This window comes from Alligator mississippiensis, chromosome 16 (assembly GCF_030867095.1).
Source record: "Alligator mississippiensis isolate rAllMis1 chromosome 16, rAllMis1, whole genome shotgun sequence".
In the NCBI taxonomy this organism is placed as follows: Eukaryota; Metazoa; Chordata; order Crocodylia; family Alligatoridae; genus Alligator; species Alligator mississippiensis.
The window spans coordinates 31123735-31404554 of NC_081839.1; the positions used below are offsets into that span (position 1 = coordinate 31123735).

The window sequence follows — 280820 nt, forward strand, 5'->3', positions numbered from 1 at the left end:
AGAGAGGCCTGGCAGCCATGGGCACTGCCGTGGGCAGGAAACTGCTGCGGGCAGGCCAGCACAAGGCACCACAGGAGGAAGCAAGGTGCCCTGAGTTGATAACAGGGGCTTGTTGGGGGCACGCTGAGACCTGGTGCCCCCGGCTTCAGGGTCCCAGCCCCATGCAGGCCTCAGGGCTTTGCTGGTTGCCCCCACCCCGCTTTCTGCTGCGTGTCCGGGAGGGTTTAAGCCTCCCCCAGAGGCGCTGGGTGCGCGTGCCGATGCTCCTGCTGCCACCCAAGCTGCAGGGTCTTGCCCCTCCGCTCAGGGTCACACGGATACTCCCCCCCCCAGCTCAGATGGGGGTGGATGGGGCAGGGGCACGGGTCTCCAGCGCTCCGCTGGCCCCCTGGCACAGTCAGGTGTGCCCGTGCCCCAGTGCCCGTGCAACCCCCGCACAACACCGGGGCCAGCCCCGGCACCGCGGGGCCGCCGCCCGGTGCCTGGCGGAGGGTGCGGGCGGGGGGCAGCCCCCGGGTGCGGGGCGGGGATGCTCGGGCCCCGCCCGCCCGCCCCCGTGACGTCAGCCCGGCGCGGGTCCGGCCGCTCCGCTCCGCCGCATTGTGCGGGCGCGGACCATGGCTGCGCGCGGGCTCCTGCTGCTGCTGCTGCCGCTGCTGCGCGGTGAGTGCGGGGCGCTGCGCTGCGGGCCGGGCCGGGGGCGGCGGGTCTCCCGGGGGTCCCCGCCCCGCCGCCCGCTGCCTTCTATGGAGCTGCTCCTGGCCTCGCCGCCTCCTGCTTTTTATATCCCGGCTCCCTTCCCAGGCGGCTCCATCGCGTTCCCACGGCCCCGGCCGGGCAGGGGCGGCGCGGGGCGGGGCGGGGCGGGAAGGGGGTCCTGCTTGCGGGGCCTCTCCTCCCCGCGGGCTGCGGCAGGGGCGGCGGGGCGCGCAGGTGCCTGGGGCTGGCTGAGCCGCGGGCACGGGGGGCGCAGGGCGGAGGTGGTAGGGGGGGATGCAGCCACATCTGGTGCCCCGCAGCCCGGGGAGCGCCCCGCGCAGCGGTGCGGGGTGCCCGAGCGGTGCCCGCGCGCGCAGGGTGGCGGGCGCTGCCTGTGCCCTCCCGCCGGAGCGCAGAAAGCCGAGCTTTGTTCTGCGCCGCGCCAGCTGCGGCCGGACGTGCCAGCCCCGCGGCAGGCCCCGGCACGCGCCTCGCCCCGGCCCCAGGGCCACCCTCTGCCCAGGCCGGGGTGCTGGGGGCCACCTGGCTGGCTGCCCCCTCTCCGGGGACCCCGCAGCCCGTGCTCCTGCCCTGTGCCCTGCAGCTCCCTTTGTTGGCGGGGAGGCAGCAGGTCACTGGGGAAGGGGGTGTTCTCACTGTACAGTGCCACCTCCCCAGCCCCTGGCCCCCCGTGCCAGGGCTGGTCCTCTTCCAGGGCGGGAGCTCCCAGGGGCCGATGGCTGCAGCCAAGAGCAGACGCAGCCCCTGCCACGTGCTGCCGGCCGGGGGGCAGTGCCAGCACGCCCCCCCCCCCCCCCGCGTGCGAGGCACGCGTCTCTGCCAGGCCTGGGGAGCGGGCACAGCCCAGGCAGTGCCAGGTCCTTTTGTGCCTTGCCTCGACAGCCGGGTCCCTCCCCCGACCTGTGCCCGGCTCTGCCCCGGCCTGCCCGCCAGCGGCTGTGGCCCCAGGGAGCAGGGCCGGTTGCAGGGCCCCCTGCCCTGAGGAGGGCCCGGAAGCCCAGGGCTGAATGCACGGGGCCAGGCCTGGCACGTCTCCAACCATCGTGGAGGAGGCGGTGGGGGCAGGGGCTTGTGGTAGCCCCCGGCCCGTGGGCGCCGTGAGAATGGGCTCTGTGTTCCCAGCAGCCCCGGCCTTGCCCCCTGCCCCGGCTCGGAAAGTCCCCAGAGCTCCACGGAGCTGGCCGCGGCTTCAATGCCGGCATTGTGTCCCCCGGCTACCCCTCCGGCAGGCCCTGGAGAGGGCTACGGCTGCCCTGCGTCGAGCCCAGGGCTCCTGCTCCCAGCGCCCCCACTCCAGGAAACCCAGCTCCCACCCCCGCCCCACTGAAGGGGGCTCTGGACGATGCCCCTCACCTAGGCCTGCCCCTGCCCGTCCTGCGGCTGCCCCCCGACAAAGGCACGTTCTTCGCTGGCACGGCAGCAGATGCCCAGGATTCCTGGGCTCTGAGCTCAGGCCGGAGCTGGCGTCAGCACCGGGGCATGGGGGGCAAGGCACAGCGGGGAAGGCACACGCGTCCTCAGGTCCTGGCAGCCAAGGCAGCGCCTTCCTGCCCTCCCCACTTCCCGCAATTTCCCTCCCTGGGGCTGCGGGCGGTGCCTGTGTCACCAGAGAGGCTGGAGCAGGGGTTGGCACTGCCCAAGCCCTACCTGGGCCCATCTCAGGGTCTGCCAGGCCTGCCCTGGCACACGTGTGGTCGGGTGGATGCCCCGGAGGCTGCAGCACCATGGCCAGTCACCCCCTGGGGTGGCCCTAGCTCTGCCCCTGCCTCCTGCGGCCACGGCACAGCTCCTGGGGCTGCGTCCATCCATCCAGCCGGGTGCCAGGAATGTGGCACCCCTCGGCTTCACGCACTGGCTCCCCTGTCTGTGCCCTGCTCGGGATGGGTGTGTGTCCGTGCCACCTTGTTTACAGCTTGGCTCTGCTGCCTGCCCCATTCCCCGGCTCCCGTCAGTGGGGGATCAATGCACCGCTCCATCTCCGCTGGCCTGGAGCGGGGCCAGGGGCTCCATTACTGCAGCTGCCCGCGTCTCCAGTGCTGCCCGGGCAGGCTGTGCTGCGGCTCCATGTCCTTGCCGGGCAGACAAGTCCGGGGGATGTGCCCAAGGTCACATGGGGCATCAGTCAATGGCAGAGCGAGGCACAGCAGCCAGGACTCCCCTGGCTCTGAACAGGCCGTGGCACCACCTCCATGGGGTGGGGGATGGGACCCCTGCCCGGCTCACGGCCAGTTGTGATGGGTGGATCTGTGTGGCCTTGGGGCTTGGTGGGGGTGGGGGTAGCGGCTGGGTGGGGGCAGAAGCAGGACCTGGCGTGGGGACCAGTCTCTGCCCCCTGTTAGTGGTGCCTGTGACTACCCCCCTGCCACCCTCAAGGTGGGTCATGGGGGGGTGGGGCGACATCAGTGTGGGAGCATCACATGTGCATGTGCACATGCAGCCTGTTGTCCTTGGCACCCCTGGCAGGGTTATGCTTGGGGAGGTGGGGAAGGGCAGCTGGCTGCACTCAGGGTCTGGCAGTGCCACTGGGCATCCCCCGGGGCAGAGGCGGGGGTACTGGGTGCAGCTGTGCCCACTGCTGGTGCCCCTGCCTGGCTGCAGTGATCCTGCCCCTCCCAGGCCCACGACGAGCACGCAGCCTGCCCCCCTCCACCCCCCACGGGTGCCTCCAACCCCTGCCCCTCCTTCGCTGTGTCCCACAGGGTATGCTAGCAAGGTGGAGGTGTCCATGCCCAGTGTGGTGGAGGTGGACCTGGGCCACACGGCCATGCTCCCCTGCAGTTTCTTCATCCTCCCAGACAGCAACATCACCTACATCCACTGGTCTTATGTGAGCACCGGGCAGGGCAATGGGGGCAGGGGGCACTAACAGAGGGGGCACTGGTGGGCTGGGGATATGCAGTGGGAAGGGGCAGTGATGCGAGCAGGAGGGTCCCTGGGCTGGGGGGGCATGGCCCTGGCACTGCCGGTCTTGCCCCCTGTGGTCGGGGCCTTGTTGGTCCCGAGCCTGTGGCCGCTGGGCAGAGGTGGCAGTGACGGCAGGTCTGTCTTCTGTGGCAGATCACCCGCAGCAGCCGCATCAGGATCTACTCCTGGGTGCAAGGCAAGGAGTTCGTGGAGGACTCGCCCTACGTGGGCCGTGTGAGCATGGATGACACCTTCACCCTGGCCATCACCCAAACCACGCTGCAGGATGCCCGTGTCTTTGTGTGCCAGGTCGGGGCAGGCAGCCTGGGCGTGGGCGAGAACCGCACCGAGCTCCGTGTCTACAGTGAGTGGCTCTGGGGCCGGCTGGAGGGAGGGGAGCTCAGGGGGGCAAGCAGGGGGTTTGGCTTTCCCTTCCCCAGCACTCACCACTACCGGGCACGCGCTCTCTTCCAGAGGCCCCGGAGCCTCCTGAAATCCATGCGAATGAAGCCGGTATCTCTGTGGGCACTAGAGAGAGCCAAGAGGTGAGCGGGCAGGGTGGGGGCTGGGCTGGGCCAAAGCCAGGGAGAGAAGTTGGCAGGGGTGGGGGCACTGCTGGGGGAAGATCGCAGCTTCCAAGGGTGCCAGGGGAGGGGGCTGCCCAGTGCTGTTTGTGGCTGCAGATCGCCGAGTGCGTCGTCCGCAACAGCTTCCCGGGGCCCAATATCACGTGGCTGAAGGATGGGCACCGCCTGCACCCGGAGGACGACAGTGAGTGGTGGGCATTGGGGGCTGCCCCGGGGAACATGGGAGGCAGGAGCTGGGCAGCACCGGCACCGAGAGTGCTCAGGGGCACCGTGCCTGGCATCAGCAGTGCGGGCCAGGTCCAGCGAGGAGTGGGATGTGCAGACCATGCTGGGCACTGCAGTGAGGAAGTTTGCAGCCATCCTGCCTGGGGGTTTGTGCTCCGAGCTGGGGCTTGGGGGGGTCTCCGGGGCTGCAGCAGGCAGCTGCCCCGTGCCCCACGCTCACCCTGCCCCACTACCCCCATCCCGGCAGAGGTGAAAATCATGGACACGCGGACGCAGGAGGCCAGTGGGCTCTTTACCGCCAGAAGCCGGCTCCTTGCCCACGTCACCCGCCAGGACCGCCATGCCTACTTCCAGTGCCAGGCCCACTACCTCCTCTCGGGGGGGGACCGCCAGGCTCAGTCGCCCAAGGTCCAAGTCCACATCTTTTGTGAGTTGGGGTCTGTCTGGGGCTGGCACAGTTTGGAGCTGGGCTAGGGGTACAGGGCAGGAAGGGAGCGGGGCAGGGCTCCTATCCCTGGCAGGGCACAGCAGGCAGCAGTCATGGAGCCACGAGGCAGTGCTACGCCAGCAGCATGGTCCGCATGCCCCAGCTCGGGGCAGCTGCCTGCGATCCCCCCCCCCCAGCTCTGCTAGGGTGCCCCGGCTTGCAGAGCTGACTGAGAAGGGGCCCCTCCTGTCTCCTGTGCCCCCCCAGACCCCACGGAGAACGTGAGCCTGGTCATCGACGCCCCGCGCCCGCAGGTGAAGGAGGGCGACCACGTCACGCTGCACTGCCAGGGTGACGGGAACCCACCACCCGAATACTCCTTCTTCCGAGTGCAGGTGGGTGCAGGCAGATGGGGACTCGGGGGTTGGATGGGGTTGCCAGGGCTGTGCCCATGTGCCTGTGGGCTGGGGGAGGGCTCTGGGCCAGGGTCCCTCCAGCACCGCCTGACCAGGCCGTGGCTTCTGCCATACCCCAGAACAACACAGCGACAGGGGAGGAGGAGGAGCATGAGCTGTTGGGCAAGGTAGACAAAGGTGTGCTGAGCCTGGGCAAGGTGCACAAGGAGTACACTGGTCACTACCGCTGCAAGGGCCTGGACCTGGACACCATGGAGACCTTGACGGCCGACGCCGAGCTTGTCGTGAACTGTAAGGAGTGCACAGGGCATTCTGCACTGGCCCTGCTCCCTGGAGCCAGGACTGGGCTGGGGGTGGTGGCTGAGGACAGCCCCTCTAGGACACTGCCCAGAGTCCAGGTGCCCATGGGCAGGGCCTGGCAACTCATACTCACTCTCTTCCCAGATATCGAGGGGCTGAAGGTGACAAAGGAGTCACCTGAGCCAGTGTTGGAGGGGCACAATCTCACCCTGACCTGTGAGGCGCGAGGCTCCCGGCCTCTGGCCTTCCACTGGCACAAAGACAAGGCGAGGCCCCTTCCTGCGCCCTCCCCGTGGCTGGGGGCTGCCCCTGTGGGGTGGGGGTAGGGCACCACAGCCCCCACCCCTGTGTTAGCCTGCCCCTGTCTCCCTCCGCAGAAGGGGAAAGCGCTGGGCTCCGGGCCGCAGCTGCAGCTCAGCAACGTCATGCGGGAGGCTGCGGGCAACTACATCTGCGAGGTCACCATGCCCGGCGTGCAGGGGCTGTCCCGCAACAAGCAGGCGCTCGTCGTGGTTTACGGTAAGGGCCAGACTCGCCCTAGGCTCTGCCAGCCACAGAGCCAGGCTGCTTGTGCTGCCTTGCCGAGCCGGGAGGAAGAAAAGCAGAGGGACGGCTGCCGCGGCATCGGTACTCCCATCTTAGTTACGGCCGCAGACAGAGGACCAGTGCCCGATGCCACCTGACCAACTCCATCCCCCCACAGGAAAGCCGCAGGTGAGCGTGGAGGAGCCAGGGGTGCCCGTGCAGGAGAATGAGCTGGTGACCCTGACATGCATAGCCTTGGCGCAGCCTGAGCCCTCCATCACCTGGAGCGCCAACGGGACGGTGAGGCCTGGCGCAGGGACGGGACGGGGATCTCTCCGGTGTTGGGGCCTGCCCGTCCTGGGGACGGCGAGCCAGGCCAGGCCCAGCTGGGGCCACGTGGACACCCCTCGCTCTCACTGTCCCCCCTTGCAGGTCCAAAACCGCACGGAGAACTACAGCGTGGTCAGCAACCTGACGGTGCAGGTCACCAGCAAACTGATGCGCTCGGGCATCAACTGCACGGCCACCAACTACCTGGGCGTGGTCACACACCACATCCACCTGGAGCGCAGTGAGTGGCCCAACGTGGGCCTCGGGGCTCCCCAAACCTGCTCTCACTGTCTCTTCAAAGCAAAGGCAGTGACTTTCTCCGTCGGGTTCATGTCGAGAGCTGGCCCTGCAAAAAGCTCACATCCTTCCTCCAGCCCTTCCATGGGGATTAGTTACCTAGCTGCTGCATGCAGTGGCCTTGGGAGCCCACAAAGGTCAAGAGCCAACAGCCCCGGCCCCCACACACCAACCGGCCTGGATGCCCGTGCTGGGCACTCTGCCGTCTGCTCAGAAACAGCCTGAGCATGGGGTCTCGCTGGACTGTCCACAAGGCCTCGTCTGTGGGGCCCTCGGGCTGCACCCACGTCCCACTTCCTTGGCAGAAGGACGTGCCGCAGCCCTGGCACCATGCTTGCAAGTGCAGCTATTTGCATCTCCCCTCACCCTGGGGAGGGCATTTTGTTCAACCCCCGTGGCCGCACTCTGAAGGGTTTTCTCCAGGCCACAGTCTCTTGGCACCCATCTGCCACCTCTCTGAGCTTGCACCTTGTCTCGTTACAGGGATGACGCCAACGACACCAACAACGACAGCGCCCGCAGGCAACACGACCAGTAAGTGCTGCCACTGCCATCGTGGCCCCAGGGCGGTCGCACGGAGACCAGCGCTCCTCCCCGGAGGGAGGCGAGGGGAGGGAAGGAAGGGGGTGACCCTACAGTGGTCCCCAGGGGATCGGGGAGGAAACAGCAGGGCAGCTGCCACTGGCTCAGCCCTTTCCTGTGCTCAGCTCTCTCTCTCCATCCTTTAATGCTGGCCCAGTGGAGACCATCAAGAAAGGTCAGTGACTGGATGCACCACCGGCTCCCGCTGGCTTCCCTGCAAGCCCCTTTCCCTCCCCTGCTCCTCCACCCGCAGGGCCCAGTCCTCCCCTCTGCCTGGGGCAGGGTCTTGTCTTTGGCAGCCCCCCACTGCAGACCCTTCTCGGTCTCTGCTGTGAGCACCCACAGCCAGTGGGAGGCTGGGATCGGCACTCAGGCAGTGCTGGGGATGCCCACTCCCCAGCTCCCCCCTGTGCCCTGCCAGTCCCTGGAGGGAGCCCCTAGCCCCAGCTTTGGGGCCCAGGAACTCCTGCCCCGCCCCAGGTGATGAGAGCTGGGGCTGGGAGCGCCACGGAGCAGGGCTTACCATCAGGTTCCTGCACCCCAGGCCACGTCCTAGTCGCAGCGGGTGTTACAGCCCCGAGTAGTGGGGAAAGGAGGGGGGAAGCACCTTCAGCAAGAAGATGAGATGGATGCACCCTCAGCAAGTCTGCAGATGACACCCAGCTGAGGGGAGTAGTAGATACACTGGAAGGGAGGGCTAGGATTGAGAGAGACCTTGACAGATTGGAGGATTGGGCCAAAAGCAATCTCATGAGGTTCAACAAAGACAAGTGCAAAGTCCTGCACTTAGGACAGAGCAATCCCATGCACCGGGACAGGCTGGGGGCTGACTGGTTGGGCAGCAGCTCTGCAGAAAAGGACCTGGGGGTGACAGTGGGCAGTATGCTGAATATGAGCCAGCAGTGTGCCCTTGGTGCCAAGAAGGCTAACGGCATCCTGGGCTGCACTGGTAGGAGTGTTGCCAGGAGGTCAAGGGAAGTGATTCTTCCCCTCTGTTCAGCACTGGCGAGGCCAAATCTGGAGTCCTGTGTCCAGTTTTGGGCCCTCCACTACAGAAAGGACGTGGACAAATGATTTGGGGGCTGGGGCACATGCCTGGTGAAGAGAGGCTGAGGGAACTGGGCTTTTTTAGTCTGCAGAAGGGAAGACCGAGGGGGGATTGAATAGCAGCCTTCAGCTCCCTGCAGGGTGGGTCCAAAGAGGATGGAGCTGGGCTGCTCTCAGTGGGGACAGATGGGAGGACAAGGAGCAATGGACTCAAGTTGCAGCAAGGGGGGTTTAAGTTGGATATTAGGAAAAACCACACTAGAAGGGTGGTGAAGCACTGGGACAGGCTTCCCAGAGAGGTGGTGCAGTCTCCATCCTTAGAAGTTTTTAAAGACCTGGGTAGACAAAACCTTGGCTGGGATGATGTAGTTGGGGCTGGTCCTGCCTTGAGCAGGGGGTTGGGCTGGATGTGACTCCTGAGATCCCTTCCCACCCTCGTGCTGTATGATTCTAAGCCCCTGTGGCCCCTGGTCAGACCTGACTTTGGTCTTTGCAGCATCTCCCCCCTCTCCTCCCCCCAGTTCCTTCAGCCTCTGGCCCGTGCACCTTTGCTCCCCAGATGCAGTTCTCTGTGCTCGTGCCCACTGTCTGCTTGGGGCCCTGGGCAGGGTCGGTTAGGTCCACGTGGGTTGAAGAGCACATCCATGCAAACAATGTGCATCACCCTGGGAAGCAGGGCAGAGCCAGGCACACACCCCAGAGCTCCATAATGCTGAACGCTAGCCCAGCTCGCCCAGGCATGTCCTGCTGCAGCCCAAGTGTAGCTAAGCCATGCTGGGAGGGCCCCCGCATGTATCTCTCAGCTGCCCCAGGGGTTGCTCTGTCCCATAACTATCCCCGCCTCTCGTCAGCAGAGCAGAAGCCCCGGGAGAGCAAGGGCGTGATCATCGTGGCCGTCATCGTGTGCATCCTGGTGCTGGCCGTGCTGGGCGCCGTCCTCTACTTCCTGCACAAGAAGGGCAAGATCCCGTGCGGCCGCACCGGGAAGCAGGACATGTAAGCACCGCCCTGCCCCTCCCCACCCGCACCCCAGGGCTTGGCTCGTGGTGCACCCACCATCCACGCTACCCATCTCATTGCATTCGCCTGCGCGCTTCCCTGCCCCAACCGCCCTCAGCAGCGCTAGGCAGCTTCGGGGCTGGGACCGAGAGCTTCCGGCTGCAGGGAGCTTAGGGAAAAGAGCCCCCAGCACGGGACCTGCCCCACTGCCTCCAGCTCCTGCCCGCGGAGGTTGCGTGCAGAATAGCCGGGATGCCCAGGCAGTGCCCAGGTCCCCCACAGCTCCAGCCTGCACAGCCTCCCGGGACGGACCAGAAAAGCTGAGCACTCCAACCCCAGCCCCTCTCCCTGCAGGGAGGAGCCCGAGGGCCTGGCCCCTCACTGCACCGCCTGCCGGTGCTGGCATCTGTCCACTATGTCTCAAAGCTGTCCCCTCCCTCCCCCTCCCCCTCCCCCCCAGCACCAAGCCTGATGCCCGTAAAGACGAGGTTGTAGTTGAAGTTAAGTCAGATAAGCTTCCTGAAGAGGCGGGGCTGCTGCAGGCCACCAACGGCGACCAGAAACCTGCTGGGGACCAGGTAGGCTTGAACGCTGCGCGTGTGCCCACTGGCCGCCTGGCAGCCTCTTCTCACCACCTCCCCGTGCATGGGCCAGCGTCCACTGCGCTAGAGGAGGGGCGCGGGAACGACAGGCTCAGGCACAGCCCCAGGCACTGGATTAGGGAGTCAGCGCAGCCGCTGGGTTTCCACCTGCAATGCGCTACCCTGTCTCCTGCCCCGGCGTGGGAACACGGCTGCTCTGTGCGTGCACAGCTCCCCAGGTGCCCTGCTCTGGCCTTGCAGAGCTGACCCCCGCCAGGAACATCCCCCCAGGCTGTCCCAGCTGAGGCTGGGAGATCTGGGATGGGCCTGGTACCCTGCCTTCACCCCTCCCAGAGCAACGTTACTCAGCCATTCCCTCCTGCGTGGACACCAGGAGACCAGCTTACTGCTCTGACCCGTACCTGGGGTCACCAAAGAGCTGGCATGCTGCTGTGTCCAGGCGTCCCCGTAGCGGTAGTGCTCCTGCAGCAGGGCTGCAGGGCACACGCTCAGTCTGTCCCCTTCCCTTTGTTCACTCTTCCAGCCCCTTTCCTTACCTTTCCTTTCCTCCATCTCTGCGCCCCTCGTGTTGCCACGGGGGGTGATCCCAGGGTGGGGGGGTCACTGCAGCCTCCCATCGGGTCTGTGGTGAGGCAGGCGAGCTGCCAGGCCTACGCGCGCTCTCACGCTCTTGCTCCACGCAGCAGCTGCCCCATTCAAGCCTGCCCCACGCGCCTTGCCGCACGCTTCCCAGCCGCTGCAGGGTCCCTGCCAGTGCATCTTCGCCCCCCCACGCTGCCCGGCTCTGAGCCAGACCAGCGGGAACGGTCTCTCACTGCTTGGGGGTAGGAGGTGGCTAGAGGGGAGCGTGCACTCGGCCCTGCCACGCTCCGCCACCCCACGATACCCGCCTGGTACCGCTTGTACATGCTGCGAGCAGAAGTCCGTCCGTGCCGGGGGCTCCGCGATGGCTGGTCGCGGCTGCACCCTGCCCTCTGCGCTCTGCTAACCTCCGTTTCTTTCTGATGGATCCAAGGGCGAGAAATACATCGATCTGAGACACTAGTGAGGCAGCTGCAGAGTGCTTTCCCCTCCAGACTTTCCCCGCTCCTGGATCGCCGCCTCCCACCCCTGCTCCAGCCCCCCGGGAGCGTGGCCAGAGCCCGATGCATCCCAGCGCCCAGACTGCCCCGCAGGGACGAGCCCTCACTGCTCCGGCCAAGGATTTGACCGATGGCAGAAGAGCCGCAGCGCACCTGGACTTGCTCACCCCTCCGGGGGCCAAAGATGGCCCCGCTGGCCTGAGGAGGGAGCACCTAATGCCCAGCACAGTTGTGGGGAAGGAGCAGATGCCTTTCACCCACCGCTTGCAGTAGGTGAGCCCCCCTCACCCCTTCAGGCAGGCTCAGAGCGGAGGGCTGCTTCGCCAATCGAAGCCCCTCAAAGAGACGAACAACCCCCTCGATGAGCAGGCTCAGGTCAGTCCCTGGCGCTCGGACGCGGGGCGGATCCCAGCTGGGGCCATCATGCCCGAATCGCGAGTTCCCGCAGCGCTCCCTCCGACTGCTCTCGTCCCGTCAGGCTCAGACTCGGCAGCTCCTGCCGGTGAAACGCAGGGGTGGTTTCCCCGTCCCCGCCTCCCCCAGCGATCCCCTTGAAAACGGAGCTGAAAGGACACGGGCGGGAGCTCTGGGCCATTCCATGCACGGAGGCTTCAGGAGAGGTTGGGTATAACGATGCTTTAGCACAAGGCAACGGCTGCTGGTCCCACTGCAGCACTGCTGGGCTGAGAGGCTGGCCCGTCTCCCTGCAGACTTGGGGGTGCGCGGTGGCTGGCAGAGACAGCTGGGTCTGAAATCAAGGAGGTGCGTGGTTCCTTGAAGTCCCTTAGTGCTTCTTACAGGGCTCCAAGGGGCTTTTTTTTTTAACATCCATCCCTGGGTTGAGCTCTCCATCACAGGCCCGCTTTCTGGCCAGGCAGATGGGGGCCCACACATGGCTAAGAAGGGAAACTGGCCGACCCGAGCTCCTTCCCGAAACCCTGAACTGGTGCTACATAACCCTGGTACCAAATAGAGTGAACCCGCCGCCTTAACATATACCGCCGTGGCTTCAGGTGCCCAGCAGCTCCCCGGGAGAGCGCGCCAGGGCCAGACCCCTCCTCCCCTGCCCATCCTAAGGGGTGAGCCCCTCACTTTCCCATCCCAGCCCTAGAGCAGTGAACCGAGTTGTAGGACTCCTCGAAGCACACCCCTGTCTGCTGCTCCCCGGCAGTGCCTTCCCCAGCCTCCACCACTTCAGCAAACAGCCTTACCGTAACACTGGGCAAGCGTGCACTGCTCCTGTCCTAAGCACCTGCTCCCCTCCGTGGCTAGCGGGACCCTCCACCGGCGCAGAGCCAACCAGCCCCTGCCCGAAAGGGCGCACTGTACTCACGAGCTAGCCCAGTCCGGGACGCAGCAGCAGCAGCTTTGGTTTATATATATATTTTTGTTGGGTCATGTGTAAATTTAAGAGTTTGTTTGATATTTGCAGGGGGTTTTTTTTTATATCTGTGAAAATAAAAAGCCTAACGACTTCCAGGGCTGCCGGCACTGTGTTTTCTTTAGCAGGGGGGAACGGGGTGGTGGGGGCAAGGCAGGCAGGAGCATATTGGGCAGCTTGGCAGAAGGGCATGTGGTTTCATCTAGCTGTGGTCATGCTCCCGTGCCCACGCCCCCAACACGGGACATCCGCTCTGGTTTCCCACCAAATAACTGTGGTTGAGGACCTGTAAGAGCTCTGCAGCTGCTGGAGAAGCAGCCAGGGAGCGAGTGCTTTAAGGGAAGGCTTTTGAACAGCCACCCCGCTTGCTGCAGAGGGTCACAAGCGTCACCTGCCACCAAGCCTCTAGCCACAGGCATCCCACAAGGATGCTGTCCCTTGCATGCCTGCTTCCCAGACTGCCAGTGGCCAAAAAGCCCCTTCCAGCATCTTCTCCACCAGTGGCTTATCCTCCAATGGATGGCTAAATAGGAGAGATCTCCCTGCAGCAGATCTCTCCTGCCAGCGCTCATCTACCCTGGTACTCTGCTTCAACAGCACATATTCAGAGCCGCTCGCCGCACATAGCAACATGTGTCCGAGCTGCAAGTCTGTCGATCCCAGATTAGCCTTATCAGCCATCTTTGGCCCCACAGATAAGACAATCGTCTTCGCCTGCGAGGGCTTGCTGATGGTGATGATGGTATCCAGGGGTCTGGATTTCTGTTTTGACGCTGTCCCTCATCCTGTGTGACTCCAGGCCCCTTACTCCCCCTTTCCTTACCCTCCTTGGTGAAGACACTGGGAGACTGCCACCACGACAGCGCTGCCGCCACTAAGTACTGGGTACCAAAATATCAAATGGAGGGAGGGCAATGGGGGCAAAGAGTTTCCTGTACGGGCCAGTAAACCTCCGTGCATGCTTCCTTTGTGAGTACCAAATATTTGCTCAACCGTTAACACCACAAGTCCGAGCTGAAGGACCAGATTGGGATGCCTGAAGACAGCAGTCATGTGCTGCAGCCAGGTGCGTGCCCACAACCCACGCTGCGTGGCTGCCTGTGTTTGCAGAGGGTGAGGGGAGGCCTCACTTGACTTTCAGATCAACTACGAAGCAGCTGCCGGTACGTAATGAAGGTTGAGCTCGCCTCGCCACGCAGTGCGCCCCTGTTCATGCCTAGGCAGCTGCCTTGTTCAATCCCCTTCTGTCTCTCTCTTTCTCCCTTAATTTATTCATCTCGTCTGCATGTTTAACAGCCACTCGGAGAGAGGAAACAATAATCCTCAGTCTACAATGGGAGCTTGTGACTCTCACTCTCCTAATGGGCTGCTCTTTGGACCCCTTACAGTTCAGGGGTTGAAAAGAGGAAAAGCCCTGGTGTTGAAAGTGCAAAAAAACACGCTGCTGCTCAAGCCAGGGCTCACATGCCTTCCCCCCCTACACACCCTTGACTGGGCTTGCACAGGAGCTGGGACCCCGCGGTGGTCCCTGCTGTGCAACCGGGGAAGACCGGTCCCTGCAGGGGGGGGTGCCATGCATGTTGGCTTTCTCCACGCAGCTCCCGCAGCTGGAAACAAAGGCAGATCTCCTGGCCTCCAGCTCGACCTCTCCGGACTCGAGAGGAAGGGCGGTGAAACAAGTCCTCTCCAGCACTGCAAATATGATGGCCCTTGGCCCGCAGCGGCTGGGCAAGCACCGCTGGGGGAAGCAAGAGGGAAAGCTGGGCCCGGAGGATGCTGGCCCTGTGCAGAGTCAAACCCACGGGCCCTGCCTTCCAGCCCGGGGCCTTGACCACCAGGCCATGCGGCTGGCTGGTGTCGCGGCCTTCCCGGAGCTCCCCTTGTACGGGAGCCAGTGCACGTCTGCATGGAAAGAGTCAAGGGGCCCAGAAGTGGAGCTTGAGTCAGCTGGGCCCTGTGGTGCATGGTGCAGGGCACTCCCTCTGTGGGTCCTGAGGTCCTGGGTTCAGGTCCTGGCCTCTCCCTGTTTTGCGGGGAGGTACCTTCCTCTTTCAGTGGCGTGGCCTGGGCGCTGCGCCTCAAGGGGCCCACGGCCGGAATAGCTCTCAGCCTTCCCCAGTAGTCTGGTGGTAAGGGTGCTACCCTAGGTGGCAAAGGTGCTGGGTTCAATCCTTGCCCTGGCTGGAGCCCTCGGGCCCCTTGCTCCTCAGTGAGTCCCTGGTGCCTGTGGCCAGGTGTCCCCAAGGAGGCTGTGCTGGGGTGTGGGGAGGTCAGTGGGGGAAGGCTGGGGAGGGGGCCTAGCAGAGAAACTGAACTGACCTCTGATTGAGCACAGGGGGTTTTTTTTTTTGCACTTTGAAGCCTCGGTTTTCCTGGCTTCTGGCCCTGCGCCCCAAAATCAAGGCAAAAAAAAACCCGGCGAGCCACCGGGTGGTTCAGGACATTCTTCCAACTGAGCTGCACATTCAAGTCCCCTCCGTCTTGCAACTGCGATCACCCCTGAGCTCCAGCTAGTAGGCAAGCGCCGGAGGGGGAAACGGTTGCGTAGTAGATGGTGACCAGGGGACTCAAGCCGTCGGGGACTTGAACCTGCAGCCCCTGCCACCGCTGACAGTGTCCCGAACCACCCTGCCAAAGGGCCAACCTGACAGCACCCCTTCCCGCTGGTCTCTTGACTCGCCTCGCCATCCGCCCTGCAGGCAAACAGTCACCAGGGGCCTGCCCCACGGCTTAAAAGTGAAGTGCTCCTGGCACCGGAACTTGAACCCACAACCCTGAGACAAGCAGGGCTCCACCACCCTGCGCCACCAGCCAGCTCTGCCAGCCCCTCTCCACCCGGCCCCTTGACCCACCGGCTGCACCATGCACCGGACCCACAACAAGGGAGCCCCGGGGCAGCCGCTCCCCCATGCCTCAGGGCCCAAGGCAGTGGTTTGACCCCCCCCCAGAGTACAGCCTCTCCACCTCCTGTGTTGGCTGCTGTGGTGGGCCTCACTGCACGGGTGGGCTCTCCCCTCTTCTCCTCGCCTGCCCGGGCAGGGCCCTCCATGCAAAAACTGCAGCAACAAGCCTTTGCAACCAATGTTGCCTGGCTGAGCCTGAACCCGGCTGATGGCAAAAGAGGGACTGCCAGGGCAGGCAACCGCCCTGTGCTCACCATCTCTGGTGTGTCCTGGGGTAGACATTTATGTAGTGGGGAACAGCAGCCCTCTGCACATTCCCAGCATCATCCACAGCCGCAGGGCTGGGGAAAGACCACCTAGCTGGGTCCGTGAAGGCACTTTTCCTTAAGCTCTCCAGGCAATAACTGTCCTTCTGGTGTGGTTTAGCACCTGCCCAGGTGATGGAGCTTAAAGCCCACTGTATGGAAATGGGAGGCTCCTCCCTAGCTTGCTCCTGGGGCATTTAAAAATGCCTTTTAAATAAAAACAAGAGAGAGTTATCGTCCAGCCCAGCTAAGGGCTTACCTTCTCCTTCTCCAAACCCTCCTGCCTTGATGAGTGCGCAGACCCCCGGGGCGTCTCCCCCCTGGCAGGCAGTAACACGGCTCGTGCTCACAGCCAGGCTTCTGGCAAGTGAGCCTCTTGCTCCTGTCCTGCCCCCCCGGCACGAGGCGATTGCCTGCCGACCTGCCTAACCCCCGCTCGGCTTGAGGCCGCCTGGCAAGCCCAACCCACGTGGGGCACGGAGCCGGCCCCGGCCCTCCCCCCGGGGCAGCAGGACGCGGCTGCGGGCGGGCTCGGGGCGCTCCCGGCCCAGCCCGGCCCCGCACGCCTGCCTGCAGCGCGGGCTGCACCTGCCGCTTGTTACGACCCGGGAGCAGCTCCTCCCAGCAATCACGGCTGCAGGGGCCGGGCCTCATTAGCACTGACTGGGCTCAAGCCCCGGGCGGAGCCGGGCTCCGGGCCGCTCCTGCTCCGCCTGCATCCCGGCCGTGCCGGGGAGCCCGGGGCAGCGCCGGGCGGGCGGAGGCTCCGGGCCGTGCGACGCCCCGGGCCCTCGGGGCTGCCGGGCTGCACTGGGTCCTGCGAGGTCCTGCTGCGCCGGGGCTCGGGGCGGTGCCCGGGCGGGGGAGCGGGGAGCCCTGCCGGTGCCCAAGCAGCCCCCGGAGCCCGGGCAGCGGGCGGGTTGGTCAGGGGGCTGTTAGGCAGGTCGGCAGGCAATCGCCTCGTGCCGGGGGGGGGGGCAGGACAGCAGCAAGAGGCTCATTTGGCAAAAGCCTGGCTGTGAGCACGAGCTGTGTTGCTGCCTGCCAGGGGGAGACGCCCCGGGGCTCTGCGCAGCCTTCAAGGCAGGTTGGAGTCAGGAGAAGGCAAACCCTCGGCTGGGCTGGACTATGGCTATGGGACCTGAGAGCCCAGCGGGTGTGGAGGATGCTGTGAATGTGCAGTGGGGATGCTGTTCCCAGGACATAAATGCTGGTGAGGACAGGGCAGCCGCCTGCCTTGGCAGCCCCTTTTGTTACCCCCAGCCAGGCTCAGGCACCAAGGGCTGCACGTTGGTTGCAGTCGTTGTTGCGGCAGGATTTAGCAGCCAGAGCCACCTCACTGAATCGAGTGGCGGAAAAGGGCCCTGCCCAGGCAGGCGAGGAGAAGAGGGGAGAGCCCACCTGTGCAGTGAAGCCCACCACAGCAGCCGACTCAGGAGGGGGAGAGGCTGTACTCTGGGGGGGGTCAAACCACTGCCTTGGACCACTGCCTTGGGCCCTGAGGCATGGGGGAGCGGCTGCCCCGGGGATCCCTTGTTTTGGGTCTGGTGCACGGTGTAGCCGGTGGGTCAAGGGGCCGGGTGGAGAGGGGCTGGCAGAGCTGGCTGGTGGCGCAGGGTGGTGGAGCCCTGCCTGCCTCAGGGTTGTGGGTTCAAGTCCCAGTGCCAGCAGCACATTGCTTTTAAGCCGCGGGGCAGGCCCCTGGTGACTGTTTGCCTGCAGGGCGGATGGCGAGGCGAGTCAAGAGACCAGCGGGAAGGGGTGCTGTCAGGTTGGCCCTTTGGCAGGGTGGTTCGGGACACTGTCAGCGGTGGCAGGGGCTGCAGGTTCAAGTCCCCGACGGCTTGAGTCCCCTGGTCACCATCTACTACGCAACCGTTTCCCCCTCCGGCGCTTGCCTACTAGCTGGAGCTCAGGGGTGATCGCAGTTGCAAGACGGAGGGGACTTGAATGTGCAGCTCAGTTGGAAGAATGTCCTGAACCTCCCGGTGGCTCGCCGGGTTTTTTTTTGCCTTGATTTTGGGGCGCAGGGCCAGAACCCAGGAAAACCGAGGCTTCAAAGTGCGAAAAAAAACCCCCTGTGCTCAATCAGAGGTCAGTTCAGTTTCTCTGCCAGGCCCCCTCCCCACCCCACCCCAGCCTTCCCCCACTGACCTCCCCACACCCCAGCGCAGCCTCCTTGGGGATACCTGGCCACAGGCACCAGGGTACAAGGGACTCACTGAGGAGCAAGGGGCCCGAGGGCTCCAGCCAGGGCAAGGATTGAACCCAGCACCTTTGCCACCTAGGGTAGCACCCTTACCACCAGACTACTGGGGAAGGCTGAGAGCTATTCCGGCCGTGGGTCCCTTGAGGCGCAGCAGCCAGGCCCCTCCACTGAAAGAGGAAGGAGTCTCCCTGCAAAACAGGGAGAGGCCGGGACCAGAACTCAGGACCTCAGCACCCACAGGAGGAAGCCCAGCACCATGCACCACAGGACTTAACTGGCTAGGGGCCTGACTTCTGGGCCCCTTGGCTCTTTCCGTGTGGCCACACACTGGCTCCACTATAAAAGAAGGCCCCAGCCCCTGCCTGCCATGTGGCTAAGGCCTCATTCTTTCAGGCAGGGCCTGTGGGTTTGACTCTGTACAGGGCTGGCATCCTCTGGCCCCAGCTTTCACTCTTGCTTTCCCCGCTGCAGGCCAAGGGGAATCATGTTTGCAGTGCTGGAGAGGACTTGTTCCATCCACCCGTGCTCGAGTTCGGAGACCTCTGTCTGGTGGCCGGGAGGTCTGCCTTTGTTTCTGGGCCATAGGAGCTGCCTGGAGAGAGGAAAGCTGCGCATGTCCCCCTGGGGTACGGGGACCAGCCTTCTCCAGCTGCTCAGCAGGGATCACTGTGGGATCCCTGCTCCTGCGCGAGCCCAGCCAAGGGGTGCAGAGAAGGGGGGCTCAGAGGCCTGCAGCCACAAGGAGGCCCATGCCCCAGCCCCCAGGCAAGACCTGGGCTTGGGGGGCAGCAGTGGCCCCAGGCTGCCCTCTGGGAGCTGAACAGGACCCCCCTCAGGAAAGTCCACCTGCCTAAATACCCTCTCCTGGGGCCTGGTTCAGACTAAGTTTGAGCTGCGGAGGTGCCTCTGGGGCCCTCAAAAGGCAAAGGCCACTGGGCAAAACCCAGACCAGCACCCCAGGGCCTGTCTTTGGAGAGGGGTCACAATGCTGTGCCAGGAGGCCACTCAGCACCCCAACGAGCTTCTCCCTTTGACCCTCCTGGCAGGTCCCTTGCCCTGTGCTGGATCACGACCACACATGGCTGTAGGCTGAAGACAGATCCGCTTGCAACACTACCTCTTCCAGACCCTTGTATCCTCACCCACATGAGAGTTTATACCACAGATATAATTATGTGGGGCGGGGGGGAAATCACCCCTGTACCAAACAGCATGATAGCAGCATGATTACTCCAGTGCAGAGAGCTCCTCAGAGCCAGCTGCAATGAAACACTGGGGATCTCTTTAGTGTATACTTAACAACCTTTTACAGCAGCAGGACACCCGTGGCTGTAGTCCTCCTGTTTTACCTGTAGCAGGTTTGGGTGTGATGTGTTGTGGCAGGGTTGATGGTAGATTGTGGATTCGTATGGGATGGTTTGGAGATGATCCTACCTCAGGCAAGGGGTTGCACCAGGTGTGACTGCTGGAGGTCCCTTCCCTATGATTTCTGTGCTCACAAACAGCCCTGACAGCCCCTTTGCTCTCCCTCAGCACATGCCCCATACAAAGCAGGCGCTCCTGGGGCAATGGCCATGCCAGCAGCACGATGCCACAGGTCTGCTACAACAAAGGAAATTTATTGAAAAATAAAACTTTGTCTTGGTTTTCTGACCGACACAGATGCATGAATCGGAAACAAAAGAGGTCCTTAGTGGCTGCGTATGGGAATGACACAAATTAATAAATAACATTAGTATAACCTCTAAACATTAACAAAGCCTTTGCAAAAAAAAACAAAAAACCAAAAAACCAACCAAACAAACAAAAAAACCAAAATGAAGACTTTAACCCAAATGAATCTTAAAGCTCAGCTACTCTCTGTAAGAATATTTACCTTCTGTTTTCCTTATTCTTTACAGGTTTGCAAGGATTAAATACTGCTAATATAATTCTTTTATATTAATGACACTATTATACTTTGCTTTTTTTAAAATAGTTTGTGAAAATCTCAACATTTTAACACTGATATCATACAAATTGGTTTTCGTCATTCAAGAGAAATAAAGCTACTGTTCCTCCCCCACCACAGTCTCCCCAGTGGGTTTATATTAGGAAGTTTAAAAATAAGTTTCCTTAATTCCCCTTCCAATTTGCCACTGGGGCCCACTGAGGAAGAAACGCCACGGGAACTACATTTCCCTGACCCAGCTGAACGCACGTGTGCAGGAACGACTCCACCCCCAGCTTAGCTCCAACCACCGGACAGGCCTACTCCAGAAAGCCAGCTGTTCCCCACACCTCTGCAGCACCCCTGGAGTGGAGGCTGCAGCTAGGGACCGGCAGAGAAAGCTGTGTCTATAAAGAAGCAAGCTCACCAAAGCCAGCAGAGAAGCCCGGGATGCGTAATGCTTAGATCTGTGGCACGGCAGAGGAACAAGACAAGAGCAGGTCAGCAGGCCGACACGCCCGCAGAGGGAACAGCTACCTCCAGCCTCCAGGGTCTCGTTCTGGTTCTGGTCTGCCAGGTGGTGGGAGTGGTGATGAATGCACCCAGGTGGCTGGAAGGGGCAGGGACTGCCAGTTCACGCAGCTGCCTGGCAAGTCTCAGAGAAACCCCCGGGGCCCAGGCCTGTAGCGCCCTTCTCCGCCTGTACTGGGTGTTTTGCCTCCTTCGCGTCCTGGGGTGGGAGGTGGGGGACAAACAGCATTTTTATGACCAGAACTCTGCTTGGTTTTGTTAAAAGCACGAAGAATCCTGTTACAATTCTACTGTCGTCACAGCGAGCGTGTTACAGCACCAGTCCAGACAAGTCACTGTTAGTAACAGAGATAAGGTAGGAAAACCTCCACAGTTGAAATGCTACAAAACACAGCGTCATCCTTGAAGTGACAACTGCCCCCTCTCTCTCTCCTGCTCACTTCCAAAGCAGCCCAGCAGCCAGGCAGCTGCACGGCTAGTCCAGGGAGTACACAGAGCCAGCCTAGAGATGCAGCATCCCCCTTCAGAAAGGCACGAGACATTTGGCTTTTTTTTCTGTAAGAAGTGAAATCAAGTTAACCTTTTTGAATAAAGACACTGAGGGGGAGAGGGGGGATCATCAGCCACCCCAAGGAAAGCAGCAAGGGGAACACTGCGAAGGGCTCAGTTCATCCACAGCACATGACCTTGGGGTGCCCTGCTGTGGCCAAGCTACACGTGCTGACAGTAACAGACATTCACATCTTCAAGGTGGAAAAGCCACTTGTCTCTCCCAAATCAGCTTAAGATGCAGCCCAGTGGACGAGGAAGGGCACATGCAGGGAAGGGAAGTCGGAGAGACACATGCCACAAAACTGCGCTCTTCACCACTTGGAATGACTCCCGCAGGCTGTGAGCCTCCGTGTCTGAACCCTGAAAAGTATGGGTACGTAACTGGCAACCGGAGGAGCCTGGGAAAAAGGGCTGGCAGGAAAGAACAGGAAGTGGTTGCCCGGAGCACCCGCTCTGCAGCGGGACAATGACTGAAGCTCCTTATTGAATTCCCATGGCAGCAGCCCCAACACCCTGGGGGAAATCCAGCCCTGCTGCCCTGCACACCGTGCAGAGAAGATGAGAAGCACCCTGGCTCCCAAAGCAACCCACAGCTAGCTGCAGCCTTCAAGAAAGAATCACAGAATCATAGAAGTCGGTTCGGAAGGGACCTTGCAGATCTTCAGCTCCGACCCCCTGCCTGGGCAGGAAGAAAACTGGGCTCAAATGACCCCAGCCAGGTAGGCATCGAGCTACTTCTCAAAGCCCCCCAGGGTAGGAGCCAGCACCACTTCCCTTGGAAGCTGGTTCCAGATCCTAGCCGCCCTGACTGTGAAGTAGTTCTTATGGATGTCTGATCTAAACCTACTCTCCAACAACTTGTGGCCGTTATTCCTTGTTATCCCGGAGGGGTGCTAGGGGAAACAAAGTCTCCCCCAAACCTTTCTGGTCCCCCCTAGTGAGTTTATAGACGGTCACCAGGTCCCCCCTCAGCCTTCTCTTGTGAAGGCTGAACAGGTTCAGGTCCCATAACCTCTCGTTGTAGGGTCTGCCCTGCAGTCCCCGGATCATGCGGGTGGCCCTCCTGAGGGACAAGATGCAAAAGAGGGGGTGTTAAAGAGGGGCGATTGCTAGCAGTGGGGCCTCCAGCACGCTCTGGAAAAGCACAGAGCAGGAACCGATTCTCAGAAGTGAGGAACTGCTGGGTCAGGGTCACAACTGCTACTGCATCCTGCGGATATACTGAGAGAGCAGGCAGACCTGCCCTTGTGCCGGCTTCTCTCGCAAGGCTCTGGAAGATGTGCTGACCAGGGCTGGCAATGGACTGGAGTCCCAGCACGCCATGCCACGCTGGCAGAACTTGGCCACTGTCACAAGCCCGGCTGCAGGAGCAGGAGAAAGAGCTTGCTTCATGGAGCATGGGGGCATTCACTTCAACCACCCCTCTCCTTTAGCAGGGCTCGAGTCTACCCCTGACTATGCGTGAGGCGTGTGGAAGCTGGGTCATACTACCTGGATCCCACGCGGCAGCAACAACAACCAGGCTGTAGGTTTGGAAAGAAACTTGTTCCACATCAAGTGAGAACCTAGTGCCATGTCCTCCTCTGGACCATTTGCTCATGCTCTGAATTCTCTCTGGATCAGGCTTGGGCTCTGATCTGAGATGAGGAACCGGGTAACCGAGTCTGCAAAATGGCTGAACTGCACAAAGCAGCCTCGCATCATCCTCAGGTTACTTCAAACCACAGTATTTCACTTTGTGGCAACTGCTACTCCGGCGCAGGACACCACAGAGAACCAACCGATGCAAGGCAAGACCTGAAAGGCTCATGTCCGCTGACCCCAGGCTGCAATATGTTCATTTGTCAGCTTAGCAGGGCTGAATCCTCCACGTCTCTGAAGGGACCAATTACTTACTGTACATCAGAAACACATGATGTGAAAGGGATTAAGCTGGATAAGAAGCAAGTCAGGTTTGTCCACAAGCGATAGTTCAACGCTGACATTTAAAGTCCCATTTGATTCTTGCGTAAATGCCCTATTTCCCTGCATCATCTGCCTGACAAGCTCGGGCAACGCCTTGGTGTAGCAAAGAGAGAGGTCCCCTATGCTGTGGGGGACAGACAGACGTGCAGAGAACCATCGCGTTTGTACTGCAAAGCGGAGAAGGTGCTGAAGAACACAAGTGCCAAGCCCACGAACACCCAGGCACACGGATGTCGGGCTTGCACAGAAGCTCTCGAAGGAGAGGATGGAATGTGTGTGAAGAGCACTGGTCTGCTACAGCTGCCATGCAGTTAAGAGCAATAAAACACTGTTTACCAGATGCGACGTTCCTATACGCGAGGGTGTGCGGGAGCAACCCAGGGGGGCTGTGTGAGTCCAGCCCAGCTGCGATCAAGTCTAAGTGTTTCTGCAGAAATGCTCGGGGTTAAAAGGATAAGCAGCAGGCAGTGTGCTGCCCCTCCCCAGCCCCGAGAAACATGCACACAAAGTTCAACGGATCCGACTCCCTGGAATCTGGTGCAGCCAGCCCCTGCCAGCAGCAGGAGAGAGAGACCGGGAGAAGTTCAGCTCCCAGCGCTAAGCAGCTAAAGATGCCTGGCTGCAGCTAGTCGCACAGTATCCAGGTTAAAGAGGATTTCTATTGTGAGCAATAAACACCGTTCTGGGCCTGGGGGGGAACGCCGCAGTAAATGGAAGAAATGCAGAGGTTTCTTCCAAGCTCTCCTATTTATTCCCAGCAGAAGGCCACCTACCGACTGCTCTAGAAAGCCTGAGCCAAACACACAGCAGTGAACAGATCCAAATCTAGTACCATGAGCCACAGGACACACCACAGCAACCCGGAGATGCTTTCAGAGCACTCCGCTAGAATTCACAGCACAAAGCACTGCCCTGCCCCCAGGCACCGGCTCCAGAATCACCTGTCGTGACCCCTTCGTCTACCAGCGCCCTGGGAAACAAATCTGTACTCTCGCACAAGAGGCAGGGGAAGGACTCCAAAAAGGATGCCAAGACACACACTGTATAAAACACCAATCTGCTCCGTTTCACTCCATTGCTTTGAAATCTGGAACCACATAAACCTGTTAACTGATTCGCTCCAGAGGCAAGGCTGAGTCCAGCAGGAAGCCCGTAAAGGAACCCCCTTCCCCCTTGTGAGCGCAGCTGGGCTACAGGCTGCCCAGGCAGTTGGTCCACACAAGCTGTAGGCATGGAGGGGATGTGCTATGTGGCCACGTGTGCAGGGGAGGAAATGGAGACAAACTCCCGGAGAATATTCTTGGCCATTTCGATATTGTTATGTGCGATGACCAGTGCTTTCTGAATGTCCTGATATGAGTATCCTTGGCTCATAAGGTTCTCGATCTCACTGGAGAGCTGAGGGGGGGTGCTAGGCCCCGGCTGGCAGCTGCTGGCCTTTCGTTCGGAGTTTATCCTCCGCGGCAAAGGCTTCGGTGGCCGCTCTGGAACCTGAGTGCCATCAGAGAAACCTGGAAGGAAAAACAGGTGCGTGTTACTGTGGCGAGGGGACAAGCTCCTGCATTCACTTACGGTCTCATGACAAGACAACAGTGGTAATGGCAAGCTTCTCACTGCCCTTCTGGCATTGGAAAGCCTCCACAGACACGAGGCCACACTGGCCCACCCCCCTCAGAACTGCTGGTTGCTATACATTGCTGGTTGAGGCTAGGAATGAAGCAAGCACAAGGCTGAACCTAGTTATCCAAAGAACCCATTCAATTCTGCTCCCCAAACTAGGGTTGTTCCTCCCCCTCTGCACTAACACCCGGTGCCAGTGCAACAGTTCCAGGGGAGGCTCAGGGTCCAAATGCCCAAGCTGCCAGTCGGGAAGAGGGAGCTATGCAGCCTGGTACCAGGAAGGAAGTGGTTAGCATGACAAAGGCTTTTGAAGCACCACATGTCCAAAGTGTTAAGACAAAGAGGGCTCTAGAGGAAGAGCATTCTCTGGAGCTGCCTCACCCACCATGAGGCGAGGCGGCCCGGCTCCTCAATCATCAAAGGAAAACAAAGGGCTTAGATATAAAATCCTTTTATACAGTTGAGAGAATAAGAGCTCCCTCCCCAACAGCATGAACTGAAGCAAATCTCAAAGACTGCACGTCAGCTTAAGAGCGGCCACTGGTATGTTACTGAGAGGGGAAGAAAGATGCCCTGTGTGGAACAGCACGCAACCACAGAGCTACCACAATAGACCGCACCACAGAGCCAGCTCACTTAGCACCCAGTGTCTGGGAGCAGCCAATACTCAGTGACTCAGGGGATGACAAAACCTCCTCAAGGTAATGCTTACTGAGCCCTCCTAAAGCACTGCTCCATCCACAGGGCTCAAAGCATTTCGCAATGGTGGGGCAGCTTCATCAGCCTCTTCACACAGTTGTGGAAACTGGGGCACAGGGAAAGGAAGGCGCTTAGCCCTATGGTTACTCAGAGCTAATGGCATAACTGGGAACATAAAGATACCAAGTGCTTGATCCTTTTTCAGTGGGGTACGGGGCAGGTGACAATGTTGCTAAGCTCCGCTGCTGTTCTCAGAGCTGGAGGGGAAGAGTGGGAGCTGGAGGCAAAGGAGTTGGCTCCACGGGTGAGTCTGCAGCGGGGAAAACTACAACCTGAAACTTTCAGGTTGGGGTTTTGCAGCAAAGTGACCAAGACAAGAAAGAGTCCATTTGGCCTGGAGACCCTGGACAGAAAGGTACTGCTCTGTTCTGCCCCTTCCCTCACCCCTAAGTCATGCAAGGTCTAGGAGATAATCCCTCTGAGACCCCTTTGGGGGGGGGAGAAATTTATGGGGGTCACTTTCAAGGGCTTGTGCCACAGCTGCCCCATCCTTTCGCTCTGACACGAACTGGTGGGTTCGGCAGGAGTCAGCCACAATGACCCTCCTCCGGAGAGTAACCTTGTAATTACGGTGCAAAATTAATCACCGGAAGGTTGGCGGTGCTTCCCTCAAAAGCAGCTGGACAGCGGAGAGAGGAGGAGCTCAGGCAGATGAGCAGATTTCTGGGCAGCTAAAACCTGTTTACTCTCAGAAAAAGTCATGCCACCCAGAAGGACAGGCGGCGTGACCTTGGGAAGCCAGCCAGCACCACTGAGCAGGGGTTGAGATCCCTGGAAGGTAAGCTAGCTCCATCTGCTGGTAAAGAACCACCCCCAGTAGCCTGAACCAGCACAGATGATCAGAGAGAGAGGAGCACACAGGGTCATCGCTCATCCCTGTTCTCTTTGTGCAGTTACAAGTGTCTGTACTAAATACAACTATAGCGTGCATTCAACTTCCTCTCTCAGCGAGTACAACAGATTGACCTGAGTGCCAGAAGGTGACCTGGGTGCCTTGAAGATTAGGTGAATGGAGCAAATATAAACCCAAATATTCAAATATGCAGTGTTTTGATTGCACTCAAAGGCTTACTCCATCTTCACCCATAAGGACTAGAGGACCTCTGTAGCGCAGGATCAAGCCTGTAGCCTACACAGGAGGTCAATGAGATGCTCCCAAGAGGTGTGACACACTGTCAGACCCTGCTGCGAGCTCCTGCAGTAAGGGCACTCACCTGTTGTAGGATCCCCATCCAGAGACATCCGGCTGAAGGCAGACGTGGCATTGGAGATGTCGGACAGTGTGCGACGTGCAAGGGCGATGGGCAAAGGCGGCTTAGGGATGTCGTAGCCATCTTCTTCATTTTCAGACTCCTCGGGGCCGTTACTGGCAGCAGCTGCAGCCAGATCCCTCTCATCTAGGAGAGCCCACAGGCAGTCAGCTCAGACCTATATAGCTCAGAGCCTTTCCAAAACAGATCGTACACTCCTTGCTCGGTCCTGCAAGTAGCTGTGTTGAGCTCTGCTGTCGAAACCCCATGTCAAGAGAGGTAAAATCCTTTCATAGGGCCTACCCATCCCTCTTTAATACTTTGTCCTACATGCACACACACCTTTAGCTTTGCAGCTTACATAGCCAGGCACATCCCTCCCTGCTCAAACCCACAGCAGAAAGCCAAAAAAAGGGACAGGAGAGATACCACACACTTGTTTTGAGTGTAACTCCTTTAGTCAGGTCCCTGGGTGTAGCTGCAAGTTATTCGTGACCTCTCTAGTGCACCCAATTAACGGGTTCTCTACAGGGACATTTAATGCATTGATCTCAATAGTAAGCAGGGTGTCATGTTCACACATGGAATTCATCGACTTCCTCAAGAAAAGGACACACTCACCAGCCCTCCTCACAATGATCTCACTTGGGCAGACTCATTTTTGGTGACTGCCTTCCAAGAAACCAGTCAAGTCATCTTGACTAAGCAGAAGGGCTGTGACAAGAGACTGAATTTGCCTCAGTTTCCAAAAGGATCAAGATGTGAGTTCATTCTGATCCCTAGGGATAGAAGCCTCCACAGCTTTGAAAATGTTCAGTGAGAATGCCTGGACCACTCCCAAAAATATTCTGCCCTGAGGATGGTCAGCTGTAATTGCCAGCTGGAATTACTGGGGCTAACTGGGGCACAAGCCTGTTCTTAGCCTGTGCAAATCAGCACCTTGACATGGATTCACACTAGGAGGAGTGGCAGGCTTGGGAATGAGGAATTTCAAAATTTAGGTAGAACAATATCCTATGAATTAAAACGAACAGCTGGGGACAGACAACACATCTGAGCTGATGATTTCACGGCAGCCCAGCTCCCTACTGTGAATAAGCCTAGAAGACAAAACCCTCATAATACTGAACTTTCTAAGTCACCATTGGTTATCTATAAAAAAAAAATCTTACTGCTTCTCTTCCTCACTTTATGTAGGTTTTGTAACTAAGATCCCTCTTTGCAGTCTGCACTCCACAATGACAAAACAGTCATGCTGACGTCTAACTATTTACCCTCAAAAGCAAGTCATGCTTCTATCACATTACCTTTAAAGACTATTTCAACTTGGATTCTCATCACTTCGCTCCTCCATGGTTTCTTTCAAGGTTGCTTTATAATATGCATGGCTGCCTACTTACCAAAAATGTTTGTGATCTCTAAGCTAGAGGATGCTGCCTGCGACTGAATGTTGTACATCGCTTCATACGTGCAGCCATCAGCTTGCCGGTCACACTCCAACACTCTGCAAGAAAGAGGAGTTAAAGAAGTTTCCCACCAGGAAAGAAACTGTTGTTTCCTCAGCACTTTAGCCCATGCTACAGATCCTTCTTGACTGCTTGCCCTGACAGGCAGCACATTGCTTTCACTGCAATACAACAGATCAGTTCAGAAGAACGTTAACTGGCAGAACTGGAAAACGAGGCGGCAAAGCTGTGAATGGAGTTTTGCATTTCCATGCCAGCTGATGTCAAAAGCCTAACGGAAATGGACAGGGGTGATAAAACAATGCCATGTATGGTTAACATTGGGACTCTAAGAAAGAGCACTGTTCACAGTTTGTTTCCTTCACTGCTCTAGTCTATATCTGGTCAGCATCAGTGGGGAAAAGGCAGCAGACAGAGCAGCTGGGTAAAATCTCAGCCACAATGAACAAACATGTTCCTTTGGCCCAGTGTGGTTTTGCAAGCACTGTGGAGACAACAGGAGTCTCACCGTAAACTCTGGGTCATTTCCAAAGGCAGCTTGAGCTCTGGTTTTTGTCCAGCTGGACCTGGCGGCACCACAGGCAGAGAGGACGGCGACATGTATTCAGTGTCTTCATCACTTTCAGACTGTTCCCCCGGCGGCAGTTTTGGTACAGGCAGTGGTCTGGGGCAGACAGAAGAGGATCAAAAGCAGGTGGAAAGTAGTGAAAATTCAGTTAATGACAAAATAGTGACATTGTCTCTAACTCTGAAAGCCACAGCAAGACTTTCAAATTGATTCTGGCTTTCTGGAATTCTGAGCTGTCTGGTTGCAAGACTCCATTAAACCCGTTAGCAAAAGTCTTGTCCAAGCTACATGGTGACTGTGCCAGATACACATTTCCCAGGCAGGGTTCAATTTCATGCCTTGGGCCATGTCTCTCTGCAATAAAAAGGTGCAGCCTTACACTGAGATATGTACTGCGGTATCTAATGTTTCTGGAACTGAAATTATACACCAGGCTGTCTAAGAATGCACCAAGTGCTGGGTAATTCCCATTTGGTTTGAAGTTCCTATTGGTAGATCTGCACCTGAAGATCTCTACACGTCTCTGCCAAGGGGGTCTGATGTACACGTGCTTTCATATTCTTTCAGAGATTGAATCCCCTGCTCATGCCATCAGAGCAGTGTTGAATTCTAACTCTTGCACTGATGAGTACTGAGATGTGAAGAGACCCACAATTACATTTGTGCCCCAAATAGAGCCTCCACTGAAAAGCAACACACCTGGCAGCTAGAGTGTAGATGGCATTGGCAGATGAAGAAGGTTTTATCTTGGGGTGCTCACACTCTGAGTTTGCTGGAGGTCCGCTGTTCAAGTTCTGCAAGGTGAAATTTAGGTTACAAACCCCAGTGAAGTCAGCAGATTCAGACAGACATGAATGGCTCATCATCTCCTCGTAGGTACTCCAAAACACTGATTTCAAGAAACCTTGTCTCTGCAAGCGGATTTGTTGACAGCTAGAAGTAATTAATTTGCTTTAAACCTCTGAGACAGAGGAAGGAAACAATCAAGGAGAGTGAGCCAAAGGAATTAAGATAGTCTGGGTAGCATTTCTTTTTGACAGAAGCATATGGCACCAGTGTAAGTGAAATAATACAGTACAGTGGTAGAAATAAGAGTCTCCAAATACAGACTCCAAATGTCCACTGGCATTTCTTACACGTTGCATGGGATACGTACATTTTAAAAACCACACATGTGCATTCCCCTCCACCCCCAACCATCTCCTAATACAATCTTGCTTAAAACACAACTGGCCTCAAAGGAGTGACCACAACACAATGGCTATTTAATGGCAACTCAGAGGCAACTCTGCCTTACTTCCCTTCCTATCCAGCAGGTAATATGCATACACATTTTAAATAATGACTGTTCAGCTCTGTAAGAGCTCAAGTCTGGCATAAGTAGTATCCCCTCCCTCTTCACTCAGATGGGGAAGCACTGCCCAAGTGGGCCTTACCGTCGTAGTATCCAGGCTGAGTGTACTGCTATGCCTATGTACGTCAGGTCTAGAGTCCATCAGAGAGGGCAAGGAGAATGGGAGTGAATGGCGGTTTGTCAGTTCTCTACCAGCCCACGGGTCATTAGGGCTGAGAGCTACGGGAGGTGCTTTTGGAACGGGCCGTGATGCCCAGGGCTCCCCTTGACGGTTGGAGGGCACTGGTGGTAATTTGTCTCTGACCGGACAATCTCCTGGCGTACAGGGTAAAGGGCGTCTCTGAGGTCGGCTCTCCGCCCCAGTGGAATGTGGCCTGTCTGGAGGAGGCGGAGGTGGGAGATCTCTCAGTGTCGGAGGTATCGGCAAAGGTTTATCCTTGTGAAGAGAACTGGGAACAACCTGTGAGAAGCAGAAGCCACTTGAAAATGCAGCTTAAAAAGCAGAAGGCCTAGCCCGCTCCCATACCCCAGTTAGGAGCTCATCTATGAGATATTAATTCTAGACTCACTGTGTAAAATCCCCAAATGCCCTCCTTAGACTTTTAGAAACAAGGAATTTGCATTAAACCCCTAGGTTTGCCTTGCTGGAAATCCTTCCTCCCGTCTTTGGGAAAGGGAAAGGGAAGAAGCCTTTACCTTAGACGTGGTTCCTGGGCTGGAAGCCCCAGAGGGGTTAGATACTCGTTGCTGCAGAAGGTCTAGCCTTGGGGGCACCGGGGGCAGTGAGGCCTGTGGAGTCATCGAGAATGGAGAGGGAGGGCGCTCCACCTGCAAAGAGAAAGTCAAGAAAATGACCCGGTGTTGAGTCCTTGAGAAGCTGCCCCGGCACAGCAGCAGGCTCCTCATGCTTTCATGCTCCACTTTGGTACCGCACCCCGAACACATCAGCATATCCATACTGAGTGTGCAAGGAAAGGTGACGCATGTTCTGACTGCAGCATGTTGGGGACAAACCCTGTGAAGTCAGCAGGACGCCCCAAGCTGGCACTCTACCCTACAAGCACACATCCAACCCACCTCTCAAACACTGGCGCCGTTTTTCTGGACCAACTGCTTCCCGTTTTTTGTGTGCATTTTTGAAGCAAGCACATACTGTGTTCACCACCAGAGGGCACGCTCCACTGTATCAGCAGACAGGGAGCGGGATTACATCTGAGAGGTGTACAAGATGCCCCTCTCCCAAAATCAGCGTTCACTGGCACAAGAGGGTCTCAAAGCCTTCATCCTTCTCCTTGGATAAAGTGTTTCACCACCTGGCACATGGGAAAAGTGCCCCCTTTTTTCCTCACCCTTACAAAAATCACTTGATGACAGAGGATGGCACTCTGTGACGCTGAGACACTGGGCACAGCTTTTACATGACTGATAGATTCCAGACCACTTGTCTGCTGCAAACCACAATCAGGAGTCACCCCACATCAAGAGAGTCAAATTTTGACTCCCACGGTGGACAATGAGGGCACCCATGTCCAAGACAACAACACTGAACTTTACATGAGCAATTGTACTGAGAAGGAACCAGTGTGAAAGTCAAAGGGGATTCCGATCATTATTCAGAAGGTTTCTTTAAATGAGAGGAATCACCCTTTTATAAAAAGATGATACTGATTATTGAAAACTAGCCAGGTTCGATCTCTTTCCCCCATGCACCAGAGCAGCTCCAGCTGCTGACTGGTGAGTGGCAACAATGAGCTGACAGGAAAAAAAAAATCTGCACAGCAATCCATAAAGGATGCAGCCTTTGCGTGCATCTCCCCGGCAGGAAGCAGCACTGATGGCCAACAGTCATCCCATCTTTATTACACAGATTAATCAGGCAGCGTATTAAAAGATGACAGTCAAATCGACTTCCTCAGCAAAACGGCCTGCCCGGTACCCAGTTCAGTCATCAGCACCTTGGAAAGACTCCGTTTCTCGCTGGCTGCTTCTGCCCATCGCAATGGAAAATGGCTCAATTTCTGCTGATAATGCTGACTGCAGATAATAAATCAAAAAGCAGCATTGCTCAGCATGCAGAGAAGTGTTATAAATCTAGGTTTTACATTCTGGTAGATCAACACAGCTATTTTGTTCTCCTAATGGCCTGGATGGTGCCCCACTTTCCATGACAACATAATGTCACAGCATCTGAAGCAGCAAGCCTGCTGTTTATGGAAGCTTATGCTGTGCATCTCCGCTTTAGTCAGTCTATAAGGTACAAATCTACCCTGACTTCAGACTAACACAGCTAACTACCTCTCTCAACATACAGAAAGTCAGAGATATGGCATGTGGCCAGTAGCGCTGGGCTGGACCTCAGTTGCTGTACGGCCACATTCACCATCTCTGTGTTGACCATGAACCTGGGCTACAGACTGCCATTTCTGCCCAGGGACTCGGCAAATTGAGCGGACCTAGGTGAGCAAGACAAGAGACAGCCCAGAGTCTTCACCTCCATGATACCACTGTCTCCAGCAGCACATGCCCTGCGGCACGTTTACCTTTGCTCCAGCCAATTCTTTCATTATGAAGAGGGAATCATCAGCTCTGTCATCATCATCATCGTCATAATTGGGTGAAGGAGTTCCTTCTGCACCTTGCCGCAACAGCCCTCCTCCTCCTCTAGGATCGAACGGGTCGACTACGATGGGCTCCGTGCCTTTGATTTCACAACGGCAGAACGGACAGCCCTGACCTTCCGATTCCTGTGAAGGAAGGCAAAAAACATGAAGTGATTTTGCACAGCCACTGTTATGACAGAAACCAAACCCAGGGACTAGAACCTATATACAAAAAAGTTGAAGCCTTTCATCTGTAACATCTTTTTGGCAAATGCACTTTGGTGACGGGGATGAGGGACAGGCAAATTAAAAATGTGCTATAAATACAGCAATGAACTTCTCTGGAGGCAACAGAGAGACAGTGAAGTCTAATGGGTAGAATCAGTTTTGGACAGAATTCCAGCCTCTATATCCCATGGGGAAAAGTCTCTGGCAAGCTTCATTCTTGTGCTTCCTTTGCAGCCAGGCACTCTGGAATTCCCAGTTTGCAGATTCATTAATATGCATTTGAGGCTGTACCTTTAGTGCCCTCCTTAATTCTCGGTACTTGCGAGGATCTAAGTGGGACAGAAGATATACCATCTCCCAGGAAGGTCAATCACAGCTTGGCTTTCCTCACCTGCCACGAAGTGAGACACGAAGTGCACATCAGATGGCCACATGGCTCAATCTTCACATCCTTGTCATTTTCCGCACAAATTTTACACAGCTGGAACGTGGAGCCCATCTCACAGTACAATTCATATTGTTCCTGGTGGGAAGACAGACAGGCGTAACTGATTCTGGAAAATAACATGCCTTGTCGGTCAGAACTATAAGAAATCCAAACCAAAGGACACAGAAAAGAATCATAACATCCAAACCCCAAACCAAAGCCCAACAGCAAGAGACACTTTCAGAGACTCCACTGTAATGCTGGCCCTACTTCAGTCAGGCTCTGAAAAAATGGGACTTGAAGCCGTCCTAAAAAGCCCTGGAAGCCTTTCTGACACCACAGCAAGCCAGAGACAGCACCCAAGGAGAAAGGAAAACATCTAACCAAGAGCAGGTGCAAGAACCTCTTGCAGCCCAATTTCTCCAGACAAGGACCTTAAAACCCATCAGCTCTAGATCAAGGCGAAACTTTGTTTGATGTTTGCAAGCCTTCCGGCCCACTCCAACCATATGAAGAGTTTTAGATCTCTTACCAGATCCATTACAGTTGCCTTAGAAGTGACTGCTAGTGTATGATCTCCTTGGTAACAGAAGGGGTGCGTTGTAGACTAGAGCGTACGAGGCCAGGAGGTTGTGAGAAAGCAGAATCCCCTGCTCACCTGTGTAACTTTGATGTGGTCCTGAGGCGTGGGCTCACACAGACCAGTCAGGTCAGGGTTCTGATTCCGACCGTCAGGGAACAGATAACTAGGGGGAGCAAAACACAACGTGCAATTTCTTTGAGGGAAAATGCCCGTGGAAATCCAAGTTCTTTCCTGGTTTCACTTTTGCTAATGAACAAATCATTCTGCTTTTTCAAAAAAATAAAAAAATTTGGCACTTGCAGGTTCCCAGCCTTCTCTTCCTATACTGTCCTTTAGTAAAGCCTCAGAGATAAAATTAACACCCAAAAAAGAACAGATGTCACAGTGCTAGTTTTGGTGTCATCAGAGTGGCATCAAGGCTCAAGAAGCAAGACTGATACCCAAGGTAGTCACCAACTTCTAACAGAGATGAAGGGAAGTCAGATAAGCAAGGGGAAAGAGAGCTCTCTGTAAGAACACTCTTGAGAGTCAAAGTCCCTCCTCTGGATCCCAATGCAGTAAGTTATTAGGCGTCTGAGTCACTCCATTGACATCATGGGAATTACTCACATCAATGCAATGTTTTGCCGAATCAGGGCCTAAATAAAAAGGAAGGTAGGTACTTCCTCACAGGAGCTCAGCAAGTGCTTACTGCCAACTTGACCTCAGCAGGATGTTGCCTGTACCAACAGGCAGAATGGCACGTGACTGAATCCACCAGACACGGTCGAAAACCCATCTGCTTCCAACAGGGCAGAGACGGCACTCTGACAGGGAAAGGGGAGAGCTCCCAGCAAACGTTGCATTGCAGACACACCTCAACTTGCAAAAGGCAGAAAACATCACAGTGAAGTACTTACAAGCCTTCCCTGAAGCCATCGATCAGTGCTTGAAAGAGAGGTTTGTTGTGGGGGATAGTCTGCAGGATGTTCCCATCTGCGGTGACATAGCCGATGGCCCACTGACCAAGGCGGGTACAGCTCAATCGGAAAATGTAACTGGACAGAGAGAAAGGAACACAGCCGTCAGTTTGGCACAGGTCGGCCAAAACGATTAAGTGCCCAGGAAATAGCTCTGTTGGGCTCACTCATGATGGAGATAAAGAAAAGCAGGAGGAATGGAAGAGTTACACCAACTTTCGCCCCTTCACCCCCCTGCCAATCCAGAGGAGAATGCTGCGATCTGATCCAAGTGGATGAAACATCGAAATACTCGTATCAGGGTAAACTTAATCCTTTGCTGCAATGATACACACACATTCATTTAACAAAAAGATGATAGGGCTTCTATTTTTCAAAATACTTGACTGTTCCTAGGAATGAGAGGTATCGGCTTCTCTCTTCCTGAGTTGGGTGGGAGGAACTCTCTGCTAGCCCAGGTACAATGCAAATTAAAAGCAACGTGGACTAATGCCTTGTGCTGACCCAAGCTGCCTCTGACACATCAGGTGTTGCATTAACAATGGATGAGAGGAGTTAGTGAGAAAGAGCCCCCGCTTTCAAGCACTAACCTGCCAGGCTTGTGAATGAATTTCTGAAGCCTTGCTTTCACCTCGTCATATGTTAAGAACGCCATATAGCCAGGATGAGTCACTGCTAGGCTGTTCCAGTTCCTGAGCAAAGAGGACCATGGCTAAAGAAACAGTAAAAGAAATATCATTAGTCCTGCATTTCCGAGAGGTACCAATATAGACAACTGTCCTTAATCTGAAGTCAGCCCATCCGTCAAAGAACTGGACTTCCTTTCCACTGTGTCCAATGTATGAGCTAAAACCAACTGACAGCCAGCAGCGCTAGGGCTCAAGTATCACCGCAGGTAGACAACACAAAATAGCACGGCTTCACTGACACAAACCATGCCAGTAGGCAAAGTACTAGTACCACAAACAGGAGCACAAAAAGCCAGACATTTGGATTATGCAGCATTTCGGCTGCAAAGGTGTTAACCCCTTCCATCACAAAGGCAGAGAGAAGGACTTTTTGGGGCCAAAGTCTGGTAGCCCAAGACTCCCTTTCTCAAACCTTGCCAACAGCTTGTACAGAGGCTAATCATGGAAGCCACCTCGAAGGAAAAGGAGCAAAAAAGTACTAGTTATTTTTAAAACAGAATTTAGGGATAGCGGTGTTATCTTCTACCATTGCAAAAGCACGACTGATTATCATTCTTGGGGGAGAAGAAACCGAGGTGTAATGATTGCTGTTATCTTTTGCTGCGTGCCAGAGACGAACTATTCAGTTTTGTGCAATTCACAAGTGGGAAAAACCCACCTCTGCTTTCCCAACAGAAGTAAGGGCAGGCAAACTTCAAGTTGAGTGAGAATGGTACATGGGTGTACTTAATAGGTGTTGAGCAGAAACTCTTGTCAATAAGCTAATCAAGACACAAACCCCAACCATACAGTCTTTAACAACCAGCAAGAAAGACGTCATTCTCCTCAGAGGAACTGGCCCAAGAACAGATAATAATTGTATCACAGCAATCTACTCACAAGTGAGTTATGGAAAGAACAGGGGGGTTAGTAGATTAAGCACAGGACCAAGCACCAGAAATCATGACTAGCCCCAGTTCTCCTGCTGACGGGCTCCAAGAAAGTGTCTTAACCTCTTGGCCTGGTTCTCTGTCTGATAGCAATACCTAACCACCCACTCACCCTCAGCAGAGCGTGATGGTAACTATTGCCTGTACAAGGTTCTGAATGAATACAGCCACAGATAAATGCCAGACGTCACTGTGAACAATGCATGTGAAGAGAATAAGCTGAGCAGTTTGCAGTGCTAAAAATTATAAACAACTCCTACCCCACTTTTTACATACTGTAGTTGCAAGAAATCCTGAATCAGATCAGACCCATTGCAACACTGAACATGGGAACTTTCCAGCTAGACATATCTTAATTACAACCCACCCTATCACATGGGGAAAAGGCATGTCAGAGCCAAAGAAAAAAAGCGTTTGTTCTTGGAAGTCTCCTATTGCACCATCAAAAGCTCCACTCTCAAGCTCAGTTCTGCCAGTGACTCAGATTTTGTTCACCCAATATTAATACTGATTCGACAACAGAGGTGTCTGTATCATACAGAACACACAATGTTTATGTGACATTACGGTTTCAGCGGGTCAAAAGCCAGGAAATCAAAAGTTCCATGTGGACACTCCTTTCTGAAAACGCCCCCACAGAAAACAAACAGCCCGCCCCCCCCTGAAATTAAAAAAGGGCACAGGGGAGGATGGACTGATAAACTAAGCAAGCTTCACATTTCCTGGCTCACAGGAGTTTGTGTCACTACTTCAGTTTAAAAGTGACCTTTAAAGGGGGAAAAACTGATGCAGGGAAGGATCCTGAGAGCATGCTGCAGTTCCCATTTATTTTTAGAGAATGTTTTTGTCTGTAGCAAGACGTTACACAGGGTTACTGCACAGCAGGATTCAACCTGTTATTGAAGCTTGTATGGGGACAAGAAAAGCAAAGGCAGTCCAAGTATTAACTTGCTGGTTATGGCTTAAGCAAGTGCGTCTCCTGAAGCAGCCTGACACGTCCCTATCTTACGCGTTCAAGTGACTTGCGTCCCTTGGCCCATACCTGAAAGAGTCGCGTAAAAATATCAAATTCGAATACTGAAATGTAGTCGTTGCAGGTCAGGTCGATGGTTGACTTCAGGGCCATGGCCTCCAACCCGGAACTGATGGGATGTACTTCATGCAAGGCCTGGCGGAAGCTCTTCCATGGAACGATAGTCCTGGCAGGGGAATAAAGGGAAGGATCAGCAAGTGTGGCATGACTGCTGGGAACCATCACCATCTGATGCCAGAGCTGTGCTGCATGCAATGTATATGCCCCATGAGGAAAGTTAGGAAGGGCAAAAGCAATTTCACCATGAGAGAGATTTACTCCTGTCGAGAGCAAGGGAGAAACTTCTCTGCACCCCCAGCAGTAAGCAGGAAAAGGGCCATTCTCCAGGTCACCGCCCTGCATGGCACAACAGTGTGGTACTGCAAGCCCAGCTCCGGTCTCCCTTTCCCCAGTCCCATCAGTGCCCGCAATCCACACTGCAGCAAGGGCAAGAAGCAATGTCACCATTTGATCTGCTTCCTAATTCAGCAGCAGGAGCAGTCCAGGCCAGTCTCTCAGTAGCAAAGACCAAAACAGTCAAAAGACAGCACACAGCTATATCTGGAGAGATGATTAGTCAGACAGTGAAGGCAACTGTGGACCAAAATCAGAAGCTCCAAAGTTCAGCTTTTATTTTCTCCTTTTGAAATACAGAGAGGGGGGAAGTCCATAAGATACACGGCAAGAGTGTACCACATTTCAGACCCGTTCCCACCCTCCATGTCCAACAGGTTTCATTTGGACTTCCACAGTTTACGCATTATTACTTTGAATTGGACATCTGCTAACATCTACGTCTTCGTTAGGCAGAAGACGCTGTCCCATTCAACTAACACTGTAATAACAGATGCTGGTAGCATTCATTTTGTCAGCGTTTTGTTAAATGGAAAAAAAAAAACTTGACACTTCAGCAACTCTCCCTAAATATATTCTGTTGCACTTGTCTCCTCCCTTTTATCTTAACAAGTCCATTACGCAAACGGACAGGAGTTCAGAGAAGCTGGGATAAAAGTCATTCTGAGATCAGGACAACTAACTGGAAGAAAGTCTGAAGGAACTTAATGTAACATTCTGGCTAAGAGACAACTAACCTGAGGGATGTGGTCACAGTCTCCAAAGAGGAGGAAGAATAAATTTGCATAGTAGCACATGAGATTGTCATGAGGAGTAATGGGATTCAGTTAAGAAAAGGAAAAATTTAGGCTGAATAGAAGGGAAAATTTATGACAGGAAAGCAGCCTCCTCAGGAAAGCAAGGAAGCCCCATCACTTGACACGCTAGAACAAGACTGGATAAGGAACTGGAAAAATAGAGTGTAGGGAACAATCCAGCACTGTGGCCTTTGGAGAGAAGATGAGATGACTTAATGGGTCTTTCCCATCACTAATTTCTATGATTAATCCAACAAGGGCATTTGTGTTCCACAAAGCAGAAGCAGCATTTTTAATACACAGGATGTACGTGTAAGTGCTGATCTTCTCTCTCATATGAAACACACTGAGAAACTTACTTTTCCCCAAAAGCCTTTCTCCAGAATTCGGCAGCATCTGCCTTCGTGATCCGAAACGTGTCTCCCTGGAAGAGGCCGTTTGGGAAAATGCCTTTCAGTTCTGCCAGCATATGACTGAAGATCAGGGACAGCTTTGTCAGGTTGCGCCTGCAACAGATCACAAAAGCAGAAGTTAGAGAAGTCAGGCTTTGCCCCGGGTACGACAGCCAGAAACGCGGCTTGAAGAAATCCAGAAACTACCTCAAACCAGGAAAAAACCTCCCGTTTAGGATCATTTCTCAAAGAGGCAGTTGCTGCTTTCAGCCCACGTTGTCTAATGCACAGCAGGTCGCAATGTGATTTATATTTTCAAACACTTATCCTCCCTTCACAACCACTCTGAGGTAGGGAGGCATTTTGGTCTGTTTTGTGGATGGGAGACAGAGGTTAAGAGATGTGCCCAAGGCTACGCAGCAAGTCAGGAGGCAGAGCAGAATCAGAATCCAAGTGTTCTTGGCTACACGGCCTGTGCTCCATGTCTTCCACCATGGAGCCTCTAAGGGGCATTATTTTTTATCTAGGGCCACATCCAGCACTCTCCAGGTAGCTATATCTTGCATGAGAACATGCTCTTTTCCCCCTAAAAGGCTCAAAGTAATTATCTTCCTGGCTGACAGCACGAGCAGGGATGTTAGGGACAGCTCTCTGCTCACCAGTGGAAGGAGCATTCATTTGCTTGCTTCCTCTCCCCCCTGTTCTTTATGAAGGATGTGCTCCCCTTCCCATTCCTAATCGCCAGTGCCCAGGTCTTGGAGTTGCAGGCTAGGCTGCGGGGGATCCCTGTCCCAGTGGCCTCACACATTTGAGAGGAGAGGAGAGGAGAGGACGTAGTGGTGTAAGGGAGAGGCACGTGAACTCTGCTTTCTCTAAGGACGGCTTTGGCAGATCCGTACTAAACGGGGGCTCTGGTACCAATGGAGCTGCACAGGCTATTACAATGCTAGGTACCATAAGCTCCCCACTTCAAAGCTAACCAGCCTTGGACACCGGATGCCTGCCAGAGGGATCCAGTCATTCACAGGAACCTTTTAACATGTCTTGTTTTCAACGGCAGCTAGCTAGCTACAACAGGACTGCAGGATAACCGCATCCGTGAACACAATTAGTTGAGATATAGCCAGCATGTGCCCACTGATTCCAGTGTTTTCGCTGGTTTGATTAGTTTTATGAACGAGGTCATCCAATCGCACTGAACTGGAACCAATTTTCAGCCCAAGGCTCCTCACCCTACTTGCAGTCTTGCCCTTGGTGAAATAAACTGGCCCTGAGATGCAAATCTGCTAAAATGACTTATTTTAGAGTTGCAAGTGATTTATTTTAGTGCAAAAAGCTGACATTTATAAAATAAGCTTCTTGTAGTGCAATAAGGCGACTTATTTTAGAGCTGAACTCTCAGCTTCAGCCCAGCAACATAGCCAGTCATTCACCTGGCTGCTTCTTTTTGTATACTCCTTGCAAACCCTTCTCAGCAGCAAGGCTCATGTCCCTGAACAAGGATATTTCAATGGACAACTTATGGTCTCCACTCCCAGCAACGGCCCCAGAATCCAAGTCCAAGCCACAATCAGCTTCTGTTCCCTGCACTGCCTCACCATGGATTCACTGGGTGTTTTAATCCCCTGTATTTTGAAGTTTTGCAGAGTCTAGAAAGAGCATTTTTAAACAGGCATAAAGTCAAAAGAACAAGTCCCTACATAAGCATTATTTTTTCTTTTTTTCTCCTTGCATACATCTGATCGTCTGCCCAAGTTAAGGAAGTGAGTTGCTTGGAGTACAGAACCTGTCAGCTGGAGACAGAGAGATTCTGGTCTTTGTCACTTTTTACAGATCTGAGCCCAACAGATGCTCAGGCTGAACTTAGGCAACAGCTGCAAGATACTCTTCAAAGCCAGCTCTATTTTAAATGTTACATAAACATTGTATTTGGACTTGTTGCAACATCCAAGATCTGTGTATTTTAAGAGCAGCAAGATGAATCTGCAGCTCTACAGGTATCGAGTTTCTATCAGTTTTCATTACAACACAGAGCGTAGAGAGAAGAATATGTCCACACTTGGAAGATATTAAAAAAAAGCTCTCTGTGAATGCTGCGTTGTTGTGTGCGTGTGTGCGCGCAATTTCCTTTGGCAGTGTAAGGCAATTTCAACAGAGGGTAAATGCAAGCAGCTCCTTAGCTGCCTCTGAAGTCTAATACCTAACACTATTTTAGGCATAAGAGATTGAACCTAGAGCCAGCCAAACTTTAGACCTGCAGAACAAGTCTATCTAACACACTTTGGCCCATATTTTCTGCCTCTCCCTCAAGCAACCAGGCCAGGGATGGCTGCGGAAGGGAGACGGCAGGGAGCTCTAAGACTCCAACACTTGTGCTTCCACAAAGGTAAGAGTTATACTTGTGCCCCTTCAAAGGAAGGCAAGGCTGCTTGGGTAAATCTGATAGCTTTTATTAAACCAACTCAAAGAGCTGGAAAAAATAGTTAGAAATCATTGGAAAAAAATAGGTGGCTTCATTCAAAGGAATGAAGCCACCAGTGCCAGTCTGAAGCGTATCACAAATGTGTGACAGTGGACGAAAGGATTAGCTGAGTATGTATGGAGCATTCCCAACACAAGTGTGGAAGCAGTGTCATAACGGTACAACTAAGCTACATGGATTAGTTACAGAACACGAAGTTCTGAAGGTTCAGGTTCAGCACATCGGGCATTTTCTTCTCTCCAGTGTTGGATGAGCTTAGCACGACATCTGTGACACCCAGAAAAATCTTGAGAAGGTGTTAAAGAATAATGAAGTGTTCTCCAGAGCCACACAAGGCTAATGCCTATAGAGGCCAGCGTGTGGAACAATGATTTGTGCGTGTATTCAATGAGCTTAAGACTCCTAAAGCCACATAGTTCTGTAAAGTTTTATTCAGTTTTATGCTACTAGGTATCATAGATTAGTCTGAAAATGATGTAGTTGAGTAGTGGGATTTTTATATACTATAAGAACTGGTTCTTTTCCTGATAAACCCTAGTGATGAAGGGGACGCAGCTGTAGGACCTGTCCACTCTGAACTTTTGGACATGCATTCAGCACAAAAGTTGGGACTGTAGACAAAGCCAGGCTATGTCATTATATAGGAAGGAAAGAGGCATTTGTGCTGTTCAGTGAGGGCAGTCTAATAATAATCTAAAATGACACCAAAAGTTGACAGAGATGGACAGAGCCAACTCACACATACAACTTAATAAATAAAAGCAAAAAGTGAAGAATGGAACCAAAGTGAGTCTTTGCACCCTCAACACAGAAAGAAGCTGTACAAATTTAACTCAGTGTATCAGCAAGTATGGGTAAGTTGCTTGAAAATTTAAACATAGAGCCAGGGACAGGGAAAATGGTGTCGCGCTTCATTGCAACTCAGCGTAGAAAACATGTTCCAGAGATCCTCCAGTTGGGCAAGGGCATCAGAGGAGCTGGTACAAATACCCACTTTGTGCAGGTTTAACCACACAAATTTGAACACTGCATTTACATGAAAAAAAAATGGAACAAAGTGTAACTGGTGCCAGGCAGCAGGGCAGAGATGACAGAAGGTGTGGACACAACTGGGGAACTAGTGACCTTCCTGTAACCAATAAGCACGTGATGAAACTGAAGCAGCAAAAGAGGTATTTTGCCTGGACAGTTATCTTTATTTGGCTCCAAGGCATTTGGGCTGCGACGCAACATCTTCAGACCTATTCTCAAATGCAGAGCTAGGAACTGAACTACTGCAAAAAGGTTCTAATGAGGGCCACAGAGATATGATTGCAGCCTTGGGGCCAAAATTGCTCTCATTTCATGCGAGTTACCAGATAGGAGGGAAAAGCACTAACAGCCTGGCTGAAGAATGAATGCATCCCAGAAGGACATGCTTCAGCGTAGCAAATATGCTGGTGACTGCTAAATTACAACGAACCACACAAGAGCAAACTGCTGCCTTCAAACAGGGTCTTGGTCATGAAGCTTTTGTTTTAAGCAACACAGCTACATGTGTGTAAAGAAAGAGGCCCAAACTGATGTTAGCAAGCAACAGCATAGCAATATTTTACTGCAGCAAAGTTTGATTTCTGAGGTTTTATTGTTCATACTTGCAACAGATGCGCAGTTATAACCAGTTCTGTTGCTTCAAATCCCAGGCCAAATAGAAAACCCTCAACCCCCAAAACCTAGAAGTGCAGGGGCAGCTGGGTCCTGCAGGCAGAGGACAACGCTGTCAAAAGCATCTAAGTGGCTTCAGCATCCCAGTCCCGTTCACTTTCAATGGGACTTTGGCTCCTCAGTCATTTAAGCATGTCTGACAGTTTTACCCCAAGCAGCTGGATCTCTCTGCTATTTGAAGTCGATCTAGATGCCACACCTGAAACACAGCTCCAAAAGAAAGAGGCACCCGGTAATTCTGTTCAGTGGTTTAAGCTTCAGGCTCAAAAAGCAGCAGTTGCAATGTAAGTAAAACTTTGGGGCCTGAGGTTTCATGCTTAAAGACAAAAGAAGTGCTTGCTTAACTAGCCAGCAGTCAGCTAACCTCCATATATAAAGGAGAAGAGGGTTTAAAGAGCTAACTGAACCTTCCCACTCCAAGTATTTTATGAGCTAATGAACTTCTGCAGCAGTAGCCTGGAGGCATCCTTCCTTGGGTGGGAACAGACTGTTTAAAGACAAATTTAATCATGCACTTGGGACAGCGGCAGCCCTACTAAATGAGGGCTGGTCAGGCCTACATTTTGACTCCTACTCTTGGCTGTGCTCCCTTCCGAGTGCCCAGCCTCTAAAAGGCTGGTTTTTAGCAGTGCTCAGAGACAATAGAAAGGAAACAGCATAAAGTGAAGGATAGTTTGATCAGCTAACTGGGGTCGGGGGATCAGTCAGTCAGTTTAGGGCTTCATGGAAGGATCTGAAGGCTCCGAGCAGATGCGTTCCTTATTTCTCCCCCTCCTTCACTCCCCCTGCACTGTGGTTGTGCTACTTCCTTCCTACAGCTTCACAACTGCTCCACATGTCTCACAGGAAGTTAACAGGTCAACCAAGCATTTCCAATTCCAGCGAAATCCTGGGCAGCAGTCTCTCCCCGGGCTCTGCCCCCCACTCGGCTTTCTGGCGCTGGGTCCCCACTGACCTGCAGCAGCAGGCTCTTCCTTTCCGGTTTCCTGTTTGCAGGACAGGAGCAGTCTTCCACTGTAAGAGCTCAAATCTTGCACAATGGTTAACAGCAAAGGCAGGTTTTAATCCCAGTTTCCCCTTTATTAATGCCGGCATTTACTGGAGTTACAGAAATCCAGTTTTCCCATGCCAACAGCCTTCAACCCTTTAAGCGCTAATCTAAAGCGGACAGGCCTGGTGCAATTTGGTCTGCACTGGGGAGGGTTTATGCCAGTGACACTCCTGGGCACGGTTACTATGACACTATACTAACTTGAAGGGAACAAGCTGCCGACCTGTGAAGCTCATTCCATCAATAAGGCGCTATAGATCCTGCAAGGCAGGAGTTAAATGGTGCAGTGATGGAGATTAGCTCATTCCCAAGCTCTTCAAATCTTCTAAATTGCCTCACAGCCTCATTAGCCGCTGATAACCTGATTTTTAGAAATGCTTGAGCAATGGCAGTTTCCACTGCTGGAAGCTGAGTGCTCAGCACCTCTGACAATTGGGCTCCTCGGCTCCGAAAATGGAAGTGAAAATACTTAACAGGTTTGGCAGCTGTGAACTACCGAGTACATTTCTGCATGTAGCCATGCTCAAATTGACCTCAGAATTAAGCTTGTAATTATAAGACCAGCCTTGGCCTCGAAACAATCCCCAAGCTAGAATTACTTGAATCACACCCTAATTAGCTCGAACTTCTCTCTTTAAATTAATGAAATCAGCAGAGTTTGAGACTGGCAGAGGTCACAGGTCAATGATACTGAGGAGCTGCGGGGGGGGGAGCATGGGGAGGAGTACAAGTGAGTTGCACAGCTCCTATTTATCTCCAGAATTAAACAGGAAAGGGGAGGCTTGAGATTTCAACTGGAGAATTAAAAAGGCTATGCCCTGGAAAGGTGGAGAATGGCAAATTAGGGCTGGAGGAAGGGCCCAAGAGATGCTCCTGAAAGAGTTCAGGAAAGGGGCGGGGGTGTGAAGGGGAACACCCTCTTCCCCCAACACCAGGAGAAAAGAGGCCAAGTAGATAAGATGGGCAGGTATGGATTTAAAGGCAGAAATTTTAGGGAGAAAATACAAATTTTAGGCTCCTTAATGCCATTCTCAGAGAGGGGTGCTGCTACATATGCTGGGACAACACACCCAGGTAAACTCCTCTCTTCAAACATTTGGTTTATTCAGTGCGAATTCATCAAAAACAGTGGCTAGGAAACCACAGGAACTTGCAGTCCAACAAAAAGGTAACGATTTCCAGGTATTTTATTTCTTGCCATTACCGAAGACTTGCATGGTTTTAAAACAGCTTCTTCCAACCCACCTGCTTCTGCTACGTGCTTGACACAGGACGTTCTGCCCGATTCCCTAGACCAGTGGTTCTCAACTTTTTTGTACCAGGATCCATTTGTAATCATCAACGGCCAGTCCTGACTCCCAACCCGCTACCCCCCGCCCCCAGGCCCCGTGTGTGGGGCAGGGGGGCACCAAGCAGCCCCTCGCAGGCTGGAACTCTGTCAGCCTGTAAGGGAAAAGCCGGTTTCCCACGTTTTCCTCCTTTAAAAGGAGAGTCCAGTTTAAAAGTTTGATCCGTTTTTAAAGTTTGTACACAACCCTTTCATATATTCTTACAACCCATTTTTAGATCGCAACCCACAGGTGAGCAATCATACCTTAGACGTGTGGTCTACTGTTGCAGCTTGCTCCTTTGCTGTCATCTTTAAGCATCTTTTTGATCACCAAGAAGATCACACCAATGATGAGGTCTACACACTCAGTGGAGCAAAAATATTCCCCCCTTCCTCCCCACATTTTGCAGATAAAAATAGGGGCTGGATAAAGCCACACAGGCTTTAATGGTAGGAGCCCAAATTATATTCAGAACTTCCAGGTCCTAATTGCATGTTCATCGTTCCAGAATAATGTCATATTTCTGACAAGTGCTGCAAGAAATTATGGCTACATAAAAGAAATGGATGTGAAATAAAACCCTGAGTTTCTCCAGGGATTTATAACAGCACCGTGCAATTAACACTAGATGGCGTTTATAAAAACCAGACCCAGCAAGGACTATGGGTTAGGAGCAGCACACACCCAAGTGTGCAACTGCTATATCCAAAAGGACTCCATGCTTCTTGGGTGCTGTAAGCACTGATGACAACATGTGATCTGAACTCAGACCCCATCATGTGCTTACTTCTCATGCCCAGCAATTTCAAGCTGTTAAATCTGCTAGACCAGCAAACTGCTTTGATCGGATACAGCTTGGGAGAAATCTGGGCTTGACAAAAAAAAAAAGTCAGATTAAAACAGGATTTCTTCTGACAAGAGCCCTGAAGATGTCCATCAGTTAGCTCTGCTGGCGTCCAAAAAGTCTCATTGATAAACAGTTTGCTATTAAGCAGCCTTTAATCCTAGGATGCCAACACCCATAGGAAGAAAGTGCCCCGACTGTACTGATGGGGAAACACAGGTGTAGAGCAGTTTAATGGCTGGGCTAGACTTGCATAGGGACCCTGGTACAGGGCCCAAAACAGAACCCACGTTCCAACTTCAAACCCTTTGCTTCAATGAAGATGGGTTCAAGACCCGAGTATAATGACATAATAGAAGCTGCCCTTGAATCAATTTTCCCAGGAATGACACTAAATTTTCTGAAGATTTAAGGGCTCAAAAATTTAATAGAGGGCTCAACTTAAGCAGATAAATAGCTGTGCCACATTCACATTCCAGAAAGAACACCTGTGTACTACGTCCTGCCACCCCACCAGCAACCACCGCGCTCTCAGCATTACTGTAGCTTTGCCCCCTGCACACAGGCGCTGCATATAAACGCCCAAGAAGTGATCCCAAGATAACATTTATAACTCAACGGCAGCTTCAGAGTCCTCTGCACACAGTAATCAGGTTTAAAAATAGAAAGGACGGAACTACTTTCAACAAAACTTCCAACACAGGAAGTGAATGAAATTCCGCTTAACTATTACTGACAACAGCAGGAGTCACCTTCCAGAGCAATGCTGAGCCACTGAGTTTTAAAAGCACTTCCCCAGGCTGCTGTGAAGCTATTTCTAGCACTATCACCAAGACAGACATTTTAAAACCAGCAAGTTACATGCCCACTCCACACGAGTCTGCCGAGTCAGCTAGACTGCATTGATTTTTTGTGGACCAATTCATCAAGGCACCAATGGGGGAAAAAAGGCATCTGGCATGTTAATTAGATGCAATAAACCTTTTTACCAAGAAGAGTCTCAACCCAGAGCATCACCGTCACTTCCTTGCTACGATACTTAAAAAAAATAAATAAATCATACACACACACACACACACAAAACCCTTTAACGCTGCCTTCCTGTTCTTGGTATAATATAAAACAGCACCAAGTATTTAGCCTGCAGTTTTAGATGTGTCACATTAGTATTGTGTGTTCAACAAAGGTTTGAGGGGACATTAAAAAAAATACATGAGAGCATAGGTCTAAATATTTCTGCTCATTCCTTCTTCATTAGTTGCAATCATTTGCAGGGATGCGAAGAATCTTAATTTGGGTTCTCATCTGTAACCAAAATGCGACTGGCTACAAGGTACTGGTTTTGTGAGATGCTGAAGAGCCAATACATTGGTACTAGCATACTTGGATTTTGGTGCTGCTGAAAAAAAACCCTGAAAAATAAAAAACATTTAAAAAACTACAGACAGAAAGCTCCAATTAAAATGTTAAGCAGTGCCAAAGACACGTTTCACAAGACTACAAAACTAAACACATTAATGTCTAATTCTGCGTGTTCTCCAACAAATGGGAACAAACACAACACAAATTTGACATCTGTGCCTATATTCTTTCAATCTATAGACTCATAATGCACTTCAACATTGTATAAACTGTAAAAATGAAGTTAATTCTACGCTACAGGGCAGCAGCTGGCTTAATATACCGCTGCAATAGTCACGGTGGGGGTACTTTGGCACACATGCAAAGGGATAGGAGGAGATGGAGCCCAGAGAGGACATCAGATTTTAGCACCTTCCCTACTGCCCAGTATTCGTACCACAAGAAGCTGGCGACTTCACCAGCGTCTGATCTGATTCTAGGCGTTAAGAGCCCAAGGCTTGGATCACTAGCAATGGACCGCTTTGCTCTTTCGATGCAAAGGGAAAACCCCTCTCTGACTCCTGCTGGATTTGGATCTTTAATCACAGAGTGCTTAAGAGGAAGCATAAATCAGAGACTAGACTAGGGAGTTCTTGGACGTTTCCTCTGAGAATCTGCAAGATAACGGACAGTGGCTCGTCTAGTTAGCAGATGCATTCCTTTATTGCATTCTCCGAATTATAATAGCACAACTTGACCTCTGACAGGGGGTTTATTTCCAAACACCCCTCAAAAGAGCTCTACTAGACCACTTATTCTTGGGACAAGAGTTGAAGTCCCAAGACACAGGAATCCCAGTGACCACATCACAACGCTGTAAAAAGTCCTAGCTACAGCAGTTCCTGAACACACCCTCTCACCCTTCAATTGAAACAAGGTTCCTCCATCACTGCTCTACCCTCCCCAGGTTCTGCCCTCCATGAAGCTCAGGAAAAGGAGACTCTCCTCGAAGAAGCAGAGTGATGCCACAAGCATACAAACAGGTCATTCCTTCCATGCTGCAAAAGGTTCCTCTGCCAAACCTCGTTCTCAAATCCAGCATATCACTCCAACGCAGGGGTCAGCAACATTTTTGGCCAGGGTGCCAACAACATCCCAACCTCGACTCACTACTCAATTTGGCATGCCAGGGGCAGACTGGCAGTGGGTGCATTCATGCCTCCAGGAGGATGGTGAGGGAGGGGCCAGGATACACTGCCTCAGCCCCTTCCCTGCTGTGCGCCCCAAGGACTAGTACAGCTGCTACCAGCCACAGAGCCCAGGCTGCTCGCAGCAGGCGGTGGGCAGGCTGCAAACAGCTGCACCGGGGTCTGGAGCTCTGGCCTGAAGCCCCCTCCCCGGCCATCCGCCTGGAGGCATGCATGAACCCGCTGGCAACAACAAGCCAAGCCGGGGCTCTGCAGACATTGGTGCAGTGGTTTACAGTCTCCCAGCCACCTGCCACAGCCGGCCCGGGCTCTGGGCAGGCCCCTGCCAACTGCCACGGAGCCTGGGCTGCACGCAGCAGGTGGCTGGGAGGTTACAAACAGCTGCACCGAGGTCTGTGGAGCCCAGCTCAGCTCGTTGCTGGCAACCAGTGCATGCATGCCTCTGGGCGGATGGCAGGGGAGAGGCCAGGGTTGCACTGCCTTGGCCACTTCCGCACCATGAGCCAAGGCACGTGTGCAGCCACCATCAGCCATGGTGCCAACCCAGGGCTCCAGACCCCAGTTGCAGTCTCCCGGCTGCCTGCCATAGTCAGCCCGGGCTCCAAGCAGCTGCTGCCTGCCACGGCGCCCGGGCTGCTTGCAGCAGGGCTCACAGGCTCCCCACCGCCTGCTGGGAGCAGCCCAGCTCCATGGCCGATGGCATCTGCTCAGAGCCCAAGCCAGCTGTGGCGTACCAAACAAAATGGCCTCACATGCCACACGTGCCAGGAATCTCGTCAACATTTCAGGTTAGAAATTTGGCCATGAGGATAAAAATCCCTGAGAAAACTCCAGCTTGTATTGCTGTTTTCAGGCCGTCAAACATTTTAATGAAAAATGTCAGAATGGCACACTGAGGCAGGGCCTGAGCCAACTCACACAGCCCTTTCCCTGCGCTCATCTGGACTCAGACCTCCGGGTTTGCTCGTCATGCTGCTGGCACTGGGAGAACACTGCACCACTATAATTCTAGCCACATTTCAGAAGCAACCAGTTGTCAATGAATCGTGCTGCCAAGTCAGCGGTTGCTGGCATGCTAACTGGAAATGCAATCTGACCCACATTTCAGGGAGCTGGGGACAGAGCAAAGGATGCAAGTTCATGAACTTGTTTTCCTGCTTATAAAAGGGTGTTTCAAATTATTAGAAAGCAACCAAAACCTGGCTGAATTTCCTACAAAGCAGAAGTAAACTTCATCTACAAATCCTCACTCACTGTTTCCAAGCTGGAAATACCTCATCGTAGTGCGTTTCAGTGAAAAAAAAAAAAAAAAAAGCAGACAGGCAGTAGCATACAGGTTCAAACCCCAAGGATGGTGATAAACTAGTTGGATGCTTCTCCAGCCCTAGCCACAAAATTAGAGTTCACAATGTGAAGCAGTTTCCTAGACAATTGTTGATTTTTTTGGTTTGTTTTAGACTCAAAGGTACAGAAATGAAACAGGATCAAAATCCCAACCCCTATTACTGTGCAATACTGCAAAAAGTCAAAATTTCACTTCTGAACCTGGTCTGCAAGGTAAGAGTGGTGTTTTTGGTAGGAAAGAAGCTTTAATGTAAAATGAAAAATTTTGCAACATTAGCTCCAATTGGCTACAATTCTGAAATCCATGAGCAAAAACTTCATCCATGCATTAAAGCCCACATTTAAAGGAACAGATTCATGCCTCCCCCCTTCCCAAACACATTTAAATGGTAATGAATTTCCCATTGGGTACCAGGCAGTTAGCTTGCACTCATGTGTTGCGGCCTGGCAAGGACGCCTTTCTTGGGGACAGCTTCGAAGTCTGTTCCACTCTTTAACATGCTCTAATTTAAATGCAGATGTAGCTGCCACAAGTACTCTAGTATTTTGGAAAGTCTTCGCTGCTTTAGGAGGAAGTGACAGAAGGGGTGGGGGTTTCTTTTTGGTTCTCTCTTTTGTATTGCTACAGTTAGAAGCCCTTTTCATTTGCTTTTTGCATTTTGGTGGGAGGGCAGGGAGGGATTATTGGCCCAAGCAGAAGTTCCCCGGTTGGATGTTTCTTGGTTAGAATTTACATGGGTAACAGCTTAAAGCACAGAACAAATCTGGAAGGAAAAAAAAGAGGTACAACCTCTCCCCCCCACCTTTTTTTGTCTTGCATTTAGCTCCGTTTCCTTCCTCTCACCAAGGCTGAGTATTCTCATTTCCAGTACACATTAAACAGCTGAAGCTTTTTTTTTTTTCCCTGCACGGATTAGTAATTCTATGCCCTGGAGCAAGTGTACAGTATGAAATCCTGCTGAGGCAGCAGCATGCAAATCTCGCTGTCAGAAGGCATGACAATTTGGTGTGCTCCAACGTCTGAAACCTCAGCCGCAAGTCAGCACCGAGTTCAGTTGAAGCATCCTCCCCCCGACCCCTCCACCCCAAAGCTATGTATAAGTAGCTAAACCTGAGTTAACATTTCCTGACTTTACATCCTACCTGCATAAATGACAAGGAGCAAGGAAACAACATTTCAGTCATTTCATGCCCAGTGGTGCCTATTTCAACTTCTAAACATCTGCTTCTCTCATGCAGCCCCTCGATCTCCACACCAAAGCTTCAAGGAGAAATTAAGAAATTTTTTTTTAAGCTTAATTTCTTCAAGGAGAAATTAATCTTAAAAAATGTACAGTGGAAAGGAGAGCAGGAAACTACAAACTGATTCAGAATATGAGAAGAGAGCCCATTTCCTCCATTCAAAGACCATTAATACCCAGGAAATTGAGACATTTCACATCTGTATTTATCGATGGGCACATTATTTTGGTGCCTCACATTCCCAACCACACCTGATAGTATTTAGATACCCGCCAGAAAAGAGATCACTTGTTAAGTGGCATTCACAGTTTGCCCAGCAGAGGGGATTTATGAATGGTGACGGATGTGTGAACTACAGCTTTCCATTTCTGTCGCAGGTAACTGGGTCTTCCCTGACGGAACTGAAAGCATTCCAGTGCTACCTACTTCACTTACTGTGACCTTAAGATGATTAAGCAAGCTCAGCAGACAGGAGAAGGTGGTGCTGCCACTGCCCGGCTGCAGGAAGTAACCTTTATTTAGCCAGAATTCTTCTCTCTTTGTGTTTAAAAGGAAGAAACCATCTGGGGTTATCTAACCCCACCCTTCTCCACTGCATCCACCCTCTACATACCTCCTGTGCACCGCTCGGGTAGATATTGTTCGTGCAACTCGTTCTATTGACTATTCACTTCCAGATAATCAAATCGCACGCAATAAAAGGGCTCAGTTATGACACTGGGTAAACACACCGTAGGACGGAACAATTGATGAGGTCATTTTCTATCCCCACCGCTACATAAGTGACAAGGTCAGTTGTTCCCCGTGTGATCTTGACCATGTCACACCCTGGTCTTTTGAATTCAAATGCTGGCAGCCTTCGAGACTACAAATGCTGATCCAGCCACCTCCGCCACCCCCCCATGCCCTCATTCCCTCCAGTCCGATTATGCCACCAGCCTCATTATGTCATTTGTGCCCAGCACAAGTATCTCCGAACCTTCTTGCACCAGGGCAGGACACAGGAATGGATGAACCGGACAGCTGCCCGGGGCCCAGACACAAAAGGGGCCCAAAAATAGCAATTAAAAAAAATATATATTATCATTACCTATGGCAAGGGCGGGGGGCAATACTAAAAGTTCACCCAGGGCCTCCAGAAGTCTAGGTACGGTGCTGTGCACAGCCCTAACATTCACCCAGCCCTTTCTGAACTCTGTCGCAAATCCACTCCTCTCTCGGTACACAAGGCCATTACGAAGACTCGCTGCTGGTAGTGGAGGGTGGGGGGAGAAGGTGTTAAGGGCCAGATGGTTGAGTTTTCAAGGTAGCACATGCACATTTCTGAGAATCATGATAATCTTTCCATTACTCTCTACATTTTAGACTACAAGCAAAGCCAAGAACATGTCACTTTATAATATTAGCATGAACTATATATAACTGAATGGCCTCCCCCCCTCTGGTTAGGTGACAACACATATCCAGACAGAATACAAACCTTATTAACCCCATCCTGGGGTACTTCTCCGAACAAAAGAATATATATATTTTTATGGGAAGAGTAGGTCACTAGATTCTTTTGCCTATCTCTCTCTAAAGGAATCGAGCCTTGAAAAAATAGCTGATTCCAACATCAAGAACCACCAGTTCCTGTAATCATACGTTACTAAATTCAGATACAAAGTTATCTGTACAGTATTTTGAAACCATGCTGCTAATTATCAAGTACAAACCAGACCCACAAGGCCCTACAAAAAGCTATATGCAGATGAAATGCAATTATTTCTTAAGAAGAAAAAAAAAATCCTACTCCGGAACTGTTTCTTTTTCAAATTTAAGTACAAGTTATTGTTCAGTATTTTTATAGTCTGTAGTAACTCAAAAATAGCCATTGCACCACACACATTCAGTTAAGCAGAGCTGGTGTGGTTTAAAAGCAGCCACAGTTCTGTTGTGAGAGCAACCTGTAAATAAATGTGTGAATTAAAAGGAAGGGCTGAGCAACACATCAGTGAAGCTCCCATATCACAGGGCTGTGGAAAAAAAAACCACCCAAAAGAGTCCAAAATAATGCAATACTTGAAGCAAGTTGACAGTAGTGCGACTGAACCACTTTACTCCAAACCGCAGCCCTGCAAGTTAAGAAACAGCAGTTACAGTCCTAAGAAAAGAAAGGAAACAATTAAGTGTTAATAGCAGTGGAAGTCTGCTAATCTTAGCACTGGTGTTAGCCACAGAGAAAGGATGCTTTGGGTACGCTGGCTGTTAATGAACAGGGAAAGAGACAGAGACCGAATTCAGTTTGATTTGGTTTCTGATCACACTTTTAAAAAAAGGCAGCTTTGCAGCCACGTGCCTGTGTAGGGTGTTTCTACAAGCCTATTTCAACTTCCTGAACACAGCAGAAAAACAGGTGCGTCAAAGAACTCTCTTAGAGATAAAATACATCAAGGGCTTCTGCTCTAATCTTTAAAACTTCATCTTCTAAACCCTTTCAATTTATATTCCTTTCTGTTATGGGATTTTAAACTAAGCCCATTTTACAGTAAAAATCATGCAGCAGCCATATTATGCTTCTGCACAACCCTGATGTAGGCATCGCGTATGGCACACGGCGACAAGAAATTAAAAAATACTCGGGACTAGATGACGCGCAAGGGTTGCACTATAGGTTTTCGGGCATCAGAGCTGTTTGCTAAATGGATAACGTCAGTCATATCATCACGTTCTAAGATGCGCCCGATGTCTTCATGCAACACCTCTGTGGCAGCTACAAGCACTATGAAGGATCCATGATCACAGACGCCCTCGGAGAGCATCTCTCTCTCCATTCCTGCCTCAGGGCCCGGGCACATTACACTAACTCCAGCATAACTTACATTGGTTTTGTATTGCAACCTAAAGGAACACTGCTTTCCAGAGCAGACAGAAAGAAAAGATCTCCTGGAGGCAATGTCAGCATATGAGCTATTTTTATAACTTACAGTTCTGCAGCTAAGTGCCATGTGTTCACTCCTCTTTATACTGGTTTAAGGCGAGTTATACTGGTGTGAAAAAGCAAGTGTCCAGGTGCCCAGTCTAGCTCACAAGAACGCACCATGGATTGCATTCAAGCTGCTCAAAGATCAAAAATATTTTGCATTCAAAAAAGATTTTAAAAATCCCCAATTCCCTGCCCTGTCACTTGTTTATAAGCATGTCCCCCTGATTAACAGGACCCAGCATGATTGGCACACTAGTTATGCAAATGTCCAAATCCTGCCTTTGCTCTTAACTGTGAGCTATCTATAGGGTCGGAAATAAGAGAATGCACAACAGGAAACAAAGTACTGGTAATGGCTGAATTCAGAAGATGGGAAGACAGATAAGGCATTAGTAAGAAAGGAATAAAAGGAAATCAAAACACTGAGAAAAGCTCAAGGAGAATATAAAAGTGAGCACTGAACAGGGTGAAGAAAAACAGATTAAAAAAAGCAGGTTTACGGAAGCATTCCACCTAGCTTCAGCACAAGCCACAGAAACCAAGAGCAAGATGAGCAGCATCTTTCCTAAGCAAGAAGAGATGTACACACGCTATATTAAAAGAGGAAGTAAAGTTCAAATGACAACCAGATACAAGTTCACAAGTCTCAGCTTTTTCCAGAACAGCCAATAATCAACTTCTAAAACAGGTCAGGGAGTAGCAATTTCTTCCACTGCCTTAGGTATCTAACTGTCAAGAAGGGTTACAAGAAAAGACAAAAAACCCTGAATGTGCATCTCAACAGGGAAGTAAAGGAGAAAACTATTCAATCATTTCACTGAAGTAAGATTATATGAAGACTGCTCCTTAAAGCAGACTTTCAATTCTCCTTTAAGTCCAAGGATCCCAATTCACTTCTGCAAGCTGCAGTAGCTGGTTTTTAACTGCCATCTGATAGCACAGTAATTGGCCTGGCACACTGCTGGAAGTGGAAGGCCCGTCAAGCCCATTGGCAAAAGATGCCACCTGAATCCGAGAACACATTCTTTCAAGGCAAGTAATATCCTGAGTTGGTGCCTGACTCATGTGTACACACTATTTTTATCAATGGTGCATTTTTTATTCTATGGGGAAACAGAAACAATAGGAATGCTACCAAGCCACAGCTGCTCCCCAGATAAAGACTATCTAAAGTATATCCTTCAGAGACAAATCAGTGTATTGTACTATGGTCGCTACCTCTTCCTAGGACGAGATGAAGAGGGAGTGGAGAAGCAGCTAAAACTACAAGGGCTGTGGCTGACCAAATGCTGCAGGCCCAGCAACTCCACTACTACGGGGCTGTCAAATCTTCGGCAGACTGACTCTAAGAGAGTGCTAGTGACAGCCCCCGAAGGACTAGTCGCATGGAGTTTCATTTGGACTTATTTATTACGCTGGCCCCAAACCTTGACATCTTGACACAGAAATCTGAAATTAATTTTCAAAAGATAAGCAGCAAACAGGAAAATGGCAAGTCTCGTTTGGAGCTCTGAAGCAGGGCTCCACAAGGCTTGTGAACAGAAAGCTACGCATTTGACAAAAAGCAGGGCTAAAATGTCTTTGCGACACATTCGTTCCACTTTGACCTTCTACATTTGAGAAGATACCTGGACAGCAAATTGTTATGCAGGGACTTGCAAGGCCCTACCTAAAAAGCTGAACCACTTAGAAATCCTAATAAGCAAGTCCTGGAGGGTCATGGAAGAGTGAACAAAAACAGAAATTAGTAAAGGTGCCATTATATGAACACACCCCCAGTACAAAATTATGAAAATAAATTTATGCAAAGTAAATGTTCCATTACTTCCCATTTTTGTTTAAAAATGACATGCGCAGAGTTGCTAGGGCTTCATCCATTTAACAGTTGCTTGACTGCAAACAAACTTAACTGGTTGGTTAGTTCCACATTTTTTTTTTTTACATATATAAAAGACAAAAAACACCACTGCTCTGGGTGTGCATCAAGCAAAGCTAAATAACAAAGCAGTCACTACAACTCTCACCATTTTCCATGCCAGACAAACCTAGCAACCTCAGTCCTCCCCTCACTCTGCTCCTGACACTGAAAATGATTTCAATTCTCCTCCCACCCAAGATGCCAAGGAAGCTACACAGGCCTCACAGCGTGGTGCGCTGCCTGGTGGATTCAGGTTATTTTGGTCAGAGGGGAAGAACAAGTTGCAAATTTAAAATGCCCTCAAAGATGACATCATGTCACCAAGCCCCATGTTTTAAACTAAAAAGACTCCATCTCAACCATCTCTGCTGACCCCAATTGTGGCAGCTGAGCCAAGGGAGGCAGGTCTCTGTCTAATAAGAATTTTGCAGACCAAAATTACATCCACTGAGAAACCAGCTTGCAGCCATAAAGTAGTGGGGCAATACCCTAAAGGAGAGATACCTCATTTAATAAGTGGCCTGCCAAATTCCACTTCAACTCCTGTAAACAGCAGTCAAAACTGAATTGATAAAAAATGACCTACTATGACTGGATTAAATGAAGCATACAAGGAGACACCATGCTGCTTCAAAAACCTTTCCAGTAGCCAGGTGTGTACACACACAGGGGGTGACAAGGTAAAACTCTACAGACCCTCCCAAATGTGCTTGCAAGGAAGATGGAAATTACCCTCTGACAATCTTCAGCGAGGAGAGAAAGGACTTTTTGGGGTCCGCAGTCAAGTCAGCAAAGCCTGAGATCAATGGCATCAAATGGCTAGGCAGACTGAGCACCAGGTCTGCACCCATCACTGGGAGACCACCTACCAGAGTCACCAGCAGCGCCTCTTGTTCTGTACCCATACGGCTGAGCCTCAGGGAGATCCAAAGGACAGGTACAAAGGCCAAACATCAATGTCACTGCAGTCTCTCGCTAAAGAGAGGGCCGCGAAGGCAGTGCCATGAAGAAAGGAAGGCCAGCATAGCTTTTGTCAGTGGCCAGCAACAACATTTCTAAACTACTGATAAAGTGATCTGCTGAAAGAACAGCCTCCCACAGAGACCCCTGGATAAGCTCAGGTTCCATTAGACTCAAACAGGTCCATCACATACCCAGGAGAGACTGGCTCCAACTCAAATTCTAGTAGAGGGTTGAACCGAGATAAGGAGGATTTAAGTCTCAATTTTATTCCCCCTTCCCCACACCCAGCCTCATATGTTTCCAATTGTTTTTTTTAATTAAAAAATGAAGCAATGCTCGGAACTGAAATACAAATTCAGAAAGCAGAGGTCGTGACTCCAATTTCCAAAATGAAATACTTCATGTTCAACTCTAAACTCCCCCCCAGCTATACTAACGTCTTCGCCAATTCATGTACAAAAGAACTTTACAGATATACTCACTCCAACATGGAGCTGTTCGCAGATGCATAAAAATCGCATGCCTGCTTAGAACAGAAATAATCTTATTCTTTATCCTAGTGTAACTCAATTCAAGACTCAACAGCCAAGAATGCTCAGATCTAGAATACTGATCTCTTCTTTGTCCTCTCACTGCTTTCGCTCTAGCCCAAAATATTTCACTTCAAGTTTGATCTTCTCTAGCTAGCTTTAAGTCTCCTTCACCACCAAACTCTTTGTTCTCACTGCCAGACACTGGATTAACCATTAAGCTGTGCGCTCAATGTCCCACCCGCTCAGCTAGACATGTGCTGCAAGTACTAGCAGTAAGGTTTTCCGCATTACCTAGGCTGAGAATTCTCCTCGTACATCCTTTCTTTCCCTTCCTTAAAGAGGCTGATGGTCTGTTTGGTCTTCTTCATCAAGTTCTCCATGAACACCCTGAAGTACTCGTTTTCTCCCAGGGTCTCCATCTTCCCCTCGTAGCGTGACAGGATGGTTCGGAGATGCTGGTACGTATCAGGCAGCAGATCTAATATGTAGGGCGGGCTGTTCTTCAATGCCAACTTTGGGTTCTGACACAGACGCACCACCTGCATGGAAGGATAAAGGCAGAGTCACCAGTCTGAGACCACAAAGATTTAGCAGCAGCAAAGATTGCGCAGAGCTGGTCACCAGCCTTTCCCAAAACGCAAGTGCGCGTAAGACACAGTGACGGACAAATAAACAGTCCCACGTGCAACTGCGGGTGCTCAAGTTCCCGTAGAAATTCCAACTGTCATAAAAAAAAGGAGAATCTTCCCGACTAGCACATTTTCTTCCTGGTGTCTAGGTGCCAGGAGGTTAGGTCTCGCACTGAATTCATCTTAAGAAGTGTGATGCAGTAATATTCAATAGGCAGCATTTTTAAATGACAGAGCTGCTGACTTGCTAAATGCAAAGTGCTTCTATCAAAGGAGACACAGTCTAGACTTTTTCACATTGCAATTTACCAGCATAATTATACTGATACAGCCATAGCAAACCTTCTCCCCCCCACCCTCCCCCCAACAAAGATGCTCTCATTTCAGGAGTGTCCGCATGGGAAGTTTCATCCCAATAGTGATAAAATACGGGTAAAATTTCCCCATAGAAACAAGCCCTATAAAAGTTACCAAGGTGTGCTTCAATGAAAGTTTAGACTATGAATCAAATTTTAAGTGACACTCCAACAGAGACCGCACAGCAATGAAGAGGAGATACGAAGCAAAGGTTTTTTGCTAAGAGGCAGACACCCTCACTGACGTAACAAATGAAGCTTATGGGCAAGAAAAAGGGATCTAGACCCCTGATATGTCTCCAGGTGCCACTGCCTTCCATGAGCTGCATGCGAATATCAGGTGCGGTATCTGACCCTCTGCAGTCACTTCCCACTTGTACGTGCACTTTCTCAGAACAGCACTCGGTATTTAAAATTACTCCCGTTAACAATTAGATGAAACAGTTGATACTTTCTAAGATACTGTCTGGTACATTTGCGAGACTGTTCCTCCCTCCTGGTGGAAAAGTTTCTCCGAGTTGCGTTTCAACAGGGAGACTGTCTACACATCTACAGAATTAAGGATACAAGGCCAATCAGTCCCCAGGCTTATCAGTAAAAGTTTTGCCATTTGTGCGCTATTTGTTTCGTACATAGCAGCATAGGGAACCCACTGAGCAGAAGCCCCACACCCCAAAAGCCATGTTCTTCTATCACAGAGGAACAAACCAGAAACCTACCTATCTGAGCTGATGTGGTATATGCAAGACAAAAATAGGGCGACTATACACAGCAGCTCATGAAAATAAGCTTAGACAAGAGGAGAAAGAGATAGCTTTAAAAAGGATTGCACACCTCTGAGAAAAAGTCCTTTTCTTTAGCCAGTAATAGCCCAGAGTCTCTATTATTTAGTCTAGGGAAAGAGAAAGCTGTCCACAGAATGGCATAATGGCAACTGTAGAAGTTATTAGTGCTCTCTCAGCTACAACTAAGTGCTGAAAGGCTGGCTCAGCATGGCCAAGCAATTGCAGGCTTTAATTCTCTAGCCATCTTCATAAGAGACAAAACCTGGCAATTGGGAACAAGACAGAACTAACCATTTGGGTCTTTAGCATTTAACTCAAACTTAAAAGGAAGACTGTGCAAAAATGCAGGTACAATTTCCTAAAGCTTTTTACTGAAATGCAAACACTGCTTCAACTGCTTAATATCAGAAGACATGAATGGAGTCTAAAGTGGTGGCACTGTTCTGCAGAAGTATGTTACAAAGCAGATCTCCCAAGAATGCTGCAGCAAATTCAGCCGGCCTTAGGGAGACTGACAGGGAGAAAAGCTTCAAGAACAACTGGGGGCCTTTGTGCATTATTACAGTACTGGCACAAAACTTGGTGATCGCTACTTACCATTGCCTAGCACCCTGAGAGGTACAAGTGGTTCCCTGACAGGCAACCCACTACTCTCCCCTCTCAAAATCCCTAACTGAAAACCCAATAACCAATTTGAAATGGAGCTTTAAGCATTTCACTCGGCCTGCAGGTAGGTGCAGAAAGAGCCTGAGAAGACAACTTACATCTTCCAACAACGCTTCCAACAGCTCATATTAGTTCTTTCAGTATACACTCCATCTCTATGAAGGGAAGGGAAGTTTCAGATGGGTGAATTGTCCCCCAAAACGACAGGCACACAAACCAGTGAAACTTCCCCCTCCATTTTGAAGCAGCAGACAAGTCTTAGACCTAGACAAGTAGTTGAGAAGCATGTGGTCAAGTCACCCCACCGATTTTGACACCTCTGTCGCAATATGCTTAGCAGTAAAGCAGCTGCAAAGTGAACCACACCAGGGAACCAAACGTTAACACAATTCTCTTCTGAGAAGAGTTTCATTCTGCAACATGTATAAAACCCAATAATGCTTTCAGCATTTCTCCAAAGCTTGCAGCAAACAGCCCGGGTATTTTTCTGGGAGACCTACGTTCATTTTTCACCTGGGTTCAAAACTTTTTATGAAAAGACAACTCTTGATGTGTTACAGGGAAACTCCATGAAGCAAGCAAGGCTCAGGAACAGAACAGTCATTTCTCTGGGTCAGCTGGAAAAGGAAACAGCACAGCCTCTTATCTCTTGAAACTCTCCAGCTAAGTAGGAAGCAGACCTACTGACTGTCAGTAACTTCACAGGCTGACTTGATATCAATTGGACATGTTTTTCTCCCAGAAACAACAAGCCAGGCACTCTTCACAAACTCTACAAAAATCCTCTTAAAAGCGGCCTCTATAAACCTCCCAAAAAAGTGGCTAACAGACAAGAAAAGCAGGAAAACTTTGGCTTCGTTGCTGCATGAATTTTAAACACAGCTTAATTATTCACCAAACCGACAATTACTTCGATAGCTGGAGTCCAGAGCACTGCTGCTTGAGCCACCCAAGCATGGGAACATGCAGCAAGCTGCCTCCAAACTCCTGTGGCTGGCAAACGGGGCTGCTTTCCTTCTTCGGTAGCACCAAAAGCAAGCAGTTGCACTTTGCCTCCTCCTCGGCTTGGGCACTTGCAGCATCATGACGATGTCCAGAGGAATGCTCGCGGCTCTGGGAAAGCAGCAAATTACCATGCGCTTCGCTCCCTCGCCTTGCCTGCCTGCTGCCAGACAATGTTAGAAGAAGTTCAAAAAGGCAGCAAGTACTTTGGATTAGGTGTTACTGCAGTAAACAGGGAAATTTCCATTTTCAGCTCACTTCTGCGTTGTTACCTTAAGAGGTCCTGTCAAATCCAGGCTGGCTTTCAATGTTTTTTGAAAGAAACGAGCCTCTTACTAACAGAAACGTTTCTATACTTTGAAAAATCCCGACAAAACGCATTCCCGCACGGGGTTTTAAACCTTTTAGCAGGGAAAACCCTAAAGTTAAACTCATTATAATCAATACTGACATTGACTTCGTGCATTTTCATTTTCCAAGCCAAAGGAAGTGTAAAGTGTAAGCAAAGAGCAAACATAATTACACATACAATGGATGTTTACATTTCCCCCTGGCTTCAGGCTCACTTAGTTTCATGTTTATTGCATTTATTTCATATTTATTCCAGCCGTTCCATTAAATTCAACTGAGCTGCATATTGTAGATGTGGCCCAAAACCCTTCTTGACTCCTTCCTGTCATTACCCCTTCCCATTTCCTTTTTCAAAATGTTTCCCTTCCCTTTTGCTTTGTTACAAACACACACAAACAGAGGAACTAACCAGAATGGGGAAGCAGTGAAAAAATGACACTATGTGAAGTGGTGCCACAGAGTTTTTGAATTGTTGTTGGGTTGGGGGTTTTTTTGTTTTTTTTTAAAGGCAATAGAAATATGCTGCTCTTTTCTTTTTCTAGTTGCCTGACACAGCTTGTGACAAAGATAGTGAGAAGCATTCAAAGGGACAGTGTCAAAGTGGATGGGTCCCTTTAATAATCCAACCTATTTCCGCAGGTGTATACATTTACTTACGAGTTATGATTTGAGAGTGCCCCTCCAAAGACCGCTAACTGCCAATTCCTCCACCCCCTCTTCCAAGTTTCAATGCACTGCTGCTCCAACCCCGAGCCTCTTCCCTTCAGCCCCCCTCCACTCCAGTTGCTGTACCTCCTTCTACATGAACCTACGCTCTCCAAAAATACACGCAACTAATGAGTTTCCTCTAAACCCTTCCCCCACACCTTTGTCCGTCTTGTCAACTCAGACTGGAAGGCCTTCAAGGCAGGGACTACCTCCCACTCCCTATCAGTATACTGCCAATCACAAGGCCTCCCTATTTTTGGCTGCCCCCTAGGCACTGGCACTAAATGTTTCTCTTCCTACACCAGGTTCCTAAAACAGATCTCCGAGGGGCTTCAACGTCTCATTTTATCTGGAGCCAACAGCCATCCAACACCACCTCCGACTTCTCTCTCTCACCCTCAGCTGAAGCCATACCAGGCCCCCACCTCCATTACCAAGAGGTGCCCAGCTCTGACATTTCCCACCATCACTTTGAAAAGCATGCTCAAGTGGCACAGATATTCAAGATAAAAACCCTAGTCTCCACGTTAGCTCAGAGGCCTCCATTCTCTTTTGTGGCATCAAACCTACTCTTCCATCTCCTCCACATAAAAAGCACTACCTCGCATTTATAATTTCCACATCCACTTCCTCAAATACCACCCAAGAGCAATGCTAAAATGCTTATTTGATATTCTGCTGCCTAGATTATGTTCCACAGGAAATTGTCATCAACTGCATCATTAATAGAAAGGTATAAAACAATTCCTCCAGCCAAGGCAGTGCAAATTACTTCACGACATGGTTTCTGATATATTAAACACTGCTTTAATTGCTATCCACAGTGAAAAGATGAGCAAATGTGATAATAGATTGACAAGAATTCCTCCCATTTTAGTGTAGTAATCTGCACAGGATGGCTACAGGCAGTGCAAGGAATGACTGTTGCTTACTGTACTGTTTGTCACAGCAATCTGCAGGCCCACAAAATATCTGAGGGCACACACAGTCTCAAAGGCACGAGTCAACCCTACTCCCTAGATAAAAAAAATAATGAACTTTACCTAATTAAGCAGTAAATTGCCAGCAACACTTCCTAGAGTACAGAAGAGCATGACATTTTAAAGTGGCCGGTAGTCATCTGTAAATGCTCTGTGCCAAAACTGCTTATAATACAGAAGTAAAGCTTGATCTTGCTTACATGGATGGGAGAAATGGTTATAACCATAATTAGCCATGCCCCAGTTCTTGTCTTCTAGAATTTAAGACAAAGTACTTATCCAGAGTATATAAAAGGTTCACTGCCCAATTTGAGCAGTATTTAAGAAAACTGCACTAAAACCTCACATACGGGATCCTATCAGTCACAAATAAAGGCATGAAATATAGCCATGGAAGACAAGGATCCTTGGCTGTGAGGGATTGCCAATTATTATTATTACTGAGTAGCACAGAATGACGTGGATCTAATGAGACCAAAGGGGGTAGCAATCCTAAATTATTGGCCTGCATTGCACTAGCAGTAGAGTAGCAGTAGTAGCAGTAGTAGAGTAGCATCCTCTTTGGGATGTGGACAGTACCTTTTTCTGTATCTGTGCAGTACCTGGCACAAGCGGAACATGATCAGGGCCTCCAGTTGGATCTAGAGATTAATGTTAACCTCATAATACTCGAGTATTGTTAGGCTGTATCATATCAGCAAACAAAAGGTCTTGGACTGGAATTTTACTGATGCACATACCTAACAGCACAGGAACACAGGGAACCAAAACTTGACAATCAGCAACAGTGTATTAGTGCATAAAGGAGTCTGGCCTGGTTTGTCTCAGAAGAGTTGAAGAGGCAGCAGGATCCATGCAAAGCACAGACCCAACACTATTTCAGTTCCAAGAGGGTGCACAAGCCACGCAGCTCAGACAAGCTGCAGCTTGCGCTTAAATGCCAAACCATGGTCTGCCAAAAGTGGTAAAGAAACGTGCCAGTATTCCTTCCCTGAAAGGGTGAAAAAAAAGTCTTGAATGCCCCACCCAACCCCACCACTTGCGTGTGCAGTCATTCTGCATGTTAGATTGGATTCACTCACGTAAAGCAGAAGCTGCAAGAGTCAGGTTCAAGCAGGCCTAAATGGTGCAGATAAGCCAGGGTGGGAGGTTTTCTGAAGTGATACAAGCATATTAGAAACTGGACAGGATGCACTCAGAAGGCCATGACATCCGTGTGAAACACTGGGGAGAGATTTTCTGGCGCCCAGCTTCTTGCCGGTGGCACATTTATGTTATTCTGGAAACCGCCAAATTATTCTTTGACTACACGCAGAACCTGTGGACCAGTCCAGTGTACTGAATGCTTGCATTCTGTACAGGAGTTCACCAGGGGAGCTCTACAACTACACCATGACTCACATTCTAGCAAACAGCCTATTTGCTTAAAATTTGAGTATCCAGGAAGTTTCACACTGCCCTGTTAATGAAAACTCATCCCTAGTCACAAAACCCAATGCAAGCCTCCCTAAGGAAGCCCATATCAACAGCCAAGGCATGCATAGTAAGCCAAGGAAAGAGATATCTGCAAATGAACAGCACACTGGACAGAGAAGGGAAGGCGTTCTGGCCCCTATATCCATACCATGTTATCAGATGCAACTGTGGGAAGAAGATGTGACACAATTAATAAAAAGAGGAAAATAAGGCTTCAAAGCAGAGCATTTGGAAGACGGGAACCTGTCGAACAAACAGCTTAGGGCACAGAGAACGGACAAGAGCTTCTGCATAATTATTGGCACAGGCAGGAAATTCAGGCATGCTTGACTGCTTCAGGGAGAATATCTGATTTAAGAGATTAGGCAAATGGACTCAAGTCAGGAGTATTTTACACTTACAACCATACCCTGCATGTCTAATCTACAAGATCACTTCTTTATCATGCACCCACCAAGTACTTCCCTATGCACCACTATGACTTTAGGTTTGACAGCGGAAGCTGACAACACATAGAAGCCCTTCCATAAGCATTTTCCCTAGCTCCATCTTCCTTACCACGATCTCCAGGGTCAAGTGAAATACCCGAGAGTTCCTTGAATCACTAATCGGATTTTCTACTGTAGGCCCAAACCTGAACTAACTGTGCAGAAAGATGATTAGGCCTATTCAGAGCCACCCTCCCCTCGAGGTCAATGGGACTCCATAGAGATGCAGAGGCCCAGCCATTTGGATCACTGGGACCTTGTATGTTCAATATAGCTACAAATTAAAAACACGCAAAATTTGCAGTACAAGTGCAAGTACCTCACCGTACGGTTGCAAAGTTAGTTCACCTGTGCTCATGGACGAGAGTTTCTTAAAACTACAGGCAGACAAGGGTCTTTGGGTAAATGTGATATCTTTTATTAGACCAACTAAATAGACTTGAAGAAGGGTGCCTGTACCCAAAAAATTGCAAAAAACCATTTTTTTTCCCAATGATTTAGTTGGTCTAATATCACATTTAGCCAAAGAACCTTGTCTGCCTATGTCCTTAGACCATCACGGCTACAACCAACACCCCTTAACATTACAGCTCACTTGGCTTCATTTCCTTGCTCATAATTTCACGGTAGGGAGAACATTTACGACCAAGACCAGCTCCAGAGAGAACAAGGGACAAAAGTACCTTAAAACTGCCCAGAAAAATGCAACAATAGGCCATGCCTGTATTGCCAAGAGAGCTCCATTCTTCCTCTTTAAATCCATTTTTTGGATGGACTAATCCATATTGTGTCACAGGAGCACGTGCGCACGCCCAGCATGTGCACGGAAGGAAGATCTGGACTGGAAGGAGCTGCATCTCTGCAACCAAATCCTGGCATCCATATGGACAAAGACATGCACGTAGCCCACTCCTTTCTACATCTGATTCCCTGCCTGTATCCCACCTCTTGTCTCAGCTAGAGCACAGAAAGCCATAACGATAAGCTTGGCCAGCCAGGCAACCCTTAATGGGAACTTCTGCCATGACTGTGATTTATTGGTCTTCTTTTGGAATAAGAGATCCCTTCTACTCAGCCCTCTAGCATCAACGGAGCTACAACAATATCCGCTGCAGGAGATTTGGAGCCAGAGAGACAAGAGGAAGAAGAAGTGAAATGCTTGGGCCCGTAGCTTAATTGCAGGAGGTATGCCCATCAGCCCTGCCCATCCTGTTCCCAGAGGGGAAGGTGCCTCAGTATCACAGGCAGCTCTCCAAGTGCTTTCATTGTGCATTAGGTCTATTGCGCTCGTCACTTTCGATGGAAACTGGCAGTATGAACCCTGCCATTCACTTCAGCCCTAAACGCATCTCAGCCCCATGCAGGCCTCTGGTCTCGGCTCTCACTCCTGACATTCAACAGCACAAGAAAGGGTAAAAAAAAAAAAAAAATCTCAAAATGAGGTTCCCGAAAGTGACATGTATGAGGAAAAAAAACCCATTTAAAGCAACTTCCCTGATTTCCAACCCTGCCGAAGCGCACGGCGCTGGTGTCACCTCGCTGGATACAGAGGGAAGGCGGCACATCTCCCCGACAATCAGTCAGACGGGGTGATTGAAAGCAGGGGGTCCCATCCCCAGCTGGTGGTTTGATTTCCCTTCTACAGCACCACATATTTATCACGGAGGGGGGCGAGTCAGGCTTTCCCGGCCCGGCCCCGAGGCTCCCGGGGCCACGAGCTCCTCGACTTTGGGGTGGCAGCGGGGAGCAAGCGGGCTGCCCCCCCAGGCGCCGGGGGCAGGAGACTCCACTCCCTTCCTGCGCCCCCCGCCCCCTGCCAACACCCCACCTCGGCTGCCCCTCCCCCACAGCTACCACCCCGCCCCTCCCCCACATCTGCCGCCTCCTACCCCACCCCTCCCCCGCTCCCCCCACACCCCGCCCCTCCCCCACCCCCGCTCCCCCCGCGCCCCTCCCCCACATCTGCCTCCTCCTACCCGCCCACCCCGGCCCCGCACCTTGTCCATGAGCTTCCAGGACTTCTCCACGGTCTTCTTGTCCACGGCGCCGGGCTGGTGCGGGCCGAGGTGGTGGTGGTGCGGCTGGAAGGCGTCCTTCATGAGCCCGATCAGGCCGCCCGGGCCCTTCTTCAGCGGCGCCGACATGGGGAGCGCGGTGCTGCCGAGCCCGGGCCGCTCCCGGACACCGCCGGGCTGAGGAGGCGACGGCGCCCGACGGGGCGGGGGCGGGACAACCGCTCCCAGCGCCGCGCGCTCATTGGCAGCCGCCAGAGGGGGCCCGGCTCCGGGCTGCGCCGATTGGATGAGGCGGGAGCGCCGGCCCCGCCCCTCGCTGCGGAGGGGGCCCCGCGGATTGGCTGCCCGGGCCCTGCCGGCGCGCGCTTCCTCCTGCCGAGCCCCGCCCCCTCGCGGCCGGGGCACCGCCTCCCCTTTCCGCTCCGCCGGCCGCCGGGCGGAGCGTGCGCAGTGCGGCGGCAAGGCCTTCTCGGCGGCCATGTTTGGTGAGGGCAGAGCCCTGCTAGGCTGGGGCGGGGCGGGGCGGGGCGGGGCGGGGCGGAGTTATATATATGGCTTATATGGGGGCGATTTAAATGGGGCATTTAACACACGGCCCTTTAAATACCGCTTTTAAACCAGGGCTATTGAAATAGTGTATTTAAACAGCCTATTTGCATGTTGCATTTCAATCAGAGCAATTTAAATATTGCATTTAAATCGAGGCCATTGAAAAGGTGTGTTTCAATAAGCTTTTTAAATATTGTATTTAAATAACAACGGTTTAAATATTGCCTTTGAATCAGGGCTATTTAAAAAATGCCTTTTAATTCTCGATTGAAATTTTGTATTTAAAGAAGAACAATTGAAATGTTGCCTTTCAATGGGGGCTAGTGAAACTGCGTTTAAATCTGCACTTGAAAGATTGCATTGAAATAAACACGTTGTAAACGCTGCGTTTTAAATCAAGGCTATTTCAACCACGCGTTTAAATCCATGATTGAAACATCGCATTTTAAACCAGCACAAAATAAATAGTATATGTAAGTATGAACAGTTTAAATGCCACATTTAAATCAGGGCTATTTAAGCCATGCATTTAACTCCGCGATTGAAATAGTGCATTGAAATAAGAATGATTTAAATATCTCATTTAAATCAGGACTGCTGAAACAATGCTTTTAAACCCACAATTGAAATAGTGCATTTAAATCAGTGCAATTGAAAAACTGCATTTAAATCGGGGCTATTTAAACTGTGCATTTAAATCTGCAATTTTAATATAGCATTTACATCATTGCCAGTTTTAAGTATTGCTTTTTAAAATGTATTTTAAATCTGGCTGGATTTAAATGCACGTGAAATATTGACCGGTTGCCATTTGTGCAGTTGCAGAGTCCCCATGAGGGGGATCCCTGGACCTTCCCAATGAGCTGTGTCCCGATTGCTTTGGGGTGGGAAGAGGAGGGACTCACCCGGGGGTTCATGCCTTCCCCCCTCCAGTCTCTGACTTGAAGGAGATGAAATAAATCCCTGCCCAAGAGCATGAAAGCCGAGACCAGCTAGGATCAGCCCCGAAGCTGCTGGTTTCCATGAACTCCCAGGAAGGGTCCCCAGGCCTGTGCTTACAGTGCGACAAGTGTCTGCGGCATTGGAGGATAAATCCTCTTTTTCTCAGAAACCGGCAGCAAGGTGAAATCTCTCGCTCTACAGCAAAGCCAGTTTGCCACAGACAACGAGCAGGAGACTGAGACTGTCAGTGCATCTGCCATACTGTGCAATGGCAGATACACCCACTGCAAAAGTCATCTCCCCAAATTAAGCTCCCAGACAGCCTGTGAAGGCCCCTAATGAAGGGCTGTGCAGGAGCCCCCGGGGGTGTGGGAATATGGGTCCAAGCTAAGAGCTGGGCTGGAACAGCACTGCAGCACTGGGGAAATTCAACACGCGGGGAGCTGCTGGCCACGGCACGCATCCCGGGGTAGTTTCTCATCCGCTGGGTGCACAGGTGGGATGTTCATATAGGAATGAGGTTAGTGAGGCCCTTGGGCTTGTCTGTTTTGGCACTGAGGAGGATTTTGACCGTGTGGCTTCTCACACAGCGCAGTCTGCCCATAGACCCCAGATTGCCCCATCAGAAAGCGAGTTGGAGAGCTGATTAAACGGCATCTATGTGAAGACCATGAAATGGGAAGAAGGTTAAGCCCCCAAATGTAAATTTGCAGTTGTACAAAATGGATTTAAATAAAGAGGATATTTTTAACTGTGATTTTTACCACCCGGGCCCTCTCCTGCCTGTTGCAAGGGGGGAAATGGCTGAGCATAATGCATGCTCCATCCCAGCAAAATCCTCCATGCCCAGTTCCTGCTGCAGTGAAGCCCCATTGGCACGGAGGGCTGCTGCCAGTGCCCAGAGCCCTCCAAGACAGGAGGTGCAGGGGACATGCAGACCAAGGACCTCAAGGCAAACATCTGCCCAATTGTTCCACTGGGTCCTTCACATGCATGCCAATCTGTCAGGAGCCTAGTTTCCAGGCTGAGCATCCATTCATTTGCCACCTGTGCATGTATTTCAAAGGGGCTCCTGCCAAGACCTGAGGGAAGAGGTTTGTTTGCAATTATAGTGGTGGGGGGAAGACTCGGTCCCAGATCAAAACACCCTCACACTTTTTGGCACATCAACAAATGATGGTAAAACTGGTTTAGAAGCAAGTGGAGGATTTGTTCGAGCTTTTTATTTAGCATTACTATCAATGGACCCTACTCAAAGTGACGTACATGTAGGAGGGATATGTGAAGTCGACAAAAATAACCAATGTCTTTTGTTTAAAACATCTCAAATATATATGTGTGTGTGTGTGTGTGTATCTATATCTATCTATATATTTTTTTTTTTGAGAGGAGGTATTTTCCCTTTTTTTTTTTCTTTCTTGAAAAACAGTTCAGGGAAAGCAAAACAAATCAGGGCAACATCCCCATTGAGCCAAATCACCACTTTTTAACACAAAAGGATTCATCAGAGAGATTTCTGCCTGTTCACACCGAATGCCCCAGTATAAAACCCGGCTGCTGCTGGTTTGGCAATCCCCTGCGTGCTCCGGTTCCTCTATGAAGGCAACAGAGCTAGCACTCAAGAAGGGATTTGCTGCTTCTTCAACCCAGCTCCTTGACCGCGGTTGCTTCATTAGTAGCCTCCCATCCCTCCCCCAGGGTTGCTCAGCTGCGAGCAGATTATTGTACAGATGTTGCAAAACAGGAGCAGTTCCCTATTTTGAAAAGCCAGGTTCCTTTTTCTATGCATCAAAAATTTCCAATTAAAAAAAAATCCGGAAGTGGAGCCAGGCCGATGGCATTATCCTCCAGGGGCCGAGCGCACTGGGACTGACAGAGCTCGCTTGGCTTTGGAAAACTGTTGACTGAAGAAGGCATCTTCCATCATGGCACAGATCCTGTGCCTTCAGGCCTTGGGCTTGCTGGTGTGGTCCTCCCTCTCCTCATCCAGTTGGGTGGGGCATTCAGGGGAATTCTTCACAACACTTTCTGCCTGCCCTGGCCCTGACCTGATGCGGGGTAGGTACTTAGTCAGGCTGTCCTTAGCTGGGGAACAGGACTGCCCTGGCCAGAAAGAGTCGTGGGAGCATGTCTCCACTGCCCCAGCATGGGACATGTAGTTAAGCTCTCCTGAGAGGCAGGCTTTGCATAAAATCAGCGACCAAGACCCACAGAGAGGACCTGCTGCTTCCCGCAGAGCCATAGTGGGGTACTATAATCATGCCTTGCAAGAGCCTTTCCTGCTTGGTGCATGGGGCTGGACCTGACGATCTCCCAAGGTCCCTTCTGGCCTTACAGTTGATGAATCTATGAATCAGTGTGCTCCTGAAGCCTGAGGAAGTGCCAAGAGGGCAGCAAAGACACAGCGCCAGGAGACATTAGCAGCAACAGATGAGTCTGGGGTCTCATCTCACACACCCTTTCTCCCCATGTGGAGCCCCATCTGCCTTCATGCAGCTCCTCTTCTGTCCGGGAGAAAACCTGCTTGCTCCACGCAGCCCAGCACGGAGCTCCGAGCCTGCCATCCATCTCCCTCCAAATGCTGCAGCCAACAGCGAGGACGGCCAGCTAATAAAGCAGCTCAAGAACAATGTGCAGGAGCTTGTCGGTGTCCCTCGGGGTGTTTTGGTTGACAACGGTGCCAAAAGCAAAAGCCCTGCTGTAATTCATCTCTCTGCTTCCCCTGTTCCCTTCCCCCTCCATCAGGGGTGGCCTGAGCCTGCAAAACCACAGTACTGCGCACGCTAGAGGGAGATTGTGGAAGGAGAAAGGTGAAGAGCAGAGCTGTGGTGCCGTTGCCTTGGAGGAGGTTGAGTCACAAAATCCAGATCTAGACCCCTAGATTGAGATGTATGTATTTTTTAGTCCCGATCTGTTCTCATGCACGCAAAGCTCCCGGTGATTCGCTCACACACACGGGGCCTGCAACCAGTGCAAGCAGCCAGGCTCCTACACCAGCCAGGGGTCTGGCTCAAGTCGTCACCTAGGTGCTCCATGGAGTCCCACCCTCATCTGACACATGGGGAAACTGAGGCACAGAGGGAGAGCAGTCCACATAGGAGGGGAGGCAAAGCACATGCTCCCATCTCTGCCCTAAACAAGGCAGATTGCAGTGTGGGGAGGCGCCATCCACCTGGGAAAGAGCAGGTTGAAGACATCCCGACAGGTTTCAGGAAAAGGCGAAGGGAATCGGTCACACAGCAGGGCTCTGCATGACTGGCCCCACAGCCTGACCTCCCCAAGGGCAGGAGCAAGGCCTCCGTGGAGAAAACGTGACACACATAGAAAGCACGAGTCCACGTGCTTGCATGCGTGTGTGCACATGTGTATCTGAGCCTGGGAGCTGTTTCTGTGTGCATGTGTGTCACCCTCTGCCGCTCTGCATGTGTACGCGGGTCTCAGAGCAGGCGTGCGGCTGTGGGCTGCTCTCCCAACCCGTCTGACCCTGGCCCAGCTGCTGTGCTGCGATGCTGGGAGATGTCACAGCCTTCCCCCTTCCAGCATCTTGGATGCAAAGGACGTGGGATCTGCCAAGTCCTGCGCCTGCCTCAGACCCTGCAGCCCAGCCCCTGGCTGCCAAGCTTCCCCGGTCGCTATAGCAGCCAGCAGCCTGCTGCCTAGCAATGCAAAGCTGCCGGCTTTTCCCAGGCTGGGATAGGCTCCCCGACACCAGCCTGCTGTGCCTTCCCAGCTGATTGGCTTTCCCCACGCCATTCATGCCAGGCCAGTTACATTTCCTGCTGGAAATCTGCAGCCTCGCACGCAAGAAGCCCTTCACTTCCAGGTACTTGAGGTTTGGGGGAGATTCATTGGAAACGATCATCTACAAGCCTCTTCCCCTTGCAGAGCTGTTGCAGCATGTGGCTGGTTTTTGTGCGGCAAATGGAGAGGAATAGCAGAAGAACAGGAGGCTGGGAGGGATTGGGGGGGGCTATGGGCTGGGCAGGGGACATTGGGAGTCAGGATTTGTGGGGGGAGGGCTTGGGTTGATTTGGTTTGTTGGGTTCGCCGCCTTTGTTTTCTGTGCCTCAGTTTCCCCAGCTGTGGCATGGGCCCAGCAATCTCTGGGGGAGGTGTTGCCTGTTAGAGGGATGATGTGAGTGATGGATGGTGCGCTTTCCCCAGTGCCCCATGGCAGAGGACTGCTGGGGGTCTTGGTTACCTTCCGTGCTGCCCTGGGACGGTACAGCCCAGCTGCAAGCGTGGTCTGCCTCCGTTCCCTCCATGCCTGCAGCCCGTGCAGGAAATGCCAGGCTGAAGTGGCCTTCCCATCCGGCCTCTCCTCCATGCAGCATCACCTAGAAGCTCTGGGGGAGCCTCAATACCCCTTGCCCGTTTCTCCTCACAGACAAACCAGGAGCATGGCCCCCAAGGCCAAGGGCAAGGGGAAGAAAGGAGGGAGACAGAAGAAGAAGCAGCCTGCAGCAGGTGAGCGGGAATCCCATGCATGGGCAGAAACCTTCCCCAGGTCCTGCCCCCCAGGCTGCAGGGATGCACCATGTCCCTTCTCAGCTTCCCCCATCCCAAAGCAGCCCAGCCCCTCCTGGCTGATGAGAGGCAGCAGGCAGCTGGAGCCAGGGGCCAGGACAAGCTGCCGACCACCCTGTAGGAGCCCCGTGCCTCCCACTGGGGTGTAACCAGCATAAGCAGGGAAACCCAGTGCTGGGGGTATATGGGACACAGGCACCAGCACGTCCTGCTTGAAGCCAGTGCCATGTTCCCCATTTCCCAGGTGTGGTGTGGGTACAGAGCAGTTTTGAGATTAGCCCTGGACTGGCCCCGATAGGGCTGGGGGAGACCCCAGCTTCACATGGAAGCTATAGGAAAGCCAAGGCTTCTGGATCAGAGCCCTGGGGGACCCTGAACCCCTGCCCCACACACTTGAGCTTCCCCAGCCCAGGGAGGAGGTGTCCAATGCCCAACGATGCTCCGTCTTGCATGCGTGATTGTGCTCTGTCTATGCAGCAGGCGAAGCTGAGGAGTCCCGGAAGACAGCTCTGGAGGTGGACACCCTCAGGAGGCACCTGGGTAAGCCCCTGGCCTGGGTGGGCAGTGGGGACATGAGCCCTGCCAGGTGACAGGAGGGGCAGACTGTGGGCAGGGTGGTACAGACATCTCCCCATCTAGGACCATTGCCATGCACTGACCCGCAGCTGAGATGTGCCGCTGCGAGGTGGTGGAAGCCCTGGGGCACAGCAAGCCCAGGATGGTTGCAGGGATCCCCTCTGGCCACAGAGCTGGTGAACGCCTGCAGGAATTGGCCCAGGAGCAAGGAGCTGGGGCCAGGGCTGGGGCCAGGGACTCTCACAACCACAGCAGTTCCCTGCACCACTGGGAGCACTACTGGTCCCATGGTCGCCCAGCTGAGGGTCTTCACTGACACACACTGCAGCCCCGTAGGGTCCAAGCCAGCACCCACCCCCACGCCAGGAGGGGCCCGTGGCTGCGGTCCCCAGACCTGGGCTCCTGGCAGCTGTGCCGGGGTAATGCTGCCAGCTTCTGGCCAGGGTCAGCCGACAAGAAGAGAGCACAGGGCAGGGTCCTAACCTGCCTGTCACTTCCAGTGCTCCGGAGGGATGTGGCCAGGCAGGCGAAGGCGGACAGCGAGGGGCTGCAGCTGCGGCTGCAGGAGCTGGAGCAGGAGCTGGAGACAGCACGGGAGGACAAGAGGGACATTTATGAAGGTGGGTCAGAGCTGGTAGGCGTGCAGGGGACGCTGGGCTGGGTGCAGCAGGCTGGGAGCAGTGCCATGGGTTGCCCCATATTTCCTTTGGCTCCATTCCATGCAGGGCCCTGCAAGACGAGCAGTTCTGCCATCATCATGCCACCCTAGGCTACCCCCAGCCACCCCCACCTAGCTACAGAGCCCCCCATCCCTCCCTGCCCTGCAGAACTGCTCTAGCTCTGCCCGCCATGGGGTTTCACAGGCCCTGGGAGCTGGGGATGGTGTGCCACAGGCTTCCTGGGTGGCCACGGGCAAGTCCCTTAGTGGCCTGTGCACCCGGTGTATAAGTGACACAGCCAGGGACTTGACTCTGGCAGCCGGGCTCAGCCCTGTTCTCCCCGCAGAGATGATCCGGCAGTACCAGGAGCTGCAGCGGCAGACAGAGACTCGCATCCAGTGCCTGGAGGCCGAGGTGACACAGCTCCAGGAGCAGCTCGGTACAAATCCCCCCTCTCCCTGCCATGGTGGGCTCTTCTCCCTAGCAGCACCACCTTGCTAGGCATTGCCAGAGATGTCAGACTAGACCCTGTGCCCGATGTCCCAGCATGATCCATGGGCATCGATACTCCAGCTCATTCCAGTTCCCACAGTCTCCCCCACTCCAGCCACCCCTTACCTCCTGCAGCTGCTCAGCCCCCAGCCCTGCTCCTTCTCACCCCCATCCCCCTGCAGCCGTGTGCCGCCAGCAGAGCCAGCAGGCCCGGGAGGAGAGTGAGCGGACGCTGGGCGAGAAGGACCGGAGCCTCACCGAGCTGCAGGCCAAGATCGACACCATGAAGACTGAGTACGAGCAGATCCTGCACGTGAGTCACCCCGCAGGGCGGTGGCAATGAGATTGGACCCCCCAGGTGCCGGCAGAAAGGGCAGGGAAGCTCATGGAGTTCCCTGCTGCCTCCTGCTCCCAGACATGGGGAGAGGAGGGTGGTGACCTGCAGGCACAGAAGCTATGTGTATGGGGGTGCCCCTCGCCCTGGCATCTAGGCTCCTGGGGCACTGCCTGCTGCCACACACACATGCAGGCATCCCACTGTGCCTGACTCTCCCTGCCCCCACAGGGCAGCCTGGATGGTGTCCTGGCCAAGCTGGCCTCTGCAAAGCTGCGCTGGGAGCGGGAAGCCACGGCCATCCACATGGAGCACAAGGAGAGGCTGCGAGACTTTGGCCTCAACCCCCTGGAGATGTAGCGCCCAGCCTGGGACAGAGATGGGCAGGGGCGATGCCCAACTCTGCCAGGCCCCGGGCAGCAGCACCCAGCAATGTTCCCCTAGGCATTCTCCCAAGCTGGGGCAGTGCCCAGAGCTGCGGTCTGGCAGCCTGACCTCCCTCCCTCCAGAGCCCAGCTCCGTGCAGCAGGGAGCCTGGGGCACTTGCTGAGACCTGCCTCACCCCGAGATCATTCCTGTAGGTTCAAGGCTGCTGCAGTGATCAGCGGTTCAGATGATTTAATCAGGCTTTGATTGCATGACATGATTGCAGGGGGTGGGGGAATGCTGCACCAGGGCTCGCTGCAGGGAAGGGGCAGGCTCTCCCCATCTTCTGTAGCAGCGGGCACCATGTCGGGCGTCAGGTGCTCCCTGTGGGCCCATCCCTGTAGACCCGAGCCAGCTTCTGCTGACCAGACCAGAGTCCCTCTAGGTCAGGTCCATCCCCATGGGGCTGGTGCCAGCATCCAGGAGCTGACCCCATGGTCCCGATCCCCCCACCCAAATTGTTTTCTCCTCCTGCCAGCTGGGTCCCCAGGGTCGGGCAGGGTTGTGAGTAAAGCCAGGACTAGAGTGGCTTCACTGCTTCTGAGCCGTCTCCTCTGTGTGTGAGCAGCAAGTGGGCAAAGCCAGGCTTGGCTTCCAGCTCCAAGTGGGGCAACCATGCCTGTTAGCAATCATTGGGCCACTGCTGGATGGTTTCCAGGGGTGCCCTCCCAGGCAGAGCCACCGCTGTCCACGGAGACACCTGGGAGCCCTGCTCCTGCGCCAGGATATCCTGTGCTCCAAGCCGGTCAGTGCAGCCCTTCGCTGGGACGTGCCGCCAGGGAAGGAATCTCAGTGCAATGTGTGTGCAAAGCGTGCGCCGGGGGCTCTGCAGAGCTGGGGGCCGCAGAGCAGCTACAACAACTGACTCATCTCCTTTGGGCCCTCCCACGGTGATGCCTGCGTGGGACAGAGGAAGGGCAGCCTCCAGCAGCTCCACCTGCCCCAGAGCCCTGCTGGGCAGTGCAGGGCTGTGCTTTAGCTGGGGAAGGGGAAGGGGAAGGGGCAGGGGCAGAGGAACCAAAAGCCCCGGCATGATCCAATCCCCCTCTGCTTAGAGACTTGTCCCCTTCCCACTTCTGAGGACAGCCCCCTCACCAGTTGAGAGCTGCTGAGTCTCAGAGGCTGTGGCTACAGCCAGGGGCTGCCCAGGCCCCTCCAGCTCCACACCCTCCGCAGAGCCCCTTGCCCCGGGGTAATGCATGTGCGGGGGATCTGGAGTAGCAGGAGGGATCTGGGCCTCCCACACTAACCTACCCAGAGCCCAGCAGGGTCATGGTCCCAGCAGCAGCCTCCCCAGCATGGGCGCGCTCGGCCGCAGCAACGAGGTTGGGGTCCCAGGAGCTGTGGCACCTGCCCTGCTCCCCCTCTGGGAGCATCACCTGGGGGCTGCTCTCTGCCACCTGCTGCTCCACCTTGCTGCCCCTGACCACGGTCACTGCATCCCCGACTGCCCCCAGAACTGCCTGAGAAGAGCAGGCCCACAGCTCAGAAACCCCCCTGCCCCTCTCCAGGGTGACCCACTGGTGGGTGAGGCAGGGACCCTCTGGCTCTGACCCCAGACCGCCCTGGGACGAACGGCACCCAGGAGTCCTGACTCCCAAACCGAGGCCCCCACACACTGCAGCAGCTCAAGCTGGGAAATCAGTTGGGGGCAGGAGGGCAGATCAGGGTATGGGGCTGGGCATCCAAGCACTCAGAGGGGCCAGGTGGGGCTGGGCTGGGCACAGAGTCCTGGAGCTGCCCCTGCCAGGTGCTGTTACCTGCGTGGTGCAGCTCTCTGGCTCGTCAATGATGTCCTGTGGCCCCCCGGCACGGTGGTGGCAGGGGGTGTGGGGCAGGCCGGGAGAGGAGGCATGAGTGCCCGATGCAGTGTCCTGGTCCTCGTAGAAGAGCAGCGGGGACAGCCCTATCTGGAAGAGCCAAGGGGCTTGGCTGGAGATATGCCCCGGCCCCCTCTGCCAGGGGCACTGGTGACCCCACAGGGCCGGGACCACGTGGCCAGCCCCCCACGACGTACTGCATTGAAGAAGGCATTTCCTTGGGCATCGATGACCAGCAGTGTCACCTGGGGGCCACTGGCCCGGATGAGCAGCACGATCTGCTGGTGGTCCAGCTCCTCCACGCTCTTGCCATTTACTGCCAGCAGCCGGTCGCCATCCCTCATGCCTGCCTGCTCAGCCGGCAGCCCCACATCCACCTCCCGCAGGAACTGCCCTGGAGGGTGGGGGAGAACAGAGAGAGACAACCCAAAGGCACCCATGCACCAGTGTCCCCTTGGAGGGAGGTTGGAGAGAGGGAAACTGAGGCATGAAGGAAGGAGGGACATGCCCAGGGCCCCCCACACAGCCAGTGTCAGGGTTGAGCCCAGCTCCCCCTGGATCCCAGCCCTCTGCTCCCGCCATCAGCCCCTTACCGATGCCTATGGTGCAGCTTGGCTCCTCCTGGAGCAGGAACCCGTAGCCCTTGGGGCCCTTCACCATGTGCAGCTTTCTAACCCGGAAGGGCAGACGGGAGGCATCGGCCATGGCAGCCGTGACCCGCAGGCCCCGGTGGCGGCACAGCTCCTCATCTACCGCGTCCAGCACCAGCAGCGTCACCTGGCTCCCACTCTGCTTCAGCTGGGCCAGGGGGGAATGGCAAAGTGAGCCTGGGGAGAGCCTGGGGATGGGGTTTGCAGCCCCTCATGCCCCCCTGCCAGACAGGCCTGGGCACAGTGCCTGCATTGAACACCCACAGGAGCCTACATCTGAGGTGGGATTTGGTCAGGGGGAACTTCAGGACAAGGGACTTTTGGCCCCAAGGCTGCCTGGTACCTTGCACTGAGCTGGTGCCTGGACCTCAGCTCTAGGGTGACGTGACGGGCTGGGGAAAAGCAGACGTGGGAATGGGAAAGGACGGATGCAGAAGGGGACAGGGAGGGGTGGAGGTGGGTAGCAGGGGCCCTTAGCGGCTGCCCAGGGCGGGGGGGTCAGAGCAGCAGCTGAGGGGCAGGGCAGAGGCAGGGAATGGCATCATGGAAGGCAGGAGGGAGACAACACTCAAGGCATCTTCCCCGTGGCACAGCCTCCACGCGGGCACCAGGCTGGACAGGTACCTTCCGGCTGAGCTGAGTGTAGGAGCAGTTCTTCACACTGGCCCCGTTGAGCTCCAGGAGCCAGCAGCCATCAGGCACCCCTGCCCTATCAGCCGGCCCATCGTGCACCACGGACAGCCGGAACGTGCCCTTCACGCCTGCGGGGAGGCAGAACCGGGGGTAACACTGGCTCCTAATGGCAGCGGGGAAGCTCACAGCCTGGGGGCCAGAGCTGGAGCACAGGAGGTGCCGGCAGCACCCCGCAGCCCCCGTTACCTTCTGGAGCAGACACGCTGAAGCCAAAGCTGCTCTTGTCCTTGGTGATGTAGCAGAGGAGCGGCCTTGCGATGCCCGGCAGCATCGCGCCCACATCCCTGCCAAGGGCCTTCGCCACCTCGTAGGTGTTGCCATCCAGCACGGTCACGGACACCTGGGTCCCACTGGCCTTGATCTTCTGCACCACCTGCCACAGAGCCCCTTGCACAGTCAGTCCTGCCACTGGGACCAGGGGCACCACTCACCAGGGACAAGGACCAGAGTCTTGCCACACCTAGGAGTTCAGTCCTGCCCTGGAGGGGCGCTCCTAGGGCCGCTGCCCATGGCTGATACCGTGGGCTTCCAGGTGGGACTGGCAGCTTGGGCCAGGGAGCACCGGGTGGGGGCTGGCTTCTGGGAGCTGGGTTGAGACTCAGCAAACTTGTTTTGGGTGCTAATGGATTTGAAGCAATGCCTGGAAGCTGGGGCATGGGGCTCTGGAGCCTCCAGGCTCGGGGAGGGCCCTCGAGCTGCAGACCAATTCACCCATACAACCCCCGCAAGCCTCCGGCATACCCTGAGGTGCTCCATGCTGTCCACATCCTCACCGTTGACCTGCAGGAGCCGGTCACCATCCTGCAGGCCCTGGCGCTGGGCTGGCCCCCCCGGCTCCAGCTGGCGGATGACGTGCCCGGTGTGCCCCAGCTCCGTGCGCAGGTAGAAGCCAAAGATTTCACTGGGGCTGCGGCTCAGCAGGTAGAAGCGGGGCTGTCCCTCGCTGTCCCTGTCTGCAGGGGAGCAGAGCCAGAGAGCCCCCAACCCTGAGCAGGGGCCGGCAGGCCATGGGAGCCTGCAGGGATGCAAGGACCGGACACTGGAGTCCTGCCCTGGGGGGTCTCAGCCCACTCCCTCTGGCTGACATGTGCCTGCATGTCCTGTGCCCCATGCATACGTGTGCACCCATAGCCATGCTTGCCCATGTCTTGGCACAGATGCAGCTGTGGGCAACCTGAGTGGTAGGCTCATATATTCCCATAGTCCAGAACACATCCAGCCCTGCCTGGGTCACCGTGTGCACACAGCACATGAGTGTCCGTGCATGTATGCCCTGGAGTGATCCTGTGGGGCTGGTCTGCATGGTCTGCATTTGTCCATGCCCAGAGTCCAAATAAGAGAGGATAGAGCTGGCAGGGGCCAAACAGTCCAAGCTCACCACTGGCTACAGCCCTGCCATCGTCCCCTATCACCGTGCTGCCAGGCCGCCCCAGAGGCCCTTACCTGTGTCCTCAGCCAGCGACAGAGCTGGGTTGTCGATCCCATCCTTCGGGTTGAACGTGAACTTCCTGCGAGGACAAGATGGGAAGCCAGGCTGGAGCCCTAGACCCTGTGCCTGCCCCATGGCCCAGTCCAATGGGTCCCCCCAGCTCTTGCAGTGCCTGCAGCAATCCAGGGTCCCCACCATGCCCATGATGCTTGCACTGGCCCTAGCAGCTGCAAAGACCCACGTGGCCATGGAGGGATCCTCCTCCCTGCGAGGTGCTATAGAGGACCCCAGAGCTGAGGTGTGGGAGCAGCTGGTACTTACAGGATTAGGTCCTTGGTGTCCTCGAGGCCTGTGAAGGGAAGGCTTGGAGTCAGACTGGCAGCTTGTCATGGCTGCAGCCAGCTTGGTCCCCTCTCCCAGCCTGTCCAGGGCAGCAAGCTGAGTGCAATCTATCTGGGCACAAAACCAGTCCGGGGAGCTCTCCACCCTGGCCCAGATCCACAGCCCAACCCAGGGGATGGCTGGGTATGGTCTGTCTGGGTGGGGAGACCTGCAGAGCTGCAGGCAGGGGGGACACTGGTGCAATGTGCCCTGGCATGCAGGGACATGCATGTACACACACATGCTCCATTTCCCCAACCCAATGACTGCCAGCACCTCTGGCCTCCGCAGCACTGTATCGCGGCTTAGTGCAGGGCTGGGGCAGCCCCGAAAGTCTCAGCCCCACCATGGCTCCAGCCAGCAGGTGCTAAGGCAGCAGCACAGGGGACCCTGGGGACTGCACTGTGGCCACCCGCTCGCTCCGATCCGCTTGGGACTCATGACCCAGCCCCACCCCAGCCCCGTGCTGCGGCAGCCAGCCAGGCAAAGTGAGGATGGGGGAGCCAGCAAGCATGAACCCGGGCTACCGTGAGCACAGAGAGGAGCAGCTGGGCCCCAGAGCTGGAGGGCTGGGGGTGGGTCTCAGCTATAGGCCATTGTGGGGTCAGAGATTTAGGAGGAGGGTGGGACCCTAGGAAAGGGGCCAGGTTTGGATGCCAAATTAGCCCCTAGGTGTTACCCAGGGAGGCCTCCCTGAGTTCCCCAGGGGACCCCTTGCTCTGTGAGGTGGGGAAACTGTCTGTCTGGAGCCCCAGAATAAGAGACCCCCACCCAATTCTCCAGGAGCAAGCCCAGGCTCATGCTAAGGAGGCGGCTGCAGCTGCAACTGAGCTAGCCCCTTGCCCATGCCCCCAGCCCTGGCTCACCTCCTGTCTGCTTCATGGCTTGTGGGAGAGCTGGGGGAGAAGGGGGCAAGGTCCAGTGTGAAGTGGCAGGCCCAACCCTCTGCCTCCTCCAAGACGCCAGGGTTTAATGGTTAAACTGCCTCGAGTCTCCGTGCCCCATTGCTCACGCCCACTGGGTAGCTGCCAGCTTATCCCCACCTCAGGTAAACCCTCTCCACCCAGCATGGCCTGGGCAGAGCAGGGCTGCAACCCAGGTGCCTGGGCTGTCAGCCCCTGCTCCCAGCCTGCCGAGGGGTGACCTGGAGCAGAGCCTAGAGGCGCCGAGATCCCCAGGTCCTTCCCCAGCACCTGCACCCCGCTGGGAGCTGCCTCGCCCAACAGGGCTTGTCCTGCCCGAGCCCATCCTGCACCTTGCACTGCTCCTGCCCAGCTGAGCTCCGGGGGCAGCTCCAGCCCCTGCAACAGCCTCTGAAGCCCCATGTCCCCCCCAGCCCATCACAGCAGGGCAGCCCCTTCCCCCAGCCAGCCCAGAGCAGCCACCCCATCCCGCCATTGGGACCCCGTGGGCAGCTGAACAGAGCGGGTTTGGGATAACGCATGCAGTGGAAGCACCGTGGCTTAGCTTTAATGACACGCCGGCCCGCAGGGCCTCATCCAGCACCATTCCTGCCCTTCCCAGGCCTTCCCCCCATGGGCCATATGCTGCCCTGGTCGATACAGGATGTGGAGCAGAGCTGGGCACAGGCACGTGCCCGGATATTGGCTCAGCCCAGCCAGGGGCTGCTGTTTCAAGGACTCTCAGGACAGTTCAAGTTGGAGGTGGGGTGGTACAGAGTAGGGCCCGGCCCCGGCCCCAGCCCCTTTCCTTGGGACATCTGCCAGCCTGGCAGCCCAGGGGCCAGTGCCATGCCCAGCCCCTACCGTGCTCAGCTGCAGCATGGTGAGGGGTAGTGGGTGCTGGGCAAGCAGGCACCAGCTGGGTTCATGGGGCAGCCCAGGGGAGCAGGGTTATGGCTACAGGGCTACCCCCAGGGCTCATGATGCCATCACACGAGGGTACTGCTAGGGCCTGGTCTGGGGACCGCGCAGCAAGGCTGACGGCTGGGGAAGAGGGAGGGGAGGTGTTTCTCTAGCACCAGGTCTGGCCACGAGGCATGTGAGGGTGTGGATGAGGGCAGAGCCCCAAGGTGGGCACGATAGCACCGTGTGGAGCATGGCAGCGAGCAGCAGTGACCTCTCTGCTCTCCGGAGCTGCTGCTGAGCTGAGGCCTCACAAACTCGTGGCACTGGGGGAGCCTCCCTGTGCCACCCCCCACAGGCCTGCGAGAGCCGGGCGGGGCTCAGAGCGCCCGCTGCTGGATCTTGCCCAGCATCCCTTTGACCTCGCGCTCCACCCGCCACAACTTGGCCTTCTTCCAGGGGTTGCGGGTCTGGCGCTGGCTGCTCTGCAGGTCCTGCAGCAGCAGGGCCAGGTGCTGCTGCACGCGGTCGCGGTCCCACACGGGCAGGTTCGTCCGGGCCACGCTCAGGATGTGGCGCCAGTAGCTGGACACGTCCACGCCCACGGTGAGGAACACCAGCACCTTGACGCCGTCGCGGTCCGTGCGCAGGCCCTGCAGCGCCCGCTTGCCCTCCTCGCTGATCTCGTTGAAGTACAGGCTGGGGGAGCAGGACGGCAGGGTGAGGTGGGGGGAGCATCAAATGCAGCTCTCGGGGCCCCCGGGAAGGAGACGGGCCAGGGGAGCAAGAAGGCAGGGTGAGGGGGGCATCGGGCGCAGTCCTCGCAGCCCTGGGGAAGGAGATGGGCCATCGACAGCGCCCCACGGGAGAAGAATGGGACCAGGGAGATTGTGGGGCTGGGGGCAGTAGCTAACGAGGGGCAATTGGTAGCTCAGCCCCAAGCAAGGGGCAACAAGGGGACACCAGAAGGAGCAGCTGGCCCAGGAGTGCTACCAGGGGGGTCCGCGGTGCTTAGGCTGAGCGGGAGAGAAGGAGCCTGGGGACTCACTGCACTTTATCCAGCGTCGGGTGCTGCTTGGCCACCTCCACCAGCACCAGGGCCGCCTTGTCCGTCACCGCGTTGTAGCCCACGTTGAGCTCCTGCAGGTGCTGGTTCTGGGCCAGGCTGCGGGCCACGAGCTCCACGCCGCGGTCCCCCAGCGAGGTGTGCAGCAGCGACAGGTGCCGCAGCGAGTGGTTGCCAGCGATGGCCTCGGCCAGGTGCTGCGCCCCCTGCTCCATCAGCGGGTTGTCGGAGAGCCTGGGGGGAGCGGGGAGGTCACCACGGGAGGGGCCGGGCTTCCCTGCTCATGCCCCAGGGCTCAGAGGCCTTCCCCGCCACCTGAGACGGGGATCCTGTGTCCCGCACACCTGGGCAGGGGCTGCCGCCCCCGAGTGCTCACCTCAGCGAGCTCACTGCACACTTGTCATGCAGGAGCAGGTCCCGGATCACCTGGCAGGCATCGGGGCCCAAGCTGTTGAGCTGCAAACTGAGGCAGAGCCAGAGGTCAGCCAGCAGCACAGCCAGCCCTGCCAGTGCACCCCTCCTGCCCCCACCACCCAACGAGGGCCCAGGCTCTGCAGCCAGGCAAGGAGGTGATGCCCAGGGGAGGACGGCGTCTCCTGGGGCAGGCCCAGGGCAGGGCACCTTGGTCTGGGGTTTACAGCCCATGTGCCTGGGTTCTGCTCATGGGTCCTGCAGGCACCACCTCACCTGAACCCTATTCACAAAGCTTCTGCACTCCAGCGAAACCCTGAGACACCCTCCCCCAGGGAGCCCCGGCTGCCCTGACAGTCCAGAGCCCCCTCCTTCCTGCCCAGGGTGCATCCCCGGCTTCATGCTCCTGCCCTTCAGTGTGATCTGCTCTTGTTCCCTACCTGGCGCCTCCTCCCAGTTCTGTCCACAGGGCCCAACCAGCCCCCAGCCTGGCACCCCATCCCCTCCGGCAGAAAAGCACAGCTCCCCAGGCCCCAATGTGCCTGGCAGCCCCGTTCTCAGGCTTGAGCTAGGTTGCATGTGTGACACCCCTGAGCGCCTAGCCCAGCAGGTACGGCGGGAGTGCTTTGCACCACAGCTGAGCGCAGGTACTGGGCAGCATCAGCCCCTGGTGCTGGGGCTTGCTCCGGAGACACACCAGTGCAGGAGGGACGGCCAGGCCCACCAGGCAGAGGACACAGCAAGGCTCTGCGGTACAGACAGGAGGACCATGGGGGGCCCTTGCCATGGGAAGCAGCCCCCACCTCAGAAGAGGCAGTGGGATTGCAGGCCTTGCCCCTTGTCCTCTCTCCTGATGGCGGCCCGCCACCCTCTGGGGGAAGGCGAGATTGCAGCACCTGGCATGCAAGAGCTGCCGGCATCCTCCACAGAGACCTGCCAGGGTTGTGGTGCCCTTTGATCTAACGAGGAGAGCCGGAGAAACAACAGGGGTTGGAAGCTGGGGTGGGGCGGGGGGGAGCCCCATCCAAGGAGCCATTCCAAGAGCAGCCCGCAGAGCCCGGCTGCATGCAGACAGGCCGCTCCCATCAGCAAGGGGCTCTGCCTGATCGGACAGATGCCCCTGCCCCTCACCCAGCGCTGGCAGCTCCCAGGCGCCGGGCAAGCAGCCAGCACTGGCAAAGCCCAGGCAAGCCCCGGCGTGCAGGCACAGCCCAGCCCAGCCCAGCCCAGCCCCGGCAGTACTCAACTGGAGCGTCTTGCACCGCAGCAGGACGGGGAAGAGCATCCTCAGGCTGTCGGCATCGAGGTGGCACAGGGCCAGGTTGAGCTCTTCCACCTTGTGACTGGTGGTGCCCAAGACGGAGGCCAGCACGGCACACTTGAGTGGGGTCATCTTGACGGAGGAGAGGTTGAGGGCCGGCAGGGAATGCACGGCCTCAGCGGCGAAGCGCTCGTTCTGGAACTCGTGCAGGAAGAAGAGGTAATCCATCAGCTCGGACGGGGGCAGCCCCTTGCGGCCGTTGCGGATGACGGTCTTCTTCATGGCCTTGGCGATCTCGAAGGCCGCCAGGTTCTTGATGGAGCAGCCCAGCTGCTCCAGGATGGCCCGGTTGCGACGCGACAGGAGCCCGCCCATGAAGATGGGGAAGAGCTCGAAGACCTCGTCGTCGGAGGCATCGTCGGGGTGGCGCAGGGGGCCCTCCACGCCCAGGATGCTGGAGTCCATCTGGTCCAGCACATCGTCATTGAAGTAGTCCTCCTCCCGGAAGAGCTCGGTCGCCATGGTGCGGGCGATGGTGTCGCGGTCCTTGCTGCCCAGCCGCTGGAAGTAGCGGGGGAACATCTTGAGGAGGTTGAAGAGCAGCGGCAGGACCCGCAGAGGCAGGACCTTGGAGACGATGCTGAGCACCACGGCCACGTCCTCGCTCACCTTGCTGATGAGCTCGGACACCTCCCGGCCCACACGCTGCCCCAGCGTCTTCTTCTCGCCCAGCACCACGTAGAGGGCAGCCAGGTACTCCTGCATGGCGGGGATGGTGAAGACGAAGGTGTGCTCCTTGCCCGGCTGCACGCAGGGCGAGAGGAAGAAGCAGAAGGCATCGCTGCGGAAGATGCTAAGGAGGTTGAGCTCGCTCTCTGTCTTCATGGCCCCCTCCAAGCAGCGCCGCAGGTCCTCCTCCGAGAAGCACGTCTGCCGTGACGTCACCCCGTCGTGCGCCAGCTTGCCCACCGTCTTGGCCACGTACTTCATCATGGAGATCTGCGTGGGGTCGGTGCTGTCCAGCACCTCCCCGCTGAAGTTGAGCCGCAGGAAGCTGGTGTAGATGCCCGTCAGGGTCTGGGCGGGTGGCACGACCCGGGCGTAGTGGAGGAAGTGCAGGGTGGTGCAGACCAGCCAGCAGTAGGAGGGCAGGAAGCAGGCAGCCGCGATCTGGTTGTGACGCTCCAGGTTTCTCGAGAGCATCTCCACCAGGTTGTCGTTCTCCCCCGCGCTGCCCCCAGCGCCGCCCTCGTCGCAGCCCGGCTGGCTCAGGCGCAGCTGGAAGTACAGCTTCTGGAGGTGGGTGTCCGAGAAGCCGCAGATCTCAGCGTAGCGGCCCACGAACTTGCTGGGGATGCGGCGCACAGCGGACGGGCGCGTGGTGACAATGATGCTGGCCTGGAACCAGAGCAGAGACACCCACAGATTTAATGCGCTGGGTCCCCGTGGGATCATACGGGCCTGATCTTGGGGTGCGGAGCTGGTCTTGCTCACACTGCCTCAGGGATGAAACCGCCCCCCATGGGCACTCCCATGTGCGCTCCACCTGGGCTTAAAGGCTGAGAACCAGGGCAGCCAGGATGACCGGGTTTCCCAGCACTGCGGGGCAGGGGGTCCCTCTTGGACCCTGGCACGGGAGGTGGGAGTCTGCCCTGGCTCTGCCTTTACCAGATTGGTGACAGGAGCCATCAGTGGTGCAGGGCAAGGTTTCCCCAGTGGGTCTGCCCAAGTCCCACCCCCATCTACTCCCATCCTCTGCCCCATGGGGACACGGGGCAGACCTCTGGCAGCAGGTAATTCCTCAGCAGGTTGACCACGATGGCGGTGGGTGGCACGGGCTCGCTGGGGTCGCAGCACAGCTCAGTGCTGGCCAGGCGGAAGTCCAGGTTGAGGCGCTCAAGGCCGTTGAGGATGAAGAGGGTGCTGAGGTTGGCGGAGCCCAGGTGCGGCACCACCTCGCGCAGGTGCAGGTACTTCTTGGAGATGAGGCGCCGCAGTGAGATGGGGCCGCTACTCTGGGACAGGTCCTCGCAGGAGAAGGGCACGACCACCTCAAAGCGGGGCAGGCGTCCATGGCACCAGTCCACCACCATCTTCTTGATGAGGGTGCTCTTGCCCGTGCCCACTGTGCCGTACAACACCACTGTCCTGACCTGCCGCCCGCAGGCGTCCGCGTCAAAGAGGTTCTGCAAGCCGATGACACGGCTGCTGGGCACCTGCAGCTGGTTTTGGACAGTCGGGTCAGGCGAGGGCTTCAGGATGTCCTCCAGGGAGCTCTCCCGGATGACGGGGTCCACGTGCACCGCGTCCAGTGAGAAGGAGGGGCCGAACTGCCGCTCCTCGTTGGGCTGTTGGCTGAACCAGTCCAGCAGGCTCTTGCGGTGCTTCTGGATGGCATCTGTGGGGCAAGCAGAGGCTTGTGAAGGGGAGAAGGGCAGGAAGCAGGAGCAGGCTGAGCCCTCTGGCAGCCCCAGGGCCAGTCTTCCATGGCTCCCCCTGCCGTACCAGGTCCCCACGGCACTAGGCCTTACCAGAAGAAGCCACGCTCTTCAGCATCATCTGGCCACGGTGGGCAGAGCCAGGCTGGGCTGTGCTCTCCTGGAGTCCCCCCTGATAGCGGACAAAGCTCCTGCAGGATGGGGCAAGGTTGATGAGAAAGGCAGGTCCAGCCCGGGCACCAGACAAGCTCTAGGCAAGTGTCTCCCTCGCTCCCTATCTGCTGGCGGGGACTTGAACTCATGACCTGGTGCTGACAGGCTCCACAGCCCGTCCCTCTGAAGAGCCAGGGCGCGGGCACCAGCTGAAAGGGCCTGGACCCCGCCAGTTCTGGTGTCCTGGGAGAGGGGCTCCAGCATGGGCATGGCCTGGCTTGATTGCTTTATCCATGGTGCTGGAAGTGCCTGAGGGAGCTGCCAACCCCCATGCACCCAGGCCCCTGCACGCACCCTCCCGGCGCACCCAAGTCCTTGTATACACCCTCCCCGAGCGGCTGTGCCTTACCTGAGCGGGGAGGCACGGCCTGCAGGGAGGAGCCCTCGGAGAGAGAAGCTGGTCTTGGCACCTGCGGGGAACCGCGGGGAAGTCAGAGGAGCAGGACAGGGACAGGGGGAGCTCTGCCAGCAGGCACCACCCGCACCCCCATGCCCAGGGCTGCCTGCCTCAGCGTGCCCTCTCCTCCATGAAGGGAGGTCTCTGTGCTGGCAGCTGCAATGGTGCTGGGCTGGAGGGCCCTGCCAGGCTGCAGGGGGAGAAGCCGGGGTCCTAGTGAGGTGTCTTACCTGCTGCAAAGGCAGGGAATGGGTGCAGGATCCCCCGGGCATCCCACCGAGCTCCCTGGAGCCAGCTCCAGCCCAGCCTGGCCAGGGGAAGACACCACCGGCACTGCATGGCCACGGCCTTTTTCAGCTGAAAGTCAGGGAGAGAGGGCTCAGCGCAGCATCCATGGCCCCGGGCGCTGCCAGGGTTGCCCTGGAGCAGCGAGGGAGGCAATGCTGGAGCCTGCTGCTGCAGGGGGGAGTCTCTTATCCAGCCTCCGGAGCCAGGAACAGCCCAGGGGAACCCCAGGAAGAGCCTCATGATGGGTGGGGGGCATGGACAGCGTTGCCTTCCCCCCCCACCCCAGTTCTTCCTGGTGCCCGGATCCCAGCCCCCTGCCCGGAGGGGTCACTGGGCCAGGCGTCCTGGACACAAGCCCCTGCCGCTCCCTGTGGCTGCTGCCCTGGGCAAGGGGCTCTCGGGGGCCTTATCTTGTTGGCAGGGGCAGCATGGCCTGGCAAGCAAAGAAGCACTGGGAGCAGGGAGGGGAAGGAACGGGGTAGAGCCGGGAGCTGGGGGGCAGGAACTGGGCAGAGCTAGCCTGCTCCCTGGGGCACCTGTCTGGGACACGGGCAGGGGAAGGACTTTCCTGTGCCCGCGGGGTCCCCAGTGTAAACAGTCACTCCAGAGTGAAGCTGGTGCAAGCTAGGGATAGCCAGGTCTCAAGCTGGCAGCAGACTCCCACAGGCCAGGCTCAATCAATCCATGGGCAGAAGGGAGCATCCATGGCATGCATGTGAGGCCAGAGGCTGGGGCCTGCCGGGGGTAGGAGCGCAAGGCTTGGGGTGCAACCCCGGGAGCTGACAGCACTGCAAGCAGGGGGGGCTGAGGCAGCGGCAGGGAGGGGAGAGAGGGAAGGAAGGAGGCAGGGGAGCTCCTCCAAGTACCTGGGTGGTTCAAGGCTTTACCCCTCGCCCTGGCCATGCCCAGCAGGGGAGGGTCCAGCCAGGAGCTGCCAGGTCTCGGGGTGCTGGGCCTGGAGCCCTCCCCATCTCAGCGCCCTCATCCCCACGCTGCCGCGGACAACGCAGCATCAGCCCGGCTGGCAGAGGGATGAGCTGGCTGGGCTGGAAGGGAGAGGCCAGCTTGAGCAACCCGAGCCTCCTCCCCTTAAAGCAGCAGGCCAGCGCTCAGGATGCCAGGGCTGCGTGGCACCAAAACAGGAGCCTGGAGAAGGCACTGGCAGGCAGGGATCTGGGAGCACGTGGGGGGCCACATGCCCCCCACCCGAGTCCCATGCTGCTGGGACATGTTGTCCCCAAACAGAGCTCTCTGGGAGCTGTGCAACCCTGTGGGAGGGGGCTGAGTGGGTGCCCAGCCCAGTCCTGGGCTCGAAGGCCATACAGACAGCGACGGCTGGCTCAGCCCATGCCCAGACAGGGCACAGACAACCCAACCTGGCAGGAGCAGAGGGGCCAGGGCTGCAGCTGGGTCAGGGGCCTGCGAGCATAGGGTTAATGGAAGGGTTAAGGAGTGGGATGCTCCCCACACTTGGCCTCACCTGCGCTCTTCTGACTCAGCCTCTGCACGGGCTACACCCTGCTCCTCCTCCATCCTAGGGGACCAAGACAGGAGAGCTGAGGAACCCGCTGGGGAAGGGCCTGGCACCGCCTCTTCCCCCGCCCGGGGCCCTGGGGCATCATTGGAAGTGTTTTCCAGATGGGGAAACTGAGGCACAAGCAGGGGCCTGCGCCAGAGCTGGAACCCAGGAGTCCTGGCTCCGGATTCCCACTCAGCCACCGCCAGGTGCAAGGCACAGCACAGAAGCCAGGAGTCCGAGCTGCCAGCCTGGCTCTTGGGGACGGTGTGGGGGCCCTGTGACAACCCGGGCCCCTCCTGGTCCTGGGTGCTTGCCAGGGCCATGTTGGGAGTTAATCCTGAGCTGGACATAATCTCCAGCCCCCTTCGAGGGCTCCCTGCAGCAGGCTCTGCCCTTGGTGGCTGTCCCGAGAAGCCAGGGTGACAGCTGCAGGGAGGTGACAGCTGCAGGGAGCCCCCCTCGCAGGGCTGCTGGCTTCCTGCCCCTGCCGCAGAAGCCCCCAGTGCCCCCGCCTGGGCAGCTGCCTTGCCAGGAGGAGCCAGCCCGGAGCTCAGAGCCCAGCCCTGAGACCCCCAGCCCTGGCAGGGTGTGGGGCTCGGGAGAGCACCCATGGGCAGGGCGCAGCCCAGCCCAGGTGGAGGGGAGCACGGAGCGGGCAGGTCAGGGGTTACCGGCTGGGGGTCCCGTGCCCTCTGCACGGCTAGATCCGCTCTCCCCACACCCTGTCCTTTGCCCTGTCGCTCTTCCTGCCGCGCCTCTGTTCCGATTTCGGTGTCTCTAGCTGCAACTTCCTGCAAGTGTGGCCCTGCCTCCTCTCCACACTGTTGGCTGGGGATGCTGCCAAGACCAGGCGGGGAAGGCAGAGCCGTGCAGCTGGGCAGAGCTGGGCCATTCCCGTGGCTGGGGCTGATCCTGCTGGGGCTCCAGATTGACACTGTCAATGAGGGCACAGTCTGGGCCAGGCCCTGGAGGGGGCAGCTCTGACCCCACTTCCACGCTGGGCCCCCCCGGGCATCGCCTGGCCCCACTGATGGGGGTCACCCACCCCCCAGCCCGTGGTGACCAGCTGTCAGGGGAGGTCCCTGCTCCCCAAACGGGTGGGGAGGGGGGATGAGGAAACTGGACAAGGAGACAGGGTCCCCAAGGAAGACAAGTCCAGCACCAGGCAGGGGCCCCAGGCTGTGCCGTGGGCTCCCGGACGGGGTTTCTCATGGCCGAGGCCCTCGCGGAGTTCGGGCACCGGGATGGGGGGTATGTGCCTTGCTACCCCTATCCTGAGGCCATGCGGACAGCCACCAGCCCAGGGGCACAGGGCAGGGCAGGGAGGCAGCCACCACAGTGGTGTGCCCTTGCCTGGGGTGGCTGTGTCCTGTGGCCTGCAGAGGCCAGGACCCTGGACTGGGGCTGCCCCAGGTCCTCCCTCCAGAGCCCGGATCCTGGCTGGGGAGGGAGCGGTTGCCAGAGCCGCTCATCTGTCTGGCTTTTCCTGTCAGCGCAGGCTCAGGGATCTGCCCTGTAGCCCTGCCCTTACAGGGGCTTGCATTGCAGGCGGATGCACTGTGGCACAGCTGGACCCTCACCCAGGCCCCTCCGAACCCCCACGCTCCCACCCCTTCCCCACGAGGGCAGGCCTGGGCCACGCTGGCTCCCAGCCACGTACACTGGTCAGGCTGGTTACACACCAGCATGCTGCACAGCTGCCCCTCAGCCAGCACACGCACACACACGCACACATACCCTGCCACACTGCCTCACATCTGCATCCCCCTGCCCACACCATTACAGACAAACACCTTCACACCAGGACCTGATGCCTAATGCTACACACACACACGTGCATACAGCCACACGGCTCCACGCGTGCATCCCATCCCATACACCACCACTGTTGCATAGACCGGTGCCTACAGCATTGCACACGAGCCAAACACCAGCACACACATGCTCACACCAGGACACACTGCGTACACACTATATATGTACACACACACACAGGCGCAGAGGGGCAAGGCCGTCTGCCCCGTACAGTATAAATATAGGTTTTATTGAGGTGTGAAACCCGATGAGCACAGCTGGCATCCCAATAACACTGACATCAACTGCAAATACCTCCCTGGGCAGCCACTCCTGCAGCCCTCCGGCCTGGGCTGGGGCAAAAACCTTCCCCTGGCAAAATCTCCCCTAGGAAGCCAGCTAGAAGTCTGGAAACCCAGGGACCCGCATGCACGTGCACATGCATGTGCATTCAGCAGAACCCTTTCACCTGGCACCGCCCCTTGGACACGCAGTGACACACCAACAAAGCAGAGCCCAGCTGCCCGGGAAGCTCCCAGTGGGCAGGGACTCACTGGCTGGTTGTTCTCCATGAAGTTTGAGGCTGCGGCTTCGTGATGTGCTGGGCGGCTGCAGCAGCCATCGCTGTGTCCCAGGCTGATATGACTACTGGCAAAGCCCTGTTGGCACCTGGCAGCAGCAGCAGCGAGGAAGTGGAGAGGCTGCCGGGCAATGCCAGGGCCCACATCTGATGCACTGGTTTTGGCCTGTTGCCCCAGCCCAGGGGCCTGCACTGCGGCTCTCATTCTCTAGCCCCGGGGCCAACAGGCCATGCCAGCACCTCCCTTGCAGATGCCCTGCACCTTCTCACCACACTTCAAGGAGGGAAGGGCAGGGATGATGCTGTCTGTGGTTGCTTGCCATGGGTTGCCAGCGTGGACAGACCCAAGTGTGGGAGCCACTAGCCTGTCCCTTCCCGTGCTGCATGCACACACGCTCCCTGCGCCTGCCCTTCCCTACCCACACACTGGGAGGCCACTGGGAAAGCAAGGGGGGAGGCACGGGGCATGGGAACAAGCCAAAGGACCCACCTCCACGAACACTGCACGCAGAAAACGAAACATTGCTTATTGCCTGATCGTGGGATGCTGGGCACGGACACACACACACACATGCACGCGCACACACACGTACGCCCCGCACGGGGCCCCAGCCGCCCGCTCCGTGGAACCGGCTGCCCTTCGGCTGCACCGAGCCACGTTAGCACCAGCGGGTTGATTGTGACCCCTCCCATCATGGAGGAGGACGTGCAAGGCGGTACCTGGTTGTGTGTGTAGCGGCAGGGTTGGAGGAGAAAGGGGTGCTCACAGGAGAGGCCACACCTGCCCTGGCAGGGAGAAGGAGCCATCCCAGGGGTGACACCATTAAAAACAGGCCACTCTTGCCCCTGCAGCCACAGCGAAGATCACGCGTGCTGCTGCGGGGGAAAGAGCAGTGCCTGGCGGAGATGGATGGGCTGGGTGGCTGGAGCGGGCTGGCGGGCGCCAACCCTCCCTGATCCACACCTCTCCTCTTCCATAACCAAAGGAGATGCACAGGATTGTCTTGGGCAGGGAGTAGATGCTGCTCCCTGACCCTCAGCTTTGCATCACCCCCCAAGAGTCACCCGTGACATCTGCGCCCCACAGGACACTCCCGGCCATGGCTGGAGCTGGCCCACTGTCACTAGCCACACCTGCAGGAGCCCCAGGTCAGACCTCGTGGTGTGGGGGCACAGCGCTTTGGTTGCTTAGGTTTTGGACTCAACTGAGGAAGGAGAGGCAGGACCCACCTGCCTGCCAGGCCACGAGCTGCAGGCAGCTGGCATTATTGCTGTGGACAGCAGGTTGGGCAGTGTGTCCCCTCCTCACCCCCCACCAGAAGGGCACAAGCCACGTGCCACAGGGCAGCGAGCTCCCCTGAGAGCATGCTCCCCTGCACTCAGTGCACCCCAGCCGCCAGGAGTAGAGCCAGGCACCCGGAGGACCCAAGGGCACTGTGGCCTGGTCCATGGGCCCAGGGGCAGGGCAGCTCTGCCAGGCTCCTTGAGCCGTAACTCAGGCTCAGTGCAAACATGCTCCGTTACTTGCATTTGAGTGCTGGGATTGTGATCCGCAAAGAGCAGCGTGGCCCATACGGCAGCCAGGGAGCTGGGACCAGAACCAATGCTGCAGAGTAAAGCAGGGTAGGGGGGCATGGGCCAGTCTCATGGGACCCCAGGCCATGTTGGCTCCTCTTGGGCAGCACAAATCCCTTGGAGGCCATGAGATGGCTCTTAGCAGCTATTCCTCATGTCCAGGGGGCTCAAACTCACCCCATGGTTTGGGCTGGATCTAGAGCTGGATCCGCACCTGGTGGTGGCAGAGACGGGGCCAGTGATGGAAGCAGAAGGGAAGTGGCCGTGGGCCAAGTGGCCTGAGGCAAGTGTTAGCACAGCCCTCGCTTGCACCCTGCCACCACCAACCAGCAGGGTCCCATAGCCCCGGATCCTGCACCAGGCCACGCACCCAAATGCCCTGGCCCACCAGGGGCCGGGCAGGCCAGAGGGAACGGCTCTGCGGGCACATACGACAGCTCTGCCCAGGTGCCCCCCAACCCCGTCCCGTGGCCCTCGTCCCACTCAACCCCCCTGAGCCCTGGACCTGCGGTGCTTTCCTGACTGCCCAGGTCTTGCATGGTTAAAACAAGGGCCTCAGCATACTAGCCAACTGGCACAGGGCCCCTGCCTCCTGGCAAGCCAGCAGGGATTACAGCATGGCAGAATGGGGCCACCTGAGCTGGAATCAGGCCACGGTCCCAACCCCGACACCCTGGCTATCAAGCCACAGGGCTTCAGCTTCAACATTCATCTGAAAGACAACTCTTTGGCTGCACTGAAACAGGAAGCCATGGGCTACCCCCCACCCCCGGCCATGCCATGGTCTCCTATGCAAACACTGACCACAGCAGGCCCTGCTCAGTGGGCAGGATGAGACCAGCTCTCAGCAGAGCGAGGGCTCCATCACCAGAGGTTGACGTGCTCTGAGCAGCTCAAAGATGCTCTGTACCAGACATGGCCTTCACACGGCAAGCTCGGGGCACCGGGAAACCTCCACCAAAGCAATCGTTTCTCCTGCCCCCTGAGCTCCCCCTGCTCCAAGGTTTCCGCAGCAGCATCTCCAGTCTGGGTCCCATCCTGAGTCCGAAGCACCAGGACCTACTCCTGACCAGCTGATTCAGCATCACGGCCCTGGTGGGGACGGGACCACACCTGCGTGTCCCAGCTGGGGGCTGGCCGGGGGGCACAGGAGCAAGCAGGGGTGTGAAGTGCTGGGGCCGGGGGGAATCCGGCCCAGACGCTCTTCTCACGGGTGAGGGCTGATTCTCATCTCGCGCTGGTGTGAAGCAGCAGTGATGCAGCCCCTTGGCAGTCCCCTGGCACTAGCACAGCGGCGCCCGATCCCTGCAACGTTCATTGCGACGTGCTTGCTTTTGCAGGGGGCAGCCGGTCCGTTCCACCGCGGTGCTGGTCAGCTCCACTCTCTCCAGTCACAGCCCAGTGGGGACGTGCAGCCCCAGCAGGGAGCAGGGGGGAGACAACCCCTCCCCCCCGACCCCTCCCCAAATCGTAGCCCTGAAACGGTTCTGCTCCCGTCAGATCCTGCCAATGCCGCAGCTGGGAGTCCTGACCCAGGAGCATCCTTCCCACTGCCCTTTTCCAAGCCGGCCAAGGGAAGGGACCCCCAAGCCTTCTTCTGCCTAGCCCCCCGTATGACGGGATGCTGGGGTTTCATTTGGTTTCAGGTTTTTCTTAAGAAAAAAGGGACTTTTACAAAACCAAACAGATGGGGGGGGGGGGGGGGGCAGCGTCTTGGTGCTACGCTAACAGCAATCACAAAAGCCTTGGGCAACGGAGTCTGCAGGGTTGTCCATCTTCTTCAGCACACAGGCACACATGCGGCTGGACAGCGACAAGCAGGCAGGTCAACGACGGCACGACACACTGCACTACAAAACTGTGCTTCGTGGGGGGCGGCCTGGCCACCACGGCCCCCTCCAGGGGGGTTCACAGATGCACAACCCCCTCCCTCCAGCAGCAAAGCTTTGGGGATCTGTTCTCTTGCTCTCATCAGGCTTTGAACATAGCTGGCTCCTGTGGGTCCAGTCCTGGGGTCCTAAGGTGGTGGGTGGAGAGAGAGGGCCGGCGTGAGGAAGGGATCCCAAATCCATGGCCGGGGGGCAGGGGAGGGGCATGACGCATTCCAGATCTGTACAAAACTTCGGCGATGAGGCGCGTGGAAAGGTTAAAACAGTTCCGAGACGTTGCAAAATCCTTCTCGACTGTGCCGGGCCGGGCGGCACCAGCCCAACCGCAGGGACCATGTCCAGCGGGATTGTCCGTGCCGCGGCAGCTCCGGTCTAGGGAAGGCGTCCGGCCCAGGGACCCTTTATCTCTCCGACTTCACCTTGTAGCGGAGCACCAAGTACGCCAGGAGCCGCAGGACAAGGAAGAAGATGCCCAGGACAATGAAGTCCAGGTAGAGCTTGGCCTCCTCGACATCCAGCTCCTGCAGGATGCGGGCGGGTTCCTTGAAGGGGCAGAAATCCTCCTGGCACTCCAGATCCTCACGCCCCATGGCATAAATGGTGAGGATGACGCCCTCAAAGCCATACCTGTGTGTGCAACGGACACAGCGTCACCCCGACAGGCACCAGCATGGGCAGGGCTGGCTGTTGGCATCCTGCCTGGCATTGAGGCCCATGTGGAGCAGGTCTGCACCCTGCTGCAGCCAGATGCTCACAGGGGACCCCAAGCTGGCTACAGCCCTGCACCCCAGAAAGCCAGCTAAGAGGGTGCTAGAAAGGGGCTCCTAGGCCAGGCACCAGCACAAGGGTGCACCAGGGTGCCAGACAGGAGTGATACCAGCACTGCTGCGTGGCACTGAGCCTCAGGTCATCACTTTCCCCCAGGACAGCTTGAGGTCTATGCCACCAGCAAGAGGCACCAGGCTTCCCCAACCCCCACCCATGGAGCTGGGTCTCACTGCCCCAGGAGAGGGTGCCCCAGGCACAGGGGGTGCTGGAACGTGCCCCAGGCCCTCCCCAGTGGAGCACCCATGGGAACAACACTCAAGGCCCAGTCCCGCCGCGCTGCTCACCTGACGTAGGAGACGTAGGAGCTCCACTGCAGGTACGTGGGGATGGTCTTGAAGCTGACGAAGAAGCCTGAGAAGAGCAGGACGGGGATGGCAGTGACCGGCCCCACGAATGTGGCCACCTGGGACAGAGGCAGCGGGGAGTCAGGCACTGCGGTAGGGCAGGGAGCCCCCTCGGCGCACATACTGAGGCAGCTGGCTCACACCCAGTGCACGCACACGTGTGCTGGATGTCATGCCTGGCTCACTCATGCCTTCATATGTGCATGCACTCGCTCATTAACAGTGCATGCCCTCTTGCACACACAGTCACGCACCCTCACGCCCTGGCACTGTCGACGACCACATGCTGCCCCACCCTTCCCTGGCCCCCCCAGAGCCCCTCTGACCTGCAAGGAGGTGGAGGCAGCTCCAATGAGGAGCCCCAGGGACTGGGCCACCAGGGCGGTGGAGGTGGCCAGGGCAGAGAAGAGGAGGAAGCGCGTGGCCTCGGGGGGCTGGCCCGTCATCCAGTACACGATGCTGCAGTAGGTGATGGGGCAAATCACCTGCAGGGCAGGAGGCGGAGGGGCAGAGATGCTCAGATGCCTTGGGCAGCTCCCAGCACAGGGGCTACAGCTCTGGACCCCTCCCCTGGCACAGCAGGCACCTGGCACAGGGCCCATGGGACCCCAGTGCCTGGGAGGGCTGCCCTGTATCGCCCTTCCCCCTCTCCTCACCTGGAAGGGCACATCCGCCATGGTTTTGGCCAGGTAATAGGCCTTCAGGCTGTACCAGTAGTTGAGGTGCTCTCTCAGGAACACGGACATCTCCAGGGGGACTGCGGAGGCAGAGGGGCACGGTCAGCAGGGCCGGAGCAGCAGCCTGGCGAGGGCCCTGGATCAGTCCCAAAAACCCATCTGGGCTCTGGATTCCCTGTCCCTCCCCACGGGCTCACACCAAGGGCTGGAGACTGCCCAGGAGCGAGCATCTCAAGGACCTCATAGCAGGAGCTGATGGGCATTGGGATGGAGCTCGTTTGGCTGGAAAGCCAGGGTGCAGCAGGCAGCAGCTCTGTCCAGGCCAGGGGTCTCTCAGAAAGACCCTGCCCCTGTCCCTCATCTCAGCATGCAGGGAGCCAGAGCTCAGCCCCCAGCAGTGCCCGCCCTGCCACCCTGGCTCAGACCCAGGCCAGGGCAGCGGCAGCCCCATGCACCAGCAGACATGGTAAAGCCAGGGATTTCAATGCAAGATCAAAGCATGCCCCACAGCCCAGGGCCTGCCTAGGATGGGGGTACTCATGAGCTCCCATCAGGGGCCCGAGGGTGGGGTGGTCTCCTTACAGGTGAGGACGGTGGGCATCAGCGCAGCAAACATGAGGAAGAGCATGGAGAAGAAGAGGAAGCCGGTGTTGTTGAAGACCTTGCTGGCATCGTTGCCGATGTGCAGGTAGAGCAGCCCGATGAGCACCCCAATGCAGACGTGCGACATGAAGCGCAGGTGCGTCAGGACCTGCCGGGCAGCACCGGACAGGCCACGCTCAGGGATCGGGCCCAGACACTCGTCGCCTCCACCCACCGCAGCCCTTGCCCTGTGCCCCTGCTGCCCTGTGCCCCCTTCTGATTCCCATTTCCCCCCGCAGGACTGGGCTCTGGCCCCTTCACACCCGCCCCATCCTGGCAGCCCTTACGGTGTCTCTCAGGATGCACATGAAGGTTCGCTTGAAGAGGATGCAGAACTGGGTCGTGGTGCTGGTGGCGAACGTGTGGCTCTCGATGTGATCCACGTCCTGGAGCCGTGAAGAGAGGCGGAGTCAGGGACCAGCGCCTACTTCCCTGGTATCTCCCAGAGCCCAGCCAGCCCTGCCTGCTCCCTGCACCCCACCTGCCTTTAGGCCCCCTTGAAGGGGGTCGTGCCCATCGGCTGGGCAGGGCGGCAGCATGGGGCTGCCAGGGGCATGGGAAGAAGTCCCTAGGGGCTCTGCAGGACGACCCACTTTCCCACCCCACAGCGGACAGCCAGGGCCCGGCGTGGCAAGCTGGCCCAGCCCAAGCTCACCGTCAGGCAGTGGGCCGGGCACGAGGGATCGTTCTTGTCGGGGCTGCTCTTCTTCTCGACCATGGTGCACATCCCATTCTGGACGGCGCGGAACAGGACGGGGTTGAGGTCTCCGTACTCGCCCGAGGCCACCTCAATAACTGGGGACCCACAGAGCAGGGGCTGAGCCGTGCCAGGTCCAGCCGCGCTCCCGCCCAGCCCCAGTGCCGAGCTCTGGGGTCTGGCTTGGGGAGCCAGAGCAGAGGCTGATCCCCATGGGGCCCGGGCCAGCGCAGGGCAACCAAGGGCCCACTCCCCTCCAAGGCTCTTGGGGCACTTGGTGAATGTCCCTGCCCCGAGCTCTGAGGGAGGCAGTGGAGGGGACCTGCCACACAGAAAATGCAGCTGCTTCTGCGGGGTGGATAGTGGTAGCTCAGCCAGCCACCATGCAAGGAGTTTAGGACAGGAAGGGAGGGATGCTCCCACACCCCAGGACAGGCTTGTGTGAGCTGGAGTACGCGGGGACAGTGGCCCGAGCGTCCCAGCTCCCAGGGCAGCTGGGGGGAGCTCCGGGCGGTGGGGCCTGCCCGGTCCCCCCAGCACCCGCAGGGAAGGCAGGTTGGCACAGGCTGGGCACTTACTGAAGTCGGCAGGGTTGTGGTAGGTGGGACAGTACAGGCCCAGCCCCTTCAGGTATGGGATGAGGTTGGTCACCACCCCCTTGAAGATGCACTGGCCCTGGCTCAGGATGTAGAGCTGCAAGAGAGCACAGGCAGGGGTGGCAGGGCGCCGCGCGGACCCCAGGCCCCAGACCCAGCGCAGGGGGGAGGACCAGGGTGGGGGCTGACCTTGTCAAACATCTCAAAGAGCTTGGCGCTGGGCTGGTGGATGGTGCAGATGATGGTGCGGCCGCCCTGGGCCAGGGACCGCATGAGGGAGACCACCTGGAAGCAGGAGGCGCTGTCCAGGCCGCTGCAGCCGGGGATGGGGAGCAGGGGAGAGAAGAGGGGGCAGGTGAAAACAGGCAGGGAGGAGACGACGCAGCTTGTGTGCAGGGGCTTTGTGGGGGGCTGCTCAGCTGCCCCTGGTCTGGGGACTCAGCCCCAACAACCCCCTGGCCCTGCTGGCTCCTGGCTCACCCCACCATGCCCCAGCTGCAAAGCCTCCCAAATTCCCACCCCGGGGTCACTGAGCCAGGCAGGCCCTAGGATGGGGTCCCTGGGGACGGGGGCAGGGGAGGGCCAGGCCACGTGGTGCTCACCTGGTGGGCTCATCGAAGAACATGACCGGGGGGTTGTTTACGAGCTCGAGGGCAATGGCGAGGCGCTTGCACTGGCCCCCGGACAGCGACATGGTGCGGGTGTAGGAGCACTCCAGCAGCCCCAGCGCTGTCAGGATCTCGTTCACCTGCACCCCACGCACATGCAGACATGCACAGACACATGCACACACAGACACACACATGCACACATAGGGTCACTTGTGAGTGAGCTCAGGGCCCCCGATGCCACCTGCCCTGCATGGTGCAGGACAACATCTCCGAGTGCCCCCGTGCTTTGGCAGGGGCTGGCACACCCAGCATGTCTCCCTGCCTCTGCCCATGTCCCAGCCGGGTCCATGGAGGGCTGGGCCATGCTGGTCTCCCATGGGTGCCTCCTCCCACCACACCCTTGTCACCGAGTCCCCGAACTCACCAGCTCCTTCTTCACCTCTTGCTTCTCGCTCAGCTTCAGGTTAGCAGAGACCTGGGGGGACAGGAGAAGACACCGGGGCTCAGGAGCGGGCTGGCAGGGCAGGGTAGGTGCTACTCAGCCCCCAGCTGGATGTAGCAGGGAGTGGGGGGCAAGAAGAGCCCCCCACCACCCTGCTATGAGCATCAGGCTCCCTAATAACAGCAGCTCCTGGCCGCAGCTGGGACCACCAAGGGCACTTGTGTTGCTCCCGCGTGGTGCCAGCCAGAGCCCGGTGCCCAACCCCAAGGGCCAGACAGGTCCAACCCCCTACCCACGGGCACTCACCATCATGGCCTCCAGCACGGTGAGGTGGGGCAGCAGCATGTCGTCCTGCATGATGTAGCAGGACATCTTGCGGAAGGTGCGCAGGTCCCGCGGCCGCCCGTTCACCAGGATCTGCCCCTTCATCCCTGTCTCCCTGCAGACACGGGCGAGTGCTGGTGAGGAGCAGGCAGCCCCGTGCCCTAGGTGCCTGCCGGCGAGACCCCGGCTCCCCATCACTGCTCCCGGGGGGCCAGCCCTGCAGTGCAGCCCCCCTCCTGCACCCCAGCCCGGCCTCACCTGTACCCAGCCAGGATATTCATGAGCGTGGACTTCCCGGCGCCCGAGGGACCCATGATCCCGATGAGTTCACGCCTGCAAAACTTCCCACTTAGGCATTTCAACAGCGTCTTGTATCCTGGGGACAGGGGGGAAGCCTTGAAGCCTTGCCAAGCAGCCCAGAGCCTCTTCGGATGATGCTTCAGGCCAAGGCAAGTGCCTGGGTGCATGGGTGGGGGCTCCCAGTGAGTGGAGTGTGGACCCGGAGACTGTCCAGCCCTCAGCCAGCCTTGGACCGGGACAGCAGGGTGCTGAATTTCATGAGACGGGGAGGCTGAGCTGGGGGGTGCCCAGAGAGGGGGGTGAGGGGTCTGGGCAGCCCTGGCACACACTGAACGGGGCAGGGACCATGGAGCAGACAGGTGCAGCTGCTCAGGCCCAAAGGAGACCACCTCCCAGCCCAGGCCTCTCCCCAAACCTCTGAGACCACAGCAGCTGCACTGGGGTGCACCAGGATGAAGAGCCTGTGGCAGCCCCAGCCCCTGGGCCCTACAGTGGCTGGATCCAGGGCTGAGAACTGCTTTTGCATTCATGCCATGATGCAACAGCAGCCACTAATCAGACCTGGAGTTAATGCATCACATGCCTGATTAGCAGGTTGTGGAGCCGGAAGCTCGGTGTCTGGGGAGCGCGTGCCCCGGGAACTGGCTCTAACAGGGGGTGAAGGATCAGCATGGGGACCAGGATGGAGGGGGCATGTCTCACAAAGCAGATAGGCTCCTGCCTCCTGCAACCCATCCAGCTGCAGGCAGCCAAGGCCCACCCAACTGCAGGCTTCAGGACTTCAGTGGCGGGGTCCAGCCCTCCCAGGGCTGGGGAGGTCAGGCTTGGGCAGGGAGCAGCACAGCAGAAGCTGCCTGCCAGCTGGAGCACCTGCGTGCATCCTAGATCCTGTACTGCAAGGGCCTAGCAGGGATTCTCCCCTGGCTCGAGGGGGTCCACAGCCCAGTCCCTGCAGGTGCATGCGGTGCACCGCACGCAGCACCCTTCCCTCCCTCCCTCCCTTTCCAGGGAAGGCACAGATCCAGCATCAGGCCCAAGGATGCCCAGACAGCTCTGCTCTCGGTGTGCCCAGTCCTGCCCCTCCACGGCCCTCCCGGGGAGCTGGATGGCTGTCTGCCCAGCAGCACGCAGCGGGGTGGGGGCCCTGGGACCCGCCGAGTGACCTGGCTGGGGCTGCCAGCTCGGCCCTGCGGGAGGCAAGGAAAGGGGGACACGCACAGTGCCTCCCTGCCGAGGCAGCCGCCGCGGCTCCCCACCCCCACCGCCGCTGTCACCAGCCCCGCATGGATGCTGCTCACGTCCATCGACTGCAGCCTGCAGCGCGGTTACTTGAGTTCATTGACTGCCAGTAACCCCGCGGCCGTGCAGACAGCACGCAGCAGGCTGCCCACCCGGCCCCCCACCCCCAGCCTGCTGCCGGGGGTGCCAGCCAGGGCAGGGGCTGCACGCAGGGGCATCAGCATCCACCTGGGCCCCAGCTCAAGGGCTGCGGGCTCCTTCTCAAACAGCCCCCCAACAGCGGCCCCCTTTGCCTATCAGCTCCTGCCCCTTTGCAGCCCCACTCCCTGCTCACAGGCAGATCGGGGGTTGGCAGAGGCTTGGCGAGGATCTCCCCTAGAAGGCAGCACGGCTTAGTGGGGGGAGCCGGGCAGCCGGATGCCTGGGTTCTCCTCTGGGCTCTGCCACTGACTCGCTGGGGGACCTCTGGCTTGTCCCCACTCCGTGCCCCAGTTTCCCCATCTGTATCACTGCAGCACTTCCCAAGCTCCAGGCAAGGGTCAGAAAGGTGCTGGACAAAGCCGCTCCTTGCTAAAAAGCCTGGGCCAGCCAGGCACCAAATGCCGCCAGCAACGCACCTCCGCCAGGCAGCCGGGACCTCAGCCCCTGCAAACTTGAGCCAGCAGTGCCAGGATCCCAGCCCTCCCCCAGCCATGCTGGGATCTCCTTCTCATGCATCTCCTGGGACCCTCTGATTGGCATCCCAATAACAAGGGGAGCTAATTAAAGGAGACTACCACCCACCAGCTGCCATCTGCCTGTTCCCCTCCCCGCCGGCTCTCTGGGGCCCAGAGCTGCACCCGGGCGCAGGGGTGCCAGGAAAGGCCCTGGAGAGACAGTCCCTGGGCAATCCTGTCCTGCCTTGCTACCCAAGCCCTCTCCCCAACTTCCACTGGAAACCAGTGCCCTTCGCTGCCCTGTCCCAGAGGTGGCTGCATTTCACCCCCTGCACCCCAAGAGCAGGGAGAGGCTGTGGATAAGGCCTCGGGAGCCACATCCTCCAAACAGCCCCTAGCAAGGACCCCCGCCTCCGCCTCACGCTGCCGCAAACCTCAGCACATCACACCCACCCTGCGTGCATGGGCATAGGAGCACGAGGGACCTGCCCCAGCCCCTCACTGCCGCAGGGGCCCAGGTGGGAGCAGCAGGTGATTGCTATTCACTTGGCAGTGGTGGCTGCCAGGCCTGGGTGCAGACACAACCTGAGGGAAGCTCCTGCCCAGGCCGGGAATCGCTGTGGGGCCTCTGCCCCCTCCTGTCCTGCCGGCATCGAGGAAGCACATGGAGCAAAAGGCACTTCCCTTTTGCCCTGCTCTGCCCCCAAAGCCCCCCAGCTAGATCTCCTGGGTCCCCAGCTCCTGCCCCCAGTGCCCACGAAGCTGCCTACCTCTCTTCTTCCACCAGGAGCCCTCGCGGACGGAGTAGGACAGGTCGATGAACTCGATGTCCACGGCCGAGCGTTTGGGCAGGTGCGAGAAGCGCTGGGCCTCCGTGATGTGGTTCTCCACCTTCTTCAGGTGGGTGGTAAGGAGCGGGGCATCCTGGGCGCCAGTGTGGCACACCGTGTCCTCCAGGGCGATGGAGACGCACGCGGGGTCCAGGCCCTTCTCAGCCATGGTGCCGTGCTGCGGAGGGAGCACGCATGGCCCTGAGCTCACCCCAATAGGCAGCACCCGGGTTCCCCAGGCACCCTGGGCTGGGTACCCATGTGCATGCCCTGCACCTCGGGGTGCCGTCCTGCTGCCCCCAGCCATGCTGGCTCTGGGGGTGACACACCAGCCACTTCTAGGGCATGCCCAAGTCCCCAAGGATTAACCCCACCAGGGCTGGCGGGCACAGCGCTGGCCCTGCCAGGTCCCAGGAGAGCAGCAAGGGTGTTGCTGGCAGCAGTGAGGGCAGAGCAGGCGGGGGAGAGACGTGCACTCCTGGCAGCCCCCTCGGACAGCTCTGGACCCCTCCGCTCCCCTGAGAGGACTCAGCTACGGCCCGACAGGGCCCCCAGCTCAACCTAGACCTAGGAGAGGCGGCCTCAGCCCCGCCAGCCCCCACGTTGCCGTGGCTCAGCCCTGCCCCAGAGAGGCTCCCGACAGCCGTGGATCTGCTCCACCTCAATAATTCATGGCGCTCCCACAGCTGCGCCGATGCTGGGCCCAGCTCTGGGCTCTGGCAGCAGGGCTGGGAGGGGCAGGGGGCCCTTCTCCAGCGAGGTAGGGAGCAGGATCTCCCCCCACCCAAGCCCCCTCCACCCTCGCTGTGCAGGGCAGAGATTGGGGGTGCCCTGCTACATCCAGACAGGAGACCCCTCCAGGGCTCAGCCCCACATGCTGTCCCAGGGAACAAAGCAAGCAGCACCCCCACCCCCTCCCCGCTGAGGGGCTGGCAAGGAAGGAGGGTGCTGGAAGCAGCCCTGCTGCGATTAGGTCATCAGGACGCAGCTGATCTCATGGGCTCCCGGGTTGCTCCCAGCACCCACGTCTGGCCCGGATGTGATGGCCAGGAGGGTCCCAATCCCTGCCTGCATGCTCCCGTCCTGCCCCAGCTCTCCCTGCAAGGCTGGGCCTGCATTCCCATCCACCCCAGGAGCATCCAATTTGCCTCCCTGTGTCCTACCCCCCTACCCTGGGGGGTGTCCCAGCCTCCCAACCAAGTCTGCTGGCACCTGGGGGGCTGCAAAGCAGCCAGTGCATCCATCTCATGGTAGCGGAGCTGCCTGGGGATCCTTCTACAAAGCCCAGGGGAGGCCCCTCCAGAAAGGGGTGGCATGGTGCCGAATGCCCAGGCATGCCCCTGCCACCCTCGCTCGCAGGCTCTAGCCCCATCTCACTGCCGCGGATGTGAATAGGGAGCAAGGGGCCCTGCTGCCTTGATGTGGGCAAGTGTGGTGGGCTGGGGGGCAAGGCAGGCCCCTCACGCTGCTCCCCAGTGTGCACCCATCCTCCTCCCGGGGCTTGGGCCGTAATGCTCCCTTAACCTACATTGCACTGGGCTGCAGCCTTAAGCCCCGTTCTTGCCGTGGCTGCATTGCACACACACACACACCCCGAGCATCCTCCCGACAGCCGCGCACACCAGGCTGCAGGATGTCTCCCCCCCTCCCCGATGCAGCGCATCCCTGTCAGGGCTGGAAAGGCTCCAGCCCCAGCCCCACCCTGGGTAAAACAAGGCCATCGTGGTCCAGTGCCCAGCTCCCCCCCCAGGCCCCACACCACTCCCCGCCCTCTCTGCACCCTAGGGACCGAACCGATCCCTGCAAGGGCTCCTCAGAGCCCGGCTGAGCAATGGCAAGCCCCCGAGGTGGGTGCAGGGTCTGTGCTGGGGGGCAGGGTGGCGGGAGCCCCTGGTGCCCTCAGGATCACCTTGAGCCCTTGAGCTGCTCATTACCGAGATGTCAAATCCCCCAAGCTGCTCGCTCAGGCTTAAGGGGGGTGGGGGCAGATTAGCCCAGGTTGCCCCCAGGCCTCTCCATCCCTCCCCCCTGCCCCCTCCCCCTTCCAAACTGCAGCAAAAAGGCCCAGCCCCTGCTTGTATCCACATGTCGCCCCCCACCGCCAGGCAGGCCAGACCAGCCGTCCCCGGGTTTGGGGTCGGGGGGGGCAGGCAGAGAACAAAGGGAGCTGGGCGTGCACCCCACTCACCTTGACAGGGGGCTCCACGCCGGGTCCTGTCCCTCCCTTACGGGGTCCCCGGCTCTGCAGCTCCTGCTGCCTGGACTCCCAGAGGCTGGGGCATCCGCGACGCCCTCCCCTTCTCCCCGGCAGACAAAGCCACCCAAGTCCCGGCTTCACGTGCCCACGGGAGCCAGAAGCTGCCAGGTTACTGCAGCCGCCCAGCCCAGCCCTGGCGCCTGGGATGTGCTACCCACTGCAGTCCCCAGCAGGCGTCGGCTTCCCCATCCCCTGCAGGCGGGGGATGGATGGAGGGATGCAGGGAGGGATGGAGGAGGGATGGATGGATGAATGGATGGATGGATGGAGGGGTGGACACCGGTCACCCCAGGCACTGCCTAGGCACCCCTGGCCCCAGGCTGGGCAGAGCCATGTCCATCTCCCCGCTGGGTCCCAGCCACCAGGTCCATCCCTGCTGCTGACTGTCAGAGCGGGAGGCTGGGCTTTCCTGGCAGGTTTTACTTCCCAGCCAGCACAATAATAGGCTCTTAAAGGGCCAGCAGCCGAGCTCCGCCTGGCTCCCACGCAGGCCCTACCCGACCTGCCTTCACCTGCCCAGGGGATCCAGCTGCCCTCTGCCCCATCACCCCCCGCAGCCAGGCACTCATGGCAGGCAGACCCCCAGCAGCGCCTCCCGCCGCGAGGAAAGGGCCACGCTGCAGGCACACAGCGCCCCATCGAGGACTTACCACCTGCCCCCAGGAGAGCCACTGGGCCAAGCCCCGGGCTGCAGAAGGGACCAAACCCCAATGCCCAGCCCAGTGACAGGAGCCCCCGCGCTGCCCAGGCCAGCCCCCAGCACCTGCCTGGCTTGGCTCACAGGAGTCGCTCCCCAGCATTGCCGGGCTCCAGCGCCACGGGCAGCAGCTGGCACCAGCACTGCCAGGGTCATTAACAACTGGAGGAAGCTGAGCCAGCGGAGACGGCAGGAGCCTGGGGTTGATCCGCCCAGACTCCCTGCTTGGCACGGCTGTGCACACATGGGCACACCTGTGCACACGCCTGTGCGCACACATGTGCTACTGTACACAACACAGGGCATCTCTCTCACTTATGCACACACACACACACACTCCTGGTAGTGAGCGCACGCAGGGTGTCATGCACATGCAAGTGTGCACACAGGGCTTCCCCCCCACATGCTTGTGTTAGTATGCACACACAAGGCCACACACACACACACACTTGTGCCGGAGTACACACACTGTCACACACACACACTGCCCAACCATGCTAGAGTGCACACACTGAGTTGCACATAATCTTGCTAGCATGCACACAGGGTGTCTCACACACATTTGTGCTAGCATGCACACAACACAGGGTCTCTCACACACACACACACAGAGTCCTTGGCAAAGTGCACAGCTGCCCGTGAGAGTGGCAGGCTGGCAGGAACAGGGAGCAGGGCACCAGGGCACAGGGGGTGTGAGCCCTACCCCGTGGCTGGGGTCCCTGGGCTGGGGTTGCTGTGAGCTGGCTTGGAGTCTCAGGGGTGGCACAGAAGGTGGGAGGCTTCCAGCAAGGACTGCAAGGCCTAAGCAAGGCTGGGGGGGGGTCCCAGGGCTCCAGTGCAAGCGCCCAGCCCCCCAGCTGCCCTCCCGGACCCCCAGCACCCACGCTGCCCCCAGGGCCCCAGCAGCCCGTTGCCTGGCTCCTGCTAGGGCTGTTAGTAACACACCTCACCCACAACATTCCTCAAACCGTGAAAGACATATGGAAAGAGCGACTCGAACACGGAAATTCATTAGAAAACCATCTGCCGAGCAGGGAGCACTTTCCCCCCAGCCCCAGCCGGATGGGGAGGGGGCGGGAGAGGCGGTCGAGCCCCGAGGGAGCTCCCCAGGGGCTGGGTTGAGATTTTTAAAGCTCTCAAGTAACTTGAGGGGCCCAGGGCCCGGCCCTCCCTGCAGCCCCACTCCTAAGTCCCAGAGGCGCTTGCAAGCAGCTTGTCGGTGCCCCGAGCCTGACCAGCACCCGCGTCCCAGAGCTGGCTCCAGCTGGGGGCATTTTTCCCTAAGAGCAGAAGTCAAAGCTGTTCAGACTTTGCCCCTTCCCAGAGGGCCTGGCCTGTACAGCTCCCATCCTTCCCAGGCTGCTGTCTCACATGTGAAGTGAGTCTGTCAGGTCTCATTCCTAGCAGACGCATGGCTAGGGCACGGAGGCCACTGTGGCTGGCACAAAAGAGCCCTTTTTTCCCAGTTCAGGAGGAACCAGACAATGGAAACCGCCGGCACACCTGGGGGAAGATGGGGGCAGAGCGGGGCTGAGCTCTGGGTGCCTGCGGGGATACCCACAGCGCCCCTCTGCCCCCGGGAACTGAGCGCTTCTTGCTCCCGGGCACCTTTGCTGAGGGCTTTGGCCCATCCAGAGGGACCCCGCTCACATGGGGAGACCGTCCCGTGGGCTGGCGGGGCCCTGCCCAGCCCCACACTGAGCACTGGAGCCCACCCCAGCCGGCCCCTCCCTGGAGCAGCCGTAAGCGTGACCCCGGGACCCAGCCCTGCGTCCCCCGCTGTCCCAAGCCCTGGGGTGTTGGGCCCCTGCCCACAGCCCCCTTGAATGATCCCAATCTGCAGCCTTGGACCCCAGCGACTTGTCCAGGTGCCACGCCCAGCACGGCCACCCCCTTGCCCAGCTCAGCCTCCCAGGGCCCCGCTCCCCGGCTCTGCACATCAGGTCCCAGTGCTCAGCCCTGCAGACAGCTGATCCCGGGCTGGGGCATGGGGGCAGGCAGGCCGCCTGGTGCCTGGGCAGCAGCGAGGTGCCTGCAGGAGCACTGGCGTTTCCTACCTGCGCCTGGCGCCTGCTGGCTCGTGGCCTCCTGCTCGGCTGGCCAGGACTCTGCTGCTGCCGGGAGCTGACTCAGGCACCAGCCAGGGCCCTGCTCCATCCATCTAATCTCTGCGCCTTGGGGGAACCAGCGCAACATCCGGCCTGGCTCCCGCCCTCTGCAGCTGGCTGGGCGAGAGGGGGGACGAGGGGCGAAGGACTCCCTGCCCGCTTGTCGCATCGGCTTGTGGCATTGCCTTAGCTTCCTCCGCGCAGCCCTCAACGCCCTTCGTGGCAGGGGTCTCCATGCCACGTGGCTGCATGCTGCTGGGGTTGGTGCCAGGGAGTAGCTCCTGCCTGGAGCCCCTAGTCCAACTGAGCAGGGGATGGATGTCTGTGGCCTGACCGGGTGCTGGCACCCACAGATGCCAAGGCTGGGAGCAGCTGCTGAGCTCAGCTCGGGGACTGGACCTAGCTGGGCCTTTGGCTGCAGGGGACACCTCACTCCACAGCTTGACCTTCCTGGCAGCCCCAGCCCCAGCCCCTGCCAGGTCCCGGTGTCCCAGCAAGCCCCATTAGTCACGGTCTGCTCCTGCATCACAGGGAGGAGACGCAGACACAGGAACGGCCCCTGGAGCCCTGCTCCTGCTCCCCTGTTTGCAATGACTCACCTGCCCCTGGTACCTGATCCCCTTCCATGCAGTTCCCCTCCTTACAGTGTTAAACCCAACTGACAGATGGGGAAAGCAAGGCACGGGGACTAAGTGACTTTCCACTGGTCACCCAAGGAGTTGGTGTGAGAACCGGGGCTGAGCCCACCTTGCCCCAGCGCCAGGCCAGCACTGCAACACCTCCCCGCTCAGCGAAGCCGGGCTCTTCAACGCAGCCTCGGCCTGGAGAGGGGGACGCACCTCCCACGCCAGAGTCCGGGCCCCCATCCATCTGTCCAGGGGTTGCTTGTAGCTGGTGCTGGCTAGGACTGGGATGAGAGACCACAGCTGGACCCAGCCTGCATTCAAGGTGAGGATGCATGTGCACGGGTGAGCCCAGGGGGATGGGAGTCGGCTGAGGAGATGAGCGGCAAGGAGGGTGGCCCTGGGGTGCCACAGGGGACGTGCCTCCTGCCTCACACCGGCGCCCTCTCCGCCTCAGACACAAGCCCCCGGGCTGCAGGTGGGGGCTTCAGTTGGGGTGAGCCAGTCTCTGGGGCGGGGGCGCAAGGTGCCAGCATCCAGACCTGCTCCCCCCCTCACCCCCCCGTTGGGTGCTGCCCCCTGCTCGCCACGTGGAGAACTACCACAGGTGAGGGGGGGGTCCAAAGTGTCCCCTAGAGAGCACAGCCCCAGGCAGAGTCAGGCCACGGGCACACGCCAAGGTTTATTTCTCACGGTGCCTTTCCAGCCCCCAAAGAGAACAAGCTGCTGCCCAACACTTCAAATGCCCCAGGAGGGGCAGGAGCAAGTGCCCCCACTCTCCCCCCGAGTCCAGTGCACCCCATCGGCTGAGGGAGGAGGACGGCAGCTCCAGCTCGACCTGCCTGGGTCCCAGCACAGGACCGCCAGCTGTGCCCTAGACTCAGCCTGGCAGGTAGGTGTCAGCCCCCAATGGCAGGAGGGAAACTGAGGCAGAGCAAGAGCTTGTGGCAAGAGGGCTTGTCCATGGTCACGTCCAGCTCTCCTGGCTCCGGGTCTTGGCCCCGCTCCTGTTCTCTACCCAGAGGAAGCTGCAAAGAGTGTAGGGGAGAGACAATGGGCACCTGTCCTGCCCTCGTGCCCTTTCCCTGTGCACCATGTGTGCTGGGGTGGGCCAGGGAATCATACCCCTGAGGACAGCATTCGGCCCCCGTGGCTCCCCATGCTGGCAAAGCCGCCACGGTTTGAGCCAAAAGACACCCCCGTCCTGCTGCAACGCAAACCTGGAGCTAAACTGGGGATGGAGAGCGGCTTGGGATAGGCCCAGGCACAAAGAGCAGGCTGCAGCTAGCCCCTGGGCATGCCGGGAGGCAACAGGTGCTCTGCAAATGCAGCCTGCAGCTGGACTTGTGGGAATAGGCCCCAGCCTCGTGCTGCTGCAGGTGACAGCAGTAACAGGGCTTTTACCCTGCAGGCGGTTGCCCCTAGGAAGCAGCATCATTGCTCATGCATACACATGACAGGGGTCCAGACAAGGATGTGGCTCCTGGGGCTCGGCCCGTACCGCAGGGGATGTAGCAGTCGCACTCGCACACGTCGCAGCGCACGAACCAGCGGGCCCAGCCTGACTGCTTGGTGACGCAGCCCGCGAGGCGGACGCAGCCGTGGGCCAGTGCTGCCCCCGCATGGGTCCTGCCAGTGCACGAGGATGAGCAGTGCCCGTCGATGTCCTGCTCGTTGATCTCGACGCGTCCCCACAGGCAGATCCCTGGTGGGGCAGGGGATGGGGGTGACAGCAGCCTGTTACTGGAGGGCCGGGAAGGAGCCACCCCCATGGGGCTCCTCTCCAACTTCTCAGCCTCACCGCGATGCAGCCCGCTCTGGGGTGGAGCGCGGCACTCACGGAGGCAGGAGGGCTTGGGTGTCCAGCGGCCGTCGGCTTGGCAGGCGCTGGCCGGGTCCCCCAGCAGCAGGAAGCCAGGGCGGCAGGCGTAGCGCACCACGGAGCCCACCCACCAGTCGTTGCCGTACACCACAGAGTTGAAGTCTGCTTCAGGCCGCCCACAGTTCACTGAGGACAAAGAGACCTGGGGGCCCCGCTCAGCCGAGAGCAGCAGGCCGTGGGTCCCTGCCCTGGCACCAGGGGAATGCCAGCTCCACTCCTACAAGGGCTCTGGACCCACAGAGATGCCACAGGTGCATGGCAGGAGCAACCCTGCTGCAGGCTGCGCCAGGGCAAGGGGACGTGGTGAGCGTACCAGCTGTTGCTGCCACATTGTGCAAGCCGCAAGGGCATGCATGGAGGCCCCAGTGATGCAGAGGGCTGAGGGCAACGACTGCCATGGCCTCAAGCATGCGAATGTGCCCTGCTCCCCCCAGGTTGCACAGGGTCACTCAGCCCCCCCCAGAGCCCGCGGTGCCCCCGTACCTCGGCAGAAGGACTTGTACCCCAGCCAGCAGCAGCTGCCGTTCCCACACGGGCTCCTCTTCAGCTCCTTGTGCTTCCCCTTGCACCCCCCCAGGCACAGCGGGGCCGTGCCAGACCAGTACGTGTCTGGGAGCTCTGCAGTGGGCGCAGAGCAGGACCGAGTTACTGGGCTGGGGTCTCACTCCCCAACACCAGCCTGCCCTGCTCCTCCCAAGCCCCATTTCCCTCAGGCCCGGCAGAGGGAGAAGGGCTGGGCCAGGCCACGCTGCCAGCGGGACAAACACGACGTTCTGGGGAGCTTTGCAAAGGGATGAGTCCTTGCAGCCACCCCTGGCACACGGCTCGGAAGGCAACAGCTTGCCCACTGCCTGTCCAGGCCCCTGCATCTTTACTGCACACAGGCCCTGTGGAGGGTTCAGGGCTCAACCATCCCACCTGGCCCGCAAAGCCCCCAGGGCCGGTGCAGTTCCCAGTCCCCCGATGAGCAACTCAGAGCCTGCAGGGCCTCAGTGACCCAGGCAAGACCTCTCTGCCTTGCACAGCGGGGTGCAGACACCCCCCTCCCGTGCTGCTCATGCAGTGAGGCCACAGCCCCCAGCTCCCCAGCACTCACCTTCCTGCTCCTGGCTGGCAGCAAGCCCAGCCAGCCCCACAATGAGAAGTCCCAGCCACATGGCGCCCGAGCAGAGCCTCCTCTGCCCACCAGCCAGCCCCAGCCTGGCTTTAACACTCCTGGTCCTGCCTCTGCTGGTCTCCAACTGTGCAGGTCATGGGCCCTGCCCGGCCATTTCCCCCCCGGGGTGCTCCCAGCTGGCTGCCTGCCGGCCCTGCTCCGCCCAGAGCCAGCCCTCTCAGAAGGGGAGCTGTTCCCTTCTGCTCAGCACCGGGTGGGGAGTCACAGCACCTGAGCAAGGAGCTCCCATTAATCCCCAGTCTCCCCCCTGCAGATAATCCTAGCAGAGATTACCCTGGCCATCAGGCCTGCATTTAAAGGGACACCCTCCTCCACCCCAAACAGGTCACCAATGAAAGCAAAGTCCCATGCAGTAGCAGACAGCAACATCTTGCTCAGGCCCTACTCCCAGAACCCACCTCCACTCCTGGGACAGGACAGGAACTGCCCAGCACTTTGCCCGGGGATGCCCAGGCTGCTTTGGGACAGGAAGAGTAGGACAGCTTTGGGCCCAGCCCTGCAGCAGCACCAACACGAGGGATGCCTCCACGTGCCCCAGCCCAGACCGTTTCATGGAATGGATCATCATTACAACTCAAGCCAGCCCTTGCTCATCCCTGCCACCCACTGGGGTAAGTATGGCACCAGTGACGATGGTGCCCTTCCACCGTAGGCCTGAGGCCACTCCCAGGCGACGTGGTCGTGGCTGCCTGAGCCATTTCAGCTTCCTCTCCCACAGAAAGTCCCTTGGGAGAGGCATCCACATGCCTGCCCACCTTGTTGTCCAGCACCTGGCATACACGCTGCCCAGGCCCAGAGCGCACATCCCTGAGGCCTGTGGTCAGGGTACGCCTAAGAGCAATGCTTGTGCTGGGTTCGTAATCAGGCAGCAAGCACATGACCAAAGCTGAACAGAGAGCGAGGCCCCCGCCACCATCCCACGTGGAGCTCCAGGATACAGGACAGAAGCGGTGCACACTGCCTCAAGAGGCTGCCGAGGCCAGAACCACAGCGTAAGGACCCCCCAGAGCCCAGGCCCAGCCCTCATGTCCATGTCACGAGGGAGACAAGACACCTGTTTCTCAGCTTCCAACACAGACACTTCCCTGGCTCCCTCCAGGGCCCTCTGCTCACCACTTTCCTGCAAGATGGGAGAATCCATCTGCTCCATTTCCCCAGGCAGCAGCTGCCTGGAGGAGGAGGTGGCTGCTTCCCCACCTGGTCTAGCTGGTGCTACAAGGTACGAGGCCTCACGGTAATCCAGTGAAGCAAGTGGAGACAAAGGTCTGGAGTCCCCTGTGCTAGAAGGCAGCCAGCTTTTCTGCAACTCAAACACAGGGCTCAGACACAGCCCTTCCAGAGCTGTACACAGATGGGGTAAGAGCTTCAAGCTGCTTAGATCAGTGCCACAGGCCACATGGATGCTCCCCAAGGGCTATGCCAGCTGTGCTGCAGTTCAGCGTAAGCCCATTTGGAAGATTTCTCCCCCACTTTGGGCGGACTACAGCATTCAGCTCCGAGGCCTGTGATGTCCAGCCAAAGTGGGGCCGCATCCCCAGGACCTCAGCACCAGGAGGCAGCTCCCCAGAAAGAGATCTGAGAGGCACTGGGAAAGGTGGCCAGAGCTGGGGTGGGCACCTCCCAAAAAGCTCATCGCCCACCCCCAGAGCGGAACAGGGGTACAAGTCACCTATGCTGGGCAGAGCTGCCCCAGCTCCTCACGGCTGGGCTGGGCTCAGGGAGCATGTTCCTTGCACCAAGATCCCAGCCACGCCAGACATGAGCAAGCAGGAATGGACCTGCAGAAAGGCCTGATCCTCCCTGCAAGGGGATGTGGCTAACATCCTTCACCCACAGAGACCTTGTGGGCATCGCTTTGGAACTGAGCCAGTGCTGCTTGAACCCACACAGCACCGTGCAAGGGCACAAACCCCCAGGCCCCACTGCTCGCTCTGGCCCTGCCCTGTGGGGTATGCAGGTGCCCAGAATGATTTGGAGGGGGGGCATAAAGCAGACACAGTATGCAAGGGGCTGGCCTGGCATGCAGGACCTTTATTTTTCACGGTGAAATGCACTTTGGGTAACCCAGCACCTGAGCCCCAATGTGGGGAAGGCCACAGGCAGGAAGCCGAGGGGGCACAAAGGCAGCACGGGAATCCCACACTGAGAAGGGTCCCCTCGTGCTGGCACCCCATGAAGGGCCTTGCCCTGCCTTCCCTCAGAAACCAGAAAGATGGGGAAAAGACAACACTAACACTGTGACAGGAGCTTCCCCAGGCTGCTAGCACAGGGATCAGCCCACTGGGAGAGCCAAAGGCACAGTGTTCACCCACACAAGATGCCAGACAGACGATGCCTGGCTGGGGTTGGTCAGTACTTCCCAAGGCAAGACCAGCACTCGCAGCCTCCTCCACACGGCCACAGGAGCATGGTTCTGGCTGAGCCAGGCCTTGGCCAGGAGCCAGTAGCAGCAGGGGCCCAACCTTCCTGCCAGGAGCCAGCATAGAGGACACAAAGAACCAAACCTCCCGGGCAGGATGGATGGTATCGCTGTCACCGAGGCTTTGGTGCCCTCTTCCCTCCCTCGAGCTGTAAGCCACTTCCCATCACAGCAACCCTCAGACACTGCCACCTTCTCCTACTGGAGACAGGACAATCCTCCCCCAACCCCATGCGCTTACCCGCCCACCCTCCCCCTATACCAGCTTGCCTCTGCAGCTGGACAGCACAGCAAAGGGATCTGGCCACAACTCCCAGGAGGAAAGCAGGTTCTGAGACTCCCATAGGCAGTGCCGTTACCCTCAGCTCTGGTGTTAAGCAGTTTGGACAACATCTGAGGGTCCCAACCTGGTGATCCCACAGGCTCAAATCTAGGCCAGCCCCACCTGAGGTGGCAGGGTCCCCCGGGGCTCCCCGAAGCCAAGCACAGGGAAGGGACCTCACACTATCTGTATGCCTAGTTCCTCTGCTGTCTTCTGCAGCCGGTCCATGACATTCTCCTCCGGCTCCTCGGTGAGGCCACCGGGCGCAGCTGCCCACTCCTCAGGGTACGTGCTGGCCATGACGTAGAACACTGTTTCACTCTCCCCATGCTCATTGGTCTGGTTCATGACATGGATAATAGTGTCAGATGGGGTGCTGGGCTCTTGCTTCAGCAAAGCCCCTGGCTGTGTTGTCCCAGGGCAGGCCACAGCGTACAGCAGGGGCAGTGGTGTGGCCACGTTGTTGGCTTCCTCCGGGGAAGCCTCCGCAGGTGGTTCCACGATGATGACCTGCAGGTTGCTCTCGTCCTCAGGCAGGACCACGCACTCGCCGGTGCCATCCAGTGCCTCGCCCTGCTTCTCCTGCTCTTTCAACAGCTGCTCAGTCAGCTCCACGCTCTCGTAGCGCACCAGCTGTAACCGCATGTAGCCATCCTCATGCTCCTTGTACCTGATGGGTCAGATGGAGGGACAGTAGAGCTGGCAAGCAGGACCAATGCAGCTGACAGAAGCATTTACTTGGGGCACAGTCCTGCATGCCAACACACCTGATGGGGCCACTCAGGCATCAGCAGGGGCTGCTCTCCTCTCCCCCTCCCCAGGAAATAATGCTGCAGCCTGGACCATGGGCAAGCCCCAAAACCAGGCTGCTCCTGGTCCATTAATGTGAGGGCGCAACAGGGGAAACCTTGCCAGAAGCGTCAAATCTAGCACATCAGTTGCCTCTCTGACCCCCAGCCTGTAGGCCCTGCATCTCCACACTGCCCTGATCTCCTGCCCAGCTCTGAAGTCTGGTGATATGGAGCAAGGGAAGGGAGAAGGAGGGCCAGAGTTCTAGTTACCTGAAGCGAGGGTGGCCCGAGGGCCACTTGAACTGATGCTTTTTCCGGAGGTGTACGGTGAGGTTGTTGCCACGTGTGAAGCACTTGTCACAGACGTGGCACTTATACCGGGGCTCTGAGTCACCCTGCAGAGGGGTGAGAAGGAAGGAAGGAAGGATGCAACAGTCACAGCTCCCAGCCAGCAGCCCCGGGAGCTCCCATTTGACAGGCGACTCTCCCACTTGCTCCCCAGCACACCCCACTGGGCAGGCTAGGGGCACAGTACTGCCATGCAAGCATGGAAAGGTAAGGCCAGGGCAACAGACAGCACTGGCAAAGGGAGGCCTCCCACATACCCCAGGGACCTGTGGAGAATCACGCAGCAGACAGTACTCCCTCCATTGCTGGTTTTAGCTCTCCATGCCCTTGGCTGAGAACTCTTTCAGGAAGCATCTGTCTGTTTACCAGTACCATGCTTGCTCTTGGTAAAAAAAATCTTTAGCACTTAAGAGTTGCTGCTGTTCCCGGCACCAGTCCCTGGCAGGGAGCGCTTCCCTGTTCTCAGCCCAAGAGCAGAGCTCTGAAGAGACGAAACACCAGAATGAAACGACGGAGAAAACTCCACGGTCCCCAGAGGCCCCAAACTGGCCCATCCAACACCAGAGCTGCTGAAGTCATCGGCCCTGCTGTGCGGGGGATATTGGGGGACAGCCAAGACAAAGGAGCAGCTATGTGCTAGCAGGTACTGCATGTGAACACACTGACCCAAGCTCGGGGAGATAAGCTGTGCAGACCAACAGCCTCACAGGTAATTGGGACCTGACTCTTAGGTAGGTACCTTAGGGCAGGTCTCCACAGTGTCCCCAGAGCTCTCGGGCAGGGACACTCCAGAGCATGCCCTGCCCACCCCCCAGGGCCCTCTCAAAGGCAGTGTCCAGCAGTCTCAGGGGCAGGGTGGACCTGGGGATTCCCTCCCAGGGTGCACTGAGGCTACAATGTAGATACACCCTAGACCTCAGTTTCTCCCTGTGCATGGAGGGGATGACTGCATTCCCCTCCCTTCACGCGCACATATTGTTTCTCTCCACGTATAGGGCCTAGCACGAGGGATTCCCAGATTTGCTCAGGGCCTCCCAACCTTCCAGAGAAGCGCCAACTGAGAGTGGCAGAGCCCTGGGGTGCCTCCCACCTCATGGACCTTGCGGTAGTGCAGTTTGATGGAGCACAGGGAGCGGGCGGAGAAGCTGCAGCCCTCGAACTCGCAGCGATAGGCCGGCTCTTTGCTGTGCGTGTCCAGGTGTTTCCTCAGACCAATTAAATTCTTGCAGCTGAAAGGACAGAAGAGAATGAAGCCGAATAAGCAAGCAGGCCCTGTTCTGCCACTAGCCCCCTGAGAAGGACTCTTTCCTGCAGCCAGCACAAGGAGAGGCCTCGCCTTCCTCCCTGAGCCCTGGCAGGGCCCACCTGTAGTCACAGTTGTCACACTTGAAGGGACGTTCTTCGCTGTGGCGGAAGCGCATGTGGTTGCGCAGGGAAGAAGGCAGCGGGCAGGTCATATCGCAGAGAGGGCACTTGTAATGGTTCACTGAAAGAGAGGGACCGAGGGAGCTGTTATCACGGGCCAGGGAAGGGAACACACCCAACGAGGGGCAGGGGAGGACATCGCTCACCGTGGTGCCTCATGTGATCACGAAGCAGCCGTTCAGTGGCAAACCTCTTGGAGCAATGAGAGCACTGAAACCTCTGCTCTGTAATGGAGAGGGAGAGAAAGAGTGGTGAAATGAGATCGGAGGCAGTAACTAGTGGCCAAGACAGACACTTGCAGCCATCACAGCATTCCTTGGGCTGCCACACGCACAAACTGGGAAGCACTGAGTTCCAAAACAACCTTACTGTCTCCAGTAACTGGGAACAAGGGACGTGGAAGCTGGGAATAAACACAGAAACCAGCAAATCCCTCTCGCTTCTAGCTGCAGGCCCAGTCTCAGCGCCCCCTGCCCCAACTCACAGCCCAGGGTCAACCCCTGTACTCACGGTCCAGGGTAGTCTGCCGGCGGATGTGGTCAAAGAATTTGGTGTTGTTGGCAAACATCCCCCCACAGGTTGGGCAGGCCACCACCTTTTCCTGCGTGTGGCTGCGCAGGTGCTCCCGCAGCTTGCAGCGCCCCTTGAAAGTGCAGTCACAGTCTGAATGCAAAAGGCAGAAACAGATGCTGGTCAGAGCCATGGCAGAGACCCAGGAGCTCTGAAACACTGCCGGCAGCACAAAGGAAAGCGGCTTGAAACCAGCCAGCTCCACCCCAGGGAAGCCTCCAGTTTGCTATTCCACTGTGCGACCGGTTGTCACTACCCACAGAGGCCAATGAAAGATGCACTGTAGACAGTATCCTGAGGCTTCACCCAGCTTGCAGCCACCACCCTACAGGACACACGGTAGCAAAGGCAGTCACAAGGACGAGAGCCAGCACAGATGCTTCCTCAATAAGCACTGGCATCGTGGCCTTAAAGCATTACAGCACTTTAGCGCCGCTAGACCAGCACGGCAGCAGACAGACGAAACGGCTGCACACGCCCAGCCGACGTTCATCTCCCTGAGACCGGGTTTTAAAACAGCTTCCTGTCCAGTCTCCCCAAGCTGAGCTTGGCGTACGCTGCTGTACAGGAGAGTGAGCAATGAATGATGCAGGGGCGCTCAGAAACCCCTAAACTGGTGTAAATCACTATACATACAGTAAAAGCTGTTATCCAGCATCCCCGGGGAATGGGGGATGCTGATTAATCAAATACACACCGCCCGGTGTCAGTGTGCCGGGGGACAGGGAGGAGGCCCCCGCGCAGGCTGCTTTGCCCCGAGCCGTAGAAGCAGCAAAGAAAAACTCGGCTCGCGGCGGCGAAACAGGAAGTCCCCCGGAAGCGCTACTTCCGGTTCCACTCGGATGCCGCTTAATAAGAGTTTTCCGGCTAACGAAGAGCCGGCGAACACAGCTTTTGCTGCCATTTGCTTCCCAACCCCCTTGGCCCTCTCCCCAACGAGCTCTCACGCGGCTGTGGGGTACCTTTCCAGCCACACGCCACCACGTGGTTCTCCTTCCCGGCCACCTTGTAGTCCAAGCAGAAGCTGTGATCCTCCACGTGCCGGTAGAACCACTCCGGGTTGTCGAACGACCGCTGCGGGGCGAGGGGGGCGGACAAACAAACGACCCTGACTCTCCCTCGCCTCGGCCAGAGACCGGAGCGCTCGCTCCGATCGAGACGCGGAGTCGCGCGCGCCCCCCGGAGCAGTGCCGCGGGCGGCCCTCACCTCGCAGTACTCCCACAGGCACTGGAAGTTTTCCTGGATCTCCGGCACGATGTTGCGGCTCTGGAAATCCAGCTGGCAGTGGCTCAAGTCCGGCTGGCTCTGCAGGGCCTGCAGCCCCCACTGCTTGAGCTTGGCGTGGTAGCAGTGGAAGTAGACGTGGCGGATCAGGTCGGCCGAGTTCTCCGGCGAGCAGAAGCCGCACTCCTGCCACAAGCACGTGTACTCCTCTGCAACGGACACGGACACGTGCCCCGGGTCTGTCAGGGGCCGCATCGCCATCAGGGCACGGCTCCCCCCACCCCGCCCCCAGGCTCCCCCCACCCGGGGCTCACCCAGGGGGTCGCTGTCGTCGCGCTGGGCGCGGAGCTGCTGCAGGTGCTCGGAGACGTGGGCGCAGAAGGGCTCCATGGCGGCGGCCACGTGGCTGCAGCCGCCCCACTCGCACTGCAGCACCAGCGCCTCGCGCCGCCCCGGCGCCATGTTGCCGGCCCGGACCTTTGGGCGCCGCCCGCGGGGGCACGCCGGAGCGCGGAACGTGGCGCACTTCCGCCGCGCCCGCCAGCCAATCAGCGCGCGGGACGGACTGCGCGCGGTGCGCCGCTGAGCAGCGTCCGGGCGGGAACTGCGCGGGCAAAGTGGTTCCGGCCGAGTGGCGCCGGAAGTGGGGAGGAACAAGGCATGAAGGGTGACCTTTGACCTCGTTGCCCCCTTAATCTAAGGGATCTTTGACCCCGTTAGTGGAGCTGCGGGGTCAGGCTCTGCGCACTGCCCTTTGACCTCACCTCACGGGGGTCAGGGCCCAAAATTGTGGTGCCCAGCGAGGGGCCGGGGTCGTGTGTGCACCCGTCCACGCCTCAACAGGATACAGTTGACCCCTCCACAGGAGCCCTTCCCGCCCCTCGTACCGTGGTACCCCTGCTGGGTCGTCCCCCCGCCGGGACAACAGCTCGTCCGACGGAGCCGATAACACCGATCGTCTCCTCCACCCAATGTATCCGTCCCACTTCCAAAAATCGAGCCCGGACGCAAGGCGGAGCGGAGAGGCACCGACGCCCGCCACGTGGCGCAGGAAACGCTGCCGAGCTCGAAGCCTTCCTGCCCCCCGGGTCTGACTGAAGAGTCGTGGTTCGTTAGGTTTCGGGTCGGCGCTCCTGTTGCATCCCTGCGCGCCTTCAGATAGAAACGGTCTTGGAGCCTGGGGGCCCGGGGCGAGGGCCGGCTCGCGGCTGTTCTCGCCGCGTGTGCGTTTGTGCCCCCGAAGTCACAAGAGAGCTCGTATTGGGTTCGTTCCCTTCACGTTCAACATCATGAATGACAATGCGAAAACTCATGCAAATAACACTAGGCAAATCAGAGGCAGAAGTTCCAAGTCAGTGCATACAAACAGCAATTTTGCTGTGAAAACAGACGCGAAACACAGGGACTTTGAAACCTTCCTATAATATCTTCCTTGCGAACAATGATTTCTATTCTCTGGCTGATGTGTGTGTGTGTGTACAACACACTCGTTATTAACGAGACAGAAAGGTGATAAGGGCTTCTTGCTTGGGTTTTTTTTTTTTCCTGGTGCCCTGAAATGCTTAATAACTGGAATCATCAGATAATCTCATAACACTGTCAACATTTACAGACCATAATTTGAATCTCTTTTCTTTCCTCTGTTCTTCTCTCTCTTTACAGAGTCCCTCTAATTACTACTGTTTTCTCCCCGCCCAACACAAAGAGCGAAATCCCCCACTGCATAATGAATTCAGGACCAGGATATAAAAGCTTCAATACTGTGGTTTTCTTAAAGATAATATCGACGGCAGCAGTCCTGGTGTTTCTGAGTAACAACAACAAAGAGGTGCACAGTCCCACAATGGAAAGATACTTATTATTTAAGGAAACCTCTTAGTCACAAATTTTCCAGGGAAAACGTTTTTAAAAGCTTGGGGTGTGGAGGTGGAAATTTGTATGTCCTGGCTTTGGTAGCATTTTTCCATGTGTATTTTTAAAAACATTTTGCTTCCCTCTTAATACTAGAACTATTTATTTGCTAATGTATGACCCAAGCCAGGAAAACCTATTGATTTCAGTTAGACTACTGATCAGCTTGAAGTTAACCGCATGCTTCGGTGTGTTGCTGGATTGAGGCGGGGAGGAGGGGTATTATGGATAGTACCCTGCTTGAGAAAAAATAAACTGACTTTTCACAGTAGGCATCACATACATCAATGGGATGAACACATGCTTAAACCTAAATGGGTGCATTAATATCTGCCAAATCAGGCCCCAAGTGTTCAGCATCTAATGAGAATTCACACGGCAGCTGCTTTTCACAGTGAAGCTTGCAGAAGTGTGAAACTCTGCAATATATTATACCAACTGAAATGCAGTCAGTCACCCATGTGCTCAGGGTAAACACTGACTGTTGTATAAACATGTAACCCCCCAGCATCCTATAAGATTACAATCACAATAGTGACAGCTGGAGGTCCTGGTCAGACACAGCAAATTAACTATCGGCTTTATGTTGCACGTTCCGAGATAGCGTTATATAGCAATACATGGTGTTTTGTGATAACCCTTAACAATAAACAACAAATATCCCCTTATTTAGTGGCAAGGTGAGGGATTTAAAACCAAAATTTGAATGACGCAACTCAACATTCGTTCTTACAGTTGCGCGTCTAACACCTTGTATTAGGAAACAGGGCAGTGAGGTTAGCCAGGTAGCAAATACAAGTCAAAATCAAATGCAGTTGGATAAAATGTGGCCTGTTATGGCGATGGGTCAATACACAGCTGGCTGTATAGCTATATCCTATGACACATCCTGATTCCACAAATTAAGCTTCATGGAAGATGCATGGTTAAATCCAACAGACTGCACAGAAAATCTCGTCCCTATGTGACTGGAAAGGCAGGTGCATGTTAAGAGCTTGGTCTGCTGTAGGAAAAGCATTGGTTGCGGTTGGATTTCATCTTTGGCTAATTATTTCCTGGGTACAGGAGACAGAGCAGTTCCAGGTCCCAAGGGCTTTAAAGCAATTATTTTCCATCAATAAAAAAGGCATGGAGAGGGATAGACATTTTCAGCAATACAGGGAGAGCAATCCTAGCTGCACTGCTGCCGATAGCCCTGGAACAAAGATTTGCCCTGGGTCTGCAAACTGGTGGTAAACCAAGCAAATATGTTTGAGCTGGAAGCAGACAGAGCTGGTGCAGAGGTCTGACAATGGACTGACCTGTGGAAAGCTGTGACTACTTAGGATGCAGAAACATGATGCTTTTATGTGACCTCCTACCCTGGCCTGACTTCACTATCCCACCTGCTGCTGCTGTCATCAACCTAGGTTCTCTTCTCCCTGCCCCAGGGACTGGTCTCCTTGTCAAAGTGTCAGCCCAGTGCTTAGGATGATGGGGGCACTGATTCCTGTGTCCTGCCTGCAGGGTCTATTGAGATAAAGGCAACAGCAGTAGCTTCTGCAGAAGTGAATTTGGAGGTGGAAAGGGAGACAGAGAATATTCATCAGCGATCGAACCACAAGAAACTTGTGGATGGGGAGAACAGTCTGTATGGGGTGAGATGACATGAAGGAGGGAGAAAAGAGGTCTATCAGAGACTCCAATATCCAGGAAGGGCATGAAGCTTCCCATTTGGGAAGCTGCCCCTTTGGTTTTTAACCACTTTGGTTCAATCCCTCTCTCCTTGCTTTCTTGGAGCAGGCAGGGTATCACCAGGCTAGAGCAGGACCTGTGATTTAACTCTGTTATTTCAGCCCCTCTCTCACCTGCTTTTCTTTCTCCTGGCAGCCACTGCCAACCACTCTGCTTTTCCCCACTTCAAAATAAAATAAAAGATATTTTGGAAAAATAACCTCCCTTCCCCAGTTATGCTGGCTGCACACATGACAGCCAAATTCATCCCCAGTGTAACATCACCAAGAGCCCCAGGAATTAAAGCGAACGACAGATTTAGCCTAACCACACTCTGGAGCAGTCAACGGAGTCCACAAGAAATGAAGCATTTGATTATGAAGAATATACGAGCAGCATTTCGCAGCTGTAAATAGAGTCCCATCTTAGGCAAGCGGCTGAGCACTAATCTGCACTTCTTCTAGACCAAGTGCTACAGATGTTCCTCACTCCATTCTTTCTCCTACCTATTTCTGTGCTGAGGTTCCTGCATCACACAAAAATGATCTGCCAGCTGCTTAACTGGGGCAAGTTTCTGAACCAAGGGATAAGCGTAAATACAATTCACTCTGCTGCTTAGTTCAGGGATGGCAGGCACTGAGTTTCTCAGCGTGCATTGCCATCTGCAAGGAGTCTAGTGCTGACCAGCAAGAGACTCAACCTGTATTAGTAGAAAGATACTTCTTGCAGAATCTCAGAGAACCAAATGAAGGCCTTCCAGATCTAGCTATGAAAAGAGGATCCAGCAGAATGAGGGCTGGTCAAGCCATGTGGATATTCACTTGTGGGGCACCACGTTGTATCTGGTCCTGCCAGCTATTGATAAAGTCAGTACCATGCTTGGTGGCTTTTGTGAAGTTAACTGGTGGTGTCACCCACTTCCTCTGAGGGACCCTGTTCTCCACCACTGACTTCATGGGGAACCTCCTAGAGATTTATTTTTATTTTTAACAGCCAGCTTAGCTTGTTAGCTCCCGAGGGCACAGGAGGTTGATTCGTCGTTTGTCCACACAACGCCCAGCACCGTGAGGCCAAGATCCCAGCGTGAAGCTTGTAGACACCATTTCTTCCACCCCATCCCTTACTCTTTCTGTTGTCTGAAGCCACCTGATTGCTGAACGACTCATCAGTCTTTTTCTCTCTCAATAAAAGCAATTCCATTTTCACCCATGAATTGCCTTTTCAGTCAAGAGAAAGAACCTTTGAGAAGGACCTGCACTGACCATGCAAATTGCAGTGGAACAGACATCCAAAGATTTGCATTTAAACAAATCCCAAGCAGGCTATTTCAGAGACATCGCTAAATTGTGAAAAATACATTCCCGGCAGGCTCCAAAAGGACTTCGTTGGCGTAGAATGAGCATTGACTTCAGTCTCAACGGGAAAGCTCATGCAGGTTCACTTCCAGAGCCCTTGCAGAATCTGAAAGGGAGAATATACAGCAGCGCTCAGTATGGAAACAGGTGAGTTTCATCCTCAAAACTTTCCAAGAGTTCAAATGTTGCTGTCACCCGTGTTTAATCGAAACAGCAATGACAGAGAGGGAAAAAAAGGAACAGGTACATCATGTACCGTCTGGGCAGATCTAAGCAATAAGGACAGGACTGGTGCCTTACATCACTATGTGGGCAACAGCTCAGTAGTGTAACAGCATTGACTAATAGTTCAACCTCCCTAAGTACAAGTTAGGATGCTTCCTTCCCTCACAATGCAGTGTTTCTGGAGAATGACTGAGCCATCATTATTCTGTGACATGATTTAATTTACTTGAAGATCAGAATAAGAGCCTGTTAGACTCTTCTAATAGAACATCTGATTCCTGTAGAAGCTTATTTTCACTTCAGGTTTTTAATGTCTCGGGGATAGGTCTGAGAAAGGCTGGTTCATGGAAACCAGCGGGGCTGTCTATGTGACAAAGGGTTTCAGGGGTCGGCCCTTATCTTGCAGCAGATAAATGAGATCAGCCCTAATCTTGCAATGACTTAAGCCTCTGCACAACTCTGTCTGTCTGAGTAGACCAGCTGGCTGCAGCAGGGCTTACTTGCGTGAGTAAAGCCAAGGAGGAGGGTGAGTATCTGCAGGCCTGGGGCCTTAATTTGTAACTAGAATCGGGGATTTAAGAGACACTTGTAATATCCCAGCACTGTGTTTTGCTACAGTGAGTCATCTGATAAAAATTGGCCTGTCCTTTCGTGTGCTATGTTTGATGCTAATGGTATAAAGGAATCAGCCCTGTGTGTGATGCTGATAGGGTATAAAGGCAAATGAAGTCCGCTCGGTTTAACGTGCTAAGACTATAGCGAAGGAATAACGATAACAACGCCGCCTACCTCTTACGTGGCACCCTCCATCAAGTGCCTCGCAAAGGAGGTGAGCATCATGTTACAGGTGGGGATACTGAGGCAGGTTGCCCCCAACTGTCTAGCAATGCAGCAGCCAATCCAGGAATAAGATCCTGGTTCCCCACTTTCCAATCCAACAGACCACCTTGTCGGCCCAGAACAGCAAGGAAGTGCCACTATTCCCCTTTTACAGAAGGTAAAACTGAGGCACAGGGAGACTGCTGCAAGTTCATAGGACCAGGCATGGCTGAGTCAGGATCCCAAGTTTTCAGGGTCCCAGAGCAGGGCCCTCCTGTTACATCACACGCTGCTCTCTCTTCCCTGGCTTTGCAGCACACCTCGCCCGCTCCCCAAGCAAGTAGAAATCCCCTTATAACAAAAACCAACCCATCCGTCCGACTGCAGAAGCCAACCAGCTAATCCCAGGACACTGACAATTGCTCTGCATGTACCAAGTCATGCCTGGCAGTCCTGCTAGGATTTAAGGTTTGCTTCAGTCATACATTCATGGTTTCTCCTAGGCACACACTTAACTCATCATTGCAATTTATATACATCTCTTGTAGCGTGAAGACAGTGCCCCATGCTGCATATATGGTTTGTAAACCTGTTGCTGTTCAGTCTTCCCTTTCCCATCTGATGTGGCCAAAGCCCTGGATTGCCATTGGCATCCTGAGCTCGTTCTTTTGGATGTCCAGAATTTCCTCCATTAAGGTGATTACTTATGAAAGCCAAGGGCTTGATTTTCATATACTCTGGGGCCCCTTTACACGGCACTGGAATCACTCAGAGGCCTTAATTTGCAGTCCCTGCTAGAGAAAAAGGTCAAGGAGCCTTCCTGCAAATTATGATCTGGCTCTAAGACTCCTAAGTCTCACATGCTTAAACCTCCTGATTCCAATATCATGCGTTTCAAAAACAGACCAAAGTTAGAGGTGGGAAAGACTAAATGGCTGAGCTGGATTGGAAGTGGGCTTGCCTCTTTAACCTTGATCAAAAACCCAAAATGTTCAGCCAAAAAGACCTGCAAACAGTTGTGTGTGTGGCACCTTCAGTTGGCTGGTTTTCAAACTCAGGTGTGTTTGAGGCAAAGGCAAAACTTTCCAGAAAAAAACATTATTATAGTCAAAATGCAGTTTGCCATTTTTTCCATGGAAAAAGTTTTATCGGTCTTATCGAAAAGATCATGGAAATATCCTTCCCTCCCGAACATTTGCTAATGCTTTTTCTAAAGGTTAGTTTTGAATTCCTAAAGCAATGGGATTTTTTCCTGTTTCTTTCCTGAGCTTATTCAACAGCTTCCTAGAACTTTAAGGTTTTCACTCAGTTATTCCATATTTCCCCTGGAATAACTAAGATCAGCGTTGATCCATAATCAAGAAAGCTTTCTAATAGTGTAAGGCCTTGGTCCAATAACTTGATCTCTGCTTAGCTTCTTATCAATATAAAGTATATGTATAGTGATCCTGACCTGACATATGAGATTCAGCTCTCATACCGGCTCAAAAGCACTTTGAGCTCCTGAGTGCGGTTGGCGTATGCTATTCACTTTGCTGTGTTACCTTGGATTAGGATCTGTGACAGGGATGCATTAACTGCTTTAATTTAAACATAGACATCTTAGAAGCGTGAATGTTTAAAATTCCTGGGACGAAAACCCCCTAAGCAATCAACATTTTACAGATATGCACGCATATGCGTGTGTGCATGTACCTGTAAAATCTTGCCTCCTCATATCTGTTTTGTTAGCAGATCTTTTTAAAGATATTTTTTAGCAGCTTTTTGACTAGCACCAAAGAAACCACGTTTCTTGTGGAGCTATGACACAGCTTCGTCATCGTTTGCAAATAAACATCACCAGGCCTAGCATCAGAAGTTGTGCTGCAAATTGGTGGAGAAGGAGATAGGGGCTACAGCAGAACAGGATAAACATCTCATTCACCGGAGGCCTGAATCAATACGCAGTGGAAAGGCTTAGTCAATGGATGAGTCACGCTCCATCAGCGGAAGGCTCTCCTGACTCAGTGGGGTGCTGGGTGCTCTGCTCCCATCTGTGCCATGGGCGTGCTCTGTATATGTCACTCTGCCCCTGTGGTCCCCGCTCTTTGCTTTGGCTCTTTAGACTATCAGGTCCCCAAGGCAGCGGCTGTTTTTTCCAATGAACACGATGGAGCCCTGATCTCGGCAGGGGCCTGTGTTCACCATCTGAATCCAAACTGATGGTTGTAGCAACAGCAGCGGCACGGCTGGTCCGCCATACTTCGGCAGCACAGAGCCCACACCATGGCCAGCCACCCCTCGCGCCCTCAGATGTTCCCCTCTCCAGGTTCGGCACCTTCTCTGCACCTGGGGATGGCAGGATGTAGGACTCGCGGTGACACATGGCACCCGCCAGCTGGATGAGAATAAGCAGGAATGTGGAAAGGTAAATGAGATTTCTAAAGAGATCAAACACTTCCCCTTGGGGACACTTGTTTGCTTTCTGTCCGGAAACACACGGCAGTTTGTTGTCCGAGGGATTAACTCGAACATCAAGTTTCCATCTGTAACATTTGAATAAAAGCCTTGTGCTCCGCTCCTCACCGGCAGCCACAGGTGCGGGCTCTTTCTGTGGGCAGACTCCAGCTGAGAGGATAAAGGAGCCGGTGCCTTATTGTGCTTGTGCTCCGGTGCATCCCTGGGCTCACTGGCAGTCAAAACAGCCAAGCAAATGGCAGGCTTTGCAGACACGGATTCTGCCGGTGTGCACCTCTTCCTGAGCAGCTGTGGCCTGGTGAATGGGGCACGCGGCTGGCACCTGGGGTCTGCTCCCAACCACACCACTGTCTTGTTGCGTGACTTCGCATGAGTCACTTTGTTCTTCTGGGCTGCGGTTTCCCCGTCTATAGGATGGAGGTGATGATACCATTACCGACCTCTTTGCAAAGTGCCTTGAGATCGGAGTACCGTGCCATGCGAGAGCTACAGTTATCATTACAGCCTGGGGCTGGGACTCTGTGGAGAGGCAAATGGCACCTTTAAAGAATACCTGTGCTCAGGTTACCTCATGGTTTTTTTGACTGACTTATCCCCTGCCACCTGCTAACAGGCCCTTTGAAGAACGGCCATGTTCTACTAAGTTGATTTGCTATTTCGTCTTGCCCTATTCAAGGGAAAGTTTTCAGTTTAAACTGAAACAAATCATGGGGAACAAAAGCCTTGCTTGTCATCATCTGCCTTTCAGTCCCATCAGACATGCCAGGCCTAGTTATAGCCTGCAGGTCCTAACCACAATGGGCCACACTCTTAGCTGGTGTCACCTGATGGAGCACCACTGCTTTTAAATCAGGTGCACTGGTTTATACCCACTGTGAACGATACGTAGAATAATAACCACAAGCATGAGTCTCTAGGTCAAACAAGTCAACTTCGATATCGCATCTCTGCCCATGCAGACAAGCACATGCACGTCATGTGTTATCCAAGCCATCCGGTAAAGCAAAGCAGCTAACCAGGGCAAAGCAAACCCTGCACCTTTTCCCCGAGCCCTGCCAAATACATGTTTTTTGCAGCATGCTCAGACCATTGAACCAACAGGAGTAAGAAACCAGTCGCAGAGGCCAGGTGCCCTCAGATACAAACCCTGCCAGGGGCTCCTTTGTTCATGGGGAGGGCTCAACTCAACCCAGGTATGGGCTGTGTCTTGGAGCAAGGGACACCTCTCAGGCAGACAGCACCTAGACCCAGTGTAATGAAGTTCAGCCTTTTAAAAAATGAAATGATAATAGAATCTGAAGTATTAAAAATACCCCCAAAAACCCTTTCTGTGGTGCCAGCCCAGTTAGTTCAGCAGCTGCTACTGCTTCGTGACTCTGGGAAATATCTTACCTATCTTTGCCTAGGATTGCTTGTACCATGGGGTGAATTTTTTCATGCTATATGTGTTTCTTCCTCCACCGGTGAAAGACTATCTGTTTTGGAAACAGAATTTTGTTTGGTAGGGAAAAAAGAAACAGACTATGTGCCCATTTTCCATTTATCCTGAGTTTTTTTAATTAAAATTCTGTTTGAAGTGCTTGCCGAACATTTTTGTTCACCAAAAATGCAGTTTTAGTACATGCAAACCTTCAACCATCCTTCCAAACTCCTTGCGTCTTTACCAAAGACCAAAATAAAAACACGTTTGATAAAAAACTAGGATCTTTGCAATGTAAGCGCCCTTTCCTTTCTGAATCCTGGGAGGTGACAATAAAGATGAAATTAGGTTTGGCATGCTGGTCAGCTGACCGGTCAAATATTGTCAGTTGACTACATATGTTTTTGATCATTCAAAGATTATAGCACTATTACCAAAAAAACACATTTTTTTTTGTAGTTTTTTGACAGAAATATGATTTTTTAATTATTTTTTTACACCTTTCTCAAGGAAAAAATGGTGCTTTTCCTGCATGTTATTTGGACCTGTTGGCAATTTTTGATCGATATTTGACGGATCAGTGGACCAAACTTTATTTGACTGGTCAAAAATCCAAGCCTTGCTGAAACTTCCCGCAGAACTCTTCCATCTTTCAGACCACACTAACGACCAGCTTTGAGACAGGCACTGCAGAGGCAATGTAAGAGAGAGGGCTCTGAGCATGGAAAAGAAGTGTGTAATGCTGAAGTTCCTGACTTCTCAAGCCTCTCCTCCTAAGCCACATTTGGCACAAGCATCGCACAGACAGCAGGAGGAGACAATCGTCCTTTCCACTGACCTTTACCTGACTCTGCCAACATGGGTCATCGCCAAGAGTTTGATCTTCTTCAGCCCCAAAGGCCTAACTTGTGCCCCTGGAGCTAAAGGAGTGACTTTGAGCTGGTAGTAGTAATAGGGCATGTCTACATGTGCATTAATGCACCATAATTATGGTGCAATAAGGTTAGTACAGGTACTAACTTAATGCACAGTAATTGGCACTACTGTGCAGTAGCGCCAGCACACGTCTCTTAAGTGGTGCTAATGCACAGTAGACTAATTCTACTGCACATTAGCACATTAGCATGGCTTTCACTGTGACACGCTAATTCACAGGAGAATTAGTCTACTGCACAGTTAGCATCTCATGGAGACGTGCCCATAGGGTGTCTCTCATGGGTCAATCATGGAGATATGGTAATACCCATCCTGCTGGTGAACTATGCTTTCTAACTACTAATTACTGGCTATTAATGGGTTATATCCAAGATCTTTAAACTATCTGAATGCTTCCATTACACATTTCCACTCTCAATAGTATGACTAATAAGAATATCATTAACAAATTGAACATATTGGTGGTAACTAACCTTATTTTTTGCTACCTCTAGTATTTGGCTAACCTATATTTTTGGCTGATCACACTGTAATTCCAATAAGATTTAGACTGGCAACTCCAAGTGGCTTTTAGCTGCTTGTTTTGGGGTGTGGGGCCTTGGCAGAATGAGTGGGATAAAAGCATCTCTTGAGACTAACCGCATGGTTCATAATTAAACCCCCCCTCTCTTACAGACTGGTAACCTTTTGCGGGTTAGATTAATGAAAGTGCACAAGAAAAATCACATGCAGACATAGGCAAACCACAGTTTGGTGTCCTTGAAGTGACCGCATCCTAAGTGTAAAGAGGCTGAGAGGACAGACAGTCAAATACTGGGCTCTGAGTACAGAGGAGCTGCAGAATAAAGCCCACTTTGATTCCTGCAGTGGTAGATTCTCTCTGGCATTAAGAAACCAAATTAAAATTGACTGGTCTGAGCACAAGGCCAGGAACCAGGAACTCCAAGACCTCTCAAACAACCCATCAATACAGACCAACCTTTTGTGCTAATGGAGTTTGCTATCCCTAGGTGAACCCCGGCCTGCCTAATGATGTTAACTGCTCATGGGGAGAAGCGCTTGATGCTTTCACAAAAGGCAGCAGTGCGCACTTGGCACATAGCTTAGGAAAACCTGCCTCAGCCTCCAAGTTGCTTTTCATTGGCTCACGGAAACAGAAAGTGGGTTTGAAGAACTAGCTCCTTCTCACTAGTTCCAGTTTTGCACAGTTGGTTCAAACTCATTGACACATCAATGTATTTTGGCTGTGCCATTTTCAGAATTGTCCTCACTACGTGGGCAGCAATACTGCCTCCGGTACTATACATACCACATACTAATAACAAGGGTCCCAAAAGCATCTTATTATTTTTCAAAGGAAGCAAGGAACCTCACAATACAATCCCTATGGAAATTAGAGAGAGCTGCATGGCTAATTCCCTTGTAAAAGGGTCTAAAAAGCTTTACATAAATGGTCTCTATTAGTTGCAATATATGATCTTGGTTGGTCTCCTGCATAACACAGGCCAAAGAGCTCCCTACCTTCCCCTCCGAGCAATTCCTCTGGTGGAGAAAATTATTCTTACCGCATTGTGGCCCCTTAGTGAGCCCCCAGGACTTCCCTGCTGAATGGTACAGTACAACAGAGACTGTCTTTGGGTTCTGCTATTACACAGTGGCTGGCCCAGTAGGGTTATGACCTATGATGGGGCCACTCAGTAGTAAATGAACCTGAATAATACATAGTAAGCTTTTGGGAAACATCCTCTCTCAATGGGAAGATGCTGGACAAAGTGACAATGCATTTGCTCCTTCCTTTATCAAGCTGTTCCACTTACTCTACCCATTGCTTGAACTCTGCTTCCTCTGCTCAGTCCCGACAGACTACAGCAAGCGCATTTACCAAGGAGTGAGAGTGAAGCACACGGTCAAAGACCTCCTGGCGGAGAAGCGATCACGGCAGAGCAGCGGCTCCCGATTCAGTGTAAGTCCTGCTTGAAAGAGAAATGCCATTTCCTGTAATCCTCTTGCTTTAAAGAGGATTTGCACGGAGCACTGTGCTTCTGCGCCACTGAAATCCCCATGAAGTAATGTCCTCAAAAAGGTAGGACTTCATGGAGTGGAAGTTGAAAAAAGGCTTACACCCTGGGGGTTTGGACAAAAGTCTAGTCTAGTCTAGGGTAGCTGCTGTGGGACCTGAGCGCATCTCTTCCATAATGCCAGAAATTACCGTTGGGGGGAAAGCAGGCAGGTTTGTGCATTGAGGGTCCCGTCCAAAGAACATGTAAGTCTCTCTAATTAATTTCCCATTCCAATGAACCCCAGAGGGGTTTGAATCCTAAGAGGCACAAATCTCACCCTGTTTAACTAAACTGATAACACTAATTCTCTTTCCCTTTCACATACCTTTTATTAGGGCTTTCAAAGACAGCTTCATTTTCCCTCAGCTCTGACTGACTAAGTCAGTCTGATCAAGCTGAACAGCCCCCCCACCTCCTCCCGAAGTGCTATTTGGTGTGCAGATGCATATAAGCAGCACTAAAAAGACCATGCAACAATTTCATATTCATGAAAAGAGAGGCTGGGTATCAGCACGCTGAGGCTCCAACACCAGAAACCAGACAGGAGTAGTAGGTTTCCCAGCGGAAATGCTATATATTGTCTATAACTGGGCAGCAGTAATGCAATAGGCTTGGAAATGGCTGCAATTGCAGAGCTCAGGCATCCCCCAACCCCAGCACAAAGCATTAAAGCACCCTATGTTGTCCTTACACTCTTGCTAATCTGATTGAGGGCAAGGGCACTTGGTTTCCTCAGAAGATCAAGCAGCATCCTCTAGAGACCACTCTGCAAATACACAAAAAGGCAATGACATTGTCTGTCACAGTCCTCTCTGGCTTCCTGCATTTGCAGCCTAGCAGGCTATCTCCTGGGCTGGCAAAATGCTAGCTTGAAATAATGAGATGATGAATGATTATTGTCCCCTGGAGACTTGGAACAGGTCAGCCTGTAGATTTAAGCTCTCCTCTCTGTGCCCCAACAAACTAGACCACTTTTTATGTGCCAAGCAAGATTCCCCAAATGCCTGATGGCTTCTGGTGCCACCCTGTCCTGCTTTAAAGGGACTTGATTTTTCGGTGGCTTGTGCTCCACACTTTCTGACAACCAGGTCCTTTGAAGATGTCTTGAACCACACAGCAAAATAACAGCGGTTCTCTTGCTGCTTTTGAGAATCTGGGGCAGGGGTCATTGAGAAACTCAACGTAAAAGGAAAAAACAACTACCCCCCCACCCCAGCTCAGCTCAGCCCAGCCCTGCATTGGCTGAACCCAAATAAGTTCCCAGCTGTTCAGTACAGTCACTGGTTTCTACTTTAATTTCTGTGCCCAGGATTTGAGCCCTTCATATTGCTCTGGAAGGTTACCACTGGCAGAAAGCATTTGAAGGAACACACAACAGGCAATGGGTCTTGGCCCATTCCCATCACTTAACCATTGGACTTTCTTATAGGTGCTAGCAAATGCAGCATGTCTCACTGCAGAAGTTGTATTGTTTCCCCATCTTTTGAACACAACAAACCCAGAGAAATGCTTAGGAGGCTCCCAGTGCAGTCATCAACCAACTGATTGACTCACACACATATATGGAGTGTGTTATTACACACACTGACATGGGGGGCATTCACCAACTACTGCATGCCCCCCAAAGTCAGCAACAGGCAGACTCAGGCTCCCAAGGACAATAGTTTTACCCCGTTTTAATTCCACAGACATCAGCATTTACTTCAGTACAAAAGCAGCGTCTGTCCCTTTTCAGGATCCACTCTAGGGCTCTTGGACCAAGTCTTTGGAGCTAGTCTCAGAGCAGATCAGGCAAAACCATTCTCCTTCTTAAGTCCCTCCCATCACTCTAAGTTATACTCCTGTTCAGAAAGCCAAAGAATCACTTGACAAGTTTTTTTTCCTCCTGATATTTATTGACTCGCATCTCTTCCGCCCTCCAAAACATGTCTTCAGGCTGAGAATTTAAAAGATCCCTGAATTCATTAAAATTATCGCTGTCCTCTGAAATCCCAGCTCCCTTGAAATCAATGCATATTCTGCTGTTGTTGTCAACAGCGCCAGGATTTCACTCAGAGGATTTAAATCTCCTTGAGAGACTTTGAAGCTCGAAGCCTAGCTTAGCCACCCCTACTCAATTCTCTTTCATCTTTCTCCATAAGTCACACCATCCAGCCACTCAATTAACGATGCTGATCTTCTCTAAACTGCTGGGAAGACACTGACAACTGAGAGGCAATGTCATCTCCAGACTAGGCCCTAGTCCAGATATAGTCACGTCGGATCTAAGGGCCTTGTCTGCCAAAGGCTCCCTGCTCATAGCTGCTATTTGTTAGTACTGTGAAGGACTAAGTTGAGCTCATCAAACTGCATCATTTCCATGCTCAGGGTGAGAGGAACTACGACAGATGTGTGTGGGGTGATCGAGTCACCAAGCCTGCGATCCTTGCAGCGGATGGGGACAGCAGTTAGTTGAGTTAGGAGCAAAATAAAGAACATTTTCAGGCATGGGAAATGTATTTGCTTTGCACGCCATTTGTTTCAGGTTTCACTGGTTGCAAAGCACGCAGATCAGAAAGGATTTTTCACTCTGCTCATTACATACATGAAGTTCACAGTACCTAACCACCCAAACCAAACTGGGTGGCAAGCCCTGACACGGGGAGGAGTATATGCCTAGGGACACATGCACTATTGTGTGCACCTGACATCTAAGAGGCCCGTCACTTCTGGAGACACCTGGCTGCCATGTACATGGCATGAGGTTCACACATTTTTGCATACACCCCCATGCAGCAGGAGCGTGAGCTGGGACTGGAACGCTTTATCCACCATTTACTCATGGCTATAAAGACAACTGCTTTGCTACTCAGTGTTCAGATATCCTTGGGCTGGATGTAAAAGGCAGCACTAAGGTAGATAGGGCAACATTGTAAAGTGTTCCCTCCTTCCTTATTTACTCTGCTTGTTTTGCATGCAGCAGCACAGCAGATTTTTGTGCATATGGCTACTACAAAACTAGTTCTGTAGTTGCCCCTCCCAATAAAAAGAGAAATTATGGCACGGGACAAACATCTTTATTGGCTGGGGCAATGCTCTGACTAGTTTGGAAAAGTGTGGCTGTGGGCACTGCTAAGTTCATTAAATAAATAGACAATATATCCCAGCGAACAGCAGGTGAGTGACTACCCGACTATATAACTATGATGCAGTGTAATTAAGCTGCACCCTTTGTTTGAAATGGATTCTTTGCTCCAAAAATGGACAAACCCTTCTTTAGCCAACAAAAGTGTCTGGAACAGCTGTGTGCTCCTGGGCTGGGTTGATAACTGTCAGGAAAAGTCAGCTCCTGGTCTGCTGAGTGAGATAGCCTCTTGCAGTGGGGCCTTTCTTCTGCAGATAGAAAGGGAATTTGCATTGTGATGATATACATGCGATTTGCATTTCTGATTTCCCATGAATTGCCGGACATGGGTATCACTCACCATCCACGTGGGTGCCCACCTCCCATCTCCTCTGATTCATCGGGGCACCTGGGAAGGAATAGCAGTAGGGAGCACCTGTTACCTTTGGAACAAAAGAAAGATAACCACGGCTGGCGAACGGTGCTCCTTATCAGCACATTCCCAAGTATGTAACAGGAAGGCCAGGATCCAGAATCACAGGCTCTCTTTCATAGATGGGGAAACTGAGGCACAGAGAGCCAAACTGACTTGCCCAGGAGCTGAGCCCAGAATACAGCCCTGGTCTTCAATCCGCTGGACCTCTCTGTCTCCAATGGCAAACCAGGGTAAAGCCAAAGGACTCTGCCCAGGAGCGACGCTGGAAGGAGAGATTCCCCCTGACTGCAAGACTCAGCTGAGTTTCTTTTCATAAAAACCCTTATTTTTCAATGAAAAAAAAACTGAAGCAGAAATGTTCACTGTAAACAGAGTTCAGCTGAACTGTCTCACCCTGATAAGAACAAAATAATGCAGCAATTTGACTTATCTCCCCGTTTTCAGTTTGACTTCTTTAAAGTGGAAAAGTAATAATATTTTTTTTTAAAATCCTCAGAAATGTAGGGAAAACCGAATTTCCTATAGGAAAAGCCTCTCCTTTGGGGCTGCTGAAGAGCCTGGAGAGTCAGTCAGCTCTCTTGGGATTTTTGTGAGCCAGCTGCACAGCTAGCAGCTCAATGAGGGCATCCCCATGCCCTTATACCTGACTCATACCATACCCCAACCTGACTCAGGACCCAATGCTGCCATCAGACCCGAGTGCTTGGAGGCACTAAAGTCAAGGCAGAAGCAGGAGGTGGGTTGTGAAAATCCACCCACATGGTCTCTCCCACCACGCGAACAAGCCATGGGGCTGAGCCGTGACACCGAGCAGACAGAGCCCCGTGGCTCCGTGCACTTTTCTTGAGTGACTCCCTGCCTAGCAATACAAGGCATTCGAGAACGGGGCCCAGACGGAGCTCACTAATCGCTTTATAAACCACAGGCCTGGGTGGTGTTAAGCGGGTTGGCTGCCCCCCACCAGCTTCTGCTGGGTGGAAGATACGGTTATCAAAACCCTGCAGGGCTGCAAAGAAGTGAGGCAGAGGGGAACTGGACTAATGAGCTTAAAATAATCCAAGCCACTTGCCACCAGATAAGGAAAGGAATAAAATGCTAAGAGACACAGACCCCAGCCAACTCGGCAGACGCTGTCTCTTCTGATTAATTGCCAGGACCAGGTGCTGCAAGCGTTGCTGGCAGAGTTAAGCCCCAAAGTCGGGATGAGCCACTGCAGGTCTCAGTCCTGAGGGGCAGGCTGGGATGTGGGGAAACACAGCCACGGCAGGAGCCCAAGACACCGATAGTCCACGTGCACCAAGCCGCCTCCCCAAGAGTTCACCTCGTTCCCCACTGCGTGGCCCAGGTGGGATCAGCAGGCGCTGCCTAGTGTGAGCCCCTCTGTACAGAGGGCAGAGCCCTCCTTTAAGGCTGATGGCACGGTAACCCCAGCACTGGGCAGCAGCTGGTCTCGAACCTAGGACCTCTGCATAGGACTCAACAAGCAAGTCCCCCGGCTCGGGCTTCCCTTGCCCCAGAGCTGGCCTTCCTAGCAGACCTGGACAACGCTGTCAAGTCGAAGCGAGGAGCTCGGTTATGCTGGGCACTCTCCCTGCCGAAGGGCACGAATTGCGAAAGCGCCTCCTGCCCAGCAGATGCACATACCGTCCTGTGTCGGACCGGTGGAGACTCGCCGCAGATGGCCCCAGACATCTGCTCGGGGTCAGGATGTGCTGCTAGATTGGCAGCAGCACAGTACAGCGGATGCCTGGCTCAGGCGAAAGGGCTCTTATCAGATGTGACTGCTGGAGAGCTGCTCTAGGCTTCCTGCGGGCAGTGACCTGGCTCCATGCTGGACCGGAGGAGGGAGGAAAGCAATGTGGATTCCCCAAACTGGAGCTCCCCATGCCCCTTGTGGCACTCAATGCCCTGGCTCACCAGATGCTGCCTCTCACCCCTACCCATCTAGCAGCCTTGTTCCCAAAGTGACGGACAGGGACTCCACATCTCCCGTGGCGGTGACTCCCTGAACCAGGTGCTGGCCTCTCCATTTCACTTGCCAGATGAGCCCGTGCTCTCAGATGCTTCCTTACCCCTACAATTAATCCTTCTGCTAACGAAGTCTCCCAGGGAATCCTCCAGGATTCATTAGGAAGGCACGAGGACTGCCCAAATCAAGCCAGAGCTCCATCTATTGCTCCAGTCTTAAAGCAGCTGCTTCAGAGGAAGGTGCCAGGAGCCTCGCACCCCTGGGAGGATGCAGCGCTCCCAGGAGAAGGCTCCACTTGGCAGCTAGAAGTTGGCTTCTGCCCCGAAGCAGGAGGGGGGGTGGTTCACATATAAGATTTGCATGGTCAAGCCCCAAGCATAGCGCAGTGCATGCTGCCCTCTACAAGACCCATCAGGATTTGCTAGCCAAGATTTCCACAAGCAGCCAGTGACTGCAGTGGCCACCCTGTGCCACCTGACTTCAGAGCACAGGATGGCTATCAGGCCCCTAAAGCCAAGATAGAAAAAAAATCATTTCTCTCGTTTTTCAAATTTTTGCTATTACTTTTATTTCAAGTTACCTTAGACAAAGTCTAAACCTTAGAAGAGAAATGTCCCCGGATGCCTGGCTGGGAACAGACAGATAAAACAGCTCACTCCTACCTTTTCTTTGCATCCGGTTTATTCTCCAGGCCTGCCCTGAGCTATCTGGGCAGTGCTCTTAGCTACTGCCGCACAAAACTGCCATGTCAGGGCGACAGGGATCCCCAAAACCTCCCACTCTTTCACAGCCGAGGTGACCTATTTGCTCAAACACGCTCATTTTCATGAAGGAGCGTTCGGGCAGCTGCGAACCTCCCGTGTGAACAGAAGGAAGTCCCAGCGCTGGCAAATTTAATTCAAATCCAAGCCTCTAAATTTGGTTGTCTGGCAAGGCCGGAACCTCCTGCATGCACTCTGCAAACAGGAAACTCCACGCCATCTCCCAAAGGGGAAAGCAATGGGGCGGTGAGCATCCAATGTCGCTGGGGCTTTTATTAACCTTCAGGAGGGTTTTGCAGCCCAGAGCAAGACCTCAGGGCAACACGTTTACCTAGATGCTTGCAGCACAGTGCATCTGAGCTTTTTTTTTTTTTGCCCAGGGAAAGCTCCCTGCTCCATGATGCTTGTATAGAGGTAGTAGCAGCATTGACACGATGCTGGGAATAGTCTGAAGCAGAGAAATCAGGGACCAAACCATTACTCGGGAGTTCCTCTGCCTCGCTGGCATATTTGTGACACTGCCTCTGCAGCCTGGAAGAATGGGAGCTCGACACAGCTACATTTCAGAGCTGCCACTTGTTCATTTGGTCTGCGCAGACGGTCTGAGCATGGGGCTCGGTGCCAAGCAAGATCAGCATCTCAGTGTAGATGGTGCAGCATGGGCAACATACAGAGCAACACAAATGCAACCTTTTAAGCCATTCCCACTACAACCCGGCTCTCCCAGACGGAGATTCTTTACAGTCACAGCGAGGACAGCAGAAATGCCTCTGAGCAAGGAATATCTGTGGCTAAATTGATTCTAGGAATTCAAACTGTGGTTCCAAGGAGGCGAGATCTCCTGGGGGCAACGTGATTCATAGCACTGCCAAATCCAATGCACGCAGGAGGGCTGCCGCTCTCGCTGAGCTGAGAAAACCATCAGTCTGTGTTTTGCTTGATAGGGTCTTTGAGAACTCGTTCTGGGCAGCACAAGCAACATGCTAGATTCTTGCTAGACACTTGGATAATTGTTACACAGAAGGTGCCGTCTACATCCCTATCATCCTCTGAACATGGAAACCATTCCTTCAAATGGCCATCCCCTTCACGGGTCAGGTTCCTTCCCACCTAGAAGCATCCTCCCTCCTTGCCTTGCCTTGCCAGGGGGACCGGAGCAGCAAAGGTATGCAGGTTTCCATTTCTGCCTTGCTGAAAGAGGGGAGCAGTCAGGTCTGCATTCACTGGATAGTTATACACAGCTAATAAAGTGCTGCCTTGTTTGATGGATACCTCTAATTCCTGCACACCAAGGCTCCAGGCCTGTCATTAGATCCCAGTGGTGCAGTCTTGGCATTCATGGAGCCTCCCCGGCTTCATCAGGACATCACTGTTGTCATGAGTTCACCTGTGTGAATCCAGGTACCGGATGAGGGCTGCCGCATCAAGGGCTTTTCACTCCTCCCTGTTCTTGATTCATCTGGTGCTCTCTCTTCCCTTTATGTCCTTTGATGAACCCTGGTGTCTCTTGATTGTGCCTGAGCTGAAACACTAAAACCCTGAAAAGACAGGAGGTTTGTGTTACTAACACCCCAGGTGGGGAATAAATTAGTGATGGCCAGGATAATGAGCTCTGCTATAGCTTTTCCTTCCACACAGGACAAACCCAATTGCACACTAATTGCATAGATCATCACTGGGATTTGAGCTCAGGTTCTTCAGCACCAATGCACAGACTGCAACACTAGGTAACAGGGCAACACCATCAGCTGGTAGTTGCATGCACTCATTATTCTCTGGCTGATCAGCCCTTTGCTGCCAGGTGACCCGCACAGGGCTTGGCTCTGCCCTGCACTGCTCCACACATAGTCAGTTAGGTCTGCACAAAAGGGCAGTGATGTGCTGCTGAATCTGAGTGGTAAGGACTCATGCCTGCTTTGTACCGGTGTGAAGGGCCAGGGAAGTCTGGGCAGTGAGTCAGCTGGGCCTGATTCTCACTTGCATAAGGGCCATGCTACACCCTTCTGGTTCTGCAAAGGGGCCCTGGGGTACAGGAGACCCAAGCTGTGCTGTCTTGCTTTTCTGATTTGTCAGCACAATCCGAGAACTCTGAAATCTCTCCTTGGCCTCCGTCTCCTGTTACTTTATCTCTCTGAGGCTTGCAGGCTTGTACCTAATTGCTGCTTAGTCATAGCCTGGGATTCCAAAAGTACATGGAAACACTGCACAACATGCTCCTGAACGGTGCATGTGCTCTGCACCATGGAGCAAATCCTTGCCAATGTGTCTTTCTTTTTCAGGGCAGCACCAGTAGCCCCCAGTCCTCATTTGTCCAAATGTCAGGTGAGTCTCTCTACTCAACAGTGCATTATTTGAGGGTGACAATCCAGTCCCATCTGTCCTACAAAAGGATGTTAAGATAATACCATGCAGGGCTGTGATGGAGACATTCACCGCTGAAGGTGAGCCATTGCAGGGTTAACCCAGAAAGGCAGCCTAATGTTGTTGAAACCCTTATATAAAGTCCCAAAGGGAGGGCAGAGCCAGCTTTCGGGGCAAGGGTGGCATCAGACCTAGGCACATTAGGGTCGGGTCTGGCTCTTGGTCTCTCTGGCTGGCAGTTCCCCAGCGGTCAAACAGGCCTAACGATGCTCCATGGCCTGTCTTTTCCAGCTAGGCTCCTGGGTCTTTGTTTCTTGGGCTTCTATGGAGGGGGCTTTAAAACCATTAACTCCCCCATGCCCAAAAGGGACATGAAAGCAGACTGATCCCCAATTTAGCAGTTTGCCTTACTGAGCAGGCACATGCTAGTGCAGTATACCCATAGTGGGTGTGCTACAGGGTACCCATTACCTAAACAAGGCATCCCTGAGTCTTACAGGGGAGAAGAGGGAGGCAAGGTTTCTCATCTTTAGCAAGTTCTGGTGTTACTTGACCTGAGGCGGGAGGGAGGAGGTTATGCTGGGCTTTGGGAGCAATGCCAGCGTTGAAGATCAGGGGCTGAGGGCACTGGTTTAGGACAGGATCCTCCTGCTCTGGGCAGCGGCTGCCTGCTTTGCCTGATGGAGGAGTGGGGGAGAGGGCTGCGTGCATCAGCTCTGGGGCACTGTGCCTCACATTTAAACTGTGACCCCTTCCTGCTCTCCCCACCCGCAGGTTCCCCCACCATGTCTGGCTACTACGGGATGAGAAGACCATTTGCCTCCGAACTGGACTTCCACAGCACAAAGCAGCTCCCCAGCGAGGTCTATGCATCCCCGCTGGCAGCAAAGCCCTTCCCGGGAGACTCCTCTGCCGTCCAAGGGTACCCGCCATTGCTGGACCCCTACTTCAGCGACCAGTACGGGGACTATCGCACCCCGCCCGGCACCAGCTCCCTCTTTGGCACCTCCTCGCTGGCCCCACTCCTGCCACCCTTCCCCAATGACCAGGCACATTTCCTCATAGTGAGTGTTTGCACTGCTCCTGGCTGAGAGTGGGTGGGCCACGGGCTTCCTCCGGGGGAGCATGCACCGCGTTGGGGAGTATCTGGTATCAGCCACAGGCTGGAGACGAGGATGGATGGATATTAGTGAGACCCTTCCAGCTCCATGGGGGGGTTCAGCACCGGGACAGATTCTTGGGCTGGCGCAAGCAGGGAGGGTCCTGCCCGGATGAGATGTGACCGAGGGCCCCCCCATCCAGGCAGCAATAGCAGCCGGTGCTGCTTGATCCCTACCTCCTTCTGCCCAGCATGGGAGGCACTGACTTCTCCTGGGGCTACTCAGTCCTACTCCTTGCAGAAACAGCTGGTTGAAAGTCCTCCTGCCCCTGCCCAGGCCCCCAGCTGCTGTGTGGCCTCTGTGAGCCCGTGTCCCACCCGCCCTCTTCAAACCACATCAAAATGTAGCACATGCTTAGCCTTGATGCCAGCCAGGGGATTGTGCGTGGGCGCTGAGCAAGCTGTGACTCTCTCCCCACATTTCTCACAGAGAGACTCCTGGGAGCAGACCATGCCGGACAGCCTCAACCCCCCGGACGTCACCTGTTCTGACTCCCTGCAGACGCTGTCGACCGCAACCAGCTGCCTCCCCCATGAGAGCAGCGGCGCTTCCCAATACAGGGGCTCGAGCTGGAGCTCCTCACTCCCTGGAGCCCAGTCTTACTCTCTGCACGCTTTGGAGGATGTCCACTATGCATCCGGGTACCCTGGCACCTCGCCCTACTCCTTCCCATCCTTTATGACTGTACCCAATGACCTGACTCCCAAGATGATCCATCTCTCGTCAGACGAGGTCTCCGATACCACCTCCCTTCACGACAACTCTTCGTGGGGCAAAGAAGATGGGAGTCCGGTCTGGGGAACGTATGAATGCAGGCGAACCTACTGAAGGAGGGCGCTGGCATGAAAGACAACTCAAACTGATGTACTGCTTGTAGGAACCTACCTGTAGTCGGTCATTCAGCGCTGAGGATAAGGGACTTCCTTAACAGGCCTGGAGGCAGGAGTGCTAGGAGGGGTTTCAGATGAAGGACAAGGCCCGTTTTTGAAGCAGCATGTTGCTTTCTGCTCTGTTTAACTATATCAGTGTCAGAGTTCCTGGGTACCTGATAAACAGGGTCCGTGATCCACTACCCACTTGAAGTCAATGGCATTTGTGAGCTCAGGCTTAGGCCCAATTTGGGAAAGGGGAAACCTTAAAGATCTGTGTGGTCATGGCATTCTCCGGAGAAATGGGGCTCGGGTGCTGCTTTGTAGTGCTGGTGACGCTGCGTCTGCAGGGACTCAGCAAAGAGGGCAGGGAGCCTTTCCAGGGCACTTCTGTCTTGCATAGTGCTCTCTAAGCAGACAGAGCCGTGACCTCCAAACCCCACTGCCCTGGCCTGGGGGAGTGCTCTGGAGGGGGGTCACGAGGAGCTTTGTTCAGACATACTAGGCCATGACAAATAAACCGGTACAACCTAAACCCAAGTGCAGAGCACTGTTTAAGGGAGAGCTTGAGGCCTTGTGAAGGGCAGCCCGGCTTCTGTTGTTGTCTACCGACAGTGTGAACTGACTTCTGACAGGCCCAGCTACCCACTGCCATAGGCAATCACATAACAAGAGAGACGCCCCACTTCCAACAGCTGGAATGGTCCCCCAACACGTGAATGGTCAATGCATTTCCACCGGCCTTCACCTGGCTGCACAGACCAGGGCCCACCTTTCTCCCCAGGTCAGAGGCAAGAGCGCGTGGCAGGGAACCGGTCCTGCTCTGCCACCCAACAATGCGATGCACAGCCTCTTGCCAAAGCCTCTGGCTCTTTCCATGCCTGTCCCCGTTGCACTGCTACCGCCTGCCGGCGAGGTGGGCATCTGGGCTCCCGCGTGGCCGCTAGAGGGTGCTGCTCCCACATGCAAGAACCACGCGTGGCCCTGTGCACAAGGCACGAGCCCCGGGCTGGGTCAGCAGCTGCATCCAGCTGCACCCAGCAGTCGCGTGGGTTCCTCAAGCAGCTGCTGCCCCTGGGAGCCATACAGCCACAGGGAGTGATAAGGAGGACAAGGGCCAAGACACCAGCTGCTTTGCTCCCAGGTGCACTGTTGGCTTTACAAAAAACACTCACCAGACCAAAGGGCGGGCACGCTCCAGCAGACCTGCACCCTCTCCTGAGGCATGGGGTCATCCGCACCCCCCTCCTGATCATCCTGGGGGCAGGCAGGGGGGGCAGTGCTGCTCTCCTCCACACCAGCCAGCAAGACACACCCTCCAGGATCTCCAGCACTCTTGCCCTTTGCACCCCGAGCCCCCCAGCCTGGCACCCCTGCTCCCGTGCAAGGGAGTTGCTTGCTATAGGGTTCAGCAACCGGTCCCGTTTCATCTGGGCAGCTGCGGCCTTTGGTTCGCAGGGCAACCCCCCAGCAGCTCAGACATCTCAGTCGGGCCCAAAGAAGCCCAGGCAGTGCCCAGCACCCTGAGATTTCCAATGGGCAGTGCCTTCCCCTGGCAGCCGGCACCAGCAGCCAGAGCTCTGGCTCCCTCCTGACAATCTGCCACACAGCCCTGAAGGAGTATTTTAACCGTGGAAGCGCCTGCTGCTGTGGTCACAGCGGCACTTTGCCCGCAGTCCCTGCTCTCCAGCCAGCATCTCTCCCTGGTTCTGCAATGCCTTGGGTTTTAAATGGGGTCTGTGCAGTGGCTGAGACATGCTGGTAACAGAGCCAGGGAGCCTGCACGGCCTCTACAGCTGCAGGCTCCCCAAAACCCAGCAACCCTGGAAAACCCTCCCCACGGCCCATTGCCAAAGGATCGATCGCCTGCCCTGGCACCTATCCTGCCTTGCAGAACACCACATAACGCAAATGAGTGCCTCACAGGCTTGGTCCTTTTGTTTTATGCCCTTAATGCACCCGTTTCCTCAGTGCCCCAGCTGGTGGGGGGTCCTTATGGGGTATCCTTCCAGGGTGCACTAGTTGATGAGGGGGTCCTTACAGGATGTCCTTACAAGGTGCGTCAGCTGATGGGTGTCATTTCAGGGGTCCTTATGGGGCACATCAGCTGATGGGGTGTCATTACTAGGGTCCTTATGGGCTGCATCAACTGATGGGTTGTCATTATGGTGGGCATTACGGGGTGCACCAGCTGATAGGGTGTCCTTATGGGATGCACCAGCTGATGGGTTGTCATTATGGTGGGCATTACGGGGTGCCCCAGCTAATGGGGTGTCCTTATGGGATGCACCAGCTGATGGGTTGTCATTATGGTGGGCATTACGGGGTGCCCCAGCTAATGGGGTGTCCTTATGGGATGCACCAGCTGATGGGTTGTCATTATGGTGGGCATTACGGGGTGCCCCAGCTAATGGGGTGTCCTTATGGGATGCACCAGCTGATGGGTTGTCATTATGGTGGGCATTACAGGGTGCACCAACTGATGGGGTGTCATTACGGGGGTCCTTATGGGATGCATTAGCTGATGGGGTGTCCTTATGGGGTGCCCCAGCTAATAGGGTGTCATTCCGGGGTCCCCCAGCTGCCGGGGTGTCCCTCTGGCCTCGTCTGCTCAACAAGGGTCCGCTAAAGCACCCGGCTGAGCGAGGCGGGGCTGGAAGGGACCTGCCGAGCGCATCCACCCCAGCCCCGCGCAAAGCGCCCCGAGCCGAGCCGGGCCAGGCCGAGCCGCGAGGCTGTCCCGGGACGGGCGGCTGCTGCCCCGGTGCAGGGGTGTGAAAGCCGGGGGAAAGGAAAGGAGGCGGCAGGAGCCCGAGCGGGTCTTGCAGCCGGGGGGAAGCCGGCGGCAGCGGGCTCCGGCCGCGAGAGGGAGCCGCCCGGGCGGAGCCGGGGCCGCAGCGATGGAGCAGCGGGGCTTCGTGCCGCCGGGCCGGGCACTGGGCACTTGGCAGTGCGGGGGGATCTCGGGTTTGCCCCTTCAGGAAGGGGCAGCGCTGCTGGGCTCGAGTCCCCGGGCCCCCTTGCACCCCGAGCCGCCAGCCTGGCACCCCCGCTCCCGTGCAAGGGCACAGCTTGGCACAAGTCTCAGCAACCCGCTCCGGTTTCATCTGGGCAGCTGCGGCTCTGGCTTTGCAGGGCAGCTCCCCTGGAGCAGCCCCTGTCGCCCCTTGGGCAGGACACACTCATGCCCGGCCCCCCCAAGACGGGTCCTGGAAGTGGCCAGGTTGAATTCCCCCTGCACACACACACACGTACACACTTGGAGGTTGGATGCAGAAACCTGCCTAATTCAGATAAGCCCCTCGGACAACTCCCAACATGTCTGCGCGGTGCAAAAGCCGGACCCCCTGGCTTTGGTTTCCATGAGACAGATGGGGGATTGCATGTGCGGGTACCGAGCGGATGTGTTGTGAAACACTAGTGCTCCCCGCAGGACACAATTCCCTGGTCACGCTGAAACGGGGGGTTTTCTTTCCCTACCTGCTCAGAGCTGGGATTGGGGCCTAGCAAAGGAGTCAGGCTTTAGCCTGAAAATGCTGGAGGGCCGACACAGGGGCTGCTCCAGCCTCCCTCTGCCCGGCTCTCACACACCAAGGCAGCAGAGCTGTTGAACTGGAGGGAGGAAAAATAACCCAGCTGTAACAATGGCCAAATTATACTGCTGGTAGATGATTAACAGCCTGCCCAGCATGCTGCCTTTGCCAGCTTCTCTTGGTGGACAGCACCAACGGCGGTGCCCAGGCACTGGGGATGTGCACTCGAAAGGCCTGGCATGGTACATGGCTGAGCTGCTCCAAAAGTGTCATCCTCCCTGTGCACACAACTGCAGTGTCTTGCAAAAGCAAGACAGGCCAAAATCCTGGGATTTAGCCTGAAATGGGGGCGCCTTTCTGGAGGAAGGGTTAATGCTTGGAATGGGGGAAAACGCACATAAAATCCCCTAAAGGGCAGAATCTGGGAAATGAGGGAAGGGAACAAAGTGGATAACAGCCTGACTTGGCCTGGGACAGCTGCCTAGATGCCCCAGGCAGGCCCCTTATTATGCCACGCCCACCAAGTGCCATTTTGCTCCAAAAAGCCTCAAATTTACCCTTAAAATGCAAAAAAGGGTGCAAATCTGCCCTGCTCCCATGCAGAATCCCCTTTGCAGCTAGCAAGTGAAATATGAGAGGGCTGGAGCCAAGCCTGTGCGTCTGAGATGAAAATACTGACCAGGTTTAGGGGCACCAGCTTTGTTTGGGGAAAGGGGGATAAAATGGGCGAAAGGGCCCCAAAGCAGAGGCAGGGGAAGGCCGGGCTGCCGGATCTTATTCCCCAAGACCCTCTGCTAGATGGGGATGTGCAGGGTTTCACCCAAAGATAGCCCATTTTGTTAAGCCTTTGAATATTCAAATTGAAAGTATCGCGCAATCATTGATTGTCAAATCATTGGTTTCTAGAGGTTTTAAATACTTGGCATTAGAGAAGAAAATCTCAAACTTATATCCGTAGGTATAAAACATTAATATTGTCGTCTCCACCTGGAATCTGCACAATGCGATCGGGTAGGTTTTTCCCCCTTATTTTAAAATTACTCTTCTCTTGTCACCTTCTTCCTCTGCATCTAGGACCTGAGGTTGGGGATTCTTCTGCTGCAACATCAGCTGCTGGGGAAGGTGCTTTGTGGTCCCACACAGCATGTCGGGTAAGTTCCCTTTTCATTTTTTCTCCCCCATTTTGGGGGCTGTTTTTAATGCAGATCCATGATTTTTTAATTTTTTCCCCCCTCTTTGGGGTTCACTTTCCCTTCCAAGAAAAAAAAAAAAAAGTGGCAGACAGGGAGGTGGGGAGGAGAAGGAGAAAAAAAAAGAGAGAAAGTGACTGATTTTGTTATGCAAAGTGCAATCAAATCAGGCTTTTCGATGGATCCAACTGGATCTCCTGGGCTCTGATAAACAGGAGCTGTAGCATAACATACACACCCACCCAGGAGGCGAGATGCAGAGGGCAGGCAGACGTGTCTGTGCACAGGAATGCAGGGGCTCTAGCGACCCATTGTTACCAGGATTTCAGCTTGTTCAACAACAACAAAAAAAGAAAGAAAAGAAAAAAAAAAAAGCCCAGCCAAGCCCCGCTGCTGATCCCTGCCACCGCCGTGCGAGCCCCTGCCTGCAGCGCGCCCGGCTGGGGCGCTCCTGCCCGGCTCCGGGGCGGGCAGCGGCGGGCTGCGGGCTGCGGGCTCGGCCGGCCGGCCAGCCGGCCAGCGGGGTGTCCCGCCGGGGGGGGCTGCGGGCAGGGGGCTCCCGCTCCCGCTCCCGCTGCTCCCGGCTGGCCAGCGGCGGCGCTGCCGGGCAGCTCCCGCGGCCGAGCCGGGCGCCCGGGGCTGCAGGCGAGCTCCGCCCCGGGCACGGGCACTCCGCCGGGGCAGCGGGCTCCGGCTCCGGCTCCCAGCCGGCTGGCCCGGGAGAGGGAGGGGGCTCATCCGCAGCTGGAAGCGGGGGATCCAGATGTGCTTCTGGTCCAGGGGTGCCGCAGAGAGAAGGGGTGCGCCCCCCACCCCGACAAGGGAGGGTGCAGCCCCTTCTGCCCCAGCCCCGACCAGCTGGGGGCCTTTGGCAGGAGGATGGGCAGAGCCCTTGGGGTGACCCTGCCTGGTCCTTAAAGTGACCGGCTCCTGGAGTGCTGCTGCTTGGTTGAATACAGCAGGTGCACTCCCCACCGCCGTGTCCCTCCAGGACCCTGAAGCCCCAGCACCTCCAGTGGGTTGGGGGCTCCCTGGAGCTCTGCTCGGCTCCACCAAGTCAGTGTCTTGGTAGCTGTGCCAAGCCGTGGAAGGCCGTGCATCTGCTGGCCCCGGGGGCAGTCCTGCTGCATGCACGAGCTGCCCGTTAGGCTTGACCTCACCCAGAAGATGCAGTGTTGGAAAGCCGTGACCTTAAACACCGCTTTCCCCAGGGTGGACAAGGTCTGGGTGTGCAGAGCTGGCCACCACTGATTAGCCTGCTCTTACAGCAATGGCTGCACCCATCTCTCCTGGTTCCTAGGTCATGTTTAATTTACGATTAGCACAGGTCCTAACATGATCTGTTTTCCCAGGGTAGATGAGGCTTACAGGGCTATTGGCATGCATAAAGCTAACCCTGCTGGATTAGGGCCCAAGCCAGGTTATATGAGAGCTCTCCTCTTAAATGCAACGGTTCTGCCCCCAGATTCCAGGAAGCCAGGCTTCTCCCTTTCAGCTTGTTGATGGAGAACAGACTGGAAACAGGAAGATAAATAGTCTCGCAGCCCCTCACTTTGTATCTCAATAGACACCTCTCGCTGTGGACAGCCCGGGGTCCTCCGTGAAAGCCTTTCACAGTGAAGACATCTCTCTAATGATGATGTGACTGTGTAGGGAATGTTACTGCACAGGCCCCTGGGACTAGGTTAGGGGCTAGACAGTGATAAGTGCTCGCCAGGGCCAGATCCGTGTATGGAGTCTACCTAGAGCACAGAGAAGCTGAAAGCTGTCATTAGGGGAGCCACGAGCAGAGGCATAGATAGGTGCACCATAAATACCTAGCTCCCTAATTGCTCCCCGTGGAACTATTCTGTTACCTCCCAGACACGGTACCACTTTATTGCAGGATCTTCAGGGCCGTAATATTGCCCATGAACCCAATCCCTAGGCAGTCCTGCAGGCAACAGCACCTCAGCCTGCGAGCAGCTGTGTGTGACAGGACCTTGCACCCACAAAAAGGACCAGTGGCAGGGACCATTTCAGAGGCTAGAAAGACAGAACCAAGCCCCTGAAAATGTAGAAGCCAGTTGGGATGTGTGAATTTTTTCTTATAGGAGGGGAAAGGGGGTCCACAACAGGCAAATTCTTTGTCACGCCAAGAGACCAGCCCTCAGTATATGTGTGGTGGTTGTTCATGCTGACTGTGGGAGCCCTGCTGGCATGTTTGAAACGAATGTGAACCCTTTTGTTAGACCAAGGACAGATGTAAGCTGGGCAGCCCAGAGAGCAAGCCTGGCACGTGCAAGATGTTTATTCATAGCTTTGTTCTTCCCATGCACCAGCAATCCCCATCTTTGCTTTGTGTTATTCTCCATCTGGCAGCTGAGCATGGTTCCTGCACATCTGGTCTGGACCCAGTGCTTTTGGCTGTTATTGGGATTTAAACTAATTTAACCATGTGGGCCAGCAGGCAAGTCCGGGAGCTAAGACACCTGGGTGCTGTGCTTCATTCTAGCAGGGCCTCACTGCGTGACCCGTTACAAGATGCTTGGCCCCGATCCTGCACACACTTACCCGTGTGCTGAACTCTGCTTCAGTTGAACCCAATGGGACAACATTAAAACTTAAATGTGTTCCAGGGTCAGGGCCCTAACTTCTCCCATCGGCAGAAAGGAGGCAATTGTATTTCCTTTCCAGACCTGTTCCAAAGAACACAGTGTTAGCTCTTTCCAACCTGGCTAGCTAATGAAGAACCACCTCATCAGGCAAAATAAACCAAAGGCCTGGTTATAGTAATCACAGGCTAAAGGAATGCTTACAAAGTATTAATGACATAATGAATGGGATATGTGTTATGCACTTCAATAGTTGGTGTAAGAGATGGTTATAAGCCATGCTCACAGGTGACTTATGATATGAGAGTCATTCACAATGGATTAATCATCTCTAAAACTGTTTGTAAATACATCCTGTAAAGTGAGCACCCACTGGGTTTGCTCACTGATGTCTGCAGTATCCTCAGGGCAATGTGCCTGTTTTGTTCCCTCCCCTCTGAAACCATCTCTTTTAACTCCTTCTTTCAGGAAAGCCCAAAGTGTATCAAGGGGTTAGAGTGAAGATCACTGTGAAGGAATTACTGCAGCAGAGAAGGGCCCGGCAAGCAGTGACAGATGCAACCGTAAGGACAAAGTCTTAGCTTCTTCCTCTCATCTGTAGTGGTAGAATAAGAAACTATTTCTTTTTAATACTAACCTCTCCTGCATGAGGGTATCAAAGCCAAGCCAGCAGAGGTGGCAGGTCTGAGAGAGTGGGACTGAGGGGAACTTACCTGCATGGCAGGGGGAAGTGCCAAATATATCGGCAGCAAACAAACGAAAATGAGTCTATTTTGGGGTAATTGCTCCTGCTCAAGGTGGAGCACTGATTGCAGGATGGAGTCATTGTATTCTGTGCTGCAGTGTTTGCACCAGGGACTTACCCCAGGGTTGGCTAAATTTCAAGTTTCATCACAGCCGTCGGTTTCCCTGGGATAGTCCAGGCCTCCTTGCAGCAGCAGGAGAGGAGCATGCTCTGTGCCTCAAAGCAAGGCAAGCAAAGCCCAACTTGCCTGTCATGAGGAACATCCAGTGCGAAACTGGGTTATACTAAAGCTTCCAAAAAGTTGCCCACAGGAGTCTAATTTCTTCACCAACCCTGAAAGGCCTCCCTATGCTCACTCATTATCAGTCAGGGACTGAAGGCACCAGCTGTGCCAGTCTCTGCTGTCCCAAGAGATCGCTACAGGTCCTTAAATGTGCACCTAAGACCTAGGAAGGAAGGGGAGGGGGGAACAGACTTAGTTGGGATCCTCAAGAGCTAGGAACCCGACCCGACCTGATTTCAGAGGGCTTTGGATCAGGCAGGGCTAAGCTCAGCTCCCGTCAGCGAGCTGAGCAGTCTGACTCTTCCATCCGAGGAATGAGGAAGGAGCTCTGGTCAGCCAGCACGGTTGCTCTGTTGCTGACCGACTCCAAGTGACCCTGTACAGAGTTTCTCCAGGCTCAGGGAAAGGCAAAACACACACGATTTATTTTCCCTGTTGAAATGGGAACATCAGTGCAAAGGGGCCGCACTGCCCACCAGTGTCTCAATAAAAACAGAGAAGTTGCTTTTGCTTCATGACCATGGCAATGAACTGGAATGAGCATGAAAGCTGAAATTCTCCAATGCCCCATTGAACGTGATATGGGGAAAACCCAGCACGGCTTCCACAAAGGAAAATCACGCCCCTCTAATCTACTGGAAGTCTTGGCCATCTAGTGGATGCAGGGGAACAGGAGGATATAATGGATAGGGAGTCACAGAATCTCTTCAAGTCCCTCTGTAGAGATTACTAAGTCCTTCTGGGGTGGCAGCACCATCAGGAATCAGAAACTGGCCATGAGAGGCAAATAAGAAACGACCAATTTGTGATACAGCCAGACGCTAACGTTGAGCAGGCAGTTTTCTGTCCAAAGGCTAATGTTTACTCCATTTCACGGTCTGCAGGGACAGACCCATGCAAGGGGAACAGGCAGCAGGCTGGCAGGTGGCGTGGCGTGTGGGCAGAGGCAATGCAGCTTTTGCGGTGCCCTGTATTCATGGGCACACATTTGCTCCCTCTAGAGTCATCAGGGTTTGCTTTCCCCCCTGCAGTGTTTTCCTGTACCGTTGCTGGGGCTAATCATGGAAATGTAGATTTTTATCTCTTACCTATGTTCAAAGCCAGCCCAGGAAGGGTTTGCAGATCCACAGGTAATGCCAGGGAAGCAGAGGTGAGCAGAGAACTATTCAGATAGGGTTGGGCTGTGCTTTCAGCTGAAACTCCCATTAACTGTATTGATGCCAGATCAGTTCCTTGTTACAGGATGCTGGCTGCAGTCCAGTAAAGCGCTTAAGCATGTTTGTAGTCCTGCTGGCTTCAATGAGGCCATTAACTTGCTTCATGTGAGTACTTGCTTTGCAGGATTAGGGTTTTGGCTGTATCTCAGTATAACCCGTCGGGTTGTTGGTGGAGGACAGACCTCTTTGGAAAGGAGAAGGGTTAATGCAGCCTGTTTACTGGTGTGGAATTAACATACATAGAATAATCCACTCCTGGCAAGTCAGTCCTGTGCTCTGGCCGTCCCAGGGATTTGCATAGAGAAGCAGGTAATTCATTACTGCTTCCTGGTTCGTGACACTGCAGCTTGGATGGTTTTCAGATTGAATCCCTTACCTCCAGCTCTCTGCGCAGGAACCCGGGCAGACTGGCAACCTGCAACCACAAATAAAGAGGCTTGGTGAATGGAGCCCACTGACGCTGCATCACTGCAGCGTGTCGGTCCCCTCCCTGCAGCCCACAAAATGGCTTGATGCTAAACCCCTCAGTAGACGTACCTGCTCTTCCTGCTGTGGCTTGGGGGCTGGACTGAACAAATTTGCCATTTGCTCCAAGTTTGCGCTCGCCTGGTTGCACCCACAAAGGATGCCAGGGCACAGGTGACCTGCTCCCTGCTTGGCAACACTTATCCTCACCCTTTATTTGCTTTGCCGCTATGCCTGAACGGTCCACAGACCAGGGCCCATTGCATGAAGTGTTTTCCACCCAGCAAACACCCTTTGCGGGAATGTTTGGGGAGTGAGCCGAACTAACGGTGTGCCCCACTCTTCCAGATGAGGCTACAGACCAGTAGATTTGCTACCACTCATGCAAAATGGAAATGGTTTAAAGTGTTAAATAACTGGGCACATGTTAGGAGGCCGCTGATAGGGAAATCAGCCACTCAGGATTATTTTGAATAATCAAAGGCAGCTCAGTGCTGTATAAATTTAAATCATCTGCTCAGAAACAACTCTTGTCGAGTAAAATGGAAATGAAGGGCAAAACTCCTGGTCTGTTCAGTGGAGTAAGGTTTTCCCCTGACAAAGCAGACTGCTTTCTGGGAAAACGGGATCAGTTTGCTTCCAAGTGTCCCCATGTTAGAGTAATTAAACTTGCAGACTTCCGAGGGAAGCCTCCATGCCACAGAGCAAGGTAGTCAAATGTACATCTCGGATTCCACATATGGTAGATTATATGAGCCTTTGTATAGTCACATCTGAATATCTTTTAGCTAACACAGCTGTAAACTGTTCCTCACTGGTCAAATATAACCCTTAGGAAAGGCTGGTGTCCTGTCCCCACCACCATTTACAATTCTATTAATTGCCACAGGTTAAAACACCACTGAAAATTCAAAGGGAGCATTAACAGCCAGTGGAATGCAATGCACATCCAAAACGCGACGTATGTGAGCGTAATCCCGCGCACCAGGCATCTGTCATTATCTGAACAGCATGCCGATTCACGGTGCTATCAAGCTAATAAAAGAGCAGGTTAATGCATCTCGCACCTGTGCTGCCCTAGAGGTAGCTATACGGATGACAAAGGAGAAATCCTCACTTACCCCCAGCGTGCAGGACAAAACTCTCTCTGGATAGTTCCCACACAAGCACTTGCATTTGCTTTTCCCTCTTCTCTTGGCCAGGTTCCCCGAGGTGACAACGGTGGCAGCGTCCAGTTTCCAGAGCCTGCCTCTCCTCCATGCACAGGTTGGTACAAAGAGCATCTCCGTCCCCCCCTAACTGTTCTTCCCTCTCGGTCCTTTCAGCCCCGGATTGCAGGCTCGAGGCAGGCACTACCACTTCACTGGGAGTCCAGCCAATCAGAACCTGAAAAAGGCTCACAAAATGCAGATGAGGATGCAGCCAGGCAGGCAGGGGACATTTCACCCTCACTCCAGTTTCTGTTTTCTTGCTCACGCCGTTTGCTCTTTGCTCAGGATTCCCATTCCTGGGTCACGACATTGCCAAGGGACACGTTGCCTTCAGACTTCGGTCTCTTGTTGCCTTGCTCCACTTGCAACAAGGGACCAGAACATCGTAAAGCATTCCTCGTCTGCTGCTGATTTGGCTGGGAGCAGAGTTGGCTGGTATCTGTCTCTCACCCTCCCGGGGGTGTCAGACTTTTCAGCAGCACAAGCAGTTTTCTTCCTGTTCTGCACAATTGTCCCAGAGTTGGGAGGGAGGAAAAAAAAGTGTTACTTTGGACTTTTAAACCTCTTCATTCTCCAGTCGCTGGTAGCTAAGGGGTTGGGAAAGTGTCCCTTTCAGGTGTGCATGTGTGAATATATCAAAGAAGTGATCCAATAATCAATATTGGGAATTTCAATTTGCTTATGTTAATAGAGACATGAGACACACAAAAGCTTTCCCAGGAAGGGTTAAATTGTCCTTTCTCTCCGGAGTGAATGGTTTGTGTTTCGCTGTCCAGCGAAACACTCCGGGCCCAAGCCTGAAAATACTTGTGCAAATAACTTCAGGGAGCTTAAGAGAGCCACTTGTGTGCATGAGGATTTGCAAGATAAGAGCTTTGCCTGCATATGTTTTAAGTGTGAAATGCACCACACGCTGTAAGGACACCTCAAAGTATTTTGCAACCCCTTTGGTTGCCGACACTCGGTCCTGGAGAACAAGAACCTGGTCCAAGAGCCTCTCAGCTCAGTAAGCAGAGACCTGTATCGTCCGTGTGGTCCCCAGACGGCGAGGAGCACAGCTGGTCTGTCTGCTGAGCCTGTTGCCTCCTTTCTGCCTTGTGACAGTGAGACAAGAGGTTTCTTGTTTCAGTGAAGAGGTGTTTGCTTTCCCCAATCCAGAGCCCTCCTTCCAGCCAACACAGGCGACATCCCTGGAGCTTGTCAGAGGGCTGAGGGGCAGGCTAGTTGGTAAAATATTAGCAGCACACTGCTGCACCGTATGTGTTTAGGCTTGTTCTAAATTTACTTGTAAAATAAGGTTGGGATTTTCAAGGGACCCTAAGGGAATTAGGGACCCAGAGTAATGTTTTCCAAGGCACCTAAGTGGGTAAGACTCAAGCTCCTAAGTCACCTGAGTACTTTTGAAAGTTTTTGCTCTAGCCTTGTTGTCTTTGAATAGCAGGAGGACTCTTAACCCCCTTCAACTGCTTTGGAAATCCCACTCTAAACTCTGAGGACTTTTCTTTGATCTCAGTGGGGCTGCTAAGCCTGGCTGTGTGTCTCAGACTCCTGCCCTAAGGCAGCGTTCAGCTACCTCTGCGTACGTGGGCATTTACCCATCTCTCACCTCTTCTCCATCCTCCTCTCCCAGAGCCATACTTTGAGGCTGAGCCCATCGCATCTGCTCCCAGCTACTTCCAGCCCCGGGCATTTCCAAATTGCATTTCCTGCGAGGAGAACCCGAGCTATTTGGAGCAGCTGTTTGATTCCTATCTCCAAGCAGAGCCGCCCTCGGACACCTCTCTCAATGCTTTCCAGACCTCCGCACATTACAACCCAGACATCTTCCAGCCAGCTCCTCTCTCTTACAATCAAAGCCTGGTAAGTTGGCTGCATTCTTTACCAATCTGGACTGATGCTGGTTTGTAAGCCACTGGTATCATCTCGAGAGAAATCACGTCAGCTCCTTCAGCAAGGGAAAAGGATTGGAGACTGGCCTGGAAACTGAAATTGGTTTTCTCAGCATGATCTACCCTCCAGCCCATAGGCGGGGGTTGTAAGTCTGGGTCTCATGCCCTCTTTCTGCAAGAGCAGAAGATCAGGGGATCCCGTCAATTCTGAGGTCGCAAAGCTGAGGAGGAGTGTTGCTTCCAGCACCTTGCTCCCTCAACCCATATCCCATGGGACTTCTTTAGGGAGGCCCAAGGGAATGGCAAAAGGCAAGTCTCCAAAGGGTTAAATCAGTGCCATCACCTTATTAGTGGTGGCCAGGATAGAAATTTCCAGGCAGATTCAGAGCCCTGGTCCATCCAAGGCCAGGATCTCACCTCTGATAGCGACCACAGCCATGTGCTTCAGGGAGGTACAGGCAACTCTGGTGTGGACAAGAGTGGAACAACCATCTCATGACATACAGATGTGGTACAGATGTTCAAAGTTCCTTCCTGACCCTCAGCCATTAGAGCTGCCTCCTGCCTTGAAGTAGGAGGGTTTAAATCTGCATTGGGCTGGTCTAATAAAAGATATCAGATTCATCCAAGGAACCTTGTCTGCCTAAATCTGCATGTAACTTATAGATAGGGTTGGGCTGTGCTTTCAGCTGAAACTCCCATTAACTGTATTGATGCCAGAGGTGGGAACACCTCTGTTTAAACTACTCTCTCTAAAGGCCTGCAGGTCACATGAGAGTGATGGGAACCTGAAGAAGGAAAAACACAGCAGTGTTCTCAGATATCCCCATTGTCCATCACAAAGAGCTGTCGGGGGGTGCAGTGCCCCCCGGCAATGCCCTGCCAGAACTTGATATTCTGGGATAATCCATCTGGAGTAGAACAAAAGAGAACTGGAGCCGAGCAGCCTCTTTTCCGGGGCGTCGTGTGGCATGATAACTGCAGGGCCATTGCAAAGAGGATGGAGCTGGACTGTTCTCAGTGGGGGCAGATGACAGGACAAGGAGCAATGGGCTCAAGTTGCAACAGGGGAAGTTTAGGTTAGATATTAAGAAAAAAATTCTCACTGGTAAAGCACTGGAACAGGTTACCCAGCGAGGCGGGGGACTCTGCATCCTTGGAGGTTTTTAAGACCTGGGTAGACAAAGTCTTGGCAGGGCTGATCTAGTTGAGGCTGGTGCTGCTTGGAGCAGGGGGGTGGACCAGATGTGGCCTCCTGGGGTCCCTTCTATGCTTTTCCCCCACATGCTCCTTTGCTTGTGTTATGAGACTAATAAGCTCTGAGTAGCCTCTGCCCAGGTGGAGCCCCGTGCGGCACGGTCCCCACCCCACACTGAACTCTCCGGGGTGCGCGCAGTGGGGTCTGCACCGAGTCCATTGCAGGGGCAGAGCTAAAGGGGTACAACAGGGCAGGTGCAGAGCGGGTGTGACGTGGTCACATACCCAAGAGGCTGCCACTCCTCGTGGGGTGTTTCCATTTGTGGTGTTACTTGAACCTCCAGGATTACTACTGGCTAAATGCTGCATTTGCTTCCTCAAATGTTGCAGGTTCCAGGATCTCCAGATTCACCCGATCTCTCCAGCCCACTAGATTATACTTATTCCCCACCACAGCTGCCTCCTTTTGCTCCACTGAACTACAGCACTCCCTCGCCTCTCGATACCAAGAACTATGGGTATCCCGGGGAGGAGTGGGCCTACCATGCCCACCCCCATCCGCAGTCCAGCTGCTCGCCGTCCGCCTGTTACTGCACATCCTGCGGCTCAGAGCACTTGGAGAGCATCAGGGTGTCTGAATATTACCCCTACCCAAGCACAGACTGCATGGACTACCTGCCCCCAGCGACGATGGCCGACGACTTCTTTAGAAGAGACAGGAGCTGTGACATCTGCTACAGTTAATGGTGGTGGTGGCTTTAGACAGACACGTCCCCAGACCAGTTAACTCTCCGGGTGCTACCCGGAGCACCACTGCCTAACACAAAGTCCAGTTTCCTCCTCACCACTTACACTGAAGTAAGTTAGCTATCGCTGGCATAGTTTTCACTCACAGCCGTTCTCCTGTCCTGTGCGTTACAGTTTCATTGTGAACAAGCTCTTTTTTTAATGACAAATAAATAATTTTATACTGGTTTATGGTGCCTGTTCATTCCTGCAAGGTTCAGCAGAGACTCTCAGTCCTTCCGAGGAAACCTGTCTTTCTTAGCCACCCAGGGCTCTTCTCTTAGAAGCAGAGGCCTTGATCCTGCAAGCAGGCAGGGGGACGAGGGGAAATTTTAAGGGGCCTGCTCTGATGTGAGAGTTTACTCAGTTGTGTAAGGGTTTCCAGGATGTGGGCCAGCATTTCTCTCTCCCCAGCCACGTCTTGTATGTCCCATCAGCTGTAGAGGATAAGTCCATTCACCCAATACACATTGAGTCTCTGAGGCAAACACCAGAGATTTCAAACGCCATTTAGACTGATCTATTCCTCTCCTGCTCTCTCCAGCTTTCAGTACAACACCTCATCAGCCTAATAAAATAAGGAACCTTTTCCAGGGGGGTTGCTTTTATCTGAGATGTGTGACAAGCCGAATGCTTTTCAGTGATGTACAGAATAACACGGCACCTCCAAATGGCACGACGGGGCTGAGATAGCTGCAGGACCAGCCCGCACCACCCAAAGCGAGCGCTCCTTCTCCTCTGTGCACATGAAAGCCAGGTCTGAAGGACCTAAGGGCATTCAATCTTTTAGGAGCTAACCCCTCCTCCCTAACCCTGCAGGTCAAAGCGCATCCTAGCCTTCCTACAACCCTTCACTGCACCATGCCAGCTGCTAGCTCTGTGCTGATGAAGGGCAACACACCAGTGGATACAGCATGGATAGCATTAATCCAAAGCGCACCCACCAAAATGAGCCCCTTGCCCCTCTCACCACTCCATCGGCCATCCTCCCTCCCTGCACCATGCCACAGACAACAGCCTGTGCTCAAACTCCCCAGGGCAGCAGCTGTGGCTGCATTTCCTATGTCAGGAGCCACACACCTTGCTGGCATTGCACGTGCACGTTCATAGTATGCTGGGTGAAACAGCACCCTTGTTTGCAGGTGCAGTCAGCAAGGTAAGGGGGTCAAGAGGGCTGACACAGAAGACAGCTTTGCTAGTTATATGGCAAGGAAGGAGGATCCTAAGTACAACCCTGAGCCTTCTCTGACATTTTTCCTGTTCGTGGTTTCGGCTTTAAGGAAAGCGGACGGCGTAGCGTGCTCTACCTGGAACACAACGACCTCTGGTGGCCTCTTAGCTAGGGCTCAGCAGCCCCAACAGCAAGGCTGCATGCAATAATGCGCTGCCCTGGTGTTTTCCAAGGTGCTTCAGTGTAGGAGTTGTCTTTGAAAAGGCCAGCGATGAAGCTGCAAGTCTCTATATCCAGTGCCCAGCGCTGGAGGCCTTTCCACCCTAGGGCTGTATGACCATGCACATCTTTGCACACGAGTTTTGCATCTATCCATATAATAAAACATTTTTCATATGCTAAAACATTTTTTTAAATAATTTTCAGTTCCTTCCCAACTTGCCTGAACACCATCCATGGGGAAATGTTTTGCACCAGTCTGTTCTGTGCATTTAATCCATTTTTTTGCTGTCAGGTATCTCTAGGCAGATCCATTTCCTTCTCTGTTTGCATTTCTTTTCTCAGTGGGCTCCACAGAAGTGTTCGCTAGCTGAGATCTTGACCTGGCCTGCTCGCTTCTGTTTGGTCAGCTCAGCCACCTGGGAACTGCTTAGGTTTCTTTTTATTTAAGGGCTGTGCAAGGAGCACATGCACAAATTAAATTGATATTTATATTAAACTGCCAGAGGCCTGGACTGGGGCTGGGACCCCTTCGTGCTCAGGGCTGTGGATACAAGTATTAAGATGGTCCTTGCCCGGTGGAGGTTACAATTCAAATATACAAGACGGAGGGAAGGTGGGAGACGGGAAGTGTCCTAACCCTTGTTTTAGAGAGGAATTGAACCGTCAGGACAATAAGGCTTTGGATTCAGCAGTGCATTTAAGCATCTTCTCAATTGTAAGAGCACGTCCCCAGCCCAGCTTCTTAGCTATATGGCTATGCTCATCTTTTTTCTCAAAACTAGCTTCCTGGGTGCAATGCAGATTACAGCAAGTAGTTGTGTTGCTCACACAGAAACCAAGGTGCGTTTCCAGTGCCTGGCGAGATGTCACTGGACGGCATGTAGCTACTTGTGCTGCATCTGTGGAGATTAGGCCAAGTCCCCCACTAAGATATTGTATGAGGTGTCAGACTAAATCCTGCTTGTATTTGCCAAAGAGTGCAAAGTTGAAGCCGGGTGAATTGAATGGCTGAGTTCCTGGTGATTCTTTCTGAAGGCTAGGAATAATGTATGGTATTCTGCACCCTTGGGTTAATGATAAGCCTTGCTGCACCTCACCTTTTTAAGCTGAGTTCCCACGCTCTCTATGCAGCTACGTCTTCTCGGTATCAGCTGAAGTCTGTAGGGGATACTACGATCGACACCATATCCCTATTTCTACTGAAAAATAATACATCTGCAGACCTCCACATTAACCAAGGCAGATACCACTATTAATAAGCTCTATTGGACCTAACTTGAATAGGGCTTCCTTCCGGCTGTTTTGTCTTTTAATACCAATTGAGAAAACTTTTGGTAGAGGGAGTTTCCAGATGAAGAGACTGGAATTGTTGTTTTCTGGCCTGTCCCAGGGGAAATGCCCAGCATCTGAAATCTTTCCAAGGTCTCTACAGGATGGCCTTCTCTCCTGGAGACTGGGCTATATGCTACCGATGTTGTTCTTATATTGACAGGCAAGTCAAGGAATCCTGTGGTGAAACCTGGGCCCCTACAAACAACAGAAAGCTGGTTGCTTTTGCTCTTGGATTAACCAAATTCTGCAACATTTTTTTTTCTAGTTTGGTCTGGAGGGCTTTGGCAATTTAAGCTAAAATCAACCAGTCTATCCAGGTTTTATAAGATTCCCACCAACATTATATAGGCCTGGATCTATTATCTTTGCATTTTCTGGCTGCACATACTAGTTAAGGGGAATATTTCAGACTTAGGTTATACCCACACTGCAGTCAAGGGGCTGACTGCAACATGCATGCACATACCAGAGCTAGCTTTTATTAAGGTGGGTTGGATCCCTGTAGATTAGCCTGGGTCTCCACTTCTAAAAAATTGGGGTCTGGGGCAGGGTTGTGTTTGTGGTGCTGCTCCATTATTGGTTTGGGTATGACTAACATGTTGCAGTCACATCTGCCAGCTTCATCATATAGAAGAGAGGCTATGGAGGCTCACAGCTGTAGGAGATGAAGGCTGAGCTAGGATTTTCAAAGCCATCTATTAAGGTCTGGATGCCCAATTTCTATTAAATGCATGCACACAGATGGACTTAATCTACTTAAGTTTTGAAAACTTCAGCCTGAATTTGTGACAAACAGGGAAAGGTGTTGGAATGCAGGATCCCAGAATGTTAAAGTAGCCGTAGGAAGGAAAAATCAGCCAATTCATTAATTTATCTTTCTGTAATGAGATTTATAATTACCACCCCCAGCTTCCTTCTGGGCGGTTACCAGGTGGATGGTGCCAGCAAGGAAGTCAACAACTTCAGTGCTAAATGGTGACAGGTGTGTGACAGCGCAACAACGTGTCTTGGCTTCACAGGCAGATAGCCAAAGTACCAGGCTATCAGCATATAGATGGGGGTGAAACAAAACAGACAAGCATTATTCCCATCTCACAGCACAGGTCTTGCCCCAAATCCATGGCTGTGAAGGCAGGAATGGGAATTGAAGCCCTGTCTTCTGGCACAGACCCTTCTGTCTTCACTGATGCTTTCCATAAGAAGCTGTTTTTCATTGGAGACCAACAAAAGAAAATAACAACTTACCTGTATTAATCCTCCAGCACATAGCCCAGCAAGGCAGAAAGGTGAAGCTGAGCTCTAGGGGAAGCCCTGAAAGATCCCTACTCTGTTTTTCCTTTCTCTTCGGTGTGTCCTTCAAAAAGCTGCATGATTACTAGATAAAGAAGTGATTGGGAAGGAATCTATTTAGAGAGAAAGCCCAAGCACCTGTCCCATTCGGGATCTCCTTTCCATTCATCTTCAAGCCCCTTTAAACTGCTCTAGCACTTGAAGCAGCATGGGAACCCCAGGATTCATGGGGCCCTCCTCTTGCCCTGAGGAGGAAGCATGCAGCGTAGGGGTGCAGATTCAGCCTGGTAGCGGAGCCTCTGAAGCAGTTTTGCCCCTTCGGCTGTTTCTTGTGCTTTGATCACCATGCTTTGCCCAGGAGTCTGGGCACCCACAATGACATTTCTGTTCCCAGCCTCCAACTGAGGATTTTTCAGCAACAAACCGCACCATCTTCTTGACCTTTCACAGCCATCTTGAATGAGAGTAAAGTCATCGGGTTCCTCGGCTGCTCTTTCTCCTTTTGTTTAATCAATCTCTGAGCCTGGGACTGGAAACATATTAGAGATGTTTGTTGTAATGTTTCCAGTTTCTTGGGACTTTCATTCATTTTCGATGACACATTCTGTGCATGTAAAAACTTGTCAGCTGTTGACACAGCAATCTCAGGGCTATGAACAGAAAGCCAGGGATCGAAGCAGACAATTCATCAAAGGCTGATCCTTGGCATTTCCAACAATAAGAAAAGCTATTTTTCTTCCCCTTCCTATATGTTTAAAAAAGAATATATTGGATCCTCAACCAGAGCAAACTGGCAAGGACCCATGGACATCACTGCAGTTACAATGACATGCACCACCTGGGGATTCAGCTAATACCTTTATAATTAAAGGTCCGTCTCTCTCTCACTTGCTCGCTATTAATATTAAGATATTCCTTTTCTTATAGACACTTTAGATCAAGCCTTTTAGCTTTCTCATTTCAAACTGCAATGTGCAGATGTAGGCACAATGAAAGCCTCTCAGATCTAGGATCTGTGCACTCAGTTAACTCAGCAAATACAAGCTCTTTGCTCTCTACAACAGACCCATTGGAGAGTTTCTGCAGTGCCACTTCTCCAGACCATTTGTTTAATGATAACAGCTCTTTGTTACTAACAACTTGTCCTGCGTCCCCAGTTGGAAAGGATAAGCCTGTCTAAACATGGGGTCAGATTCTGCCACCCTTTCTCATGGTGCATTATCCCTTGAATTGAGCAATGGGACAAATTGCAGAGGAGGGTACTGTTCGGTGCATGACCTTCCCTGGGGCAGAGTCAGCCCAAAGCCCAGGTATTATTTAAGCCCTACTGTGCAGCCATAGGGGGGATTTAGTGGTGCCCAGGTCTTATACTTGTGCTCTGCACAGGGCACTCTGTAGAGGTCCTGTTATCAGGTGGTGCTATCACTTGTCGTGTGGCTAAGCAAACATCTCGGTTCATTTTAAACAGTCTGGACCCAGGCTCTTATTTCTATGGGGGAAATTGTATTAGGAGAGGAGGAGAACAGCATGATTTTACACAGCCTAGTGAGTCTTTTGTCAAATGCATTCATTAATATACTGATGATTACAATTATTAAGCATCTGTTACTACTCTTAATACAAATTCTACCTCATGTTTTATTTGTAGCAGTCTTGAGTCTGCTTCACAATGACATCAAGGTCCTCTTAGGTCCCTTAGGCAGTGTCTGAGGTAGCTCTGTTGGATATTGCTGCTCTTCTCATATTAAGGGCTCTTTCTAACTGGGAGAGCGCAAAAGGGTCTTGGGGCAATACAGAGCCAGGCATCATGTTGGGTTAGCAGCTTTACTGTTGTGCACACATGCGCGCACATGCACAATTTATAGTTTCTAGTCATGAATTATGTCTTCCAATAACAGCATAATTCAAGGAGGAATGCAGAGCACTGCCATTCAGGGAGGAAAGGTGGAAAGCAGCCCTTGTAAGGATGCCTGCTCTAGTCAAGTGGGGAACCTGAGCTCTCTCTGATCTGCTGAGGAGCTGGCAGACCTGCAGTCTCTTCCCAGCTCTTCCCCTGACTCACCCTGCAAGTCACACCATCTTCCGGGCTTTGGTGAAAGGAAGAGACAGATGCTTTCCATCTGTTAAACAGAACGCTGAGATCTATAGCTGGAAAGTGATACATAAAAGCGATGGTATTATTAACTGGTATTACTCATGGTATTACTCGATGGTATTATTATTCACTGGTATTATTAGCTGCTCAGCCTTTCGCATGGCAGGGTAAATGAGCAGGTGAGGTAAGAGCTTCTGCACTTGCATCAGGTGAAGAAGAGTTGAATGCTTTATTCCACCTGTTCCAGGGAGACACAGAATACATTTTTACAAATAAGCTTAAGAGGCAAAGAGCTTTTCACATCAAACTCCACTTGAGTAGGATCTTTAAGCTGGTCTGACAAGTGAGCGACATGCACAGACTCGGGGGGTTTGATGGCAGCAGTTGAAATACGTGGAGACTTATTTATTTACATCCATACATATGGCAGTGCTGCACGAATGCAAGTACTCCCCACATCCGAGTTTGCTACAGCATATCTTCAAAATAAGAAGGCATGCACTTTGGCTGCCTTGTGCCTGAATTTATGCAAATATATGCAAACACATGCAAATATACAATCAATATTTTTGTCAGAGGATGTTGACAGGTATGTAGACCCGATGTACTTAGAGGAGGTATTCAGATAGTGGAAGGGGAAGGCTAGAGAAAGGGCTGGGAGTTGCAGCAATCTCTAATCAACATATCTACATTTCTAAATGGCTTTCATCTAAACCTGCTAACCACCTCGTTTAAAATTCTCAGCAAAATTTTCAAGACTCTTATGCAACTTGGATGTACTCGTGAAAAATCAGACGCTGGATGATTAATCAAGTCACTCGCGTCTCTGTTAAGTGAGTTTACCCTTCATTTTTTTGTTTAATTCTGCTAAAATTCCTCTGAGTTATCCTGAGAATGTGACAAAGAGCCACTAAAGATGCATAGTCAACATATTAAATATCATTAAAAAAAAAAAAAGTAATGCTTTACCAGGGCTGATTTACCAAATGTCACTTTTGTTCTCCTACATTGCTACTGGCTCAGCAGCAACATCATTCTCACTCTACAATTGCACAGCAATTCACAAATCATTTCACAGAAAGAATAGGGAGAACCCATTATAATGCACATTCCACTACCAATGTCAGCAGAAGAGCGTGCTATACAGTCCTGCCTTTGCCCCCAGTCCTCCAGGAGATCCTTCATGTGCAGTTTGCAGTTTCTTTATTTCTGTTGACTTCCATGTCCTGTATCTCTCTTGTGGGGGCTCTTGGCACCCCTCATCACGCATGCTACACAGTCCCTGGTTGCAGCCAAGGAGGCATCTAAATTCTTTTATTTTAATGCTTCTGGAACGATCGTTCCTGCTAGGATGTACTGAGCTGAAACCTCAGATGAGTATCCTGAATATTGCTCGCCATATTGGATAGGTTTTGTTTACTTAAACAGTTTTATAAAATATAAATTTAAATACATTTGAACCTGAGAGTAAAATCCAGTGAGCCTTAAACTCTGGATTTCCTTAGGCTTTGATTTCCTTTTTGGAGCAGCTAGAGCATGCGACTGGCAGTCTACGTTCACTTTTGCACTTGCAATGAATCAGCCAGTCACTGTGTTCTCTTCTGGTCCCTTTAACGTCATGACCTGACTTTTGTAGGAGAATCTGATTTCCTCGTCCCTCTTAACTGCCTGATTAGAGCGGCAGCATCCCACCAGTCATTGCAGATTTGCCTAAGATAAGGCCATATGATCAGCTAGGCCTGGTTGTTTTATATACAGGATGTGTGGTGAATTCCCTAAATAGAGCTCCTGAGCCAGATCTTCAGCAGAGGTAAATCAGAGCAGCAGTATTGACAGCAGTGGAGCTATTCAAATTATACTAGTTGGGACCTGGCTCCGTGAGCTCCTGCTTTCCCTTCTTAGAGCAAGAAGCCAGATTCGTGCGTGTGTGCTGAGCATTGACAACACCGCACTGGCACCACACTCCCAGGCACAGCGTGGCAAGACAACTTGGCGAACCTTCCCTTTAGACGCCTTTGGTTCAGAGGTTCTGAAATACAGAGATGAGCTTGACCTACTTGCCTGTGGCACACTTGCTCTCAGAGCTGAAGTCGTAGCTTTTCCTTCTTCGTGGATTTTAAAGGCAGAGGGGGCTGAGCTCCCACAAAACAAGGCACTGAGTTTCACCCTGAAGTGCCTGTGCAGAGCTCCACAACTTATGGACAGACTACAGCGCCTCTTCTACAAAGCCATTCAAGTCTCGATTTAAAGGCTCTGTGGACTAAGAAAACCATCAGGCCACAAGACGAGCTGTTTCAGTGGTTAATTACTAGCACGGACTCTGCAAGAGGGGCAGCATGATCACAAAGACGACACAAAATACTCCCTCCAAAGTTGCAGGCCATCTAGCATCGGGCATTTCGACGGCAGGATGCGAGCGTTGATGTGACCCGGCCTTTCTTCAGCAAATGCCTGACCTACAAAACACACGAACAAATAATAGAATGGAACAGAATCGTGGAAATCGTATGTGGTCGTGTATGTGGCGCATACAGTCCCATACAGATTACGCTGGGCTCAGGTAGCCTCTCACAGACCTGCAAAGATTGAATCGTTCCCTCGCAGAAGAGCCAGGTGCTGACATTTTTCAGCGTTCCTCAGAGCACCGGTTAATCCCTGCATTGTGTTCCTTGCTTTTGGAGCTACCAAAGGAGGGACGTGTCTTTGTCTGCGCATACTTTTACATGATCCTAGCAGCCTTTTGCTGTAATGGGGCCTCCCTGCTAATGCAGAGAGGTTTGTATGTGTGTTTAGGAGAGGACATTGCTTGGGGAATTACTCCTATCACCTTTAGCAGGCCCTGGCTTTGCCACTTGCTTTGGAGAGCGGTTCTAGTTCTTCTTCACTCTGACCAGGAGCAATTGTAGCAGAACTAGAGCTAGGAATTTCTCCTTATTTTTGTTGAGCAGTGACACTTGTGCTGCTGCTCAGAGCAGGGGGGAAGGGAGGCTGGGAACTCCCTTGGAATGCCAGATTTGGGCCAAGATTTTTCTAAAGTGACTAGTAATTGTGGGTCCCCACTGGAGACACCTCTAGGGACCTGCCCTTGCGGAGAGAAGTCACTCTGCATCTTCCAAAATCTGGCCCCTGTTGAGGGCTTCAAGCTGCCTCCCCCTGAAAACCAACACAGTCAAAAAACAATGATGCCCTTACAATCTGGGCCTTACAACTTACAATAGCAATGGCAACTGCAGCAGGAGCCTAATAGAAACTCTGCCCTGAATGGAGCACAAGTGGAGTGAAATGTACTGGAGCAAAAGGGAAATTTTGGCCTATTTCATCCTTACTACCTCTCTAGAGATGCATGTATTTACAGAGAAATTATATCTGTTTACCACATATACACTACACATGGGATGTAATGCTTACCCGATCCCCAGCCTTTCCTGCCGGCACCATGTGAATTGCCTGGTCGTTGTCCAAGTTTCTGATGCTTGGGTCTGCCCCATGGTCTAGGAGCAGCTTGACAATTTCTTCCTGGTTTTTGTCACGATGGAGGGCAGCCGCCATGTGCAAAGCTGTGTTCCCGTGAGCCTAGGGGCACATCTTATAGTCAGGGCCAGGAATAAAGTGCACCACTCCCTTCCCTACTCTGGGTTTATAACATGGAGAACGATCAAGGTAGAGATGAGAAGGCTGAAAGAGACTGGCAGCTCTAGGGTATCCTGCCTAATCTGACTGCCGTGGCACAGTAGGATTGCTCTAGATCTGGGGTAACAGTGATTCTAAAACAATACAGCTGACTGAGGGTTGTGATGCTTTAAGCCTTGTGTGCACATGAACAACCCAACAATCAGAGTTCCCAAACAGACAGATTTGATTTTGCAGAGGTTTGCAGGCTGTGTGGCATAGGCCAGATCAGTAGTTTAGAAAGAGAGGCCACTTAGAGAGTATTCAGTGTTTGATGGCCATGAAAAAGTCAAATGTGGAGAAGCGAGGTTAAACCTAAGCATGCTAAAATGTGGTGCAATGTGGATGCACTACATGCAGCTGTCCCATGGCTATTTTAGGGGGAAAATGTTGTGCCCAGCATTCCAGTTGTGGAAAGCATCCTTATTCAGGAGAGACCTAAAGCAGGTAGATAAGTTTAGCTTCTACCCTAACTAAGCACATGCTTAAAGTTAAAGAGAGGTTTAAATGCCTTCTGGAATCTGGTCCTTTGTTCATCATCATATACGTTCTTAAAATACAACCTAATCCCTTGCCAGGTCGCTAGGTGGCGCGGGAATGTATAGCAATAGGTTGAGTTTCAAGGAGAGGACGGTGCTGTAGCTATGCATAGCTAGAAGAGTTAAGAGCGTGATGAGAAATAATTAATAAAATAAATATGTGACAAGGCATTATTTATGAGACTCTATGAACATTATCATGACTTTAACCAGCTTCATATTTTTACAATTGATAGATGCTGCTCTGCTGCTCTTTTCATTCATATTGATTGCCTATTTTATTTGTCCATTGACATGCTACTAACATAATAATAATACTTAATTGCTTTACAGTGATGATTGGTCAACAGTTTCATGAGCTCAATTGTAAAGCTTCAAAGTTGAAAGGTATAACTGATTTCAGTATGAGTTGATAAAAACAATACCAAAGTATTTCTATATCAGGTACGTGAGTGAGGCAAAAGATATTTTAAAACGCACAATGAAATAGCAAATAAATCTGAAACTGTTACGAGCTTGTCTTAGGAAAACAACTTCCATTGCAAGGTATTTTTACAAGCAAATCTACTGTGTCAACTTAACCTTTCTATAAAACACAGTGACGGTTGCTTAGCTATTTATATGGCTTCTCATTAAAAATGAAACATCTGTGCTTGCCTGCTGTGTCTTTGATAGCAGTCTACGGGCAGATCCAGTGATATCTCCAGGAAGCAAGAATTAAACAAACAACCTGACCCATATAAGGTCTGATCTAGCTTTCATTGGGACCTTTCTATGGACTTCAGTTGGAGCTAGACTGGATCTTTTTTGTACTGCAAGAGACAGCTGAATGCCCACAAGCTGGCAGGTTATGAGCCAGGCCAGTCAAAAGAGAGCATCTCAACTGCCAGCTTTTACTCAATATCCTGGTGAAGTTCGGACCTGCAGACACAGGCATGACTTCAACATCGTAGCAAGATGCCAGCAAAAAAATCAGGTTAAAACCTGACAACAAACTCCATCCATAATCCAGAACCTGCTCCTTGTGTGTCTCTGCCCCCTTCCTATCTACCAGGTCAAGTGCTTATGTAGGCTTGAGGGACGGCCTCAGAAAACAAACCCATTCATCTCACTGGGCTTTTCATCAAGCACTCAGTATAACATCCCTGAATATCTGCTTAGGATGTCTTACTCCTGACCTCAATAGCTAGTAAATATTAAAAGGACATTTCCTTTGACAAGCTGCTACAAGGAAATGGGAGAAAGCCAGACAGAAATGGGACCCTCTAAACTCCCACATTAGATCTTTAAAAAGAGCAAGGGAGGCCTGAAGCAGTGGTGGGTCAGGGTGATGGAGCTGCATAAAAATTAACAAAATCAGTTGACCGGGCTGCTGCATCTCCCGGGAAAGGCAGCAGAGCAGAAGAGGGGCAGGGGTTGGCTCCCAATTCCTTAGCACAGAAAGGGATCCCAATCCAGAGACCTTCTGGTTGCTGGAGACACTGCAGTTCAATTAGATTCCAAGGTGATGCTATCGATGTCAAAAGATTAGAATCAGGAGATAGCATCAGACCTCAGACCCCAGTGGACAAGCTCTTGCCTGCATAATAGGTCCTAAGAGATAAAGGAGGAATGAGGACCACGAACATAAGGATAATTGTCTCGAGGCACACAAGGAGAAGGCACTAGCAGTCCCTAGTCAAACAGAAATTTGCAGGGCGAAAGGCAAAGTTGACCTCACCAGGTTAATGGCAATGAATACAAATCTTCTGGGATGCTGAGTCATGTAGAGAACTGTTAAGGATATTAGATAAGGTAGATTCCTCCTCAACATCTTGTTTCAGACTGAGAAGCAAACCCCACTAGTGATAAGTCACTCTGGTATGCTCATGACTGGGCAGCAAGATTTTTGCTGTTGAGTACATGGGTGTGTAAGATGGGATCCTCTGCCTGTGTCAGCAGTGCTCCTTGATTCACACCAGGGTCTCATCCATCCTAACAGTGATCTCTAAAGCTTCCTCCCTGGCTCTGTAACACAATAAGTTAATTTTGCAACATTAGCCATATAAGTCCTTCCTCATTCCTCAGGAATGGATGCCGACAAGTACACGTTGCACATGGACAAACCTCCCATTTAATGGGAGGAACAGGGACATTTTGATTTTAGGCAAAGACTTGGGATGTAGTCCGAGGTGGAGAAATGTTGCACTGGAGAAGGAGAAGTTGTGCAAGACTGAGGGCGTTTGCCGAAAGGAGAAACAAGAATTCTGTATAAAAGCTGAGAGGCATGCACTTAACTGATTGTGCCAGGCATCACCTGGGATAAACAGGAAAAACCATGCTGAAGCCAACAATATTTCACCCATTTAGACTAGGCAATGATATGGAACATGACAGCTAACTCCTATTATGACTCAAGACCCAACAAAACATGGCCCATGGACTGTCTGCTAAAGCTCAGGAGATGAGGCCAGCACAAGGCTTGCTCACAGCAACTGTGGACCACATAGACCAGAAAAGGTGAAGACTAGGTATATAGGAAACAGACTTGTTCTGTATCTGATGGAAGGTTAGGTCTAGTGGATGTCACATCTTGCTCGGGCACTGCACGCCAGGCACAATGCTGGTTTTCAAGGAGGTCTGCTGTATGTGAACCTGATAGTCACGTGCATGGACATGCTGTGTGTGTTTCTGATAGTCACACCAGGACAGGCAGAGGTACTTTGCACCATTTCAGAGCTGTTTCCTCCACTTGCAGTGTGACACAATCTTACACATAACCCTCACCCAGTAACCGTTGCCCTTTCCCTGCTTATCTTTCTCACTCGCTGCATTACTTATCATAAGAAGTGTCTGCATTTTGATAATGCTACTCAGTGTTAGAGTTGAGGGAAATTTTCCAAATGGATCATTTACTTGCTTAGAAATGCAGGTTCAGGTCAACCAAAACCATACATGAATTTGGATCAAATTCAGCCAAGAGTTTTATCCAAAAAAAAAAAAAAGAGAGAGAGAAATGTTGAAACATTGCTATGTTGGCATTTTAGAAATGAACCTTTTTGCTTTCTTGCTCTGAAACAAGGGTGCGAAGGCAAATTTAGTAAAACTTGGCTTTAAAGTTAAAAGAAGAAATACAAACCCTGAAAACAAATGGGTCTAAAGAAACATTTGTTTGGGGTCTAATGAAACATTTTGTTTGTCCCAAATAATTGTTTCTTTTTTCTGGAAATGATAGGACTTTTTACATGGTCAAGATGAAAAGCTCCAAAGCTGACTTCTGCATTAAGCTTCCTCCATGATGCCAGGTAGAAGGTCCACAAACAGGAGCAGAATGCATGGGTTCAAGATTGCTTGGAACAGCTGATGTGCCATTTAGTTTGGATAGTCTGCTATGTCTGCATACAGTAATTTCCAACAGGGAATACAGTTGTGATACTGATTTTAAATTTAAAATCCTGGTAATTTTGGTTTGTGCATATTATGGACCACAAGATTTCCTAACTCACCTTACTGTTGACAAAATCCTTGGACTTGAAAGCATTGAGTTCTAAGAAATACTTGAGCAGGGAGACATTCCCATCCTGTACTGTGTAATGAAGGACTGTCTTGTTGCTTTTAACATCCTGTTAAAAAATAAAACAGCACAACACAAAGCTTTAGGAAAGGAGTCAGGAGCTGAAAGAGAATGGAGCTCCTGGCTCCACTTGATAATATACCGACAACATAGCCTTGCTCTAATTTCTGTGACCTGAGCTCACTGCTATTGTCCTGCTCAGATTATTTATGATAAAGCACACACCACTCTGCCCTTAGTAGAAATAGAATAGGAATAGTTTATAGTTTATGAAAGACAGAACAGCAATTAGATGCGTTGCATACTGTATCACTCTGAAATCTGTCCAATAGAAAAGCTAATCAGACTGCAGCTGCATTGCACCTTATTGGCTTCAGAGCTTCCTGTAACCATCTCCCTCTGCTCCACCTCTCCCGCTGCTTTTAAGCTTCCCAGGTGTAAGCTAAAGCTTGCTGAAAAACAGGTCGCTGTTCTTGCAAGTAATTTACTTCCTTTTCTCACTGACATTTTTTCCTCCTGCTCCAGTACGAACGTAAGGTGCAGAGTTTAGTGTCTGGAGCAGACAAATGTTACTCCGTAGGCTTGGAGTCCAGTTTTGGAGACGTCTCTCGGTCTTGCCAATGCTGCCGTTACATTACAATGGGATACCAGTGAAGTCCCACAAAGCAAAGGCATTCCCTGCATACCCGACTGTAGATGGATGCTCCCATGTGCACCAGAAGATGGATGCACAACTGCACCTCCCCCATCTGGTGCTGGAGTTCTTTTTTCCGGTCCTCTGTTATCATGAAGTGGCAGCGCTGCTCGCGGAGCAGGGAGTTGTGGCACAGAACGGCACAGTGGAGTGGAGTGTGGCCTTCAAGAAAATAAAACAAGGTTAACTTGGCCTCCACAGAATAGCAGCTTGAGAAGCGTAAAGTGTTTTCTTTCCTGGATTTGTGAGGGACAAAGGTTTTGCCTGTATGCATGATGTGCTTCCAAGACATAGAGACCTCAAGGGCCAAGTTGCAGGGTGGGTCTCTCACCTGGCTTTTAAATGCCACCTGTACCAGGGAACCAAACTGACTATTAAATGCTGGAAAGAGGTCACTCTCCATGTTCCTCTATTTAACTGGGTGTTTCCTCTGCCAGTTGCATCTAGTCCTAGACCTAGGTTGGGAGGTCTCACTTCTCCTCCCTGAGGGTGAATCACCTTGCTTGGGTGGACTGGCACAGATATGGCACAATTAAAGCCAATTCTATGTAGTCACTGGCACTTGCTCTAGATCTTGGCCTCATTCTCAGCTATTTTCCCAGTGTGGCTCCCGGTGTTCTTGGAGGATCCTGGTGCACAATTAACCCAAAGCAACCAGGCTAAGTACAGACACTCAAAAAGCCCAAGGTTGAATCTATTCAATCTTCTCAGGTTAGTCTAAGCTGGGTAGATTGAACCGATATGCAGGTGAACAGACATTCAGTTTTGATTCTGGAAATACAGTCACAGGCCTGCAGTGGTCCAGGTCAGAAGCTGGGGAGCACTACAGCATGCCTCCCAGATCAGCTGGAGCAAACAGCTTAGGCCAAGGTTAGTCTGCCCACCCTGCAAGGGTGGGGGTTGCAGCGGAGGTGCAAAGCATCCTGGGATGCGGGGGGACTGTGAGTCAACTTGAATCTGGAGGGGATCTGGGACAGGAGTTTAATAAACCAATTTAATCTAAATCAGTTAAGTTTGACACTACATCCACTAGGTTTATCTTAAACCGGTTTCAGCCATTTTGAAAGCTATATGCACTGAACTTCTGTTGTGTTGCAGATTTGAACCAGTTTCCAATCACTTAAATCAGTTTATGTGTAATGTCTGTCCCTAGCCCTAATGTCCTAATGTCAGCTTGGTTGGGAGGATGCAGGATGGACAGCACCTACACTCATCTTGATTGCAGACCCTAAAGCTTGGGATACATTATTTATACTCTATTCCCTATTATACAGCCCTCTATAATCCATTACAGCCTCCATTCAGGTAGTGTGTTCTTAACTGTAAGCATCTGCTTAAGCACCGGTGAATAAAACGGGATGTCAGAACATGATTAAGTTTTTTCTGAATCAAAACCTGTGAGGCCTACAGCTCCTTCAGCCTTCACTGGCTACAGATCTGGGCCCCATATACTCATCAGAATGATTATTTATTTTTATTATTCCAGCATAAACATTGAACTATGGGGGGAAAGGGTAAAACTCAAATGGCCTTACCTTCAAAATCCTTCATTTCTAGGTCCAGAGGAAGGCCTGATGACATTATAACCTGGAGTTGACGGAAGCACAGGAGAACTTTCTCAGCAAATGTTGTCTAACACAAAACAATCAAAGCACCCACAAACATTTTGAACAGAGCCAACCGATTAGCAGGAATTTCAACTGGCTAAAACTAAAAGCTGGGCAAGAAATGAGGTAACTATTTTTTGCTTTTAAACTCAGCCACCAGCCATCACTGGCTTTTAGCCTCGTGGATCTAGGTCATGAAGGCTGAAGTTCACCGCTGGACAAGGCATAAGGCTCCACCTAAACCTTCAAAAGAGGACTTAATATCAGCTCCTCTGAGTCTAAATTTAACCACCCTAAAATGTAGCCAACGCCTCCCAGAAAAGGAAACTCATGTATTGAAATTCTCAGCTAACAAACAGTAAAATTCCAAGCCTCTTAAATCCCCCTCCTGTCTCTGTAATGTGAATGCAAAAATATTCAGAGTTGTCTTGGAAAGCAATAATTAACAAGCTCTTTATTTCCTAAAGGTCAATTGGCACTGGAAATATTCATACCATAACATTTTTATGTGGGAAACATGACAGGGTGATACAAACACATCTGATTATAACGTCTGGGGTGGCCTGCTAGAGAAACTTATAAAAGTAGTTAAATACTCCTAGGGAAAGGAGCACGATTTGGATCGGATGCAGAAAGAGTCATTTGGAAACATTCAGGTCTTTGTGGCGATTGATTTAGCACAGTACTGCATAGAAGCCTTTCATCTGAAATATTAAAAGGGACTACACTTTTCTTGCTTTTGTGAAACAGCTTCACTCATCCATATTTTAGTATCTTGATTGAGATTTTTGATTATGAGAGCTTGTGCTGTAATACACACTGCATAACAAGAACGGGGCAAAAGTATTCCAGTGAACAAGATGAAGAAAAGCATTCTGTAGGTTTTACAAGTGTCTCATCAGGAGTGCATCTGTTGAGAACGCAGCACTTTGTTAAGCCGAAGGAAAGGCATGTTGTTTTAAGCGCTCATTATGTTACACGTTAACTTCCTTCTCATGACTTAACTTAGGGTGTGTGATGTGCAGTTAGTTAGTGATGGAATTCAACTACTAGAACTGACGTGATCCTGCTACACTCTTCATTCACACTGAGGCCCCACCATTAGAAGAAATGTGGCCCCAAGCCTAGTGAAATCCCATCAGTACAGTGGCCATAACTTTCTGCCATGAAGCTGCCTATACTGGGAGTGGACTGGAGATGGAGAGAGAGAAAGAGAGAGACAGAAACAGAGAGAGGCAAAGGGCTTCTATTAGCAAACGATGACCTGTTAAGGGGTCAGATTCTGAACTAGACGCCCATGCTGTGAAGCACCTTGAACTGCAAGAAATCCTGTTGAAATCAATAGAAGACTATGGTGCTCTTCAGTGTGAGGCAGGGCATCAGAATCCGGCTGTGAAACAGGACAGTCATAGCCCACTAAACATTGCTACCGGGCATGTCTACACGTGTATTTACTGTGCAGTAACCAAAATTACTGCACAGTATGGGTGTGCGTCTACATGTTTAGACTTCAGGAAGGCCTTCGATACGGTATCCCACCCCATACTGGTGAACAAGTTAAGAGGCTGTGATGTAGATGACTGCACAGTCCGGTGGGTGGCGAATTGGCTAGAGGGTCGCACCCAGAGAGTCGTGGTGGATGGGTCGGTCTCGACCTGGAAGGGTGTGGGCAGTGGGGTCCCGCAGGGTTCGGTCCTTGGACCGATACTCTTTAATGTCTTCATCAGCGACTTGGACAAGGGAGTCAAATGTACTCTGTCCAAGTTTGCAGATGACACAAAGCTATGGGGAGAAGTGGACACGCCGGAGGGCAGGGAACAGCTGCAAGCAGACCTGGATAGGTTGCACAAGTGGGCAGAAAACAACAGGATGCAGTTCAACAAGGAGAAATGCAAAGTGCTGCACCTAGGGAGGAAAAATGTCCAGCACACCTACAGCCTAGGGAATGACCTGCTGGGTGGCACGGAAGTGGAAAGGGATGTTGGAGTCCTAGTGGACTCCAAGATGAACATGAGCTGGCAGTGTGACGAAGCCATCAGAAAAGCCAATGGCACTTTATCGTGCATCAGCAGATGCATGACGAATAGGTCCAGGGAGGTGATACTTCCCCTCTGTCGGGCGCTGGTCAGACCGCAGTTGGAGTACTGCGTGCAATTCTGGGCGCCGCACTTCAAGAAGGATGCGGATAACCTGGAGAGGGTCCAGAGAAGGGCAACTCGTATGGTCAAGGGCCTGCAGACCAAGCCCTACGAGGAGAGACTAGAGAAACTGGACCTTTTCAGCCTCCGCAAGAGAAGGTTGAGAGGCGACCTTGTGGCTGCTTATAAGTTCATCACGGGGGCACAGAAGGGAATAGGTGATGATTTATTCACCAAGGCACCCCCGGGGGTTACAAGAAACAATGGCCACAAGCTAGCAGAGAGCAGATTTAGACTAGACATTAGGAAGAACTTCTTCACAGTTCGAGTGGCCAAGGTCTGGAACGGGCTCCCAAGGGAGGTGGTGCTCTCCCCTACCCTGGGGGTCTTCAAGAGGAGGTTAGACGAGTATCTAGCTGGGGTCATCTAGACCCAGCACTCTTTCCTGCTTATGCAGGGGATTGGACTTGATGATCTATTGAGGTCCCTTCCGACCCTAACATCTATGAATCTATGTGCACACCCATACTGCACAGTAAATATGGTGTCTTATGCTGACTTGAGCATAAATTTGATACCTGCATCATGCAGGTATCACATTTACGCCTGATTAGTTACTGCACAGTTACGGGCGTGTAGACTTCTTATTGTGCAGTAACATGGTGTGTGTGGACTGACTCGGGACTAACATGAGTCCCAAGTCAGTCCACACACAGCATTAATGTGCTTTAACTCCTGCACATGTAGATACTAGCCTATTCCTGCTTACTGCACAGTAAATTGAATCCGGCGTAAATGCATGTGTAGACACGCCCATCGTGTAAGAATGCTGCTGTACTGTCATGGCAAAGTGCTTCCATTGTGGATGTAGATTATACTGGCAAAGCTGCTCTTGATATAGCTTTATCTACCACTAGCTGTTAGGCACAATGAGCTGTACCAGCCTAGCTGAGTTGTATGGGTAGGGATTGTGTAAGGAATTTTGCTGGCATAGCCCAATCCATCAGGGCTCATGTCCCACCAACAAAGCTTTGCTGGAAGAGGTCTGTTGTGTAGATGTGCCCTTTGAAATACAAACAGAAATGTCTCCTTCTGTTTGGTTGTTACACCTTCTCATTGTCTCTTCCACCAGCAAACTAACTCAGGGGCTCAAAGCACTGAACATGTGTTTGACATGTTTATATGAAGCAGAGTCCAAAAGGGCCCAGGTCTGATTGCGACTCTGGGTACTAATACAATATAAATAATATACCTAGATTTCAACTACAAAGTTTGGCCCAGAACTCAGATTATGAATTACGACTGCCATCTGGATGTGATACAACAAGTTCCTTGGAAGTGAAAGGCTAAAGTGTAAAATAAGAATATGACAGCTGTCAGACAGGGTCAGAACAATGGTCTATTTAGCCCCAAATGCCATCTCCAACAGCGGCAAGTGGTGGATTCATTGCAAATAGGCTTCAGCTTTGTGAATGGAAAGCATGAAAATAAGTCAAAGATCTTTACATCCAGACATCTTTACTCTGGAGGCATTTCTGCTAGGCCTGGATCTCTCAATCAGTCATGCCATTGTATCGTATTTTTTACAGTGTGTGCCATTAAAATCATAAAACCCTTCTTACCTGGAGGACCTGGGCGTAACCATATGTCGCGGCGAGATGTAAAGCTGATTGCCCTTTGTCATCAACAGCACTGACATCTGCCCCTGTCAGTAGCAAATCATTGACTATGGCTGGCTGCTTGGCAGTTACAGCCACCAACAGAGGAGTCTGAAAATAGCACCAAGATAAATATAATGCAAGACTCTGGCAACAGCATGACAGATTACCAACAAAAGAAAATGGGGCTGGAAGTAGAGTCGGTGCAGGGAAGAATGAACCCTCCTGTTGCCCGAGAGAGCTCCCGGCAGAGTGCAATATGCCTCTTGGGATACGTCAGGTATCCAGGTTGTAGCCGTATTGGTCTAGAGTAGGGGGAGAGACAGAAGCTTGACCTGCCTGAGCTACCAGCTTGAAGCCGTGAAGCAAATCTTGCACTGTTCCCAGGGTGAAATTCACCCCCAAGCAATTCACCCCCATTACTTGTGTTCCACATGTTTGATGGTAGACACGAAATGGAATTAAAAACCATGGATGGCCCCAAGGCTGCACTTCTGATTTTACCAGGAAAAAGGCATGTTTCCTGGTTTAAAAATAAAAACGGTAAAAAAGTTTACCTTTCCTCTGTGCTCCTTGGCATCGAGTCTTCGCAGTTCTCTCATCCGCTCTGCGGCTGCCAGCGTGTACGCCCTCATACCTTTAGCTGCATAAATATGTAGAATTCTAAGACAGCAAATAAAGACACTGATCACTGCCTCGGCATGGGTCATCCCTGCGGTTAAGTTGTACAGAACCTCTGCTTTGTGGCTCTACGCAGGGGACTCTGGACTCTCCAGCTGTGTGCACCGAAAGGAAATTAGGGTCTAAAATTTCCACAATGGGAAATATCACATGGTGGGCATTGGTGGTATTGCCATTCTGCTGGCCTGCTTTCTCATTCCGAAATATTATTCTGCAAGTTCCCCTTAAAAGATGAGGGATAAATAATTGTTTTCATAGTCGACTCTGTTCTGCTCTTTGCAGTCGCCTCAAACGGTTTGTTCCAGGCCCATATTCTACCGTGTCTGAAAAGGCCTGCAAAGGTTAACTGCTTGTCTGATTTCTAACCCACACCCCCTCACTTCTTGCACAGATTATTTCTGCCAGAATAAGGAGACGTCTGCATGAAATGAAGGCTATTGGGACTAGGGCCATGTTAGGGAGTGCGTCAGCTAAAGTATGTGGACTTTCAACCTCAAGAGAAAAAATACAAAGGTGCTGAAACCTTAATGCATTATCAATCCATCAAACTGCATTAGGGTGCCAGTTAACTTGGCCAAATTAGCAAAAAGGAATCTGCTTTCAAAAGGGCTGACACAATATGAAGGAAACAAATCAGGGTCCAAAGTTATTGCACAGACCAATTGTCTGTTGAGGTAACATCGCACAGCTTCACGATGGAGCTTCAGCTGCACCAGCAGAGTTTGGCCTGATCCTGCCAATGAACGATCATGCCAATCTTTTCTGTCTTCCCTAGGAGGTGAGGATCTAGCAGGTAGATAAACCACTGGACTGGAGGTCAGCAGACCTCTCAGCTTTATTCCACCCAGATGCTTGACTTGTCTATCTTCTCCATTGAGAGTTCAGGCCCTTCAAGACAGGAGGCATCTCCTGCTATGTGTTTGTAAAGAGGCTGGGGTGACATGCCCCACACTCACTGAAAGCCTGTAGGCACTACAGGGATAGAGATAACAGGCATCATGAAACACACATGAACAGAGGCATGACTTGCAAGAGTAAGGACTACTCCAGAGAGCCAGGTTTTGAGACCACTTTCAGGTCTTGGCATCCATGTTCAGTGTACATTATATTTCAAAAATCAGTGCAAAGCCAAATCACTAATCTCTGTTTATATTTCTGCAAATATGCTATCAAGCTAACATTATTGATTTCAGACCAGTGTGGTTATAGTGTGCCAAATGCCACAGCTAGGAAAAGAAAACACTCTAGGCATAGAAAAGTTACTGTAGATCTTTATTGAGATTTTTTTTCTTTTTTTTTTTTTCATTTAACAGAACAACCCAGAAAGAAATTCACAGACAACACATCATCACTGTGTACACACCAGGGGATTTTACATACAAGAAACTCAAAGAAGGTTAACACAAATTGGAGCAACCTCAGGTCTGATTCACAACTGTGCCACCCCAGTCCTAGACCAGGATAACTTGGCTGTCTTTGCAAACCTGGAGTAAACAGTGGTGAACCAAGCCTCTGCTAGTTAATTTCTTTGCTGGGTTTTTCTGCAAATTTAAGCCACTAATATCATCAATAAGCCAAAATGACTGCAGTTTTCAGACAACTTTATGATCGCTGATATGATCTGATGCTTAAATCCTTTAGATTTGCCAATAGTTAATTTTGAAACCTGCTTTGAAATTCTTATGGACTTTCAACCTCATCCTGTAGTCCTTACTCAGGCAAAATCTGAGATGCCATTTGAAATATTGCCTGGGTAAGAAATGGAGCACTGGACACCAGGTCATGACAGTGTGAGGGAGCAGCCCTTTGAATAAATTCAGTCAAAAATGTTCTTCCAAATATAGAATCATCTGAAGATCCTGGGCTTTGTGAAGCAGAAAAACCCAGAGAAATTGTGTTCATCAGCTGGGACTCCCTTGGAAATCCAAGAAACAATTAGCAAATGCTAAAAGAGATACAGCCTCCTGCAAGGATCTTGGTCCGTGGCATGGTACTATTGAACACCAATAATGATCTTTACAATTGCATTACAGAGGGAAGTACATGCTGCTCGCTTTCCAGGGAAGAAAAATAAACCAGCATGATGGTGCTGTTCAGGCCCATGACTTTAAAAGACTCTCTAATACTAGGAATATTGATAAGATACATTAGAGGCCTCAACAGCTCTGGTATTTAACATGGCCCATCCCCAGTTTCAGGGGATGTTGTATCATACATCATGATAATATATCATCATTCCAATGGCTAAGGCTCAGGAGTAAGAGAAAGAACTGCAGTGCTGCCAGCTGCCTGCATTGCCACCCACCTGCACTTTGTTGAGATACCAAGCGCCTGGTTTTAGCAGGTCATTTATTTCCACGACCTTCTGTCATGGAGCTGCACCTTGCAGAACTCCCCTTGACCGGTATGGGCCCAGGGTCTGTTCTGTGTGCCACTGCAGGAGAGCCGTGCACTAATGTTATGGGGAAACATTTCACATGGAAATACTTCACTGCTGTTTAACAGCTCTGGGCTGATTCTGCAGCTCTGGGTCAAGAGGTGTCTGAGAATTTGGTCACCATGTTCAGTGAATGAAATCAGGATGCAAGTGCCCAGTTCTTTGGGGGCAGCTCTGTAACAATACAGAGCACCGGCTGCATCTCAGCACAGGCCCGTGTCTCAGCGGTTCTGTTTCTGATATCAGCCTTTTGCTTGGCTACCAAGCTGTGCTTACACAGGAGCGGAACTATTCCTAAATGTAGAACGAATATTTTCCAAAGGCTGTCTAATTACAAGGATATGTCATTTCAGGCCCAGCACTGTCACTGACCTTTTCTGAAACAACTTAACGGTGGCAGTGGAGTTGGTGGAGTGAACAAAGCAAAGATAGATCTACGTAATATTTAGGCAGAGCTCTAGAAAATAGACCCGCAAATTAAACCTGCTAATACTTTTGTAGGCAAATCTGTCTTACCACACGCTACAAAAGGGGACTACAGCATTAGCAAATGTGCTACCAAAACACCTGTGTCAGTTTGAGACCACCCTGCACATCCCAGGATGAAATTCACCCCGTGTTGACAGTCAACGCCAAATCTATGTACCCGATTTGGAAGCATTAATATGGTAAGCACATTAATGATGCGTAAGCCTCATCCTCCGCATACAGAGGAATTTCACTGCAAGTTCAATTTTCATACCAAGGGAACAGTAATGGGGAATGCCAGGAACATCTTAAGAAGAAACAAAATGGCCCAAAGCTACTTTTCTTCTACGCTCAAAACTTGTGTTGCAAGTTGGAGTTTTGGGTGAGCAAGGAAAGCAGCATCAGGCCCCAAATGCATGACTTTAAAGCCCTTCGACAGAGAGAGTGTTATTTAAAACGTACGTATCGTTGTCGTCATCTTCTAGCAGCAGCTTTTCAATGGGCAGTGTGTTGATCACTCTTCTCGCGTCCTCCAGTTCCTGTGGGGCTGGCTCTGGGATGGAGATGGGAAGTGGGACAAACTGCGGCCCAGGAAGCGTGGAGGAAGCTGGCTGATACTGCAGGGTTGATGCCGGTAATGCCGAGATGGGCTGCGGCCACGGGAAATAGGTCAGAGGTGCTTGTTGGTCTGTCACCTCCAGCTGAGGCACCACAGCTGGAGTAGTGCTTCTGGGCTGTTACGTACAAAAGAGATCAGAGTAAGAGCTTCTCAGTCTTGCTGCCAGCGCTCCTTTCCCTGTCTTTGTGTAGGTGCACATGGAGATGAGAATGGGAGATGCAACCCTTTTAAAAACCCATCTACCAGGAAGCCACAACAGGTGGGATCACACCCTGCTGAATGCACTTGTGCAAACTGTGCTCCCACCATCTTTCTATCCTCCTTTCCACCTCAATTCTTGCGAGCTTACAAGGCTATCAGTTCAAGATTAGGACAGGCTGCCTGTTTGACAGTGCCCTATTAGCATGTGAGTGTATGAATAGGATGTGCCAAGTAGGCAACCGAGGGCATATCTACATGTGTGCTTTAATGCATGTTAGCCTATGTTAATGTGCATCAAAGCATCACCCCCCAAAAAGTGCTCTTTAGCTAATGCACATTAAAATAAGCCAATACGCATCTTTCCAGTACCCCACAATGCAGGTACTAGATTTAATGCGCATTACCTAAGGCACATTAATTGAATGTGTAGACGCGCCCAGAATGCTGAACACAGCTTGTCCTTCTCTAGGTTAAGCAGTCATGGTCAGCATCATGTCAACTAACTCCTAAACACAGTTAAGCTTAACTCGGTTTACTAGGGAAGACACAATCCCTCTGGTAATAAAGCCCAGGAGATGCTGAATTTTTCAGTTCAGTGGCTGAACTGCAAAATGGTGGGAGAAGTGGGTGGGAGAAGGGAGGATCAGTTTGTGACAATCCAGACAAAACTTTATCTCCTTTTTCAGAAAGGCAAGCATTTCATTTTGCTTCAACCAGGAATCAGACTCCAATTCACAAATTACATTGGCCCTGAACACAAAAGCTATGTTTTTCGAAGAGTTCACAGGAAAAGTTTTGCCTGGTCTCACAGAATGGTTTTATTTTATTTGTTTTAAAGAAAAAGGCAACAGTCATTTAAAATATCCTAATGAACAATAAAGATTGAAGCACTAGCTGAACACTCAGTCCAGACGTTCAAGTGCAATTCTGCCCTATGGGACTGTCCAGACAACAGAGCCCATTGTGTATTTGATATCTGATATTCTATGCATCTGAACAGGAGATGATAATTTATGGTTCGTTTTAATTGTACCTGCTTGTGCTCCATGAATCAAAGCCATAGGAATCCCCATTAAGCTAGATCTGATAGCAACAGAACTTTATTTCTTACCATTATTTTTTTCCCACTGCAAACAATATTCTCCTAAGATAAAAATTGCTTAGGGGCTGGATCCAGCTCCTGGTGAAATCAATGGCAATCACACTATTGACTTCAATGGCAGCTGGCTGGATAAGGCCTTGAGAGAACAATGCAGCATGGCTCGTGAGTTAATTAGGTGGTAAGTGCTGGAGGCTTTGTGGGAGCTTGGAAAATGACAGCTTTGTTGAGAAAATTGGATACTGTCCGACTTCAACACAGTCACTTTTTTTCATCCCTTTCAAACCATAATGATTCTCAGAACAATCCCTCTTAATTTCAAGGGTCAAGCAGAGAGGGAATCAGGACATAACTTCACATTAGACAAAATACCGACTGGAAGTTGTAGTTCACATAGAGAACCACATGGGAGATTCAGACCATGAAAAGATAGTTACCGTGACAGTTGCACTGAGAGTGCATTCTCCCTCTGAACTATCCTCCCTACAAATTTACTTCTGGCAAAAGAAAACGGGTCTGATTTTCCAGTGCCACTTCTGAAACTTTTACTGCAGAAACAACTCTTGGTAATCTATGGGAACGCGGCATGGGTGCAAAGCCACCCAAGTAATAAAGATAAATTTAGATATCGATTAAATCAGGGGCTTCTCACACTGTTTATGGGAAACTATTTTGGCTTTTGTTCGCTCCTAGGCATCTTCAGCTTACCGCAAAGTTGGTGATCAGGGGCTGAGAGGCGTAAGTCAGAACTGAAGATGGTCCAACGAGTGTGTAACTGGGGCACATTGGCTGAACATACATGTCTGCTGTATATGGGCAGCTGACTGCTTCGTGTGACACGTAATCTGGGTAAGTTGTCCACTGAGTTAAGGGCTGGAGGGATGCAGGAGAAGGCTGGGAGAGCCAACCAGAACACAATGCCCCTTCCTCAGTAATTGGCAAAGCAGAGGCTGTGACATCCATGTCGATGCAAGGCTGGCCTGTAAAAAAAGATTAGAATTGTTCAAAACATCAGCCAAAAGCCTGGCTTGAAAATCAGCTGATAAGCAAATGGAAAGAAATGTTTGGAAGCATTACCAATGGGTGAATAGGATGGTAGCGGCTGATGGGGCAAAACCACCTGGAAAACAGAGAAGAACATTTAGATAGCAGTTATTGCTGTAACAGTTCAACCCAATCTCTCCTGAGAAACATTTGCCCAAGCCTGAAGTATCAATACAATAAATTCATTCCCATTCAATGCTTCATTGCACCTGCTTGGCTCAGCATACCAGTTGTGCATTAGCCAAATAAATATGAGAACAAACACTGGCAACTGCTCCAGGGTGAAGCACAACCTCGTACAGAGGCCAAGCGCAAGATCTGTGGCACTGAGGTTTGCTGTGCTGCTCTGTTCCACAAAAGGAGTTTCATTTTCAGTGAAGAGCCAGTCAAAGTGTTTTCTTTTGGAAGAATTAATGCACTTAACCTAAGGCTAAAGAAGGAGTAGCTAGAGAACTGTCTTTCTAATGGTTTTAGTAGCTTTAAAAATTGTCGTGCTTCACTTGGATGTTTCCTACAGAGCAGAAGATGTCTGGTACCTGTTTTACTTCATAACAGGTAGAAGTTTCTGCCAACTGTAGAGCAGGAAAACATACTCGTACTTATTGGATGGACTGAAGCCAGAGGCTGGTATGCATGCAAGAAATTTTGCATGCATTTTAAGATGGTATTTTAAGATTGTATTTTCAAAAGAGCCTGAGAAGATCCTTCTCTTTGGAAGGATCAGGGGCCTATTATATCAGTGTACCTCACACTTATGAAAAGGGAACTCTGGACAGACACCTAACTTGGTGATGCGAGTACCAGCCTGTGCACCATCCACTTCCCAAGTTTTAGTCCCAGTTCTGACACTGCCTCTAGATACAAACTGCATGTGGGAAAATCACTTTGTCCTATCCATCAAGAGGCAGGATCCTGCAATGGACTGAATATGTCAACCTCAATTCAATCCCAGGAGAGTTGTTCAGGCCCTTACACTACTGAGCCAATAGATCAAAGATAATAATGTTTACTTAACTCCTGGGAGGTCACGAGGCCTAATTAATGAAAATAGGATAAAGAGGTTCAGTGTTTCACAGATTCATAGAAGTTTAGGGCTAGAAGGGACCTCATGAGATCATCAGGTCCAGACCCCTGCTCTGGGCAGGAAAGACTGTGGGGGTCAAATAACCCCAGAAAGGTGTGCGTCCAGGCTCCTTTTGAAGCTCTCCAGGGTAGGTGCCTGCACCACCCCCATTAGGAATCTATTCCAGAGTCCGGACACATGAATCGTGAAGAAGCTTTTCCTTATATTCAGTGTATGATGCAAAGACCTGTCTGATAGCTAAGAGTGGTCACCACAGACCCATTTAGCTCAGGCTGGGATCAAGGACTGAGCTCCCATCCAGGCAGAACGGAAGAATTTCCCGCTTGCGTCTCATTCCCCTCTTACCGTTGTCGCTGCAGTTGTGTTGGCATTGTGTAGGTTCCCACGCTTCCTCTTCAGGAGCTCCTTCACAGGCTCTTTGACGCGGACACCCTGATAGGGTCGGGGCTGCTGCTGCTGCTCTGAAGTGGAGGCTGAGAAATATATTGCAACGACATTTATATTTCTTTGCTTCTGTCTCAAATATCTTCACAAAACCAGCTCCACCTCGGAAAGCCCCAGTGCCATGCCCTCCCTTGCAGACTGCCCTCTTAACACGTTCCACTCCAGAGGGCCCTGCATCCTGCCCTGGGAATCAGTGCAACCTGCTGCCAGGGGAAGCCTCCAGACCTATGCCCGCTTCACAGTCATCAACCTTGGCTAATGGCTATCGCATCACATTGTTCCCCAGCAGCATGTGGCCAAAAGCTCGGGGATCGGTCCTCAGCATGGCACTCTGAGCAGAACACAGGATTGGGGTAGGTCTGAGAGCTAGGCCCAGGGATTCTTCCCCCCTCGAACAAGACTATGGGTATTGGGTTACATTGTGCATGGTGTATAGTGAACTGAATCTGTTAAACAAATAGGGATAGCAGTCTAGTCATTTAAAGAGCCAGGGAGGATGTGGTAACTCATGAAAAGTGATTACTATTACACAGCACAATTTGCCTGACCTTTCCATCAACGATAGCTGTAGAATTATGCTGTGTTCCTCCAGGGCATGGAGATGAACTATACATGTGAAACTGCATTATTTACATGTGCGTGCACATGCACGTGCACACGCAAGTCATCATATAAACATATATACATATAATAAACTTTATACTTATACATGTGAATCCATGTAGCATTTTATATATACAGATGTGTATAAAAGAACACATGTGTATAAAAGACGACTCTGACCCCTGTGTTGTAATGCATGGATAACACAACAGGTCGTTAGGTGTTTAGCACTGACCATAGTATAAAACTATCTTAGCACATAATTCATCCTAAGCATACACTCCAGTACTCTCTGAAATAGTGAACACTGTTCATGTTACCTTGAATGAAGTCCCCTTCATTTTTTAATGAAGTTTTGTTTATTGCTTGCCAGCAGGATTGGAAGGTGCTTAGCTTGAGTGTGAATTGTGGCAGCTAACTGCTTACCCAATCCACCTACTTTAACAGTGTTTTCTTTTGAACCTTCCCGCTTCTCAGAGTGCTCCTTTGATTTTTTCTTGCTCTGCAGCCTGGTATAACAATGGCAGATCAAAGGTTTAAACCAATAAACTGCAGAGATCCACTTGGAAAAGCTAATCTGGCAACCAGTGAAAAAGCCTATCACAAAGTCTTGTGACATTTTGAATCAGAGGAAAGTACAGTACTTAAGTACTTGATATTATTGAGCCTTATCAGGCTATAATTTCAGGGCAATTAATGGCACAAGGAGGCTGCATTTTATGAAAACTCAGGAAGCTATGGTATTTATAAAACCACTGATATCAAGATGTGAGCTGCCGCACTTCCAAGGAACCCTGGTTTGTAAATATACCAGCTGATAAATTCCCTTTCTAAAGATTCTGACTGACTTCTATATTTGAGTATAACTGAATATACTTGAGTCCATATCAAATATTTAATTTAAAATATAATTCAACCCAGACAATGTTTATTTAAAGATACAACATATTCTTCATGGGATAAAACAAACTGATTTATGTTTATTCTGCTTCTCTCTTGTCTATACATGTTGTTAAAGTAATAGTCAGATATTTTAATTATTTTAATATTTATTACAGAATTTTCAAATGCAGCAGAAATATCTGGACAGGCTATCATTGTTCTTCTGTTTTAAGATATAAAACATAGGTCCCAGAAGGTTTTAAAGGTTTAATACTTTGCCTTCCCTCCCTCTACCTCCTGATCTCTTTCCAGATGGAATTCTCCCCAATCCAGAGGGTGTGTGTGCTACCAACACCCTCACAATAAGGCTCAAATGAGACTTAAGCAAGACAGAGGCCTGGTGGGGACTTGATGTCCGGGGGTTCTGGAAAAGTGAATTTGGTGAACACTACTGAAATATGTGCCAGTCAGCCCATGTACAATTTACATTCTGGAACACTGCTGCACAAGAGCATCTAGTTAGTAATTGCTTGCAAAAATTAAAAATAAAGGGGGAAGCCGAAACACTGCTGATTTGCTGTGAAAATCAAACTTGCCTAAAACCTTGTTATAATGACAATACAACCACTGAAATGCAGTCAGGTTGTTGCCTGTGCAAATCAACCCTTCACTTTAATCAGCGTTTCATGGGTTTCTTTGTTTCCACTGAAGAACATGATATGAATAAAGCTGAATTCCTCTACATGTATGTAGGGGTTTAGGTTGTAGCCATGTTGGTCTAAGGACATAGGCAGACAAGGTTCCTTGGGTGAATTTGATATCTTTTATTAGACCAACCCAAATTGGGTGGTTGGTCTAATAAAAGATATCTACATGTATGTGGCTCTTGGGCCACATTCTCAGCTAGCAAAACCTGATGTAGCTTCAACCGAAGCCAGAGCAGCTATGCCAATTTCCACCAGAAAAGAATTTGGCCCCTAAAAGCCATGCTGGTTTTACCTGTAGTTTGTATATAGAGAGTCAGAGAGAGGCCCAGATCCTCTGTTCGTGTAAGTTCCACTGATTTCCAGGGACTTTCCATGATGCACACTCCCAAGTGGATTCATTAATATTGAAACAAACCATCCATGGACTAATGCAGTCTCTCTACCCGTTAATAGCAAGTTGTTGGTACCCCAGTGCTACGTTGCTCCTAAACGGTTGTCGCTGATGCTGAATGCATAGTACAGAGATTGTTACCAGAGGAAATGTTGCTATTAAGAGGTTGTTGCTGCAAGTGAGCATTGACTTAACAGGAAAGGGACTGGCATGTTATGGGCAGGACATGAGTGCTTCTTGATCTTAAAATGTAAGAAGTGCCTCAAACATTTGGCTGTTGCAAAGCTGCCTCAAGAATGACACTGAAAGTTAAATTCCAAGCATTTCTTTTCTCCCCCCAAAAAGAGCAACTAAACTCATGTCAGAGACCTGGACAAGCCTGGGACCTTCCCTTCTGTTTACCCTCCCCCTAACTCATAAATAGATTGCAGCTTCGGCAAGGAAATCTCATCCAAGTGCTGCATTTCAGTGGGAAGGGCTAGCTGCTGCGTCCAAATTCATTTAATCATAACATGTTGAAAGGCTCTTGTAAATAGTGGCGGTACCAGATACCATTCCAAAGAGGGGTTTAAAATGTTCTCCTCCTCCTTTCCCCAAGAAGAGGTTCTGCACCAGGAAGCTGTTGTGCAGCCATGTCGGAGGTGAATTTGCAGTCGTTGCAATTGCTGTTGTACAGACGTGTCCCGATCAAGGAGCCAGGCCCCACCACGGGACCATAGAATCAATAAGAAAACGTTTCCCGCCCCAGAAACATCACAACTAATCTCCCAGTATCAACAACTTGGAGACTGATTATAGTGAATGGAGGGAATGATGATCACTATGCTTTCCCTAGTGTATTAGGTTTATTTGCATTTCAAAATGATTTAATTTATAAATTTCCTGAACCTTTTGAATGGCCATATTCTCCTCCCATTATTACGCTGCATGTCACCCTGTGAGAGTTCTGCCCTTGACTGCAGCTGAGCAGGGACTGAGCATTGCCTTGTGCTCTGAGTAATCCCACTGATTTCAGAAGTCTCCATTGCAGATTAGTGCACTGCTCACTTTAAGTAAAGGGGGCAGTACCAGGCCCCAACTTTGTGGGGAAAACAAGGAGCCACTTACTGTAAAGGCTGATAAATATACCGATTCAGAGCTTCCTGTTTTAGCAGAATAACCAGAAAACCTGAACAAATGTGACAAAGACTGCAGAAAGTATTTCGGTTCCCCCAGAGCTGACCTCCAAAAATAAAAATAAAGCTGGTGCAGCTGCTTTTTGACTGCTTGGGGGCACATGGTGTCTGAGCCTTACAGAAGAGTGTCAGAAAAAATAATTCCCTGCTTTGGTGTCGGGCAAAGCAAAGAAAAAGGATGGTTAAAAATCAAAAACAACCTGAGGAAAGGTGATGTTGTACAAAGTCAGGTACTTTTCTCACTTAAACAAGCATGGGCATGGCGTTCCTCAGCTTCGGGTGCAAGATTTGTTTAAAAAATAAAGGAGCTCTGGCTCCACACTCTTCAAAGGAGGCTTCTCGGAGATTGACTGTGTTAGGTGCTGTGTGGGCACAAAGATGCATGTGAACATATTCAAGAAAAATAAATAAAAAAGCTTAGCAAAACTGAGAAGAGGAATGCAAACAAATGGCCCAGATTCATTTACACTGTTTCAGCGCCTTGACAGGGCTCCCACAATGCAAAACAGCTATAAATCTTGCTTCCCGAGCTTTTAACCCAGGTTTGCTGCTGTTTTTAGCAGTCAAAACAGTACAAATATCTGCGGGTCTAATCCAGAGTCCATCACAGCCAGAGGGAATGTTAGCAAGATTTCTGCATGTCAATACACTTCAGGTCATTACTGCTCTGGTGAGCCTGCCTTTTCTTACGCCAGCAGAAGCAAACCTCCAGGGGTTTGTTTGGCAATGTCATCGCTCATCATTTTGTGGAACATTTGGCACTAACCCTGGCAAACACCCAGCTCAGAGAACTATCCCGAGAATGCTGAGCTATCGCTCAAACAGTGGATGGAGATTACTGCAGGCTCAGCCCACGAGAACTGGGGACAAACAGGCTAGAGACAAAGACAAAGACAAAAAAGTCAATATCGTTTCACTCCCTCCCAGGCCAGGCCCTAACGGAATAAGAGGGAGTACTTGGGGATTAAGTTGACTGAAGACATGGTGGGTCCTTCCACCAGCAGCAGCAGGTTTTGGATTAGGTCCCTACTGAAGACTATTATGATCTAAGACTAATCAAGGTTGACACATTTCACTTTTTTCCACTTCTTCCCTTCTTGCACTTATTCTTGGGGAAAAAATCAGACTGGCCTTGCTGGCACTGAAGCCAGTGTAAGTGTTGGCAATGAAGTCAGTGGGAATCTTGCCATTCACTTTGCTGGGAGCAGGCCCAAAGCCTGGATCATGGGTTTATAAGAGACTTGAGAACACACTGTACTAGATACCTTGGCAAAGAGGAGAGAAAAACTGAGCAGATTAATGGCTCCAGCAGTGATTCTGTATATTTTAGTCTTCAATTCCTTTTGTCTCCCTGTGCTGAGGAGTATTTATTTGAGGTATTTGTATAGCTCCGAGCACAACATTATCAAACTGCTGACTGAGAAGTTATAATACTTTGCTCAAAGATTTGCCGGCACCTGATTCTCTGTGTGGGGTTTTTCCCGTGGAGCCTTTTTAGGAGCTTTCCTTCTTAATAATCAACCCCAACATGCTAATATGCATGCTGATGCTTTTAAACTGGCACTGAGACTGTGATTTTCTTAAAATACTTTTTCATAAGACTTAAAACCAAACTCCTGTACCACTCAGTTTCCAGCATTCCAGCTATAATTATTGCTAAGGTGAGAAGTGAATAAGAACAGCTATCTGAAAATTGTACGGCCCAAGGCAGAAAAAAGATTCAGATCACTGAATGCCCTCACTGCCCTGCATGCATATATGACGCATGGACCAAACCTCTGTCCTTTCAGACTGGTTTCCCATCATGGCAATTTTCACTTTGAAATACCTTGCTGATCTGTAAGGGTTTTTGCATGCCTGGCTGCCTACAACAGCAAGTGACACACTTCTCAGAGTTTCAGAAGATTTAGTGTTTCTTTACATGACAAGCTTATCAATTTATCAGCACAACTAGTGTAAATATTTTTTTCCTTTCCGGTTACCTCTCCAATATAATAAAAAAGACTACAGAAAAAATACAATGGAAATCTTTTCTTATTTGTACTAACAGAGAAAAGCAAACAGTTAAGTGACTAACAAAAAAGATCCAGGCTTTCAATTAACAAACCAATCTGAGTTTTTTGGCTCCAGTCTTGAAAATTGAATTGTACAAAGCAACTGCTGACACCTTTGTCAGGCACAGAGAGCGCTAGGTTTGTTTTTTGTTTTTTTAAAGAAAAGAAAAGAAAATGCACTAAGCTATGTATATACAAGCACTGGTTCTAAATCACAGCCTGCTTACAGTAAGGTACTGATGTCAGTTCAGCAGTAGTTAGATAACACTATACATCTTGTATCATCCTTGTTCGCATCTTTGCTTTACATTGGCTTTGGAGAGTCAATCCCTTTCAGAGGTCTTTAAATATTTTTATATTGATTATTCAAACTAGCAATGCTATTTTCAGACAGTTGCAGTTTTGGGGTTAGCAGGTGATGGAAAGGGTTCAGCATGTGGTACAGACATCTGTGACAGTCAACATGATTCTTTTTGCGCTCCTGATATTCTGTGATCCTTTCTGACAAAGCCCTGCAGACCTCAGTGAAAAACATCTAACGCTGATGAAATACACTTCTTACAGCCCATACAGGCCACTCCGGGAAGTATATTTACTCTGATTCCCTCTTCCCTTATAGTGGCTTCATTGGCCATGGCATGCCTCAGCTCCTTCTGCCTTATAATCTGAGCAGTCCAGAGATGGAATATCCTAAAAAGCCTACCCACACCCTAAAAAGCCTACCCACATGCCTACACCATGAGTTGGGGACCAGGATTTAGTCCTGTGTTGTATTGGTACCAACCTCCCCTTTTAAGACTGAACCTATTTAACAATTTCTTTGCCTCCATTTTCCTGAGCAGGGACCGGGTCACCACCCCCCCACCCCACTGGGACCTCCGCAGGCCCCAGGGGAGGTGCACCCAGGCCCAGGGTCAGTGAGGATCTAGTCGGGGAACTTCTGGAGGGACTGGATGTATTTAAATCAGCTAGTCCGGACGATCTCCACCCCAGAGCGCTGAGGGAATTGGCAGAGGTCATTGCGAGACCCCTGGCACGGCTTTACGAGCACTCGTGGCGCTCTGATGTGGTGCCAGAGGACTGGAAAAGGGCCAATGTGGTTCCCATTTTCAAAAAAGGGAGGAAGGAGGACCCAGGAAACTATAGGTCAGTCAGTCTTACCTTGGTCCTGGGTAAGCTTTTTGAGAGAGTTATCCTAGCACATGTCCACAAGGGGCAGCCGGGGGGACTATGCTCAGGGACAACCACCACGGGTTCATTCGAGGCAGGTCTTGTCAAGCCAACCTGGTGGCCTTCTACGACCAGGTCACAAAATCGTTAGACGCAGGGGTAGCAGTGGACGTAGTCTTTCTGGACTTTAGGAAGGCCTTCGACACCGTCTCTCACCCCATTCTCATTAAAAACTAGGGGACTGTGGCGTCGACACCTACACAGTCAAATGGGTCGCTAGTTGGCTGGAGGGCCAGACCCAGACAGTGGTGGTGGACGGGACCTATTCGACCTGGAGGGATGTGGGCACTGGGGTCCCCCAGGGCTCGGTCCTTGGACCTGCACTATTCACCATCTTCATCAGCAACTTGGACAAGGGGGTAAAAAGCACCCTGTTCAAATTTGCAGATGACACTAAGATGTGGGGGGATGTGGGCACGCTAGAAGGGAGGAATAGGCTGCAATCGGACCTAGACAGATTACAGGGGTGGGCGGATGAGAACAGGATGGGTTTCAACACTGACAAGCTCAGGCTACTGCACCTGGGGAGGAAGAACCAGCAGCATGCCTACAGGCTGGGGAACTCCCTTCTCATCAGTGCAGAGGCAGAAAAGGATCTTGGAGTCATTACTGATGCCACAATGAACATGGGCCGACAGTGTGTGGACGCGGTCGGGAAGGCCAACCACACCTTGTCGTGCATCCACAGATGCATCTCGAGCAGGTCCAAAGAGGTGATCCTCCCCCTCTATGCGACACTGGTCAGGCCACCAGTTCTGGGTGCTGCACTTCAGGAGGGATGCGGACAGCATGGAGAGGGTCCAGAGGAGGCCACTCGCATGGTCAGGGGCAGCAGGGCAGGCTCTACAAGGAGAGGCTACGGGACCTGAACCTGTTCAGCCTCCACAAGAGAAGGCTGAGGGGGGGACCTAGTGGCCGTTTACAAACTAGTCAGGGGGGACCAGCAAGCATTGGGGGAGTCCCTGTCCCCCGAGCACTCCCAGGAGCGACAAGAAATACTGGTCACAAGCTGGCAGAGGGTTGGTTCAGACTAGACATCAGGAAGCGCTACTTCACAGTCAGGGCAGCTAGGACCTGGAACCAACTTCCAAGAGAAGTAGTGCTGGCTCCTACCCTGGGGGTCTTTAAGAGGAGGCTGGATGAACACCTTGCTGGGGTCGTTTGACCTCAGTACTCTTTCCTGCCGTGGCAGGGGGTCGAACTTGATGATTTCATAGATATTAGGGCTGGAAGGGACCTTGGAAGATCACCGAGTCCAGCCCCCCTCATCAAGTCCAGCCCCCGAAATGATCTGCTCAGGTCCCTTCTGACCCAACAAACTATGAAACTAAGAACCAGGATAATAGTCACTGGGCAAGCCTACATGTGAAATGAGTGTGACGGAATAAACTCCAGTGCAGTTTGGGACGGAGTTTATTGCTCCCAGGTGCAGCGTTTACATATGTGCCCGGGACTGCAGCACATTGAGCTGGGGCAGCACAGCCCCAGATGACAGAGGGCCCCGGGGATTAGCCTGCCAGCCCGGGCTGCTCCAACCCAGCTCAATGTGCTGTGGAGGGGCTGGCTGGGGCACAAGGGTGGATCAGTGCGGGGCTAGCCAGCAGGCAGCCCTGCACTGAAGCACCCGTGTACCCCAGCCAGCCATGCCAGCATCAACATGTTCAGTGCAGCAGAGTTAATAACTCCACCATAGAGTAGTACTTGTGTCTGGCAGTACTATAACTCCATCCTAATAGCACCTCATGGGCAGACAGTGACATTTTACTGTGAAGCTAATTTGTCAAGTCCTCAGTAAATGTCTCATGTAAGCACGCCCACCGGTTTCAGACCCAGACCAAAACCACATGCTCTGATGGAGCTGGAGGCAGATTACTAACTGACCTGGCTAATGTCCCACTAGACAACAGAGGATATCAAGCATGAATATTCTCTCTTCATTGCGCTTAAGTGACAGAACTTCACAGAAGAGAATTATCCATTGATTTACCACTCTGTCAATAGGTTGTCTGGCTGACATGGACATGCCTGTTTCTCTTGGAATGCTGTGATAACATGACTCAGAGACACATCTCTGCATGTTATAGCCTGTTCACAAGAGCAAACACGCAGCAGCTTCTGTGTATCGGCCACATTCTCGATTTCCCATGAAGCATTACAGTTATTATTATAAGTAATGCTGACAATTAGAGCTGGCTAGGAGTGGATTATGGCATGTATTGTTGGTCACAATAGGGTTGGGTATTTCAATAAACATTTAGTTAACTGCAAAGCGCTAAGCAAACATCTGAGCAGAGTGTTTGCTCTACAATTTAAAAAAAAAAAATTCACTTTGAGCAAAAGCTAAGGTACCAAAGTGCTGGTTCATTGCAAAACATGAGGAAATGAATGCTGGGCACTGTTGAGCCTAATTAACACTGCAAATCAATAAATCAAACATTGGACCTACCTCAAAGTGCATTTATTGATCATGTTTGATTGGGGTTGATTCCAATCTCTTGTCCATTGGAATGAATGAGCAGCAACCACTAAAGTCAGTGGAGTTACCCAAAGGTAAAGTAGCACAAGTGATAAAAGAATGATGCCCAATATCTTTATTGTGTTCATGCTTACACTGGTTTTGAATGACGTGATTAGTGGCATTGTAAGGAGCAGCTAGGAATAAACTTTGCCTTAGCTTATGCAGCTTCCGATCAGTCCTGTCTTCTGCTCCACCGTTTGAGCCCACTAACTACTCAGATTTGTGAGAATCCTGCTTTTTACAGGCCGTTCACCTCTAGTCCTGTGAGAAAGCTTTTGTCCAGTCTGTCTGATGGAAAACAAAGTGAAAGGCCTGGGCACCCATTCCAGTGATTACAAGGAGTTGATGCAGAGCCACAAAAGGGATCTTAGCTTTGCTTTTATACTGATGGACACTACACTTACAGGACTCTCTGATGAGACATAGGGACCCATGTGGAGTGTGTGCCAAAGACATCTGCTGCTTTCACTGCTGCAGAGAGCAGCTAGAGAACACCTGCAGACATTCAGGGTCTGATGCAGGGTCCACTGAAGCCAACAGGAGTCAGTAAAACATGTCCAGCTTTCAGAAACCCAAAACCCACATTATAGAGGAAACTGAGATCTGCTGATGAAAAGCGACTGGCCTGTGGGTCTCATCCCCCACCTCCTAATACCCATCAATAGCCCACAGTAGCGTTTCCATTTTAGTAGAACAAGCTTTTCACTTAATCACTAATGTGGTCATTCACAGAGCCTGACACCTGGGTTTTGCAACACCCATGTGCTTGATTCTTGCCCTATCCATATTTCCCAGAGTGTTTTTACCAAACCTGAGACTCACAAGATGCAACACATTGCAGTTTCAGCTTTCAGTCTTGTTATCTGATACTTTCAAAGGGTGTCTAAACCCTCAAATCTGTTGTTGTGTGCAGTAAAAGCTTCATGTGATTTTAAAATCATTTCAAAGGTGCCTAGAGAAATTAAGCCTGCAGCTCCCATTGAAATTCCACTGAATGTAGAGGCTTTTAGAGATTCTATTTTGCATGCCTAAGTGATTTAGGAGCCTGAGATTGATGGACTGCATTGGTTCCCACATCACATCAGTGCTTTTTAAAACTTTATCACCAAAACTTTGGAAAAAACTCACCCGTAAATCGAATAAGACATTAAAGCTATTCCCCCCAAAAAATCACCGAAAAAGAGGGAGCTGCATTTTCGCCACTCTGTGGCTGTTAATTCTGATCAAGTTAGAGCTATAACAAGGATTCTGGTCAATGGAATCAAACCCAATTCCTGCAAAAACATGGGAAACTCCTAACAGTCAACTGTATTCTACCGTGGGTGGGGATTCTTTCATGCTACACTGCACTTAGACTGCAAAAGTGAAGCACTGGGCCCCATGGTTGCAGAGGCGCGTACACCGTCTGTGCAAGGACTTCAAGGGCACCGCTACCCGTGAAGAAAGCACAGTTTGTGCAGAAGTCCTTGGAGGCTCAGGTCTTAGGCTGCGAGCTGGTTAGGGCAAGGATGAGTTTTCTGCAGTGCATCTATATAGCGATTAGCACAAAGGACTCCTGGCCTGACTGAAACCTCTGCTGTGGCAATAATAATAAACAGCAACCATGAGACAATTCCCTTCAAATCAGCTCACGTGTATTTAAATCTTGCGTCATTCTTGTGGCCCTCAATCCCTTCTTAGAGCTGGGAAACAAGAGGGGCTGGTACCGTTCCTGTTGTACTTCTTACTGTTCTCAAGTTCTTTTCCTTTTAGACTGTGTCTTTCCATCTCCCCTGTAAAACCCAAGGTGAGCTCTCAAATTCCATTCTTGGCATCTTCCCCCCAGCTACAGGGACTGAGCAAACATTGCTGGCTCTGACCTAGTGCTCTGACATTTCAGCACCATGGCCTTGACAGGACTTGCAAATCCACCCAGACAATTTTAATACAAGCGTGGCCTTTGCGTATTGCTTTGCTATCTAGCTCTCCGTCACTGTAGCTACATTTATTCTATTCAGGTCCTTATTCCATCCTCATCACTGAGGTAGGCAAGTTCCTGAAGTTGCATTTGGCATTTGGGTTTGAACAGATTTTCCTTAAGAGACTACTGGCAAAGGAATCCTACACAGGCAAGTGCCAGAATCCTGTTTACTTCCATTGGCATTTGGGTTCCTATCTCCCTTAGGTTAAATCCTGCTTAGTAGCCACATTAGCAGACAATTAACTCCTTAGGAAATAATGGCTGGGATTAAAGCTAGTTTTCCAGGGACATATATTTCCCCCTGTTCCTTTTCTGTGATTCTGCAATACATACATTTCATGATCACAGAACATAAGAGTAACTCATAAGAAGGCAATTTATCTGAAGAATGGAGACTGCCAAACACAACACCTGTCTATAAGAATGAGTCCTGAGTTATTAGCTTGGACAAGTTAATCATTTAGATAAATGGCAGTGCAGCACTGTGCATGTGGAAAGGAAGAGCGATCCCTGTGACATTCCAAGTTCGCATTTAGGGTAAGGCATCACCTGCTCTTCAAAATCACATGGAAGAGACAAACAGCTCCATCAAATTGATTATTATCTATCCACTTACAGCCTGTTTTACTGTTACATCTGAACAACTCACTGTCTCCTTCTTTTTATTTAAGCACCTCTGTCAGGCAGGGAAGTATTGTCCCCATTTCTCAGAGAGGAAACAAGGCCCAGAGAGATTAAGTGACTTATCCATGGGAGCACTGCAAGACTGTGGTACAGCAAGGAATGGATCTCAGATTTCCTGAACCCTAGCCTAGTTTCCTAACCACTTGAGGCTTCTTCCTCGCTCCAGAGAAAACTAAAGCAGTTAACTCCACTGAAACAGGAGGTGGTGAGCTTATTAAAAATCCACGATCTTCACTTCTAGAAAGTAACTATTACTTTAGATTTAAATAAAAAAGGGTAAACCATAGGTTTCTGCACCCTAATATGCACTTAGGCATATAATAAAATATCAGTAGCAAAAATTATCAATGCAAACCAGAATTCAGCTGGTCACCCACAACACTTATCTGGACTGGATAGAATTATAGCATGTCCATTGGCCACTTTATTGCTTGGTGTGAAAAGTTTTCCCTAGTTAGGGAAACCTATCAAGGTACTTGCTACTTCTCAAAATATCCAGGAAGTATTGCTATAATAATTAAGTCCAGGTTTGAAAAGTAACGAGGCGCTCTGGGGATGGAACTAGGGGAAGGTATTGCACAGAGGCTGCATTGTCTGCAGACTGTCAGTAGGAAGCACCCAACCCTTTGTATTGCAGTCATCTCCCCTGACCTAGGCCTGCAATTCCTGTTCACCTTTGAAAAAGTTATGTGCTCATCTAAATCACATACAGTAGCATTCGGTATGGCTGGTCATTCTGACTACCAAAGCCATCAAACCTTGAATACATGCCCTTCTTGTACCTAAAATCTAAGATGCACAGAAGCTAATCTTTTGCAATACATTTTTAAAACCCCAATTCCACACCAAATGCACCAAAGATTATTAAGATTGGGAAAGGTGAGAAGAAATAGATCGCTGAAGCGCTCCAATGTGCTGTCTAATATCTCTTTGCTACTTGATTTTGCAGCCCATGAAATAATTATAAAAATGAGCCCCCCTGCCCCCACTTCCCTCCAAAAAAATTCAAAGACAAAGGACAAATATTTACATTTGTGATCCAAAGAAAACATGCATAATTGTTGATTACCTCAAAATAATAGGTGTACATAAAACTGTTTTTTGTATAATCTTTGATCTATAACAGGATGGAAAAGAAGCTTCATTTTTATTCCACGTTAGTCAAATCACTGGAAAATATTTAAGAAATTAGTCCTTTCCACTCAGGTATGCTTTACTACCAGTTAAATGAATAGCATAGAGTACTGAGAGAGAGAGGATATCTTCATAGTTACAAAAACAAATACCACCTATAGAAATGTGCATGGTCAGAATAAAAGAAGGAAAAGAAAAGGAGCAAATTCTACCTGTATGAGAGCGATCACTAAATTTCCTGAGAAAAGTGCCGCCAAATGGCATGACATTATTTTTTTTAAACAAAGCCATTGATACAATTTTTATAATGATAATATGTTTACTTCCTGTTAACTCATAACTGTACTGCTTCGACTCCGGTTTATTCCTTACCTTTTTCAATAGGTTACTCTCTCTTTCAAGACTTGCAGTATGTAAGAAGATAAACAGAGTGGCTGGCAATACAGGCTATTTTTAATAAAAGGTAATAATTATAGACCAGCTCTTCAGCTTGTGGCAATCAGCCTAGTCCTATTGGCATCCTTCCGTTTTCCTACTGAGGATCTAGCCTTAAACATATGAGTATAATTTGCAAGTTGAGATATTGAAATAAATTGATAGTCCCCTGACTGGGTAATATAATTCATGGTAAAAAGTAGTGTTTACATAAACCAGATACAAAAATAAGATTTATCACAGGTTTCACTTTTAAAAGGAAAATTCTGTGGTAAATAACCACTATGATCTTTGATAGAATATCTTGTATCCTGTTACTGTTTTTATGAATCATAGTCTTCCATTTGATACAGAATGATTAATACCAACAAAGCAGTGATGCTGTCCTGTGTTACTATCCAAGCTGGAAAATTAGCATCACGTCTTAATATTTGTCTTTCTTAAGCTGTACATGTCTCAATAAGTGACTATGGTCTGATCTCCTGTGCTAGTCTGATGCTGACTTAGCAGCGGTATTCATATGGTCATTATCTTTCATTGCAGTTACGAAAAACAAAGGCAATCAGAACTCACTTACATTTTTGCCAGTGCATATTCTGTGGCAGGACGGAGTCTTTTCTCTTTGCAGAAGATGGGTTGGCTTTTTAATTGCTAAATGTGTTTTACTCCTGTACAAGGGATGTGATAACTGCCTGTCAGGATGTTTCTTTCAGCTTTTTAAAAGCCCTGAGTTCCCGCTGTGTGTGTGATGTCATCACATCCTCCAACCACAAGAGCTTTTATATTTTCCTTTACTCTGTGTTATTCTTCACCACATTATACAGATCCTCCAAGGCCAGGGGGTTCTGGAAGATATTATGCATAAGAGACACCATGGATCACCTAAACATTTTTTAAACAAACATGAAGACCCAGAACCAGCGGCCGATGGGCGTTTTCTCTGAGCGAGGTGTGCAAAACAAGGCCTGTGGGGTTCTACAGCAGGAAAACCTTTGAACAAGATTTGGATCTTCTCTTGGGTTTAAGATGTGCCTAACTGAGGCCGGACCTCAGCTAGTGTAAATCGACATGACTACTGGCCTCAGAGCTGCACCAGTTTACCCCTGGCGACAATCTGGCCCTTTCATGTTCAACACTTTTAAAACACAAGTATGAGCTCAGTGTTTTCTCCTGCCTTACGAGAATCTTCAGGTCCCTGGGGTCACTAAATATGAACTCATGAGGAAACACCTGTAAACACTTCAAGCCCCATTAAACGAAAATGTCCTCCATTTGAAAAAGAAAACCAGTTGAGTTTTTTTTCTGTTTTGTTTTCGTCAAAATGCTACAACATTTCCTATGAAAAACATGGCCACAGAAAAAAACTGAGGAGGTACGATTCCCTTTCTGAAGCCGCGTGGTGGAAGGAACACCGAGAGGGAGAGTTGGCACAGTCCTTTAAACAAACTTCCCAACGCATCCTTTTATCATAACTCTACTGCATGAATATTAATCAATCTTCCCTGCGCACACTGGAAACAGGTAGGTGTTATTCTCCCTCTCCTCGAGCTGAAGCTTGAAGGCATAGGGGACTCCTCAACACTGGACTTGAGGGTAAATTTCTGAAGACTGAGGAGCCAAACTTCTACTAAAGTGGCTGTCCAGTAGTGCTGCATGATAAATCAGTAGCAACCCAGAGCTTAGGGGGTCGAGACTTCCTGTTTTCAGACCTCCCATTCACTGCTCTAAATGACGTGGCCTCTGAAATTACATGTCGGAACCACATCCCTTGTTCTACAATAAACCAAATCAGACAGAAAAGAAACCTCATTTAAGATTTCATAGACTTTATAGGTTTCATAGACATTTGCGCTGGAAAGGACCTCATAAGATCATCGGGTCCAGCCTCCTGCCCAAGGGGCAGGAAGTCAACTAGGGTCAAAGGATCCCAGCAATATAAGCATCCAACTGATTCTTGAAAGTGTCCCGAGTAGGTGCTTGCACCACCTCTGGCGGCAGTCTGTTCCAGGCCTTGGGGGCTCGGACAGTAAAGAAGTTTTTACTTATGTTCAGCCTAAAATGGTCTTGCAGGAGTTTGTGACCGTTGGACCTTGTCGTCCCTGGGGGTGCTCTGATGAACAGGTGTTCCCCTAGATCCTGATGCATACCCCAGATGTACTTATAGGCTGCCACCAAGGGCCTGACCCCAGAAAGCAATGGATAGGTTCAATGGGAGGGGAGGATCATGTTCCTGCTTGTACCATTTTGCAATACATTAAATTTATTAAATAAGTCTTATTTATTGAATACATGTGAAAATGTAACAAATAAAGGGAATCAATCATGCACAGATTATGACATTAATAACACACTTCTATTATTTTTCAATTATTTTCTCTAAAGAAAATCAGAATGAAAGAAAACAAAGCCTATCTGCCAAGTGCGTTCCTCCTGTTCAGCAACAGGATCCACCACATTTGTTCTCAAACAACGTGGCATTATTAGCCACATTTTGCATAGCAATTTTCACTGCCAATTTGTGCAGTGTAATATCCTCTTTACTGTTAGAGCTTAGTAAGAGCAGGCACTTGGTTAACTAACACTTCATAGATGGGTAGGTGAGATAGGACCTGGTCTGGGGATCACTGTAGTCAGTGAAAGTCTTTCATTCATGCTAATGGGGTTTTAATTAGATACAGTTTCCCACGGTCTGTGAGGCCTCTACTCCACAAAAATGTGTGATATTTCTCCTTTAAAATTAATTGAATTTTGCATATCACCGTAGCACTCCTTTAATTTGTAATTTGTATTAACGTTTGGCCCGGTAATACCAGTAACTCCTCTCCTAACAAATGAGGCCCTTTCAAAACCAGGGCCTTATTGCAGATTCACAGAAAATGAGAGTTGGACGGGACCTCAGGAGGTCACATCTAGTCCAACCCCCTGCTCAAAGCAGGACAAGCCCCAACTAGATCATCCTAGCCTAAGGCTTTGTCTACCTGGGTTTTAAAAACCTCCAAGGATGGAGACTCCACCACTCTCTGGGTGACCTGCTTTACTACCCTCCCCTTGAGAAAGTTTTTCCTAATATCTAAACTAAACCTCCCTGGCTCACATCACACCCTCTTGATCTTACCTGAGCTTTATTTAAAACCTTTTGGTACAATGCAGTTATATAAGGAGTCACAGGGGCTGTAAATAGATGTTGCCTATGCCCAGGATAAAGCCTTTTGTCCCAGGATCCTACAGACACACACATCCCATGTCCTGCTTCCAGTCATTCTGAGCTAAGTGGGATAAAATGTGCTAATGGTTTGGTTTTTTTTGTGGGGCACAGCTGCAGGCATCTGTAAGGGCACTGCACTTTTTTCCACGGACAAACCAGGCAGGCTTCATGTTTTTGCTGGCTGAGAAGCAACAACTCAGCTTGGAAGGGCAACATGTGTAACTGATTGTGCCCTGCCTGTTTTGATTCAGATTGAAGCCCAGGACAATTAAGCCTGCATCAAATGACACAACTATGTACAGCCAGGGATACTCAGCAGGAGTTCAGCAAGAGTAAAGAATCAGTCCAAATAAGAATTAAGAAATGTAGAGGACTGTAGAAATCTAATTCTAGCCCAGCTCTTCCACAGGAAGCTTTCACGTTCTAATGCTATATGGTTGTATTAAATTTCAAGGGAAATAGCATTTTAAGAGAGGCCCCTGTCAGGAAAAAAAAAAAAAAAATCAAGAAATAAATCAAATAAATAAATCCAAGTAAAACAAATAAATATGTCTCAGTATTTTAAAAGCATGCACGAGATGCATAGCTGTATACACTCAAGCTGCATCCAGACATCTATCGCATGGGATTTGCACACCACATTTCTGTGCATATGGAACCCCATTTGCACAAGTACATGGGATACTATGGATGGGTGCAAATACACACACACACGCCTCAGGGTTGATGTTCAGGTACAGTAGATCTAACTCTGGTATCTTAATGCACTAGACACTGAAAAGCCACATGATACACCAAGTCTCCCAAAGTTAAACTTTAATAGATATCTTTATAGGAATACTTCAATTATCTGAAGCCATGCTGCTAAAGGCTTGGTGTAATAAACATCTAAAATGAGGAAGTTGCAAAAGAGCATGTTATCCACAGATAAAACAGCCCAAACTATTTTGGTGGTTGACAGTCAGTCATCCATTTCCATGTTTTAGACGCAGTTATAAGATAAACCTCTGATGTATTGCCAAAGAACGATTCTTCAAAACACAAACTTCACAATTGTTTCTCTCTCTATATATATATTGCTTGATGGATAAACACATTACAAAGCAAAACAAGAGCTCTATAGGTTTTCTGCTCTCATTAACGTCCACCCTTTCACGGGCCGGGAACCAAATTCCTCCACAGACATCCAGTTATGTATCAGCTTGGGCAGACTGTTGTGCCTTGCAGGTTTCAGTGAAGCTTTGTACCACCCTGGGGTACAAATCCCCCAGATCTCATACACTTCAGCTTCACTGGTTCCAGCCACATACTAAATGGAGACTTGGCTGTGTCATGGATGGGGAAGTTTCATCTACCAGGGAATCAAGGGCTAGATTTTGAATTATACACCTAATTAACCTTGAAACCTGCACCCAAATCTTATTTGACAGACACTCTAGTTTTCTTTACCAGGTTTAGGGACAGTAGGAGAAGAATGTCAGTGGATGGCCAAAGTCTGTTGTCAATGGCTGGGACGCAGACTTGCAAATCTTCATACAGTCTCTCCAGCTCTCAAATTATTGCTATACCTCTAATTTTATAATAAGGAAACAAAGAAGCATGCAAATAGGACAAAAGTCATAAGTATAAAAGTCTGTAGTCAGGAGTCACTGTCATAGTGATCTCAGACTCACAGTTACTGCACGGACAAGGAAATCTGCACTCTTCGCCCAGACTCCTGTGAGACTACAACTGTGACAGGTGTCAGGACGATAGAAAAACAAGAGGAACTAAAAAAGAGAGATGTATATATGCTGCCAGTAAAGTCTGCAGCAAAATAGCCTTGTGAAAATGCTGGGTTTCCAGTCATAAAACATGGGGATATACTATGTTCCACTCATGTCAAGCCATTTGAACCCAAGCACTGTTCTCAAGATTACAAACAAATGATGGCAAAAAACCAGGGCCCATTATTGTCTTATTCCCTAAAAGAGTGCTGAGCTCGTAAGTCATTTTCTTTCAAAATGGATTAATGTTGTTGACAGATGTCCAGATTTTTTAAAACACATGTCAATATTAGCGCTCCAATCCTGTTATACAGGGCAAGCCGTATGAATGCAAGAGTAGTAATTCAATATTTCAGAGAGCTTTGTGGTCTAAAAAACACAAATATTTGCCTCTGAGGACACAATAACCAATTTAATGTCAGAATACCAATTATCCTCAGAGAGGTCATTTCACATACTTTTTTTTACCCGTCAAAACAGAATAGAAGAAATGAAAAGTTGAGCCTACTATGGAACAATAAATGCAGATGTCTGATTGAAGAATAACGGCCATTTCAGAGGATGTAGTGTACTATTCATCTCTCTATTATTTGCATGACAGTAGCACTTCAATGGCCCATGCAAAAATAACGAGACAGTCCAAGCCCCTAAAAGTTTATCTTGTAAACTCACCAGGCCAAGTCTGCCCATCCGCAGAACCAGCTTCTCGAGGGGTCTGAGGAGGACTGTCAACGGACCCAACCAGTGAAAGGGAATTAGGTTCTAATTCCCCTTCACTGAGCTGAAGGGAAGCAAGAAGGATCTGAGTGCCACTGGGAGGGGAAGAGCCCAATGACCTGAGCTGAGTAGTCCATTGTTTTTCTGATTTCAAATGGGGCCCGGCGCTAATCATGTGTGACCCTGACTGAGGCTCTTGTCAAAGAAGCCAGAGACAGCCCAGCAGATACTGCAAGCCCTAGCTATTTCCCCATTCTGATGAAGTGCCTGCACAAGTGTCCCTCTAGTTGTTTATAGTTCTTTTTTCTTCATAGAATTTGCATTGCACGGCAGGGGGGGGAATGTATTTCCAAACAGGAGACACTGACCTTCCGTGAGGAATGCCCTTGTCATGGGACCCAAGCAAACACCTGGCTCCAGTGAGAACATGCTCGCAGCATTGTTCAGAGGGATCCAAAACCAAAGGCAGCCTCAAACCCTGAGTCGCTTTTCACGCTACATTCCGTGACCGTTTAACAGATGATGCTGGCGGATCCTCAAGCCCACGTCAAGGTGCTCAGAGCAAAATATGACTTAAAACAAAATATGTGTCAAGAAAGAAATTCACCTCGTTGCAAAGCGCTGGTGTGAGAGTTAATCGGTTGCATGAGTCATGCCAAGGGCTAGATCATAACGCTCTGATAAGAGAGATTTACCCTGCAGGGAGAGAGGTTGTGAACATTGCTATAAATCTTATAATGCCTCTCTGGGTCTTGTCAGAATTTGCTGTGTGCAGAGCTCCCTGTCCACTGCAAGAAGAGCCTGGGGTGACCCAAACCCTTGCCATTTCACGTGGGACAGACCAGGGGCCTGGAAAGGGCATTCCCTTCAAAAGGCCAGGCCCTCTTAAGCCCTGCATGCTGTAGAAAGAAAAATCCAAATTCTGTGCCTCACACTCCAACCCCATTCCCTCAGCCTCCCATGGGAGATCTGCCCATATCAGCATGAACACAAGTTGTAGCCCAGGAAGAGTGTATGGGAGAAACCTGGCTGTTTCCCGAACCATACAATACTTCTACTGCTCCTCTTCCTTCTTCTGAAGCTAACTTCAGAGGGGGATTAAGTGTCTTGCTAAGGGAATTCCACAAAATCTGATGCAAGGCTGGGAGTTGAATGCTGATCATCACCCTCTCAGCCAGTGCCAGAACTACAGGCCACCTGTTCATTTTTTGCCCTCTCTACTTGACATCCAACACTGTCCTGTCTTATTATTTAACGTGGGAGAAGTGTTAGAGCACATAGCTCATCTGACAAAATACCGTGAGACAAAATGAAGTCCGACAGCACCAGGCAAGGACCCAGAAACCATCCTACAGCACTCCCCTGAAACTACCGTGTTTGAGTCATACTCCTGGGGAACAAATGATGCAAACTTTGGGCCTATGCAACCTCTGCGACCATGTATTTGCCCCTTCAGCATTGTTCTCTGAACTTCAGTGGATCTATCTTGTTTTGTGTAAGTGAGGGACTGACCGCTACTGTTCAGTATCAGCCCCAATGTTGGTGCCTACCACAGCACCTGTAGTGCTGCCAGACATGGGAAACATTAGTTCCTTGTGCTGTAGTCCTGCCTTCTGTTGTGTAAGGGAAAGGGGTGTTTTTGGCACAGTTTGGGACCAGATGACTCACAGCAGTGAGGTTTTAGTCATACGAGGCACCTGCCTCTTTACTAATAAGGCACCGGGGAAAGGAGACAAACCACTGCTGAATTAGCCTGTTTGGTCCAAATTGGATTAAATGCTTCAGGGTCCCTGAAGGAATGGCGGGGGGGCCTGAGCCTATTTCCCAACAGCTACAGGAGGTCCCATGCAAGGGGCGGTGGTAGAAAAAGTCAGCCGAGCAACTTCCTGTGCTGAGACAACTGCTTCTTGTACCTTTATACACCTACACACTGAAACACGAGTTTCCCATGAAGATGAAATCAGAACAACATGATGCTGAGGTGGGGATTCCCTGAATGAACCACACCTTCACATGGGTTTCTCTGTGGAGGAACAAGAAAGTTTATGCTGTTCTCATCTCCTCTCAAGCACATGCTGGACAAGAAGTCATGTACCAGCCAGGGCTCTTTTGTACCTCAATGCTTATGAGTTGTAAGACAAGAAAAAACCACACACGCTTCACCAGGACCCATCTCCACTCAGGCAAACACTGAAGAATGGCATGTGTGAGTCCCTGGTATCTATCTGTTCTGCTGAGTACACACAACTCTGCTGAATGCTGCTCACAAATGTTGGTTTGACCAGATTGCTGTTGTTATGAGTACTTGTGAACTAGCCATTCCCAAATGAGCGCTTGGGTATCTGTATATGAACCAGAGAACTTGTTATTTGCTGCTTAAAAAATTCTGTCATCAAACCAGGCTATGGAAACAGCTCTGTGTAACACAGACTGTGCATGCACTGCAATCAAAGATGCAAATATAGCACACACAGGTGTACCTGGGCTACCAGTAGCAGTGAAGCTATAGTACCAAAGGTTTCAGAGCTGGTTGTATGAGCTTAGCTGGAAACCTGGGTGCTCATCTCATATGGAAGTCCATGTGCTGCAGCCTCACAGCTGAGTTAACTGGCTTAAGGCTAGCATGGATGTGCCCAAACAAACCACAATCATGCCCCTGAGCCCCGTACAGGCATGGCCTTGGGTAGGGGATCCTATGCTTTGCACCGATTCTGACCAGCCAATAGTCTATCTAGTGAAACTTTACCAATCCACCTTCCATCTTCCAACTGGTAGAAGCCAGGGTTAGATCACAAAACGCTTTGCAGACAGAAAACAGGGCCAAATAGATCATCGGTTTTCTTCACAATGAACCATGAAACCAGCTCTGCATGGTGTCTATGTCATACAGCAGGGAGACTGGTGGGACCTTTCCAGGAAAAACTGGTATGAGAGAGATGCATTCAAAGTAGAAATGATTGTACAATGCCACCCACCCCCCAGCAGCTCTCAAGGAAGGTAAACTTTGCCGTGAGGAAAAGCCAACAAACTGCCATGGAGAAATCAGTTACCCTTGGCTGCAGGTCTTAGCCAAGGCAACTCTCTGAACGTGATCTATTCTAGTCATAAGTTTTAACAAAGGTTTTATTTTAGCACGGAACAACAAATATGGCATTAAAATAAAAGGACTACTTGTTACATCAAAACATTGCAACTTGTCCTAGGACAGAATCAGTCAAATGAGATACTTCTACAAAATGGTTTCCATTCAAAATTCACTCTACTCTCCACATGAATTTCAGATGAAAACTGCTTTGTGCAAATCTCTCATTTGACTGGATGTGGGCTAAGTCAGGTCCCAGGACAGAATGGCGAGCACATACAGTCTTGCCATTCATCTGACACTGTGGAAACAGGCCCTGTTAATATGGAATTATTCACATATGCAACAGTTTGCATTCATCCAAGTGAAATGCCTGAGTTAGTACCCTTATGGTGTGAATCATGGGTGTGCACCATTCCTTTCCCATATACGTGTGCCTCTCCTGGACACCAACGATGAATTAGTTAAACAGTAAAGATGCTTTGAGTGTGTATGGATGGTCTCCTAATTGCAACTGCTCTGGTCACTCCTTTTGCAAGGCACCTCCCAAGAGAGCTAGTTCTTTTTCAGGATTAACATGCATCTTGTCATTGCTAATATGAGGAGTGCATTTCAGCACAAGCTACTTCCTCTGGGAGATTGCCAACAGAACCACAAGAACCTGGTTTTCACTTTGAGATGTGTTTGTGGTGAGAACTCACATAGTTGGGATATGCCTCTGACCCTGGGTACATTTATTTGTTGAGGCAGTTGGCTGACTGGATGGCCCCTGGTCACAGCCACTTACTGGAGTCAGAGATCACCAGCTGGGGATGTCTGGACTGGAAAATGAAGAGACAGAGTCCAGGAGCCAGGCTGAGTAAGACAGGACTCATTCCCCATCAAAAGGCTCTTGGAGAATCCACCAGAAAACAAATGCCACTTGGCACAGCATTTAACTCTCTGTGGTCCTTCTATGAAACAAGAAACCCCCTTTTTACAGCAGGTTTGGGTCTGAAGTTCCAGGAAGCTTGTAACCCAGAAGCAGGGGTGTGGTAGAAAAGCTGTGTATGAATGACTCTGTCCCCTGCAGATCTTGGGTCAGGTAACCAATTCTATAGGGGAAACCCACAGTTAATCCTGTGGGAGGTGAGAAGTACCCTGTATTTAAAGGAATGGCATTTGGGAGCTGTCCAAAGGAAACATCTGGGAATGCCTGCAATACCCTCCCCACCACCCAACGATTTTCTTCTGCAGGAAGAAGTGATGGGATCCATGAGAGTTAAGGCTGGAAGGGGCTTACTAGATCGTTCAGTCTTTGGTCTAAACAGTTTGGCTTCCACTGCTCCCCTGGGGAGAGCCTGTTATGACCTGTTAGGTTGCTCAGTCAGAAAGCTCTTTCCCAGCACCCTGTCTTTCTCAATTTCTTCCTCATTCTGCCTTCTTGTAGCACCCTCAAGACCTCCTCTTCTCCACTGGTGTTTCATGGTTCTGTAGAAGGCTGGTGTGAACTTCCTCCCCACCCCACACACACCCTTTAATGCTCTGGTTGTTACCAAGGTCTCAAGGGTTTAATGGAGAACATCATTTTGGTCCCCTTTAGGACCAAAATACCAAAAGCAATAAGGAAGGTGGCAATAGTGTTAACTGCCCCTCCCTTTGAAGCCCTCTAGAAATTCAGACGAAGGCAGTTTTCTCTTGGGGCAAAGGACCTGAATTTCAATAAGAAGCCAATAGCTGTTTCATCTGGCCTATGCCTTAAGAGGTGTCCAGCACAAGAGCTTTTCAAAATTAGTTTCAAATCCAGACTAAAAAGGAATTCAGAAAGCTTTGCTCTGTCAGCTAGCCAAGGGGGCCCACTGGCCCACCACTTGTGCTCAAGCTGGCTGCATCAAAATGTGCCCAGGGAGAGCTTTTGCAAAGGCCTTGTACCAATTCAGCAGATGATCAGGAGGAGAAAGGAGCAACATCTGGGGCCAGTAGAGCGCAGAACTAAAATCTTGCTGAAATGGAAGCATTACTGAGCGCACTGCAGAGAACTCCACACGGGCAGGGGGGGGAACTAGTGCCTACCATCTCTGGAGGAGTCATTGATTCCTCCTTCTGTTGTCACTTATGCAAGTTCTTTGCACTGCGATGGTATCAGCAGCTGCTCTCTGGCTTGTTTAAACTGAAATAAACCTCGAGGAGGGCTTCCTGCTGCTCTTTCCTCATTTTTTTATGACAAGCTGAGTCATACGCAAAAGCTTAGCCTTGAATCTAAATGCTCAGGCCATCCCCTATGCCCTCTGTAAGGATTTTTATACCTTCCTGAGAAAAAGCTGCTATTGGCCAGGGCTGGAGACAGGTTATGGTCTAGATCTGTTCCAACATGACACTGCCACCTATGTTTTCATTCATATTTGTATGTACCCAGAATCAGAGACAGCTAAGTCAAAGCTCAGATTCAAAGTAATAGGCTCAGGATAGCAGAAATCCTGGAGGTTGAAATGCTGGTAGCAATGAAGATATAAAGTATTCTGGAACTGACAGAACTATACGGTATTTTTTCTTTGCACCAAGGATGTACAGCATGTAATTACAATCAGTGTCACCTTTAGAGAGTAAATCTTATTCTTATTCTGCTTCTTACTCTGTAATTGAAATGTCCTATGCATTCCCCATTCTTTTGCATTACTAAGGCAGCACAGTGCCCGAAGACTGGAAGAAGGCCAATGTGGTGCCTATCTTCAAGAAAGGGAGGAAAGTGGATCCGGCTAACTATAGGCCCATCAGCCTGACTTCTATCCCGGGGAAGATCTTAGAAAAGTTTATTAAAGAGGCCATCCTTAATGGACTGGCCGACGCCAACATCTTAAGGGATAGCCAGCACGGGTTTGTTGCGGGTAGGTCTTGCTTGACCAATCTCATTTCCTTCTACGACCAGGTGACCTATCACCTGGACAAGGGAGATGAGATTGATGTCATATATCTTGACTTCAAAAAAGCCTTCGATCTGGTGTCCCATGATCGTCTCTTGGAGAAACTGGCCAATTGTCGCCTTGGGTCCCCCACGATCCACTGGCTGGAAAATTGGCTCCGGAGTCGGACCCAGAGGGTAGTAATTGATGGAAGTCACTCATCGTGGTGTCCTGTGACCAGTGGGGTCCCCCAGGGCTCTGTCCTTGGACCCATACTGTTCAACATCTTCATTAATGATGTGGACACTGGAGTCAGAAGCGGACTGGCCAAGTTCGCCGATGACACCAAACTTTGGGGCAAAGCATCCACGCCAGAAGACAGGCGGGTGATCCAGGCTGACCTGGACAGGCTCAGCAAGTGGGCGGACGAGAATCTGATGGTGTTCAACGCCGATAAATGCAAGGTTCTCCACCTTGGGAAGAAAAACCCGCAGCATCCTTATAGGCTCGGCACTGCTATGTTGGCTAGCACTATGCAAGAAAGAGACTTGGGGGTCATCATTGACCACAAGATGAACATGAGCCTGCAATGCGATGCAGCGGCTAGTAAAGCGACCAAAACGCTGGCTTGCATCCATAGATGCTTCTCAAGCAAATCCTGGGACGTCATTCTCCCCCTGTACTCGGCCTTAGTGAGGCCGCAGCTGGAGTACTGCGTCCAGTTTTGGGCTCCACAATTCAAAAAGGATGTGGAGAAGCTTGAGAGAGTCCAGAGAAGAGCCACGCGCATGATCAGAGGTCAGGGAAGCAGACCCTACGACGACAGGCTGAGAGCCCTGGGGCTCTTTAGCCTGGAAAAGCGCAGGCTCAGGGGTGATCTGATGGCCACCTACAAGTTTATCAGGGGTGACCACCAGTATCTGGGGGAACGTTTGTTCACCAGAGCGCCCCAAGGGATGACGAGGTCGAATGGTCACAAACTACTTCAAGATCGTTTCAGGCTGGACATAAGGAAGAATTTCTTTACTGTCCGAGCCCCCAAGGTCTGGAACAGCCTGCCGCCGGAGGTTGTTCAAGCGCCTACATTGAACACCTTCAAGATGAAACTGGATGCTTATCTTGCTGGGATCCTATGACCCCAGCTGACTTCCTGCCCTTTGGGCAGGGGGCTGGATTCGATGATCTTCCGAGGTCCCTTCCAGCCCTAATGTCTATGAATCTATGAATCACAGCTGAATCTGCAAACAGTTTTTTTTTTCATTAAAAAAATAATAGGCAGAAGTATTTCAAAGTGACAATTTGCCTGTTTTTTCTGTAGTCACTGGAATGATTAAATATGCTGTAACATTGCTTTCTTTAAAACATGGCTATGTTTGGGGGTGAGGGCAGAGTTATAATTTCAGTTGTCTTGGAATTCAGCTAATAATTTAGGGCCTGCTCCCAAACTCACAAAAGTAACTAAAAAGACTTAGAGCCCAGTTGAGCAAGACACTTAGAACGCATGCTTGCCTAAAGACACGGTCAGTGGTTATATTGCTTTCACTAATAGGCTTCACATGCTGAAAGGCAGGCATGTGCTTAAGTTTCTTGCTGACTCAAGGCCTTAGTACCAGCTTAGACTCTGAGTCTGAGTGATTTTCTTTCAACAGATGCATCATATCCTGAGTAACAGGGACATGGAATATTTATGTACCAGAAGTCTTTGAAGCACTGCTACCCCAAGGTGCTTACAAGTGCAACAGGACAGTGGGAAAAGCTGTACTGTAAGTGATTTCTTTGCAAATGGATTCTCTTACAAATGCATTTCTATTTCTTGGATGAAGCTGCCACCTACTGGTCCCCATTCCTAGCCCCATGTACAGGCTCTGGATTTGAATAGTTACTTGTTTGAATACTACAGATGGAGAAAGAGTGGAGGAGGAGATGGCACAAAGATGTACCAGGCCTGTGACATTGGGAGATAAGGCTTTGAAAAGTCTCCTCTAGAAGGAGCACTGGTGGGCAAGAATCCTGAAGTGCCACAGCAGGAAGCAAATCTCACAGCTGATGTATCTTTGCTGTCTCCAGTTTCAACAGCCTGATTCTGAGACCCTCTGGTAATAAAATGAATCTACATAAGTACAATACAGCATCATCAGGGCACATGACAAAACAGAGGAATACCAAGTTATTCCCCTGGCACTTGGATCACAGCATTTAGGATGTTATCACATGTGTTGCTATGGAGGCAAATGACAAGGCTGGTGGGATGCTTGGTGTTAAACTTCCCAGGCCTGTCCTTTATTTTGCATTTGATGATACTAGGTTCCCTTAAAAAAGTAATAATAAAAAGCTGAAGCACTCTGCTTGTAAGTGGGTGGAACTCCAGTGTCTCCAGGTTTACTGTGGGTGAGGGAATCCTTCCATATGGTCACTAGAGCTGTTCTCAAGGATGCTTTAGGACATGGAATAGTCTCCCAACCTAAGAAGTCCCTTATGTAACTATTTCAATGACTTTCATTAATAACATTTTCCCCAAAGGTGATATACATATTGCACAAAGTACCTCTACCATGCAAAGAGCCCATCCTAAGAAGTGCTGTACAGTCCGGACTCCCCCCACTGCTCAGTCTCTCACAGGAGCAGGCTTCAAGTTCCCTTTTTATTTTTATACTTTCCAAATATGCCAGTGACACTGAGTGATCTGGTGTCATAGATTCTGATCACCAATTCACTGCTCTCCACTGGTGGCCTGTCACTTGTTTCCCTAGCTTCAAAGCATGCAAGAATGGGTCGCAAGATGGAGTGAGTTCCCATTCCTGACCTTCTGTCAGATGTTTCTAGTTTTGTTTCACGCACTGTGTAATTTAAGTGTGGAACTCATTGCCACCAGATGTTGTGGAGGCTGACAGTTTAGTCAGATTCAAAAGGGACTGGACTATATTCTTGGCAGAAAGGGGCATCAGCAGGTATTGAGCATGGGAGTTAGGGTACAGCCTCTGAATCAGAATTTCCTAGATCTTAAATGCAGGAGGCTGAAAAAAGAGAGGAACAGTGGAAGAAACCCTGGTCAGACCCAATTCACTTTCCCTTTTAGCATCTCTCTGCCAGTGTGGTGCAGGAAACTGGGCAAGGTGGACCTATGGACTGACCCAGTAAATAGCAGTTCTTACGTTTTTAGGAATGAAGCATTTAAGATTAGCATCAGAATGTCACTTGTGTGGACCCTATTCTTACCATCCTAGAGGAGGGCTGCTTGTATTTGGAGAGAGATTTGGGGTTTGTTTCCTATCCCTGGCTAATCCTTGGTTATGCTTGGTCTCTCATCTCCTCTTACTCATGCTCCTGGGACTGCTGCTCTTCTAAATGGTTTATAACAAATTAAGTATCTCTGTGCATTCAAGTCATACCAGGAGCCACACATAGCCCAAGCCCAGGGCCCCACCTGTCTGCTGCTAGAGTTGATCTCAGTTCCAGCCCCTGAAAGCAACTCATCAGGAAGGGTGGGTGGTTCTGGGTTACATGCAGCTCACCCAGAGGCTTCAGAGTGGATCCTAAGTGTACACCCCTGTCCTAGGTCAGATGGTGCTGCCCTCAGACTATGTTCCTCCTCTCAAGTAAGTCAGTAGCTCCACCCAGACTGCCCTTTAAAACTCCAGCAGCTTCCTGGCTGCACAAACAGGAGCAAGCTTACTACCAGGTGTGTGCCGCATTTCCTGGTTTCTAGACTTGTGTATCCTAGTATACCATCTGCTTTCCTAATGCCAGTTTGTACTCTGTGCCCCACGTATCCCTGCTCTCACATGGTGCCAAGTTCACTTCCACAGTTCTGTTCTACATGCTAGTCATTATCATGTTGGTAGCTGTCACTACATAGCAGCAATGGGTGCAGGGGCTCCACATTTTTTATAGGGTCTGACTGGCAAGGTAAGGTATAAGGGATGTGTTTCCCTACTGGAACCAGTCACTGCTGAGCTCTCAGGCAGCAACCAGCAGTGCCAGCATAGCTGCGGGCTGGGGAGGGCAGGGAAGGGATATGGCACTGCATTACCAAGCTGCTCAAAATGAAATTGTCTTGCCAGTATTGTGGGTATGATGTTCACAAAGATGCCAGCACATGGCACTTGTCTGAGATCTACAGTGTTTGGCTCAACTGTTTTCAGTCTTCATGTATCCGCATGAAGCTGAGCATCTCTTACCTACCACAAGGAAGCAGTAGGTTATCCCTGCTGTGCCTGTATGCCTCAAAAGGGTAGATGCGGCCTCATATTTCTTAGGATGCAAGCTGCTTCCCTGAAAATCCAATCAAGAAAAGGAGCCTGAGTATGTTAGTGTCAGGATGATCAATGGCTGCTCAGTTCATCTCCCCTGGAAAAAAAACAAAACAAAGCACTATTTAATTAGGTGCAGTTGCAGCTTCATATGTTCCCCCTCCTCCCTTCCCCAATCAACATGAAATCCCTTCATGGCAAATCTTAAGTGGGTTGCGATAGCCAGCCAATGTTGCAATTGCACTGCTATGGTTTTCACATTATTACAATAGGAGGCCCGGCATGGGAAAGCTGCAGAAATATCAAAACAGTTCTTGCTGATGATAATTCTTTGTACAGACTGTTATCTTTGGAGCTCACCCATAGCAGCAAATGGAAACTTATAACTAATAAGATTCAACATAAAAATGACAGGTTTCCCTTTCTGTTAATAGCTTTTTATGTCAAAAGTGTAAGGTCAAATAGAATCATTTGGGAGCAAAATTTTTCTTCAATATGAAAGCATCCAAAAAAATCTGATCTTTTGACTAAAATCAGTAAAAACAGTCTAGGCATATATTTACTGCAGACACAAAGGGAAGAGAGGAGAAACCATCCCGTGAGAAGGAAAGAACCGTTGACAGGTCACAGGACAGTGTGGTATAAAGACAAAATATCACCCAATCAGCAATAATTCTCCATAGGACTTGGCAGTCAAACACACTCTGTGGGGTTATAGGTGTGCCTCAGCATCTCAGCACACCCATGGCATAAGCCAAACAGCCTAGCACAGCACCGAGAAGTGATTCTGCTGCAGAAACAACAGCTACTTTGTGCAGAAAAAGGCTTGTTTGCCAGTAAATGATCTGAGAATGCTGTGGAAATGGAGTTCACAATAGTTACGAATCAGACTGCTCAACGGAGAATGTGGATTTGTAAGTTCATAAGCCCCTCAAGCACCAAAGATATTTCCTTAGTCTCATTACCAAGGCCAACACTCCTGTGGGGAAACAATAAGCCCTTTTGCTCTGTATCAAGCACTAAAGCCCTGGGACAACCTCAGAAAATCATGTAGAGATACGCTCTTTTGTTTTTGAAAATCCTGCTTAGGAGCCTGTACATCCGTTGAGGATTTAGAGTCATATTTTAAAAGGGAGCGAGTGGACAACATACACCGTTCACTGCTGAAAGAGCCATACTTAGCAGGCATTCTGCTGGTAGCATCTTTCATATGATTATGCGAGGTCCTGTTCTGCCCTCATTTCAAGCAAAGCATCTCCAGGTCCATTACATTTATGACACACTGGAATACAAGGGATAACTGGGGGAACCTTATTGCCTGGCCTGCACTTTCACAACTGTTTTGCTTTGTCAAACTCTTATTTAACTCAGATAAATATTGAAACATCTGATGTGAACAAAAGACCTTCACAAATATCAGTTATGTAGATAATAGGTGGAAAATGCCCAACGAAACTTAAATAAAAGAGAAAGTTTGTATCGGCTGCTAAGAAGTGTGCTCTGCATAGTTGCTATTATACTTCAAAACTGTTTTGCTTTTAATAATCCGAAGTATAATGAATATTTTCTCAGGGCCAGTGCTTCTAAAGCAGGGTTCAAGATGCAGCTACGCTTGCATAAAAAGCCATATTCCTTTCCTTGATATATTTAAAGTTTTATTATTGCTTTCATGTGAAATTGCCCTGTTTAGAATACCCACAAAAGTAAGTTTCATGTGATACCTGCAGTTAAGCTCTGACTAAAAGACTGAAGCAGGGGTCAGGTAGTGCATAGGCACATTTTATGAATCCTCTGCTGAGAGGTGATTTTTTTCCTTAGGTCATAGAATCAGACATAATAATTAGGTGCTGTTTTCAATAGCTGAAGATATGCATGATTTGAAACTAGGTTCATGTCAGAATCTCTCAATTTTGGCTAGATGCCACAGAATATGAGAAAGCAAGGTTCTTTGAGTAGATGTGATATCTTTTATTAGACCAACTGAGTAGTTGTAAAAAAGTTCCTTGCAAATTTTGGGGCGCAATCACCCTTCTTCAGGCATAGGGACTCTGCTGTTCATTAGGAAAATGATCATGAGAACATAAGAAATAAGAATATGAGAATAAGAATATGAAAAAGATATTTGTTTAATTATTTGGCAATAAATTCAGAGCGGAAGGTATTCTTTAGGAGCCCCAACATTTAATTTATAGACGCCTTTTTGGATCACCTATGGGAAAGTCATGTCAGTCTCAAGATGGTTAGTTGGACTTTATATACATCATTTGGCAGCATTTATTTTCAGTGGGATTTTGTTTCCCTTAGATGGACATGTTCAGTTAAAAAGTGATGGCGTTCATTATCTGACTATTTATTTTTCGTCGTACCCCACATATTTCCTTCATGCTACTGTGGCCGTCTATAAACTGGCCCAGGGGGACCAGCAGGCAATGGGGGAGTCCCTGTTCCCCCGAGCACTACTGGGGGTAACAAGGAACAATGGCCATAAGTTGACTGAGAATAGATTCAGGCTAGATATCAGGAGGCGCTACTTCAACTGTCAGGGTGGCTAGGAGCTGGAACCAACTTCCAAGGGAAGTGGTGCTCGCTCCTACCCTGGGGGTCTTCAAAAGGAGGCTAGACAGCCACCTAGTTGGGGTCATTTGACCCCAGTATCCTTTCCTGCCCATGGCAGGGGGTCAGACTAGATGATCTGCTTAGGTCCCTTCTGAACCTACCAACTATGAAACTATGAAACTAAGAGCATTTCCCCTTGCTTCATTTCTACAGAATTTATTTGACAGACATTGCAAGTTCCCAAGAAACTTAGGGGCTTTCCTATTGTATGAACATGTGTGGGAACCTGTCTGATCTTTTCTTTTCCTAACTGGATTCCTTACTGTGTGATCTTTTCATTGCAGCACCTGCCAGGTGCATTGTCTGCTTTTATTATTGTGCCTGAGGATTTGGGTACAAATGCCAACGGGAGTAACTTCGTTAATTTACATCTGACACTCTCATTAGTTTTCTGTTCATTTACCCATCAATGGTTTTGCATACTTAAATTTATACCCTCACATTATTTTGTCTTGTCATGCCTTTTGGCCAGGGTCAGAATGGCACTCAAAGCAGGCCAGGCAAAGGGCTCTGTGATCAACAGTCTTGACATTACAAACTCTAGTCTGGCCCCAAGATAATTTAATACAGTATTAGTCATTCCTTGGGGCAAGGAGTACATCATTTCCAATATGTTTGTACAGCACCATGCACAAGGCCCCTCTTGAAGCCTCAAATATAGCAGTTAGTGATTAATCCTAATCAGCAAAACTATTTTACAACCATTATTTTGCAGTAGCTACTGAACTATGAACATTTTACTCAGATATTGGACTTCAGCATGCAGGTCACTAGGCAAAACCCTGCAGGCCTTATTCAGTCTGAAATTATTCCCTCTAACACAAGCAGGTTTCTCTGTTCTCCAATACTATCGCATTATAGAACCCTAACCCATGCCATTTTATGTACTGGCAGACCTCATTGTCCCAGTCTGAAACAGCCCAGACAAGAACCTTGACATTTCAGCTCTAGTTTTATGATACTTGTTTTTTTTTAAAAAACAACTTGTTTGTGTAGCACAACAGTGCCAGAAGAACTGTCACTGCATTTCAGCAGCTGCCAAATCAAGCGTAACAGACTTGCATCCTCTTTTATGGTTATAGCCTCCACATGAGATAGGAAAAGACCAAGCATTATGGTACTATGGATATACTCTTTTGTGTTCTTAGTTTTATTCCTTTGTTAAGGAGAAATTTTAATAGACAAGACAGAGGAATCCATAAGATGGATATGATGTTGTATGCATGATGGTCCGGGAAATGTGCAAGAAGCAAGGATTTTTTGTGGGTGTTATATTTTATTGGACCAACTACCTAGTTGGGATGAACCAAGACAAGCTTTCAAATGAAATGCATTCTTCTTCAGTACTCTGGAAAAAGCAGGTGCAGCTAAGGCTAGAAACAGTCTGCACAGCTGTGGAACAGGAGAAGAGAGACATTCCCAGGAGTAACTAAGAGACAAGAAAGTTGGAAAAGAAAGGATAGCTTGATTAGTGGAAGATCTTCCACTGGCTGTAGCGTGTCTGTCTTGATACAAAGTGGAATAGCTACAGCAGTCAGGACTGGGGGACACTCATATCCAAAAGCTTAGCACCAGACACTTGCCAATCTTTAAGAAAAGCACAAATAAATACATATCAGAAAAGCTTATAAACAGTAACTGCATTTTGACCTGAATAACTGCTCAGAGAACATCAGCTGTACATCCATCCCACTGGTAATGCTGAGAATTTCAGAGACACCTAAGGAATTTGAGCCGCTGATTTCCTTTACAGTAAATAGACTCTGTGCATTCAGTTCTTTTAGGCAGCTTTCAGTGTCAAACTAAATCCTCATGAGAAAATAAAAAGATACTGCAGTCTAGAGCAAGGCATTCAGCCACATTCTTCCCTCCCAGATTAAATTTCCTTTGCTCTGTCCCAGCCACTGCTTGATTTTGTACCAGCTGGAAATGAATCAGAAGAGGAATTATTACACCTAGAAGTGGCTTTTTGTAACACAGGCTGCACCTGGCAGAGGAACACCTCAGCTGAGAGGAACTATTGCTAATCAGGGCTGAGATGGGGGCTTCAGTAAGGGTCCGGTCACTGGCGATATTTCAGGCTGCTCCGGTGTAATGGATTCTCAGATATTATTAGGTCACAGCTTGCCAGTCCTCTGGGTGCTATTTTCCCTTGAAGGATATTTTGTACAGATGCAAAAAAGGAAGACTTGGAAAACAAAAGGCTTCACACTATTCTGCAGGCTACAGAGCTGAAAATATCCCCTTGTCGTTCCATAGGACACAGGTGCTGCATGCATGTGATGCCAGCACTGTCAGCAGGAGATGGGTTCACAAACTTCATACACTGAAAATACAAGATGATTGCTCTGACACCATTTTTGAGAATCAGAGAACTGATGCAGGAAGTCAGAGACCTGAGCTGCCCTGTGGGGGAGAATGGGTTCGTTAATGCACATGCAGAATTCCCCATCTGAGGCCACAAGGAGGACTGGGGTGTAGTTCCAAGCCCTGTGTCCCTCTTACACCTGGCATGACCTTTCATGACTTGTCTGCCCAACTTTGTGGTAGTTGAACTTGGCACACTGGCACTTGGATGCTCTTACCGTGCACTAAAAGCACCTTTGTGTACACTGACTTACTTTACCTTGCACTCAGTCTGGGCTACAAGCTTTTACACACCGAGCCGATACAGAACAACTAGCGTACTGTAAATTCACATCTTGGCTTACTGTGCACTAGCTGCCCCAGGCAGACACCCCGGCAAGCCTCACTGGCGCGCTTTAACTGGAGTGTGAGCCATGCTTGGTGTGAAACAAGCTGTTGGCAATGTCAAGCCACATCAAATAATACTGGACTGAGTCACACTGAGACGGAAGCACCTTCACTTCTCCCAGCCTCCTCCTCTTCCCCTCCTCCTCGCCTCTCATGGGTACAGCTGGGTCGTGATATGCTGTATTTGGTTTTCTTTCGCGTTGGACAAAAACAACAAGATATTTTTCTTGAAAATTCACCAGTACTGTCAGCATTTCCATCAGAATACCACAGTCTTGGCTGGCGCACAGCTTCTGTGTCATTAAGTTTTATCACAGGTCTCCACTTCTGTATCCAGCCTCGTTTGCAACTGAAATCATATATGATTTGAAAGATCTCAACCTGAATATTAAAGAGTTCATTGTGCTTTTTAAGATTAAACCAGGCCAGGTGATTTCCAAGGAAAGAATTTGAAGTTGCTCTTATGTTTACAAAAGGACATAATTTCCATATTGGGCAGCGCCCAGTATGGCTTGGGTTACACATTAAACAATGTCATAATCATTTATACCTTAACAATTGTAGGTAATGAGGGATCAGGGCCTGGGTTCTCTGAGAGTTCAAGTGTGCTGCATAGAAATTTATGAATAGCAAATGGAGGCACACATGGCCAGGTGAATAAAGTGACATGTCCTGTATATCACAGCTCTTGGTGAGCACTCACTGATTCTAAATACAAAACTATGGAAAACATTTGGCAATAGATCCTGTATTTTCTGTGCATTTTTGTTTGGTCTGCATCCTGTTCCCAGAGCTGCACTGATCATGGAAACTAGGGGCTGGGATTCTCCTTTAGAAGGGAACAATCTTTGCTGCCGTGATTCCCTACCCCTCTGCCCATGCGCTCGCACACGCTCTCCACAGGCGAGCAGGTAGGAAGAGGTTTGGTTCTGTTGAATTCTCCAGCCAGATGTTGCACACATATAATATGCAATATTCTGTACAGCTGGGAACGGGGAAAGCTCTAATGATATAGTGATGGAGTTATGCTTATTTGCACCAGTGGAGAATGTGATTGATTTCCACTCCCCACTTTAGCACAAAAAACAAACAAAAAAAGAGACCATCTAACCCCACTGAATTCCAAACTGCAATGACTGCGCTACACTGAAAGCATCCTAGGTGTTTTCCTAATGCCTGCTGACTTGGCATCATTTGAAGAACACAAATCAAACAAAACTTGCTTGCATCAGACCTTCCATGAGCAAGTCTAAGGTGTTACAATGAAGCACAGAGCCCAAACGTCTGAATTAATTGCTGAGAGTAGGAGACCCAGAATGACTGTCACGAAGAGGATACACACTCCTGAGTTTGCATTGTCACCTGGAGAACAGGCAGCTTTCCCCCCTGTTCTGCTACAGAACCAGAAGTTATTAAGTGGGTGCTTTCAGCTCAGACACAGGTTCTAGAATTAACAACTGGTAACTTGCTGAGCTGGTGCCAGTCTGGAGACATAAGTCTCAACCATGCAGGGTCTGAGAAAATCTGGATTTCAATCCAAACACCAAGCCTCTGGGTCCAAATGTATCAACTGCCAAACGTATCAATAGGGACACAGTCCCTAGCTGCCACACACTGTATCCCAGCGTTAATGGAGGAAGGACACTCCTGTTCTCAAGGCACTGGAGTTGGGACTCAGAATCTCATAGAAGTTCAGTTCTCAGCTTTGGTGCAAGTCACTATTGAAAAATCCTGGTCTGAGAGAGTGCAGATTTGGAGTGCTTCAATGTTGCTGTGCTCGATTTGAGCAGCCTCAAGGAGGAGTTTATCAGAGAGCAGGAGTCAGGCCTTTATGAAAATGCAGCCCCTTTTGATGCCACTAGTCTCATAATTCTCTGAAGAGCTTGATAAATAACTTGTTATTGTCTCCATTTAAAGGATGGGGAAAACTGATGCACACAAGGGCTAACAACATGGTAAGATACATTTCTGCGGGATGCTTTTTGCATGCTTATGTGCTCTGCTGGGCCTAGTATAAGTAACATGACTCAGGTCATACAGGACATTTACCTATATTCAGGCTAAGTTATCACAGTTATATAAAACCTATGTTACCCTGGTCACACACTGGAATATAGCTCTAATCAATTTTATTTCTTAACATATTTTGCTGTCTACTATCTATGATCAAAAATGCCTGTTGGGTATTATGTCTTGACTGTTTAGGCAGTTCCTCTTAGTGGGCAGTAATGGAGATAAGAATATTTCAGGCAAAACACCAGCAGGCTGAGAGCAGTACCAGATAGTTAGGTCTTTCTTCTGTGCCCAGCACAGTTCTGCTTAACTAACTTCCTCAAGAAAAGCAGCTATACAGCACCATCTGTTGACCACTCCCGGCTACTTGCAATTACCATAAAGCAATAAATAAAAGGAATAGTTGTGTTTCCTTTTGTGTTATACTGTACATTGCATCAAACAATTCAGTTAGCAGTCATGCAGACACTTGGCATTGGAGCTGAACAAAGTATTTGTCCTCTCTATTCATTGCCTTATAGGACAATGCAACCCATTTGATTGGTGCAACCAGGTCTATAGTAAGCTTAATGGAGTCCCATTTCTGGTCCCGATGTGATTGTGTTAATTTCTGGTTACAGGGAACTGCCATGGTTAGGATTTTGTTTGCAGTGTTGTGTGCTGATTTGCATTACCATTACCATCGATGTGCCTGTTGATTGTAAGAGCCTTGTTAATGACCAAAAGTCTTGTATAATCCTAAATTCCTAGAACTTTCATTTCTACCCAGGCAATCAGGACTCATTGTACAGATGATATATTTTATTAGACCAACAAGATTTCTTCAAAAAAAAAAAAAATTCTTTAATTGCAAGCTTTCTTTAATTGCAAGCTTAAAAAAAATGCTTTAATTGCAAGCTTTTGGGCCTTAATTAAAAAAATTTATGACAATTTTTTTGCAAAAATCTTGTTGGTCTAATAAAAGATATTATCTCTATGACGAGTCCTGATTGCCTTTTCCTCTACACCAATACGGCTACAACCTGGATTTCTACCCAGGAGAACTTTTCCAATCTTTTCTCCAATGCCTGATGAAGGGTGTATGTGCCCCAAAGCTTGCAATTAATTTTTTTTCCCCAAAAATCTTGTTGGTCTAATAAAAGATATCATCTCTACCATGAGTCCTGACTGCTTTTTTCTCTAGACCAATATGGCTACAACCTAGATACCTAGAAAATCTGTTGTTTTTTATAAAATCTCCTTGGCTTTCTCTGCAGAAAACCTCATGAAAACACCAGGACGTTTGTGAGGAAGCTTACTAGAAACAAGAGTAAGATTAGGAAGAGGAGGTGCCTCCTCAAGTCATCACCTGGAGCTTGCAGGAGCGAGGACGAAGACAGGGTCCCAAGTTCTAGTTACCCTCACTCACCGTCTGGCTTTAATTCTTTTCCCGGCTTATCCTTGTAAGGCTAGGAACCGCACGGGCACATGGAGTTTGACAGTCAATAAGAGACAGGCAATTAATTCCTTCTGCTCCTTTGAAAACCCTGGTATAAAAATTATGCTCATTAAACTGTTGCAATTGCCTCCCTTGAACCACCGCTGTTAGGAGTGTAAAAAGGTTCAAGACATCACTAGGAATTAAGGAGAAATGGTGGGTTTTTTGGAAGCAGAACCAATGGCTTCTCTGCCTCTTGAAGGCTCAGATCAAGTACAGGTGCAGGGCTGAGAGCAGGCCATGAAAGGATGGCAGGATAGCCATGCCGCAGTGGCACCAATGTCTTCTCTTTATCTGGACCTCCTGGGGGTGGAGGCTGTGTGCATGCCTCCCTCGCTGTGCCTCTGCAAAGCTAAATCAGGTTCGTTTCACGCTCCTGATTAGAGCATGGCTGAGTCAGCAGCTGGGTGTGCATACCTCAAGAGGCAAAAAACAATTTAAAAACCCTCTTTGCAACTTGTTCCTTGTGCTTCCTGGTTGCTCCTTGCCCCTCTCAACCAGGCAGATGGTGTTCAGCAGCTGGAAGATTTCCATTAGAACGGCAACCAGGCAGGACGGGGCATGTTTTATGGGGACAGCAAAAGATTTCTAGCTGGTTGAATGTGGCCTCACCAACCTCACAAACGCTGCTCCGGGCATAAATGACCTAACGAAGCACAATCTCACTGGACTGACGGCTGACTAACGACTGGAATGTCAACTTACAACCCCCCATGCTGAAAACCCGATGAACAACTCCACGGGAAATGGCTGCCCCATCTAGCTAAGGACTGCTCGTCTTTCAGCAAAACCACAGAGCGTCCGGGGCCCGAGCACCTCCTCACTCAGAGCAGGAGGAGCAAGGGCATGGCTTTGAGGGCTGGACAAGTGGCCAGGCGCTAGGGTGGCCATCATAGAGGACAGTCCGGTTGTCCTCTGTCCTCTAGTGATCCAAAACCTGACAGCTTTATGCCCTCAATTTTTTTCTTGAAGAGACTGCAGGCCAGCCCCCTGCAATCATCCTATCCCTAATGCAACCGCCTCCTATGGGGGGAAATGAAAATCGAGATATCTCGTGTCGACAGCTCTCTTAATCCCATCTGAAGCCTTGTAGAAGTTGGCTTCAAAGCTCCCCAGTTCCCGCTAAGTAAGAATTAAAAAGTGTCTATTCCCCTCGGTCGCAGAGAGGAGGAAACAGAGGCCTGTTAGAGGGTCAAAAACCAGGGGCAATGAGAAAAAGAGCACAACACCGAACTCATTGATTTTAACTGTAAATGGCGGTGGCTCAACTCCTGATTCACCTTCCCCCATGTTTCTTGAAAGAAGCCAGCGGTGCTGCATCCTCCCCAGGTGTGCGTAGTGCTTTTCCCTGCACATGTCCGGCAGGATTATTATTGCTCCAAGCATATCGCACAGAGCTGCGTGTTTACAAAAGGGATTTACAATAATAATAATAGTATTATTCTTTGGCTGCTAATCCGCCCTTTGTAACTGTCCAGATCCACAAGGCTGGCTCTTTGCCGAGCAGATGCCAACAAAGCCATGGCTTGGAGAAGGCACAGAAACACGAGCAGCGGAGCAGGTTGGAAGGGAGTGGAAAGACACGTCGGGGAAGTCGGCGAGGGTGGAAGACGAGGAGGGATCGCGAGGTCCACAGCATGCCCGGGGAAGGGACGGGAGCCAAGCCCCAAGCGCATCCATGACCCTGAGTGAGAAGCACACAACCTGTGCGTATAGCTAGCATGGCCTGTGCCATAGCCGAGGGGACAGGTCTGGTACCATGAGGTGGGCACATGTCGGGGGGTGTCTCTTCCAGAATTTTCTAGGAGTGGCTTTTTCACCGATTCAACCCGCTTAGGAAAAGCGACACCGCGTGTGGTACAATTGGTGGCAAATCCTGAGGTAAAGGTAGAATTGGCGGGAAATCCTGAGGTAAAGAGAGAACTGGTATCAAATACCGAGGGAAAGGTAAAATTGATGACAAATCTTGAGGTAAAGGTCGAATTAATGGGATATTCTGAGGTAAAGGTCAAATTGGCATCAAGTCTTGAGGTAAAGGTAAAATTGATGGCAAATCTTGAGGTAAAGGTCGAATTGACAGGAAATCCTGAGGTAACGATAGAATTGGCGGGAAATCCTGAGGGAAAGGTAGAATTGATGGCAAATCTTGAGGTAAAGGTCGAATTGGTGGGATATCCTGAAGTAAAGGTCGAATTGGCATCAAATCTTGAGGTAAAGGTAAAATTGAAGGCAAATCTTGAGGTAAAGGTCGAATTGGCAGGAAATCCTGAGGTAAATGCAAGCAGCCACCTGGATTGACAGCAGGATTATAACCGATCGGTACGAGCGACAAGTGGCAAACCCGACGTGACCGCGTGACGTTGGAGGGTGCGTGGAACTAGAAACGGAAGGGTCTGCGTGCCGAGCCACTTGGGATTCGATCTGTGATTGGAGAACAGGCAGGGGCGCTTGGTGCTGTGGCAGAGCGGCAACCTCCATTTGCGTGGCCTTCTGGTGCCCTCGTTCCTGTCCTCATCCGCCCCTGGAGGTCTGTGGATCTCCATGTCATGGGAAGGCCCGAGTTTGTGTATCTTGTGAGAGTAGCTGTTGTGCTACATCAGGACCAGGCGTGCCGTTGTGAAGAGCCCTGTTTTGTATACTTCTCGGAGAGGGGAAGAGCGGCGCTTCGGCCCACTGGCTTGTGTGCAGCGGTGGGATCCAGGCAAACATGTGGCCGGTGGAGTTGCTGAGCCCATCGGGGTTGTTATTAATAAATGTTTCATTCCTTTTGTATTTAACTTCATCACCTAACACACCAATATTGGATGGAACCAAGCTAGGTCCCTACCCAACCATGTTACTTGGCACTATTGGTCAGCTCGGACTAACCCCCAAAACCCTTTCCACGCATGGATGACTGGTGCCTCCTGAGTCTGGGGGGGCACCCGCAGAAGCCGGTGGCAATGGGGACGGGGCTGGTGAGCACTTGCAGAAGCCGGCAGCAGGGACAGGGCTGGAGACCACCCGCAGAAGCCGGTGGCGGCAGCAGCGGCGGGGATGGGACTGGCGAGCACCAGGTACCAGGGTGCTCCCTGGCGCTCAAGGATTAAATGCTTGCGGCAGGTCTTGGAGGAGGTGGCTACCCAGCGCTGAAAGACCTGCAGGGTTTGGAATACAGCTCAGTGATGGTTTCCCACGTGCTTTTTTTTTCAGTTTGAAAACTGATAGTGTGAGAAATTCTCATGTTAAGCAACACAATCCAGTGCAGTCCATCTCCCTGAATCAAGCCCTCCTGCCATGGGAAGAACAAACAAGCAGCAAACACAGGTTACAGCCCTGCAGACTCCTGACTTCGAGTGACTGGTGTCAGCTGCCGTTCAGCTGGCAGCAACAAAAACCACTTGTCCCAAGGAAAAGCAATATGAGCAGAAAGCCACCAAGCATGCGATGAGCTGCTAGAACAAGCAACCTTCCTACGGGAAGGTGCCATGTTACACTGATTCAATCCAGATCCCAAGTCACCCAGAAAGTTTCCACCTGACCTGGGAACGAAACCCAGATCTCTCGAGTCGCAGCCCTGAGTTCCCCTGAAAGACCATCCTTCCCCTGTGTATTGTGCTACCTCTTCCCTTTGGTCTCTCTTCTACTGTTTTTATGCCAGTGAGCCCTCGTGTTGAGCTCTGACAAAATCATTGCAAATTCACTTCCCCTTTGGAGAAAAAAAATCAGTAAAGTGGTGTCCCGGTTGACTCCTAGTGTAACTTGTTTTATTTACACGTGCAGCCATCCCCGAACAGAAGCAATGACTAATAGCAAGACAGATAATCCTCTTTCAGGGCCATGAGCCCAATACCAGTGCCCAGGTCTCAGGATTCGTAGTACAGATGATATCTTTTATTAGACCAACAAAAATTTTTGCAAAAAAACCCATGTTTTTGCAAAAATCTTGTTGGTCTAATAAAAGTTATCATCTCTACTACGAGTCCCGATTGCCTTTTCCTGTAGACCAATACAGCTACAACCTGGATACCTGACAGGTCTCAGGATGAAGTTCTGCTTGAAGAATTTATGCTAGCTAAAGAGAAGAAGTAGACAGACCTTTGCTATTTCCCATAATTCCTTGGGGAAAAAAAGCTATAGAGAAATACCATCACCACAACATTTGTTCTTGTGACTAAAAGCTTGCTCGCACACAAGGAAGAAGAATTGCGAAGAGCCATTTGGCAAACCCTGCCATAACAAGCACCTTGTCTTCTACCAGAGTGGCAGCCACCTAAGCTCCACTTCCTATCCACTCACTGTTTTGGCAAAGATAGTCAATCTGACCTAAAACATCAGTCCAAATAAGTAAAAAATGCCGTTTCCTTTTTCTTTTTGTCTTTTGTTTTTATTTTTTTTTAAAGAAAAGATAACTGCTTTTTGGCATCATATCATGGAAGGAGCCATTCTTTTCATATTTGCATGTAATTATGCACAATACTAGAAGACAACAAAACCACTGTGAGTTCAAGGTGATTTCTCAGCTGAGTTTAAAGTTTAATCTGCCGAGCACAAAAGTTGTCCCTTTGCTTTTGATCAATAAAATGTTTAGCTAATGATACTAAATAAATAATTGGCTTTTATTTCAGCTGAAACGCCTTCAGTGGCACCTGATGTGTGCATTCAACGTATATTGTAGCTGCTACAGGTCTCTGGTTGTTGTGGTTTATTGAGTTACTAATGCACCTGCAGTTTGTTTGTGGGATATTGTCTGAGCTCCCAACAGAATTCTTTACAGCGGATAACAAACCCTGCATGGGGGAAAAGTGGAGCCTATAAAAGGAGATAAGGAAGGTAGCAACTCCTCCACCCCCCCCCCCTTTTTTTTTCATTTGATGTATTTCAAAGATTATTTAAATATTTGCTTTTAAATAAATAAATAAATAAATGCACGTAAGAATTTCCTCCTATTTTATAAGTTAATGCCAGGGGCTTGCAATGATAAGGAAACAGTCATGTGATAAGCATCTTCCAAGCATTCAACATGGTCAAACAGGCAAGAGCCTGGCTGGTAACCACGCTAAGCTTATGTCACAGCTTTGTCTACATGCAAAAGTTACACTGAATTAACTATACTAATATAGTTAAAATTATACCGGTTCCCTTGAGTAGAGGCAGCTAAGCTAGTGTAATTGTGCTTACAGCGGTATAATTTATACAGGAAGAGAGATAATCTGCATTGGCACAGGGCATTTTTACTATGTCCCCGCTAGAGTTTGCAATGCTGTAATTTATTTTGGTGAACACCCAGAACCAACGTGGTTACAGAATAACAAAAGCTTTGTGCGTGCCAGGGCTAAGCGCTTTTTTTTTATTTTCTGGATGCCACATTCTGCCCGTCTTTGAGCAGTGAGCGCCACTGACATCCCTGGACCACCTGTGGTGTGAAGCACTAATCCATTGTAGTAAGAGCAAAAGCATATGGCCTTTAGGGTGAACTTCACCTTTTGAGCAGAAGACCAGCACAAAACCAAGATGCCATATTGTCAGATATGCAAATATGCTGAATATGGACATGGGAATCTGAAGTGATTTTTTTGATTCCATTAATGGCAGTGCACATACATTTTTACTGTATGTTCACTGCATATTCTGTGCCAGCAAGCCTGGCAGCATTCATTCCTACATGTGTGGTCAGTCCTTTAATTTCAGAATGCCCCTGGGTGCATAACAGCATGCACCTATGGGACTCGCCAGCCCCAAAAGGTGCATATGCATAGATGTCCTTTTGGAAATCCAGGGAAGAAGGGCAGAATGTGGAACACAGGGCTCCACAGTGGTACATGAGCTATGCATCCTGGTTCAGGATAACACTGAGGCTAAAGCCCTTAGGAGCACACTGGTTATTGCAGTCCACTTTCAGGTGTTGTGAATCAGCTTAGCTCCACAGGCCTCACCTGAGCTACACCGGTTTACACCAACTGAAGGTCTGTACCTAAATTTTATTGCTTGAAATCTTCAGCATTTTTTTCTTCTGTAAATTCTGTTAAGAGGGCGCAACTGGGAAAAAATGCGCTGTAAACAGCAGGACGCTTCAACAAGGTCAGAGTGCTAGGGAGAGTTACAGATAGCAAGTCTCTCCTTGCTTTGCCCAGGTATGGGCCTTCTAGCTGATTTTTGGTGTCTTTTCTGCTCCAAGTTATTCTTATGGAATTACTGGAATGATAACAGAGTGAGCTGTGTATTTATTTTGCAGCCTTGCATTTCTTTTACTGGGTAAATATTTAATCATTTTTGAGAACTCCTTGCTCAAGCTAGACTTCAATTAGCTCATTGACCCTGGATAAAGAGGAGCTAGTTCCAAGCAGCACCTGTGTTTTTGCATGCTCTAATTTCCCTATACAAACTCAGCTTCTGTAAAGTTAAACCTGGCACTAAACTACAACATCTTTAAAATTTGGTCCTTGATGCTCAAGATTGTATTTTTGGAGTATGTGATACAGCCCATTGCCAGCATGTGCCATACATGTACCTTGTCAATGGCCCGGCTAGCATAGCTACCCAGAAGCCAGTGGACACAGCCTGGTCCATTCAGTTTTGCACAGCTGTTCTTAATGAGAATGCTTGGAACTAAAGGAACACATGGTTCACATTTCAGTGAAAACTGTAATCTTCTTTTCTTGCAAATATCCCCATTGGTTGGCTCCTGTTTTTCCACAGTGCCAATATTTAGGTTTCATTCCTTTGAGTTAATCTATGTATATATTTCTTGGGGGTATCTGAACTGGCTTGGGGCAGTACAGCTAACCAAAACAGGAGATCTGACACTGAAGATCCACCTTCATGGGAGATCCATCTATTAGGCAGGGTTTATACTAAAACAACTGTAGTACAAGGAAGTGGTGCCAAAGAACTACAAAGAAGGTTTACACACAGGTTCACATTTTGTGTACAGGAATTTAGATCAGGCTCTGAAAGACATGGAATGATTGATGTTCATGAAACATTAACTTATAGTAATGGTGCAATGCTGATGTTTTCATGGGAATTGATTTTTCAGAAAAAATAAACATGGCAAGAAACCAGTCTAAACAGTCACCAAGTTAAACGGGGTTGGTCTTGGAGTCTAATCCTCAGAAAGTGACATACTATTTGCTTATCTATGGATTAAAAAAATGATACAACATGTAGAGAAAGACAAAAGTAAATGCCTCTACATACAGCCAATAAAGGTGTCAATAAAATATACCTACTGAGAAATAACAGCTTCAAAAGTTGGCCAGTAAAATATATTCCCATCTGGTACATATTGCATTGAATGCAGCTGTACTTATGGACTTCACCTGGAGGAGGAGATGCATCGTGCAACACACCATGTATTCTATTGGTTGTATACACAGCGTATAGGATGTTTTTCTTAACACAGTTTGTCATACAGAAGGAAGTATTAAGCCTGGTACAAAAAAACCCCCGTCCTTTGCTCGTCAGCACTAAGCCCAAACTTGCCAAAGGAAAGTGTTTATAAGCCTGATAGACTTGAGTCAGTCTGAAGACAGCATAGCCTGCAGGAGTGAGCACAGGGTTAGGAGGCAGCAGGTGCTTTTTGAGTCATTTCATGACTTCTGGACAGACTCAGAAAGGTATTTAGGTGTCTTGGGTGAGTTCATGGGAAGTTTATGCAGGTAAAGGTGCCTAAGTACCTTTCTGAATAGGGTTTATGGACAAGATTCTGCACCTATCTCTACTTCCTTGTGTTTGTCAGTGTGCTGGGGGGGGTGGGGAGGAGGAGCAGCAGCAGTGGTCTTGTGGACTAATTAGCTCTTGTCTCAACAATGCTTTGAACACGCAGGAGCGTAAAAGTTATTGTTTCAACTAAAGGCTTTGCAGGCATGGTGCAAAGATACTGCCACCTGTATTTTCTCAAGAGCTGAGGTTCTCCTTGGTGGTCACACCCTACTCTGTCTCTGCCTTACAAGGATTCTTATTCTAACTAATTGCAAAGCTCAGCACTTTACTGTAGCTAATTAACACATAGATTCATAGATTCACATCTTAATTGTGCCCAGACCAGCAGGTTTCTCTTTGAGCAAAATATTTAAGCCTTTGTTCAAATCTGAGCATATGAATAACCCTTGCTGAAGCCAAGGAAAGAACTTGAAGCTGATCATGTCGAACTGCTGCCCTGACCTGCTGCACAATCTTAAACCCTATATAAAACTCTCCCTTCTTTTGCCCCAACAGAAACTTCTCTTCCTGCCCCTGCTCTATTGTAACAGTTTTCTAGGTGTAATAAATTTAGCATCTGGGTTTAGTGGGAAGATAGGCGTAGAAGCTCAGCTCCATTACAACTGAGCTTTGCATACACAATATTCTCAGGGATTAGTTTATTCTCCTACAAAGGAACTGAATGAAGCTGAACACATTTCTCAGCCTTGTTGATTAATAAGGTTTACTTCCTTATTTTTAGATAAATACCAGATGTCACAATTATTTTTGGGAAAAAGCACACACACACACAACTTTGAACAAATAAAATGGCTCAGTAATCTATGTGGAATCTTATGCAGATCATTTTCCAAATTAATGCAGATATTCATCATGTTACTTAACTGAGGTATGAGGTAGCTTGGCAAAGTACATATCAAATCACACAGTGTAGTCAAAGCATCATACACAATAAGCTTCATCCTCCAGACTATCACAGCATAATAGAATACCTATACCACAACATCACTATTAGCTTTCAGCCAAAATCATATCATGCTTCTGGGGGTTTTGGTACACAGCATAGATATTACTGTCTGTAAAATGGAGTTAATCACAAGTGACCTCTGTGGTAAAGCATGCCAATGGCAAGTGCTATAGAAGAGGTAGGTATTCCCATTATCATTTTATAAGCATTATTACCTGGTTATGGAAGGCAGGGTTGTTCGGTGCATGAGGCACCAAATTGTACTCCTCTGCTACCCGAGCATGGCTATAAAATAGATGGTTATAGTAATCTCAGCCTCTTTGGTGTTCTCCAGTGCTGACAACAGAGATTATCACTGCATGCTCAGGTACAAATTCTGTGCCTATCTTAGAAAAACATGACAAATTATCAGAAATGACAAGCATGAGTCAGACATCTCTGAATTCTGCCCAGGCCCAGCGTAAGCATTATGGATCCACTGTCAGATTTTACCCAGTCCCCCATGGGGAAGACTATGTCAAGGCCCTACACAGTCATCAAGAGGAACTGCCCTGTCCACGCATAGGATCTTGGCACTCTAGTAGCCCAAGCAATACTTCTGGGTCATTACCACCCAACCAGCAATTGAGCCGAGTATGGGTAGAACCATGGTTGGCTGCATATAATGGGACAAAATACTACAAACAATTAGAAGAGCAACAGAAAATTAATTTTCTTTTCCAACTATCAGTGCTGCGGGTAATCTTGGTGGGAACCATTCCCCATAGCAGCATCTTTGAAATATTCTTGTAGCTACCCTTGGGGGGTAGGCAGGGGCAGGGTAACACTTTACTCCCCGCTTCTTTTGGACTGTGACTAAGAGTCAAATTCTGGGTCAAACAAGTTTTTTTGGCTAGGAGCTTGTGCTAATGCCCACTGACTGCTGAGAGCTGGATTGGATCCAACAAGAATAGAATAGAATCTCTACACATGGGAAAAAAACTATGAAACTTGACCTGAGATTACAGGCCATTGTTGCTGTGACTTTCATTGTATTTGTTTAGGAGGGAGAAAGAAAAAAAAGGGGGAGAGGGGGGCTTAGAATCTCTATTTCCTTACCTCACATATACATTGCCTTACTTGTTAACCCAAAGAAAGCAAATAGCTCAAAAAAATTTATGTACTTCAGCTGCACTTAATGGGAGCGCATTTATTATTCAGTTCCTCTTAATATTTTCAGTTAATTTATTGGAATTATATGTACTTTGGCAAAGTTAATATTTAAGGTGAAAAGCATGTAGCTGTTCCTATTTTCATATGACAAATTGCTTTTTATTTTGCCCTCTCTCTCATGCATAGATGTTTGGGAGTAACATTTAAATTTTTGTTTGAGTTCTCTGACATGCATTATGTAAAGACGAGTTTTGGAGCCATAGAGCTGCTGACAAAAATTCTCTACTATGGGTGTTGCAAGCAAGTTGCTGAAAGTGCTTTTTAAGGGTAGCTGGGATTCAATTCAGCTCGGAAGCTGCAGAAACTTGGAGATGAATGACTGCGCTGTTGCATATCTAGAGTTCATTGCACTTGTAGAAAATGCTGCAGGATTCTGAATCATAGTATATTTATTACCAGCCACTAGTACAAGCATTGTAATCCATGACATGGCAATTTCCCTCTAAAAAGAAACAGATAATCATCTGTACAGTTTAAGCTATTCTTCAATGGCTTTCAGTGTTAAGATGAAATGCACTGTAGGCAAAATGCAGAGTCCAATGATGTCAAAGCCCTTTATGTCACAAGCTTTGTCAAGCCTGAAGTGTCTGTGATTTCTTAAAACATAGTTACTTGTGCCATTCCCATCTTGGTGTTGTTTCCGCCCAATGAATAGTGCTAACTTAACAGTCTACCCTATATGCAATCCTGTAATAAATTATCAGCTCCTGGATCTTACTGTATACTTAGTAAAATGGACGTGTATTATGCAATGTGTGCGTAGTTATTCCCTTTGCCTGACGAAGGTTGATTGCGCCTGAAAGCTTGCTAAGAACTTTTTCCCAACTACTCAGTTGGTCTAATAAAAGATATCACATCTACTCAAAGAACCTTGCCTAGTTATTCACATGCACAAGCATTTGCAGAATTGACGACTGATGAGGACTTTCATATCTATGGTGTGTTCAGCTGAGGCAGGTATATTAATAAACTCCATTCAGTATTTAGGTACCATAAAAGCAACTTCCAAGAATGCAAGCCTATCTTTTACTTTGAGCTTGTGCTTCATTCCTTGTACTTAAGTGGTTCACTGAAGCATTGAAGGGAAGAACAGGCCAAATAGGACCGGTGAGAAAAAACAAGGCAAAGAGTTACATTATGTCCATGCACACTGTCTGTACTAGAGATCACCACTGATTTGAGATGAAACAGAGATATGGAGGAAACAGCTGGCCAGGAATGTTATAGCCTGCTAGGGCAAGAGGAGGTCAGGGGGGAAGGAAAAGATAAAGGAAGCTTTTAGAAATGCCAGAACAAGTTAACATGACGCTCAATTCCATTTAGCTACTCTGCTGCCTTTACTCCTATGGAGTAGCCTCTTAACCCACAACTCATCCAAGTGAAATCACTTCTGAACTATCATTTCAAGTGGAATGCCCCAGAGATCAGTCCTGGGGCCAGTTTTGTTCAATATCTTCATCAACAACCTGGAAGATAGGATGGATGCACCCTCAGCAAGATAGCAGATGACACAAAGCTGGGGGGGAGTAATAGATATACTAGAAGGCAGGGCTAGGATTAAGAGAGACCTCGACAAATTGGAGGATTGAACCAAAAGAAATCTCACAAGACTCAATAAAGACAAGTGCAAAGTCCTGCACTTAGGACAGAACAACCTGATGCCCCTGTATAGGCTGGAGGCTGACTGGCTAAGTAGCAGCTCTGCAGAAAAGGACCTGGGGGTGACAGTGGACAATAAACTGAATATGAGCCAGCCGTGTGCCCTTGTTGCCAAGAAGGCTAACAGCATCCTGGGCTGCACTGGTAGGAGTGTTGCCAGCAGATCAAGAGCAGTGATTTTTCCTCTCTGTTGTGCACTGGTGAGGCCACATCTGGAGTCCTGTGTTCAGTTTTGGGGCCCCCACTACAAAAAGAGTGTGGACAAATTGGACAGAATCCAGTGAAGGGCAACAAAAATGGTTCGGGGACTGGCGCATATAACTTATGAGGAGAGGCTGACAGAACTGCACTTATTTAGTCTACAGAGAGAAGACTGAGGTGGGATTTAATAGCAGCCTTCAACTCCCTGCAGGGTGGCTCCAAAGAAGATGGAGCTGAACTGTTCTCAGTGGTGGCAGATGACAGACCAAGGTGCAAAGGGCTCAAGTAGCAGCAAGGGAAGTTTAGGTTAGATGTTAGGAAAAAACTTTCTCAAGAGGAGGGTAGTAAAGCAGATTTCCCAGAGAAGCTGTGGAATTTCCATCCTTGGAGGTTTTTCAGACTTGGCTAGACAAAGCCCTGACTGGGATGACACAGTCAGGGATGGTCCTTCTTTGAGCAGGGGGTTGCACTAGATGTGACCTCCTGAAGTCCCTTCCAACCCTCATTTTCATGTGATTCTATGATTTGATGCAAGTAGGCAAAACGGGTCACCATGTGCTAGCTATTGATGTCACCAGTTGGGAAGGAACATTGTAACAGGGGTTAGAGAAATCATATAGTCAATCGTTTAGCTACCAACCATGCACTCCCATTATAACAACTGCAGTGACACAAGCCACCTTTTTAAATCTATAGATCTCACAGGATGAGACATTAGATATACTTAAATTTTTAGTACACTCATCAGACAACATTGACCCTCGCTTTGCAGTACTAGAGGGAAGGTAGAGAGCCAGGACAAAGCCTATGCACAAGCCTGCTTCTGTTAGGGCCTTACTGTCCTTGTCACTCTGCAAACATACCATACTGATGAGCCCTGCCTCAGAGCTCCCAAACCACCTGGTCAGGCTGAGCATGCATGCATTCACTTTATCCTTCCAAAAGGCAAAGAAATAATTTCCTTTCAATTCTGATCCCCAATTCCTTGCTAAACACTGGTGTACTCTGACTGTGCCTGGAGCACAAGTATCCATTTTATTGCTTCTCAGTTTCCTTTGGTTGAATTCACAGCACCATCTAGCGGCAAATTCATAGATTACTGTGAAGCACTAGAATAAGGGATCAGGATTTTGTTTGGGGTTTGCTGATGCTTGGATTTTTTTTTCTATTGATAGTCACAAGGAGAAAAAAAGCTAAAAACTAATGACATCTCTATATGTTGCCAGTGAGCAGCATCAGAGGCCACAGCAGGTTGCCAAGCTGTCCCTTCCTCACTCAGGGCAAGAGCTGGGAAGATCGATAGCTCTTTTCTTTATGCACTGGCTGAATCAGAAAAATAAAGAGCGGAGCTAATATTAAGATCTACATGTTTTGTTAAAGGGATGGGAGTTTCTTAACAATGTTTTTAGAATTAAATTGAAGCCAAAATTATTATAAAATATTTCAAAATGAAAAAATTACTATTAAAATATTACTTCTAGAAATGCTGCAATGGAAGGTTTCACTTTGCCTCTCTCAGCCAAGAGACTTCAACACCAATTTACAAACTATTTGGGTCGACCTGAATCTGCATGCATCAGCAAAGAACGGCTTGGTCCAGAAGTGTCACCCAGCTCTATGCAGAAGGAACTCCACGCTCACAATCTAGGATAGCACAGTCCAATCTCCACCTCTACCCTTTGACTTCCTTATTAACTTGTGACTGTTTGTAGCGCAGACTCTCTTTACTACACATTTGTACAGCACTGACTAGTCTGTGCTCTGTGTTGGGGCCTGTAAGCACTTCCAGAGTGCAAGCAACAATGTAATCTCATTAAAACCAATGCTACTTAATTATGAATTGGACTGGGGCCTCTAGCTGCCTAACCTTGCCTTGACTGTATCTCCTATTTCATTGTGAATTACCCTTTAGCTTTATTCATTCTACACTGGCATGAACTCATTTCTTCATCAACAAATATTCTTTTACCTTCCTCTCCTGACAGTAAAGAACAGCAAGTTAGCAGTTGCCCAGTTCCTGCCATAAGAACATAGTCTCTTTCTGCTCCTTTTTGTGCATTCTAGGCGGGTCACATGGAGGACACCAAAAATTTCATGTGTCAATTTATTTTGGCAGCGCTTCATTTCCCTCTCAATTAGGTGCACCAGAGTCTGACAAGTGATTCACTTGAGTGATGTCAGAGCATTGTCAGTTTGCAAATATTGTATTCAAATAAACTTTAAACCAAAAAAAATGGCTGTTTTTTTATCCTTTGCCCCCTTGTGCTTAATCATACTTATCTGAGGCAAGTACAGCTCCCTGTAAAGCAGGTCAACTGTGTTGATTACTGATCTAAAGAAAATATTGCACTGTTGATTCATTTTCATCTTGTTATTTCACCCTTTGCTTCAGTTATTCCCCAGCCCACATCCTCTCTTGCAACTCTGGTAAGCTGCACAAAATAAGGCAACTTTGTCCCAGAGAGAAAGGAGCACGTCTTTCATTTTAAAGACACAATCCACAAAAACCCTGTAGGCCTTGCCTGCATCATTTCTTTGTTGTTTGGTCCTTAGCCTCTTCCAATGTTCCCTCTTCCAGAATTAAAGTCATGCCTTGAATACCAATTTATTTTAATTCTGTACATATTAAACCCATGGGTTAGACCTTTTCCAGCATAAATTGGCATAGCCCAGCTGACTTCCATAGAGCTACTTTGCTTCATGACAGCTGAAGAGCTGGCCCATGGCTCTATACTAGTGTAAATGAGACCACCCGCAACAAAAAAATCAGGCCTGAACCACATAATTCTCAACTGCATAATTTTCACAGACTTTGATGTACAATAAGACTCAAAGGTCATTTAAGTGTGCACTGTTTTCAGAGAGTGTAGTAAGTACATAGATGCTTTAAAAAATGCCCGAGAGATGTTTCAAAAACCCGAACATCCTCAGCGAGTATAAATCTGCTCTATTCAGTTGGAGTTAACTTACATCCGTTTGGGGTGTAGCCCAAGGAGCATGTAAACTGAGGCACCTCCGCTTTCTAAAAATGACTGTCTGCCTGCTAAGAATCCAATGTTCCAGTGAAGTAATACTTGCAGGATACATCCAGAGCTTTCACTGGCGTTTCCAGTGTGAACAGCCTGCAGACACCAAGGAAGGCAGCCAGTTTTATCATCAGAGAGATATTCCCTCCTGTGCAAGCATGAGAAAGTTTTCTTCTCCTCCTGCAGGCAGAATGATCCAGCTGCTCCAAAAAGAACACATGGAGCTGAAGAAAATAATGGGCTTCTTGTAGCATGCAAGAGGTTAATACGCAATCTCACCAGGAGATCAGCGGGGCCATATACAATAAATCCAACCCCACTCTATAAGAGTACAGTGTAAGGCCTTGACTCAAAGCCTGCTGAAGTCAAGCAAAAGATTCCCATTGAAGTTATAGAGCCTTGGATTGTGCATTTGTACTTGACCAGCTTTTTAATATACTTATTAAAAGAACTACGGTGTTAGCATGAAACCATGTCATCATTCACCAGATTTGCCATCGTGGCATTTTCTTCCAGCAGTGAATTCACCAGTCCTTTTTTGGAAAACAAAGATTCAAATGTCAGTTTATCAAATCTCTCTGTCTGTGTATAAATGTGTACCTGCCTGCATGTTGACAGTCCACCAATACTTTGGGTTTTGCTGATTTCTACCATAACAAGTTCTTTAGCTCAGTTAAATGAAACCGTGCTCAAAAACTCCTTAGCAAGGGAAGCATCTTAGCTGTCCATAGGGGGTCACTGTTGCTTCACAGAAGGCAGCTACCAGAGCTAAACCACAAGCCATAAAAACACTTAATTTAGGTATATGGCGCTCCTGAGCTGAGGAGTCCCAGCATCCTGCATCATCTGCAATGGCCCAAAGGATCTCTTCATTGCTTTTTCCCGAAATGTATAACAAAATGAACACCCAGAGAAACACGTTTCAGTGACGACAGCTACTTCACGCAGCCATATCAAGAAATAACACACACTCACAGAGAGCCCTGCTGGACCCATTGAAAAGTCTCTTGTGCCATGAAATGGTTTCTTCCTTGTACTGACAGCTGTGATACCTCCAGATCTCACCACATGAATCAGAAGAGAACAGGATGCTTCTGACTAGCAACTGCTGCCGTGCATTGTAGTGCAAGGGCAACATACATTAATAGTGGAATGCCACAGTAGTCTGAACAGGGACCAGTTTCCCGATTACGGCCCAAAGGGGTAAGTGAATAGAGTGAGGGAAGTTTACTGATCAACTAAGTTGTTGCAGTTAATAATGTTGGACAACTGCAAGTCAAACGGGCAGCATGACAATGGACATTCATAATGGTTCAAAAGTAATGCATTGCACCTAAGTTAATAAAATATGAACATGCTAGACCTAGGGGAAATATTTAGGCATCACTGTGGATCTGCAGTAAATTCGCCAGTAAATAAACAGTACATTTGGAAATATTCCAACCAAGATCATACAAAAACTGTTGAGACTCATTATAAGACTTTCTAAGTCCAGTTGCGTTCACCTCATCTTAACGGCATAATTGGTGCTGTATTGCACTTTTATAGCAGGGCATTTCACCTGCTCTCCTGCAGCAAGCCTTGCCATGCGCTGAGGAGCAAGCAGGTAGGCAAATGTTTGTACCCCTGTATGCAGACAGAGCAACAGGGAGGTTATATGGCTCACCTAAGACAATTCAGAAAACTTGCATCAGAGCTGAGGGTACAAATAGACAAATCTCCAGCTTCCCAATTCTAAGGCTACCCACAGAAATCTTCTTCCTCTCCAGAGACAGATAAAAACGATGATTTGAGATGCAGGGGAGGTCACAACAACTAGGGTCATTAAGCCTGAAAAAGAGATGAATTAGGTAATTAGTATGGAAGAAGGTACAATCTAGTGACGGATGACATTTCTCCCTTCTGAATCACTCTGGCATTCAGAGGCAAGGCAAGGGCATGAAAGGTTACCAGGTAAAATTAGTAGCAGGCGAGTCCATAACAGGTGAAAATGCTTCTTCATTCAGCCTCTAATGAGCCTCTGAATTTCAGGGCCTCTGAAAGCCAGAGAGTTCAGAGCTGGAGCTTTAAAAAAATGATTTAAAAATCATTTCAGACTAGTAACAATAGTCATGGGGTTACTCATAAAGAAAAGGATGAAGAAGGTTCATCTTTCACAGCCAGGCTAAAAGCTAAGGCAGAAGGATTTTCCCAGTCAGTCAGTATATTTGGTTTTCCTCTGATGCATAAAATGCTGACCACTTCCACAATAGATCCCAAACAGGATTACCCAACTGGTTTCTCCTGGAGCAGTTATCACATATTCATGTTCCCCATCAAAACATGAGCCTGAAACTGGATGGCAATGTCAAAACCAGCACTGATGTCACATTTGGAGGTGGAGGGGACAGATCAGGGAGAAACAGAGCATGCAAAAACATAACAAAGCACCATTTAAACTGGCTTCTGCTGGCATGCAAACTAGGAATCCCCTAGCACAGCAGTATGACATTGCTTAGTAGGGGGAGGCACTTTGTAGATTTGGTCTAGCATACTTGGTATAATGCGTGACCCATGCGAGCATTATACTGCTCTACATGTGCTGTGCTGCACCTACAAATGACCTGCACCCACTTGGAATCTCAGCTATTTCTGTGAGTAACTTAATTTATGAACCCCACTATTTGCTTCAAAAAAATGTAGCCCCTCCTTACCCCCAGTGTGGAAAATAACCCCATGCAGAAGCCCAGCACAAGGCCTGTCCATCACTTACTTCCCACCCAGGAGCTGAAAATTTAACTATGGGATTTCTGCTAGATCTCCGCACAGGGGAGAATATCACCCACAGCCTTCTGTTCCACTCAAAGGATTAGAATTACAGTAAAAAAGATCTTCACAGTGCAGCATTTCATATTAATCTGAGTGAATCACTGGCAGAGCAAATACATCTCAGGGTTAAAACAAAAAACCAAATACTTTGCAAGCCCAGTGAATGCCACAGCTGTGGGTGTGTGCATCAGGGGAACATGTACCAACACGGGGTAAAGGAAGCTATAGAAAATGTCTTGCATCCAATAATTCAAAAAGGATACGGAGCTGCACCTATTGGCAGCAGAACCTGAAAGGTGATTTGGAAAGTTCTCACCACATGCTACCACCAGATGATCTTGCAAGGAAACATTTAAACAACACCATCCTTCTGGAGCCTCCTGCTCGTGGCCACGCTTGATGGAAAGAGATGTGCACAGAAGGAAATGCAGGATACAGAGAAAGATGGGAGAGGCTCCAAAACAAGCTGGAAACTGGGAAGTTTCTGGCTGTAATACAGGTTCCTTCAGAAAAGGTCGTTTCCCAGGATTCTGTTTCTTTCTTTTTTAATTGAACAACAGTTAAAAAAAAAAATAAAAAAAATCAAACAACACCCAAACCACAACACTAATAAAGCTATGATTTTCAAAAGCAACTATTGTTCTGAATTATTCAAATATTGACTGTCAGCCTTGAGGATACTTATAAAGGATTATATTTCTCAGAGGAGGCATTTTGCACCTTCTGAAAGAGCAGGTTTCTCTCACAGAGAAACAGGGCTGGAAGAGACCTCAAGAGGTCATCTAGTCCAACTTTGCCTAAAGCAAGATCAGCCCCTCTCCAAACCATCTTGTACAAATCCACTGTCCACCTCGTAACCAAACTGCACAGTCAACCTTGACACAACACAAGGCCTAAAACCCTAACAACGAGTGAGCAAAGTGTCTTCTAAGGCACCTTAAATTGGGCAATCCCCAACTGAAGCTTTAAATGTTACACACCATTTCTCAATGCCATGTCTTAACGTTCATGTTCTGAATTTAGACTAGTAAGAAAGCAGACTAGAAACCATTTCAGGTTGCCAGCTCTGAGCTACAAAGGCCAAGCACTGCCCACAGCAAAGACAAATAATGTAATCATTGCTCAGTTAATAGGAGAGTTTGGCCTTTCACTGTCTCCTCTCAGCCAAATCACAGAATCAGAAGAAAAACAGGGCTGGACAAGCCCTCGGGAGGTCGTCTAATCCAGCACCTGGCTCCGTCCCATGCCAACTGCTCCAGACAAATATTTGTCTGACCTGCAGTTAAAAACCTCAGGCTCACAAATGATGGATACTCACTACAGCACTATTGTATTTTTCAAATACAACTCAAATATGTTTCTGGTGAGAGAGGTTTCTTTTTTGGAAAAAAACCTCAAAGTCCAGTTGTGTAGCCTTCCACAAAATGTGCAAAGCAAATGGTATCCAATCCAGCCTGTGCCTTAGGAAATCAGCAGACACTGGAACATTCCCAGGTGACTCACTTTTTCCTGCTAGCCCTCTCTCAGGGGCACATTCCTCCCAGTTTTAAATCAGGTTTCTAAAACTGTTTACCTAGCGACTCTAAAATATATTTTAGCTATCCCACCTAAAACATCCCACTTAAAAGCATGGGTGTGGGGTCATACAGTGTATTAGGGATATGAAATCTAGCCAAATTTGTCCCTTTTTTATTATTATTTTTTGTTTCAGTTTTACTTTCACGCATCTTGCCTATTTAGAAACAAATTCTTTAGGACTGACCTATCTCTAGTTCTGTGTTCATAGAATGCCTAGGACAATGGGGGTCCAGTCTCAAAGGGGAGGCCGTCAGTAGTCATAACAACAACTTCACGACCCCCCTCCCCCCCCCCCCCCCCAGTCATCTCCATTTACCAAGGAAAAATGGTTGCATTATAGGCATCTTCACTCTCCATTTTCTTATCCTTTTTAAAGGCCTGAACAATTCTGCGTCTACTTAAATTTCTGATGTTATCTCCTGCAAAGTCCTTACATGGCTTGTCAATCCTACTCTGAAGCCAAGCATTCAAAAACGCAATTTCTATCCTATCCCAGACCTTGTTAAGGAAAGAGAGAAAGCGTCAAGCTTTAAGCACGCAGTAGAGGGAAGGTGAGTGGGGCAGAATGCCATTTTAATTGCAGAAAATCACTGATATACTCTATAGCTTTGGGCAGGGTATTCTTTCCTTACCCTGAAAACCCCTTGGGTAAATGTTTGGCTAAACATTTCTGTCGACAGCCGTGAATAAAAGAAAACTGGTACTAATGGCAACCACATGATACCTACAAGAGGATGCAATACCTACCATTCCTAGTACATGTAGTCAAAGCTGTCATCAGTAGGGCAAGTGACTCTGCATCTAATAATGGACATCTCAGTTCTTACACAGACTGTCTCTTACAATACTTCTTTGTGGTCCCAACCTTAGCAGAAGCTGAGGGGTATGAAAATACAGCAGTGTGCTTGTATAAAATATCAGGTACTTACTGAAGTGCAGAGAGGTGGAAGCCACAAGAATCCTAATTAAATGAAAACTAAATCCTTAAAGACAGTTTCTTAGGATGGCAAAAAACCTCTCCACTTCCAGTATTTTTGTGGAGCATAAGACATCTCTTCTCCTCTGCTTTGGGAGAGGTTTTGGTTTCTCTAGACTATGCAAGTATTTAATTCCAATTTCAGTGGGAAGTTAGCAGTGCGCTGAAACTGAACCGTGAAATACATTGCACAAAATGCTGAATAAAGGAAGATGTGAAATAAGTCTCTCAGTTCCACTCAGACCCCAATAAATCAAATGGTTCATTGCAGCAGGCTAGTCTTCATCCTGCCAAAATCTGCCCTCTTACTGAGGTTGAACAATGTCTCAATCCAAGGCTACAAGCCCTGTGGATTTCAAAAGGAATATTAAAAAATGCCACTGAACATGAGAAAAGAATGGACAGAATCAGTATCAGTCTGCCCAATCGGTAGCTAAAGCACAATGGCAGTGTGGTTAAAGCAGGAAGAAAATATTTACACCAAGAGATCAATATGTGTTCTCAGTTCAGAAGACAATCACAGTTTGATGATTGAGTTAAAAAGGTCAAACAGTTTCTGGCTCCCTAGAAATCTCTCTCTAGCAGCAAACTATTCATAGTCTAGCACGCAGGGGCCAGGACCTTGGCTTATCATACAACTTCAAATCTGAAAGTCCTGACCTCCTGCAAGTCCTGGTGCAGTATTTTAAGCACCAGGATGATCTAAGCCTACCAAAGGGAGGATAGTTACATGTTGGAAAGCCAACTGTCCTCCAAAAGAAGCCTCCCCAGCCTGGCTGTGAACAAGAGCTTCTCTTCACCTGTCTTGAGCCCAATGGTCAGCCCAAGGTCTAACATTCAAGTTGTTATGCTGGAGCTAGCCTAGCCTGGGTGAAAGCTGGCAGTGTGACATGATGCTGGAACTACTCAGCAGATTCGATGAGTGGCCAACAGCAATGCCAATGAGAACATGGGAGACTGGACTGAAAGCATGCCAAGCTGTAAAGCACCCTTTCCAGGCAACTAACTATCCCATGCATAAACTTATCCAGTTCCACCTTAAAATGCCTAATTGGTTTCCTGTTCTCACTGTGCCTGCAGAAAGGCAGTTCTAGAGGCTTGATCCCCTGGTGATGATTAGAAATCATCTAACTAACTCCACCCTACTGCTGGAGCCAGTGGGACTGGAGAAAGAAGGAAACAATCAACAACACTCACACTTCCCCCTGCCCTCTAGCTCAAGTTTACAAACCCATTAAACGTACGGTTAGGACTTGTGTGAGTGGACAGGAGTCATTAAAGTGATGTCTGCACTGTAATTAAGAAGCATGACAGCAATGTGAGCAGTCATCCCTATTTCAGGTTTAAGCAACCTGGTTGGTGTAATGGGAACAGCAGAGATGAGAGGCAGCTTGGCCAGGAGAGCTGGTTAGCCATCTAAACACACACCCACGGTCTCCAACAGACTCCTATATCCTGTGCTGAATCCCATAGCACTTTGCCTTCACTGTGCAGTAAAGTTTTTATTTAGCTGGCTTGGTGTGCATCCGCCTCCAGCTGCACTCTGAGAGCAGTGAAGATCTAGCCAGAAAGCACAACCTGCTCAGATTATGCAATGGCCCTTCTGTGCCTTTCCTATACGAAGTACAGCTGATGAGAGAGCATGTAGGCAATTACAACCTGATTTCTTAAACTATTTAGTGCCTCCAACTTCCACTGAAAGCCCACAAGACCTAGGTGTGCTCAGTACTTCTAAGTATCAGTCCCTTCATAAAAATCTTCAGAAATTTTTTATCAGTATCCAAGTAAACTGCACCATACCCCAGGGCTGGAACTATTATATCCATCGAACAGGCAGTGAGATGCAGAGCGGTGAAGTGACTTCAGTAAGTCCGTAGAGACTCGGCACTGGGATAAGGAAAGATTTGTCAGTATTTAGTTTTCTGCTCAGTTCACTAGATATAGTGCAATCTATCTGCAAATTATTTCTTATGATTAACCAGAAAGATTTGAAAGCTTCTTATCTGACTGAAATCTTTTTGTAAGCTTCCTGGGGCTTAGCTGGGGAAAGCTGTGGTTTCTTCTGCTACAGCAGGCAGCATACTCTTATCTTTTTCAAGATACACACTTTCAGAGTCACATTAGCTTGGAAAGCTTAGGCTTCAAAACACCCAAGTATGGATGCACAGCTTCAAATATTCTTCCCTGAGACACAAAGGCAATTTCAGCTCTTGTACTGAACTGTTCTATTAAGTTCATAAGGAGACATGCGCTGTGATACTGATGATGCAAAAAAAAAACAAAAAAAACAGTTTATTTAATGAGCTCCTATCTGGCGCCTCACAGGACTTTATACCACCACCAATCAGCACAGTTTCCGAGCATCTTTCAATATAAACCTCAATAATATTAGCAAAGATCTTAACAGACTACATTGAGTCTGTGCTGTTTGTCCATAGATGTGGTCAAAAACTCTGCATAGGGTAAAGTGTATCAGAGTATATGAATTAAATTCCTCTCTCTCTGGCTCCTGTGATTTATCAAGGCAGAGATGCTGAGGTTTGCTTTCTTTTTCTGTGTTGACTGTCACAGGTAGAAAGGTTTTGGGGGGGGGTTGTTTTTTTTTTTTAATGTAGGCTTGGGAGGCGAGCAGGAGAGAGTAGGATTAGTAAAAATGTTTGTATTTGGGGCAAGATCAATTTGCTGTTCTCTGCTGAAGACCTTGGAAACATTCGCTTTCCTGACCTGGTTTTCTTTGCATTTGGCAAATAGATATCTATATCAGTTCTGCTTTGCTCAGCTCTATTGAGCAGTTCCTAGGAAAATGCTGCTGCCCCGGCTTACTGGGGAAGAGGGTGTGGCATGTGCAGGCTGACGTCTTTCAAACCATACCTAAGTATAAAGAAGCTGGGGAGACTCAGAGACAATCACAAAAGCAGTTTCTAGTAACCACTGGGATTTAAAGATGGATTTCATTCTCTAACTTGTGCACTTTCCTTTTGCAGACAATAGTGAAGTTGGAACCAGCTATTAGGGAACAAATGACTTATCCTCCAGTTCTTGGAGTGAAATGCGGATTTACATCTTTCCTTGAATAATTAGCTTTTTCCCCATATGCCTAGCGGAAATGCTGCAAACAGCTCAAATGAGGCCTGGACTACTGGCCAAGCAAAACATCAGCGAAAATGAAATTTTGGCCTATAGTACAGGCCAAGGATCTCCTTTGCCTGGGGAAACAGCCAGCCCCCGAAGCTGTTTTCAGACCCCATGCTTGCCAGACTCTGGATTAACAGAATTTAATGTTGCAAGTCCCAAGATCGCTCCTCTTTCCTCAGGTAAACAGCAGAAGATGTCTGCTCTGACCGGTAAGCTCAAAACTTTATCTGCATGCTTTGAACAGCTTTTGCAAACAATGTTCTTTACAAGCAGTAAATTATATTGATTTCCAGCTGGCTGCAAATATACGGGGGGGGGGGGGGGAAAAATCAAGCAAAAATAGTGGCTTGATTTTTGTTCCATAATAATTCCAAGTGATGATGAATGACCGATATAAAGAAATATGGTCATTTTTGTTTCTCTGTGATCTATTCCTAAACATTCCCTGTCGTCTTCCATACGTTTATAGTAATATTCCATCATTTCTGTTCACTGGTGTACCCTGTATAATAACATTTTATTATGAATCACATTTGGTTCTGCATCTAAGAGCAATTATCATGTTATTTATACACACATGCAAATATATAAATATTATATAGACTTGCTGAAAAATTACAGGATCCTGTACTGATGCATACACTGAAAATCACTTTTACTGAATACTTAAATTCCCAGGCTGCACTTGGCCAGGTAGCTTGGTGCATCATCCAGCTTTAAATAATTTGAAAGGCAATACTAACAAAGTTGTACTTCTAGAACAACTTTTCACCCAATGTCTCGAAGCGCTTGAAACAGTAATTGCTTACGTTTTTAAAACACCAGCCTAAGAAAAATGTAATCCACACTTCTAAAGTTGGCTGACAGATAAAGTAAATGGTATGTTGTTGTATTTTACTCGTAGCTTTTCTGTAAGTATTCAGAAATCCCAAACTTTCCACAGAGTTTAACACAAATGACAACTCAGAGCAGTTGCAGAAATCACACTGTTACTTAGCATTATCCTCCTGCTGCAAATATTTCAACTTCCGTAATCAGTGAACAGAAACAAACCCATGTGACACAAGTCTACACATGTGAAACTGGTTCCCAGAGGGCATTGGTATGTTATGGAGACGTCAGGAGTTCTGAATGTCTTCAGGGGGAGGAATTAGCCAGTCAACAGAGAATTTCATCTCCGAGTAAATTTTGGCCCAGGCATCTCAGGTTTTGTGTATATTTATATGGCTTCTGTCCCTGAAGGGTTTTTGCTTACCCGAGTTATGCATAACCTGTTCCTTCTAGGCCACCATGTTGTTGTTTAAAGCAAAAAGGGGGCAAGAATTCAAGAACTACATCTTTGCTCACCCTTGCTCCAGAGAGTATTACCCCTGGCAAACTCCTAGCATTCAACAGCCCACACAATGAGTCTTAACACTTCAGACTCCAAGTGAATTCATGCCTGGCTCCTGTGTGTTATCTTCCACCTTCCCACTACCCCCCTGGGATGCCTCAGACAAGCAAAGAAAATACTGGGATGCCTCAGACAAGTAAAGAAAAATAAAAACCCTCCCTTCCCACCTCTTGCAGTGATAACAGACATCACAGTGTAGAATCAATCCAGTTAGGATTCTTCTAAAATCTGGAAAAATATATATTGCATGAAAACAGTTTCAGAAGCAAGAGATACACAAAGATCTTGGGTCAGAGGTGATATCTTTACTTAGACCAACTAAAGAGCAGCAAAAAAATTCCTCGCTTTGCAAGCTTTCAGGCTGAGAAGAATTTGAAGACTGTTAGAAGTCCTCCCAGGTAGAAAAGAAACTCAGTCTGCATAGGGGAGGTAGGGGATGGAAGTTTACTCCCATTTGAACTTCTAATACTACCATTGGCAGCCTAAAGAACTTGCACCAACTTTCGAAGCAGCAATCCAAGGAAAATTTACTGTAGCAAATAAAATTCAGTCAATGGAAAAATATGACTAAGAGGAACAATATTCTGCAGAGCATTCAAGTACGCCTCCTTAAAGGCACCCTCTAGGCCTGATTCTCAGCAGCTGTAAATCAGTGCAAGTCTACTGAAATCACTACAAGCTGTGCGGACTTACACAACCACAAAGAATCTGGCTCTAAGGCCCTGTGCCTCAATTCCCCTTCCTGTTCCCTACAATCCTTCCAAACTTCTTTCCTCGCAACTGTCCCTGAGTTTCTTGTTTCCAGTTTTCATGCTGCTTCTGGAACAGGTTTATGATTAGCAATCAGCCAGCACTCCCCCACCCTCCAAAATCCTCCCTGTTGAGTGAAGCTGAGCAACTTCTGATCTGCCGTTTAACTCTCTCTGTTCAGCCCTTTCTCCTGGATCCCCTCCCCTCCCAGTCAGAGATGTCAGGTTATTTTAGTAGTATTTCTTACCAGTTGTGAGGCCCTCTTCACTTACAGCATACTAAGGAGCAATAACTTAAAGCAAGTCCTTAGATAATAAATTATTAACAGTTCAGAGCCAAGGACCACATAATTTAAAATGGGAACTTTTCCTCTCAATAACCAATGGCTTTAGATACACCCAAGCCTGCCTGATGCTCTCTTGATCATATAATGGCTTGTAACATTTCACTACCTTGTAGCAATTTTTAAGTCCCATATTCTGTTTTTTCTAGACCCTGGGCTTAGCGCTGACCCCCCTCAGAGGCAGTATGTAGGTGTGAGGGTAAGACTGCCCGTGCGGGAACTTCTGCGAAAGATTCGCCTTTCCAAAGGCATGGACCCCAATGACACCAAGGTAAGAATCCCTTGGAGATGGAAAAGTTGGCATGGATGTAGGTGTTACAGGCCAGTCAAATAGGCATCCTCTTCAGAGCAGCCACGAAAGTCTGTAACCTACCTGTTGCTGCTTTCAGCTCATGGAACCACTCCTGGCAAGGTGATCGAGATGTGGAGTTTCATGCTGAAACTCCCAAAGCAGAGGCTCTCCCAGGAGCTTTCCAAGAGCTTGGCAGCAAGGAATATTCTTATTCTCACTGAGAATAGGCAGCTGGTTCTGTACTCTGCCCATCATTTTGATGGCTGTCTATAGTGCAGTTCATTTACCCACTCCCAAGCTAGCAAGCACTAGTGTCACTAGCTGCAGCACACATAGGCTGCAAAACCCATCGCAGGGTAAAACCCTTCATTTTTACCCAGCTCCATATTCCCAAGCTTATGCTGGAAGTAGTACCTAAGCTTGCTAGTTTGAAGCTCGCTTGGGGAAGGCTATAATAAGAGCTCCGGTGATCACAGTGTAAGCATATCCACCATCTGCAAGCTCTATCAGAACCATTTTGCTCATGCCACATATTTTGCACGTTATGTTCTTCTGCTAATATATCATTTGAGACAGCAGCATTTAAACTTTGTTTTCTTAGGATGAACAACAAACAAAAGTAACTAAAGGATGCCCAGGAAGATGCTCAGGAAGAGCAGGTAAAGAGATGCTCCATCATGCAGGCGTGCGCACACACAAAATGGGGCCACATCATTTCCCATTTCAGATGCTTCCACTGGCTCCTTAGTCCCTTAAAGTTATAGGGCCAGAGCAGCCACTGGTGTGACATTGATTGACAGAGCTAGGCTTCCACTCTTAGCTTTTCCTAAATCCTTCTTGGCTGCATGTGTACTGGTATATCTCCAGTAGGGCCCGCAAGGGTGAGTTGAAAGTTCAAGGGCCATTCTGACCTCTTCACCTAGTTCTCCTATGAGGAGAAATATTTTGGATAAGTATCATTTGTGCTCACTTCTTCCACAACCATAACCAAAAGCAATTATCTTCTTCTCAACAGAAAAAAGAAGAGCTCACCCTTATACAGATAAACAGCTCAGACAGGTATGTGTGACACCACCCTTGGCACTGCCAGACTCTGCAGGCATATCACAGAGTGCAGTTCATAACAGCACACCTCACATCTGCATTTTTCTTCTCTGCTCCCATTGCTGTTTTAGAGCAAGAACTGTTCTGGGAAAGCACGAAAAGCCTTGGAGGACCTTGACATCCTGGTGGAGGTACTGGAGGAAGATTTGAACCGCAGCCAGTCTAAGCTAGAGTCCCCGAGTCCTCAGCCAGCCTGCTTCACTGTCTTCCCAGACCTGCCATCTGCTTGGTGGGAAGCTGAAGGCAGCACCTCACTAGCTGGTAGCCCGCCAGAAAGCTGCCAGGACTTGACAAAATTTCAGCCATGCCAGCTGTTCCCCAGTTGTAATGCACTACTGAACAGACAGGCAGAGAATTATTACGAGGATGATTATACAAAAATGCAACCCCCAAGGTCCTTGGAAGTACCACTCTCAAATCCAAGCAAGGAAGAGATCAGCTGGCAGATGCAAGCCACATTAGCCAAGTATTCCCAAAGGAACTTCCAGGAACTTTCTGGACAAGACAGGCATTTCTGCCACAACCTGCCTGGACAAAGGCCAGAGAAGATTGTGGGAACTAGTCCAAACTCCCTAGACCGTGTGGCACATTTGAAGTCAACTTTGGGGGCCCTCTCATGGCAGGACCTTTCTACTGTCTCTTTCTTCCAGTTCCAGCTCCAGCGGGAAGAGAATCTCCTGAGAAATATCCCAGTGGACAAGTTGCTTGCACCTGATGAAAATGGAAACAGGTCTCTGATTTTTTTTCTGCTGCAAACAAATTGCGTTCTAAGGCTTCGTCTATACTGGCGATTTGTCCCCATTTCTGCTGTTACTGTCATGGGAAGACAGTGAGACTTGCAATAAGTGGTCATTTGCATCAATATAATTTGCCTTGTCTTCAAGCAGCATCAGGTTCCACTGGTTCACGGGCCAGTCTTGTCTACCTGCAGAGGGGTCTTTGCAGAAAGACAGCTAAACCACTGTCTGGCTACTAACTGCTGAGATCAGGAAAAATAGGAATGCAGATAAGGCTGAAGGTTGGGTCATATACAGAAAAAACTTGGGGGTGGGGGGAATTAAATATAATCAAAACTCCTTTTAAAAAAAAAAGGAAAAGAGAGAGATGTGCTATTAAGCTGTTTTCTTAGCTGCAGACATTCTGGGGATAATTGTCTTCATTATTATTAGCTGGTAATAAAGCAAAAAGGGTGGGGAGATTACACCAAAACAAAACATTAACTACTGTACACACAGCAGACTTCCAGAGAACTGGGAGTGGCAGCTTCATTGGAACTGAATTGAAGGCCAGTGTTTTACTGCTCCTGTTTTGCTGCAGTGAAGTGTTTAACAAGCAAATATTTGATTACCAAAAAAAAAAAAACCAACCCCACAAACCCAAACCCTCAAGTTCCCTTCACCAAATAGCCAATTTGAAACTGATATTAGAATCAGCTCATAATGTGATCCATGTTAAACCTGGTTTAGTTCCAGCACAGTCATGATCCATCCTGGTTCACATGCTTTAAGTTCTTGATGCAAAAATCTAGAACTCGTGGTTCAGAAATGATACCTTTTATTAGACCAACTAAGAAATCACACACAAAAAATCTCTTTTTCTGCAAGCTTTCAGGCTCAAAGGCCCTTCATCAGGCTCTGGGAAAATTAAAGATGGTAAAAAGCCCCCATAAGTAGGAAATAAACTTCATTTTTTGACAGAGGGGGCTGGAGATGGAAAATCTGTCCCTCTGGGTCCATGAGAGTGTCTCTGTGAGTTGTTCTGAGTTGCTCTTTGTTGTGTAGATCAGGTAGGATTTCTTCCCTGGAAGTGTCAGATGGCAAGCAGGGAGGTTTAAAAATCTTTCTTGTTGTTCTGCAATGACATTAGATTTTAAATCAAGAACCAAAATCTTAAGTTCTTGATTGCATTTCAAGACCCGTCAAAGAAATCTGAACCCAACAGATTGAAACACTACATGAAGTGAAATCTAACAAGGGAACCTAAGTGTTGTGCAGAATAACAAATCTGAGTGCCTGAACAAAATGGTAGCGTATACAGTGTACCCTTGTTACAGTAAGTCTTTTATCATTAGCCACCCGCTACTAATTCTATAACAGCTCCAGCAGTGTTTTCTGGATTCATTTTATTTTTTAAACCTGTGCATAGTACAGTCTGCAACTGAGAAAATGAAAACCTTCATCAATCTCTATATCAGTGGAATTTACAGGGGGAACATTTCATCAGAAATCTGCATGTCTAGAGAACATGCAAGGCAGTAGGCTGAGCATGTACATGAACATACATGTGTGCTAGGATTGATCTGTTAGATGCAAGGGAGAGGCAGCTACAGATCGTGGAGGCATGGTTAGAAAAAAAACACAAAGTCTGGGCTGCAATTATAGGTGCAGTACTGAGGCAAACTCTGAATGAATTTCACCCAGAGGTCAAAACTTTATTTTCCAGCTGGAGTTTAAGGATTTTTCCCCATTGCACATTGTACATATACACCTGGGGAATAGGGACCCTATTGGGAAGGTTGGGGGATGATGAACACAGACAGCCCCACACAGGGGAGAGTTGCAGGGAACCCCTGGGAAGCATAGTACAGTGTTCATGGTTTGGGGGTAAGGGGAGGGTGAAGGGAATTAGAAGCCTACAAGAAACCCTGCTTTGTGCAGTAAGACTGGTCTGCAGATACTACAGCATGTGCCAGTGCCCTCTTCAATTTGTACAGAGTAACTGAGTAACTGCTGGCCCAACCCAAATGTTAGATACTAGCATGCTTTTAGTTTACAGAAAGCAAAAAGGACCCACCCCCTGCCATATTCCTTCTTTCCTCTGATTATTTGAGAACATTTTCCCTCCTTTGTCTAATATTTTTAAAACTCTGTCCTCTTGCAGGCTGCTGCACAAAGCTGTTACTCAGGGAAAGAGAGCACTGGCTTATGCACTTGCACGGAAATATGCGTGTCTGAACAAAATTGATGAGAAGGACGCAGCAAAACGGGTAGGCCGCTATGTTGTAAAGGTTACTGGGCACTTTCGTAGCTCAGGGAAGGCTCTCAAAGCACTTTCCAAAAGGTATTTAAGATGTTTAACATGCCACTGAACTCGGTAGTCATTTCATGATTTTACAGATAAGAAAAAATGAGACATACAGGTGAAGAGAAGTGATTCACACAAGATCACAAATCAGATAAGTAGCGGAGGTAGAACTAGAACCAAGGAGCTTTGCCTGCTGCAGCCATTACAATTCACTTCTCACTCAGCCAGTGGCGCTCACTCCACATCTGTTCTCCAACCTATACCCAATACTGCCATAAAGCCTTTCCAATGTGTACTCTGAATTCTCTCTCCTATTCTCAGACTGCTTTACACCTAGCTGTTGAAAAGAACCAGCATCTGATGGCCAGTGACCTGATTTCCCTGGGAGCCAACATCAATGAACAGGACAGTTTGGGGAAAACACCACTCCATCTCTGTGCAGAGAATGGATACTTGAGAGTTTTGGAAGTAAGTAGATCTTTAAGTAGAGACTCTGTTTTATTATACGCTCATATAAACAGACTTTATTCTTGCATCTTAGAAGAGTCATGTGAATGCCCCCCACCAAACAGCTGTCTTTCTGTACATGAAAACTGATGTTGATGTGACATGGTTACATTGCCACCAGCAATGAAATGAAGTCCCTCAGACTCATTGTTCTGGTGTATTGTGGCAGTGCCTAAACCAGAATTAACACCCACCCTATGTCTTTATTTCAGGTTCTGAGAAACTACAAGGCAAGGGGCCTGCAAGTGGAAGTGAACGCACCTGATCATTATGGTAAGAGATGCAGCCTTAGCTATGAGTGAAGGCTCCAGATTCTGGCTTTAATCTAGGATGAATCATTTTAAACTCCAGACATTAAACGCCCAGGATGAAGGCTTGAGCTGAATGTCATATTTTGTTAGGATCAATGTTAATAAAGCCAACATAACCAAGCAATAGACATGATATGTCAGGTATCTGGTCCTCAACCTTCAGTTGACATCGCTCTGCTTCTTCATGTTCAGGTTTAACCCCATTACACTGTGCAGCACATGCTCACACTATCTTGATGGTGGAGTCCCAAAGAAACAACATCACCACCGATGCAAGGAGGTTTCTCAAGTTGCGCAGAGATCAAATTCTTGAGGGAATCAGCTGCTTACTACAAATGGGTGCAGACCGTGGCCTGCAGGTGAGTCTAAGACCTCGGCATTTTGTTAGGCCCCCAGATTTGTTTGTTTTGCTTAACTGTAGATTCTGCCCTCTTTCCTATTTGAGTTGGTCTAGTAAAATATATGGGATTTACCCAAAGAACCTTGTCTCCCTCTTTCCTAGATACTGAAATCCTATCAAACTGCCACTTCCTATTTAAAAGCCCAAGAGAATCATGAGCTGATGCTTTTCCTGCAGTCTCACAGCCACATGAGGCAGGACTTTTCTCAAGAGGTAATACAGTTTGGAGAATGATCATGTTACATCCACTATAGAATTGGCATCCCATGAAGAAAACACCATAATTTAAGCTAGAAGTGAATACAAACATGGTAGTGGAGGTTCCTGGCTCTGACCTGGCTCAGCAGGTGCAGGAGATCATGCTAAAGAGAGGCAAAGGGGTAGCTTTATCCACCTTTGCACCTTCCCTGTTCTGGGTGGCTGGAGGGGTTTACAGCATTTTAATGAGAAAGTGGGATGCCAAGGTGCTGCTCCAGCAGTCACCGCAGGGCACAGCTTGAAGAGACCGATCCAAGCAGTGGTTCTGCTCTTGTGCTGGTAAGGGGTCAGCATAGACTAACTTATGCACTTGCATCAGAAGTCAGCTCTGCTGACTAAGTGGCTCTTATGGCCTGCCTGCTGCTGTGCAGTTCAGTTACTCCTAACAGCTTTATAAACAACAAAATGCCAACAACTACTTAGGACCTTGACCATGCACAGGGTTGAAGTCCAAGGGCAAAATCCTGCCCTGTTAGAGCCAACAGGACTCCTGTCAGTAACGGCAGTAAAGCTGGAATTTCACCAAAGCTTTTATTGGCATTTTGTCCAAGGCTGAGCAGATCATTGGCATTAATAGTTCTCCCACCCTCTTTCCAGCTACCTTATTGATGGAATTTGCCTGATAAGAGTCTCCTGGGAATCTAAGAGCCCAGCAAGAAGCTAAAAGCAATGGAGTTGTTATTCACCACACATTTAGGTGTAAGAGCATTGCAAGGGTTATCCTAGTGCTCCTTTTATTTGTGCTATTGAGATGGGGGGGAGCCACACCTCATGACAGTAAAATGATTCATTTCAAGCTGGTCCCTGCTGTCATGTTAGACACTGCTAAGCATGTTACCAAAGGAGAGGAATCTCAGCCCTGCATGTCAGGACCTGTACATTCCTCATCAGGACCCTTGTGCCCTGTGGAAAATGCTTGACTGTTTGAAATCCTTCATTTTTTGCAGGGCTGCAGCTTGCCGAGCAGCCCGAGAGGAATGATCTTTCCAGACTTACCAGAAGAAGTTTCTGAGCTTCTTCCCACTTTAAACGCATGCTCACAGATGTTTGATAAAAAAGGTATGTTATGATTAGCAGTTTGTGCTGCATAGCTGCAGGCTTCCTAGCTAGAAGGTCATAAAAGGTAGCAGTTACCTTATGACTTGATCTAGGGCCATTTGAATTCAAGGGAAAGATGTTCAGTGGCATCAAGAGACTTTGGACTAGGCCACACATTCTGAATGGGTCACAGATTCACAGACGTTTAGGGCCGGAAGGGACATTGTGAGATCATTCGGTCTAGCCCCCCTGCTCTGGGCCTGAACACAAATAACTGGGAGGGTCCTAAAATCCTGTTACTTGCAGGATTTACCCAAAGCCAAGCAGAAGCATAGTGCACTCAAAAATTTGGCATTGGAAATTATATTGAATTGAATGTTTTGTTTGTTTATTGCCTTCTAGGGAAATGCTGCTAAGGCTCATTATCCCCCTCTCATGGTGGTGAGAGGCAGCTGTTGCTGAAGAACAGCAGAGAACAGACAGTAATAGTCTTTGAATTTGTCATGGCTTGTGCTACTGCTGAAGACACCTCCTCAGTAGAGGCTAATAGTAGGGGAGAGGGAAAAACCCTCAAGCTAAATTTGTTCTGAGAGACATCTAATGTCAGATACCCCAGTCAATGTAAAGCAACCTGATTTTCTTTAATGATGCTGAGCACCTGGCTGCCACTGACAAAGCAGCTGTAAGCGCTCTGCACTTTGAAAACAGGCCATTTCTGCGTTGATGCCTACTTTTGAAGATACTGGCCTACGTCCCTGGCATACAATCCCAAAAGTGCCAGGGCAAGATCATCTCCTATGGTAGACACTTGATTTTCAGAAGTGCAGACCTCCTGCTGTAATGCTGGAAGTCTCTGTGTGCTACAGGCTCTTAAGGATTGAGCCATAGTGCTGCCATTGTTTATCAAGTTTTCCCCTCCAATTTAGCTTTAAATTTCTCCAAGAATGGAGTACGTCACAGATTTTTAATAGCACTCCCTAAAAGAAAAAAATAAATCCTATAACTGAGCATGTGTTTTCAGCTAAGGCCAAGCTTTTTATTTATACAATCAGAGTTTGAACACAACAATAGAGTATAACTAGTCTGGAACAGGAAACTAAAATTTTAAAAATTGTAAACTGCCAGGATTCATACATTAGGGGGGAAAAAGTCTCTTTCACGTACTGTATATATGATTAAATATTTAATCACCGAGTCAGTTTAGAAAGATAAATTAATATATATAATATATGCATATTGAAATGATGCTAACAAATTTCTAACGATTCTTCAACAGAAAATTTCAAAGATTTGGTAACTACTTTCCCCAAGCCTTAATTCCTGGTTTCAGATATAGTGTTACTTTATTGTAAATTCTGATTGTGAATTAACTGGTTTCTATGAAATTTCCTTGTTTGCTACATCTGGAGCAATCTATAAAACTCACAGAAGGAGTTATTGAATAGACGATTTGCAGGTACCTTCTATCGTAATACATGGGAGGGTTTTTTTGTGTGTAATCGTGGTAGGATCAGGTTCACAGATAACGAAGACTCAGAATGTCATTTTTATTATTACTTTCATGTTGTTGCCATTCACATGTCTTATTCCTCATCCAAGTATTAAGCTCTAGGAGCTATTGTGCATAGAACTGATCCAAACTCCTTTGAAAATAACAAGTAGAAATATTTTCCAACTTCCTTCAATAGGCTTGAATGAGATGCTCAATGTCTTGCAACTTAATCAACTCAGCAGTGCTCTTCTATATAGCTTTGTTTTTTTATATTCCTCCAGAGTAAGGAAGAGTCCAAATAAAAATGCTAAGCTCTCCAACTACATCATTAAGTCTATTTAAAATAACTGTATACTATCATTTGCATAAACTAGCTATACAAGTTGATTAATATCTGCTGCCTGGTTTCTGTATGTATCCTCAATGTTTTAATGTTAACTGGAGGTCTCCCCCTTTCTTGCCCCACCTTTTACGCAAACTACCATTATTTTCCTTACTTTTAATTTTATTCTATCCATCTTTTTTGTTGCTTGCATTTAACTGTCCCAAATGAAAGATGTCAGGAGTCATTTCACAGGCTCAAGGACAGAAAACCTTAGCCGACCTATGAAATTAGGATTTCTAGAGATCTGTAATATACTTTACAATTTCAGCTACCTTTCTTAAAGGAAAGTTCATGATGAATCTTATCATATGCATTTTAGAGACCATTATGTGCACCTCTCAATTTTTGTATAGGGAGTAACGGTACCTTATGCGTGATGGAATTCTGTAGTATTGGATCATTTTATTTAACTCAGAAATGAGATTTCCAGACCAGATCCACTGTCCACTTGAGGTAGTGGAAAGAGTATAGCCATCTATGGTGAACATTAGGTAAAGGCTCTAGCAGATTCCAGAATATGATGGATGGTGGGAGGAGGAGGAAGAATACAAATGAAACAATCATTTGGTACAAGTGATCACTAGTATAAGTTTAAAACAAACAAACAAACAAACACCAACCCACATAAGTTGTATGGTGAACTTCACTACTTGCATTTCCATCTGTAAGTGAATTAAGATATACAAAAAATAGAATCCATTTGTTTTTACTTTCATGGAGTTGTTTAAATGAGAGCAGAACTTTAAATGTATAACTTGAAATTCAGTTTTGAGGATATTTAATAGCAATAAGGACTTGGTTACCAATTGATATTAGTGCTGCATTACATTACAAATTAAGAGATGGTCAAGAGCTAAACAGTGCATAAAATGCTCTTTTCTACCTGGTTACACTCAGCATTGTAATAATGGGCGAGGAGGTCAATGCCAGCTTTACCAAAGGTGGAAAGCAAAAGCAAGAGTGTGCGACTGCTCCAGACTCCAAGCTAGCACTAGGCCAATCAACATTTGTGTGGCTTACAGCATCAAGTGCAACAAGGGCCTCTTTTCCCAGTTTGTATGTGGATGTCAAGTTAAACCTCCAGCTATGAAGCAGGATCTCAGCATGCTTCTATTATTCTTCACCAGTCTTTGACCCAATAGATTCCTAAGGCATAAAACATCAATGCAAGAGAACTGTTCCTTTTGAAGACATTTCCACACCACCCTTGCCTCTTACCCCTTCCCCTCCCACTTAAGATATAGTTTATAAAATGGTCTAAAAAGTCAGTAGCTGTACGTTTGAAACCGATCTGGGACTCCGGAAGACAGAGCCAATAAGAAAGTTCCTTCATCCCTGCCTTCACCTGCCCTGCCAGGAACCAACTTGGTTTAGAGCGCCTTTGAAGAGCACACACCAACCGCAGACACTTCCTCAGCCTGACAAAGGATACTTATACCCAAAAGCTTGCCAGAAAAATGTTTCCAACTCTTTGAGTTAGTGTAATAAAAAAAAAAATACCAGATTTACCCAAAGAACCTTGTCTGCCCATGTCCTTAGACCAACATGGCTACAACCTACACCCCTTTGAATGGGAATGGTCTTTCGCAAGAGATACTCAGCAATTCTGCACCAACTTATCTGATGCTTTCTATATTTTAAAAATCCAATCAAGCATTGCATCAATCACACCTCATTAAGACAGAGGAGACACAAGGATCACTTCTGCCTTGCCACCACTTCTAGGATAGAACATGTGTACTGGTCAGACCACCAGTTGAAAGACTGGGGGGTGGGAGGGGAGGGGGAAATGCTGTATGGCATTGAGAAAGCAGAGGCAGTTTGAGGTGACAATATTATCCTGACCAGGATTGCTAATTGGACAGAACTCTTCAGTTAAACGTCCTGATTGCATCAGAAATTAGTTACAGGCTTTTTGTTTTGTTTTGTCTTGTTTAAATTAAAAGGCTTTTGTTCTACGATTTATCATAAAGAATTCACCCTTTGGCAAAGGAGTTCCCCTTGCACCTCACTTGGTGCTGATTCAGTACTGGCTCAGAAGCTGCCACTTGTTGAATCAGCTAACCTTAACACAGTCTCACCTATGATTTTATTTGGGGGGAGGGAAGAGAAGCATTTGCAGTGTAGGCACAGTTCATCAAGACATGCACATCATTTTTATTTTAAAGGCAACATTAACTGATCAACTTTATAAACACATGCACTCTCACACACATATACATCTCTATATAAATCTCTCTCTCTGGGAAATGCAATCATAAATGCTCCTTTTGGAGCCTTCCCTCAGCCAAGTCACTTATCAAGTAGGTTTTACAATAGTTCCTGTAGCTTTCCTGAGCTAAGCTGAGGATTTCTATCTGGAAGTCCCAAGCTGGTTCCTCACTGGTATAGATTCCAGTATCTGGGTACGCTAACTATTCCTCTTGTCTTTGGGCAGTAGCACCAGTGCTTGGGCTGTGTGCAGTTTTTCCCACTTTTATGAATAAAATGTAGAAACATCTGTAGGTGACAGTGGCTCAAGGACATTAGATAAGCCCAGTTAGCAAGGGCATTTTGACCCAGGCTCTTTGTCCCCATAATGAATAGATAACATGCCCTTTTTTGAAAGGAGTTGCCTTCAAGGAATGAAAATTCCCCACCTGGAAAAGAAATATATGAATTCCTTGCAATTTAAATGGCTGTGGCCAATCTTCATGCAAACGTCGTAAGAAGTATGATCACCGGGTAGTAAAAAACTACCCATTTATCAGGTGTGGCACATTTCTGAGTGTGTAGTTATAAATGTGTCCTAATTGTGGCATTGCCTATTTTTGGAAACAGTCAACCTTGCCAGTAAAAGACATTATGCCACATTAGCTGCAAGAATACAGGAAGGCAGGGTTCCTTGAGTTGTAATTCCTGATCTGACATGGCAGGACTCAAAGTTGCAACTACAGTGCATGTTGATGTAGCCAAGCTAGTTTTAAAGCTATCCAGTGCTGGTGCCACAAGTAGTGCAGCCACAGCAACATGGGCTTCCACATGGGATGCAGCACTCTACCATCTCTTTCCTGCCTATGCAGGGGGTCGGACTCAATGATCTATTGAGGTCCCTTCCGACCCTTACATCTATGAATCTATGAATAAGTGGACTAAGTGCTCATTGCAGCAGCGTCCAGCCCTGCTGCTCAACACTAGCTACCTGGTGTATACCAACAGCAATGTGCCTGAGCTAGGATTAAACAAGTAACAGTCATGCCTTTGGACTACAGAATAGACACACCCTTAAATGCACCAGTCTGCTTCTCACTACCTTCCATTTCCCCCTCTAAAATAGGGAGGTTATTTACTGACAAGCACAGCATAATCAGATTAAATGCAGTCCTCTGGAGGTTTTTTAAAAAAAAAAACCACTGTTCGCATTCCACCAGCATGTCTCATCCTCATATAGGAGCCCTGTATTTGAATCAGTACAGAAAGACAGAGCAGCTCGATCAGATCTGATGCTTCAAATGCCTCTCAGGGACATTTTGGATCAGGAGGAAGCCTGTTTCGAAACTGTTGCCATGCATGTTGTGGCTTGAAGAAAGTCATAGTGATTGCTGCAGATTGTGCAAAATCTGTGTGTCCTGACAGAGCAGGACTAGTACATACGGGACATATTTGTAATCAGAGATTGTCGAGGTGTCTGTCCCTGAGCAGTGCAAGCTAAAAAAAAAAAAAGCCAAAGCAGTAATTACAACAATGCTCTTGGGCTTGTAGCATTTTCTAGTAATTAGGGATAATTTTCTAACCCTCACCCCCCTTTTCAGGTTTTTTATAGGGCGAGTTATAGTTTGCATTTAGTACTCAGTCTTTTCTTATGAAAGCAATGTTCTAAGGTTGTCTAGGCCTGTGCAAGAGCTGAAGACACTTGTGGATGGGGTCAGTAAGGGTTTCTGCTGGGTTCACAAAAGGAAGAAAACTTTCCTACCAACTCAAAGAAACAGAGTAGAAATTGCTTCAGACCTTCTGCTACATACCACAGCTATCCCTGCAAATATTAGTCCTCCCACTGCTCGGTATAGTGGAGAGGATGCCAGAGACTGGTGTAGACCAAGTCCTGTACCTAGAGAGGAATCCCCTGATGAGGAGATCTAGCCAGCAAACAGAGGGGACTGATCTCAGCAGAGAATCCAGATTCCTTTCTTCCTTAGAAATATATTTTAAAAATACGCATATATCCTGGAGACCATTATTGCCAAGTACACAGAGTTGCTGGCACAAGGCAGTGCAAGGCAGAACAGCTGGGCCAAAACAAACAGCATCTCCCTGTCCCAAAAATCTTCACCTGAAAGCCCATAAAATATTGTCTCCTACAGAGATGACAGCAAATGCACATAGTTATGCTACAATTGTGGTTACCAGCAAGCAAGCAAATAAAAAAAATAGCGCCCTACTGAGAAACAGAGTATTTACTTTTCCAGAGGGAAGAGGCTTCATTAATTTAGTGAGCCTTCTGCACCCCAGCTTGACAGAGCCATGGTAATACAAGCCTCTCCAGCCCTTTGAAGATGATAACCAGCTGCTCTCATTCAGCCAGAAAAGGCTGAAAGAAGCAGCCTTTAACAGAGCAGCTCCTCCTCCTTCCTTCTTCCAGCCCTGCAAACCGGTCTGTGAGCGGGGCTTCGTTGCAGGGGGGTTAAGGAACCAAGCAAAGGCCAAGGAGAGGCCAAGGTCTTGGCTAATTCAGATTCTTTTGGAACTGCCTCACCTGTCAAACTAGAGTTTCAATTAGAAGGGCTTGGAAACCAATGACTCCATTTAAGCGAAGTACATGTCTGTGGGTGTGCTGCAGGGGCTAGCTGAAACGGACACAGAGAATGCAATCAATTTGCAGAAGGCCTCTGAGGTGACACCTACTTTTCTGATACCTTTGGGCTAGGGACAGAAATTACACATAAACCAGCGTAAGTGATGAGAAACCAGTTCAAATGCGTAACATAACATTAGTTCAGTGCACATAAACCGCTTTCAAAATGGCCAGAACTGGTTCTAGATAAACCTGGATGGATGTAGTATCAGACTAAACTGATTTAGATTAGAACGGTTTATTGAACTTTTGTCCCAGATCCTTTCCAGATCCTCTCAGTCCCCTAGCATCCCAGGATGCTTTGTACTTCTTCCACAAAACCTGACCCTCCTCCCTCAAGCAGGGTGGGTGGGCTAGCCTTGGCCCAAGCTGTCTACTCCAGCCGAGCAGGGAGGCATGCGCTAGCACTCCCCAGCTTCTGGCCTGGGCCACTGCAAGCTTGGTGGACGCATTTCCAGAATCAGAAGCGAATGTCTGTTCACTTGCTTATTGGTTCGATCTACACAGCTTAGACTAAACTGTAAAGATCGAATCAATTCAGCCTTGGGCTTTTTGACTCTCTACTTAGCCTTGAGGAGCAAGAGACATGGGGAAGACAGACTCTTTGACCCAAATCAGAGAGTAGGTCTCCATGGGTTGCAATAGTGGCTATGACCGGAAGTGCCCTACCATGGGCATGCAGTCCCATGCATACATACAGACTCGCAGAGAGTTGCAATGTAGTGTTGGCAAGCCGGTCAATTGACTGCATATTTTTTGACTGGTCAAAGATCAGTCAAATATTACAGACAGGCTTGTGCAGAGTATTATTAACCCGTCAGTTTGGAGCAACGTTCATAGCAAGAACCAAAATCGGTGGAAAACAAAAACTGCAGGGAAGACTGCAACCGTATATCACAATCCAAGGTTAATGAAAAACATTTCAGGCAAAGATGAAAGTTTTTCAAGTGTGTTTTCTACTTGTGACTCAAAAGAAAGCGACAGTGAAAAGATTGGAAGTCAAAAGGAAGATGATATCAACTCAAAAAATAAGAAAACAGACTAAGAGCAAAAATAAATTTAACTTTTATAACAACAAAACATATTTAAGGGGTTTTTTATACTTCTTTAGTTTCTACAAAAAGTATGCTTTCAATTTTATGAGGACTTAACTTTTTTTGTAGTTTTCTTGACAGAAATAGGATTTTAAACATTTTTGACATGTTTGTTAATGCAAAATCTGTGCTTTTTCTGCATTTAATTGTAAAATAAATATATTATTTCAACATTACATCATAAATTACTGCTTTTTTAAATATAAATAGACAAAATATTATTTGTATGTGACAATTTTGGACCAGCCAATTGACAAAACTTTATTTGATCATTCAAATACCCTATTCTAATTCATTGCTTCTACGCACACACCAGAGACCCACTGGCCTTTTCCCTTTACATTTCCCACAAGCTTTGCTCAGAAGGAGCGTATCATGTGGCTTCGTTCCAGGGCATTCAGGATGCAGTCCCAGGTAAATCAACTCAGGGCCTACGACACAGAGCAGGGAGTTCAAGTTAAACGTCTCGCATTCCTTTTGCGGAGTTTACCAGCACAGATAAGCAGATTAAACACCATAGCCCTGCACGGAGCAATATCCTGCCTTTTTTCACCCTGTCACTGCACTCTCTCAAAACAGAGGGAAGGAGGCTGTGGCATGAGAGGCTTGGGGAGCATTGGCTAGTGCAAGGGTATTGTTACCTTCCACGCTGTTTGTGATCCCAGAGAGACAAAAATTAGTTCTTCCCACCTCAGTCCCTTGTCACAGTCAGCTTTGAGACAGACATCCTCCTCTATTGCCTTTGTTTCAAAGGCAGCAGCTTGGGGCTTACTTTTACTCAGGATCCAATTCCTGAGATGCATCTCAGACCTCAGTCGTGCCCTAGACCTTGTTGCACTGTTTCAGCAAGGAGAAGTCCGTCTGGGCAATGCCAGCCCTTGTGTTTTTGTGATGTCTTTCTAAGATGGATGTGAATGACCATCTTACAAAGTCTTTATGGAGCCTTTGTAGCCCTCACCTTTTTAAGGTAGACTGCAATGATACTAAAATGCTAAGTTCAAGTTTCAAGCAAAGTCAAAGACAGCTGGGAGTGCAGACTGCGTGACTTTGCCCAAGCATTCGTAAGTGATATTAGACCTAAGAACAGGAAAGTGTGCAAGTGTCAGTCAGTATAAACCTTTGGGTCCTTTCCACTGTTGTGCAACTGGAATCAGACCCCTGTTGCACACTCACAGCCAGCTTGTGGACTCCTTAGTAACAGTCATTTGTAACAGGCACTCACATGGGTCACCAACTGCTTACCTCTAGCACAGAGATTCACAACCTGCCACTTACACTACACTGGACTGGAAAAGTTTTGTAGAATCACACCAAGCCACTTAAAAAAAAAAAAAAAAAAAGTGCCTAGCTCCCTGAATTTACCATGATTAATTCACCCCTTGCATCACAAGGGCTGAGGTTCATATACCCTATGAACCTCCCTCTGGTCTCTATTTAAAGCTTCACTAGAAATGAGGAGACAAAAGAAATTCTATACTCCTTTCCTCAGCCTGTTGGAAAAGACACACTTTTAATCATGCAAGAAATGCATGGCTAGGAGCAGCATTGCCCATGTGCTTGTTTGCTGAAAGACCCTACACACACTGGGCTTGAGTATATTAACAGCTTCTGAGGAGCAATTATTGAATGTCTGTAAGTGTACATATCTGAGTCACAGGTAATACAACCTTTTGCTTTCACTGGAATCATTACTCACCCATAAAGGCAGTCATTCCTCCGATAGGATGTCAATAAACCGCTTCTGTGGAACAGCACCAATCTAACAGCTCAGAGCCAAACACGCCGTCTCCTAGGCCGAGGCACGTATGTTGTTAAAAGTCCAGCCCAAAGATATTTACACACCCCAGGGAATCAGTTTAAATACCAAGCTTTCATTTTTCCTGTTATTGTAGGGAAGCTTCAAGCGATGTATTCAACTCTCATAAAAAGACAAATCATGGCTGCCTATGTTATGGATGAAATAAAACCCCTCTGTTTTATTGATCCAGGACAAATCATGTACCAACACATCCCAAACAACCAAAACACCCCAAAGTCACAATTCAACTAGATTTTTTTTTTAATCAGCCTCCAGGGTTGTAACATCCAAAGCTCAGATCTTTACTACCCCAAAATGCAAATGCTGCAAATCAAGGACTTCCACTATTTGGGCTGACCCCCGCCACAACTGAGAAGTTTCTCATCTGAGCTGTTTCCTTCCCTACTTGTCCTAGATTTTGCTTTTCCTCATCCAGCAGCACCTGAGCTTTTTGGATAGCATATGTAATTGTGTAATTGGACCCTGGCTTTTCTGTCTGATTGTTACAGCAACCCAAATGGTTCCCAGGTGACAGCAGTCAGGTGCCCACTTGATTTGCTGAAAGAAAGCAAGGAAATAATCAGAGCAGAAGCAAGCTGCCATGTAAATTAACATAAAGCATCAGAGTGGGAAAGAGAGAAAGATAAAATGGCATTTCATGCTTTGCTTGTATCATGTTCATTCACTCCTGCCACGAGCAACTTAAGAATTTCAACAAGTACAGGAATCCACTGTGATGGGGAGAAAATGGCATTTAGGAGGCTTGCTTTTGGGAATTGGCTTATAGGTAAAGTAGATCTGTAGTAGAATAATGATCCAGGGCAACGGCAAGGGTTAATTGATTTCTAAAAGCCTGGTTGTCACATAGTTTCACAGCCTTCAGGGCAGACAGGAATAGACACAGACTGGGAAGTTGTAGGCATGTACCACACTGTTCCACAACATGAGATAAGGTGGCTCCAGCTTGCAGTGCCCAAGTGCAGAGCCCTTGAGATTCCCAGTTTTGGGGAACAGACCAAATTAGGAGAAGCCTAGGAAAGTCAAAATTAGGATGTGTGCATGTAATAGGCTTGTGAAACAAAGGAATGTGCTGATGGGACAGAACCTGGACAGCATGACATCCACAGAAAGACCAGTTAGTGATGTCCATAGATAAAGAGCCATCAGGAGTGGAAAAGAAGACATGTGACAGGGGTCTCATGCCAGCCTACCCACCTGTCCCTATGAGGTGGTCTGCCCAGTCTTTCCTAGTTGCTCCTGCTTCAGCTTAGCCAGGCAGTGTTTCTGCCTAGGCTGCCAGCAGCAAACTGCTATGCTCATAAAGGCAGCCAGTGTTTTTAAATGGCTGCTGCAATCAAGCACCTGCTGGCTGCTTGGCTCAGCCCTTAAAGCAGCAGGCAGTAGCACTGCAAGTGCACTCTCACAGTACAAAAGAAGGAATTTTAGAGCAACAAGGGGAACCCAAGGCACCATGGGCGGGGGGCATATTATCAACCTGTCTCATCCACCCCACAGGGGGGGGCCTTGGCCTCCGACTGGCTGCTGACATCTGACAGTCAAGAGAGAATCTCTGAATGAAGCTCGCATCCTGGCCAGACGCACCTTGACTCTGATGACAGCCCTAGAACTGGTAGATATAGAATTGCTTCCATTATTATTATCTGCTATCATTTATCAATAAAATTTGCCTCTCATTGAATGGAAAAGTCATGGTCGGTCTGAGCATTTGGGTCTGCCCAGAACAAGGTATCTGGGTCATAAATCCAGTACCAACACCCTTTACCACACTAACCCTCATTTCTCCCTTGCTACACATAGATACGGACTGTTACACTGAGACAGGTTTCTCTGTATTTTGAGATATTATCAGCTACGGTATTGCACAAAATATTCAGCGGTGCAAAACAGGCAAGCAGTGGATTATAATGATGATCCTGAATCTATAATATAATTGTAAATATTCATATATATTTAGGGCCAGATTATGACTTGGACCACAGACCCAGCTGCAGGGTTGGGGTGGGTAAGAGTTTCCCTTCCATTTCTAGATGGGCTGCCCAGATGTTGGGTCCGGCACACAGGACTAAAGAAAGTTATGGATCTACCTAGTCTTTTCTCCAGAGTGGTTAGGTAGATATCAGCTCTAACTCCTCCTTCCTCCCTCCCTCCCTGGTCAGTAAAGCTGGGTCAGAGAAGCAGTAACCAATTCACTGCTGCCCTCAGCCAGAGACAGATCAATTCCCTCCTGGCGAATCCAGGGAAACCAGAATTGCAAAGTGCAAGGTGTGCTTCTGGGGTTGATCAAGTGACGGACCACCCTTTGCTCTGCCAGGTACCCAATGCTGCACACTAGCCCTCAAGCCAGCAGTTTAGAAATACTCAAGCATCCCATAAATTTCCCCTCTGAGAACTTGGGCACTGAAACAGAGCAGAAGCTAGGAGTAATGCTTGGCATTTTTTACAAGAACCTAGGTTGCATTTCCCAGAGCCAGTGGCCATCATAAACATAATCTAGAAAATAACATTTTTCTGGAAGAGAGATAATGTGATGTCAGTGAAAAGCCTCTCTGAGACATGTTTGCCTATGTGCCTCAGGTAGAGGATTTCATACCACCTGTATTTATTTGAACAAAATCTATCATTTACTTAGCAACCCTTAAACCTCATGGAGAAACATAAACCAAACTTTGAACTTCCCTACTGTTTTTAGATCAATACAACCATCACAATACCCTGGTCAGTTTGTTATACAGAGACAGATGTTATGAGAATTATAAATTATTCTTGAACACTAATGCCCGGATTCATAATGCAAAATAGCAGAAACTGTCTTTGTCTAGGTTTCAACTGCTCAGTGGGCACACATTTTACTTCTTCTTATGCCCTTAAGGCTTGCCTAGACACAACAGCTTTGCTGCTCCAACAATACCACTATCATTAAAACAGCCCTGTTCCTCCAAGGGAATTACAGTTCTAGTGAAATAAGGGGGCTTCATGCCAGGCTGCTGTTCCCGTAAGGAAAGGGGAATAAGGCCAGGCAGAGGCCTGGAAGGCTTCGCCAGTATACCTCTGCCAGCATATTATATTCAGCAGGCGTATTATGTATCGGGACATTGTCTGGGGAGTTTGTGCTATTGCATCTTGTTTTAGTGTAAAGTTTTTTTCTCTCTCTAGCTTATTTACTGTAAACTACCCTGAACCTCTTTTGAGGAGGGCGGCATAAAAATCCAGTAAAGCCCAAAATAAACTTGTTAAACATTATGCATAAGCCTTGACCATCAGCTCCACAGTGCAATATGGTGGGAAAATCCTGCTTTGCTCTGCTTAAACCTGCGAGTAGTTGGGATGTCCTCTCCTGGCTGCAATAATTTATTTCAGGAGTGTGTCAACACAGCATAGTCCAGTGCCATGTAGACCCCGCTGGCTCCAAATGGGGAAGCCCATGGAGGAGTGCAATGCTCCGCCTGAGCTCACTAGTCTCTTTTTTTGCTGGCAGAACTGGTCCTTTAAGAGGGATTCAGGTTCCAGCTTTTTATGTTCCTGATATAAGAAAGGAGATTTTATGAGGACTTGAGTTCTGATGCTCCACATGCCACCGGCTGAATAACTGATTGACACCTCATCACCTCTTGTATCAGTTCTGTGGAAAAAGGAAATCCCATGTTTGCTAGCAACAAGGAGCAGTCACTAGTGCCAATTGTTGATAGCATCTGCACAATTAAGCCTTATCTCACCATGCAAGACCCATTGCCACAGGATATCAGTCTCTCCAGCAAATATCAATGAGTTATATCGTTGTAAAAGAGTTACTGTATAATCTGTATCGGAGCCGTTGCCAGCACATCACAATGAATCCGGATGTCTTGGGTATTCTCAGGGCTTTTGCTTGTAGCATTTCCGGGGCGGAGTAGGGATATTACAACGCCCAATATTTTTGTTATCTAACGTGGGTCTAAAGAGAGCTGTTGTCTTGCAGTAAAGGAGCCTGGCCAGGATGCAGGAAACCCGAGCAAAGTTCTCATTTACACAGGCTTTCTGGGTGCCCTGGGGTGCACCAGTTAGCCCCAAGCTTACAATAAACTGAAGTCAGTGCCGTGTATGCTATTGCTACATACATGCGCAACGTGAGCTCCACGTGGCTAGTCTCCATTACATAGAAAAGGATTGTCAGAGGCACTTGAGGCCTTAATTATCAATAATGAGAGCTGGGTGCTCTGGTATATTTTAACACTTTCACTAGGTGCCTCCCCCTGTTGTTAGGCCCCGAAATAGCTTTGAAAATCTGGTCCTGAGGCACCTTTGAACATGTAACCCACATTTTAGCTAAGAGGAAGCACATCCATACATGTAGTTCCACTTGTTGCAATAAACAGGGGGGAAAAAAAGAGCATTGAAATTACATTGTTTGTTTGTTCTTGTTTTGACAGTATTTAAACCAAGTTAATGATCTCTAATTATAGGAAATCTGCAGCTCCTTCCAGCTTTATTTAAATGTGGTGCAGATGATACTTTCCTGTTTGTCGCAAGAAGCAATGCTGCCACCTGTTGTGGAAAACTGTCTGCTAGAAGGAAGAATATGTGTTGCAGGATTATTGTTTCTGGAACACTTTCTATAATCAAATGCAGAGGGATATAAAAATGCAAAAACTGGAAATCAGATTTCCGGGGCAATGTTCAAGGCAACGCTACTGACCTTGGACTACGTGCTTAACCAAGCTGAAAGGCCATGAGAGAGGGGGCAAGGTAAGAATAACGTGATGTATTATATTGGTCATACTAAGGAGAATTGAAATGACACCAGACCTCCTAGCAATGGTTTTCACTTCACGCTCATTCATACAAATGATGTCCAAACCAAACCATATAAAGTTTTATCCCATACTTTCGTTGATGGTAACTTGTCATTGTTTGGGGATTCATTGAGTTTTTTAATTTTTTTTTTTAAGGCCAGGTTAGAGCATTACAATCATCCCCCAACAGCTCAGTGTCTTGTTACAAAGTTCAGTAGTAAGGACTGAGAACTTAGGTCAAAATGCCCAAGAATTACCAGTAAAAACAGCCAAACTCCCATTCCCAGCTCACTGTTCACATTTTCCTGGCTAGCCTTCCAGCTTGGACAGGAGACAGCTTCTGTTATATGATTCTCAGGGTAGCTCAGTAGGCTCAGATGTCTTCCATGAATGTTTTATATTAATACATTAGCTTGCTTTACTTTTCACTCCCCATGAAATATTCAGGGACTGAAGTGAAAGCCTCACAGGGTGGGTGCCAGTTAATAACCAGGTGCTCTGTTCCACAGAAAGATGGCTCATATTATCTTTATTATATCCATTTTCTTGAGTTGGTCTTTCTGCATTGGGGATTTGCAACTTCAACTTCAAAGCAATGGGAATTGTGAGAGTGGAGTCAACTGTGCAAGAAGAGAACAGAATCGATCGGTCTGTCCGGCAGGTACTTGGAAAATAGACCAGTAACCATTTGCTCAGAATTATTTAAATGCTCCCAGAATCCCCATTTGATAGATTTGAGCGTTGCAAGTAAAGCCGTCTAAATGGCATTCAGTATGTCCAATTTTCTTGGAAACCTGTTCTTTTCTGTTGTTGCCTAAGATTTTGGAATCAGAAATCAGGAGACAGACAGATTTTTCTTTTTTTTTCATAAAGGTATCTGTTGGAAATCCTACTGTGGGGGGAATTTACCTTACCACACCTGGGAAAGAGTGTAGTTTTTAACATGTTTAAGAGTTTGCATTATTCTCTGGCTTTTGAAAGAAATGCATGGTGGCTGTACATTTCTGTAGGCAGGCTCTTCAATAGCGCTATGACAATTTAAACCACCTGAGGATTTTGCCCATGGGGCGGGGGGTGCACGCGTGTGCGTGTGCATGTGTATTAAGAACTACAATTAATTGAGCACTTTTAAATTAAATAAATGCATTTGTACTTTCTTGGTTCTTCAGAATATTTTTTGCATGCATAACCTGCGCATTGCAATTGCAGGACAACAGGATTTTTATTCTGGAACATTTGGATAAATGCTTTTGTGCGGTAACAGTGTGAACTGTGAATTTGAGGGATACTTGGGTATAAATGATCACTGCACAGCACCCAGACTTTTCTGAAAATAAAGCACCTGCCACTCATGCTGAACTGAAATGTAACACTAAGAACACTCTAAAAAGCCCTAGGAAAACTTTTTCAGCCAAAGATTTGGGATACATTTGTTAGACTGCGGTGTCATTATGCGCATCAAAAAGCAGAACTCTATTGTAATAACATGGCATTTTTATTATAGCTAGTGCTACCCTATAATTAAAGTTATGCAGTTAAACTAAGAATCATTGAATATTATCCCTTGCTCTTTTTCAAAGGTTTTTTCTGCCCGGAAGGAAGCATCACACCAGTCCCATGCCCAGCAGGCACCTTCCGTGCCATGGACAGACCTCCTGCACACGCCTGCCTGAACTGCCCCGTGAATTTTTTTAATCCCAGACCTGGACAAGAGGCATGTCTGCCCTGTGGCTCAGCAGCTGTGCAGCCCAGGGAGGGTCAAGAAACATGTGTCTGCCTTGGAGAAGGGCAAGTGTTCCAGGTACAGGACCAGATCATCAGGTCCATTTTAACTCATTTTACTCAACAAACCATGCTAAGCTCCTCTGTTGTTTCCATTTCACTTTGGCTTTTAGAAAGCAGTTACACGTGGAAGGGAGAAATGGGCAATTCTGGATAGATACAGGCATTGGGCAAGTACCATATTCACTTCTAGGCAATGGTTTGCCAAAGTACTGGGACCGCTGCTATATCAGTCCTGCGCCCTCGCAGAATGTGGCAAATGCACTTGAGTCCTTACCCAGAGCACCCCTACTATGTTAGCCTGTAGGCCCCCACTTTATCCTGCTGGTATACCTGGTAGGTATTACACAATATATTTTTCTCTGGTGTTGACACCTTTAATCTGTTATCTTATTCTCAATTGCACAGCTCCCCTTATTCTCCTATCCCCATAAAGCCGCATCATTGAATCAGTAAATTATTCTGAGTTTCTCATGTTTGTAACCCTCTGTCTACTCTGTTAGAAAGTACAGTGTCCATATTTGAATGCTGAAGGACCAACGTACATCTGGCAGCTAACGCGAGATCCTGACATAGCCAAGTTAGAGACGTTATTTTGCTGGAAGACCACAGATTCTGAATAAATATCAGTTTCTTTTTGCAGCCAAGCGATGCTTTCTGTCCCTGTGCTCCGGGTTATCGGAGCATAGAGGATGAGGTGAGATACTGCATCAGACAAGTATATGACATCTGTAGAGATGGCAGTTCCCGAAACCAGGAAGGACAGTGCCTGACTAAGAAAGAGTGGACACGTTACTGCTTAGATAAGGTAGTGTCATTTTTCTATCACCTAACTCTTAGGACCATGCAGGACTTGCTTTAAAATGTACTCCTTTATCTTTCTGATTCTTACTGCAGTGCACAAACAATGCATGGAGCAAGAATCACTAGAGCTTTTCCAGCAAGCTTTGCCTCACATTATATTGCAACTTTTCATTCTGAAATACAAAGTACAGATTTCCATCCTGGCAACACACAACTCCCTGCTTTCATCTTGGGTTTTTCTGTTCCTCCTAGAAGTCCTGATTAAGGTCTCGGCAAATAGTGCCTTCCGATTCTTCTTGGGCAGAATACTTATTTTCTTTTTCCAGGTTTGTGCTGTCCGTGAAGACTATCAAGGCTACGACAAGGTCCTTGGCCTCTGCATTTGTCACATAGATGATCTGGAGAGGGTGTGTAACTCGCAGTGTCGAAGGCAGCAAAGAGATATTCTGCAGATTGCTTGTAAAGAAGGGAGGGCTCAGCTCTCTGTCTCTTACAGAAATAAGAGCCAGGTAAAAGTGCTGTCTTTATAACTTTCACATCTATTCACGTTCTCTTCAAAGGGCCTCCTCTTCCTTCTGAGAGAGGATGCCTTGGAAATTGTCAGACAAAACAAGAATGGACTCTGCTCTCACATACGTCAGATTTTTTGTACCTGGCCTTATATTGCAACAATAGCTTATGCATAAGATTCCAAACTTAGAAGCCTTTTCTTTTCAGATTGCCATTTTTCTGGAAAAATTAAAGGCAACACTTCATGTGTTATATTTCCCTGACAAAGATGCTTGCACTTTGGAGCACAGTGATTCTTCCCATCCTGTATACATGGTGAAAACAAGTGGTAAGGAAAGGGATGCTTGATATTTCATAGGTAATAGATGGTTTTAATGAACAAGGTACGTGTCAAAATAGCTTTCCCAAGAGGTTTAATTCAGCTTTCTATAGACTGCTGATATGAAAATCAAGTTTAATGCGTCAGCACTCAAGGTGAAAGTCTTTACCCGAGACAGATGTACCAATTAAGTCCCATGAAAGACCAAAACTTTTCCAAACTTTCTGCTTCCCTAAGTTGTGAAACACCAGGTATGAAGAATACAAAGTTTGCAGGTCAAAAGATCACTATCATCTGATCCCTTATTTGTAGAGCCACTATTTGAGATGCTCGTGCCTCCTATTTTAATGTGATTTTAGCAAGGGGAATTAGACACACACACACACACACACGTGTGTGTGTATATAGATCTAGATATCTATATCTCTCTCTATATATAGATGTAGATAGCTATATTATATGTATAGATATAGCTATAGATCTATATATATATTATTCCTGCACTTTATAGTAAAAGCTATGGGTGAAATACACAGTTTGTGAGACTGAGACAGGCCATTGACACAGGTGGTACATTTGCCTGATTCCATTACTTTAGTGAGTTATATCAGTTGCGATCTGGAGATCAGGTCCTGTAGCACCGAAGTGGAGAAATGCCCCAAATATCCCCCTACATAGCTCAGAATGAAACGTTTTAATTTCAGTTTTTTGTAAACTGGATTTCTGGAATTAGACTAAGGGAGGAAATGGAAATTTGAGCAGGATGAAAATGGAGGAGACCAATACTTTCTATATCCTTTCAGGGGAAGGGTTTTTAGGTGTATACAATCCTGACCCAGAACTGTTGCATCACCTCATTGTGCCAAGTGAGATTTCGCCTCCTCACAAAAACGAGCCGGCAGCAGCAGCAACAACAGCAGCGGCTGCTCTAGGTAAGGCTTTGCAGCCAGGTTGCAAAAAGTTGTCTCTATAAAATCTCTCTTTGATTACCAACATCAATGCTCAGCTAAACTGAACTCTCTCTGAAGTAAACCGTTCAGAGCTGGAATCAAACCGAACAGAACTTATCGCTGTCCTTTTCAAATCCTTTGAAATAGTGCCTCCTTCTTGGCTTAATCTGAAATTTATGAAAGTCAGAGGTAAAAAAACACACACTTTAATGGACTTCTGCAGGCTTGAAACAGACTCTCTGTCCTGTAGGGCATCGCCATGAATCCACTAGCACTGTGTGCGCACAGCTGTTTCCCACTCTGCTACTGGTCTGTGTCCTCCTTTCTTCTCACTTTACCGTTTGCAATCTCAGCTAACATTTCTATTGGGTCCATATACTTTTTGAATTGGCGATTGGTGATTCTCAACCAGGGTGCCATAAGATCCTTTTAACAATGTTGCAGGGTGCCACATTAGCACTGTTAGGTGTGCAAACCTGATTCACAAGATAAACCTAGAGACTTCAGGTAGGAATCTATAGTGTTAAACACAGTCTGACCTCCTGTGGTCTTTCTGAGATTTTTGTAACAGAAAAATTACTCTATTATTTTTCCATAATGATAGAAAACTATAAGCTGACATTTTCTGAGCAGTGCCCTGAGTCTAACGAGGGATGCCTTGAGTTTAAAAAAGGTTAAGAACGACTGATTTAGATAAACAGTGGTTTTTGAGGTCAGGATAATTCTTGACTGGAGTTGGAACTACTGTTTTCAAAATATTAAGGTAAAAACTTTCAAACTGAGTGCCTGAAGTCTGGCACCTAAGTCCATATTTAGACACTTGAGTTCAAGTTAATTCTTCAAACAGCCAAAGCTCCCATTGGAACTGAACGGTCCCTACATTGGACCCAGGGGGACCTCTCTCATATTGGTCAATCTTGCATATGCTCACAGTTATCCTTGTGCTTAATTCCCCACAATCCAGGGTGCAGTTTCATTACAAAATTAAATGCTTATAAAAACTGGAAATCGTGTAGCCAATGCTGCCTCTTTGGAAGAGGCACTTCAGCAGAGCAGTTCAAAAAGGTGAAAAGATTGTGCCTAATGACATTGTGTCAGGCAAGAGCCAGCGCGGGAATCCACATTTATGTGCTCTCTTGACTGGAAACTTGGTTTATTTGAGAAACACAATTTGGCTCTGTAAAACTTAGCCACAAAAGGGGCAAGAAATGCTGTATCCTGCAGCAATCCTGTGTCCAGAGGCCATCAGCAGAATGGCCCGAACTCATTGAGATCTTTATTTTCACAGCTAAGTCTGGCAAAGAAGAACCTGGACCTTTCTGGGCACAAAGCCAGAGGCCTTCAAACTCAACACCAAAAATCACATTTACTGGCATCTTAAATCCTACTACATGCATCAGCGTTAACGCTACCATCCTGTTCATTGTTACCAAGGACCATTATCCAGTTTATGATGTGTAAGTACAAATTCTGAACCCAGCAGGGCTTTGCTCATCCGTATAAATTGTGGTGGGCTTTTCCATAGCCCTCAACCTAGATTTAAGAGCAAAACACCAGATGTGGGGGAAGAGGAGAGAGTGGATTTTCCTTCTATTAAAGCTGCATTATTTTTACAACATATTCTGTAAGTACCCTCAGCCCCACTGACTCTGTTTTTGGCAGGGAGACAGACAGCACTTGTTCCATTTGCCACTATGTCAGCTTTTCTCAAACAATCCCTGAGCATACCCTTGCCCTAAAGATGCTCGAAAGTTTTCTCTGGTGTTTGAGGTCCACTTTAAACCCCAAATCCAGTCTTGGTGAGACGAAACAATTCTAGTCATAAGGAGCCTTCTCTTTGCTACTCTTCTGTTTGCTGTGGCTTTCTCATGATTTAGTCCCCTTTCGATCTCTAATGTCTGGTATTCATACATATTAATATCAAACAGATAACCTGGAGGATGTGGTATTTATAAAAAAAAAATAAAAAAATCAAAAACTGCACATAATTCCCCATTCTCCACACTTACTAATTCACAGGCTCTAGCGATGTGTGCAGGAAGAGGGTCTTCAAGCCACAGCTGTGCATGAGCAAAGTTTTGCAGTGATTTATAAATATTTGCATCCTCCAGAAAGGAAGCCAAGAATTAATCTTTGTTTTGCTTCTGTCCCTAGAAACAACCTGTACAACACAAACCATGGATTTGACTGGGGAGGATTTCGTCGCCTGGCAGAAGATGTCCGAGTGGCCTCCTCTGCTAACTTCCATCTCCTCCTTTACCAGTTCCAGCATCCAGGAGTCTATGTCATTGGGTTAAGTAGTAATCAGCACAAAAAAATGGTGTGTTTCAGGGAATTTTAATTTGTTTTTCTGGTACCATTTTCCATAGAGGATTTCATGTTCCACATAATGGCTTCATACCAACAGAAATGCTAGCATTACGATGAGTCTCTTTGTACATTATATGCATTAAGTAGTAGTGCTACAGTGTGAGCTGGGGATATGAGTATATAGGTGGACGTTTATGAGTAATGTGGGTGTGTGTGCATCTGTGTTACTTTTGAATGTGAAAAGGTGGGGATGCAGTGAAGATTGGGACCTCTGTGTAGCATACAAACCTGCCGTTTGTGTTCAAATGCATGGATCTAATGTTGGGTATGTGCGACCTGCTCTTCCTATCTCTGTGCTCATTTTTGCATAGTACATTAGAGTCATGCCTTATGGTGGACAGTGCTATGAAGAAGGACCATTCTTCTCCACAACTCCCAGGCATGTCATACAAGCGGGCATTGCAAGAAGCTCAAACCTTCCTCTGAAACCAGACTGGCCAGCTATTATTGGATTAACAATAGGCCTTCTTGTTTTCCTCATTGCTTCCCTTTTGCTCAGTGTAAGTAAAAGTTATACACAATCACTTTCCCCTGGACACTAAACCTAAGCCCAACATGGCTAAAACTAGCTTAACTTTTTTCTCTTGCACCTCACTTACAAATCTTAGAATTAGGGTTAATCTGTATGTTGTACACACATAGCAGAAATTCATTCCCATGTAGGCATTTGGCACAGCCCTACACACCAGATAAGCCCTACTGTGTGTTTCTGTGGTGTCCAGGCTTTGTTTAGGCACTACATGATATCACTCATGCTTTCCAGTTCATTAGATCAAGACCTCAAGGCTACAGAGACTGGCACAATAAAAATCACAGAAAGAGAAAGGATTGGGTAATATGCATAGTCCCTGAGGCTATAAATCAAACTTTGGTCCCAGAAGATGTATGTGTTCCAGCCCCTATTCTAATGCTCATATTCTATTGCAAAGATGCTATTTAATTAGGAAATCATTGATCCATCCACAGAGGGTGGGGAGAGGGGAAATTTCATATTATTAAATGCTCACTGCTCAACAATTCATCATCTGGATGCTGCCAAGCATCACTGGGATGTTGGATGTTTCTTCAAGAATTGCGTGATTCTCTTTCACAAATAAGAAAGCCACTGATTAACCTGAGTATGCTTCTATTAAGGGCTGTCTGTAATGAATAAGTCTTCAAAGTGCCTGTTAACAAAGAGCCTATTCTGTGCTCCTTACTCAGACACATTTCCCACTGACTGCAGCAAACAGAAGGCAGAGATACTATAAGTAACAGAAAACAGCAAGACAAATAGACTTTTCCATTGCAAGGTTTTTACAACAGGGTCTGCGTCACATTCTGGGTTTGTGCAGTGTCTAGCACAAAGGGGTCCTAGCGCTGCTTGGAGCTTTTAGCAGGTATTGGAAGGTAAATAATAATCATAAATATTGATGCAAAAGCATGGGTGACCAACAGTCATTCAGACATTAGCAGAGCCAGACTGACGAGGACTATAATTTCTGCTCCTTGGCTCATGCAGTATTTATTAAGACTTGTCATTTGCTTGCTTTAGAACAGCCTATTCAATGCTTTGGGTTACAATTCCTGGATCAGATCTTCAGTGGGCTGAGGCTGATTTATACCAGCTGAAAGCCTGGCCCAGCATGCAAAGGTGCATACTTATGGCACTTCACTGTGTTTTGTAGCTTCTTTGTCAAGAGCTTGGTTGGGCCAAGAGAGGAACTACATGCCCCCCGTTTCGAAGGCTGCAGCTGAAATATAACCTGGACAAATATTGTTCCAAAGGATCCACGGTGATTTCGGTTAAAAAATAT

General features: G+C 50.1%; 12 protein-coding genes and 1 long non-coding RNA gene across 19 annotated transcripts; 6 read left to right on the forward strand and 7 right to left on the reverse strand.

Moving 5' to 3' along the window:
* Positions 1 to 553: 553 nt before the first annotated feature.
* MCAM (melanoma cell adhesion molecule) lies at positions 554 to 12522 on the forward strand. Of its 4 annotated transcripts, XM_059720034.1 has the most exons (17): positions 554 to 663; positions 3420 to 3547; positions 3778 to 3988; positions 4099 to 4169; positions 4308 to 4395; positions 4684 to 4863; positions 5131 to 5258; positions 5399 to 5570; positions 5724 to 5845; positions 5957 to 6098; positions 6283 to 6404; positions 6537 to 6675; positions 7215 to 7265; positions 7471 to 7488; positions 9215 to 9356; positions 9820 to 9937; positions 10977 to 12522. In XM_059720034.1, the coding sequence occupies exons 1-17, from the start codon at positions 618 to 620 to the stop codon at positions 11004 to 11006; spliced, it is 1908 nt and encodes a 635-aa protein (XP_059576017.1). In that variant the 5' UTR covers positions 554 to 617; the 3' UTR covers positions 11007 to 12522. The 4 variants fall into 4 exon arrangements, with proteins under 4 accessions (XP_059576017.1, XP_059576020.1, XP_059576018.1 ...); XM_059720037.1 differs by lacking the exon at positions 9820 to 9937; XM_059720035.1 differs by lacking the exon at positions 7471 to 7488 and having other exon boundaries at positions 9212 to 9356.
* Positions 12523 to 19439: 6917 nt separating this feature from the next.
* CBL (Cbl proto-oncogene) lies at positions 19440 to 67452 on the reverse strand. Its single transcript, XM_059719963.1, has 16 exons — positions 67231 to 67452; positions 58084 to 58331; positions 38834 to 38980; positions 37294 to 37450; positions 35224 to 35345; positions 34574 to 34711; positions 33750 to 33837; positions 33056 to 33187; positions 32377 to 32580; positions 30533 to 30664; positions 29919 to 30296; positions 29182 to 29276; positions 28423 to 28578; positions 27849 to 27952; positions 26413 to 26595; positions 19440 to 24330 (listed from the first exon to the last, which is right to left on the reverse strand). Exons 1-16 carry the CDS (start codon positions 67375 to 67377, stop codon positions 24065 to 24067), a joined length of 2697 nt encoding a protein of 898 aa, XP_059575946.1. The 5' UTR covers positions 67378 to 67452; the 3' UTR covers positions 19440 to 24064.
* A 4995-nt stretch (positions 67453 to 72447) lies between these two features.
* On the forward strand, positions 72448 to 76488 carry CCDC153 (coiled-coil domain containing 153). Its single transcript, XM_019490159.2, has 7 exons — positions 72448 to 72562; positions 73127 to 73206; positions 73744 to 73806; positions 74343 to 74462; positions 74848 to 74940; positions 75176 to 75306; positions 75559 to 76488. The coding sequence occupies exons 1-7, from the start codon at positions 72495 to 72497 to the stop codon at positions 75685 to 75687; spliced, it is 684 nt and encodes a 227-aa protein (XP_019345704.1). The 5' UTR covers positions 72448 to 72494; the 3' UTR covers positions 75688 to 76488.
* Positions 75931 to 82045, reverse strand: NHERF4 (NHERF family PDZ scaffold protein 4). 2 transcript variants are annotated; one of them, XM_019490157.2, is made up of 11 exons: positions 81593 to 82045; positions 80667 to 80694; positions 80360 to 80424; positions 79658 to 79869; positions 79103 to 79289; positions 78848 to 78984; positions 78167 to 78371; positions 77771 to 77967; positions 77514 to 77663; positions 77008 to 77216; positions 75931 to 76650 (listed from the first exon to the last, which is right to left on the reverse strand). In XM_019490157.2, exons 1-11 carry the CDS (start codon positions 81606 to 81608, stop codon positions 76620 to 76622), a joined length of 1437 nt encoding a protein of 478 aa, XP_019345702.2. In that variant the 5' UTR covers positions 81609 to 82045; the 3' UTR covers positions 75931 to 76619. The 2 variants fall into 2 exon arrangements, with proteins under 2 accessions (XP_019345702.2, XP_019345703.2); XM_019490158.2 differs by lacking the exon at positions 77008 to 77216 and having other exon boundaries at positions 81593 to 82038.
* A 124-nt stretch (positions 82046 to 82169) lies between these two features.
* Positions 82170 to 90910, reverse strand: NLRX1 (NLR family member X1). 2 transcript variants are annotated; one of them, XM_014600894.3, is made up of 10 exons: positions 90796 to 90910; positions 90086 to 90139; positions 88548 to 88674; positions 88270 to 88330; positions 87801 to 87898; positions 87051 to 87667; positions 85256 to 86667; positions 83974 to 84060; positions 83580 to 83831; positions 82170 to 83230 (listed from the first exon to the last, which is right to left on the reverse strand). In XM_014600894.3, exons 3-10 carry the CDS (start codon positions 88654 to 88656, stop codon positions 82912 to 82914), a joined length of 2955 nt encoding a protein of 984 aa, XP_014456380.2. In that variant the 5' UTR covers positions 88657 to 88674; positions 90086 to 90139; positions 90796 to 90910; the 3' UTR covers positions 82170 to 82911. The 2 variants fall into 2 exon arrangements, with proteins under 2 accessions (XP_014456380.2, XP_019345737.2); XM_019490192.2 differs by lacking the exons at positions 90086 to 90139; positions 90796 to 90910 and adding an exon at positions 89472 to 89640.
* Positions 90911 to 92147: 1237 nt separating this feature from the next.
* ABCG4 (ATP binding cassette subfamily G member 4) lies at positions 92148 to 106790 on the reverse strand. Its single transcript, XM_019490090.2, has 15 exons — positions 106337 to 106790; positions 104089 to 104326; positions 101382 to 101499; positions 101106 to 101238; positions 100782 to 100832; positions 100349 to 100494; positions 99936 to 100059; positions 99729 to 99843; positions 99109 to 99248; positions 98741 to 98839; positions 98394 to 98562; positions 97791 to 97891; positions 97461 to 97619; positions 97075 to 97193; positions 92148 to 96589 (listed from the first exon to the last, which is right to left on the reverse strand). Exons 2-15 carry the CDS (start codon positions 104315 to 104317, stop codon positions 96364 to 96366), a joined length of 1929 nt encoding a protein of 642 aa, XP_019345635.1. The 5' UTR covers positions 104318 to 104326; positions 106337 to 106790; the 3' UTR covers positions 92148 to 96363.
* An 8113-nt stretch (positions 106791 to 114903) lies between these two features.
* Positions 114904 to 120487, reverse strand: HINFP (histone H4 transcription factor). Of its 2 annotated transcripts, none has more exons than XM_014600847.3 (9): positions 120307 to 120487; positions 119975 to 120201; positions 119730 to 119841; positions 118708 to 118860; positions 118344 to 118421; positions 118138 to 118258; positions 117863 to 118001; positions 116695 to 116819; positions 114904 to 116303 (listed from the first exon to the last, which is right to left on the reverse strand). In XM_014600847.3, the coding sequence occupies exons 1-9, from the start codon at positions 120452 to 120454 to the stop codon at positions 115811 to 115813; spliced, it is 1596 nt and encodes a 531-aa protein (XP_014456333.1). In that variant the 5' UTR covers positions 120455 to 120487; the 3' UTR covers positions 114904 to 115810. The 2 variants fall into 2 exon arrangements, with proteins under 2 accessions (XP_014456333.1, XP_019345731.1); XM_019490186.2 differs by having other exon boundaries at positions 119975 to 120231.
* Positions 120488 to 120617: 130 nt separating this feature from the next.
* On the forward strand, positions 120618 to 122179 carry LOC132246534 (uncharacterized). Its single transcript, XR_009457873.1, has 2 exons — positions 120618 to 121501; positions 121655 to 122179. It is a non-coding gene; the product is annotated as an uncharacterized LOC132246534 (long non-coding RNA).
* Positions 122180 to 125011: 2832 nt separating this feature from the next.
* Positions 125012 to 144370, forward strand: POU2AF2 (POU class 2 homeobox associating factor 2). The gene is made up of 6 exons (XM_059719955.1): positions 125012 to 125118; positions 131504 to 131507; positions 132633 to 132791; positions 141437 to 141479; positions 142293 to 142582; positions 143108 to 144370. Exons 1-6 carry the CDS (start codon positions 125012 to 125014, stop codon positions 143504 to 143506), a joined length of 1002 nt encoding a protein of 333 aa, XP_059575938.1. The 3' UTR covers positions 143507 to 144370.
* Positions 144371 to 148224: 3854 nt separating this feature from the next.
* POU2AF3 (POU class 2 homeobox associating factor 3) lies at positions 148225 to 158820 on the forward strand. Its single transcript, XM_059719956.1, has 5 exons — positions 148225 to 148231; positions 151327 to 151427; positions 154777 to 154840; positions 156416 to 156645; positions 158262 to 158820. Exons 1-5 carry the CDS (start codon positions 148225 to 148227, stop codon positions 158613 to 158615), a joined length of 756 nt encoding a protein of 251 aa, XP_059575939.1. The 3' UTR covers positions 158616 to 158820.
* Positions 158821 to 164972: 6152 nt separating this feature from the next.
* On the reverse strand, positions 164973 to 179370 carry NFKBID (NFKB inhibitor delta). Its single transcript, XM_019490194.2, has 7 exons — positions 179183 to 179370; positions 178590 to 178736; positions 174758 to 174809; positions 173215 to 173384; positions 172461 to 172577; positions 168176 to 168340; positions 164973 to 167223 (listed from the first exon to the last, which is right to left on the reverse strand). Exons 1-7 carry the CDS (start codon positions 179333 to 179335, stop codon positions 167152 to 167154), a joined length of 876 nt encoding a protein of 291 aa, XP_019345739.1. The 5' UTR covers positions 179336 to 179370; the 3' UTR covers positions 164973 to 167151.
* A 1191-nt stretch (positions 179371 to 180561) lies between these two features.
* POU2AF1 (POU class 2 homeobox associating factor 1) lies at positions 180562 to 201314 on the reverse strand. The gene is made up of 5 exons (XM_006271352.4): positions 201053 to 201314; positions 186604 to 186731; positions 185208 to 185250; positions 184839 to 185110; positions 180562 to 182945 (listed from the first exon to the last, which is right to left on the reverse strand). Exons 1-5 carry the CDS (start codon positions 201066 to 201068, stop codon positions 182634 to 182636), a joined length of 771 nt encoding a protein of 256 aa, XP_006271414.1. The 5' UTR covers positions 201069 to 201314; the 3' UTR covers positions 180562 to 182633.
* Positions 201315 to 248229: 46915 nt separating this feature from the next.
* LOC109283772 (NF-kappa-B inhibitor zeta) lies at positions 248230 to 259778 on the forward strand. Its single transcript, XM_019490193.2, has 12 exons — positions 248230 to 248688; positions 251115 to 251236; positions 251859 to 251916; positions 252273 to 252316; positions 252433 to 253091; positions 255242 to 255347; positions 255707 to 255853; positions 256105 to 256165; positions 256396 to 256562; positions 256706 to 256816; positions 257809 to 257920; positions 258302 to 259778. Exons 1-12 carry the CDS (start codon positions 248451 to 248453, stop codon positions 258313 to 258315), a joined length of 1839 nt encoding a protein of 612 aa, XP_019345738.1. The 5' UTR covers positions 248230 to 248450; the 3' UTR covers positions 258316 to 259778.
* Positions 259779 to 280820: the final 21042 nt, after the last annotated feature.

What these genes read in the sequence shown, in the direction of transcription:
- MCAM (XM_059720034.1), top strand. Translation starts at nt 618, where the DNA reads ATGGCTGCGCGCGGGCTCCTGCTGCTGCTGCTGCCGCTGCTGCGCG. An exon ending in GCTGCTGCCGCTGCTGCGCG is followed by an intron (nt 664 to 3,419) that starts GTGAGTGCGGGG and finishes TGTGTCCCACAG; the next exon opens with GGTATGCTAGCAAGGTGGAG. An exon ending in AGAAACCTGCTGGGGACCAG is followed by an intron (nt 9,938 to 10,976) that starts GTAGGCTTGAAC and finishes GATGGATCCAAG; the next exon opens with GGCGAGAAATACATCGATCT.
- CBL (XM_059719963.1), bottom strand. Translation starts at nt 67,377, where the DNA reads ATGTCGGCGCCGCTGAAGAAGGGCCCGGGCGGCCTGATCGGGCTCATG. An exon ending in GCCCAGGAACCACGTCTAAG is followed by an intron (nt 30,297 to 30,532) that starts GTAAAGGCTTCT and finishes TGCTTCTCACAG; the next exon opens with GTTGTTCCCAGTTCTCTTCA. An exon ending in ATCTACACTCTAGCTGCCAG is followed by an intron (nt 28,579 to 29,181) that starts GTGTGTTGCTTT and finishes TGTCTGCCCCAG; the next exon opens with ACCACTGCCTGTACCAAAAC.
- CCDC153 (XM_019490159.2), top strand. Translation starts at nt 72,495, where the DNA reads ATGCCAGGCCAGTTACATTTCCTGCTGGAAATCTGCAGCCTCGCACGC. An exon ending in AAGAAGCCCTTCACTTCCAG is followed by an intron (nt 72,563 to 73,126) that starts GTACTTGAGGTT and finishes TTCTCCTCACAG; the next exon opens with ACAAACCAGGAGCATGGCCC. An exon ending in ACAGCTCCAGGAGCAGCTCG is followed by an intron (nt 74,941 to 75,175) that starts GTACAAATCCCC and finishes ATCCCCCTGCAG; the next exon opens with CCGTGTGCCGCCAGCAGAGC.
- NHERF4 (XM_019490157.2), bottom strand. An exon ending in ACACTCAGCTCAGCCGGAAG is followed by an intron (nt 78,372 to 78,847) that starts GTACCTGTCCAG and finishes CCCCTGGCCCAG; the next exon opens with CTGAAGCAGAGTGGGAGCCA. An exon ending in AAGCTGCACCATAGGCATCG is followed by an intron (nt 77,968 to 78,166) that starts GTAAGGGGCTGA and finishes CCCACCCTCCAG; the next exon opens with GGCAGTTCCTGCGGGAGGTG.
- NLRX1 (XM_014600894.3), bottom strand. Translation starts at nt 88,656, where the DNA reads ATGCAGTGCCGGTGGTGTCTTCCCCTGGCCAGGCTGGGCTGGAGCTGG. An exon ending in GAAGAGCGTGGCTTCTTCTG is followed by an intron (nt 87,668 to 87,800) that starts GTAAGGCCTAGT and finishes CTTGCCCCACAG; the next exon opens with ATGCCATCCAGAAGCACCGC. An exon ending in TGTGCAGTGAGCTCGCTGAG is followed by an intron (nt 83,832 to 83,973) that starts GTGAGCACTCGG and finishes CGCTCCCCCCAG; the next exon opens with GCTCTCCGACAACCCGCTGA.
- ABCG4 (XM_019490090.2), bottom strand. Translation starts at nt 104,317, where the DNA reads ATGGCTGAGAAGGGCCTGGACCCCGCGTGCGTCTCCATCGCCCTGGAG. An exon ending in AAGAGGTGAAGAAGGAGCTG is followed by an intron (nt 100,495 to 100,781) that starts GTGAGTTCGGGG and finishes CGTGGGGTGCAG; the next exon opens with GTGAACGAGATCCTGACAGC. An exon ending in TGGCGGATGTGCCCTTCCAG is followed by an intron (nt 97,620 to 97,790) that starts GTGAGGAGAGGG and finishes CCTGCCCTGCAG; the next exon opens with GTGATTTGCCCCATCACCTA.
- HINFP (XM_019490186.2), bottom strand. Translation starts at nt 120,454, where the DNA reads ATGGCGCCGGGGCGGCGCGAGGCGCTGGTGCTGCAGTGCGAGTGGGGC. An exon ending in CGACGACAGCGACCCCCTGG is followed by an intron (nt 120,232 to 120,306) that starts GTGAGCCCCGGG and finishes GGCCCCTGACAG; the next exon opens with ACCCGGGGCACGTGTCCGTG. An exon ending in GGTGGCGTGTGGCTGGAAAG is followed by an intron (nt 118,861 to 119,729) that starts GTACCCCACAGC and finishes TTTTGCATTCAG; the next exon opens with ACTGTGACTGCACTTTCAAG.
- POU2AF2 (XM_059719955.1), top strand. Translation starts at nt 125,012, where the DNA reads ATGAGCATTGACTTCAGTCTCAACGGGAAAGCTCATGCAGGTTCACTT. An exon ending in CTCATTTGTCCAAATGTCAG is followed by an intron (nt 141,480 to 142,292) that starts GTGAGTCTCTCT and finishes CCCCACCCGCAG; the next exon opens with GTTCCCCCACCATGTCTGGC. An exon ending in ACCAGGCACATTTCCTCATA is followed by an intron (nt 142,583 to 143,107) that starts GTGAGTGTTTGC and finishes CATTTCTCACAG; the next exon opens with AGAGACTCCTGGGAGCAGAC.
- POU2AF3 (XM_059719956.1), top strand. An exon ending in TGCCTCTCCTCCATGCACAG is followed by an intron (nt 154,841 to 156,415) that starts GTTGGTACAAAG and finishes CTCCTCTCCCAG; the next exon opens with AGCCATACTTTGAGGCTGAG. An exon ending in TCTCTTACAATCAAAGCCTG is followed by an intron (nt 156,646 to 158,261) that starts GTAAGTTGGCTG and finishes CAAATGTTGCAG; the next exon opens with GTTCCAGGATCTCCAGATTC.
- NFKBID (XM_019490194.2), bottom strand. Translation starts at nt 179,335, where the DNA reads ATGACCCATGCCGAGGCAGTGATCAGTGTCTTTATTTGCTGTCTTAGA. An exon ending in CCAAGGAGCACAGAGGAAAG is followed by an intron (nt 178,737 to 179,182) that starts GTAAACTTTTTT and finishes TGCTATTTTCAG; the next exon opens with ACTCCTCTGTTGGTGGCTGT. An exon ending in GAGCATCCATCTACAGTCGG is followed by an intron (nt 172,578 to 173,214) that starts GTATGCAGGGAA and finishes ATTTTTTAACAG; the next exon opens with GATGTTAAAAGCAACAAGAC.
- POU2AF1 (XM_006271352.4), bottom strand. An exon ending in ACACAACTGCAGCGACAACG is followed by an intron (nt 185,251 to 186,603) that starts GTAAGAGGGGAA and finishes TCTGTTTTCCAG; the next exon opens with GTGGTTTTGCCCCATCAGCC. An exon ending in CCCTGATCACCAACTTTGCG is followed by an intron (nt 182,946 to 184,838) that starts GTAAGCTGAAGA and finishes TGTACGTAACAG; the next exon opens with CCCAGAAGCACTACTCCAGC.
- LOC109283772 (XM_019490193.2), top strand. Translation starts at nt 248,451, where the DNA reads ATGCTGCAAACAGCTCAAATGAGGCCTGGACTACTGGCCAAGCAAAAC. An exon ending in GAACGCACCTGATCATTATG is followed by an intron (nt 256,166 to 256,395) that starts GTAAGAGATGCA and finishes CTTCATGTTCAG; the next exon opens with GTTTAACCCCATTACACTGT. An exon ending in GGCAGGACTTTTCTCAAGAG is followed by an intron (nt 256,817 to 257,808) that starts GTAATACAGTTT and finishes CATTTTTTGCAG; the next exon opens with GGCTGCAGCTTGCCGAGCAG.